Source organism: Alosa alosa, chromosome 21 (assembly GCF_017589495.1).
Source record: "Alosa alosa isolate M-15738 ecotype Scorff River chromosome 21, AALO_Geno_1.1, whole genome shotgun sequence".
Classification (NCBI taxonomy): Eukaryota; Metazoa; Chordata; class Actinopteri; order Clupeiformes; family Clupeidae; genus Alosa; species Alosa alosa.
The window spans coordinates 796251-1084608 of NC_063209.1; the positions used below are offsets into that span (position 1 = coordinate 796251).

The following is a 288358-nucleotide window of genomic DNA, read 5'->3' on the forward strand; positions in this document are numbered from 1 at the left end:
AGTGACCTGGTAGTAGAGTGTGGGGGCAGAAGTTCAGAGATGTAAGGTGGGGCTAAACCTTTAAGGGCTTTAAAAACAAAAAGTAAAATTTTAAACTCAATCCTGAATTTGTCCGGAAGCCAGTGTAACTGAGCTAAAATTGGTGTTATGTGCTCACTTTTTTTGGTGTTGGTGAGGAGCCTAGCAGCAGCGTTTTGTACCAGCTGGAGTTTGCAGTAACACAAGGTGCGGCAACATCAAGGCTACCTTGGTTCAAGTTCCGAACGCTGCTGTTTTGTCTAGTTGTGTTGGTCGATTTTACATGTTTTGTTTATTGTATGGTTGCATATCTTTTTACTTACACACAGGAGAAGAACTGTATACCGGACGCTGTCGTCCAGCATTAGGCCTTAGCTACTGTATAAACTACGATGTTTACCACACTATATTTGTGAGTGCATATACTGTGCAGTGTGTGTATTAGGAGTATTGGCTCCTCCTTTGATTTTCCTCTCTTGCTGGACAGGAGCTGCAGGCCAACTGGGGTGGCGGGTTATCTCGAGGTGGTGGCGTCCTTTCACTTTTCCTGCGGTGGTGCATTTGAGAATTTGCAATTGACATGTTCACGTGTGGTGTGTCTGTAGACCCTCCCTCTGATCTACTCTCCAGCCCTGGTTAAGCTCCAGCCCTGTTCCTGGCTCCTCCCATCCCTCCTCAGCCAGTACACTAATGTATGGTGTCTGGTGTCTGTGTGTGTGACTGTGTGTGTGTGTGTGTGTGTATACATGTGTGTCCAGGCCTTGTAGGCCATTTGTGTCAGTGCCTTAGTGGCAAAAAGTCTGACTGTCTGGAGAGAACTCACTCCCTGTATGTTTTTAATATTTGTTAATAAAGACAGTTTATTTTTGGAACCACGCCTCTGGTTTTCTGTGACCACAAACCTGTGTTGCCTGGTTGGGCTTCATGTACCAAGTTATAGTCCAATTGATTGAATATTCTGAGGGGCAGGGCCTCAGATGGCGTAGTCGACATTTCGTATTTAGAGAGCTAACCTACCACTTGCCACATTTGGCGTAGTCGGCAGAGGATCACATAGCAAAGTCAGAGATGTGTGTTCCAGTGTTTTTCTGTCTTTGTTTCATGGAGCTAAATTTGTCTCAATAATATTTGTATATGCGCAGAGGGGGGTCCACAAATATTTCTTGATTTGCATGTGTGTTTTGATATCTACAAATAAAAAAAATCATATTTGTAACTCGTATATTGATTTTTACAAATATAGATTTATGTACATTTGTAAATAAAATGGCATTTGTAAAACCAAAAATTTCATTTGTGAAATGTGATTCTGCATTTGTGGATCACCAGCACACGCATTCATCGCTTTCCAAAGTTACGTGTTTTTGAGACGTTCTTCACATGAAAGTCACACAAATCCACACGTAAATAGGCCTACTTTCACAAAGAAATCGCAATCCAATAGATGGCAACATCCACAAATATTTCTTGACTTGCATTCGTGTTTTGACATCCACAAATAAGATCGTAATTCTTGATTTCGCTTGCAAACTGACGGTTTTATGCATTTACTAAACAAAGATTATGGAAACTAGATGTACCGCAGACCGGTACAAAATATGACCGCCGCCCAGTCCAGCACATTTTTTCCACAAAAAGAAATCACGCTGAAAGGCCTATATGATTCTAACTGTCTCACTAAATTGCATATCCACACTCAATTCTCACTGGTATCTGCTAGACAACAAGTACCAAAACATGATTAATTCATAGATTTCACATGTAAAATTCATTTTATACAACCCCACCTCCATCTTGCCTGTTCATAATTCTTGATTGTTTGTGTTATGTTTATGTTATGTGTGTGGGTGTGTGTGTGGGTGTGTGCGTGCGTGCTTGTGTGTGTGCCTGCATATGTGCCTGTGCATGCAAGCGTACATATGTCTACTGTGTGAGTATGTGTCATACGTATGATTACTGTGAATGTATGTGTGTGTGTTTGTGCACATGTGTGCACATGAAATGGGTTAACATGACCCCTGGAGGCAAACATACGGAAAAAAATGGTCATCCTAGGCCCTACAGTTCTCAAGATATTCACAGAGAACTGTGTCTGCCCTACCCTCCTTTCGGGGGGTCCAGTCCAGCGGGGGCTACAGATCAAAACGAAAAATGACAGTTCCATGCTATCCATGTGGGGGTACATGCCCACCAAGTTTTGTGTACCCCGGTCTTTCAGTGTCCCGGGAATCCTTGTTGGTGTATGTCACTAAATGTACACATAAATTATTTTATTGTAAGGCCCCCCATGAACGAAAGTACACAAAACTTGGCATGCATTCGGAGGGTGTCATAATGATCCTACACTTTTAATTTCGTGCAGTTTTGACCTTGTCAGCCAGAGATATTGTGATGAAAACACCTAATTTTTTGCTTTTTAATTTTTAACTAGGTGGCGCTATACATGAAATAAGTGGTAATGGGATGGGTTGACATGCCCCCTTAAGACCAACATACATAAAAAAGGTGGACCTCCTAGGCCCTACGGTTCTCGAGATATTCACAGAAAACTGTCTCCGGCCACCTACAGTACAGGCCAGTTGGTGTATAGTAACATAAATTAATTTATTGTGTGGCCCCCCATGAACGGAATTCCACAAAACTTGGCGTGCATACAGAGGGTGTCATAATGATCCTACACTTCCAATTTCGTGCAGTTTTGACTATGTTAGGTCACAGATACCTTCAAAACAACACCTCATTTTTTGTGTTTAACTAGGTGGTGCTATACATGAAATGAGTGGTTATGGAATGGGTTGACATGGCCCCTTGAGATCAACATACAAAAAAAAATGGTCCTCCTAAACCCTACAGTTTTCGAGATATTCTCAGAAAACTGTGTCTGCCCTACCCTCCTTTCAGGGGGTCCAGTCCAGCGGGGGGGCTACAGATCAAAACGAAAAAACGATGGTTCCGTGCTATCCATGTGGGGTTACATGCCCACCAAGTTTCGTGTACCCCGGTCTTTCAGTGTCCCGGGAATCATTGACGGAAATTTGGGCATCTTGAAAAAAAAAAAAAAAAAAACTAAACCTATATGACCCCGCTTAAGCTCTTGGCGCTCATAATTAAACACCACTTTTCCATCAAAAAGCTTGTTGTAAAAGGCATAACTTGTTAGATTTAAGAACTAGGTTCGCTAGCTCTGTGTGTTATGAGCAAAGAATCTTTGGTTATGAGTCCCATAGAACAACACTGCCATCTACTGGATTAGAAAGTGTCAGCAGGCTACTTGTGGATCTGGGTGGCTTCTCTGCCGCCAAGTTTGTCTCAAAAATATGTGATCCACAAATGCTGATCCACAAATGCGAAAAAAGAAAACTGTGTGTGCTGGTGATCCAGAAATGCAAAATTAGATTTCACAAAGGCAATTTTCAGTTTTACAAATGCCATTTCATTTACAAATACACATCTACAATTGTGAAAACCAATTTACTAGTTACAAATATGATTTTTTTATTTGTGGATGTCAAAACACAAATGGAAGTCGAGAAATATTTGTGGATGTCGCCATATACTGGATTGCGATTTCTGTGTGAAAGTAGGCCTATTTACGTGTGGATTTGTGTGACTTTCATGTGAAGAACGTCTCAAAAACACGTAACTTTGGAAAGCGAAGAATGCGTGTGATCCACAAATGCAGAATTACATTTCACAAATGAAATTTTCGGTTTTACAAATGGCATTTTATTTATAAATGCACATCTATATTTGTAAAAATCAGTATACGAGTTACAAATATGATTTTTTTATTTGTAGATATCAAAACACACATGCAAATCAAGAAATATGATTTATACAAATATTATTGAGACAAATTTAGCTCCATATTGTTTGATTGGTTTTTGTTCCTCAAGACAAAACAGCAGCTGTTCGTTGGACCAATGAGGAGTCAGCCCCCTTGTCTGCAGCATTGACTGCTTTTACTCATGTTGTGTTATGTGTTGTTTGCAGGTCGACCAGGAGTGGCCTCTCCCTAGGTGGACCTTCGGGGCATGGGCTGGTGGTCCCATTAGCGGGCTCTGGGAAGATCCTCTCCTGGCCTCTGTGTGTCGCGGTGTTTCGGTCTACTGACCACTCGCGTGTCATGGTATGTGTTTTGTGTACAGGTCAACAAGGAGTGGCCTCTCCCTAGGTGGACTTTCGGGGCATGGGCTGTGGACCCATTGGGGTCTGGGAGTATCCCCTCCTGATCTGTGTCGCGGTGTTTCGGCCTACTGACCACCCGCGTGTTATGTGTTTTTGTGCATTAAGGGTAACCAGGGTGGCTCCTCCCTAGGAGGACCTTTGGGCCATGGGACCCCAGTGTGGTGAGTCCCATTAGCGGGGACTGGGTGTAGGGCCCCGGCCCCTGTCAGTCACGGCATATTGGCCTGCAGACCAGCCGTAGAGTATGTTTTGGGTGAGTCTGGCAACCTGCAGTGCCTCCTCACCTGCCGACCTTTGGGTCATGGGCCACGGGTCATGGGTGGGGCTAGTGTGGAGGCCCTCATGGTTCCCTGTACCTCACCTCTGGAGGTTTGACCATCAATCGTCGGGTTGACGATTCAAGAAGCCGGAGTAGAATGTAACAGCACAAGGTCCACGCTAGCCCGGTAGTGCCATTGCGAGTGGCTCTTGGCATTCAGAGGCGAGCCAATCAGTGTAGAGAAGTGGCTATATAAATTTTAACTTTTAATTTGAAAGCCGACGTCATAGCTGCATACCGTTGTTCGTCCACCTGACTCCTGCCTTCACTGCGGGATTCCTTGTGCTGTTTTGGCCTCCTGCCCGCTGTGCACGCATCCAGTGACATTCTAGGACTGCTGTCGGCCGCAGAACATGGGCCTCATAACCGACCTCAGCTGATTGCAGAGCTTGCGGTAACACAACGAGCGGCAACATCAAGGCTACCTTGGTTCAAGTTCCAAGCAGCATTGCCATACGTGGTTGCGTAGCCTATTTCTAAATTACAGCACATTAAACCCAAATAGTAGGCCTAAATGACGTACATCCCACAGCCTAGGTTGGTTAGCAACACAAACTTGAGGGATGCAAGTGAGCAAATCAACTTGATATTAGCCTATTATTATGTGTTACCATAGCATCACTTAAACTAGCAGCCATGTCTCGCTGTTTATGGCACTACAGCTGGGCATACGTGTGTGTGAGGAGAACAGACGCACAGCCACAGGCTAGGGGAGGAGGCGCTAGAAGCATGCCTTGCACATACGCATGTTACTTCAAAAGAACACGGTCATTCTTAAAAGTATCAATACTAATAAAATTAGGAATTGTGACATTTTTAATTTCAGGGTATTGCGATACTTTTGTAGTATCGGTGCACCGTGCAACAGTAGTGTATTCGACAATCAAAATTCCACACACACAATAGGCAGGAGGTAGAGAGAGTGTCCCCTCAGAATAAGTAACAGTTTTTCAAAGTTCCAAAAATATTTTGAGATTTATTCTACTGTTCTACTACTGAGGGTCTTGTATTTCTTGAGACCATTGCTGAGACCATTGAAGTGATACCAAACCTCAATGCATTCTTTCATCTTTCATTTCATCACTCTGTGGTGGGCAGAATCTAAAAACAATGGTCATTCACTGCAATATACATTCACTGCACTTAGGAGAAAGAAGCACAATAAAATGTATCTCGCCTGAGTCATTATCAGAGGTATTTCCCATTGTTTTCCAACGGAATGTTTCTTTGGAATGGGGGAACCTTACACCCACACCCATAAAAATACATCCATGTCTACATCTACTTATTGCTCTTTAAAGTTATCCAAGGGTATTAGCAATAATGTCTCATAGAAAGAAAGAATAATTACATAGAATAATTAATAATACAATTAAATAATTATTGTTTATAATTATTATGATTTATTGTTGCAAATTAAATTGAGTGTCTTTCAAATTAATATCATCGAAATTTGAACTTCAAGTGTGCCACGAGACATTATAATTTACAGTGGATTATTTTTGAAACAAGCATAATATCCACTTCTATTTGGCCTTGACTGGAACAGGCTCAAGATGTGCTTACAGGATCCATGCCTTTTTTTAGAACAGGTGTCTATTCCTGGAGAACCAACACTGTGCACAGCTAATATAGATTTCAAACATTTTCACAGCTATAAGATAGGATTATTAAATGTACAAGGTTTGTGAAGTTGACCAATGATTGTAGATGTTTAAATTAGTAGGTTTAGTCTGTAAGAAGGACTCATTTCATAGTTTGGAGTTTACCCAACTGCCTGGTCCTTTGACTTTTGCTTAGTGGCTTGAAATCCACTTCTCAGCTTCACAGATAGAACCGCTGTTGCTGAGTGGGTGCAGTAGTAGCAAATGGCTATTTATGATTTCTTGTCTCTAAGTGTGAGGGGATATGATCGTGTGGGAGTAATAAAAGCTTGATGTACTGCAGAGATCAAGTGTACCCACAGGAATTTCCTGCAGGTTCTCAGGGAGTAGATAATGAATCTGATATGTTGCTAATTAAAAATGTTTTGCATATATATCACAGGGCATGAAAAGGTCTGCTGTCACATTAGGCTGAGTATGGATTGAAATCCTTGACGTTAACCCATTTTGATCTGATCTTACAGTTTGTCAGGGACTACCTGGAGAGCAGAAGTTTGACTGACAGTCTGGAGACTGGAAACAAGTGTGAATGGGACATGGGGTACGAAAAAAAGAACTATCACATTGCTTCCAAGGACTTGGAGCACCATAGTGGCAGACAGAATGAGCAAGATTGGCACCATTTTACCAGATCTTCTGGACATCATGGATATAACCAACATAGCAATAGGAGATATCACCACGAACAATATCATAACATCGAAAACTGTAAACACTCAGACTCGGTATGGAGATTTCCATCTCATTTTCGTCAGATATAATAAGATATTTGGAGAGGAGAGTTGTTACCTTAAGTATTTTAATCTGATACGTATGTTAATGCAAGAGAGATGCAATGTACAGAAATGTCATAGGTCAGAGCTTACTTGAGAATGCCCAGTCAATCCAGTGAAGGAACAATGCCAATACCATGAATGCTTAAACGCTTATACATACTTAATCTATTTTCTGAAAATGGTACAAATGTACTATGTGGGATTTCTCTTGTGTGTACCTTGCTACTTTGTTTTTCTTTAATGGTGACTGCGTCCTGTCTGTCTCGGAAATCGCTGGCTTGTGGGGCCACCTGATCCCCTTCTCATTGGATAAATGATACTGGTCCGGCTTCCCCAATTCTCATCGGTTTATGTTCTTGGTGATGATGATGATGATAATAAACCACAGAGGACCTACCAAAGAACAAGAGCCACCAGTATTGGAGATGACGACGAAGGTCACTTGATCTATCACAATGGAGACATGCTGACATCAAGATGTACAGAATATCTATCTATCTATCTATCTATGTATATATATTATGCATCTGTTTTGAGAGTTATATTTCAGGTATGTGCATGTACCATACTTGTCCATTACAATGACTGTAAAGAGCATGGATGTCATGACTGAAATTGGCCATGTAGCTGCAGTGATGAAGACTCGTAAGTACGTCATACGTAATTTGATGGTAAAATAACCAATTTTCATTCTCAAATGTAATAAATAACATGTTTGCCACACTATATCTATATTATTTTTCTTTAAAAAAAATCCTGTTATTAGTCATGTTTACCCAGTACTAAGAGTAAACACACTTTCACTATTACACACACTATTGTGTAGCTAAGGTCTCTGTTCCGAGTGTTAATGGAGCTCACAGCTATATGAGGGTAGGCATGTGTAATCTACCTCCTGAGTAACTCTGGCTCTGTCTGATTTATGTTTCCCTTTCATACAAACAATGATTCGTTTAAGAAAACATACAAAAGACAGATGAAATGAACGCAGACTCTGACCGTGTACTCTATTTGACCGTCCAAATAGTAGTACAAATATAGCACACTGCAAAGAATCTGGCTGCAACTTTGATTAAATATTATATTACCCCATTTACCCCATTTTGATTAGTTTTGGCTTCATTATAGTGCACTGTTCTGTTATCTGAAGTCTTCTTCTTCTTCTTCTTTTTACAGTGCATGGAAATCCACTGTACTGTTCTTCCTAGGTTTCTCATTATTATTCCGCTGACCGCTTTTTCTGTGTACAATTTCTCTTCAACCGTTTAACCTAGAAACTTCCTTTATGTAATGGTAATTCCTCGGAATTGCATTTTCTAGTTTTCTACTAATGTTAGTTAAGCCATGATGCCATGCTGTCCATGCTTTTTACAGTCATTAATATTTGAATATTGGAGTTATTTTTTTATCATGGAATTTCTTTTACAGAAGGTTTGGATGTCTGTATTCCATAGTTCTAATTCAGAATTCCACTTGCAGATGAAATTGTTGGTACATTAGGAGAAGGTGCTTTTGGAAAGGTGGTGGAATGCATTGATCATTCAATCAAGTAAGTGAGTTTTTCACTTTAAGTAAATGCTGTCTTTTTGTTTAATAACAATAATACATTTTTGATTATATTATATTAATGAATTATTCACACACTGAAAACAAAATCAGAAATATAATTTAAGTATTTTGAATTTTGACTTAATTGTAGTCCGGTACTAGAAGTACAAAAGATGGTAAATGGATGGCTTGTGATGTAAGTGTTATGAAAGGAGAAAAAGGCTGCACTTTGCATGCAAAACTGTTTATTGCACAGAAGCGTTTCGGCATAGTGCCTTCTTCAGTGTGCTCAAGTAAATGAATGCTAGGCTACAACCTAACTTAAATACCTACACCCTCACCACTAATCAACCAATCTTCATACAGTGTCATTCAATACAACAACTCAATCATTTATCTAATTGGCTCATTGGCTATGTCTTGACCAAAAATTAGTTTATGTTCCAGAACAGATTCTAACTGCAGATACAGGGAACTGCAATGGGTTCGACAATGGCAACCAATTATGCCAACCTGTTTATGGGAAAATTTGAGCAGGATTTTATCTACTCAGATAATCCATTCAAAAAACATTTGAAGGTGTGGTACAGGTGTATTGATGATATCTTTTTTTTATAAGGAAAAGAACAAAGGAGTTGGATGCTTTTAATTATTATGTCAACACTCAATTGCCTTCCATTCAATTTACCTTGAACTCTGACCATGAAGTCATGGCCTTTTTGGATGTATTGGTTAAAAAATGGGACAATTCAGGGGTGTGGCAATTAACAACATAAGGTGTGGTCTGGGGCGTGATCAAAAATCGCCATCTTACACCCTCTAAAAATGGTGGTGGACAGTAACTAAGTACATTTACTTGATTGCTGTACTTAAGTATGATTTTAGAGTATCTGTACTTTACTTGAGTATTAGGCTAATATTTTTGGACTTTTACTACATTACATTTGAAAGGCAAATACTGTACTTTAAGCACATAAACACAAGTGATTATTTAAATGTGATAATGCAATAGACCATATTGAAGTTTGAATTGAATTTTTTCAATAGTTCAATTTGAACTTGGCTGTGGTATTGATAGTGACAGATTCTTCGTAAGAATATTCTCTATGATCATGGTGCATTTGGAATTAAATTACACGAGCACCTGACATTCACCACATAGCTAAATCTTTACATCATTAAATAAAAAATAAGCTACTCATATTTGAGTTATCCTGTTTTGTATTTGGCGGTGAAAATGTTTTAGATTTTTGAACAGAGAATGAATAACAATTTAAAATGAATTATGGCATCCTTTTTAACAGTTGCAAAGTTATGAAAGTAAGCAAAACGTTACATTACAGCACATTAAAAAGGACAAATACTTGTACTTTTGAATATTTAAGCATTTTTAAAAGCAAGTACTTCTCAAGTAAAATTTTTACATAACAACTTTCACTTGTATTTGAGTAATATTTGACAAGGTGTATCTTTACTTTGACTCAAGTAAAGGAATTGTGTACTTTGTCCACCTCTGCCACTGACCAAGAAAAACCTGGGGCTGGTTTCCCGAAGCCTTCTTAACGCTACGTAGTTCGTAACCTCTAAAACTCTACCTTAACATTTTCAGGCATTTCCTGAAAGGTACCTTGCTACGAATGTCTTTCGTACATCGTTCGTTGGTAAGAGTGGTCTGGAGCACTCTTAGAACTCTCTTAGCTGCACCTTAGCAATGTTTCGGCTCGCGACGCTAGTCGCCACCACTGTAGCCTACAGAAGGCTCAGACTGGTAATCTGTACAACCGGGCAAATGCATTTATTTAGCCTATTTGCGGCCCGTCATGTAGGCCTAGGCCTAGCCTATAAATGCAGTTGCATCCATTTGGCTTGGGGGGTGACAGGTCAATCATTCTGGCCTTTTCATGACAGGTTCAGTGTTAAGATCGCGCCCCCCTGCCCCACCCCTCAAGTGGATTTATACAGGTTGGGAAATATAGCCTACGAGTCCATGCATGGTAGCCTAGGCTATATAAGTGCCCTCCGCTGGCTGGTGTTCACATCATTGCAGTTTAACCGTAAACAGCAATCAGAGGTGTCTAGTTTTATTCCATAAATATATTGTTTTTATAGACGTTAGTTGCACGCGCTACCAAGAGCTTCCATTTAGGCTAGGTACTGCACCATGTAGGCTACTGTGCGGTTTGTCTGTCAACATAAAAAACTACGGGTAGCCTACAATTTTCGCACAACTTGGTGGAAAAGTGTAGCACAGGTTAAAGAAAACCCATTCTTTTTTGGACTCAAAAGGAACTTCAAAGTATTTCCCATATAGTAGCCTTTTAGCTCACAACCACAGTGAAAGTGAAACTTGGAAAGTGGAGTCTCTCTACCGAGTGTTACATTAGATGCACAATTAATCGTGAGTCGATGCAGGTAAAAAGTATCAACTGGTAGGTTAGTAACGAAGGTAGCCTAATTTTGCAAAATGTGATGACGGCACACAAACTTGGGCAAAAACCTTTAGTACACTTGTGGTGATAGCCTACAGTTAATGTGAATGAATCGCGGACTATAACCAAAGTAAAGGAGAAGATTTGCACCAAATAAAGGTTGTGGTTGTGTTTCTACAACATGTTGGCACAAAACGTAATTTCTGTCAACTACGATGTCCATGTTCAGTAGCCTATATTTTTCATTTAGTCAAGCAGTGGTCCAGTGGTGGGCCGGTCCGGGAGATAATTGCCAGGGCCGAATTTTGTTCCCAGTCAGACCCTGGCCTACAGCAATCTTTAGAAATCTCTGTTGCGCATGCAACTCATATGGTACAATATCACTGATTTTATGTAAGTAGGCTAATAGTTTGTAAGCTAAAAGTTATGTAAGTAGACTAACAGTCAATAAAAGTGGACTGTCAGACCAGATACTAAAAGCCATGCCGAGTGTCCTGTTCGCTCTTAAACTTTCCATCACATTTGGTGCCTCTGCCTAGCCACATAGCCTGGCTAACGCCAGACCTCGCCGGAACTACACATTCATTTTCTTGTATTTGAGACGTGGTTTACGAATGCTCAGAGACATTTATTGGGTGCTACAAACGTCTATCAAATGCGTCTGTACGTAGCTCATAACCGCTTCAGTGTGTCATCATCGTCTTGCTGTCCCCCCTCCGTTCTGTGATTGGTTCCTTTGTTGAGGTGAAAAGCGGGTCCATGGAATCCATCCAATCGTAAATGTGTTAGAGTTATGTACTTTAAAGAACATTTCGAGCGATCACATAGCCTACGTTCAATGTTGCAATTTGAGCAGGATCTTACAAGAACATTTCAAAATGAATGGAAAGACACAGTGATGATGAGATTTTGCACTCAGCTGTAGCCTAGGCCTGCTAGTGGTGAGTCTGTTATAGCCTATTTACTTGTATTGTAGCCTATGCAACTATTCTATTTAACGCTGTGTGCTAGTCTATTCAACACTATAGGCTATGACCACTAGGTCCTTGCAGTATTTTCCCCCATGATCATATTGTTTCAATTATCCAAAAGCCTCGAAGGCCTGCTCCACCCCCACCCGCTGGCACCGACCCTGGCAGAGGTTTGTATTGGGATGTCTAACATGAGGGGTCAGCATATCTAATCTGTTGACTGATTATGGAAGGAGTCTCTTGCTTTCAGATGTTTTTCCAAGTAGGGAAGGGATAGACAAAAAAGGCTTTTTTAGAAAGAAGTATTTTGTAGTATTTTGAAAATACAAAAATACAGTATTTTATTTTGATACATTTTTTGGCTGCTGTATTTTGTAGTTTATTTTGATACATTTTTAAGGTGGGTATTTGGTATTTTATTTGGAAATACATTTTGATGTATTTGTGCCCATCCCTGGTTGTGCTTTAGGATTAGTGAGTCTGGCCATGCGAGCACTCTCACGTCCTGTTACCTGCTGATCCAGTAATATATTCACCTTTAGCTTCGTCTCTGGTCAAAACGTGTGTCATATTCATAGCATGTAAGCCTTGTCTGCATTAGATTGCAATCTATACCTGGCATTAACAAACATGAATGCGCTCGCTCTATGCGTAAAGCCACTAAATTATGTGTGTGCTTACTGCGCTACACTCAAAAGTTTAGACATAAGTAGATTTCGTGTTTGTAGGTTGTTGAAGTGTGGACTAACTGCTCAATTGTGTTCAAGAAACCGCTATGTTAGCTAAAATGACATCTCCACACGACGAGCAGCCTAGTCTGGATGTTATGAACTGTTTCGACGTGATAGCTCGCCTTCATTCACTGAGCGTGTCAGTGTCAAAGCTGACAGCAGGCGGCATTTGTGCAGGCAGCTACAGACACGCAAGTGCTCAGTTGCCCTAATGGTTAATCCGGCCCTGCCTAAAGGACAGGTTGGGAACCACTACAGTACCCTCCGGAATTAAAATAAAGTTGACTAAAAACAGGTATAAAAAATAATCCGTTGGTGATTTATTGTAATCTCACAAAGAAAACAATGAGGAAAAATTCACCCTTGAAGGGAAGCAAATTTATTCTGAGAAAAAGGAAAATCTCATAAAGAAATAAATATTTTTAACAAAAACACGTTGCTCACAAATATTGGCACCCCTAGAAAAATCTTGAGTAATCAGAGTGTCTTTGAATTTTCAGAAGTAGTTCATGACTTTCTTTTTCACTAATGTATGAAAATTAAGTGACACAGAGGCTAAATCCTCTAGTCATTCTTCAACATTGGAAAGACAAGAGAATACACTAAATCTAAATAAAAACAAAGCGTGTTGAAATTTGTTAGTCAGGGGATGTCTATAAAAACTAGGTACTGTGTTGAAAATGCCTATATTTACAGTTAAAACAATGATTAACAGGTTGTAATCAACTGGAAATGTGACAAACATGCTTGGACAAAGACGTAAGGGATAATTGACGACACGGTGGTCTGTTCACAGAAATGAATGCACGGTCGAGGTTGTAAAACGGCCCTGACGCGAAGTGTAGGGCCGTTTAAACCTCGTAAGTGCATTCATTTCTGTGAACAGACCACCGTGGAGTCCATTATCCCGCTTATTCCACTGTTACCACTTGCGCTGTGTTCATTTCCTTTTACAATTTAAACGTTTTAATCGCTAAAACTGTCTTGTTTGTAGAACTACTTTCTTCCGACACAAGATCATCTCTTAATCAAACCAGATATTAGGCTAACTGAAATAAAACCATGCCAATTGTGAGATATGGTGAAGGGTGTGTGATGATGTGGGTCTATTTTAATTCCAAAGGCCAACGGAACTTTATCAGGATGCATAGTATCCTGAATCCATGAAATAACTGGCCTTTAAAAATAAAATCTGCCTGCCTCTATGGGAATTTAAAGGAACACGCCACCCAATGTCAATAGTAATATATGTTCTTACCTTAACTTTCACAAGTTGAGTCATACCTCTCCCGTGTCAGTACGTGCACTCAAACGCTTTGGTGCGCGGCTCGACTGTGTTAGCATGTTGCTATGCTAGCGGGCTCAGACATAGAAGTAATCAAAAACATCCACGTTTTCCCGACTTAAATAGTTGCACGAGTAGTTGATAAAAATGTCTACAGTCACACAACATGAAACGTGGCGATTTTCCAAGTGAATAAACAGGAGAACTACAATGTGTGGCGCAATAGCACTGGGAGTACTTCGACCTAGCGTAGTAATATTAATTAACACCTAATTGTAGATCCTATCCACCACAGAGTTTAGAATCCATGCTTGATCGACCCTCAGCCTCCCCTCCCCTCTGGCGAGAGAGGTACACACACTAGAGATGTGATGGGCTATTACTTCAACCATAACTGCATAGCAAAACTTATCATCCATCAGCACCAAAGCTTTTTGACCAATTTTCAAAACCGCACCCGCCCACCATCCGCTGGTTGTTTTAATGTAGGCTATATGGGTGATGCAGCGCTGCTGACGTGAGGCTAGAAAGCCCTTGCCTGTTTCGCAAAACAGTCTCCAAATAAAACGCACATCGGCCTGTTGCCTGTTCTGCCAGCTTGTGACAATATATCGTCCAAAATGCTTGATTGCATTGCATTCTCCACATTTTTAGCTAAATTCATGTAAATTCAGCATTTTTGTTCAGTGAATCTTTTGTAAATTGCTTTACAATAGCGTCGGGCCCTTGTCAGCAGCCTTCGGCTTGCCTCTTGCCACTATTCACTCCTTGTCTTCCGATGTCATTTCTGAGTCATCTACAGATGTTTATACACATTCACCTCCCTAAATAGAACCAACTTGACGTTGACTTCAACCTATGTTATATCCTAGATGAGACTGCCTGGGTTATTTTGTTTCAATATTAGCCTATATATAAAACACATAGTAATTGTAGCCTACCATTCAGGGAATAGGCATTTAAAAGAGAGACATAATATGACTCAGAAATGACATTGGGCGATGGCACTGCGAGATGTTCAGAACGTAAGAGCTAAAACTTCTACAAACTCAATAACATCCACAGCGGAAAAAGAAGGTAAGAAAAATAGTCGGAAGACTTAGATGTCTAAGACAAGCAAGCAAGTTTGTTAAAAATGTGAACATGCAGGTTGCACTGTTTTGTGCGGTGGACTTTCAGAATGAATGGAGTCGGAGTTTCTTTAATATCGGGGCGTCATATAGTTTGTCTGATCGGCCTGCTGGTATAAAATGAATTGCGCTGTCTGTCTGAAAAAGACACGCTCTCTTCCCGTACAGTCAAAATGAATGGGAGTCTTCAGAACAGGCTTGTCATAGTGTCACCCTGACATGACAGTGCGTAAAGTAGCCTATAATGTGAATGACTTGTTATTTTATCAAGGATTTCTTTCTTTTTGCAAAAAATAAAGTACAATAGGCATTAATTAGTAGGCCAGGAGCATGTTGAAATTATGTGGCAAATTGCGTTTTTTATTACAATGATAAAAAGGACGTGACCGAAGCTGAGGCAAGCCAGGCAATAGGCCTATAGGCCCGACGGTAATTGTAAAGCAATTAACAAAAGATTCACTGAACAACAATGCTGATGTGGTACATGAAAATTTAGCTAAAAATGTGGAGAATGCAATGCAATCAAGCATTTTGGACGATATACTGTATTGTCACAAGCTGGTAGAATAGGCAACAGGCCTATGTGCGTTTTATTTGGAGACTGTTTTGCGAGACAGAGACTGAGTTTGCTGCTGATATTCTGGGGATAGGCTACAACATAGCTAATGTACGACTTTAGCCTTTTAATATATTTGCTGCATTGGATCAGTCTTTCTAGAACAGGCAAGGGCTTTCTAGCCTCACGTCAGCAGCGCTGCATCACCCATATAGCCTACATTAAAACAACCAGCGGATGGTGGGCGGGTGCGGTTTTGAAAATTGGTCAAAAAACTTTGGTGCAGCGCATCTCTATTGTGTGTGTCTCTCTCGCTCAGAGGGGAGGGGGAGGCTGAGGGGTCGATCAAGCATGGATTCTAAACTCTGTGGTGGATAGGATCTATAATTAGGTGTTAATTAATGTTACTACGCTAGGTCGAAGTACTCCCTGTGCTATTGCGCCACACATTGTAGTTCTCCTGTTTATTCGCTTGGAAAAGTTGATTACTTCTACATCTGGCTACGCTTGAGCCTGCTAGCATAGCAACATGCTAACACAGTCACGCCGCGCACAGTCGCGCTACACGGGAGAGGTATGACTCAACTCGTGAAAGTTAAGGTAATAACATATATTACTACTGACATTGGGTGGCGTGTCCTTTTAACATATAGGGGTGCGAATACTTATGACTCCTGTATTTTAAGGAAGAACATTTATTTATTTATTATACATTATTCATTCACAAAGAAAATTGGTGTCCAAAAAAATATGATTTTATATTCCTCTTTTTAGTCAACATTAGCATGGGTTCAGAAACTTAGAAGCCTAACTGTACATGTTGTTCATACATTTTTCATATTACATAATCATATTTATTCTACTCGTATTAGGTAACTGCTAATACACTGCACATATTTATATTTCATTTCTATATATATTAATTTATATATTTAATTTATAATTTATATACCACCTTCTGTAAACCAACTGTATACTACTGTCTACACTGCACTATATTTCTTGTCCTGTCTATGCACCACCTGTCTATACTTTGTATATCACATTACACTTTTTTGCACTTCTGGTTAGACCAGTGCCGGTTCAGACCTCCATGGAGCCCTAAGCAAAATCCTGAGTCCATCCTGAACTCTGAGGGCCAAAATGTAACCATTTAACATCTGACACCTCAGTGCTCCCAATACAATCATCCGGCCCCATTTTGGATGTCTATGGATGTTACCAAATATAGTGTTTTTCTCCATAAATGACAAGGAGAAAGAAAACTAATTGTGTGAATCACCTTCACAGCTATACATGCCCATGTATGTACCCATTACAAAAAATAACTGCAGTTTTATCAGTACAGTGAAGTACAGTTCAGTTATACAGTAGGCTATAGTGCAGTAGCCTATTTTTATGTCCATAATACTGCATTTCTGCAGTAAAGTACAGTACTATGCAGTTTTTCCATGTCCAAAATACTGCATTTCCTCCTTAAGAACTTCAAATATTTCCTCCAAAACTGTGGTTTTGATACACAGTTTGACACTTGAAGTAATGCAGTTTTTTTTGTTGTTGTAAGAGTTGTGCTAGTAGCCTACTGGCTGAGGCTGACTGTTCTTCACCTGTGTCTGTAGTAGGCTACTTGCCAAATACATAGGCCACTGAACTGGCTCCCCCTGATTCCCTTCAATAGTTTTAAACAATTATTTTAATACTTTATATAGGCCTAATTTACGATGTGCATCTATTGTCCAGTATATGCAGCAGGGAATCAAAGTCAATACTTTATGAAACTTTCCATTTTGCATAAGTTCAGTTAGGCTATCCTAAACCAACTAAAGCTTGACTGAAATATTGTAAAACTATTTACTTCTTTTAAAAATGTCTAGGAAGAGTGAAATCACCAATTATTTTCGACAGGTCCTGTGTTTCTGCTGAAAAGCTGCTAGATTTATCCCGAGCTGCACGTTATGAACGCATTTAAGGATGCGTTTTTTTTATTTTTTAAATGTAGCTAGTCGCCCGCATTCCAAACACGGAATATGCAATTACATTTCACAACTTTGTGAAGTATTGTGACTGGGAAAGGCTGGCAAGCAAGCCACAGACAGATCAGGGGATTCGCTGACCTGTTAGGTAGGCCTAGGCTAGGACAGCAACACGCGATGGAGAAATATACTGTATGTTGACATCAAACCATGGAACGAACTCAAAAGTTTACCCGACTGTTCCCGCTGTTCATTCTCGTGTTTGAAGTTTCTTCTTCCGTTTTTCATGCCCTGAATGGTAATTTGGTTTCATGATCATCTTCTTAATGTATGAGACACTGTCGCTATAACTGTACACATGTCTGTCACTAGCTTGACTCAAGGGGAGATGGGGGAGGGGGCCTTCATTAACTTGCGGGGCCCTACACAACTTGCGTAGTGTGCGTATAGGGAGAACCGGCCGTGGGTTAAACGCAAACTGCATTTTGTTGTCTTTGTACTTGTACCCTGCACAATGACAATAAAGTTGAATCTAATCTAATCTAGGAGACTTAATTTCACTTCATTGACTTGTTTCTTGTAAACGTTGTTGCTGATTTAATTGGCCTGTGTTTGATGTAATTCTGTTTATAACGTGTTCAAACTAATGAGTGATGGACTGTTTTAATTGAATTATTGTATTAAGTGACACTGTATCATCATTGGCTGATAAAGGGGGTATATGTGAGGATGTGGGTTAGGTTATAGCCAAGCATTCATTCACTTGAGCACACTGAAGAAGATGCTACGCCAAAACGCATTTGTGCAATAAACACCTTCATATGCAAAGTGTGGCCTTTTTTCTCCTTTCTCATCATTTATAGGGTTGGCCTAGCCCTCTAAAAGACGAATAAGAGACTGAGTGAAGCCTGCTCCTATACAATTATTTGTGATGTAAATGTGCCATGGAAGTGTAACACTTTGTATCCAATAAATAGAGTGATATTAGTATATTATTACACTATCGGCTCCAGCTATTACATTATTAAAGGATTTCTTATTTTACCAAGACAATAATGTATTATTATTGTACATAGATATGTTATTCACTGTTGGCAAGCTATTACATTATAGACTTTATTACATTAAAAACGGCCAACATTATTATGTTATTTGCAGTTATTACTTGCTAGTTAGTTATTGGTTGCTACATGGGCCTTTGCATTTCTTTGTAGATATTGTTTTAATAATTAATGGAAAACAATTAGAAATTATTTTCTTACAAGAACAAAGACATTTCCAGGTGACTCCACAAAGTACTGAATAGGAATTAGGAGAGAAATGAGAGACATGCTATGGTCTTTCCTTGTCTTTGTATTGTTTTAATTAACTTCACATTAGCAATGTGAAGAATTCAGATAGAAAGTTTTCTGAGTGAGTTTCAAATTTCTCTGAACTGAGTTTAAAAATACTCTGTTTTTTTTTTGTATTCTTAGTGAGTGAATAATTCTTATTTTCAAATAGGGTTCTATTAATAATGTAATTCTTTTTTCATTGAACAATAAATGTCATCTGTATCTTCCTGTTGAAAGTGACTGTGTCCATGTGGCCATGAAGATTGTAAAAAACATTGATAGTTACCGCGATGTTGCCATGTCTGAGGTGGCAATATTGAAGAAGATGAATACCCTGGATTCCGACAGTCACTAGTAAGTCTGTTTGTAGCCACATCCATCTTGAATAATTTGACAAACAATCCTTGAAATAGAGTGAATCAAGAATGTACATTAAGCTGTTTCTTTCACAAAACGTAAATGACGCATGTAACTATGGATCTGTGAGACCGAGGGATGACCGTCACTACGGTCTAAAAAAGGAATGGTCACCTTCGTTCTGCCTATCACCAAGACCATATGTCAACAAAGTCATGCCCATGACCTCCGGAAGCAGAACGACTCGAGCTTGTAAATAGCGGAGATTGCTCCCCGGTTCAGTCTCCTACCTTGAGCCTCAGGATGGTCCGGCGACAAGGATAGTGGCGGTCATCCCTCGTCTCACAGATCCATAGTTACATGCGTAATCTTACGATCTGTTTCGACCTCACTCTGACCATCACTACGGTCTAAAAAAGGGATGACACATACCAAAAAAGTCGCGAGGAGCTCTAAGCTAACCATTAAAACCTCGCTCGGTCACGGACATGAGTGCAGCGTCGCCAACCGGAGCTGGGCGAAAGTGGCGCCCACCCTATAAAACCTGGTAAAAGTGCAAGGCGCCACCCATGAAGCCGCTGCACAGATATCGCTGCTGGTACCCCCTTAAGGGCAGCCCAAGACGTAGCCATACTCCTGGTGGAGTGAGCCCTTGTACCGAAGGGACCGGCATTCCCAGAGCCTGGTAGGCATGGGAAATAACCTCAACCAGCCAATCGCGACAGCCGCTGTTTGAAAGCGGTAGTCCCTGCTTCACGCCTATAAACAGACAAAAGTTGAGTGTGTTCCCTCCTCAACGACTGCGTCACGGGCCAGATAAGCTCTCAAAGCCCTGACTGGGCACAGAGTGAGCAACTTGTCGCGCTCTGCCTGTGAGGCAGCAGACGGCTGGAATTGGGTCAGCTCCAGAACCTGGTTGATAGACTGCTGACTTAGAACCTTAGGCAGGAAGGCTGGATTAGGCCAGTGACACGTCAGTGCCCCCTGCCTGCCACCTCAGGCAGTCTTCGCTGACGGAGAGGGCGCACAGCTCCCCGACGTGCTTGGCCGAACAAAGAGCCAGGAGAAAGCTAGTTTTCAGAGACAAAGATCGCAGATCTGCATCTAAAATGGGCTCATAATGGGCCTTCAGTAAGAGACATTAAAAACGGTGGACAAATCCCAGTTTGGTGCCCGCAAAGTGCGAACTGGACGCGAACCGGGGGCCCCTTTAAAAACTGACCAATCAGTGGATGCCTACCCAAGGGCCTGTTATCCGCACCCTGGTGAAAGGCTGAAATGGCCGAGGCATAAACCTTCACAGTACTGACCGCCTTGCCTTGATCCAAATAGGACTGCAAGAAGCGCAAAACTTGTGGCACAGGGCAAACCGCTGGCTCAAGACCCAAGCTGGCACACCAATCCGAAAAGATCCTCCACCTGAGTGCATAGCAAGCTCTAGTAGAAGGAGCCCTGGCGTTGTTCAGAGTCTCCTGCACAGACTCAGCTAGCTGTTCAATGACTGACTCTGCAGGGGCCAAACCCACAGGCGCAGGGCACCTGGGTTCAGATGCCAGATCTGCCCGTCTGCTTGTGACAGAAGATCCGCCCGGCAGGGTAACTGCCATGGCTGACCCCGCAGGAGCCGGAGAAAGTCTGGAAACCAAGGCCTCGCCGGCCACCAGCAGAACTGTGTGTTGGCCCTCCCTGATCCTCCGCAGGACCTGAGGTACAAGAGGGGATGGAGGAAAAGCGTCCAACAAGCCTGTCGGCCAGTCTTGTGACAGAGCATCCAGGCCCAAACTGCCTCCCCTGTCCCACGAGAGAGAGTACCACTCTGGGCAGTGAGTCGCTTCTGCCGACGCAAACAGGTCCACTTGTGCAGTCCCATACTGAGCCCAGACCTGGCTGACCACCTCTGGGTTCAATCTCCATTCCCCCGGGAGTGGCCCGGTCCTGGAGAGAATGTCGGCCGCCCTGTTCTCCACACTTGGAACGTGTACTGCCCTCACTGAAGCCAGACGCGGCCATGCCCATGACAGCAACTCCTCCGCCACCTGGAAGCACCGCCGGGACCTGTCTGTCCTCACCAGAACATGTTGGCTTCGCAACCCTGGCAGGAACCTCTGCAGGGCAAGATGGATGGCCTTCAGCTCGAGGACGTTGATGTGCTCTGACGTCCAGGAGGGAGGCCACACACCCCTCGCTGACAGCCCTTCCCAGACAGCTCCCCAGCCTGTCAGAGAAGCGTCTGTCGTGATGGCTTGCCTCTTGTGAGGAAGGCCCCCCCAGTGGAACCCCCTGGAGTAAGAACCTCCTGTCCCTCCAAGGACGCAGGGCTCGGATGCAAGCAGGAGACACCCGCAACTTCACATGCCTGTCGTCCCTCGGGTGGAGCTGAAAGGCATTGAACCAACACTGCAGGGGGCGTGCCTTCAGCAGGCCCAATGGCAGTACCGCAGCTGCCGCGGCCATGAAGCCCAACAGCCTCTGGACTTTGTGGGCAGTGACCAGTCTGCCCAGCCGAAAAGCCTGTCAGAGCCTCGTCAAGCTGTCTGCCCTCCGTGGGAGTGAGAGACGCCGCCATGCTGACCGAGCCGAGGAGGACACTAAGGAAATCCGCCTGCTGGCGGGCTGCAAGTTGCTCTTTTTTCCAGTTGACCGGAAACCCAGGGCCTGGATATGGGTCAGAACCGGTGTTAGTGTCGCGGCACCACCTGCACCTGAGATGGGGCACAAATTAGCCAGTCGTCCAGGCACGGTAGGATCTTTAGGCCCTGGACCTGCAGGGGGCTAGAAAGCGCTGCCACCACGCAGTAAAAATTTGGGGCCAGTGAAAGGCCAAAATGGGAGGACCTGAAACTGGAACACCCTGCCTTGGAAGGCTTTTCGGAGGAAGGACCTGTGTGCTGGGCAGATAGGGACGGGGAAGTACGCTGGCTTTTTAGATCCAGAGACGTAAAACCACTCCCCTTCCTGGATGGAACGAATCACTATTCCAACGCGGGACCATTTTGAATGGCAGCACCTTGAGGTACTGGTTCAAGGGCCTGAGGTCGAGGACCGCCGGTAACCTATGTCTTTTTTGGGCACAATAAAATATTTGGAATAAAACCCAGTGTGCCGTATGCAGCGGCACTTTGAGATGGCCCCTTTCAGAAGCAACTCCTGACCTCCTTGACAAGCACGGAATTTAAAAGGGGTCTTTCACAGACGCCATCTTGACCCCTGAAAACGAGGGGGGCCGCCGCCGAAACTGTAGGCGGTAACCGCGAGTCACCGTAGCCACAACCCAAGAGTCTGGCACAATCCCTTCCCAGGAGGTCCTGACAGCTGGGAAGGGCAATCACGGGCAGCCCCGATCCCCTAGGCAGGACCGCCACCACCGCCTGCACCTCTGCCTGCCTCGGCCGAGGTCTTTTGCTGTCCTCTGGGCCAGGGAGTTGGGGCTAAGCCTGGTCTGGTGCACCTAAAGCTCGGGTCCCGCGGGGCAGCATAATTGATACTTACCTGTGGTGTTCGGGCTGGCTGCCACCGCCCATACTTACCTGATGCTGCCCTGTGGGGAACCGGAGCCGCCTGTGGCAATACACACTGACCAGTTTCTCTAGAAGCCAGCCTGTTCCACTCTGTCCAGCACCCCTGGGAGTCTGGATGGAACACATGCCCAGGCACCACCGGGAGACCTAACAGGTCTGTCCTGATGGCATCAGGGAGAGAGGTTTGGGCAAGCCACACCTGTCTACGCACAGCACCGCAGAGGCCATAGCACTCCCCACATCACGCTGGCCAGCTGGGAGTGGGCTGACAGTGCGGCATCCACCAGGGCCCTTGCATCATGGTCCTCCGGGCTCATCGCTTTTTAGCCGCCAGAGTGATGGCCAGGGCGCTGCCCATACTTGACTGATGAGACGGTCCTCCGCCTTGGCACACTCCTTACGCCGGGCAGCGTGGATTGGGAGATGCATTGGCAGGCCCCAGGGAAGTCCAGGCGGCGATGGACTGCTCGACTGGTGGCATATCCCCAGCCCTGAGTCGGCCGGATAGGCAGCCTTTGCCAGCTGACGGCAACCTGGATTGAATTGGGGGCTGTAGCGACTTTTACCCCATGCCGCCTGCAGCACCTTTGTGTAATCCACTGCCACAGGTATACAGGGTGGTGGGCTGCTGTGCGAGACGCCTCTCCCAGACGCCCCAAGGGAAGCCATGTTCGGCATAGGGGCCTGAAGACCCAGGGATCTTGGAGGCACTCAACACCCGGCGACATCATGGAGCCGACGGGGACCTCCCCTGGCACCGTGGATTCATCAGTTGGCTGCACCATGTCTGAATATAGCTCATCCAGGAGGCCGCCCCCGCTTACGCCATTGGATCGTGAAACGAGGGGCATGGAGCCACAGCACATCCACATCACCCAGATCAACATCCGCACCATGGCTCTCCAGGCCTGGATGGGAAGAGACCTTCCTGGCCAGGGGCAGAGAAGGGGATGACGTGCCCTGGAGACCCTCCAGCCTGTCCATCCTCCCAGCCAGAGCCTGGAGAGCTGAGAGAATCTGAAGCTTGCTCCGTGCCATTACCCTCGGGTCACGGCAGCTGGAGCCGAGCTTTAGCAGGTCCAGGGACCTCCACCTGATCATGCCTGGAAGGGGACTCATGTTGCCGCTTACGCCAGCGTATGCTTACAGCCATGCCTATGAGAGTGGGATGGTCGGTCGGGTGAGTGCCGCTTGTCCCGGCCCACGCGGGCCACATGCCTGGTCAGCCCCGGCGGAGCCGCTCCTCCCTAGGAAGGTCACAGGCTGCGCTGCAGGGCTGTCGACATCCTCCAGGAGGTGGGCGGCCCCAAGGCAAGCAGACACTCTCTATGCCCGGCATTGGGGCCATCGTGGCCCTACAGAATCTGCAGTAGTGTGCCGCCATTGCCTACCACAGAAAAACACAATGCAATACAACACAATACAATACAATAAGGCACTTACCTTGGCCGTACAACGCACTGGGTCTGCAAGCAGCAGCCCGTAAAGAGATACAGCAGTGGTGTAATACAGTACACGGGTGGCCTGAAGCCACCGCAAATAGTTTGACTATCAGTCTCTTGGTTCCCTTAATAATGCACACAGAATTTGAAATGAATTATATCGCATTTTTAAAGTCAGACAAGTCAGTGTTTAATGCAAAAACAATGTGAAGTCCATCCTACGGAGTTGACAAGGTTATCAACGGAGAAACATTTTTCAAAATGACTACAGGCGACTCACATGTTCCTCTTCAATGAAATCCATCACCTTGGCAGATATACAGTGTCTATAAAAATGATTCATCCCCTTGGATATTTCCCCCTTTTACCGCTTTTATAAATTAAATCTTGATCAATTTAATTTGTCCCCTTTTACAATAATGTACAGAAAAAAACTCTAATGTCAAAGTGAAAGCAGATTTAAACAAATTCTGATGGTGTTGACACAAATCCTAATGGTGTTGACAGGCGCGGATCAATGCATAGGCTAGATGTGGCTGCAGCCTAGGGGCCCCATATGTGCCAGACTGCCAGGGGGGCCCCCATTGGCCATAAAAAAAATTATTCTTTCAAATTTCTTTCAAAAACTTCTAAAGGTAGGAATACTGTATGTAGGCTAGTTCATAACTGCTGTGGTCGATTATTATAAACTGTCTGCTGGTGTAACAAATCGCAGGCTATGACTTTTGTTTGATGTTGGTTGTTGCTGTAAGGAAGTTGTCTGCACGAATGTCTTGTCTGTGAGTATTTGGTGGTTCAATTGCTGCATTTTAGGATGCTGCCTGATGCAAGTAGGCAGGTGTTACTGCAAGGACGTTGTCTTATGTGTGAGTAGGCCTAGTTGGTGGTTCAATTGCTGGTCAAAAGGATGCTGCCTGGTGTGAGTAGGCCTGTTTGGTGTTCAGCTGTTGCTGTACCAACATTGCAGTGATGTTGTATGAGTATCTGGTGGTTCAGTTGTATGTTGCCTTATATAGGCCATTTTGTGGGAGGGGGCCCATAACCACCTTAATCCGCCCCTGGGTGTTGACACAAATTATGATGGTGTTGACAGTGTTGGGACACTTTCTACGTGAACTAGTTCATAGTTCAGTTCATATACATTTTAAAATGAACTAGTTCAGTTCATAGTTCATAATTCAAAATTTTGAACTAGTTCATAGTTCTTTTTTTCCATATGTTGCTGCGAGCTATTATTTTTCAAAATTATAGCAGACAGCAATTATTCTACCAGGGTTTACATTAGCATTGAGGGGACAGCATTTCCCCATTGTTGCTTTAATTATCATTATGATTATCCTTATTATCACAATTATTATTGTTATACTATATTGTTATACATGCACTTCAAAGCAGTTAATGTCACAAAAGTTTGTGAAAACATGCACATCAGAGGACTGCTTTACTAATGTAAAATATTACAATAGTTGCATTGTATGCTTTTGCATGGTTGCGTGATGCTTGCATGAGAAATACTTCTCAAAACAACAGCAATTATATTGGTGCCATTGTTTTGGGATGTTTCCCTAATGCAAGCATCACTGGTAGGCAAATGAAAAAAATATTGACATGCTTTTTAATGAAATTTCAGTCGAATGCCTGAATGTAAGGATTCAGGAAAAACAATACCAGCTTTGGTGTATGGTAAATGGCAGAGTAAATAAGCGTAAATCACTGATCTGGAGATCGTTAACAGGAAGACTAATTATGCTACAATTATAGCTTTTGGCCAGGTTATATTCAAATTTGACTATATAATACTCAATTCTAGACAGTGTATTATATCTCTGCTCTGTTTTTATGGAAGTTGCAAGAATCCACGTTGTTCTATTAAATGTCGATACATAATTAAATAGCCTTCCAACAGGTTGAAGTGCCGGTTTGCTACCAACGTTATCGAGTGGTTTGAGTTTCTGTCGCGCAGACGCGTGCATGCATTGAATGAACGCTCATTCCACCTCATTCCACCACCACTTAATTGCATGCCTCTATGTTTGATGACACCAAATTAGCAAGTATTTCCTCCTGATTGCAAAAACGTTTGTTTCTTTTTCTGTCGGAACACGGTTCCTTGATCAATTGCGCAGCAAATTATCCGACAGAGCACCGGGCATAATTTCACTCTGTGGCTCCACAGACCAGCAGTGTCCACGATGTGGACCGATGCCGGTCCGCGGCCCATAGTTTGAGAAATGCTGGATATTAAAGCAACACCAAAGAGTTTTTTGTACCTTAAAATAATGCTTCCAAAATCGTTTCAGTGGTTCATCAACTCGTAACAGGGTGAACGGCACTTCTGCATTCGCTTCGTGGCCCTCTATCGGCTATAACCGCACTATGTAAGTTTGCCAGATCGGGTAGCGGATTTGTAGTTCGATGGAATGACACATAAGAAACTACAAATTTGACTTGCATCTGATGTCGCAATACATCATACTTTCATAAACGCATGCAACATGTTCTACCTTGTCTGTGGACATCGTTATTTGCAAAGCCGGTGATAAACAAATAGCGACAGATTGTTTACTGTATGTTTTAGCCGGGGTTTCACCTGGAAGGCACAAAGTTAAATTGAGAGAGCGTGCCGTTCACAGACACCAGAGTTCACAGTAACGTTCATCAGGCGGTAATACAGTACGTTCAATTCACATTCACCCAAAATATGAACGAGTTCATGAACTATCGTTCAATGAATGCGTTCAGGCACAACACTGGGTGTTGACATCTGACGGAGTTGACAAAATTTTCTTACAGGAATAATTTTATTGCATATCTGTTGCCTTGTGACTTCCATAATCTTCTTAAATTAAGCCTTTATTACAGAACATTTTTTACAAATGTTGCATTTAGCTCATTTCGGTGTTGACACACTATGGTTGTGACATGCCAGGTGTTAATAGATGCATATTAAATACACAAGATATGAAAAACTTACCAGAGCTAGAAATGTATCATGACATGAGGAAGAACTAGGAAGTGCTAAAGAGCTCCTCTGTGCTTTAGCTGCCCACAATTATTCCTGATTTTTTTCATTATAAATAAAAGTCTGACTGTGTTAACTCCGGACACAAGTTCAATTGACACAAAAGTACATTTAAAACATATACAATTTCTAACTTTTGATACTGATGAAATTATTTACTTAACTATATACATTATAATCATTATGATACATTTTACATTACTTTTAGATCTTTTTAAGGTATGTAGAAATGAGGAAATCTGCTTCCAGGCTACATTCTAAGTATAAGTATAAAGTATATACTCTTTTGATTCCGTGAGGGAAATTTGGTCTCTGTATTTATCCCAATCCATTAATTAGTGAAACACACTCAGCACACAGTGAACACACAGTGAGGTGAAGCACACACTAATCCCGACACAGTGAGCTGCATGTTACAGCTGCGCTCGGGGAGCAGTGAGGGGTTAGGTGCCTTGCTCAAGGGCACTTTACTGGGGGTTCGAAACTGGCAACCCTCTGGGTTACAAGTCCGAAACGCTAACCAGTAGGCCACGGCTGCTCCGTATTCTATATTATTTAGAACAAAAACTATTTATAAGGCAACATGAAATCATGCCTTGTTGTGCAACCCTTGTCCTGTTTAAGATTTTGAGTAGTTTTTCAAATTAATATTGTTCATATTTGTATCCCAAAACCTTGTTTTATCTGGCAGACATGTTTTGTCCCTAATCTCAAGAATCACTAGATGATTTCTCAATTCACAAGGCAAAGAAATGTGCCTCAAAGAAGACCTTAAAGAGAATAAAGAATCAGATTCAGCTCTCGGCTCCCTGTAAGGGTAAACTGAGTAAAAAGAGGTACTAATATGCTAGCAGCAATGAGGGGGCCAAGCAGATTAGCAGGCCAGAGTTTACCATGACAACCTGATGCTATTATGTCAGGCTCGATGGTGTTTTATCTTCAAGGCAGCCCTGCGACCGATGGCAGTGATAAAAAAATCAAATTGGTGTAGTCTGACGATTATCTGGTACAAATTATTCACAATTATTTTCTGTGAATAACAAAATAACGGGAACAACAAAAAAGAATTGAAAAGATTGCTGAAACGCTTTTGTTTTTCATGTTACAATATGGCAGCCAAATCAACGAGGTTAAGAATTTTTAAATCCATGTTTTAAATCCAAACAAAGCCAAAAGGCATTTCCACTAATTGCAACTCTACTCTTGTTAGTCAGGATAGTTTGGGCTAAGTATGATGTGATAATATTTGTATATGTCTTATGTCAAGAATTATTTTTTTGCATTAATGTCACCAGGAAGCATGCCAGTAAACATATACAGTATATTCATATTTGTGTAGGTGGGATTGTTTGGAATCTGGCAATATAAGAATCATGATGGTGGGATACTCCATGGCTAATCAATTTATATTGAATGAAGAATGTGCCTTTATACTCCTGTGTATTTGTGACCTGAAGTAAGTCGTGCTTGCATATGTGCAGATGGTATGTATGTAGCCACAAGCAAAGGTCTGTACATGCTATGACCAACTTTTGATTCTTTGATATGAAAAGGAACTTAATTATTTTAGGGTGCTATTACTTTAGAATTTCAGCCCAAAGTTGTTGACTCTGTAGAAACTTGCTCCAATTTCAAAACCGTATTTTATTGTACAGAGGTACATGCTTTATATCCTTGTGTTCAGTAAAGTCTGCTGTATATTTTGATATATCCATGTGTTGAGTGAAGAGTTTGTGAGATATTCCACCAAGAGTAATGGGTGTGCAGAGATGTGTGTAGAATGTAAATATGATAAAATTTCATGTAAATTCAACGTTATTATCAGGGCTGTAACGTTATGCATATCGAAACCAAAATCGACACTCATATCCACAAACCAGTGCTTCCCATAGCGCTTACGCGGCCGCATAAGCAACACACATCTCCCGCTGTCTCTCTCGCTCTCCCTCTCTCATGCACGCTCTATGGACGGCATGCATGGACATTTCATCCAAATAAAACATTCACAATCGCGAAAGCAAGGACACATAGAAGACGGCTAGCTAAATTCCTATTAATTCCGGTTAGCATCATTAGCATGCTGCACACATTTGTTTAAAACTCTTGCATTCAAGTTGACTGATCATCTCAATACCAATATTTTCCAATATTAAGACTCAAAAAGACCTGTCCCAAGGAGAAAAAGTATTACCTTGAAACTTAAAGGTTTCTTCCAGGAATATGGGAGTTTTTCCTTGCCACTGTAGCCATACTGCATGCTTGTAGGGGGTTAAGGCTGTCAGTTTTCCGGTCATTGTGTTCTTTAAACGTCTGTATATAAATTCATATAATCACAACAATTGCTAAGGACATGACCGCTGTATTTCTGAAGTATTTCTGATATTGTTTGGTATGTTAATATGTTGCTGGTTGGATCATAAATGACCACAGCAACGAAGAGGAATGACTGAAGAACTTGTAGGAAATTGTTGGTATACTGTGGGGGCCCACAACAAGGGTTTGCGGTTTGTAGGGTTATGTAGCCATTTGTTAGCAAAGCCTATATACTACCGCAACAACTTGCTGCATTAGACTAAAACATTTATTATTATTATTACTATTTTCTTCTCTATTATTGTGTTAAATATTTGAAATGTAAAGCACTTTGAGCTGCATTCTGTGTATGAATAATATTATTATTATTTTTATTATTATATTATTACATTACATTACATTACATTTGGCATTACATGACATCTGACGCATTTTTAACCAAAGCGACTAACAACATGGTGAACAGTTTAAGTTTTAAAGCAATTCTCTCAACAATTTTAGGACAATTTAAAAACGGTAGAGTACAGTAAGAATAAGTGCATCAGTGAGTGCTGTTTTTAAACAGTTGAGTGTCAGTTCAAGACGGGTGGTACAGTAAGTGCTAGGATCAGCAAGACTTGTTGTAAGTGGTGCTATGAGAGGAGATGTTCTCTAAAGAGCTGGGTCTTCAGGAGTTTTTTGAAGATGGAGACGGATGTCCCTGCCCTTGTAGGAACTGGCAGTGTGTTCCACCAACAAGGAACAACAGATGAGAAAAGTTTGGATTGGCCTGAGCGCACCGGGTGATAGAGCTAGGCGTCGTTCGTCTGAGGAGAGCGCAACGGTCTGGAGGTAGCGTATGTCTGTATGAGGGCATTCAAGTAGGTGGGAGCAGAGCCGGAGACTACTTTGTAGACAAGCTTTAGAGCCTTGAATTGGATGTGGGCCGCCATAAGTAGCCAGTGTAGCTGGATGAGCAGTGGGGTAACATGGGCCCTTTTCGGTTGGTTGTAGACCAGGCGCACCGCCGCGTTCTGGGTCATCTGAAGGGGTGTCACTGTGCAGGCTGGGAGACCTGTCAGGAGGTCGTTGCAGTAGTCAAGTCGTGAGATGACTATTGCCTGAACCAGGAGTTGGGTAGCATCTTGAGTCAAGTAAGTCCTGATTTTCTCCATTATGTTGTAGAGTGCGAAACGGCACGACTGGGCTTACTTGAGGCAACATGATCTGAGAAGGTTAGTTGGTTGTCGAGAACAACTCCTAGATTTCTTGCAGTCCTGGTAGGTGAAACAGACAGGGAGTCAAATTTGATGTTGATGTCGTGGTGTATGGTAGGTGTAGCTGGGAGGACCAGCAGTTCAGGTTTTGAGAGGTTCAGCTGGAGGTGGTGCGCCTTCATCCATGTAGCTACTGTATGTCTGAGAGGCAGTCCGAGATCCGTGCTAAAACCAAGGGGTCATCAGGTGGAAAGGACAGATAGAGCTATATTTCAGAATGAATGGAGCTATCCATTCATTCTGAAAGTCCACTGCACAACAGTGCAATGTGCATGTTCACATTTTTAGTAACAACCGCCAAACTTGCTTGCTTGCCTTACATGTCTAAGTTTTCCGACTATTTTTCTTACCTTTTGCCGCTGTGGATGTTATTGAGTTTGTAGAAGTTCTGAACATCTCACACTGCCATCGCCCAATGTCATTTCTGACAGGGCTCTGAACCGGTTCAAGGAACGAAAACGAAAACCGAAAACAAACGGAATTTTACGAGGAGCGGAAACGGAAACGAAAACAAAATGGTCTTCAACTGTTCCGGAACAGAAACGTTATTCTGAAATCCACAAAACCGGTTAATAACGGGTTTTTTTCGTTCTCTATATATTTTATAAAATTTCACAAAAGCATATCCTATGCCAGGGAGACTATTTCCGTTGTCAGGGAAAAACAAGCCCATCTACACTGTTAATGTGAGATAACAAGCTGCTATGTAGCCAACTACTGTAGGCGAACAGCCTAATAATTTGATTTCTGCAGTTTGAAAAAAAAAAACGAATAAATGGACCTTTGTCTTTACATTACTGTTGTAATGTAACCTATCCGTCTGCCACTTCGGATCTTAGGCCAGCTCGTAGCGTAGGCTACTAAAACTGATTTGGAAATTGTTTGTAGCCTATGCGTAATAGCCTATTTTGCCTGTCCAAGCTTTGTCGTTTTAAAGTCGGGATTTGAAATGTTTGCGCAATTATAGCCTATTCTATGTAGAAGAATTAAACAAGAAATTTGAGATAGGCCTTGTCAGCAACAGACAGGTTCGTTTATAAACAGGGTTGGAATTATAGCGCAAGCCTTTGAAGATCTCCATATGGATAAAACTTAGGCTACAACCAGGTAAGGAGTTTAGCACGTATCCAGAAATATTTTTGATAAGAAATTATTTATAGGCATAGGTTAGGCCTATAATAAGTCTGTAGGCTATGGGATGGATAGCCCATCTGAATGTTTTTGGATGCCGCCTGTGATTTATTATTTTTGGGCATAGCTACGATATAGGCTAAATCAAAGAGGAAATAATGAGTATGTCTATTCTAAGGTAAAGTCCACAAAAATAGACTTGATAGGCCCGCCAAACACTGCCGGAACTTTAAGAACGAACGATATTTTGCGTTCCGAACCGGTTCAGGACCGATATGTTGGTGGCGGAACGCATGCAAGAACGAAAACGTTAAACATAGGCCTACCTGAACCGTTTGAAAAATAATTTCGTTTTCAAGCCCTGATTTCTGAGTCATATCACTCTCTGTCTCTCTTTTAAATGCCTATTCCCTGAATGGTAGGCTACAATTACTATGTGTTTTATATATAGGCTAATATCGAAACAAAATAACCCAGGCAGTCTCATCTAGGATATAACACAGGTTGAAGTCAACGTCAAGTTGGTTCTGGTTAGGTAGGTGAATGTGTGTAAACATCTGTAGATGACTCAGAAATTATATTGGAAGACAAGGAGTGAATAGTGGCAAGAGGCAAGCCGAAGGCTGCTGACAAGGGCCCGACGGTAATTGTAAAGCAATTTACAAAAGATTCACTGAACAAAAATGCTGATGTGGTACATGAAAATTTAGCTAAAAATGTGGAGAATGCAATGCAATCAAGCATTTTGGACGATATATTGGCACAAGCTGGCAGAATAGGCAACATCTTAGGATGTCGTTTTATTTGGAGACTGTTTTATGAGACAGAGACTGAGTTTGCTGCTGATATTCTGGGGATAGGCTACAACATAGCCAATGTAGGACTTTAGCCTTTTAATATATTTGCTGCATTGGATCAGTCTTTCTAGAACAGGCAAGAGCTTTCTAGCCTCACATCAGCAGCGCTGCATCACCCATATATGCCTACATTAAAACAACCAGCAGATGGTGGGCGGGTGCGGTTTTGAAAATTGGTCAAAAAGCTTTGGTGCTGATGGATGATAAGTTTTGCTATGCAGTTATGGTTGAAGTAATAGCCCATCAGCGCATCTCTAGTGTGTGTACCTCTCTCTCGCTCAGAGGGGAGGGGGAGGCTGAGGGGTCGATCAAGCATGGATTCTAAACTCTGTGGTGGATAGGATCTACAATTAGGTGTTAATTAATATTACTAAAAATTTGAAAATTGAAAATTAAAAATTAAGTGTTAATTAAGATTACTACGCTAGGTCAAAGTACTCCGAAGTGCTATTGCACCACACATTGTAGTTCTCCTGTTTATTCGCTTGGAAACTCGTGAAAGTTAAGGTAAGAACATATATTACTACTGACATTGGGTGGCGTGTTCCTTTAAGAAGGTATTACAAGCAGGGGTGCCAATAATTGTGAGCGAAGTGTTTTTGTTAAAATTTATTTCTTTATGAGATTTTCCTTTTTCTCAAAATAAATTTGCTTCCCTTCAAGGTTGTATTTTTCCTATTTTTTCATTGTAAGATTATAATAATTCACAAACAGATTATGTTTTATACTGGTTTTTATACTGGCCATTTCCCTCTGACTGAGTCTTTTGGCCAGAGCCACTTTGTAGTCCTTCACACATCCATCAAACCCACAAAGAATCACACTTCGGTTGAGGTGAAGTGTGTGTGTGTGTGTGTGAAAGAGACGTGGTGTGTGTGTGTATTTGTTGCATTTCTTGATAACTAAAAGGTACAAACAGGTCATTATTACCAAGAAACAAAGGGGGCTTTTAAGTGTTTGTGGTTGAGGAGTGTGAAGTGCATATACTTAAAGGAGCATGCCACCGTTTTATGAAATTAGTCTCTCCCTAGAGTTAAAGGTCTAGGCCCGTATTCACAAAGCCTTTTATCTTACCACTAGGAGTACTCCTAAATCGCACTAAAAGATTTTACCCAGGAGTTTTCTCTTAAAAGTTATTCACAAAGCCATTCAGACCTACTCTTAGTAAGGAAAAATGACAACTCCTAAACTAAGAGTGAGTCTTCGTTGCTATGGATGACGTCATTACTCATGCACAAGCTTGACTGAAGTGACCACCTTGATTGGCTGATGATTGTAACGCGGGAATGATTCCAAACACCTCCCTTACGATGATGAGTGACAGGTGACAGGTCTGAGAATGCGTGCGCTACACAAGTAGTGCGAAGGACGGAAGATGATGAATGACTGAATAAAAAGGCCTAGCCTAAATGAATAAAGAGTAAGGCAAAACAAATAGCCTAGTAGCCTAATGAAACATAGGCCTACGGATTGATGCAGTATCTTTGCAACATTATTAAATTAATCTGTCACCAAATGCCTACGTTTGCAAAGAGGAGAACATTTTAATTTGATTCACAATGAAAAGTTACATTTAATTTACATGTTAACAATGAGTAGTTTTGGTTGTTGTTGGTGGCGTTATTGCTTCCCTTTTATGAATGCAAAATTGTTCCCTCGCGATTGGAAGCTCCTGTTGACGCATATACGCATTTCAAAACATCGCAACGTGAAATGCCACAAAAAGCTGTTTGTGAATAGGTCTTAATGAGTTAGGAGTCCTCTCGACTTCTTTTAAGCTGTCCCAGACTTAGGTGCTACTTTTAGGTCTAAAATGCTTCGTGAATTACTTTTAGTAAAAAAATATTAGGAGTCCTAAAGTTAGGAGTGACACGCCCATTATTTTTAGGAGTTGTTCCTAAATTCGCCACTTAGGAGCTACTTTTTTAGCCTTAAAATTCTTTGTGAATACGGCCCCAGATTATTAGGCTACTATTAGGCTAAATTAATTCATATTGTCCGCCCAAAAAAAGTGCCTAAAATCGCCATTTTGGCAACCATTTTGTTTATGTTAATTAGATAGTCAAAAACTCAACATTCAGCTTGGGAACAGGGGTAGTTGGATTCAGCACATCTTAATTATGTTAAAAAGTCCTGTTCCCAACTTTTACTAGGATGCACATATCTCAAAAATAGCACTTGTCTAAAACAGGCCAATCAGGATGCTCTCTATCTTGAACAGGCGCCACCTCTCTCTCCCCCTCTCCGTCGTGTGCTCGCTACACGCGGCGCATGGTTCGAATTACGGGGGGTATTGGGGGGGTCCGACCCCCCTAGATGAGACTTGGACCCCCCCAAAAGGGATGAAAATAATAGTTTGGGGGGTACTGAAAAAATGTAATAAAATGTAATGTTATCCAATATTGCATGTAATTAAATGCAGTATTACCATCACATACCAAGAATTCAGGATATAATCTAATTAAATACGATTTTCAAACCCTCATCCCCATTGGGCTGTACCATTTCTCGTCAGACTGTATTGTTTGCTATGATATAATACTGATGAATTAAAACATATGCACAGTGTAGTAGGCTGCAAAAGCCTGAAACGAATGGGTTAACAAGCGGTGGCCAACTGGCCATACATTTGTCTAATATGTCACTGTCTTTGTATTGATATTAGCCAACCTTAGAAAAACATTGAGTAGCAAGATCGCTATGGTTTAACTGTAGGTCTCCCTTCCACTCAGCGGCCACGACCATCGCTGCTTCTTAGCTTAAAAATCAGGCCTACAATCACACGCCATAGGAGGAGTTCCATAGATATACTGACACGGGGAGAGGTTTAATGAGGCGATTTATCATTTTTCATTATCATTATCATCACCTGTTAAACTCACCTCAACATGTCTTTTGCAATCATTTAACCCGCCATGGGCAATGCACTTTTTTACTATTATGAGAAAAGGGTACACTTTCGTGCAGTCTGATGTGAAAGACCTTTTTGGGGGCGCACTGGCTCTTGTTCCTAGATACACTGAAATTATGAATTTAGTTTAGAGATAAAATCCCGCCTGCACTGAAAACTGATTGGTCAAGATACGTCTTAGATGCGCTGCAAGCACATACGCACCACCCCTCTATCCCTCTCCATCATCTGTGTGCTACACTCAGATGTACACGGCATTTGAAGTTTCGGTCTCGCGTTGTATCTCAACGCGGGCGCCAGGGAGGCGCTATCAATATGCGGGAGACTTGGAATGTCTGATATAACACCAGGCGCAAAATGCACTAGGCTACATCATGATATGAAATGCCTAGGCTAAACAATGTGAAGATATTTGTTTTCCAACCGTGAACAAGTCATTTTTTTATTTGCATATTTTGCAGGCTTAGGCTATCCAATAAAAACGAATCAAATGAACCAAAGGCTGGTCTTGTATTAGGCTAGGTGAACTTGGCTATTAAACGGGAGACTTTCTGTGGTCCATCTGTAAACACTTCTGGGTCTTGAATTTAAGTTGTATGTTTGCCATTCCCGTGCTATTGCTCTGTATGCATTTCCATGTTTGCACTGCACGGCTATACCAAAAAATATTTGACTGTGGCGCACAATTTTACGCACGGGGCGCACCTTGAAACAGTGTTTACCCAAATCCAACCCTTCCCATAACGTGTAAGGTAAATTGTGCTTGATAGTATGATTAATTTCTTTTAACTTGTCGGCCAGCCAGCCATACCTATTAGGGCTGTCAAAATAACTGATTAATTTCGATTAATTAATTTGAGAAATAACTGATTAAAAAAATTAGTGCAGATTAATCGACCTTTGACCCCGAGCCGTTCTAGTCAGTAAAAATTAGACTGTAAAATGAAGGAGAGAGAAGAAAACGTGCTGCTTGGATCATTGATTGGAACATTTACTTTTAAAAAACGGCCTGATGGTGTTGATAAAAAATAAAGTGTTGAAAATAAAGTCCTCTGCAATGTCTGCAGCAAGGAATTTGTATATCACCGGAGTTCATCAACTCTATTGTCGCACATCAATGCAAAGAAATAAGTGTTGACATTGAGGGGAGTGTTCATTTATTTTCATTGTGTCCCCTAGGTTATATCTGTGGCCTGAAATGCCTTGTATGTAAAAAAACTTCTTCCTGAAGCACTTTATTTTGAATTTATTTGAATTTGAAGTACTTTGAATTTATTTCCTCAGCATATTAGGTCATATCATAGATTATTATGGCAATTATTTGAACAGTGAAAATAATAATAAAAGAGTTTTTGAACTTTATCACTATCTAACTCTGTCACTAATGCTGATTATTCAATGATTCATTTGAATTTAAATATTTAAAATACTTTCACAGCAAAAATTATATATGCGATTAATTTAGATTAATTAATCACAGAGTATGTAATTAATTAGATTATTTTTTTAATCGATTGACAGCCCTAATACCTATATTTCGAAGGAAAATTGACTGTGAACCACAAGTGTGAAATCATGTGTGTAAGCCTATATAAAATGGAGAGTGACGTCACCAGTCGAAATAGCGGTACCCCCCGAAGCTCACGGTATAATTCGAACACTGCACACGCGATTAGAAGCTTCGGTCTCGCATGCACTCTCTTGCTCGCTCGCTCTAGATTCTGGGAGATTGTATCTAAATTGCGGGCATCAGGGAACCGTTATCAATATGCGGGAGACTTCCGGGAGACTTGGGATATCTGGTTAGAGGTGAGGCTTCCAAAACGGTGACGTCACATACAATTGAGTTCATTATCACCATGTTACAAAAAACTCAAAACAATTCATACTGGCCCTAAAAATAAAGTATGACCATTAGAAGCAATAGAGGTGACCCCAATGCATATCATATGGAAGCCATTCAACTAACTTAATAAGGAAGGTATTTAACTGTAATCAGTTAAATACCTTCCTCAACGAAAACAGTTTCCTTGAAAAATTCCAATCAGGTTTTAGATCAAATCACAGCACAGAAACGGCTCTAGTAAAAATAGTCAATGATCTCAGACTGGCTACTGACTCAAACAAAGTCTCAATCACCATTTGACACCATTGATCATAGCATCCTAATTCACCGCCTTGCGAAGTGGGTGGTCCTCTCTGATAATGCTCTAAACTGGTTTCAAACCTACATTACTGGCAGAGATTTTTATATCAGTCTAGGAGATCATGTATCTGAAAAACATGACTTGCCTTTTGGTGTGGCCCAGGGGAGCTGCCTTGGTCCCCTGCTATTTTCTCTATATATGCTTCCATTGGGAAACGTCATAAGTCAGCATAATGTAAACTTCCACAGCTACGCAGATGATACCCAATTGTATATTTCTGTGGAGCCAACTAACCCAGATGGCCTTTGCTCCCTCACTGCATGCCTAAGCTCCATTAATCAGTGGATGAGCAACAATTTTTTGAAACTAAATGATGAAAAAAACAGAGGTACTTTTGGTTGGACCAAAACTTAAGCGAGATATTATTCTTAGTAATCTGGGGAACTTGGCGCACCAGGTCAAACCAAAAGTAACAAGCCTCGGTGTCATCTTAGATGCAGAGTTAAGTTTTAAGCCCCATATCAGTAAAGTTACTCAGACAGGCCTATTTCCACTTGAGAAACATTGCCAAAGTGCGGCCCTTTTTAACTCAACAAGATGCAGAAAAACTAATTCACGCTTCTTTATCACTAGCAGGTTAGACTACTGCAATGCACTTTTCACTGGTCTTCCCAAAAAAATCTAAAGAAATTGGCACTCATACAGAACTCTGCGGCTAGACTTTTTAACTAAGACTAAGAAGAGAGAACACATCACCCCTGTGTTGGCTGAACTGCACTGACTCCCCCTTCCTATAGAATTGATTTTAAGGTTATGTTAATTACTTACAAAGCTCTGAAATGACATAGCACCTTCATATATCTCTGAGCTTTTAATATCTTATCAACCACAAAGGAAACTTAGATCATCCAATTCTAATCTTTTAATCGTATTCCAAAGTGCTCCACAAACAAAGTGGAGAAGCTGCTTTTATCCATTATGCCCCCAAACTATGGAACACCCTGCCTCTGTACATCAAGCAGGCGAAGTTCAGTAAATATTTAGGGAAAAGATCTGAAAACATACCTGTACAGGAAAGCTTTTAGTTAACTCATCTTATCCTGTAGACTACTTTTTCAGATTATTCTACATCTGCTGCTATTGGAGGGCGCAGCCAGCCAGAAGCAGATGGGCTCCCCCTATTAAGTCAGGGTTCTGCTCAAGGTTTCTTCCTGGAATATGGGAGTTTTTCCTTGCCACAGTTGCCATATGGCGGCTTGTGGGGGTAAGAGGGTTAAGGCTGCCAGTCTTATGACGCCATTTTCTATATTTTTGATATGTTGCTGAGTGGATCATAAACGCCCCAGCAATGAAGAAAAAGTGATTGATAATGACTGACTGACTATTATTGTGTTACATGCTTCAAATGTAAAGCACTTTGAGCTGCATTCTGTGTATGAAAGGTGCTATACAAATAAAGCTTATTATTATTATTATTATTATTATTAACTTCCCAATATATATATAATTTTTATATAATTTTTCTAAAAAACAAGCTTTGTAGAATCCCATCAACTCCGCTAAGCTCTAGGAACGCAACTAGTAGGGGGCGATGAGATTACTCTCCCTCCCTATGCTCCTTACTACCCATGATCCTTTGCAGCAACGTCTGAAACAGCTGTGAAAAGTAAACAAAGATGGCGAATGACACTGTAATGGCTGATGAATCTGTTGAAATGTGATGTTTATACTGATTATGCCATTGTTGTAACCATTGATAGCTTCTGGTCTGATATATGTGCCGCCTGTCAAACTACTTTATAGCGTTAGCCTGCTAGCATCGATGCTGCCTTCAAAAATGACCGTTATTTGGGAATTCTAAGATATCTTAAAAGGCAGCAGAATTTGTTTTTTCGGTTTCGAACCGCACTTGCTGCCTTACTCCCCAGTTAGATATCTTAAAAGGCAGCAACTTTACCCGTTTCGAACACACCCTATGTCATCCTGTCAACAGCTTGAAAGTGTTAGACCTAACTTGTCTTTATTATTGTCCCCTTAAAACATGTGCAAACGTTGAAAAATGCTATAAACCATATAAATGTCTTGTTTTAGAGAATGACTTCTTTATATTAAAATTTCACTTGCACATACTCTGTGCTTTTACACTAGTGCCTGTGTGAGGATGTTGGACTGGTTCAACCACCATGGCCATATTTGCATCGTCTTTGAGCTATTGGGTCTCAGTACATATGAACTTCTGCAAAAGAACAACTTTCAGCCCTTTCCTGTGGAAAACATCAGACATATGGCCTACCAGATCATCAGAGCTGTCAGGTGTAAGTTCTTTTATATTATAGAAATGTATTTATTTGTTAGGCAGATACCACTGTTTGGTAACTCAAGGATTTCAGGAACTGTGGGACATAATTTGACGGTCAGTGAAATCTGAAGTGTGATGCATGTACCAAACATTATAGATGGGTTTCACATTTACCAACATTACGTGTGCACAGCCACAGAGCAAAAGATGCTCAGAGGCAGGTCACAACATTATAAACTTAACCTTATAGTCGGCTGCTGTAACCTAGATTTGGCATGGTTTGTTTACTCTTGCTGACTCAATAATAATAATTTCAGTGAATCAATAGTCATTTCAGAGTTGGATCTGTTTGTCTTATATTTGCATTATTAATTGGACATTATGTAGCCTGTTAGCTAGACTATCACTTTCCAGGCAGGCTATGTTTACACCTTGGGTTTTAGTCTCAACATATCACTTCTCTCATTTATCGTTTCTGAATGTGCGAAAGGTCAAATTTAAATATTAGATTAATTAGATTGTACAGCTCTGCATAACCTCCGCTGTGGTTTTGGTGAAGGCGTGCATTCCTTTAGGAATATTGAACATTCAAGTCAAGTCAAGTTTATTCGTATAGCACATTTCCTACACAGAGGTTATTCAATGTACTGTACAAACTTTTCTCATCTGTTGTTCCTTGTTGGTGGCATGCGCTACCCGTTCCTACCAGAGCAGGCCCTCTCTACCTATTCTCTGAAGACCCAGCTCTTCAGAGAATATCTCCTCTCGTAGTACTACTTACAACTAGCCTTGCTAATTCTAGCACTTATCACCTGACTAGAACTGACACTTGACTGTATGGAAATACAGTCTTTGGGCTTGTGATTATAAGCATTTTAAAACTTTTCAATATGTAAAGTATGAGTATAGACAAAGTATACTGAAAGCATTATTAATGACATATTAATATGCGGTTGCATAATATGACAATGACTTGTTTAGGATTCAAAGAAAATAAGGACTTGGACTCGACTTGGCCTTGGTAAGACTTGACTTGGACTTGCTTGGGACATCTCTATCTTAAAGGAGAATTCCTGTGTGATATAGACCTAAAGTGTGTTGAAACATGATACCGAAAGTGTGAATGTGCACGATAAAGACGAAGCGATTTAGAGGTATGATAAACAGAATCCAGATTCCAAGAAATAATTCTGTGGAAATGCATGGATTCCCGCTGCTTCCAGTAGCAGCAACTGGAATCCATGCATTTCCACAGAATTATTTTTGGAATCTGATCCCTTATCATACCTGTTCATTCGTACTCGTCGCTTGACTTATCGTGGCTAAATTCAAGATGGCAGTGAACGGTAAATTTCCTGAAGGTACTGTCTGTATAAATCGTCTTGTAAGTAAACTACCAGTGCTTTTTCAAAGTTCTCAATGTCTCGTTTTAAATGTCAGGGCCCTGGGAAGTCTACCAATGAAGTGTGGAGCTACTTTGAGCCTCGTAAATGGTGTAAAACTGTGATTTATTTGCATGGCTAGGCCGATGCCCGAGGCACCCCCTTTGAAAACCTGTTGGTAGCATTGGCTAACTAGCACCAGATTTCGGAGTGCAGGGAACAAGCCGAGATGAGCTGAGGCATATGTTCACTCGGTATCATGTTTCAACACACTTTAGGTCAATATCACACCGGAATTCTCCTTGAACTTGGGACTTGACTCAGACTTCAGCCTTAAGACTTGAGACTTACTTGTTACTTGCCAAACAGTGACTTTGTTCCACCTCTGCTAGAGACCCTCCCCTTTTTAATGATATCCCCCATGACCACCCCTTGCGGAAAATGGGACAAAATGTCAATTCAAAACAACTTTGATAGTATATTTAAGCAATATGACACGAGTGGGCATTGATAAAGGATATTCCCACGGCTGTAATTCGGCCGTAGGTACTGTATACGAGGCCGAAGGCAATTAGAGCCGTGGGGATATCCTTTACCAACCCCTCGACCCCACAAGTGTCATATTGTTTTTATACAACAGTTCCATTACCAACTACTTTAGTTTTAAGATACAAAATTGTGGCTTCTATTGTTTATTTAGATGTTTGTTCGTTCATCCTCCACCCACAAAAGTAGTTCTAATCTTTAGCCTTGTTGTTTACCGTTACCAAGCAACGTGACACCACTCGAGAGCAGAGCAGAGGTAACTCTAAAACTGCTCTAATTTCTGTATTAGCAAAAAAGTTCAGGCATTGTGTCCTTGTATTTTATAAAAGTTAATGAAACACAAGAACTATTCAATCTAAAAACTCACATCTGAGCTCATTTACAATCTGCCAACCACCTACTTTACGTTTTTTCTCACTCTAAGGTCACATTATGAAATTGCTGCACTCTCGCTATGAATGAATGGAATGTTGTGAGGACACAGCAGAGACACAGAGAGACACAGCATTCAAAGAATCCTCCATAGAAATGCATGGGGTTAGTTTGTAATGCCAATATGGCTGTTGTCTACACATATCCTGCCTCTTCCTGTAATGTAAGTAACCAACCGCATTTGTATCCTTTTTAGCCTTATTTTAGTGATTTGAGGGGAGAAATTCTAGCTTAGAAATCTAGACGCACCTTAGCGGCATCAAATGTAATTTGCAGCCAGGGTAGTCTAGCAACTCTCCGTTGGCTTGCGAGCTGGAAAAATGAAACTTCAATCAGGTCAATCACATCGTGTATCAAGTCGGCGAATTCCCTGCTACTTGAAAATAATGAAGATGGATGCTGCTGCTGGCGAACAGCGGTCTTTGAATCGCGATTCGAGTTAAGCTTTTTTTAAATTGGCAAAAGTTTGATCAACTAGCCAACTAGCTGGGAAAATGATGGGAAAATGCATGGGACTCATGAGTTGTAGCGCTATCTATTGCGTGCTGAGGAAATTTGAAAGACAAGCGTTTGTCCCGCCCCTCGGATTGAACAGTGCCAATGGTAAGTTCCCAGACCCCACATCTTGATGTGGGTCTGGGTCGTCAGGCTAGAGAAATTCATATTTAAACACAGATTCACTTGATGTACTTTTTATGTCAATATGACCTCCCTTACTAATGACTCCCCATTCACTTGAATTGGAAAATAGATGCCTAATAACTGCCCAAAGTGACCAAGTATACCCTATTTGTCATGGTTACATATAGATTTGATAGTGTAACAATAGTGCGTAAGACACTTGGAGACTGGACACCAGAGACGGATGCGTTAAGTCAAAAGACGTACCCTATTTTCCGCTATAATCAATGGAACTGGCACAGCGAAGATTCTGAAAAAAAAATGCCTTTTAATTTTGTTTAACCCAAGTCAGTAGAACAGTCAGAGACAGTTGAGCCATTTGTCACTTCATTCACATGGAGTTGACAGACTGGACTGTGACGAGGGGAAGCAGAGTTCGATTCCTGATCGATGCATAATGGACAAAGTTTGCCAGGGCAGATAAGCATAGTTGTAAAGGGCATGAATAAAAAAGGCAAAAAACGTCCTTTGCCAAACCCAAAATTTTAATAAGATTTTATCTTAACGAAACAACGCTAAATATCAGAGTGGGATAGGCTGGGATATTGTAGAAATTTCACTTAAATTGCAACCGCAACATGCCTGCTTGCCGACGTTCAAACGACAACGAAAAAGATATCAAAGCACTTTTTGCGTTTGAATGTTAGGCCTAGGCCTAATAATGGTTGGAATGGAAAGATGCAAGTTATGTTTTAAAAACAAATGCTCCCGTTACCCCGCAGAAGTTTCAAAGTACCCTACACCCAGCCTAAGCCTACTTCAGAACACTTCATCGACTGTCTGTAGTAGGCTACAACTTCGATTCAATAAAAAGATTTCTAAAGAAAAACGTCACATCATTACTCCTGCCTGGATTCGAACTCAGGATTGCCTGAAAGTTGCAGACCTGTTCTGGAAATACGTGCATTAACCCACTCGACCGTCAGACAACGCTAGCTGCATCGAGTATTAGATAGGAATGTACACTGGTTGCTGTGGCACAGCCTTGAGTAGAGGTGGGTCGGTCGCGAACGAACTAGTTCCTTTGAACGGGTCTTTAAAATGAACGACCTGAACTGGTTTGCCTTTCCAGTTCTTGTTCGTTCTTTCGTTTGTCGCTGAATTACACTGACCTAGTGCTGCTGTATGGGGGGTTTTTCCTGCCATTAATAAAATTAAAATGAAAACAGTGAAATTAAAATGAAAAACTCGTTTTGCCATTTAATTTTCAAAGTGTCAGTGCAATTATCCTGCCAAATTTAAAAATAAAATGAAATATATACATTTAGCTTTTTAATTTTCCTGATAAACCGCGATACATTTGTGACAAAATAAAAATAAATTGAAAACGTCTATTTGTCATTTCATTTTCATTACCATCCTGGTATATTACTGCCAAAAATGAAAATTAAAATGTTAGTTGGAAAATGAAAATGCAAACTTCACTTTGACTTTGCCTTTTCCTGACAATGCGCACAATGTGTGCCAAAATGATAAATAAAATGAAAACTGACACCTGCTTGCGATTTATTTTCCATTTCTCGATTTTCATTTTCATTTTCAAGTTCACAACATGCAAATGAGCTGCATTGTTAATGAGATGTATGTGGGTGGTGCTCTGGTGACGACAAATTAAATGCGCCTACCATGATCATGATTTAGCTAGGGATGGGCAAAGCGAGGCTTTATGAAACACTGAAACGTTCGAAGCAATTGTGCCGAAGCTTTGAAACAATTCCTGCTAAAAGTAGCCTACACATTATCATTTAGTTGCAGCTATATTTGCCGCTACAATTATAGTGTTGTGTTGACTGTTTTCACAAACGAGGAGCTGAGAACCTGCATTCCATGATTCACGCTGAACTACGTTGTAGGCTACCGGAAATGCGACTGAACGAAAGAACGAACAATTCAGAACGAATCATCTTGGCGAACTGAACTGTGTCATGAGAACGAACGACAAAATCCACCTCTAGCCTTGAGTGACCGTTTTCGTTTTCCTTTGTCATATGAATGCTGTCATTTTGTTAACATTACTGTTAAGGAGATGCTGTAGGCAAAAAAAAGGTTTCTGGGCAGCATATTTATGTTCTGTTAGCAAGCAAACTTCTCATGACTGCCGACAAAGTACAGGCCCGTCGCTAGAAGGCAAGCAAACCAAGCAATTGCTTGGGGCCCCGAGCTGGCCAGGGGCCCCAAGACAACGACTGGTTAAGAATAAAATGCAACGACACACTGTGAGCGACCCTTTGATAGTCAATGCAGTAAAGTGCAACGACACTGTTACCGGCAATACCGGGATCCCCCTCAAGGGGGCCCCTCTCAGTAGTCGCTGACAGCAGCCAGCCAGCCAGGTTTGTGGTCTCTGCTGCTGCCGCGAAAATATAAAACCTTGGCAGTCATAATGAAGTGGAGTTATGCGTCCGGAAGCCAGAAGAGAAAGGAAGAGGATAAGAAGAAAAAACAAGATAGTGGTAAGTGATAAATTACACTGGATAAAATAGCTCTACTTGTCTTGTACAAATGGTGTAATGTCGCAGCAGGAAGGCTAGCCTAGCAAAAAATGTTTATGTTAACTACCTGCCTGACGGCCCATGCTGCTTGTAACAAACTAGAACATTTAGCGCAACTTTTTTTTCCGAACGGACGGAATATGGTTACATACTGTAATATGTTTATTAACGGGATAAGGAAGACGCAGATCTGTTCCAGAATCACTGTTTATCGTATTTAATTACATAACATTGCTATAGCTTTGTAATAGGTTTTGATGAAAGTGGCATAGCTTCTCTGCTATACTAACTAATTCGACCGTGATAATCTATTTACCAAATGGGGGTTAGGAAAACCACACGATAAATTCCGTGCATCAAAGCCGACTGGAACTTTCATGTCTAGTAGTATTCATGCACGCCAGCTGTTTACTGTCTTTAAAGCACCAGGTGCGTCTGTCTAATTCTCAAACAGCAGAATGCTTAAATGCTATGTTAAGCTACAAGTAGGCCTAGGTCAATGTAAAACATTAGCTTGGGATGTTTTTACAGTAAGCATTGGTAGTTGTGAAAGCAGCTGCATCCCTTCTAAATATCAAAATATGGAAATGCTAACATATCTTTTCTTTCTCCCTCAAGGTTCTTTGCTTAAATTTCTCAGCCCTCAGGCTCTTCCTAAGGATACCTCCACTGATGAAGATGGCCTGAAAGGTTAATCCTATGTGTGTGTGTGTGTGTGTGTGTGTGTACTTGTATTTATGTTGGATTTTTAAATTGCTATACAACCTGCACTCTTTATAGTTTGAACAATGCATCCCTTTTCTGCATAAGATGGCAGTGTTTTATTTTCTCACTTTGTGAGAACTAAAAAAAGGTTAATGTGAGTGTGTGTGTGTTTAAGTATGTTGGATTTAGTTATTGTGCACTTGTTTACATTTATATTGGATTTTATGGTATGGTGGTGTTTTTGCAAATGTTCAAATGTTCAAAATGTTCAAACTAATGCACAGTATATATATGCAACTGCAGTATTTGCACTGTCAAAATTTTGTATTTATATAAACTGTCAGTGAACTTAAACTGTATGGCTATGCGGTGGTTCCTGTAGGCTTTGCGTGCGGTGGGGGCTTGATCCTGACAGTGAAGCTGCCCTGGTCACAGTAATTTAGGTTACAGTACACACACACACACACACACACACACACACACACACACACACACACACAAACCTCAAAGACACCAATAAACCAACAAATAGAAAGGCATGCCAGTCAAGCATAGGGAAAAACAGTGCATAACCGCATGCACCAAATCAAAGAAAACAACAAACTAAATAGACATGCATTTCAAGCAAAGGACACAACAACACACCATGGCATAGCCGCCGATAGGCGCCAGATAAAAAAAAAACAACAACCAGATGTAAGCATGCGGGTAGAGCGATAGAGAGGGCAGTACACCACTGCGCATCCCCATGGGTTAAATACAAATAGTCCCAAACAAAACTAGGCACGCCGTTCAATCCCAACCGTATGGAAACGTCATCCCTAAATCCACAGTACAACAGAACAGCAGCCTTTCCAAGGCGTGGAGGCACTTGGCTGTAATCCACTTCACACACACCAAGTGGCGATGAATACCCTCACCGGGACCGCAGGTAATAAAGGGAGCTATGAGAGCTTGCCTACGGCTCCAGCTGATTCCCACCGAGCACCCAGTGCTCGCTAAAACAGCCTTGCCAGTGAAAATGAACCACTCAAGCTTAGTTAAACGCATTCATCGGATAAGTGGCTACACAAGTCAACTTGCCACCGACTAACGACAGGCACCCCAGAAGCAAAACAAGAACAGGAGAGACTACCTCCCGTTGATATCCACTAAGCTAAATACCCAAATAAGAGTCCGCCCTGTAATTAGTGTGATGGTAGTTCCACCAATCGTGCACAGGGGAAATGGCCCAGAAATGATTGTGGAGGTGTAGACCAATCTGCCACAAAAGAAAAAAAGTTGTTTTGCGCTTTTGGGGGCCAAACAGGAAAGAGAAAAGCAACAAACTCCATTTTTATATAAAACCATCCTCTAATGCCGCCCTAAGTGTTTTTCTTTACAATTTTAAATCAGTAAAAATATGATCATTTTGTCAGATATTTGGGTAACACTTTACATGAAGGTATCTACAAGTTCATGACAGTGTCATGTCACTCTTATGTAGATACCTTCAAGTAAACTGTAACCGATATGTGTCTAATATCAGGAATCAAAAGTAGGACTTTGCAGTTGCTTATTGACGCACTATAAATAAAGGTCATGACGGGCTGACCAGATTAAGCCCTAATATCGACGTTAATGGATGTCTTGTGCAGGGTGGAAAACATCTTACTGTTGCCTAACCTGTATTTTTATGTATCTGTCTTCTCCATAGTCCTACACAAAAACAAGTTGACTCATACTGATCTGAAACCGGAGAACATTCTCTTTGTGGATTCAGACTATGCTGTCCTGTACTATTCGAAAGATGTAAGACTGCAGTTTTCCACAGTTGTACTAAAATATTGGTGCAATCGTTGGCAAGTTAAGATGATAAAAACGAATTAAAAGAGTCCTCCATCAATTTTCATATTTATATTTACAAAGTAGAAAATCTAGTTCATCAGAAGTGTAGTTTTGAAATTGTAATGATCTACTCTCGTCTCTTCTTACAGAAATGGAGTGAATTGACCCTGAACATCCCAGAAGTGAAAGTAGTTGACTTTGGGAATGCAACATTTGATCATCAGTACCATTCGTCTGTGGTATCTACCCGTCATTACCGTGCTCCAGAGGTCATTCTAGGTAAAGGATTGATTTGATCTAATTTCCTTTCCTCTTTTTAAAGGAACATGGCAACTTCTTGGGAAATTAACAAGCTGCCTTTTAGCTATAGGCTAACTGCTGTGACACACTTCGAGTGAATTATGCTAAGCTAGGCTAACCGTGTCACACTGAGCTCAAGTTGCTGCAGCTAACAGCTAAAGTAGCCAGGCAGCTACAGTGCTATTTTCAGGGGGCATTTCTAAAATCATGCCCCCGGAGTTTTTTTTTTCAGACTGACAGTACTCGGTGACCTCAAGATTCATGTGAAAAATCGACATAAAACATCACATCTGTCTCACCTGGCATGAGACGGCAAGCCTTTGTTCACTATCCATCGCCTGTGCCATCAGCAAGCCGTTTGTGGGTAGCCTGACTAGCCAGACCCACATTAAAATGAAGGGTCTGGGCACTCACCATTCGCAGTGCTCAGTCCGAGGGGCGGGATAATCAGTTGTCTTTCAAATTCCCTCTGCAGCAATAGAACAGCGGCAGCTTATGAGTCCCATCGTTTCCCACCAGTGGAGCTAGTTGGCTAGTTCAAACGTTTGCCAACTTAATAAAAGCTTAACTCGTGTCACACTGTTCGCCAACAGCAACATCCATCTTATTTGTTTTCAAGTAGCAGGGAATTCAAGCCAAACCGTTTCAACTCTGCCATAATCAATGTTAAGCCCACCTAACGACTTTTTACACAATTTCATTGGCCTGATTGAGTTTCTATTTCTGGAGCTCACAAGCCAACGGAGAGTTGCTAGACTAGCCCTGGCAGCAAATGTAATTCTAGGCTAGTTTGTGGGCGTATTTACCTTGCAAATCCCGACTGCTATTAACTCACAAAGGAGCATCTCTGGTGGTGAGAGCCCCGCTGATTAGGCCACCAGGTCTGCTGTTTGCACATTATCCATACAAGATCCCTGACAATGCTTTATGCTGTTTGGGTTGCACTCAATATAAAAATGCGCTATCGTAAAGGCACCAATTTCACCCCTTTCATTTTAAAATTCTAAACAAAGATGTTTTTTAATACTTCAAAATAAGATTTGATAAATTAACCTTACATTTTTCAGTAGCCATAGGTGTGTAGATTTTAACAAAATCTGGTTTGGTAGCTTTTACTGCCTGAAAAATCTGATTTTGTTTACTGTGCTCGGAGTTTGGTGCTGGGCTGGTGGGTGCCCTATTTCCGCCAATTCACATCAATGGTTAGACCGAGAATTCTCGTTGTGAAATCAAAATTCCACTGGAGCTCCAAGCGGTTTTGTACACGCAGCCTTATAACACTGTTTATAGCTCTTCAAGTCACTGTACAATGTAATTTTTGGTACATAGTTGGTGATAGAATGCAAAACAGAGTTTGCATAGACCTTGGCATAGTTGAATATCAGTTCTTGTAAAATAAACATACAGGGAACTTGAAAAAACAGTCGTCACCTCCTTCGTATGGAAATGGCACAACTTGAAACTGGCGCTGTAAAACAGGCGAATCACAACAAAGCTAATAGATGTCGACAAGTTGGCGGCTACACCTTATTTGGCTCTGGTCTGTACCTTTGTAACGCCCCTGAAATGTACATACACACCAGCCCACTTCCAGCTTCACGCAGCAGCTCCTTCACCGGAAGTTCAATGATGCCAGGAAATGAGTGGGAGAGATGGGCTGGAATCGGGAAATTACCATGGTCGGACTTGCCCCGGTCCCCGTGGGCACTTGGACCCATATATGGTATGAGTGCTGTAGTCTGTGTTGCCCCCTGCAGGTAACGCCCAGAACCTAGTCAACGTCAGACGTTTCTCAGACGTAACCCTAGGCCTAGGCAGTTAGGACCCACGATACTCCCATGAGGTTATTGCAGGTAGCAGGGACCTAATGTCGAAGTTGCACGTCTTCCCTCTGCGGCGCAGATAACCTATTTTATAACTCCTATTTTATATAAATATCCCCCTTGGAAGTTGATCCGTAGAGGATTTATTGGGATGCTATAAAATAAGGAGCAGCTACGCCTAGGTCTCGGACAGTTGGCTAACGTGCAAAGATGTTTGACCCTAGAGATTATCTAGAGACACAGGTTATAGGCTACTTCTTGCTCAGGTTTTATAAGGATGGAGATTTTATTACCGTCCTGCAGTACTAAAGTCTAACTAACCCAAGTCTTAGACAGAGCAGATGAATAACCACAGAAGAGTCAAGTTATCTTACCCTTCTGCTGGAATTCATAGAAAAACCAAGAAAAGACACAAATACTGCTTGAAGAATTGGATGCCAAGTTTAAATGAGTTCTTTACTTTTCAGCACTTTGGTGATGTTACAAAATGCGGCGTAATATCCACTTGCAGGTTACAATGTTGTAGAAAATGGAAAAAGAGTAAATCCACAAAATAGGAAAATAGTAAATCCATAAATGGAGAAAAAGAGAATATAAGGAAAAAAGTAAGGGGAAAAGGTCAGCTGATTGTCTTCTGCAGTCACTCTCTGTCGGAGTAGCAGGTCCGATATCTGCAACAGGTTCCACGGAGTTTCGGTCCGCGACTCAGCCGGGCACGACGTCCAACCCTTTGCTTCTCAACGAATTTTGGAGGACGAATTCTAACAACCGCACGTGACATCATAAAGCAAAAACCCAACGAGTTGAAGGAAGGAAAAAAAAGAAGCAGCCCCGATCATTTGGTTCGACCCCTATTTATACTAGGTAGACTTGACCTCCCCCACACATTCCTAAGGCAAATCCTACTTTCCCACGACAGTTTAGAACCTTCTAGAAGTTCCCACGATAGCTGGGAATATTCTCGCGGTAGCTGGGAATATCCTCACGATAGCTAATACATTCTAGAAGTCACTGATCTTAACCAACAATTTAAAATGACACACATTACTTCTCCGGGTTACATTTCGGAGATGCAACATTACATTCAGTAATTATGGTTTAGATAGTTTCAGAAGTTACACAAACAGTTTACATTCAACAACAATTATAACAATGTGACACATTACATTTAACAACGTACACACAGTCATCAAGAGAGTTCGGTTACATTCTTACAGGTTACAAACACTTATGGCATTACAATGCAATCTGTATACATTCATTTAAACACTTGAGACATACAATTCTCTAAGTACATAATTCCCTAAACTTTACAATGTCAGGCTGTCACCAGACAAAGCTGGGGCAATGCAGCCAATCCCAGTTGCACACACGAAAACACAGAGTCAATATAAAGTCAAAAATACAAATTGTTTATTATTACATAAAGTTCATAAAACTGTAGTAACACCAACTACCGGATAGGGAGGCACAATCTTACGTACGCAAAATACAGTGGGGCCACTAATATAATTCAGTGAAAAGTCAGGTACCCTCTTGGGCTATAAATGGTGAGCAACCCACAGCAACACAGCATGGATCCCCACTGCATACTCCACCCCCAATGACTATGCCCTCCCCCATACCCAATAGTATGGCACACACAGAGGACACTAATAAACAGACAGGGGAATAGGGGAGTGGAGGTAATTACGTTGGCCGGCCAAAAAACAAAAAAAAATAAAAATAAAAAAAATGAGTTACCACTGCACAGTCTATAGCCAAAATATTGCACTGTTCATTTAACGCAGTTCCTGCATCACGCAGTCTCACCCAACGCCTCTTTAGCTCGGGTGCTGACGTCACGCCGTCACAGGCCGCACACCCACGCAACGTTGTCTGTTGTCAACACGGAAGTAGGCGGGCAGCGGCACTCGAGCCTTCCACAGTTCAGCTTCCCACCGTGTATAGACGATGCCGGTAGGCAGCGGCTTGTAGCTCAGTCTCGTTAACGTCCACGGAATCCGAAGTTCAGGAACCCCCGTCTGGATCAGTCCGTTCACCTCCACAATGCCGCCCACACCTGGAAGTCGGGGCACCAACGTCAGCGACACCAAAGGCTAAGGCATTATACAGAAAGTCTCCTCTTACTTCCCTGTTAGATTACGGCGATCGGCAGCTCGCAGCCCGTTGTCCCTCTGTCTCTCCGAACCCCCCGCACGGCTCTTATTCCTCCCGGTGCAGTCCCAATTTCGAGCGCAACCAACCACCGATGCAGTCAGTGATTGCCCACACCTGCAGCTCCAAATTAGCCATTACCGGCTGGTACCTCCGTGGGCTTACAGGAGCAACTGTTACACAAACACACACACTGCCAGTCCAAGCAGCTGAGACTGTCCCATGCATAATGGCATAATAAATCAGCTACGAAGTAGTCCATCAAAATAAATGCCCCAAATCCCCATTGTCAACAATGAATATTTCAAAATCACACACAGTTCACAATATACACAATACTACATGCACCCAGCCCCCATCCCCGTGACATAAAATACTAAAGTACTTGTATTGATACATTTCATTCATCACACTTTATTATTTATTATGAGGTCATTGTTTGCAGTTATGGTTCATTTCCCATTCTTTAATTCACATTCAATACTCATGAAGTATTTCTGAGGTCAGGGCAATCTGGTTTAGTAATCCAGCACATTGTTCATCATCTGTTACAACACATTCATCCACTTCCACACTTTCAGGTAAACTTAATTCAAGAGTAGGTTTCAAGGTAATTGGTTTAACATTACGATTCAATTCCTGGTCAGTTTCTTTCCTTATTTGCCTAATCATATTTTCTAGGTCAGACAGATTACCTTGATAGCTAACGCTGAATCTAGCCTTTCTGCCTTTTCGCCTTGTAAGACGTATTGGTTTTGTGCTACCGCTCTGTGGTCCATATGGATGGTGTTCAGGCAACACGTCAAGTCAGTTGCGCCACAGTGCGCCACTTGCAATGTTTTGTATTGTGAGATGGAGTTGAGAGCGTGGATGTGTGAGGGGAGTGAGTTCCACAGTTTGGGTGCAGCATAGGAAACTACCTTTGCTCCCATTATGGTGAGTCTGATGTTTGGTACTGACAAAAGTCCAGCTGTAGATGAAGGTAGTGAACGGGAGGGTGTGTAAGCCTGTAGGAGTTCTTTGACATATGGAAGGCAAAGGTTATGAAAGGCTTTGAATGTCATCAACATGATTTTAAACCTGATCCGTTGAGAGCTAGTGTAGCTCTATCAGGAGAGGTGTAACATGTTGGGAGGACTTTGTGCGGGCGATAATCCGTGCTGCAGAGTTTTGAATCAGTTGGAGGTGATGGATGAGTTTGTTTGGGATGCCTGTCAGAATTGCATTGCAGTAGTCGATACGAGATGTTACAAGGGTGTTGACAAGCACAGGCTAAGTCTCGAACAGTAAAACTGTGCAGAGTCTAACAGTTGTGGTTGTTATTAGAAGCGGCTACTGAGCTTCCAGACAGAAGATGCTCCTTGAGTCGCTTCCTCGATCTGTCTCCGAGTCAAAACCTATATACTGTAGTATCACTGTTGATAATGCGCTCTTAAAATAACAACTCATGTGGCGCAACTGGCTGGGGCACCTGCACCATACGCCGGCGACCCGGGTTCGATTCCTGCCCCGTGGTCCTTTGCAGATCCCACCCCGACTCTCTCTCCCAGTCACTTCCTGTCGTTCTCCACTGTCCTATCTGATTAAAGGCATAAAAAAGCCCAAAAATATACTTTAAAAAAATAAAATAAACAACTCACCATGGACTTCTGACCAGGTTTCTCTTGATCAGTGGCGTAATGCGTTTTAGATAGTGTACGATAGCGATTTTTACGTGCCAGATCCCCTCCTTAGGTTGTTAATTGCCACACCCCTGGGCGTGTTGCGCAAAAAAAGAGACGTGCAAAATACTAATAAACTTTGCGCAGGGATAATAACCTGTTTCCCGCCATGCGCCAGGTTGGAAAATAGGGCCCTAAAAATATGTATAATATTGGCATGTGAAAAATGTTGTTTCTGTATGGTTGCACACCATATTTATGATGTAAAGAGTGTAATTCTCCATCAAATTAAATCAGATCAGTTACAAACATAGACCTAAATGAACATTTTAATAACAACAGTTCTATTTGTGTGTGCACAACTTTTTTTTCCATGCTAAGGATGACCCAGCTACCTTCCATAGGCTACCTGATGTAGCTGTAGCCAAAATGTTACATTTACACTCATGCATTTACACTTGGCATGACAATAGAAACACAATTACACATCTACCTAACAAACCAATGAAGTTCCATGTGAGGAATTTTGGCCAAAGTCATCCTTTTTAGTTTAGCCCTAAAATCACATCCAACAATGAAGTAGTATGGGTAAAGCATACATTTCCAGAATCCTTGGAGTCCAGAGAGTATTTCAGTTTCTGTCTTGTATCTGTAATATTCTCTGATGCCACAGGGCATAAAGTGTATAGTTTAGGCGGAAATTGTGGAAAATGTTGTGTTTCTGTTGGTTCAAAGAGCTCCAGTGACCTCTGTGTTTGTCAGAGGGCTTCACCAATGTGCTTAAGGTTAAGCTTAGGATGTACTCTTTAAGATGATACCAAACAATATTATACAACACTGACAAGTGTCTTAAACATGGGTTCAACCAGGATATGTACCAGGCGTCTAAAATGCGATTTATATTATAGCAGAAGTTCCCAAACTGTGAGGCGCGCCTCCCCTGGGGGGCGCCAAATGATTTGAGGGGAGGCGTGGAAGGTTGATTCAAAAAAGAAGGAAAAACGTTTATTTCATGTTAGAACTATCTATGTTTTTTTTTCAATGATTATGTAATTGTCAACATTATAAAATCGAAATAAATCATACAAGAGATGTATACTAAATCTTTGGGATAGTGGAAAGTATTATTGATCCCTATCCTGAGTGAGAATGTATTGTGCCAAACTTCATAAAGTAATATAGCAACAGTGCCGCCAGCCGAGCTACCGTTCACTGGTAACTTGCAGCTCCAAGCAGATTTGTACACGCAGCCTTACAACACTGTTTACAGCTCTTCGAGTCACGGTAAAATGTATTTTTTGGTAGGCTACATAGCTAACATAGATAAACTTACAGTGGGCAGTGCTTCGACTTGGCCAGCTTTACTCGCGGTCCGCGCGTGGGATCACGCGACTTTAATTTGTATTTTTCCAGTGAGACGCTGCAACAACCCAAACAACCGGTATGATGGCTCAAGTGAGCAGGGTGTCTCGTAAAAAGAAATGGAGCCTGGAAAACCCTACACAGACTTCACTACAGACTTTAGCAGACTGGTTTAGAAATAATTTAATAGCCAGAAATATGCCTGCCCTGCCCTAATAAAGAAATATTTGGTTAACTTCATGAGTGAATCCCGTGCAGCCGTGAAGAAAGCATGGGACAAATTAAACATTCTGGTTTTCTCCGAGTGCAAACGATGATAGACAGACATCATTTGGACAAAATATAGAGCATATTAACCTCCGTTTGCTCAGCCAAATGCCTTCCTGTTACGTCCTGTTATCACGGAGTTAGCCTACAGGCGATAAACGTTTTTTGATGGTGCAAGTTTACTTCATTAGCGGTTTATTTTATTTTTTTGATTATTAAAGAGTGTTTTTCATTTACAGGTTTGACTTCGTGCTTATTCAGTAGAGCATTTAGTGCTCTCCCCAATCCCAGATGTTCACATTGCATGTTTGTTTGTAATGGATGCAACCGCGAGAGATAGGCTATCGTTTTTGGCGGCAATGAGTTGTTAACAGACATGAACCAAGACATATAGCCCAGCAGCAATCTAGGGACTGTTAGTTATTTATTGAAGGGGCCACCGGAGGAATTTTGAGTGCTTCAGTTGCAAGTTGCATGACCCTCTCTTGCCTGCTAGAAATTGTTCAATGACCCTCCGACAGAATTGTTAAAAAAGACATGACCCTCCCCTGCCAATTGTCGCGGTCTTCCGCCCGCGCCACATCCACAAACTGTGATAACGTTCTTAAATCCATCTTTCCCGTGAGCTTGCATGCTATCAGTCCTTCCTTTTCAAATGTGTTGCGCCTGTTTGCACAATTTCACAAATAATCATATGTGATTAATAATATGACAAATAATCCCTGTGCACGGGGACGAAACAATGCATGCCAACTTTTTCTGTGTTTATCCGCGTATTTTAACTTTACCCGGCTGTCTTGCCGTTTTAAGGTTTTCCCGTAGAATACCCCATATTTTAATACTCTCATAACAGCCCTGTCATCGGGCCTGTCTCTGTGTTGCCCTGTTGCTACCCCTTGCCCTTCCAACGAAACAGATGTCTTCAAATCATCGTTTTCCTTGCTTGAAGGCGAACTGACAGTGATGTTAATCTATTTAAGTTTAACGGCGTGATTGTCGTGAAAGAGCGATTCATTACGCTTGCATGTTGGCCTTATGTCTCGATGCGCACCTGAGGCTACTCAGCTACAAGAGAAAGAATTTCCCCTGTTTGTATGTTCACTGCAAGTTGGCCTACCATAACTTACCAACTCTGCACTGTAACTGGCTATTTAAATTTTTCTGTGAAATAAGCAAATGTATTTGTTCAACTTTATGAAGCAGAATTACGCATAGGCTACTTGGAACATAATACATTTGACAAAGGACAGATGTATGTTGCTAGTGACAAAATATTAACTTTCAGTGTTTTACGATGTGTTTGTCATGGGGAAGTGTTTTTCCCCATGCATTTATTCTAGGTTACTGTCAGTGACTGCCGTGAGAGAAGCGGGTTCTGTGTTTCGTTCATGTCAGTGACTGATGCGAGAGAAGCAGGGTCTGTGTTGTGTTGTGTTGTGTTGCGTTAATTTATTTTCATTGGGCATACCGTGCTGTGCAGTCCACAGCTCTTCAGTTCTGACAAAGCCAAAATTACTCCTTTTGAAACAATGAGTGCAGGATGCGCGTTTGTATGGTTATATTGCTTGACGGGGGGATCCCAAGCAGCTTTCAGCCATAAGGCTACTTTGAGAACATTTCAATTCACCCGACACTAATATTCAAAATGTTGAAAACTATTTCGGCATAGCCTATAAAGCAGTTTAATTAAATGGAATGTTAGTTGTAAACAAACAAGCTACTTGGTGAGGCTTGGCCTCACAGATGCGCTCGTGCCTTAGATGGCAGAAAAAATCTTCACGATAGGCCTATTAACTAACCACCCGATTCACGTTGGCTGGAGGGAAGGGGGGCCATCAGACATTTGTGCCCAGTTAATCCGGCCCTGCCCCCAACAAATCACACCTTCCCTCCTCTGACAGCATAAAAGAAGTCAAGAGGACTCCTTACTCACAGACCTATTCACAAACCTGCGGCATTTTGCCTTGTTTTGAAATCCTATGCAGCTACAGGAGCTTCCAATCGTGAGGAAGCAATTTTGCATTGTAGGCATAACTAACATGCAATAACGTTGCCAACAACAACCAAAACTAGGCTAATCATTGTCAACATGTAAATTAAATGTAACATTATTGTGAATCAAATTAAAATGTTCTCTTTTTACAAAGCGTGAGGCATAGTAACAGAATAATTTAATAATGTTACAAAGATACTACATCAATCCATTATGTTTCATTAGGCTACTAGGCTATTTGTTTTGCCTTGATTCATTTAGGCTAGGCCTTTTTATTCAGGGGCCATATTCACAAAGAATTTTAAGGCTAAAAGTAGCTCCTAACTGGCGAATTTAGGAGAAACTCCTAAAAATAATGGGCATGTCCTCTAACTTTTTTTTTTCACAAAAGTAATTCACGAAGCATTTTAGACCTAAAAGTAGCACCTAAGTCTGGGACAGCTTAAGTCGAGAGGACTCCTAACTCACTAAGACCTATTCATAAACAGCTTTTTTTGTGGCATTTTAATGTTCGCGATGTTTTGAAATCGTAGCCTATCTTGTAACAGGAGCTTCCAATGTGAGGGAAAATTTTGCATTCATAAAAGGGATGCAATAACGCCACCAACAACAACTAAAACTACTCATTGTTAACATGTAAATGAAATGTAACGTTTCATTGTGAATCAAATTAAAATGTTCTCCTCTTTGCAAACGTAGCCTAGGCATAGGCCTATGGTGACAGATTAATTTAATAATGTTGCAAAGGTAGGCTACTGCATCAATCCATAGGCCTATGTTTCATTAGGCTACTAGGCTATTTGTTTTGCCTTACTCTTTATTCATTTAGGCTAGGCCTTTTTATTCAGTTATTAAATCATCAGGGCTGCCAACTTTTCAAAAAACCTTGGAGTGAGATTTGGTGGGGCCAACCAAAATTTTGCTGCGGAAATTTTTGTTTGGCTCGTTCAGCATTATACCGTACAGTAAAAAAAAGTACATTGGTTCTCAGGTGTAGGGACCAGGGTCCCAGAGTTAAATTAACATTGGTATCAAAGGGATCTAGCCTAATGCTAGGACCATGGGCGATGGAGGCATTCTGAAAGTGGGTGGGACATTTCAGTGGGGTGTATGGGGGTCCTCCCCCAGAAATTTTTTTTTGGACTAGATGCAATTTCCTGAATTCTGGTACATTTTACCAGGTTATTTAGATACTTCTATATAACAAAATAAAGCCAGCCTACGAAATTAATAAAAAGTAAATCATGCATAATTTAAAAATAACTCAATATATAGGCTACTTGCTCACATAATAAGGTTTCCATTACAGCACTCAAGGATCGTTCAATGAACGCATGAAAGCGGATAAAGTAAATTAAATATCAAACTAAAGCGAAAATGTCATGCTTTTGAAGGCCTACCATTGTGCAGTCTAGCTGTGGTTAGTGACGTGATGCTGTTAATGGGGAGTTTTACATAAACCTAAAGGTTATTATTTATTTGGCATACAAACAGCACTGGTATTTCGCGCGACGGCAATAGTGGGGGGTCCAAACTAACAATTTTAAAAAGTGGGTGGGTGTTTTGTAAGAATTTAAGAAATGTTTGTATATTTTAACTTTTAAATGCATCAATCTGGTGCACTTTTAAAAAATAAATTCAGAGGTCAGACTTGCTTATTTTTATGGAAATATTTGTGCTGTAGCCTAAGCTATTTTGCACTTCAGAATTATAACCATGCATACACAGGTGGAATAGTTATGGTGATATTGCAAGTTCACAACCACAAAAACACATGGTCCATTTCACAGTTCAGAAATGTTCAGCACTCCATGAAATTATGCAGAAGTGGTCACCTGTGTTTTTCAGCTAGTTCATTTAAGATAATATATTGGTCATTGTAATGGCCATAGCCTACAGGCTATTCCTTTTTCAGGATGTACCCATATCTGCATGATGTGAATGTTTGCATATGGCTTATGTCAGGCTTTATATCAATATTTGTGTCTCCTTATTTGATTTTCTTTATATTTTTGCATTAATGTCACTAGAAAGCATGGCAATATAAATATATTCATTTATCTGTGTAAGTGGGATTGGCTGGAACCTGACAATATAAGAACCATGATAGTGGGATAATCTACTGAGCAATTTACAAAAAATGTGTGTAAAGCCTACTGACAAATAGTTTACATTAGAATACATTATAATTTAAGCCCCAATGAGGCTATGTAGAAATGTCTTGCAATTTCAAAAACAGAGGCATGCTTTATATCCTCGTATTCGGTACGGTTTGCTGTTTATTGTGATATTAGGTTTGCCACATGTTGTGTGAAGGGTTAGTGAGATATTACACCCGAGAGTAATGGGTGTGCACTGTGTGCAAAATGCAAATATGATTAGCCTAAATTGCACGTCGGTTCAATGATAATTTTCTCGCGAACCATTTATCACAGCAACTTGGCGCTAATATCATTGGAAAGCTTAGATTCCGCTCGTTCACATGATGTGTGATATCATGTATAGGTTTAGTTTAGTTGAACCTCATCTGCCAGGTATTTGACCTACCACGTTGACACTTCAGCGTGAAAAATACATCTGACCGACCGGGTTGACACTTCAGCGTGAGAAATCGTGGGTGTGGCGTGTGAGTGTGTGAAACTAATCAAATGCGTGTGTCTCACGGCCAATGCGTGAGAGTTGGCAGCTATGTTAATCATCTTCCGTCCTTCGCACTACTTGTGTAGCGCACGCATTCTCCGACCTGTCACCTGTCACTCATCATCGGAAGAGAGGTGTTTGGAATTCCCACGTTACAATCGTCAGCCAATCAAGGTGGTCACTTCAGTCAAGCTCGTGCATGAGTAATGACGTCATCCATAGCCACGAAGACTCACTCCTAGTTTAGGAGTTGTCTGAAAGGCTTTGTGAATAACTTTTAAGAGAAAACTCCAAGCTAAAATCTTTAAGTGCAATTTAGGAGTAGCCTACTCCTAGTAGTAAGATAAAAGCCTTTGTGAATAGCCTACGGCCCCAGTTATTCATCATCTTCCGTCCTTGTGTAGCGCACGCATTCTGAGACCTGTCACCTGTCACTCATCATCGTAAGGGAGGTGTTTGGAATCATGCCCGCGTTACAATCATCAGCCAATCAAGGTGGTCACGCTTGCCCATTTACCCAAATTAATGGTCGAATATTACTGATGATCATTGTTATTTAAGAACATGCAGTGTCGTAGGGTACCAAAACATCTTGCTCGTAAAAGCATCATCACGCACATTCTGGCGGGTCTGTTATTTACTGTAGGCTGCGCAAACCACAGGCCTTTATTTTGGGCATTCATTCATTCATTCATTCATTCATTCATTTATTTATTCTCGGAGGGTCATTGAGGGAAGCCCTCATTTTCAATGAAGCAGAGATTACAGAAACGAAGCAAAGCGCTCCACAAACAAGACAACATTCGAGGCCTTCTGTTGAAGAATTTTATATAAAGTCTGCGCTAACAGTAATCCTCCTGCCCCTGATAGGCCTACCTAGTGATGGGGACGAGACCGCCTATGCCGAGTCCGAGTCAAGACCGAGTCTTTGAAGGGTCGAGACCGAGTCGAGACCGAGTCTGTTGGTTTTCAAATACAGTCGAGTCCGAGTCAAGACCGAGTCTTTGAGGAAGCAAGTCCGAGTCGAGACCGAGTCCTTTAGGAGTCGAGACCGAGTCGAGACCAAGACTATAAAAAATGTTCAGTTTTAATATTCATAATTTAATATCACTCCAGTTAATAATCAACAGTTAGGCCTACAGACTAAGCTAGATTGGGAATTGTTTAGAGGAGCAGTTTTAACGTCCTAATATGGACTATGCTGACCTACAGACACTCACCGGCAGCAGAGCCATAGAAATAAATAAACGGCTCTGACGGCAGTATCTTTGCATTGCACCATGGGATGTCATTTTTAAATAATGCCGGTCAACATTGCATTTTATTATTATTGTTGTTATGTGTTGTCTGTTTTTTATATGAACATAAAAATCGTTGGTCTCGAGGACTCGGTCTGAAATTACGAGTCCTTCTCCTCCCACTGTGGTCCGAGACCGAGTCAAGACCGAGTCTTTGAAGGAACGAGTCCGAGACGAGACCGAGAAAGCAGAAATTGGTCTCGAGTCCGAGACCGGACTCGAGTACTACATCACTAGGCCTACCACAGCTGTGGATAGTGTGGAATGTTCAAGTAATAACACAATCCAATGTGTGTCTCAATTGTCCCCCACTGACCACCTCACACATTTCTCTAGATTTTGCAACGAACTTACATGACACAATGCCATAAAATATGCCAGTTTTAGGACACAGAATAATGTTTGTAATGATACCAGGTAGGCCTACGTTTAACAGTACCTAACAAGTGTAATGAGCTATTCATTGTCGAAGGTAGTCTGGCCTTGGCCTGTCTACGTACTTCCGGTCGATTTCTTTTCCCTACAGTACTCCGTCTGGAATAGGTTGATTCACGCTCGTTTACTTCGGCAGTTGGGCAGCCGACCAACCAGCGAACAGAGAGCGTCCCTGAGAGCGATTACGTACTCAAGCATGGTGTTTAGCTACGTCCCCGCCCCTGAAGCAGATCGCTTGGAATACATCAACGTAGGGAGCGAAAAGGGCTTATATTTATGAAATCTTTGAGCAAATGTGAATAATAGTTTAGCCTATTAACAGGAGTGTCCCGAACGAAGTGGAGTAGGATGTTATATCGTCAGCTATACTTGAGTCAAACTCTAGTTTAGTAGGCTACATGGTCGCGTCAAAATCACTATTTTTCAAAACCTCTCTTTTAGTGAACTCTGTGTACACCAACAATGTTCTCAATGCTCGAGTTCATGTGTAGAGACACTGATGATACTTCGATCAAAGTTTCATGTTGTGTCGAGCCTTCATAGTATTTGAAAAATAGCGATTTTGACACGATTGTATCAAAAAAGTAGTAGCCCTATAGGAATCCCATTCAAAAGGTCATTTCACCCGAAAACGTCAACGCATATAAGCTTAAAAGTGGCGCTTTGAACGTACTTATCCATTATGCAAGTTTGACTTGGGTACATTCACAAAACACTATATGATGCATTTTGGCGAGAGTTACGCAGATGAAACATGTGATTGTTTGCTGATAAGATGCACCCGTGCTTGTTATGGGCGTGCTGCAGATAAACTTCTCTGTGTGACGAAACGCCGGTTGTTAGTGATTGGTTCAAAGCGCTTCAAAGGAACTCCAATGATTTTAAACCTCAAACTGTGCCCTCCCACCCGGAAATAAACGAACGCCTATGGATCTAGGCTATGTCGAAGGTGCATGGTGAAGTGAAATTCTTACTTTGGAAAACAAACATTTGCCGATATCATCGCCGATCATCAGAATATTGCAACAGATTCTGTGTTCTGGACTGCAGGTAACTTGTTAAGCCAGTGGTTCTCAAACTTTATTTCATTCCCCCACTTTGATCAAGGGGCATGACTGATGATAGTGGAGATAACGTGTTATCCCGAGGCTTTTGCAAGTCAGCATCTTCGACGGTAGTCTATTAAAAATATAAGTTTTCGATGTCCCAAACGGAGAGCCATACTTTATTGTTTTTAACAATTTCTATGCTACTCACAAAAATGTAGGCATGGGGACATGATGAAGTAGGCTATCCAACTATCGTGTGTTATTATTGTGATTACGAGCCAGTGCTTTTCAAACATTATGCGTGACTCGGACATCTAACTAAATGCAACAGGCTCATATCGTCCTCGCATTCACAAAATGAGGACCAGTGTTTTGTCAAATTGCAAATAGCTATTCGTTTTACGATTTTTTTATGATAGTATGAAGTGCTTTTTGTATAGGCTACTATCTTAATCTTGGAATATGGGGAGGAAGTGGCGCGTCTGCAGTCAAATAAATATGAATGTAATTCTGCGGCATAAAGCAGATGTATTTGTTTATTGTACAGAAAAATAAAAATGACATGTCAAGCAGTCAATTGACTACATTGCAGTCAAGAAGTAGGGCAAATTAAGACACTGTTTTGGTTTGCGTAGTTGCGTTACCCCCAACACTGACAATAACATAGACAGCAAATTAAGATATTTTTTTGTTTTGTGGAGCGGCACCGGTAGGCTATCAAAAGCAGATTTCGATTTTCGCTACCACCGTGTAGTCAAGCCTTAAGCCATACCCAAGTAGCCTTAATCGAGGTAATGTTTAATTACGATTTATTTTGTTATTGAATTCGTAGGCTGGGATTCCTCTCGGTAACAATTACGTTTAAAGGTAGCCTAGCCTCCTGCTTTTTCAGAAGGGGCGGCATTCAGGCTACTGGACAGAGCGGTGTACAGTGGCAGAGCGACGCACAGTGGCTGAAAGTGGTACTAAAGCTTCACGCAGCTTCATGCCTCGTAATGCGCGACTAAAGTGGCCATTTGAAAGCGATGCCCACTGTATGGTGTGGGTGGTTGTGTTTCTTTAGGAATCCACCGCCTTGGTTTGTATAGAAATGAGTATTAAGTGACAGATACACGTAAGAGGTTGGACATACGTGACGGTAATATGTGATGTTCCGATAGCTAACTTAAAATGGACATATTTTTCACATTTTATCGCTGCACGGCTCGAGCCTGATATGGGCAACAAAGCCAAAAAGTCGAAAATATGATGAAAACTCATTGCATTGCATAGCATAGTGTAGCACCTATTTAAGTGGCTTAACTGAAGTGAATATCATTATTTGAAAATGATTGTCGGGGGGGCTAGAGTTGTCACTGTTTTCAGAGGGGAGGCCCACATTGATGGAGTTTGGGAACCCATGTATTAGAGGGTGGTTTACTTCATTAGGTGATAACCACTAAAAAGCGGTTTCTCAGAGGTCTATCATATCAAAACATAAACTAGGGATGTATAGGTATAAAAAAAATCACAACTAGAATTTGCCCACCCAGATGTTACCGGTATGCTATATTTTGGGTCTTTGGCCCAAGGACTACTAAGACAAAGCCTGTTATACTAAAACATACAAACGTCAATCATGCCAACGTGGCAGGTGCCAACAGTGTACGGGAAGGGAAGGGATAGACAAAAAAGGCTTTTTTAGAAAGAAGTATTTTGTAGTATTTTGAAAATACAAAAATACAGTATTTTATTTTGATACATTTTTTGGCTGCTGTATTTTGTAGTTTATTTTGATACATTTTTAAGGTGGGTATTTGGTATTTTATTTGGAAATACATTTTGATGTATTTGTGCCCATCCCTGGTTGTGCTTTAGTATTAGTGAGTCTGGCCATGCGAGCACTCTCACATCCTGTTACCTGCTGATCCACTGTATGTCATGGAGACAAGCAATGAGGGTATTGGGAGGGAGAGTGGTAGTGGGTTTGGTGGATACACAGAGCTGTGTGTCATCAGCATAGGAGTGAAAGTGGATGCCATAGTGCTTGAAGATGTTACAGAGTGGAAAGAGGCAGATGATGAACAGAAGTGGCCCCAGTACTGAACCCTGTGGACTCCATGGTGGAGTATGGAGCTTTCTGACTGGTGGTCCTGAATTTGGACATAATGTTCTGTCTGCTAAATAGTGAGCAAACCATGCATGAGCTGTGCTACAGATTCCAATGCTTGCTAGCCGCTCCAATAGTAGTTGGTGTGAAATTGTGTCGAAAGCAGGACTGAGGTCTAGAAGGATGAGGATGGACAGTAGACCATACTGATAATCTGTGATCTTAACCAGGGCTGTTTCAGTTCTGTCTTGGGGGCAGAAACCAGATTGAAATTCCTCAAAGAGATTATTGTTTTGGAGGTAGATCTGAAGTTAAGATGCTATGCTCTCCAGTCCTGTTCACCCTGTACACATCTGACTTCTGCGACAACACATGCAGAAGTCATCTGACGATACTGCAATTGTGGGGTGTATCAGGGAAGAGCAAGAGGAGGAGTACAGGAGCCTGGTGGAGGACTTTGCAATTGCGCAAACTCAACCACCTTCAACACCTCGAAGACCAAGGAGATGGTGGTGGATTTCCGCAGGTCTAAGCCCGCTCTGCTATTAGTCTCCATTGATGGGGTCAATGTGGAGGTGGTAAACACCTACAAGTATCTGGGCTTACACCTGGACAATAAACTGGACTGGTCAGTCGATACTGAAGCACTCTACAAGAGAGGGCAGAGCAGGCTGTACTTCCTGAGGCTGCGGTCCTTCAATGACCGTTTCTCAAAGTCAAGGATGGGTCCTTCAAAGCCGCTCTTCATCGAATCTCGCCAAGCACTGTTCCAATGTCAAGGGTGCTTTAATATTCTATCAAGTACTGAGTCTTTCATTCTGAGATTTTCGAGGATGCATGCGTGTATCCTCTGCGTGCTTGGAACACCCACAATTTCTGTGCGCTCATGATTTTTAATAATGCACCTGCAGCTTCAGAATGCACCTCGCTAGTCTGTTCCATTATGTGTTTTCCATATGCTAAGAAGAAGCCTTGCTCTTCTTTGAAGGATTACTTCGGCACTACCAAGCACGAATCCTTGACTTTGAGAAAAGCCCAATGTCTGCAGTAAGCTCCTTAGGATGTTTTACCAGTCTATTGTTGCCAGCGTCCTCTTCTATGCTGTGGTATGCTGGGGAGGAAGCACAAAGAAGGAGGATGCTGGGCGACTAGACAGGCTGGTAAGGAAAGCTGGCTCTGTTGTGGGAGCCGAACTGGAGTGCATCACTTCAATATCAGACAAAAGGACCCTGAACAAACTGATCAACATCTTGGACAATGAATGTCATCCACTCCACAGCACTATTACAAAGCAGAAGAGCTTGATCAGCTGACAGACTGAGGAAGTAATTTGTCCTCAGGGCCATTGAACTGTTCAATGCTTCACTTAAGGGTAGAGGTGAGCGACTTCTCTGCATAGTCTGTCTGCCTCTCCACCTTCTCTATGTTTGTGTGCGTACTGTCCACTAGCCTACTGTTTTACTGCTACACTGTTTATATGCTATATTAGCACATATGCATATCCCCTCCCTCCCTCCCACAGCCTGGATTGTGGCCATACTTAATACTTAATATTTAATACTTGACCAATGGCTGTAACCCTATTACTTCAACCTATTCTTGCACTGATATAGTTTTTATATTACTTGTCTATATTATTCTCTTATATGTCCATATTTATTTTATGCTGGTCTCTAGACTTTATTCTTGCACTGTTGCACTGTTGGATTTACTTATTTGTACCATCACCATGACACTCAGGGCCAGATGTACGTACATTTGCGAACGTAGCGTTATCAGCGTCATGGACAAACCGCAGATTGCGAACGCTGTCAGACCCAAGTTTCCGTCGTATTTATCAATCGTTCAATCCTTAGTGTAAACTGTGCCTTTTTCTCTGCCTTTCTCCACCCATAAACGCAATTTATGAATGTCCACAACTGAATGGCTGCGCCTAAATAGGCTAGAAGTACAGTTGAATGAAGTTAACTGATGACAACATTAAAAAGAATCAAACGTTTAGCGATCATGAAACAATACCATACATGATAAGATGTCAACAAGCAGGGAGATAATGAAGATCAGTAGTTCTACTCGGGTAGCGTATTCCCACATAAAAGAGTGCACAAAGCCACTTGGGTCTCCCCAGACCACAAAACTGAAAACCAGATTGACCACTTTTGCCTCAGCAAGAAGTTCAGGAGATCCCTCCTAGATGTCAGGCAAGAGTCCTAAAGTTAGGAGTGACACGCCCGTTATTTTTAGGATTTGCTCCTAAATTCGCCACTTAGGAGCTACTTTTAGCCTTAAAATTCTTTGTGAATACGGTCCCAGATAGGCCAATACTAGATAGAGATGGGAAAACACTCACAAAACAAGAAGACCAGATGAAGAGGTGGGCCGAGCACTTCAGAGACATACTGAACAGACCCAGGCCAACTGAATTGGCCGACATCCCTCCAGCTGTACACCATGGCACATTATGGTATCCCGGAGAAGTTCATAACCATCACCCAGCAGCTGTATCTACAATCATCCTGTAGAGTCATACATAATGGAAACCTCACAGTCAGCTTTGCAATAGAGACAGGAGTCCGATAGGGCTGTTTACTGTCCCCTTTTCTCTTCCTATTGGCAGTTGACTGGATCATGAAGGCAACCTCAGCTGAACAAAACCTGGGTATTCAGTGGACGATGTGGTCCCAGTTAAAAGATCTGGACTTTGCCGACGAAATCAGTTTTATTATATGGGGCAGAAACTTGGAGAACCACAAATGCATCATCAAACAAGCTACTAACATTCATTAACAGATGCTTACGACACATCCTGAAGATTTACTGGCCTAATACTATCACAAATGAAGAACTCTGGCAAACCACACAACAAGAACAAATTGAAACCCAAATCAAACGCAGGAAATGGGGCTGGATCGGACACACCTTAAGAAAACTATCCTCTAACACGACCAGACAGGCCTTAACCTGGAACCCACAAGGGAAAAGAAAGCCAGGAAGACCAAGAAACAGCTGGAAAAGGACTGTCGAGGTAGAACTAGAAATCATCTTGGAAGGAAGCAGAGAAGATCGCTCAACACCGAACCACCTGGAGGAAGTTCATGAATGACCTATGCTCCCCAAAGGGCAAAAGGGTTTACAGTGGGCATCGCTTTCAAATGGCCACTTCAGTCGCGCATTACGAGGCGTGAAGCTGCGTGAAGCTTTAGTACCACTTTCAGCCACTGTGCGTCGCTCTGCCACTGTACATCGCTCTGCCTGCCGCCCCTTCTGAAAAAGCTCGATTTACCTCGATTTAGGCTACTTGGGTATGGCTTAAGGCTTGACTACACGGTGGTAACGGAAATCGAAATTTGCTGTCTACATTATTGTCAGTGTTGGGTTAACGCAACTACGCAAATCAAAACAGTGGTGTGATAATTGAGCCAGTAGAGAAATAATTGTTCAGAATTAATCTGTAGCCTTGGGTAGGCTTCTGCGACGTTTATAACAGGCTACGCTATAGAGGCTTAGACAACTATGACCCACGTTTTGGTTTCGTAAATTAATTTGCCCTACTTCAATTGACTGCTTGACATGTCATTTTTATTTTTCTGTACAATAAACAAATACATCTGCTTTATGCCGCAGAATTACATTCATATTTGGAACTTACATAGTCCAATGCAGCGTTACACTACGTTTCCCAAAACCATAGTAGCAAACGATGTTCGCCCAACCACTATCGTAAAGTTGTGTAGTTACAACTACACCATTCGACCTGTGGTAGAATGCTAGTAGAAGCATAGTTCCAGGGATCTTCATGTCAAAGACGTCACTGACGCCAGTTATTTGTTTGCAAATTAATCATAAATATATTTAGGTTTCGAATTGATATTTACACTTCTAACCACCATACATCCATATTTTCAAATGCCCAAGGCAGAAAATACATAAATTAAAACTCAATTTGCAGCCATGTGCACGTAAGTAAAAGTCACACACCTGCAGATAATAATAAGGTGGTGCGCACTTTTTGACGAGTCAGCTGAGAATATGTAGCCTTTGATTTTCATGGGTTGTTGTCAAAATCTTAACCCAGATTCGAACTCTTGGACAGGGGACTGGTAACTGCTGTGCAACGGCTGTCATCTGCCGGCCTTAACGCAGTGCGCCACAGAAGTATGTGCAGGTGCCCGTTCACGTGCTACTAAACGTCATTAACCACCTTAGTCCAGACTACTAAAGTTTGGAAACTATCATGGTCCAAACTTACAGTACTATGCAAGTACGACAGATTTGGGAAACAGTCGTAACTTACATGTTGGTTAGTTGAACGATGCATCCTGTTAGTAAAAAGCTAACCTCCGTGGTTATCATGGAAACGCACCCCAGATCAGCTTGTAGGCCATTAGCAATCTGCTTATTTTATTTTATGAAGCCTACACAGTAGATCACATGCCACATTCTCACTTTCAATAGACAGATGCAATAGCCATTGGTCAAGTATTGAGTATAAAGCAATTAAGATAGTATGAAGTACTTTTTGTATAGGGTACTATCATAAAAATTCGTTAAAACAAATAGCATTTTGCAACTTGACAAAACACTGGATTAAATATCGTAGGCACAGGAGAAAACTTGTACATCCATTGGCCCGTGGGAAGATCACAAGCCAGTTGCCTCTCCCTTCAGTGCTATGACTCGTTCCGCTGTGAGCTTGTTTCGCCAAAAAAACACTATTGCAGATATCAATGCGTCTTTGTTCATGGGTTTGGCCTCACAGCAGAGGCTTATACAACTATGACCCACGTTTTGGTTTCGTAATTTGCCCTACTTATTGACTGCAATGTAGTCAATTGACTGCTTGACAGATTATTTTTATTTTTCTGTACAATAAACAAATACATCTGCTTTTATGCAAGAATTACGTGCTTTGGCCAGCCTATAGAACGGGCACATTTTGGAGAGAATAGAGAATATGCGCGACGCAAGAATCTGTAGGCTATTTGTGGCTGGTTACCAGCAAACAATGTTTAATGCATTAACTCAAGACGTCAAACATTTTCTAAACAATACAAACAGAAAGGATGCAGCAGGCAGCAAATGTAGAAGAGTCATTTTCAGTGGAAGAACAAAATGCTGAATGAAGCCCAAAGATATGAAGGCATATCTGGCAAGTTATTGTTTTTTGAAGACGTAAATGGTTGGGCTATAGGCCTAGTTTGCAAGAAGGAGACATAAAGCGTGAGCATGCCACACTATCCACAGCTGTGGTAGCGGGGGGGTAGGAGGATTACTGTTAGCGCAGGATTTATATAAAATTCTTCAACAGAAGGCCTGCCTCAAATGCAGGCTTGCCCAAAAAAAGGCCTGTGGTTTGCACAGCCTACAGTAAGTAGGTCTTAGTGAGTTAGGAGTCCTCTAGATTTCTTTTCAGCTGTCTCAGAGGTGGAAAGTTGCGTTTGTTGGGGTCAGGGCCGGATTAACAATTCATAGACCCTTGGGAACAAATGTCTGATGCCCCCCCTCCCCCAGCCAACGTGAATCGAGCGGTCAGTTAATAGGCCTATCGTGAAGATTTTTCTTCACGATTTCTCATCTAAGGCACGAGCGCGTCTGTGAGGCCAAGCCTCACCAAGTAGCCCGTTTGTTTACAACTAACATTACATTTAATTAAACTGCTTATAGGCTATGCCGAAATAGTTTCAACATTTTGAATATCAGTGTCGGGTGAATTAGGAAATGCCTTATGGCTGAAAGCTGCTTGGGATCCCCCTGTCAAGTAATAACCATACAAAAGTTAAAACAGATGACATGATGCGCGTCACTGACATAATCGCATAAATAATATAGCCTAGATATTCTAATATTCAATACATGTGTTTATTTTAGAGGGATATTGAGCGTCATTTTTGAGCAATTTTGACAGCCCTAGTCCACTGTAGGGCTCATGTCGTCTATTAACACCTTCCACCTAACCCGGTGAGTGGGGGTCGCTATAATCGTGTGAAATAGCACCATTCAGTAGCCTATGCGAAATAGCCTTAAAATCGTTCGGTGTTGTGTGCCTTCTGGTTTCTCCACCTTCTCTGGTTTCCTTTGTGCGTGCATGCGCTGCAGCAGTTGTCAGACATTCACAAACAAGTTGCTTTTAGGCGGTTTGAAATTAAGCTTTTCATACGCCATGAGCCGGCTACATTACAGCCACTTTCGGACAAAAGACATGTAAAAAATATATGTTTTGAAAACTAGCATTAAACTGGATTCGATCCCAAAAAAAGCAACACACGCGTGACTTTCTCCATCCTGATTCCCTACTCTTTTGAGCCAACTAATATGTTACGAATCAATTAACTATTGTAGGCTACCATTAATTAATAACGAGGCAACACCCAGGTAACATGTTGTCCAGGCTATCTGAAACAAGGGGTTGCCTCTCATCTACAACAACTGGTTACCTTGGGCTGCTACAGTCGTCCAGTGCACTGTGCACAGTAGGCCAGAGGTGGTAAAAGTAAAAGTACCAATACTTTGATGAAATATTACTCAAGTACAAGTTAAATTACTCATCTGAAAATGTACTCAAGTAAAAGTAAAAAGTAGTTAATTTAAAATGTACTTTAAGTAAAAGTTACTTAGTTACTTTTTTTATGGGGGGGTGGGGGGGTGGGTACGAAAAATCCCCCAAAACAATCTCGGTTTTACCTAGCTCAAGTTGCTGTAGCCAGGAGCTAAAGCAGCCAAGCTGACTGCCACACTCTGGGGGCATGTTAAGAGCCCCCATGTTCATGGCCCCAGAGTGTAGCGCTGTAGCTGCCTGGCCGCCTTAACTGCTGGCTGCCGCTACTCGAGCTAGGTAAAATCGATTGTTGTCGGGGGGTTTTTGTACCACAACAGCCTACTAGATGAAACTTGGGAAATGTTGATCTATGTGAAAAATCACGCTCATCCTTGCTCGCTTTGCAGTGAACAGTAATCTAGCACAACTGAAAAGCTGCTCACAGGCAGCTGAGGCAGGCCGGCCAATGTTGAGTTTCAGAGAGAAACTGAAACTGTTGGAAAGGAGTTCAGCAGATCCAAGGGCGTCGGACTGGGGGAAAAGTGGGACTGATTACTAGGGCCCCAATGGAGGATAGGGCCCTTTAAAAGGAATATATTTTATTTTACCTGAATATTTTCATTTACAAATTAAATGTCAAAATGAATGTCAGACGAAATGTAAAGTCTGACTGACTGACTTCTGTATACAAAAAATAGTGAAAAAAAGCAGGGCTGTCAAACATGTAAGGCCCGGGATCAGATCAGGCCCGCCAGCAGGTTTTATAGGGCCCCCCAGATGTTTTAGGTAGGAAGGGAAAATTAGAAAAAAGATATTCACATCCAGTTGTCTTCAACAATGTGTAATAAGCAATATCTCTATAATATGATAAATTAATTAAACCTAGCACTACAAACCATCCTCAGGAAGGAAGAAGCAGAAAAACTAACATGGAAGTAGGGCATTTCAAGAGAGAAAGAGCAGTAGGCTATATGACAGCAGTACATTATTTGTACTTGTTTGTGATATCAAATAACACTATGATACCCATGCAGAAAAATGATAATGACCATGACAATGACGCCCCGCCTCACGAGGTCTCATTCCAACAAATCCGGCCCACTAGGCCTACTTTATGTGTTTGATACCCCTGGTCTAAGGTCACTCACACTCTCCCTTGCTAAAGCGCAAAATGGTTTAGTCCGCCTGCACAACGATTCATAAGGTCTCATTTTGTTTATGTAGTTGAGCATCGCTAGTAGCCTAGGGGGCCGCTAATTGTTGTGCTACTGGCAATCTTTCTCCAAGAAAACCAAGTTGGGTTACAAAAAATAAGGCAAGAACAGGAAAAAGAAAGCGATCAAAATGAGGGAAAACAACTGCTAATAAACTTCTTTCTAAAGGTGAGCACAAACGTTAAAACACGAATCCCATGGTGTTAAACTGCTTGAATATCTCCGCAATCGTTAGTGCTAAAAACGAACCGAGACAACCCATTGAAAGAGCAGAAAATACACTTTCCTGGGTTACATATGTCATCTGAGGTAGCCTACCCTATCTCGTGATCCGCCTCCATCTCCATCTCTTTTAGAAAGACTTGGCGCCAGCTTGATTCATGTCCTATGGTAGGCTACATGCTGATCATTGTCACTGTAGTTCCGGGCTCGATTTTTTCCCCTTCCTTTAGGTTTTCGTTAGTCTTAACTTTTTTTTTTTTTACTCAGTAACGGATTGGATTTGTGATGTAGCGAAGTACAAAACTTAACTCAAAACGTAATCAAGTAAAAATAAAATTACAGATTTTAAAAAGTACTTAAAAAATACAAAATACACAAAAAAGCTACTCAATACAGTACGTGAGTAAATGTAATTTGTTACTTTCCACCTCTGCAGTAGGCCTATGCTACTCTTTGTGGTTGATCAACTAAAAATAAAAGATGTATTTGGTGATGATGTTATTGTAGGTCTAGTAGACCTAAATTCTGAGAAATTAAATGGTAGTGCAATTGATCTACATAGCGCACCAGACCCTTGATGTCTTCAAGGGTTGAATGAAGGAGTTTGCAAAATTAGTGTATTTTTCAAGTCAATAAACATTCTTAATTTTTAATGTCTTTGTCAGGGAACATCTGACTTTTAAAAACCATAGGCCTGGTAGTCGCTCAGACAAGAAGTTATAAGAAAAGGGCAATACCATTTGTGTCACCTAATGCAGTTCAGTGAATTAGCAAGATACCATCAGAAGGCAACAATCATAAAGCACAGTGTCTTGTGCCACCTGCCTCTCTCCCCTAAGATAAAGCTGTTTGCGTGTTGTAGGCCTAGGCTAGATTTGCGTGAGTTCTTTCTATCTGCTTTACTTTTGTGAGTTGCGACCACCTACTTTAGGCTATGTTATAGACGTTCTATGAGGTACCAGTGTTTAGCTGTGTCACAAAACAATAAGCTTTGTCAGACTACTTTTAAAATGATATTCAGGGCTATATACATTTTAAACATTAGGAGCTGAAGACCGACAAAGCCTTAGCGTTAATTCTTCAGGTGGGAAGTGTCAGGAATATTCATACGAGAGACGCTCTCATTGGTGGTTAGTATATGAAGTAGGGAATTGACAGCAACATATCCAATCACATTATAAATGCTGTTAAATGCTGAATTTAACATAAACTGCGATGTTTGATTTTAAATTAATGTAAATTTAGCGGGACTGTAAGCTGGCACCGTGGGTGCTTTCGATGTTTTCAGTGGGTGCCGAGAGGCGAGCACCCACGGTATCGGCGCCCTATGACAAAGCGTATCTCGCGGTTGCATCCATTACAAACAAACATGCAATGTGAACGTCTGGGATTTGGGAGAGCACTAAATGCTCTTCTGAATAAGCACAAAGTCAAGCCTTTAAATGAAAAACACTCTTTAATAATCAAAGAAATAAACGCTAATTAAGTAAACTTGTGACCATCAAAATAGTTTAGGCCTATAAGCCTGTAACTCCGTGATAACAGGGCGTAACAGGAAGGCATTTGGCTGAAAAACGGAGGTTAATATGCTCTATATTTTGTCCAAATGATGTCTGTCTATCATCGTTGCACTCTGAGAAAACCAGAATGTTTAATTTGTCCTGCGTTTCTTCTACGGCTGCAAACGGGATTCACTCGCCGTTAACCATTATTAGGGCAGGGCAGGCATATTTCTGGCTATTAAATTATTTCTAAACCAGTCTGCTAAAGTCTGTAGTGAAGTCTGTGTAGGGTTTTCCAGCTCCATTTTATGAGACACCCTGCTCACTTGAGACCTCTGCCGGTTGTTGCAGCGCCGTTGCAGCGTCACTGGAAAAATACAAATTAAAGTCGCGTGATGCCGCGTGATCCCGCGCACGGACCGCGAGGGAAGCTGGCCAAGTCGAAGCACTGCCCACTGTAAGTCAAGTAAGTCAGTAGTTCTACTCAAACTACTTGTGCACGTAGGATATGGAAGATTGGTCAAATCTAGCAAGTAGGAAAGTTTAAGTGAATGACGTGAAAGTGAAAGTAAGACATTCGAAAGGCCAATGAAAGTTAATGTTGCTTTTGATAGTACAAAGACTTACAAAACTGGTGCTCTAAATAGCGATTCTGTTGTCTTTTAAAAAAGGTTCTCTTATTGACACAATGAACTGCAATTTGGATTAACACCTGATTTTACAAGGCGGAAGTATTTAGGCGCAGTATAGACGTGCGCTTTCAGGAGCAGTCTTTGTACATACCGCGGAATACATAATTAGGTGCTCTTTACTCTTCCCCTCCTATCTTTTTACGCTAAACTTCCACTTTCCCCTGGATCCTCCCATGAATGCATATGCATGACATGAAAAGCGCAATCTGCCACTTTCAGCTCCCGCAACAGGCAGTTTGCGCTTTTACATCATTGCGGCCTGTTTGTACATACAGTGGGCATCGCTTTCAAATGACCACTTCAGTCGCGCATTACGAGGCGTGAAGCTGCGTGAAGCTTTAGTACCACTTTCAGCCACTGTGCGTCGCTCTGCCACTGTACATCACTCTGCCTGCCACCCCTTCTGAAAAAAAAGGAGGCTACATAATTGTTGCCGAGAGTAATCCCAGCCTACGAATTCAATAACAAAATAAATCACGCATAATTAAACATTACCTCGATTTAGGCTACTTGGGTATGGCTTAAGGCTTGACTACACGGTGGTAACGAAAATCGAAATTGAAATTTGCTGTCTACATTATTGTCAGTGTTGGGGTTAACACAACTACGCAAATCAAAACAGTGGTGTGATAATTGAGCCAGTAGAGAAATAACTGTTCAGAATTAATCTGTAGCCTTGGGTAGGCTTCTGCAGAAAACAATGTTGCCGATTTAATACTATCTGGCGACGTTTTTAACAGGCTACGCAATAGAGGCTTAGACAACTATGACCCACGTTTTGGTTTCGTAAATTAATTTGCTCTACTTCTTGACTGCAATGTAGTCAATTGACTGCTTGACATGTCATTTTTATTTTTCTGTACAATAAACAAATACATCTGCTTTATGCCGCAGAATTACATTCATATTTGAAACTTACATAGTCCAATGCATCGTTCCACTACGTTAGTGTTTCCCAAAACCATAGTAGCAACGAACGTTCGCAACCACTATCGTAAAGTTGTGTAGTTACAACTACACCTCTCGACCTGTGGTAGAATGCTAGAAGCATAGTTCCAGGGATCTTCATGTCAAAGACGTCACTGATGCCAGTTATTTGTTTGCAAATTAATAATGATTAATATATTTAGGTTTCTAATTGATATTTACACTTCTAACCACCATACATCCATATTTTAAAATGCCCAAGGCAGAAAATACATAAATTAAAAGTCACACACTTGCAGATAATAATAAGGTGGTGCGCACTTTTTGACGAGTCAGCTGAGAATAGGTAGCCTTTGATTTTCATGGAGGGGGCGAACTCTTGGACAGGGGACTGGTAACTGCTGTGCAACGGCGGCTGTCATCTGCCGGCCTTAACGCAATGCGCCACAGAAGTATGTGCAGGTGCCCGTTCACGTGCTACTAAACGTCATTAACCACCTTAGTCCAGACTACTGAAGTTTGGAAACTATCATGGTCCAAACTTACAGTACTATGTAAGTACGACAGTTTTGGGAAACAGTTGTAACTTACATGTTGGTTAGTTGAACGATGCATCCTGTTAGTAAAAAGCTAACCTCCGTAGTTGTACAGGAAACGCCCCCCAGATCAGCTTGTAGGCCATTAGCAATCTGTTTATTTTATTTTATGAAGCCTACACAGTAGATCACATGCCACATTCTCACTTTCAATAGACAGATGCAATAGCCATTGGTCAAGTATTGAGTATAAAGCAATTAAGATAGTACCCTATACAAAAAGTACTTCGATCATACTATCATAAAAATTCGTTAAAACGAATAGCATTTTGCAACTTGACAAAACACTGGATTAAATATCGTAGGCACAGGAGAAAACTTTTACATCCATTGGCCCGTGGAGAGATCACATGCCAGTTGCCTCTCCCTTCAGTATGACTTGTTCGGCTGTGAGCTTGTTTAAAAAAAAAAAAAAACTATTGCAGATATCAATCGTCTTTGTTCATGGGTTTGGCCTCACAGCAGAGGCTTAGACAACTATGACCCACGTTTTGGTTTCATAATTTGCACTACTTATTGACTGCAATGTAGTCAATTGACTGCTTGACAGGTTATTTTTAATTTTCTGTACAATACACAAATACATCTGCTTTATGCCGCAGAATTATGCACTTGTCCTCTAGACTTCTTAGACTAGACTTCTAGACTTAGACTAGTCCTCTAGACTTCTTTTCAGCTATCTCAGAGGTGGAAAGTTGCGTTCGTTGGGGTCAGGGCCGGGTTAACAATTCATAGACCCTTGGGAACAAATGTCTGATGGCCCCCCCTGCCCCCCAGCCAACGTGAATCGGGCGGTCAGTTAATAGGCCTATCGTGAAGATTTGTATTGCCATTTAAGGCACGAGCGCATCTGTGAGGCCAAGCCTCACCAAGTAGCCCGTTTGTTTACAACTAACATAAATTAAACTGCTTATAGGCTATGCCGAAATAGTTTCAACATTTTGAATATCAGTGTGAATTAGGAAATGCCTTATGGCTGAATTCTGCTTGGGATCCCCCCTGTCAAGCAATAACCATACAAAAAGTTAAAAACAGATGACATGATGTGCATCACTGACATAATGTGCAAATAATATAGCCTAGATATTCCAATATATTCGAATACATGTGTTTATTTTAGAGGGGATATTCGAACGTCATTTTTGAGCAATTTTGACAGCCCTAGTCCACTGTAGGCTCATGTCGTCGCCTATTAACACCTTCCACTAACCCGGTGAGTGGGGGTCGCTATAATGCGTGTGAAATAGCACCATTGAGTAGCCTATGCTTGATAGCCTTAAAATCGTTCGGTGTTGTGTGCCTTCTGGTTTCTCCACCTACTGGTTTCCTTTATGCGTGCATGCGCTGCAGCAGTTGTCAGACATTCACAAACAAGTTGTTTTAGGTGGTTTGAAGTCGCTTTTCATACGCCATGGCCTTTCGGCTACATTACAGCCACTGGACAAAAGACATGTAAAAAATATATGTTTTGAAAACTAGCATTAAACTGGATTCGATCCCGCAAAAGCAACACATCGTGACTCTCTCCAGAGATTCCCTGATTCCTGATTCCCTACTCTTTTTTTTTTTTTTTTTTTTTTTTTTTTTTATTTGCAAACATCATTGACATTACAGAAAATGCAACACTCGACATGCACATGAATACTACATCACGACAAACAGGCGTACATTACATAAACACATACTGTAACTTAACAAGACATCACATTGACTTGGCTTCCACAAACATAACACAACATAACATTAATAACAGAAAGGCTAAGGATGATTTAAGTCCAGGATGATTACAGATATGATTATCAGGGATGAAATTGATGACCGGAATGAAAAAGAAGGGGATGGGGGTGCGGATGGTAGCTCTAAGAGTGTGAATGAGGTGGTGTTGGGATGGGGGGTGGGGATGGGGGTGAGGGGTAGTGAGTATGTGAGGATGTATGTGTGTGTGTGTGTGTGTGTGTGTGTGTGTGTGCGCATATGTATAAGGCTGGTTTGCTGTTGGGCCAGGAGGAGAGAAGCTGGAACATAGAGAGGGAGGGTTTCAGGAGAGGAGTTGTAATTATTCTATTAATGATAAGTATAATAATAGGAATAACTGATTGCCTGGTTGATTGCCTGACTGATTGCCAACCTGGGCACCCATTAATGGCCACAGTTCCACCCAGCCCCTGCAGTTATACTGCGACGAGCTGACAGAGGGGAGGACCTGCGTGCCACCCATCGCCCTCAGGCCCCCAGCATATGCACACATCCCCACTACCACGACCAACCACACCTAGCCCCAGACCTTCACCCAACACGCCACTCTTGACCTAAATATGTACAGTATGTGAATGGCTAGGTTGAGGGGTCTATCTAGAATGTAGCATTAAAGAAGTGGGCATGCATGGTGAATATCTGTCAGGATTTCCCCATGCACACCACACTTACCCTGTGTAAGATGTATGCCTCAACAATGTGTGCATTAAAATAAGTGAGGCATGCAGATAGACACCTGATGAGGCATCTACCTGCACTCCACTCTTACCCTAGCCTGTTTTGTAGTTTTTGTTTATGTATGTCACCTAACATGTAGTGCGATTAAAAGAGAGTAAAGCGTGCTGTGTGCTTCCAGGACAAGGCGGTGCATGAGCTGCATGAGGAGGGTGCACACCGGGGCCCAGGGCCAATAGATAACCCACAGGACCCAACCAATGCCAAAACCACACAGCGACCCGCCAGACCCACGTCTCCCAAGCCATCCAATGGGGCCCCGGCAGAATAACGATGGGAGAGGCAGAGAGAAAGAGTGAAATTAGTAAAGTTATCAGAGAATGTAAATAAAAGGGGGAGGGAAAGAAGGGGATGCTATTTATATTACTACTAATAATAATAATAATAATAATAATAACAATAATAGTTCCAGCTACCCTCCCCTGCCTAGTGTTCGATGATATGTGTATCTGTTGATGAAGTGTGTTATGATCGTGTGGAGATGGAACTCAGGCAAAGAGGGTCAGGACTGTAAGTAGGTGATAAAGGGGTACCAAGGAGAGGTTGTATCCTGAGTATTGATTAAGTTTGTAGTTGATAGGTTTTCTAATGATATATAGTCTGTTAACAAGTTTTTCCAATGAGTGATGTGAGCTTTTTTCCTAGATTTCCAGTTCATGAGGATTGTTTTCTTGGCGATAGTCAAGCTACCAGTAGTGTTTTATTGCGGAGTTGCTTAAATTGACTGTGGATGTATCACCAAGTATGCATAAGGAAGGGGATGCTGGGATGTGACAGCCAAAGATGGAAGAGAGAGATTTTGTGACACTCACCCAGAAGTGGTTGATTGGAGTGCAATGCCAAACCGCATGAATGTATGTATCTGGGTTATTTTGTGTGCAGTGAGTGCAAAGATCTGAGCCAAACCCCATTTTTGCCAATTTATGTGCAGTGTAGTGGAATCTGTGAAGAACCTTGTATTGTATTAGTTGTAGATTACTATTCTTTGTCATGAGGTAGATGTTTTTGCACATTTTGGTCCAGAAGTCGGCACCGGGAGTAATTGATAAGTCTGATTCCCATTTGTGATATGGCAGGCCAATTGTTTTTTCTGAACAAGATATAATTTTGTAAATTTGGGAGAGTATTTTTTTGGGAGAGGGAATATTAAGCAGCTCTGAGATTGGTGGGGGAATGTCAAGGTTAGCTGTCTGGATGTTAATTTTTCCTAGGATAGATGATTTAATTTGCAGGTATTGTAAGAAGTGTTTACTCTCGATGCCGTGCTTCTGGACCAAACAGGAAAATGAGGCCAGATTATTGTCTTGAAGAATGTGTTGAAGGTGAGTGATGCCCTTTCCCATCCATGTGTGAAAGTTAAGTGTTTTTTTATTGACGGTGAAATCTGGGTTATTCCAAATCGGGGTCTTGAATTGATGGTGCTATAGGTGAATCAGTGATGTGGTAGAATCTCCACCAGGCTGTCAGAGTAGCTGAAATTGTTGGGGCTTTGAAGGATGGATGTTTTTGACCGACTGACTGCAGAAAGGGAGATCTGAGATTTTAATTTCTTTACAGATTGTTTGTTCTAGGTCTAACCAGGTGTTGTCTGAGGTGGTGGGGTGTAGCCATTTGTGGATGAAGTGGAGCTGGTTGGCCAGGGCATAGTGCTGGAAGTGTGGGGCCTCTAGTCCTCCCATTGCTTTTTGGTTTTTGGAGAGTGGCGAGTTTGATCCTTGGGGTCTTATCTTTCCAGTAGAATTTAGTGATTAATGAATCGAGAGACTTAAACCAGAGGGTGGTGGGCTGGGTTGGAATCATAGAGAATAGATAGTTTATTTTGGGCAGTATTGTCATTTTGATTACTGAGATTCTGCCCATGATGGATAATGGGAGGTTCTTCCAGCGTTGAAGGTCATCATCTATTGAAGTGAGTAGAGGGGAATAATTTAGGCTAAATAAGTCTGACAGCCTGGGGAGACTTTTATCCCTAAGTAAGTGATATAGTTAGTGCAGAGTGGGATAGGTGAAGAGTTGGCTGTCACATCCCAGCTGTTGGGATGTAATGGGAGAACTGCAGATTTATTCCAATTGATTGAGTATTCAGAAATTTTAGAGAATGTGTCAATGAGTTTGATGGTTTCTTCTACTGATGTTGTGGGGTCTTGAAGAAAGAGAAGAATGTCGTCAGCATAAAGGCTGATTTTGTGATGCATATATGGAGTCTGGACACCTTTGATGAGGGGGTTCTGACGGGATGGCAGCTGCTAGGGGTTCAATGAAGATTGTAAATAGTGAGGGGGGAGAGTGGGCACCCCTGTCTAGTTCCCCGTGAAGAGTGAAACTTTGTGATGTTAGTCCATTGGTGATTACTGTGGCTGAAGGAGAGGTATATAGAAGTTTAATCCAGTTAATGAACGACTCCCGAAGCCAAACCTCCCTAATGTGGAAAAACAGGAAATTCCAGTTCACCCTATCAAAAGCTTTTTTCTGCGTCCAGAGTTGCTATGATGGTATTATCTTGAAATTTTGTAGAGTGATACATTATATTTAACAGTCTGCGGGTGTTGGTGGATGAAATTCTACCTTTAATGAAGCCTGTTTGGTCTGGGTGGATAATGGATGGGGTGACCTCTGCTAATCTGTGTGCTAGCATTTTTTGCGATTATCTTATTGTCCACATTGAGGAGAGAAATTGGTCGGTAGCTGGATGGCAATGTTGGGTCCTTATTGGGCTTGAGGAGCAGTGAAATTGAGGCTGTGGTGGAACTAGTTGGAAGACGTCCTTTCTGTTTTGATTCATTAATCATTCTGATGAAAAGTGGAGCTAAGATGGTCCAAAATTGTTTGTAGAACTCAGCAGGAAAGCCATCCGGACCTGGTGCTTTATTATCGGGCATCTGTTTCAGAGCATCAAACAGTTCTTGTTGAGTTATAGGTGATTCTAGGTTTTTTATTTCGGTCTCATTGAGTTGTGGTAATTCGATGCTGTTTAGGAAAGAGTCTATGAATTCCTGGTTGGGGTTTATTTCTGAAGAATATAGTTTATTGTAAAACTGGTAAAAACATGATTTATTTCTTCAGGTGAGCTGGTTAGCTTCCCTGCTGAGTTCTTTATGACCGATTGTTGATTTTTCTTTGTTACGTTGGATTTGATTTGCTAAGTATTTACCTGATTTATTGCTATGGTGGAAGTTTTCCTGCCTTAGACGGTGAATCATAAATTGAGTGTGTTTATTGAGTATTTCATTGAGTTTGAATTTATGTTTCCTAAGTTTTGCCTGTGTTTCTTCAGTTGGGTTGCTTGCATTGGTTTCTTCTAACTGTTTAATTTTATTGTTGAGTTCTACTTCCTGTTCTTTTTCCTTCTTTTTTTTTGTATACTGAATATGAGATGATTCTTCCTCTGAGTACTGCTTTTCCTGTTTCCCACAGAAGGGAAGGAGATGATTCAGGGGAGCCGTTCATTTCTAGAAAGAATGCCCACTCTCTCCCAACAAAACTGATGAAATTTGGGTCTTGTAAGAGGGATGTATTAAAAGCATGCATTTGCTAATTGGTCGCTGTTGGTTCGTTATGTTCCATTTAATTGTAACTGGGGCATGATCGCTAATGACTATGGGATGAATAGTTGAATCAGAGATATTTTTCATTATAGAGTTGCTGGTTAGAAAATAATCAATACGGGAATAGGAGTGGTGGACCGGAGAGAAAAAAGAGTAGCATTTGGAGTCTGGGTGCTGAAGCCGCCAACAATCGCCAAGGCCAGAATCGCTCATGAACTGTTTTATTGTTTTTTGTGGATTGCCAGATTCGTTTGCTTTTAGAGTGATCAGATCTGTCAAATGTGGGGTCTAACACTGTATTAAAGTCGCCTGCAATTATGATGGGACAGCCCGATAGAGTTGAGATGGAGGTGAAGAGGTTCTGAAAGAAAACTGGGTTGTCTGTATTAGGGCCATAAACATTAACAATTGTTACAGGGGTATTGTGAATTGAGATGTTTATGATGACAAAACGTCCTTCTGGGTCTGTGATGGTGGCGTTATGGATGAATGAGATTCTTTGTTAATCAGAATGCAAACTCCCCTTTGTTTTGTATTGTAATGAGATGAGAAAATGTGATTGAATTGTCTTGATTTGATCGCGGTGTAGTCTAATTCTGAGAGATGAGTTTCTTGTAGGAGACATATGTCAGCTTTTAAACTATCCAAATGATTTAAGATTTTCAGCCTCTTTGCCTGAGATCCAATCCCACGGATGTTCCAGGTCAGGAATGTAAGTGTTACCATGTTGTGATTGTACAGTTATGAAAATGTTTGATAAGGTGGGTATTGTGTGTGTGAGAGTGTGTGCAGGTGTCAGTTAGATAGGAGAGGGGAAGGGGGTGGAGGAATAGGTGTGTAATGTGGTGTGCGAATGAGATGTAAAGGGTAGGGGCTGAGAAGAATATAGAGCATAAAGAGGTAGGAATTTGGTTCTGGAGTGGTGACAGCATGAACATTTCCTGTTTAGCATTGAAAACATACAGATCATAATTTGACTTTAGCCTATAGACATAATAAACAAAACAGACAGGACACACAAGCAAACATGTATAGACAAAACACCATGAATAACATTAAACATTGAGAGAGCAAAAAGAGAATGGGTGGGTAGGGGGGAGCAAAAAGGAATGAAACATAAGAAGAGAGAAGAGAGAGGTGATCCAAGCATCAGTAGGCAGTGGGTTAGAGAGTTGAGGGTGACAATGTTATAATCAAGATGTATGTTGGCATGATGTATGATGTGCTATAGCCAGGTGGTGATATTGGGGTTGCGATACAGAGTTCCATTGACATACAGTTTATCGACTGACAGTGCTGCTCGTTTGCCCTCTTGCCTGAGTTGTTTCATTATGGGCAAGAGGGCTCTTCTTCTTTCCTGTATTACTTGTGGGAATTGGTCGTTTAGTCCGAATGAAGTGCCTTTCAGTTCTTTCCCTTTGCTTTTGATGAGTTCTTTGTGTTTGATTCCCTACTCTTTGAGCCAACTAATATGTTACGCGAATCAATTAACTATTGTAGGCTACCATTAATTAATAATGTAGGCAACTCCCAGGTAACATGTTGTCCAGGCTATCTGAAACAAGGGGTTGCCTCTCATCTACAACAACTGGTTACGTTGAGCTGCTACAGTCGTCAGTGCACTGTGCACAGTAGGCCTATGCTACTCTTTGTGGTTGATCAACTAAAAATAAAAGATGTATTTGGTGATGACGTTATTGTAGGCCTAGTAGACCTAAATTCTGAGAAATTAAATGGTACGAGAAACGATCTACATAGCGCACCAGACCGCGATGTCTTCAAGGGTTGAATGAAGGGAGTTTGCAAAAATTAGTGTATTTTTCAAGTCAATAAACATTCTTAATTTTCAAATGTCTTTTTTCAGGGAACATCTGACTTTTAAAAACCATAGGCCTGGTAGTCGCTCAGACAAGGAATTATAAGATAAAGGCAATACCATTTGTGTCACCTAATGCAGTTCAGTGAATTAGCAAGATACCATCAGAAGGCAACAATCATAAAGCACAGTCTTGGCGCCAGCTCTCTCCCCTGCATAAAGCTGTCTGCGTGTTGTAGGCTAGATTTGCGTGAGTTCTTTCTATCTGCTTACTTTTGTGAGTTGCGACCACCTAGGCTATGTTATAGACGTTCTATGAGGTACCAGTGTTTAGCTGTGTCACAAAACAATAAGCTTTGTCAGACTACTTTTAAAATGATATTCAGGGCTATATACATTTTAAACATTCGGGGCTGAAGACCCGACAAAGCCTTGCGTTAATTCTTCAGGTGGGAAGTGTCAGGAATTTTCATACGAGAGACGCTCTCATTGGTGGTTATGAAGTAGGACAGCAACATATCCAATCATGAGAGATGCTGAATTTAACATAAACTGCAATGTTTGATTTTAAATGAATGTAAATTTAGCCGGGACTGTAAGCTGTCGTGGGTGCTCGATGTTTTCAGTGGGTGCCGAGAGACGGAGCATCCACGGATGGCGCCTATGACAAAAGCGTATCTCCGCGGTTGCATCCATTACAAACAAACATGCAATGTGAACGTCTGGGATTGGGAAGAGCACTAAATGCTCTACTGAATAAGCACAAGTCAAACCTTTAAATGAAAAACATTCTTTAATAATCAAAAAAATAAACCGCTAATGAAGTAAACTTGTGACCATCAAAAAATCGTTTATAAGCCTGTAACTCTGTGATAACAGGGCGTAACAGGAAGGCATTTGACTGAGCAACGGAGGTTAATATGCTCAATATTTTGTCAAATGATGTCTGTCTATCATCGTTGCACTTTCGGAGAAAACCAGAATGTTTAATTTGTCCTCGCGTTTCTTCTAACTGCAAACGGGATTCACTTTCGAAGTTAACCAAATATTTCTTTATTAGGGCAGGGCAGGCATATTTCTGGCTATTAAATTATTTCTAAACCACTCTGCTAAAGTTTGTAGTGAAGTCTGTGTAGGGTTTTCCAGGCTCCATTTCTTTTTACGAGACACCCTGCTCACTTGAGCCATCTACCGGTTGTTTGGGTTGTTGCAGCGTCACACTGGGAAAATACAAATTAAAGTCGTGTGATACCGCGTGATCCCACGCGCGGACCGCGAGTGAAGCTGGCCAAGTCGAAGCACTGCCCACTGTATGTCGTAAACAAGTTTGCGTACCATTAATGGAGATGTCATGTCTTGTCTGACCTGTCAGGGGGGTATAAAAAGTATTTCGTTGTTTGTAACATCAGACTGCGTCTGTTAGCAACACGACGTAGGTCTCCAGATTCGTGAATAAAGCTCTCTGAGATTTCTGACTTGACTCCTGGCTGACTGAGACTTCATTTCTGAAACAATCCCTAGTCAATTTCTGTTCCTACACCATGCACACCGACACCATGCACACCGACATCGACAATGAATAGCTCATTACACTTATGTTACTGTTGAACGTAGGCCTAACTGGTATCATTACAAACATTATTCTGTGTCCTAAAAACTGGCATTTTATGGCATTGTGTCATGTAAGGTCGTTGCAAAATCTAGAGAAATGTGTGAGGTTGTCAGCGGGGGACAATTGAGACACATACTGTATTGTGTTATTACTTGAACATTCCACACTATCTACAGCTGTGGTATCGGGGGCAGGAGGATTACTGTTAGCCAGAGGCGGACAGAGTACACAGCTTCATTACTTGAGTAAAAGTACAGATTTAGCCCCTGGCTAAATTTTAAGTAAAAGTACAACAGTCAGATGTCTACTTAAGTAAAAGTACTGAAGTACTTGTTTTTAAAAGTACTTGAGTATCAAGAGTACAAGAGTACATGTTCTAAATATTGCATTACTACTGCCACAGTGCTTACATTTATGTACAGAAACGTCCTACATGGAGTTATGAAAAATATTACCTTGGAGAATGTAAAAGGAATTGAAAGTAAAATCAAGTCATTTCCATGTTTTTACCATGTTGCCAGGGATGGGCAGTATTTCTAATACATGTATTTAAAATATGTATTTCAAATACAAAATACTATTTTGTAATTGAAACACTTGAAGCGAAAACTATCATTAACTTGTTCAGCAAATTGAAATAGTCTGGCGAGGTGAGGCCACGGGTTGGCAAATTCCCGACATCCAGTAACCTGCTGTGTCTTCATCCATTGTTTCGTCCATGGTTTCGTCTCTTATCTAAATCTGACTATGGAGTTGACTTTTGGCGGAAAGCTGAAGGTGATTGCTGATAGGCTGTCCCAATCCAGGCCTGCACAATCCAATCACGTTTGAGAGGGAAACAACAAATTGAGGGTTTCCAAGATTTTTCATTTTTCCTTTTTCTTTTAGAAGAAGTAACGGGTACTCACGGTTATGGATAGAAATGTAGTGGAGTAAAGAGTACAATATTTGTCTCTCAAATGTAAAGTCATGAGTACTCCCCAAAAATGATACTCGAGTAAAGTACAGATCCCTCAAAATTGTACTCAAGTACTGTACTCAAGTAAATGTACTCCGTTAACTGTCCGGCTCTGCTGTTAGCGCAGGCTTTATATAAAATTCTTCAACAGAAGGCCTGCCTCGAATGCAGCTTGCCCAAAATAAAGGCCTGTGGTTTGCGCAGCCTACAGTAAGTAGGTTAAATAACAGACCATACACAATGTGCGGTATGATGATTTTTACGAGCAAGATGTTTTTGGTGCCCTACGTGCACTGCATGTTCTTAAATAACAATGATCATCAGTAGCCTAATATTCAACCATTATTTTGTGTAAATGGGCTATGCATTGGGTTAGACACCAGGGGCCATATTCACAAAGCCTTTTATCTTACCACTAGGAGTAGGCTACTCCTAAATAGCAATAAAAGATTTTAGCTAGGAGTTTCTCTTATTAAGTTATTCACAAAGGCTTTTTGAGACCTACTCTTACTAAGGGAAAATGACAACTCCTGAACAGATTCTGGAGCTGAGCGCTCTAGAATCTTTGACTAAGAGTGAGTGAGTCTTCGTTGCTATGGATGACGTTATTACTCATGCACAAGCTTGACTGAAGTGACCACCTTGATTGGCTGATGATTGTAACGCGGGAATGATTCTAAACACCTCCCTTACGATGAGTGGCAGGTGACAGGTCTGAGAATGCATGCGCTACACAAGGACGGAAGATGATGAATAACTGAATAAAAAGGCCTAGCCTAAATGAACCAAGAGTAAGGCAAAACAAATAGCCTAGTAGCCTATAATGAAACATACGGATTGATGTAGTATCTTTGTAACATTATTAAATTAGGCCTAATCTGTTACTATGCCTATGCCTATGTTTGCAAAAGAGAACATTTTAATTTGATTCACAATAATGTTACATTTAATTTACATGTTGACAATGAGTAGCCTAGTTTTGGTTGTTGTTGGTGGCGTTATTGCATGTTAGTTATGCCTACAATGCAAAATTGTTTCCTCATGATTGGAAGCTCCTGTAGCCGCATAGGATTTCAAAACAGGCGAAATGCCACAAAACCAGTTTGTGAATAGGTCTGTGAGTTAGGAGTCTTCTCGACTTCTTTTAAGCTGTCACAGCTGGTGGGAAGGTGTGATTTGTTGGGGGCAGGGCCGGATTAACTGGGCACAAATGTCTGATGGCCCCCCCTGCCCCCCAGTCAACGTGAATCGGGTGGTCAGTTAATAGGCCTATATCGTGAAGATCTATCCATCTAAGGCACGAGCGCATCTGTGAGGCCAAGCATTACATTTAATTACATTACATTTAATTTAAACTGCTTATAGGCTATGCCAAAATAGTTTTCAACATTTTGAATATTAGTGTCGGGTGAATTAGGAAATGTTCTCAAAGTAGCCTTATGGCTGAAAGCTGCTTGGGATCCCCCCCTGTCAAGCAATATAACCATACAAGCGTCGCACTCATTGTTTCAAAAGGAGTCATTTTAAAACTGTCAGAACTGAAGAGCTGTGGACGACCACGGCACGGCATGCCCAATTGAAAATAAATTAGCATAGCGCAACACAACACAGACCCTCTTCTCTCGCGTCAGTCACTGACATGAATCTAAAACACAGAACCCTTCTCTCCACGGCAGTCACTGACAGTAGCCTAGAATAAATGCATGGGGAAAAAAAAACTTCCCCATGACAAAGACATCGTAAAACACTGAAAGTTAATATTTTGTCACTATAACATACATCTGTCCTTTGTCAAATGTGTTATGTTCCAAGTAGCCTAGTGCGTAATTCTGCTTCATAAAGTTGAACAAATACATTTGCTTATTTCACAGAAAAATATAAATAGCCAGTTAGGGTCTACAGTGCAGAGTTGGTAAGTTATGGTAGGCCAACTTGGAGTGAACATACAAACAGGGGAAATTCTTTCTCTAGTAGCTGAGTAGCCTCAGGTGCGCACGTAAACATAAGGCCGAACATGCAAGCGCCAATGAATCGTACTCTGACGACAATCACGCCGTTAAACTTAAATAGGTTAGCATCACTCTAAGTTTGCCTTCAAGCAAGGAAAACGATGATTTGGAAGACATCTGTTTCGTTGGAAGGGCAAGGGGTAGCATCAGGGCAACACAGAGGCCCGATGGCAGGGCTGTTATGAGAGTATTAAAATATGGGATATTCTACGGGGAAAACATTAAAACGGCAAGACAGCGGGGGAAAATACGTGATAAACACGGAAAAAGTTGCCATGCATTGTTTCGGTTCCCGTGCACAGGGATTATTTGTCATATTATTAATCACATATGATTATTTGTGAAATTGTGCAAACAGGCGCAACACATTTGAAAAGGAAGGACTGGTAGCATGCAAGTCCACGGAAAAGATTGATTTAAGAACGTTATCACAGTGTGTGTGGCTGTGGCGCAAAGCAGTGCGGGCGGAAGACAGCGACAATTGACAGGGGAGGGTCATGTCTTTTTTAACAATTCTGTCAGAGGGTCATTGAACAATTTCTAGCAGGCAAGGGAGGGTCATGCAACTTTTGACTGAAGCACTCAAAATTCCTCCGGTGGCCCCTTCAATAAATAACGAACAGTCCCTAGATTGCTGCTTGGCTATATTTCTTGGTTCATGTCTGTTAACAACTCATTGCCGTCAAATGCGTAGCCTATCTCGCGGTTGCATCAATTACAAACAAACATGCAATGTGAACGTCTGGGATTGGGAAGAGCACTAAATGCTCTACTGAATAAGCACAAAGTCAAACCTTTAAATGAAAAACACTCTTTAATAATCAAAAAAATAAACCGCTAATGAAGCAAACTTGTGACCATCAAAAATCATTTATCGCCTGTAACTCCGTGATAACAGGACGTAACAGGAAGGCATTTGGCTGAGCAACGGAGGTTAAAATGCTCTATATTTTGTCCAAATGATGTCTGTCTATCATCGTTCCACTCGGAGAAAAAACAGAATGTTTAATTTGTCCTGCGTTTCTTCTACGGCTGCAAACGGGATTCACTCGCAGTTAACCAAATATTTCTTTATTAGGGCAGGGCAGGCATATTTCTGGCTATTAAATTAATTCTAAACCAGTCTGCTAAAGTCTGTAGTCAAGTCTGTGTACTCACAGTATAATGTAATGTTCACCAGTAGGAATGGCTTAAGTGCCCTTGAGCAAGGCACCTAACCCCTCACTGCTCCCCGAGCGCCGCTGTAGTAGGCAGCTCACTGCGTCGGGATTAGTGTGTGCTTCACCTCACTGTGTGTTCACTGTGTGCTGAGTGTGTTTCACTAATTCACGGATTGGGATAAAATGCAGAGACCAAATTTCCCTCACGGGATCAAAAGAGTATACTTATACTACCTGTGCTCTGTATCAATGTACTTTCATGCAATGTTGAACGTGGTGTGTGTTAAATGCAGTGTGTTTTGGTGCTTTGATGCAGTGGTCATTGGTTAGTGTGTGTTGGATGCAGTTGTGGTGCTCTGATGATGCATAGCTGCTATAACAAAGTAATTTCTTGTAAAGGATCAATATAAATAAATCAATAAACGTTGCATCACACATTGTTATTTCTTCATGAGGTATGGACCTAATGTTTTTCATGATACGAATATGTCTATGTAAAATTTTAATTAATCCACTAAATATCCCTTTTGGGCAGCATCACTCCACCTCAGATGGAAGCAATTGTACTGGGCCCGGTTTCCCAATAACGATGGATACACACAGTTACGAGGGTTTTATATGATTCATCTTACGATCGTTCGTTTGGTTTTTCCGACTGTTTCCCGAACATGCTCGTAGCGTGAACGCGCGTGCACTGCTCTTAAGACACGGGAGCTGTCCACATTAATAGTTCTGAAATATCCTCTAATTTTATGGTGATGTCAGGTGACTGCACGTCACAGCTTGGCCTACTGTTTAAACTTCAGATCTGCACATTAATTCACATCAATTCAAAAACAGAAAACAATTGACATCTGCATGTAAGCATCCCAAGTAGGCTATACCACACAGAGACATAAATAATAATTATTTAAGATTAGATTGTTGCACCGTTTATGTCTGTGTCACTGAGAAGACGTTTGAAGATAAGAAAGAGGTCGAGTAAGAAAGTGAGGAAATGTGTAGACTTAAATAACAAATAAGCCTAGACTTTGCCTAGATTTTGATGCAGCACAGACTAAACCACATGTTCCTTTCTGTGCTTTTACCTCATAGACCTAACAAAAGATAGCCTACACAAATTCTGGCAAAGTCTCGTTTCATAACTTGATTGCATTTTTGTCCGCTTTTAATCACATTATTATGACCATTAAATGTATGCTATTTTGTACGCTAAAATCTGATTCATCACAAGTAAATACAATAAAGAATGGGAACATAGTTGAATAATTGTATAATACAATAATTGTATTCTAAGTTGTAATTCCCCTGTATGTCCTCTTGGTGACCTCAGTGAGAAGTACCTGTTAAGACGCTCTTAGCCAGTAACGAGAACTCTGGAGCACTCGTAGATCTACGAGTGTTTTCACGATGCTCTTAAGCTACGATGGTTTCGGGAAACAGGCGGCAAATCGTAAGAGGGACTTTACGATGCTCTTAGGCTTACGATGCTTTCAGGAAACTGGGCCCTGGCTACTGATGTAAAAGAAGGGCAGGATCATAGTTTACTTGCTTTGTCATTGCAGAGTTAGGCTGGAATCAAGCTTGTGATGTCTGGAGTCTGGGCTGCATTCTCATAGAGTATTATCTGGGATCAACAGTCTTCCAGGTAAGAGTCAAGGAACTTTTCCAAATTAGGAAATGCAGACTAACTGCCTCCAACTTAATATCAACAAAACAAAGGAGCTTGTGGTGGATTTCAGGAGGGGTCAGCACCCTGCTTCCCTCAACATCAACGGGGCCCCAGTGTGAGCTGTTTTAAATATCTTGGTGTCACCATCTCTAAGGATCTCACTTGGTCTGCTCACACCCAGACTACGGCCAAGAAGGCTAATCAGTGCCTGTACCATCTAAGGCAGCTGAGGAAGTTTGGAGCCTCCCCAGCCATTTTAAGATCTTTTTACTCTGCCACTGTGGAGAGTATCCTGACACAGAGTATGGCAGCGTGGTATGGCAACAGCTATGAGAAGGACGGAAAGGCCCTCCAAAGGGTGATCCATGCTGCTGAGCGTTGCTGCGGTTCAGCTCTCCCATCCCTGGATGAACTCCATCAAAAGAGATGTTGGAGTAGGGCTATCAAGATTTTAAAAGACACCTCCCACCCCGGCAGCAGCCTATAGAGCCGATGCCGGAAGTACGAATCCAATACAATTTCTCCATTGACAATTGGGGTATAAGCCATAAAAACGTAACTGTACATAGTAGACAAACCAGCTATGGCTGGACTAAGCGATAGTATTGCTTATGTAGACGCCAAAAGTTCATGGGGCACTAAACCTTGTTTTGAGATAAATGTCTTTTATTCGCGATGTCTTGGATAAGTACTTCATTACCCACAATCCTGAACAATCCCACGAACATTGGTACTTGTATCAACAAGGATTGTGGTTTATACAGCACACCAACTTAGTCAGGGCCAATGCACTATCAAATAGACCACTGCAAATGTTAGTTTAAACACTCAAACTTTTCAGGTAGCCGACAGGCTAACCTTTAGCATTAGCCTACGTGCTGCAACACAGGTATGAAATATATTATGTTTTAGTGAGTATCCAAAGGGGTGGAAGCCACTTTAAATTGGGTCACTGTTGTGTGTCCGAAAGTCAGCTTGTGGGTTTTGTAAGGGCCAGCATGAGGGACAAGACCTACAAAGTTATGGTGAGTTTTGCAGGTAATGCTAATGGTAATGCTAGTTAACATTAGCTGGGCTACTGTAGCCTTCATACTGTATGAGTCAATCAATGAACCAATCAATCATTAACCTAGGAATACTTCTTCGTGCATTTAATGAACATTTTGTGTAATAATTCACGGCAAGTTAATAAACTGAATATGGTGGTCCAAGAGTAGACCATGCACTGGTCCATGCATCAGCCCGACTGAGCGGTGATGGCAGTCAGGTACGAAGCACTGCACCATGTTGGCACCTAACCCCTCACTGCTCTCCGAGCGCTGTTGTAGCAGGCAGCTCACTGCATCGGGATTAGTGTGTGCTTTACCTCACTGTGTGCAGAGTGTGTTTCACTAATTCACGGATTGGGATAAATACAGAGACCAAATGTCCCTCACAGGATCAAAAGAGTATATATACTTATACTTACTTACACTTATTCATCAATTGTGTTTTGGTTCTCCAAAAAATTATCTACTTTTAAAAAAAAAGAACATGGAGCTCTTGTTCACCTCTGTCTGATCGAACATGGAGCTCTTGTTCACCTCTGTCTGTCTGTCGAAGACTTATTTCACTGCTTGGGTTTGAGAGTGATAAATCCCTATGTAAACAAACTTTTCTACCATGTAGATTGGGTTATTAATTAATCATTAATAATTTAATAATTGATAACTTTATATTCTGTCAAGGTGTGGATTTTGAGTATGGGCGTGGCAAAATAGTCTCCTTTAACAGGGAAGATTTGAATGTAAGTCACAATCACAAACTACCACTGTCCAAGTCCAAATATCCTTTAACACCTTGTAATAAACATAGCTTAAAAATGGTAAATAGATGGCTCATTTAAACCTCAGCAAGTAGGTATTTACTTGTTAGCTTATTAAACAGTTAGCTAATAGTCATTTAATAGCTAGTACAGGGGTTGAAAAGGATTCTGGGTGATGAGGGATGTTTTTCTTAGTTTCCGGTAGCAACCTCTACAGGGTGTCCAGTAAGAACACGGAAACCAGATTGTTGTTCAAAGAGTTATTTTCTTTTTTAATGCTTTACACCCACAACACAGAATAACGATTGATCAGTTGAATGAGAGTGTGGAGTGATATGGAATGTATAAGATTGTGTATGTGTATGTGGTTCTGAAATAAAGCAACAAAAGAACAACAATCAACAATGAAACAAATAAGAAAGCTAGCAAATTAGCAGGTATTAGCATCTAGCATAAACATTAGCACTAATGAACTAGCACACTTTAGCGGATAAGCTAAGTCACAGTGAAACTTTTGAATTTCCCCTTGGGGATCAATAAAGTATCTATCTATCTATCTATCTAATAAACAACTGTGAGAGCAATGTGAGAGCTAGAAGTATACATCAAGTTATTGGTATCAACTCCCCGTTAGATGCACGCACACCAAATAACTTAACACGATCTGTGGAGGCAACCTGCTGCTGCACAGTCTTGCCCTTCACTGGTGGGAATGACCCAAGGGGGCAGGCGAATTCCCGGAAGTAGAAAATCAATGGAGGCTGGAGGGACCACTTCTCTGCTAACCCCCATAGAAGCCATTCATTTTAGGATTTTTTTTTTAAATACCATACTTATACCATACTTCATATAGCATATATCCTGTGCCAACATTGTAGCTTCTGTATAATCTACATAAACAATACAAGGCAAAACAGACTCGACTACCTCGTATGTAACGGTAGGTCCCTGTAAGAAGAATGTATAGCATGTCCGGTTGTAGGGAAGCTAACGCACCGTAGGGAGATAACCAGATTGTTTGGATAAGAAGCTCAGTCCAGCCAGCACGGAAACTCACGAAGCTATGTAGCCTACGATACCATTGTATGTTAAGGTAAAGCATTGCATAGAGGCAAGTAAACCTAATGAAAAACGGCACTAACAATAATCATTTCAGAGGTTTTCGATGGATTGACCGTAGGTCGGAAAAAGTGGAAAGAACATTAGCTTCTAGGCTATAACTTTTTTGTTTGGTTTTACCATGACTGTTTTTGAAGATGATCATGTGTGGTAGTTTCAACATTAACACGACTTGATATCACTTGTGAGGATGATATTAATAATAATACTTAAATAAATGTTTAACTTTGATGACTTTGAAGGCGAAGGAAGTGGGAGAATTTCTGTGTATTTCTGTGTGATGTTATCATATGAGTTACAAGATTCAGTTCGATGGCTAACGTCACAAAGTTAAGTGCGAGTCTGCGCAGTACGGGGGGGACCAACTGAAAAATCGTTCAATTTGCCTCCCATTGAAAATGACGGAGTCTGTTTGTCTATTTCTTTTACTATCTATGGAATGACCCTGAAGAGGAGGGTCCTAAACTGTGCTTCAGGCTTTATACTACCAATAGGTGGCCAACTAAGTGCCTAATCACATAATAATAGGACCTATTCACAGAAATAGAATAACAATGCCTGACAAAAATACAGGAACATGAAAACAAAACCAACAGAACTGACTCAACACACAGCACAGCTGATGGACTTTTGTACAGCTGCCCCCAAATCTGTTTTGCTTCTGAAAGTCCATCTATCCATGGTCGTTTGGAAGCACAGGAAGACTGATCAATCTGGCACCGGTCGGAGGCAGATACGGTCCCTGACCAGCACTTCAGCTGTCCTCACTCTTCCGTCAGAGCCGGGATGGACTTCCTTGACGGTTCCAACAAGCCAGAGGGCTCTCGGTGCCTGAGGGTCCGCAATCATCACCACTGTGCCATTGGTCAGATTCTCTTTCTCCTTTTGCCACTTCTGTCGGGTCTGTAGCATTTGCAGGTACTGGCATCCGAGGACACGTAACCTTAAGGTTTGGAATTAAGTATGCCTTCAATCTCTACCAAGACTGTCCTGAGCACCTCTTCTGGCACAGTCCTCCAAGAACTGTGTACAATGCTGCCTTAATGGATCATATTTCCCGTTCCCATAAGCCGCCAAAGTGGGGAGCACTTGGTGGGTTGTAGCGGAAATTTATCTGTTGGGCAGTCAGCTGCTCTTTCAGGGTGGACTGGAGGGCCTGGAATGCCTCTTTCAGTTCTTTATCATCACCCCTGAAATTTGTTCCTCTGTCACAAAGAATCTCATGTGGCTTATCTCTCCTGGACAGGAAACGACGGAGTGACATGAGGAAGGAGTCAGAGTCAATGCTTGAAAGAAGGTCTATGTAGACTGCTCTGGTTGTAAGGCACTTGTACAAGATGCCCCAGCGCTTTTCATTGCGCCTCCCTACTCTGATCTGAATTGGCCCAAAACAGTCTATTCCTGTGGAGTAAAAGGCTGGCTTGTAGAGCCTTAGACTGGAGGGGGGTAAATCAGCCATCCATGGGATGTCAGGTGTTCCACGCCACTTACGGCACTCGGGGCAACTGTGTTGGAATTTGCAAATTGCCTGCCCGCCTCTCAAGATCCAAAAGCGCCGCCTGATTTCTGCTTCTGGACCGGGGTGGTGTAGGTCATTGTCGTAGCGTTTGATGATGAACTTTGTATTGGGATGGGCAGGATCAAGCACGATTGGGTGTTGCACTACCTGATCTAGTTGATCACATCTACGTAGGCGGCCTCCAACCCGAATGAGCTGGGTATTGGTGTCAAGCTCAGGGGCTAGTGTGACTAGTCTACTATTTGCAGAGACTGGATTTGCCGCCTGTAACCTGGCCCTGTTATCTGGAAAACTCTCAATCTGAGCCTGACGAAGAATATCTAACTCAGCTTTCCTGAGGTCGTCTGCTGACAGGCTGTGGGTCTCTGAAGCCGCCCTGTGTAGTGGACAGGCTACAGCTTCAAGGAGTTCCTGGAATGTGCTGTACTGACTGACATCAAGCTGGGGTGAACCACTGTTGACAGCCGTAGCTCCACAAAAGGTTTGCTTCCGCAGCTTCTCAGGAGCATCTGCTGAACTTTCAGATGGCTTCTCAGGCCAATAGGTCTCAGGCTGCCAAAGCAAGGCTGGGCCTTGAAACCAATGGGTGTGTTCTACCAGCTGAGTCAGAGTCTTCCCCCTGGTGATGTCATCAGCAGGGTTTCTTTGCGAGTCAACATAGCGCCAGGTTCCAGCATCAGACAATTCCTGAATTTCTGCAATCCTAGTACCCACAAAGACTTTGTATTTGCAAGATTCTGATTGCAACCAGGTAAGAATCTTCATAGAATCTGTCCAGTAGATGTAGCTGTGGACATCGAGGGTTAGCTTTCTCTTCAAGACTGATGCCAGCTGGGCACCTGTTAAGGCAGCAGACAGCTCCAACCTTGGAATAGACAGTTGCCATTTGGGAGCCACTCTAGAGCGTGCGGCAATGAACGCAACTTGGATGCATCTACTGTTGTCTTCAGTGCGAAGATACGGAACGGAGCCATATGTTTGAAGGAGGTCATGAGGTAAATCCGGATCATCCCATTCACGCTTCCGATCCCAGAGCCTCTGTACCAAGATCTTGGCCCTGGTGGTAAATAGCACAATGAAGCCAAGTAGATCATACTGCTTGGCAAGGATCCTGTAAATATTGCGCATTGTGGGCTGAGTGTCAGTCTCCAACTGACCATGCTTGTAGCCAAGTGTGTCCAACTGCCAATGCCATATCAGTCCGAGAGTGCGCTCCTCTGGGTTTGGTCGTGTCTTGGTTGAACCAGAGTTCACTACTTTCAGACCTGGACCTGGATAATGCTTGGGCAGTTGCTGGCCAATTGTTGCAAATCGAACCCACCTTCAGCAAGGAGATGGTGAAGATCATCCACCAGTTGCCTTGCTTCCTCAGCAGCGCTTAGACTCTAGACAATTGTCTACATAGAAGCACTGTTCAACTGAGGTACGCAACTTGTCTCCAGCCTCCGTGTGGTTGGCCACGTGTTTCTTGAGAGCAAAGTTGGCACAGCAGGGGCTTGAGGTTGTGCCGAAAGACAGGACTTGCCACTGATAGATATCAGGGGGTTCATTCTTCCTCATGTCTCTCCAAAGGAACCTAAGGAGTGGCTGGTCCTCTGGGAGAAGGCGGACCTGATGGAACATGCCCTTTATATCTGAACTGATCACAAAGGGATGTTCACGGAAGCAGAGGAGAACACTGAGCAGTGTAGCACCCAAGACAGGTCCAGGAAGGAGGTGATCGTTCAAGCTGATGCCCTTGTAAGAGAAGGAACAGTTGAAGACGATTCTATTCTTCTCATTATGGTGGACCATATGATGAGGGATGTACCACCCGGGACTTGTGGCTACTTCCTCCATGCGGATCTTCGTAATGTAACCAGAGATTTTCTAATGAGGAGACACAGCACTCAAAAAATCCTCCATAGAAATGCATGGGGTTAGTTTGTAACGGCCGTTGTCTACACATATCCCTCCCCTTACTCGGCAAAACGTCGACATGTGAATACATTGAGCCAATCATGTGGTGTGATGTGAATACATTGAGCCAATCATATGGTGTGTTGTGAAGACATTGTGCCAATCATGTGTTGTGAATTCGCCGCTGGAGCAAGGTTGATGTCGTGAAGCCTTGCACACGCGCATTTCTGCCAAATAGGATGCCCGATGAGTGCCCAAAAAGCATTGCAATATGGCCGCCGAGTGGAGGGACTTGCCTAAAAGGACTTTGACGTAACCAGCTTCAACCAACTTGCTTATCTCCATGTTGTAAGTGGCAGCTTTCTCAGGATCGATACCACGCAGGTGAGCCATGACTGATTCCTTCGGAGCAACCAGGAGAGGTAGGTCTCTTTTCCACAGTAATGGAGTAGCATACCGCAGAACTTCTTCTACTTCCACGCGAATGGTCTTCTTCAGAATCCGAATGGCCTCTGTGTCTTGCCTTGAGCGTCTCACAAAATATCTAATTGCCATAACTTTTCTACATGGCTGAGTAACTTGGAAGACACAGGAGCAGTGGATGTCAGAAGGCATTGCTGGGTAGTCAGGCTGTGTTTCAGCAGCTTAGAGGGACCCTGAAGTGACCGTCCCAACTGCGTCTTGACTGCAGCCGGCCCTGCTGGGGGGCCCAGGTGAACAGGCTCAGTTGGCGTTATGAGATGCGGATGTTCTGATCTGGCTGGAGTGGTAAGTTCTTGAGGTGCCGATATGACTTCTTCATAAGTGTGTGGTGCCAGACCAAGCTCTTTGGCAGTGAATGCCCTTCGAATGTGGAAGGTCTGATTGGGTTGGTTGGCAGGTGAAACTGAGAGTTACACTGTGGCTCCATGGATAACTCGAACATCTTGGCGCACTGTGCGCAAGGACACCTCTTCAGGTGTTCCTTGGAGGCCGACCTGTTGAGCTGCTTCATGCAGTAAGATGGTATGCTCTGAACCGTCATCTAGTAGAGCATATGTGTCCAAAGAGTTGTCACCGCTCCTCAAGATGACCTGGCTCATCTTCAGTAGCACTTTGCTGCTGCCAGTGGGTCTGTCCACATAGAGGGTTTCAGCAGTGGAGCTGGTTGGTTTGGCACTCTCTGAAAACCTGGTAGTGCTCTTCATGGAAGTGGTGGTCTTACCTGTGTTCACCTCATGAAGGATCTCCAGATGCTGCTTGTCACATTTCTTACATTTGGCCTTCAAAGTGCATTCAGCTGACAAGTGTTCCCTTCCGCACTTCCAGCATCTCTGATTGGACCGGATCCACTTTCCTATCTGCTCCGTGGTGAGGATCTGGAAATTCGCACACTGATTTAGATAGTGTTGAGTGGTATTGCAAAAGGGACAGAATTTCTTGGGCTTTTCACAGGGCTGATCTGAAACACTTGATTCTGTTTCCAGGGATGCTTTTGGCTCACTGCTGTGAAGAACTATTGTGGACCTGGGCTTTGACTTGTGGTCCTTGTGTTGTTCTTTGGAGCACTGGCGTTCCTTGCTGTGGTCAACATTGAACTGTGAACCATCTACCTGCACCCTTACCTCATATTCTAGCCATTCAGCTAGGTCAAGAAGAGTGGGAATGAGAGCTCTTATGGGATTCACATACCTCCTGAAGCTAGCTCTTAAATCATGAGGCAACTTTCCTAGGATTCGTGAAACATGGGATCCACACCACAGGTCTGTTCATCCACTACTGCCAAGTTGCTCTAACACGCCTACCAAGGCACGCACTTTAAGAGCAAATTGTCGAAAGGCCTTTGTATCCCCTATCCTGATATTTGGCTCCTCCATTAGCTTCAAGATGCGCTGAAGTGCAAGCTGGTGAGGTTGGCCATAATATCTCTGTCAAAGCTTCCATTATCTCAGTATATGGATCTCGGCTGTGACTGTAGGAATCAGCGATGAGCAATGCTTCTTCCAGTTTCAGGTGATCCAGTAGAATCTGGAACTTAAAACGCTCAGTGGCGTCAGGAGGAAGGAGGTTGTCAAGAGCAACTTTAAGCCTTGCGAACTCACGTGGATCTTCATGGACAAAGTCGGGAATCTTTGGCTTTGGGCCCCGGTATGTGAGCTCCTTTTCCCCTGCAAGACGTTGAGGACGGCGCTCAGGTGAGAAAGAAGGTTCACGGTGTCTGGGGCTGTGACACCGACTTGTGTTATAGCCTCTTGGACCAAACACAGTGCAAGTTTTGTACAATACAGAACTATGTGTTGTGCATGGTATGGAAGAAGGTGGGACAAATTGCAACTCACATGTTAAACACGTCAAATGTTAACTCACATCTAGAGGGTGTAAGCTTTAAGACTATGTAATTTTGGCTGTTAGTCATTCGTTTTTTTCTTTAATTAATTTCACTCAAATTTAGTAAAATTCTAGTAAACAGTGTGTGAATAGTGAGCATTTCACCTTTATATTCACTTCACAAGCAACAGCTGTGGGGCACATTGCTGCAGTCAGCATGCCAATTGCATGCCCCCCCACAGTTCCCGGATGACTGATTGTACCAATCAGATAAACGAAAGGGACTGAGAGAATGAGACCAATTTTCGGTCCTAAATGAAAACAAAATGAGCCCACCTGTAACAGATATACATAATACATTTGCATTGATTCCCCACAATGATATTGTAGGAATATGGGAAGGACAAAAATTAAGCATTTAGATTGTTTATAAAGATATTTCTTTAAACTACTGTTGTTTACTTTTTCTAGACTTTGTATAGAGCCCTTTCATATGTTAGATAATGATTGTATTTCTCTTATGGAGTATGGTGTCATTAACACTATTGTGACTAAATTTGAAGTGGATAAATGAATAAGTGGTATCAAATGCGGTCCATTTATATACAATCCATTTTCCACTCTATGCCTTTGTGCCATTGCATTAAACTACTATACATGTACCTTTATAAATGTATGCTTTATGTCATGGTCTCTACAGACACACAGCAATAGAGAGCACCTGGCCATGATGGAAAGAGTCCTTGGTCCCATCCCAACACACCTTCTACAGAAAACCAGGCAAGTTATGTGTTAAGATCTGATGTTGTTGTCTGGTGTGGCACAACAGTATTTATTATACAGCTCTTCAGAATGACGAAAAAAGTTAACTCAAATTGACTGCTTTCTCAGTGTTGTTATGAAGAAGTATGAGCACTGTCAATGGCAACAGTTCTGTTGGCTCTAATTCATGGAACCTTGTTGAATGCGCACAAGCTCTAGTTTAGGTAACACAGTGTTGACTAACCAACATCTAAATCACTGTTGCAGTAACAGTAAAACATTGATTTTATGTAATGTTCTATTATTTTTGGTATTTATGCAGATGGCACAACAAGGCGTTCCCATGGTTCTTAATCAGTCATGGGTGTGTTTTGGGCGTAACATAATTTGGTAACACTTTACGTGACGGGTGAGTTCATAACACATTCATAGCAGCTGTCATGAACTGCACATAAAGCATTCATGACTGTTTCATGAACATGACTCAACATTCATACCAAACCTTTCATGAATGTGGAAGACAGAACGACGACAACTTGTCAAAATAAAAGTCCATCAATCGCAAAGCAGCATTGCCTCTTACCTGATCACGTCACATCTGAGTCAATGGGCTACTCCGGTGCCAAAAAGACAGAACATGGTCAAGCAAATAATTTTTGTCTCGTGAAAATGTATTTGTTTAACAATGTAACCTTTGCAGATGATTTCTCATCTTTTGCTACTGGGAATGTCCAACCATTCCAGGTTAAACAAATACGGGTCAGCTGAATGTAGGCTAGTTTACCTAGTGTTAAACTCAGTGATTACGAATACTTCACAACTTGTATAGTAAAGTGACATTCGATGTAGACTTCATAAGACATTCATGAAATATTTACAAAGGCTGGAGAGAAAAACAGCAATGCTGCTTTGCGATTGTTGGACTTTTATTTTGACAAGTTGTCATTGTTATGTCTTCCACATTCATGAAAGGTTTGGTATGAATGTTGAATCATGTTTCATGAAACAGTCATGAATGCTTTATGTGCAGTTTATGACAGCTGCTATAAATGTGTTATGAACTCACCCGTCAAGTAAAGTGTTACCCATAATTTAAACATCTGTCATTCCCTTTAACATCAAGCAGCGCAACTTCAAACAGCGCATCGGTATTTTGATAGTCAGCTGCGCATTTGAAGGAATCTGCTTGCACGTGAGACCGTATGGAACAGTTATTCCACTAAACCATGCTTTACTAAAACCTAGAAGACTATAGCCTACACGCACTTGCACTCGTCTATCATTTGAACTCGAATGAAACAAACTTTACTGTGGTGTCAGTCAACGACAAAACAGTTATACACAGTTAATTACTTTCACTATTGACTAGGGCTGTCACTTTACGTTTGAAAATCGATTGCACAATCAATCGAAACACAAGTTTCGAAAACTAAAATAGGGAATCGATTTTAACCAAATATGTACACTATTCATTTTAAACGAATGAAACAAATAAAAAAGATAGATGTAACAAAGTCACAAACAAGCGGAAAAAGAAAATAAAGAATTCCGAAAGTGCAGTAGGCATTGCGAAAGCTAAAAAAGAAAATTCTCACCAATTTTACGCACCAGAAACAGCCTATAGGCTAGTTTCAATTGGTCACTGCTGGTGTTTTGTCAAAAAATGGATGACAACGGCGATCAACCTGTGCAACATGAGAGAAATGAGTGATAACTCCTAATAACTTGAGGAGTTCGATATGGGTCTTGGACTGTAGATCAAACTATGGAGAAGTGGTATGCAAACTGTGCAGTCATGAGGTCCTTTGACATTTCTAATCGCAAACACAGCCATGTTGCCACAGCCACAGCATGCCTGCAGTAATGTTTTTCATTGATGTTATGGCAGTCCACTCTGCTTATTGCTTTTCGAGAATGTTGCACTCCTGTTTGTCATTGTGCACAAAACTTCACACCAATAAATCATCAGACATATTGCTGACTTGTGTGTCTCAAGCGTCTTCGGCTGTGCTATTTATTTTTCTCTCGCCTAATCACTTTTATCTGTCATTATTGTAACTACTCATTGTGTATTTCGTAATATCTTTATTCTAATTATGTTTCACATTGTAATCGTGTAATTTGTAATGTTTTGCATGGATATGCACTGGTGCGCGTTCGTGGATGAGAGAAGCAGGGTGCGTTGTGCACCCGCCCATATCACTGTTTATAATGCGCTCTTAAAATAACATATAAACAACTCGCCATGGATTTCTGACCAGGTTTCTCTTGTTCAGTGACGTAATGCGTTTTAGGTAGTGTACGTTAACAATTTTTAGATAATGCGCCAGACCCCTCTAGACCCCTCTAGCCTTCCTGACACATTATTATGCTTTTCTGTTTGCCCCTTTGTCATCGAACAATGAGCCTGAAGTATGCAACTTGGAATATAAATACGGAGTGTCTATTTACACCCCTGGTACGAATAGCCTTGGCCACACAGCTGAGCTATTCACACCCTGTGACGTAACAACAAAAACACGTTGCTCGCGTGCACAAAAAACATGGCAGACATTTGTTTTTTCGTCAGCAGAAAGTGAAGAATTCTGAAAAGTTTTGGTATTTCACAATGTCAATTTGGTTTGTGTAGAACAGAAAATTGGTTGCTACGGAAACGTGATGTCACACTTTATTACTCTATTTAGACCCTGGAGAGAGAAGAAAATAACTTTAATCTTGCATATCCCTCTGCTACTCCCTATGGAAAGTTTTCAGATCTGCACTCTTAGAATAGGTTGGCGACACGTATCAGCGATTTAGTCGTGGCCAGCATATTTGAAAATATCGTCCACTAATATCGGCCGATACCGATAGCCTGCCGATATATCGGTGCATCACTAGTTCATAGCATAAGTCTTTACATGCAAAATGGTTGAACAAGTTGTCATAATATGTCAAGCAAGATGAATTTGTTGTGAGGTGGATGAGAATTTGGAGGAGGAAGACTGCACTGTAATTCCTACAGCACTGTATGTACAGTTTTCCCTAGGGAGATTGTCCTATGTTCACATTTCTACTTTTGTTTTCTGATTTATTTTTTTTTTTCTGATTTTTTTTTTTTTTCTGATCTTTTCCTTTCTGTAGCGCAATGACATGGTCTGTCAACAAATGACAGTACAAACAGTAAAAGCGTAAATGTGAATCTTGTCCAGTCTCTTGCAATCAAACTCCCATATACACTAAGGTGTAACCTACAATTTACAATAATTGACATCAAAACTTTAGTTTACATCAGAACATCCCTCCAGAGTACACTGTTATATTGACAACATGACTAAGCAATTTGACTGTCTTATCCGCACACCATGACACAAGGACTTGTTATTCTGATGGCACTGACATGTTCATTGACACAGATATTTAGATGAACTAAGGATATTGAGCAAGAAAGTGGCTTTTGCCGGTAATCCATGGTGTTTTGCTATTTGTACGAATTGTTTTCGAGAAATGCACTTACTGTTTTGCGAATGTTGAGGATGATTCGAGAAATGTACCAAAGCGACTGAGAAAAACTGTAAGTGACAGTCAGGCTATCAGTATATTATGCTGTATACATTTTATTTTTACTCTGATGTATGGAAGTTACTTTATGTGTGTAATGGTTCCTTGGCAGTATGAGTGCAATGTGTGAGGTCAAACCTTGGAGACTACTCTTACTGTAAAATTATTTTTTTTTTTTCAGTTTTATACACAATTGTATTCTGTTAGCTAGACAAAAAAAACTAGGACAGTAACCATTGTCAATGAAGGACTGAGAGGTGGACATGAGGGATATTTCAGTTGTCCTCTGCCATATAGTTTTTTTTTTCTGCCTGTTTTTGTATATAGCATATTTTTGCACAAAACTCTGAACTCTGAAGTTGCTGCTGTTTTTTGTATATAGTATTTTTACACTCTGACAATACACATCTCTTGCATTATTGCACTTTTGCACATCTTTGCACAGCTCTATCACAACACATCATGTACAATTTCTTTGCTAACTGTTACATACTTGTGTTTTTGTCTTGATATTGTTGTTATTTGTTGTTTAGTAAAAATGTCCTTATCCACTGCACTTTTTGTCTTATCTGTTCCGTTTTTTTTTTTTTCTTCACCTTGGGATAGAGAGAAACACAATTTCAGTTCCTCTGCGTGTCTAGTATTTGTGAAGAAATTGACAATAAAGCTGACTTCGACTCGTGATAAAACATCCTAACATTTTGACTTGCAGTTCTTACACAATGCCAAAGGGACGATGCATTTTGGGGGCACTGACTATTTATATGAGAAAGAAATTTCGTTTTGACACATGAGTAAACTGTTTTGGGAGAGATATGAGCTTTTGCAGGTGAACCATGGTGTTGCGCAGAACCATCCAGGTTATTTTGGCAAAAGCACCAAGTGTTGAGAACGTCCGGTCTGTTTCAAGAAATGAGCCAAAGCAATTGAGAAGGATCTTTGCTATTTCGTGACACTGACTCTTTATATGAAAAAGGAATTTAGGGCTGTATTTTGCACACCAGCGCATGGCGTAAAACTCGTTTTCCACCTGCGCAAAGTTTAATTCGTTATTTTGCATATTTTTGTTTATTTTTTAAACATTGCGCCCAGGGGTGTGGCAATTAACAACCTAGGGAGGGGCCTGGCGCATTGTCTAAAACTCGCTATTGTACACCTGGTCAGAAGTCTATGGCGAGTTGTTTATATGTTATTTTAAGAGCGTCATATTGGCAGGTGCACGCACCATCCTTCTATCATTCATGAACCACCGCACGTCCATGCAAAACATTACAAATTGCACGATTACAATGGGAAACATAATTAGAATAAAGATATTACGAAATACTGTACATCTCATGATGAGTAGTTACTCACCATCATTTGCAAATTGGTAATGACGGTTAAAAGTGATTATTAGGGAAGCGAGACACGTATGGAGCACAGCTGAAGACGCACTGTCACGAGATATAAGCAACTCCTCTACAGGATAAATGTTGTTTAGGGTAAGTGTTGCTTTTTCCAGCCTATGTTTTCGATATGTAACCCATTGTCAGTCAATAGTGAAAGTAACTGCATATAACTGTCTTGTCGTTGACTGACACCTTGGTGAAGTTAGTTTCACTTTGCCAATGAGTTCAAATAATAGACGAGTGCAAATGTGTGAAGGCTATGCTAGGTTTTAGTAAAGCATGGTTTAGGAATGACTATTCCATACGGTCTCGCAAGCAGCCTCCTTCAAATGTGCCGTTGAATGCCAAAATACTGATGCATTTATTTGACATATAGCGCTTTGCGGCGTTAAAGGGAATGACAGATGTCATTCTCATTGGTTTAAATGATGTTACGCCCCAAACGCACCCATATGACTGATTAAAAAACCTAGGAACACCTTGTTAGCCATAAGCCCACGTTTGATAACGAAACCCCTCCCAATGTGAACTGGACATCCTACTAAATTTGAATAGACTTTTGACGAGTAACGATGCACTTTAGAATGTCATGATGGGGCCCTTAGTTTTGAAGCATGACTGAACAGTTTTGAGGGAGATATGAGCTTTTGCAAGTGAGCTATGGTGTTGTGCTGAACTGTAAGACTGTTATCTAAGAGTTTTGAGGCAGAGTTTTTTTTTCAAGAAATGAACCAAACCATTGGAGAAAAACTGTAATAGAATACATTGCTGTGTGCACCGGGGTACAAATAGCATACATTGATATTTGTACCAGACGGGGTACTAATAGAACACATTGCTGTGTGCACCGGGGTACGAATAGCATTCACTTCTAATTGCACCAGGGTACGAATAGCATACACTGATAATTGTACCAGGGGTGCAAAAAGCCTCACCATAAAAATATAACTTTTTCCTAGGAGGAGGTGTTATGTCCATCGTAATCGACTGGATTGGGATGCGCGTAGCTCCTCAGGAAGATACGTCAGGAAACAATGCAAACCATTCAAGGTGAATCAGAACACTGATCTGAATAGAGGGACATTTCCATGCATCTAAATACAGTACATTGAGTGTGTTGAAATAGAAGTATGTTGACTAAATTGTTGTCCACCACTTTCAGGAATACATGACCTCTAGAAGCCCAGAGCATCGCCAGCTTTTTGATCTAATACAAAGGATGTTGGAGTATGATGTGACCCAGCGCATCACCCTCAATGAGGCTTTGTCACATCCCTTTTTTAAGAACATAAGGAAAAGTAGAAAATGAAAGGCCTCAGGGTGATCTTTGATAAACTAGGCCAGTTGACAGATATATTCTCCTAGACAACAGACTTCTAAAGGCACTAAGGGGTAGGTATATTGGAAAACTTTACGTAAATCATTTTGCAGAAAGTGTATGCTGTGCCTTTTCATTTCATGTGGAATTTACTATTCATCCACTTAGTAATTCTGCCGTTAATTGTTTATTCTGTATCCACCACAATCAGTGAAAAACTGTTTTCTGAAGCACTTCAGTTGTTACTCCTGAAGATCATATTTGCCTCAGTTTGGTGGTCATGGTCATTGGGTGTCCTGCAAGGGCGGATGTTTTTATCCTGTATCTAAATGAACTCGTGTGTATAATGAGTAGCCTACTTGATATATTCTGTTTTCTGTGGCACATGTCAGGATTGGACTGTGACCATTAAAACTTTTCCAATAAAATAGCGGAATTGAGTATATTTCTTTCTGTGGGTCAGTGGATGAGCAGTGTGTAACTGTTTGTTGCTCATGTGGTTGATGTCACTAATTCTTTCAAGAAAATGAAATGCTTACAATCCTTTGGTCAATATTGTTTATTTCTTCTTTATTTGTTCTTTTGCACAGACCCTGTATATAGTTAACTTGTCTACACTGCTGATTCAATTGATAAAACAACATTCAACAATTTTGCCACTTTTTGGGATATTTTATCAGGCAACTAACTAGTTTTGTTATTATCTTCAAATTCATTTTAATGGTATAGCTCAGAGCTATTCAACTAGCGACCCGTTGGATTTTACCTCATGCCCGCCCGCAAATGAATTTCATTAAGACAGTAACTTTCCGGAAATGTTGTCATCTTTGCTGCCATCTTTAGGGGAAAGTCCGTAGGAGTCGATTGCCAAGTATGGGAGTAACACGCTCTGGAAATTGACAATTTCGTCGCCGTTAAAAAAAATAAAAAAAACATAGTCCAGTATTTCTTTTGAAATTAAAGTTGTATGGACTGGACTATGTTTTTGTTTTTTGTTTTTTTTAAACGGCGACGAAATTGTGAATTTCGGCAATCGACTCCTACGGACTTTCCCCTAAAGATGGCAGCAAAGATGGCAACATTTCCGGAAAGGTACTGGCTTGATGAAATTCATTCTGGACTCTCTATCCGACCACATAAAGACCTCGGGATACTTCGGTTTGGCTTTAGGGACCCTCTACTCACTACCACGTAAGTGTAATGTTGTTTGGAACTGTAGAAGAGGTATAAAAATAGCGTTTTGTAGCGTTTTGTAGTCAAATACCCATACTATTATATTTTATTCACCTGGTTTAACAACTACCACATGTTTATATAGCCTATATACTGTAGTCTAGGGCCCATTTTTTGTTGTCCCCCCAACGCCTACAGTATAACCCTATGGGGCAAATTCGGTATGTTGAAGTTATTTTCGCCATTAACAGGCCTATAAATGATATTATCAAAATTTGTCAGTATGTGAAAGGCAAAGGAAATATTTGTGCATATTTACCTTCGATTTCTTAAATGGCTCTGTAAAATGCCCATTGTAGTGAGTGATCACATCACCTAATCAGTCTCGGAGCAGTTTTTACATACAATGCTAGCGAAAAAGCTAACACTAGGATAAGACTTGCCTAACTTCAAACTTCATTAATTTCTAAAGCAATGTTAGAACTTTTTTGACAGATGGTATTACTCTAATTTCCCTATGGAATTTGTTATCATAAGTCGAAGAGAGAAATTGACATTTACCTCACACAATAGTAATTATTAGCCCTCCAGTTTTGTCTCTTGACCTTCTGCTCCCATACTTTCTTTCTGCCTTTTTTGAGTCATAGGGAATATTGTGCGACTGTTTTCCGCTTCCTGGTCTTGCACTACAGTCACACACGTAACAGTTCGGCATTTATATATATATATTATTATATAATTATTTATATATATATATATATATATATATATATATATATATATATATATATATATATATATATATATATTAATAATTTAGATATGTTTTCCTCTGTTCACTTTACTATGTCAATGGGGGTCTGCTGAATGTTTGGATGCAGGGTTCTAAATTAACACCTGCCAACCCGCCAAATGCGGGATAAAATAATTTTTGCCGGGTGTTAATAAAAACTTACTAGCCAGTTTGGCCGGTGATGTATGAGGCATTACATGCATGAAACATAAGGCTCTGTTCTCGGTCATTTATCCCCTTGGCAGTACTTCCTACATTTCCCATGAACACTGTGTCGTAATGCTGCGTAATGACATTTCAGACGCCAATTGGCTGCACGTATTGGTGGAGCGAGGGGGTGGCTTCGGGGGCTCAAGCCCCGAATCTTTTTTCAAAAGCCGGAATCTGTTTTCAATTTCCAACGATTCTAATTTCTAATTTAACTTCCCCTCGGTTTCTCTATAAATGTTACAAAATGTAGGCTACTATTACTGAGCAAATATCCCTTATTTTCAAAGCCCAATTGCCTATTCACCTTATTCAGCCCCGCCCATTTCTTTACATTCCACGTTGTCTTTAAACTTCCGGTCGGCTAGTTACGTCTATTTAGCTTCATTGGGATAACACGGCAGAAGAGGATAGACAGGCTAACTTGGGAGGAAAACGACAAATGCCATCAGGAGGTCAGACTGCAATATTGTACTTCGCTACCCAAGGCTATTCACCCCTACGGAGTGGGTAGACATATGCGGCAGTGGCCGCTGTATCGTATGGAGAAACTCGCAAATCCTTATCTGTTTGGTAACTATGGTAACTAGTTTAGAAAGCCATTACAGAACAGCCGCTCCAAAGTCAGTGTTTTCCTAACTTCAGATAGGAAAGGTGTATAACAGAAATGTCTTAAGTCACCAAAATCCTAAATAAACATTCCTAACTTAATGATGACCCATAACATATGATGCCAGTCATCTCGATAGAGCTCTGCTATCTCAATAGGCGTGTTCGACTTGAGGCAGATCTGTGCAGATCTGACTTGATGTGATGCATGCTGGGTTGAACACAATGCATACTGGGATGGACGCAATGCTTGCTGGTTAGAAATTCTGTCCGACTTCTGTCAGCCGGGGAGGGACTTACCACCGTGACACCATGTCACATGACCTTAAAATATCGCGGGAGTTTTACCTAGCGTTCATGGGCTTCGGAAAAACCTTTCTCCGAGTGAAAACATCATCATTCCGCGTCATTCATGTGTCACTTAATGTGTGAGTCAGAGATCGTAAACTGGGGCTAGATTTTGCTAACAGAGTGGCACAGTTAGGGGCTCGTCATCACTTTTGTTGTCACGTTGTAGTTCGTTTGTAGTCCATGTGGCCTTTCATGTCCAACAGTTTTAATGTGAACTTGGGAATTTGCCCTTTTTATCACTTGAAAAGCTGCATATCTTTCTTTCACAAGCATCTTACACTATATTTTAAGCAAATACAGTTGTTTGTTTAGGATTAGTGAGTGTATGTTTTAACCTTTGTTGTGGCCTCCGTGTTTGTCACACATTCGATGGCAAAGCACTTGAACACTTGCTGTCGGAAAAACAAAGGGGGCGGTCCTTGTCATTCCGAGGTGCTCTGAATGCACCCTTAGCCTGCAGTCAGATCTTGCAGTTGCCTTCCACGAGCTGCACGAGCTAAAACACGCCCTCATGACATCAGTTCAAAGCGGTTCAAAGACGTGATAGGGCCATTTGGGAGGAATGTCCTCATGACGATTTTGACGGGAGTCTCATGGTGCTTCCTTATGTTGGAATATGCGAAAATAAGCAGAAATCCTAAGGGATACCTTCTTATACGTGATTTCTGCAACAATGGTAGGCTAGCCTACTGAAAACGTTTGGATATTCTGTTATTTTCTGCTGTTGGTTAAATAGATAGACACACATATAGGGACAACACTTGATATTGAATTTATGTGCTACAAAGCAGGCCTGTTAAGGGACCGTTCGTTATTTAAAAACGGGGTCACCGGAGGGATTTTGAGTGCTTCCATTAAAAGTTGCATGACCCTCCCCTGCCTGCAAGAAAATTTTTGCATGACCCTCCAGCAGTCATTTCAAAAAAGACATGACCCTCCACGGCCAGGCGTCAATACCTTCCGCCCACGCTATAGAGCGCTATGAAAACACATCGACTTAAACAATCGTTCTCAACTCACCCTCTGCTTTCTGATCTTACACATCACACTTCACCAAGATGGTGGCCATTTCAGTAGATTTACTCACTAACATTGTTGTGGAAACACAATAAGCATGGAAACTAAATGCACACTTCCTGCAACTGCATTAGCCTACTTGAAATAATTTACTCCTCTAGTAAGTATTCACATGAAATAAAACAATAAAACATTGAGACCATTCAACAAAGCACACTGGGTAATAACAAATTCAACACATGAACTTGTTGCTGTGGACTCGTCTCTAGGCTTCCTCAGTCATTGTAAAACTCAATTTCTCAGACAAGCGTCAATTTGGGAGCTTGCTACACTCCTTCCTTCTCAAATGACTTGAAAAGACCGTTTGCACAATTTCACAAATAATCACAGGGACCGAAAAATACCTAACATGCCAACTTTTTCCGGGTTTAGGCCTATCATTTTAACTTTTCCCCGCTGTCTTGCCGTTTTAATATTTTCCCGTAGAATATCCCATATTACTGTAATACTCTCACATTAGTCCTGCATTCTGGCCTGTCTCTGTGTTGTCCTGTTGTTACCCCTTGCCCTTCCAGAGAAACAGATGTATTCAAATCATCGTTTTGCTTGCTTGAATGCGAACTCAGAGTGATGTTAACCTACAGTAGGCCTATTTAAGTTAACAACGTGGTTGTTGTGAGAGCACGATTCATTGGCGCTTGCAGTGTTCGGCCGTAGCCTATGTCTACGTGCGCACCTGCCAGGCTAAGAGCCAAAGAAATCCCCCTGTATATTCACTCCAAGTTGGCCTACCATAACTTACCAACTCTAGCCTACACTGTAGACCATAAACTGGCTATTTATATGACCAATGTATTTGTATTCTGTATTCTGCTTTATGAAGCAGAATTACGCACTGCTACTTGGAACGTAACACATTTTTGTTGGCAGGAGAGAGAATGACAGCGATTAACAAATTGCACTTGTTGCTGGTTACCAATAAATAGGGCCTACTATATATTTTTTGCAAACAACAAAAACAGAAAGGATGGAGACAGCAAATGCTTGTCAAAACGTTAGGAGCTGGATGTGTGGATGAATGAAGCACAAGTATGCTTTATAAGCATGCACACTGTTTAAAGTTAGGCTAGGCTACACCGTAAACTACAAGTAAACCAAAGTTAGCTTTTTTAGGGCTGGATAAAGTTGACCAAATGGATATAGGCTGTTAAGCGTGAATAAAGTAGGCTACTTTGTTGCTCCAACCCTTCCAACGTTAATGGGGACGGATGTTTTCCGTATTTTGCGTGAGAAATCTCCCTTATTTTCATTGTTCAATGTTGACAGAGCTATGGAACAAAAGAGAACGTTATATGGCGACAGAAATCAACAATCAAACAAGCCACTTTGGTTTTTTGCTGTTTTCATTAATACAAAAGATGGGTGACCCCCACCCCTCCTAGACAAAAAAAAAATAGGTGACCCTCCCCTCAACAAAGAATAAAAAGACATGACCCTCCCCTATTTTCCTCCGGTGACCCCGTTTATAAATAACGAACGGTCCCTAACTGTATGACAACAGTGGTTTCTTTAAACTACATCATAAGAATTTATTTCGTCATCATGCTCATTTTAATGAGTAAGAATGAAAGTTATGCTGTGTTTATTGCAAACAAAATTCCGCGATGTCTCCCGCGAGTCACGTCAGGCAGACTGTAGCTGTCTGTCCGGGATGAGCTGCCCTCTGTTGTAGCTCCTCCCGGCTAGCCTCTGAAGATCACGTTTACGTAGAAAGCCAGACCAAGTCAGATCTGCCTCAAGTCGAACACGCCTATTGCCAGAGCCGAGATGTAGCGGTTTACGTCATAAACCTGGCAGGAAAGTTCAGAGTGGTGCAGTCAGTTTAAACAGCAAGCAGGTAAGAAACAATAATGTCAAGACATTAGGCTATACTGTACCCCGGAATACAAAAATAAACTTCAGAAAGACAAAGTTTGTTATACTGTATTTATAGAGTCTCAATGACCGAATCATTAGATGTACCTGTTGTCAGTTGAGTTCGTTCAATTCATTTAGGCTAGTAGCCTAGGCAAATATGAAACGGAGATGTAACGTGGCTACGTGAACTTCCATGTTTCATGCATTTTAGGGCAAAAATACCATGGGATTGATGTGTTCTCCTTTTGGGGAACGTAATCAATTGCGGACGTGCAGACAGCTCAGACACAGAGCGCATATAGCCTAGGCCTAGGTTAGGTAACTTTCACTTTCTAGAGCGCACATTCATTACGTAATGCTTCATACCAAAACAACGATCAAACATTATCAAATGTATTGTGGAGAAACGGGGGAATTGACTGACACCACTTACAACGCAGGTGGTGGCGATCGGTAATTAACAGCAATGGCTGTGTTCAAACACCTGAGCCTAATGAACTGATCGTTTTTAAGGGGGGGAGGGTTGCTGGGTTTTTTGTGGAGACTGGAATCACGCCGTAGGGAGCACTGGGTTCGCATGGACTTTGGGGACTTGAGGGTTAGAATCGTTCGTGGTCGGCTAGCACCACCGGCACTGAAGATACCGGGGAACCACTTATTGGCCCGGAGGAAGACAGCGGGGCTTTGGATTTAAGGTAGCCAGAATCCAGTGTTGGGGAACGCCATGCGAGCTACCCTGAATGTGCGTGTGACCAAAGACACATTTTTTATAACATAGGCCTACAATGGTTTTACTTGTGTAGTGCTTCTTTACTGAATATAACGAGTTCAAAGTTAACATTCTAGGTAACTTCGCATTGTCCGCTTCAGCACTAAATTGAGGACAGCAACACACATGAGCTGCACCTCTCACAGAAGAAACGCGCTACAACTACATGCCTTTATAAGTTGATATTTAATTGGTTTGTTTTGTTCACTGCACGTTGCTCCGAAGCCCCTTTGGTCTGACTCGTCAATAGCCTAATCCAAAAATGTCCCTTTGGGTCTACAGCCCAGTATAGTTTGAAATCTCTTTGTTCCATTAAAATTAATCCCATTCTTCCGACAGCTCAACCAAAGGCTATTTTAGATCACCTCCTTCACCTCTTGTACAGTAAGAATCAACAATGAGATGCCAAGTGCAAAGACAATGACAAGCTTGGGACTGAAGCCATGCAGTCTCGGCTTAGATTTAAACACAGCAGGCCGTTACAGCAAGACAGTGAGCCAATCCTAATATCATAGGAAAACAGGTGGGGCTGTGTCATTAGGCTGATTGCCACTGACACCAGCTACTGTTACATACAAGACTTAAGTGTCTCAATTAAATCAATTAAATGTGACAATATCGCACTGGGCTCCGCACTGCGCCTCTGTGCAAAGAACTTCAGCTCGCGGCGCCCCCTCTTCCTTCCCTCATCACAAAGTGTTTTCCACCAAAAGCTGTCACCGGTCCGCACGTCTGTTGTAACTGTGTTGACTCATGGGCGTAGGTTTAGGGTGGGACGCTAAGGACTAGTCCTAATCAAAATTTTAAGATGACAAAATTGTCCCCACCAATATTTTAGCGAACTTATTTGTACTGCTGATCATTCCGACAGCCAGCACGACAATACAAGAAACGTCAGGGTTATCTGACACGCAGGCTACACGCATGGAGAATGCCAATGCACAGGCTACTTTGCAGTGGCAGTCAAGCGAGCAGGTGTGTCAACGACAACGTTAAGTTACCAGGGCTGTCTGCCAATACATACCCCATAAAAGGCCAAAGTAAAACATTTTGATATTGAATATGACTGACAGAGCATTCAATTCGGCACCCGTGGCCTAGGCTACTGGTTAGCGCTTCGGGCTTGTAACCGGAGGGTTGCCGATTCGAACCCCGACCCCTCATTGCTACCCAAGCGCTGCTGTTGTTGCCGGCAGCTCACTGCGCCGGGATTAGTGTGTGCTTCACCTCAGTGAGTGTTTCACTAATTCACGGATTGGGATAAATGCAGAGATTAAAATATACTTATACGTACAATTAACCACATTATAATCAATAGGCCAAAAATCATAATTGTGTATCTGTGCCGAATTTCGTAATTCAAGTCCAGTGTAGAACTGAATAAGAAAATCATAAGGCTGTATATCTTGAACTTCCAGTATGTGAGAAACTTGACTTGCCTTAATATCTCCAACCTCAAGTATGCAACTAATAAGGAAATATAATTGTTATTTAATTAAACAAGGTGAACTTCTCCCCACTGTGCAATGCAGAAAAGGATGCTACAAGGAAGGGAATTCAAACACACTCAACACCTTACCATCTATTGATGTCATTGTGGTTCATTGAGATATCTGACATTTTTTCTGTTAATTGGCTTGGATACAAAAGGACATTGTTGCCTTTGTCGGTGTCCTTATGTGAACTTGCACAGGTAACCTTGCTCATCTTTACTTGCGTACAACTTCACACCAGTGCTTCAGGGCAGCCGTGGCCTACTGGTTAGCGCTTCGGACTTGTGTCTGGAGGGTTGCCGGTTCAAACCCCGATCAGTAGGCACGGCTGAAGTGCCCTTGAGCAAGGCACCTAACCCCTCACTGCTCCCTGAGCGCCGCTGTTGTTGCAGGCAGCTTACTGCATTAGTGGGTACCTCACTGTGTGTTCACTGTGTGCTGAGTGTGTTTCACTAATTCACAGATTGGGATAAATGCAGAGACCAAATTTCCCTCACGGGATCAAAAGAGTATTTATACTTATACTTATACTTCAGACCAGAGCTGATGCTTAAGCAAAGGCCATCACTGAAAAGCTGTGAATGTCGTTGAACACAGCTGTTCTCACATTAGCTGATTGCGATAAACATTAACCATTGTTGCCTAATTACCAATTATTCATCAAGTAACTTTTTTTTGTGTTTTTCACATAGTATTTTGCAGTAGTTTTAAAATACAAAAATACACACCAATAAAGTATTTTGATACAAAATACAGAGCCATTTCCTTCAACCCAATAAAATAAAAATTACAAAATACTATTTTGTATTTGAAATACATATTACATGTTTCAGAAATCTTGACATGTCTAAGTTTTGGGTTGCAATATACAGGTAGTGGGCTCTCTGTTCATTTTAATGAGTAGGCCTAAGCCTAAAGTTACAGCATTTCTATCACAATTGACCAGACTTTGACCTTTGGTCTGCTTTTAACAAAATTCTGGCTATGATTGTTCCTTGTATTGCATCATGAGCCATCACTGTGCCTATTGCATTCTACTGTTGTTAGCCTTAAGCCTAGCTCAGTCATTATGTTATACCACATCACCCTCCATTAGAAGTGCAATGAGCTGCATTGAGCATAATAAACTGCATTTAGAATTCCAAATTCATATTTCTAGATATTTTGGTGAAAGTAACTCAAAAGTAATACAATAGTAGTGTAATGCCTTACAATTCAGAAACATATTATAATGTAACAAATTATTTTGAAATGACAGTAATGAGTAATACATAATACGATTTTGAATTAACTTGCCCAACACTGATGACAACCATCACTTTCTATGTATGTCTGTGTTTGTGTGTGTGTGTGTGTGTGTGTGGAGGGTCAATCAAATTCTATGATTGCCACTGATGTGAATGATCTCACAAATCACACAAACCAAATCAAGTTCGAAAAAAAATCGCAAAAGTATTGAAATTGAGATTCTTCACTTAGTATTGGTATTGAAACACTAATGTTGGTATTGTGACAACAGGAGTTGGGGATGTGTCCCCACCAAAGCTGAGACCAAACCTACGCCCTTGTGTTGACTGAAGGGATTGTGTGTTTCTAGTTAAATAAAACGGATATGCAGTAGGCTATGTGAGTGTGTGTATATGTGAATATTTTCCTTATTTATTGATGTCATAAGCATGCTTTATAGGTAGCCTAAGTTAAGTTTATGCTAACATAGCCTAGCATTATTAACTTAAACTCGTCTCTCTTCTCGCATCTGTTGAACCCTCTTTTCATCTTCTGAAATTATCGATGCTCATTAAAACGCATATAAGTCAAGCAGCTATTTCAAGCAGCTACTGTTACAATTAAATCAATTAAACGTGACTATATCACACTGGGCTCCGCACTGCGCCTCTGTGCAAAGAACTTCAGTTCAAGGGCCCTCTCTCCTTCCCTCATCACAAACAAAGTGTGGGCACGGAGCAACAACAACCCGCGCCTTGCCGTGCGGCTGCAGTCTACTTGGAAGCAGCGGGGAACATAGGACCCTTTTTGACCCGGGTAACATAGGGATCCGTGAGTGCGTGTGTGTACAGTACGTGTGCGTGTGTGTTGGACTATCGTTCGGCTAAGGCCACCACAGCTGTGTATATTCCTTTTAGCGTCTGACTTTATCACGTGTGTATTGAAAGTGCCTGTTTTTCTAAGTAACTAGCCTAGTAGTGTGTGGAGTGTGTTTCTACGTGGTATTTGTTACTGGAGAAGTGTGGCGTTGACTTTTATTATTGCAGTGTTGAATTGATGAATTGTAGCCTGTCTTAGCGTAGGCCTATTACCCATTCACGTGTGCTCTTAATTTTATTCAGACCTATTGTGATTACCTAATGTTGCGTGTTGCTGTTTGGCCAATGTGGGCCACTTTTAGGACTTGTTAAAGTAAATAAAGATCATTGTTATTTCCTTCAGACCGCCTGTAATGCTCAGTGTTTTGACCGGACCAGACTGGGTTAATTAAAGGTGGTGGCAGCAATATTCGCTGGTCACCGTGGTGAGTTACTAGCGTCACTAGGCGCTAAACTTTATTACAGTATCATGACGTGTTGTCACAAAGACTTACTCCAATTAGAAAATCGAAACCAAAATCATGTAAGTGTAAGTGTTCTCTCATTGACGCCTGTAGGCCTATAAGGAAAATGCGATTTGATTTCAGTTTGTAAAATGTACCCCCAACTGAATTAGTCCCCCTATGTGAAGCACTGAAGGGGGGAATCCCTTCATCCCCCCCCCATTCATTCATGAAAAATGAATTTTAAGCCCTGGATTAAAATTAGCTTCATGTGTTCCACTGAACATTATAATAAGTGGGTTCACAATGTGTGGGGCTGTGCTAAACCTGACCATACTTTGGCCAGGGTTCAAAGAAAAAATGTATTGAGACAAGGTAGCATCCCATCAGGGTTATTTAAACATAGTATACTAGCCTATAATATGCAAACCATAACTCATAAAAAACGCTTAATTAACTAAGTGCATGCTGATCAGATAGACCCAAAGTGGCAGTCAGATATACCTTGAGTCTCACATTTTTAAAGTCTCAATGAATCCATTAGTTTACATAGAATTCACTAGAAGTCATTATTTAAGGGGTTATTTTTTTTTTAAATTCTGCCGGGGGGCATGCCCCCGGACCCCCCTAGTCTTCCTGTGTGTGACACTGGGCTAAGCCCCCAATGTTTCAAATTCCTGGCTGCACGCAGTTTGCAGTGAAACCAGCGCGAGAGACCATGGAAATGAACGGAGCGTCTACTATAAAACACAAGGAAAAAGAAGAATGAACGGAGCCAGTAAGGATCCCTTGGAATGGGAGCTCTTCTTCCCCCGCCTGCACCTCTTCACCATTTTCTGTTCCGTTTTGATGTATCCCTTTGGCCCCGGTCTAAAAAAATGTCGCTGGCACTAGACCTTACTTGACACGCGGGACGCCGAACAGGTACAAAATGGGATGATTTTGTCAACTAAACCTTTGTCAGAAATGTGTCAGCAAGCTCTAAGCAAGGGCCTTACATTTGTACCCCATTGACACCATTGTAGACTTAAAAAAGTTCTGTCGAACTCTGAGACTGAGAATTCTTCAGTTCCACCAATGAATCCGACCCTACCGTTACAGCCACACAGGACACTGGGACGCGAGACCTATTTAGTAACAAATCGACATAAAACATAATTTTGAGGTTGCGGTACTTATCATGTCTTATCATGGCTTTTAAGGCACTGTTGTATTGCATTGAAAGTCTATAAACGTAGAGGTTTTTACATGCGAGTGCTTCTGTTCGTTTGTAACCTTTGCATCCTTTCCTGTAGCTGTCCTGCAGAGTTCACTTCAGTCCAGTGTTGCCCCCAATAACACTACCAGTGCTTAATGGCACACTGCATCAACAAGCACATCAAACCCACCACATGTTACTGTTTGCAAAATGATTTTGTTTCTATTTAAAAGTATGCAGTTATTTATCTGTTTGTTTGTTGATATTTTGCCTTGGTTTGGTATCTTAATAAAAGTTGTAATTATTGACCCTTGTGTTGTTTTTCGGGAAAAGGAGTGTGCATGTATACTTGCATACATGTGTGAGTCTATATGGGAAGGTTAATGTCCAGCAGACTTGAGGATGCCTGGGTGCAGTGCACATCAAAGGTATATGATATATGGAACAAGGTGTATGGAAGTCAGCCAGCAGGAGGCAGTAGATCTAAACAGTGCTGCTGGGATCAGCCCTTGTCTGAGGTCAGACCTCAGCTAGTGAAATTGTCAGGAGACCAGTTGAAGCTCCTGCATGACTGTGTTCATATAGTCAGAATTCAAAAAAGGCCCTGTGTTTACCTTATGGTCTAAGCAGTGATTTAAAGGGAGACCTCAATAAAGGCCTTCAAACAATGTGCATATTATTTAGGACAATATACAAGTAATATACAGCTGTAAACAAGGGAATGTATATAAAGTGCAATATAATGGTGCAAGCAACAGTAATGTGCATCAGGTATATGGAATGTGATGAGTATTATGTGGTGAAGCAGGTACAGTTGGAGAACAGGCATTATGTAAATGTGAGGGAAGAAGCTGCTGCATGTTATACAAATACAGTGACGTTGCAGTGTTTAGCTGTCAGTGGATTTGCCATGCATTATTGTACATATGGTAGCTTCCATCCACCACATTTAACTGAGAACTGGCTTTTGTACTTTGCTTTATTGCTGTGTTTTTGTTAGTAGGCAATGTGCATACATACATTTTTGATGGTGAAAGAGTCAATAATGTGTGTTCACACTCTTTCACATAAATATGTGTCTTAAACAGGTTTCAACAATTTCAAAGGTTTGATGTATGGATTCAAAAAAGCACTTTTGTGGATTCTTTGATGTGTCTAGCGGTCCTTTAGCAGAGATGCTCAACATCAGTAGGCTTAGGCCTACCTTGGCCTCTTCCCGTTCTGCTGTGACAGATGTACTGCCATAGACTGTATAAATATGCCCCAAAAATGCCAGGCACGAATATGAGTGTATAGCCTATGGTTATGTTTGCTTAGCAGACACTACTCATTGAAAGCAGCTCAACATATCAGGGGTGGCTTATTCATTTAAGCAGATTATGCAGTGCTTAAACAAAAATAAAAAAGGGAAATACATTTTTTAAGTCTCAATTTGTGAATTTATTTTCTCAAAACTCATGAGAAGTCCACATACTGTGTATTTTGTCATGCCCCCAGGCACCACATAATTTTTCAGTATAGCTTGTTTTCAACCACCAGCCATAACTGTTCTGTGGAGTAGAATGTGTTTATGAGGGACAAATTGCCATTTTATGGGCGTCTCTCCTTCTTGAATTAGCCTACGAGTTATTTATTACTGTAACCTTCAACCTCTTTTAGATGAGTATTGTGGAGCAAAGTAACAGACAGATGATTGCAACAGGTATGTTTAAATTTTCAGTTCCATCTTAACATTGTGTAACTATAATATTCATTGTAGATAAACATTCTGTTTCATTAATGACTTGCCGTTGCTCAGTTATCGTTCTCAGAACCTTTACAGTAATTAGTTATCTAAATCAAAATGTATGTTATAACTGTACTTATGGTATTATTGCCAATGAGGAGGACATCTGTGGTCTTTTAAAGGTGTTAAAAATGTTTAAATAAAAAAGGTGATATTCACTTATTTATTCAACTATTAAATCCACATAAACACAGATAGGGATTGTGTTTGGAGCAATATCCTGTCTATTGTTATGTTGCTATCTGTTCTTTACTTAACATATTAACACATATTACACTCCGTATATTGGCATACTAATGAACTAAACCTTACATACCACATCACTGCATTAGTGGTTTGAAAGCCATTTATTTTGACCTGGCTCCATGCCCGCTACAGGCTATAAGCCATTTTGTTGCTAATACAAACAACGGTCTTGCTCAAAATTCCTCCGATTAACATATTTTTGCTCCCAAATGAAAGTTTGAAGTTATCATTCATAAACAGGTTACATCTTAAGTTGTTTTTATTATGGATTATTCCTTTAAAGCAGTTCAGACTGTATATTGTATACACGGTATAGGTTTACAAAGTGTTGCAGGAAAAGGGAAGGAGAAGCCCTGGGAAGCGTGATTTGCAATTTACAAGGATTTGCGGGAGGAAGGAATGGAGAGGACTTGAGGGGCGGGTTTTAGTTTATTTTGGATAGCAGGTGGCAAGATCATGCAGCATCATAGTTTTATGGCATGTTGTAAAGTATTAAACTATAAAAGTGTCAAATATTACACAATATTCTAGTGCTGTGCACAGGGCTCCGAATCGGTTCAAGGAACGAAAACGAAAACCGAAAACGAACGGAATTTTACGAGGAGCGGAAACGGAAACGAAAACAAAATGGTCTTCAACTGTTCCGGAACAGAAACGTTATTCTGAAATCCACAAAACCGGTTAATAACGGTTTTTTTTCGTTCTCTATATATTTTATAAAATTTCGCAAAAGCATATCCTATGCCAGGGAGACTATTTCCAGTTGTGCGAAAAACAAGCCCGCATCTACACTGTTAATGTGAGATAACAAGCTGCTATGTAGCCAACTACTGTTGGCGAACAGCCTAATAATTTGATTTCTGCAGTTTGAAAAAAAAAAACAAATAAATGGACCTTTGGTCCAAATGTGTATATTTTGTCTTACTGTTGTAATGTAACCTATCCGTCTGCCACTTCGGATCTTAGGCCAGCTCGTAGCGTAGGCTACTGAAACTGATTTGGAAATTGTTTGTAGCCTATGCGTAATAGCCTATTTTGCCTGTCCAAGCTTTGTCGTTTTAAAGTCGGGATTTGAAATGTTTGCGCAATTATAGCCTATTCTATGTAGAAGAATTAAACAAGAAATTTGAGATTGGCCTTGTTAGCAACAGACAGGTTCGTTTATAAACAGGGTTGGAATTATAGCGCAAGCCTTTGAAGATCTCCCAATGGATAAAACTTAGGTTACAACCAGGTAAGGAGTTTAGCACGTATCCAGAAATATTTTTGATAAGAAATTATTTATAGGCATAGGTTAGGCCTATAATAAGTCTGTAGGCTATGGGATGGATAGCCCATCTGAATGTTTTTGGATGCCGCCTGTGATTTATTATTTTTGGGCATAGCTACGATATAGGCTAAATCAAGAGGAAATAATGAGTATGTCTATTCTAAGGTAAAGTCCACAAAAATAGACTTGATAGGCCCGCCAAACACTGCCAGAACTTTAAGAACGAACGATATTTTGCGTTCCGAACCGGTTCAGGACCGATATGTTGGTGGCGGAACGCATGCAAGAACGAAAACGTTAAACATAGGCCTACCTGAACCGTTCGGAACGGAACGTTTGAAAAATAATTTCGTTTTCAAGCCCTGGCTGTGCATTACTAACAGTCTGCTGTTTCTTCTCCACAGTAGTGAATGGTGTTATCAAGTAGGCTACAGTAGACATTAAGGGAGCAAGACATGTCATGACCTTTAAGACTGTATCACTTAGTCAAATTCAAGTTCTCACCTTTGCATACTTATCTGACAAGTAAGTGGTCTCTCAAAAAGGTCAAATTTATACCAAATGTAGTTTACTCTATTTGTGTGTTGATTTTCAGATTTTCACAAGAGAACAGAACTCAGCATTAATCATTATCCACTCTGTGTTGTCTTTTAGAAGGGAATACCCATGGCATACATGTGAGTAACAAATATTGTGTTTTATTGATTATTTCATTGATATTTTGGATAATGTACAAAGTACATATCACTTACGATTACAAAAAATAATTTTCAGCAACATCATAACGGACCCGTTAAAAGCCCTTACTCTGACAAAAGGAGGAAGTTGTGCTTGTTACAGATTTAACACAATAAGAGAATATCTTCATGATGAGCATTGGAAACATCACGATGAAAGTTCACATGATGCAAAAAATCAGACGATGGAGATTTGGAGAGGAGAATAGAAACAAAGTCAACAAAACTATTTTGATGGTGGGTGAAACAGGATCAGAAGACCACTCTCCTCAACACCATAATCAATTACATGATAGGAGTGAAGTTTGAAAATAAAGTGTGGTTCGAGATTACAGAGGAGGATAGTGAAAACCAATTTATATCCCAAACATCGGCTGTCACAGTGTACGAGGTCCATGTTGAGACGCAGCAAACCTCTTTGACTATAATAGACACCCCAGGGTATGGAGACACACGAGGTGTGGACCATGACAAAGCCATTGCTGACCATTTGTGTGACCTGATTGAGTCGTATGAAGGAATTGATAGAATTGATGCAGTTGGTCTTGTGGTCAAATCAACTCAGAATCGACTGTCGGATGTCCAGCGTTGCATCAATTCAGTTCTGTCCTTATTTGGCAAAGATATAGAAGATAACATAGTGATCCTCATTACACACTCGGATGGACTGCCCCCTACAGGTGGTCTTAATGCCAACTTGAGGCATGCCTACGTGACTTTACTGGAAACATTAACAAAGTGAGTGAGGAGGAGAAAGAACTGAAGAAGATCAATGATATTGTGAAACTGAAGGAAATAAATGATAGGGTTCCAGCTAGCAAGGTTTCAAAGGGATTTGGGGGGAAAGTTTGTCTTTAAATTATAATACAGATCAGTATTTCTGAAATGTTACATTGATCATAATCAGTACATTAGATAATTATCAAGGCATCACCATTTGTACATGTCCTGTATGTGAGATTGCAGTATTGCCATTATTACCAAATATAACCGGTATAGCTTAAAAGACCTTGTCCAGATTCATAGACCTTGCCTGTTTATCAACATATAGGCGAGTACATTAATTTTTGTTTTGTTTGATTGTAAAGATCACAAATTATGATAACATACTATTTTGCAATGATCTGTGGCCAAACAAGCTGCTTATAATTTCTATAATCTGGGTTCTTTTTGATGTCAGATACTGTAGCTAGGTGGCTGACGTCAGATCCAAACACAGCTTGTAAATGCACTTCAATAAAGCTGTTTAACGAAATGATCCAGTATTTTTTTTTGTAATTATTACGTGCATGTTGTTTTTGTATAGTCTCCAACGTAGTAGGCCTAGATGGTAGTGTCGTTGTGAGATCACTGTGCTACCAATCTCTTAGAAAAAATGAGGAGCCGCACAAACAAGGTGTAGTGAACATTTCATCTGTCAGGAACAAGTACGCCGAAATAGCTATTGTTTACAACAGTCTTTTTGAAGGGGATGCGTTGGCCAAATAATATTAAAAAGATGCACAACAAATGGCTATGGTTTGTCAACAAAAACGTTGTCTAGAGTATGCATCAATAATCGACAAACAAACGCTACCTACCCTGTTTTTCGTGCTAAACGTCACTGAAGCCTAGTTGATTGATGGATGACATCTTCCTTGCAACAGTGTGGATGTCTGAGACCTGGGCGATGTTTGAGCATCTTGTAATGTTAATAACAAATGCACCTTCCTGTGTAGACTACAGTAAGGAGCCTAACTTGTGAAAGTTAAGTGTGTTTCTATGGGGAAATGTTTTGGATATCATACAAATGATGGTCATATGAAGGACAGACATACACACGAGGCATTTAATCAATGATATACTGTACCAGCTTGGCTTTTTATGTAAGATTGCCTTTTATGTAGGTACATTGTAAAAGCCAAGCTGGTATATCATTGATTAAATGCCTTGTGTGTATGTGTCCTTCATATGACCATCATTTGTATGATATCCAAAACATTTCCCCATAGAAACACACCTAAGTAGCAAATTGTTGCAACACTATGGAAGACAAAGCTCTTATTTCTTTCCCAAAAGTTTTAGTTGTTGTTCCACGAGTTCAGGTTTAGAAACTTTTGCTAATATGTTCCACTCACCGTGCTATTACTAACACTACTTCGGCCAGCAAGACTGCGGGGATATGCTGTTTTGTGTGCTGGTAGAGGATTCTGTAATCACATTGTTGCACAAGCCACACACTCAGGTAAACGTAACCTAACCAGTTGGTCATTAAAAGAGTGAAATCCACATTATATATGCCCTATAAAAGGTTAGTGTCAAAGTATCAACAAGAAACATATTTTATTGAAAAACTTGTGGAAATCATAGAAATACACAACATAGAACAATACATGAACACCCAAAATATAAACACAATGAGCAAACTATAAACCAATTATATATAATTGTACAATTATACAATTAATAATAACAGCAAGTTGGAAAGAAAAATAAAAGCAACAAATAAATACATTTGAAAATGTTTAAATATACCCATTACTATGAGGGTTGTTATACAATGCCATTATAATAATTTGTCACATATCTGAACATTATTTTCCATGATAATGACTGGGAATAATAGTAAAGTGATGGCTCTCATATAGCAGAAAGCCCCAAATGTAATTTTACACACTGTATGCTCCATCACAAAGTGCTTGTGGCTAAAATAATTATTAGGATTAGCTTAATGTATTTTTTAATTTGATGGGTTTAATAACACATCAAGGGGTCCTTGGCCAGAACCTAGTGGTATTCGGATTCAATTTGTGAATTTTTCAAATTGTGGTGACTTACTGGAAATTATGTAATTTGTGGTAATCTACTCTTTCACACAAAACAGCAGAAGCCTAGTGCTGCTGTAATGACGTGCTTATTTATAACAATTTTGCCTGAGAGGAAAAGATACGGTAACTTACAGGCAACACTAGCCAGAGACATATTGTAACCGTGTTACAGTAATGCAGTTGTATGTGTCTTTTAGCGGTAAGGGCACCATACTGCTAAAGACACATGCAGTTGCATTACTGTAACATGGATACAGTATTTCTCTGGCTACAGTGTTGCCTGTAAGTTACTGTAAAAATACAACAAAAAGTCTAACAGTGGGGCTTACCAATTACGAAATATTTTATTACCTTATCAAAATTAGTCAGGGTTTAACTGTACTAATCAGACCACAGCCCCACACAGTGGCGAACCCATTTATGACAATACACATATTAATTTCAACATAAAATAAGCTAAACAGCTGACTAACTGCATAAGCTAGTGCCTCAGCTGATGTTGTGTCTGATAGAACATATTTAAATAAAAAAATATTTGACTGAGGTGGTCTTAGATAAAAATAGGTTTTATTTCATATATTTCAAACAGAGTAACAAAAGTAGTTATTGATATATGTAATTAGTGAATATAGTGCATCAATTAGGCCAGGGGTGGGCAAACTGCGGCCCGCGGGCCGGATCCGGCCCGCCAAGCACTTTCATCCGGCCCGCCGAGCATTTCATTTGGTTATCAGGCTGCTCGGTATTTTTTTTCCTGCGATAGTTGGTTAGCTTTACTGCAAACTGCTTTTCACTCTCCTTAGAGAATGTTTACAATGTCAATGTCAAAACATCATGTTAAATAGAGATAACATCATGTTAAACTAAGTTAACTCTTAGTTATCTCCTTTGCAGCAGATCTAACGTGAACATTATGCAATCCATTTAATTGGGAACGTGTCTGCACTCACGAGAGGGAGAGAGAGCTGCAGGTTCTGGCTTGTCATTGTTGATAAGTGATATGTCCTTCTTATAAGAAACTTTTAAAAGGAAATCATGAAGGCAACAGTAGTTCCCACTACTGACCATTTAAAAACTGAGGGCCCAGCCGTAGGTACAGCACTAGCCATAGCGGTGCAGGCAGAAGATCATTGAGAAATAAACGTGAATTAAAGCGACTGTCTTAAAGCGACAGTGCACAATTTATACATTTGTTAAACAGCATAAAATTAGCAGTATTTTTAATCAATTCACATTTTAAAACAAATACTTTTCATACTAAATTATAGACTATAAAAAATGTATTTTTTTATGTGTGTGTCGTTGGGGGGTTGTTGTGCGGCCCGCCGGGCAATTTTCAAAACCCAGTGTGGCCCTTGAGCCAAAAAGTTTGCCTGCCCCTGAATTAGGCTGTGGGGGTGATTCTGAAATGTCATTGCTAATTAACATACTTAATATGCTATTTATTTAGCAGGAATTGAGGACTAACACTAATCAGTCAGATTGTTCTGCTTTGGTACTTGTAGGGAGAGTGGAGAGGAAGGACAGGTGACAGCTGTACGCTCTGCAATTCCTCTTTTACTGTGGGTAGTGGAGGAAGAACGTCTGTGGTAGAACACCAACAGACAAAAAAGCATAAAGCTGTCATAATTGCCCGTGCATGGGTACCTACATTAACAACTTTCTTCAAGAGGGTAGAGCCCTCTCAAACAGTATGAGTTGGCTGTACAGGAAGGTTTGTTTGCTTACCATACCATCAGACACAATCACAGTTTCAGATCGCACAGCAGCACTGAACCGGAAGCTCTATGAGGCAAAGTTTTCATGGTCAAGAACGAAGTGTGATGCCATAGTGACAAATGTATTTGCACCCTGGGTCATGACACTGCTAACCGACGATCTTGACCAGGCTAACTTTGTGTCTGTTGATGCCTCAAACCATGGCCATGTAAAGCTGCTGCCAATACTGGATTTCATCAAGTTTTATGATGACAGCGCTTGCGTTGAAACAAAACTTTTGGATTTTGTTGAAATCAAAGCAGAAACAGCAGCAGAGATTGCAGAGGAGATTCTTGTGGCTGTTTGGAGACATGGTCTAGAGGACAAAGTTGTGGCCTTCTCTGCTGATAACACAAACACACACTTTGGAGGAATTAACAGGGCATGAAGGGTGAATGTCCACACCAAGGTCAAAGATTCCCTTCAGCGAGAGGTGATTGGCCTTGGATGCCCAGCACACATCATTCATAACAAAGCACGAACTGCACTAGACATGGTTCCTCTAGATGTGGAACATCTCCTCACCAAGGTCTTTGGATATTTCCACATTTTTACAGTCTGTGTGGAGAGCCTGAAGACCTTTTGTGATTTTGTGGGTCAAGAGTACCACAACATTTTGAGACACAGCAATGTCCGCTGGCTGTCTATGCTCCCAGCCTTGGAGAGAGTCCTACAAATGTATGCTCCCCTCAAGTCACTTTTCGGACACACTGTCCGAAGACAAAAGTCCTGTTGTTGTCCGCAGGCTGTTTGAAGATCCCTTGACTGAGCTCTGGCTGGCCTTTGTCGACGGTAACTTGGCTATTTTCCATGAGGCCATAAAAATGCTTGATGGCCAGGACCGCTGTGCAGTTGAGTCTGCTGCCATTCTCAGAAATTTCAAAACCAAACTCACTGCAAGGCGTGATGACAACTTCCTGCCAGTGATGGTCAGAGGTCTTCAGAGAAAACTGGAGGATAATGGTGCGATCACAAAAGAGACCTTTCTGGGGAATTCAAAGTGTTTCTTTGACACTGCAGTGAATTACTTAGATGCGTGGTGGAGGAATGTGGACAACCTTCAAGATTCTTCTGAAGAAGCAGCCCCAGAGGTCAGAAATTGAAAAGGCAGTAGCCACCATTGAAAGGAAATGCCCCAATGTAGCAATTAACGAAGATCAGCTTTTCAATGAGATATCTGTTTTCCTTCGGGGGTACTGGAGGAATGGAGTAGAGACGGGACATCTCTCACTCAGAGATGGGGAACAGTGGTGAGCCATTTCAACCTCTCTGAAATTCCCCACACCAACCTGGTGAAATTGGCATCTGTGGTCATCTGCTTGCCAGGGAGCAATGCTCCTGTTGAGAGGGTTTTCTCCCTACTTTTAGCTTAGCTAGCAGTCATCGAACATATTCTTACCACAAGCTTGGGATTGTGCACCCGTCTTCTCTTCTTAGAGTTAGTCTCTCGCAGTTTTTCCGACTTCAGAGCAGCCAACCGGTCCTCTATGGACAGCAACCTGGAGTTTACCGAATTGCAGACAGCTCTGGGCAAAGAGGTCACGACCCCATTAAGAGGCAAAGTTAGTCTGTGAAAACAAAATGTACAGTTAAGATCGGTATCTATTAACATAGCTTATCGATTTCCTTATAGACTACAGCAGAATGAAAGCATAGTCTATTCTTTAAATCTTACCATTGCTCCGGTAGCGCCTACGTGTCTCCGAGTGAACCCTGGTAGGCTACGGCTGGCTACCGCGGCTCTGATTTCCCGACAGCAGATGTCCATTCTCCTGGCGAGACAAGTAACCACTCATCTGGCACTAGATCCAACACTCACCATTCTTCCAAGCAAAGGGAAGTGCTCGTTTAAAGGTCCCATCTTCTAGAACAGTGTTTCTCAAAGTGTGGTCCGCAAGCTAGCCCAAGTGGTCCGTGAGCAGACGTGGTAAAATATAATATAGATGAGTTGTTTGCAATATTGAACCAACTTGTATGTAAATCCAAACATTTCTGCAACACTGCCTAGTGCCTATGTAAGCCATGCTAGTTTAAAACATATATATTCTCTGATACAATAAGCAAAGGTGCAAAGACAATCAAGGTGGTTCAGTGAGTAGGCCTATTGTGTAATTTACTGTTGAAGTAGGTCTACTTTTTTTTTTTTTAGCTAGGTGGTCCGTGAGGCTTTTTTTACTGATTAAGTGGTCCTTGGTCTGAAAAGTTTGAGAAACACTGTTCTAGAAGGAATGAGCGCCGACGATCGCGGGCGCGTTGTTTATGATTCACATCCACATACATCCAAGTAACGTAGTAACTAATCAAACTGTAGGCTAGCCTTTCTGTTCTGAATCCAAGTAGGCCTACAGCTCGCTGCAGCCTGCGGGAAGGCAAGGCTTGGAGATGCTTCTCTCTGAATTTGCCGCCGCACACTGACTGTTTATCCTATCAGTTCTGTTCTGGTGGAAGCACGACGGGCGGGTCTTCCACTGCTCACTAGAGGAAGTGTCTCCCCTGCTGGCGTGGGGGCGTAACGGTTGGACTTAGTTGTTTATTGAAGTGACGTCCTCTCTGCTGTGGGGTATACACGGGTTTCCCGTTTACCAACAAAACTAGATGCGCGCGCAGCCGTGGGGCAGAGGACGCTTGGTGGCCGTCCACAACGTTATAAACTTAACCTAAATAGTCGGCTGCTGTAAGCTACAATCGGATTTTTTTGTATACCCCTGTTGTCTCAATGATAATAACATCTCATTGGGGGCCAAGCAGCGAAGCTGCGAGGACCTCATTGTGTTTCTACGTTTTCCTATTATTATTATTACAGTATATGCAATGGGAGTCTATGGCAGCCCATAGAACCGTATGGTAAAAAGTTGGGAAATTTGGCACACTGATTGGGGACGGTCCCATGATTCATGTCACCAAGTTTCATGTCGGCAACCCGAACCCTCTAGCGCCACCAACAGGCCAAAGTTGGACGTGCGTTCATGCACGTAACTTTTGACCTGTTGGTCCGATTTTCAAAAGTCACGTATTGTTGGAATCCTTGGACCAAGCCGAGTTCAACGCACCCTATGACGTCATTTTCCACCATGATGGATTTTCCGCCATTTTGGATTTCATCAAAAACACTTAAAATGTATCAGGGGTCACATACTTTCTCTGATTCCCACCAAATTTGACACAGATCATCTTCAGACCAAGCCTCACAAAAGTTATCACTTGTTGTCTTAGGAAGTATTACCGTTCGCCCGTAAAAGCCAATCAAAATTAGCGGCGAAGCCGCCAAACAGGAAGTGAGCTCATATCTCAGCAACCCTTGCATGTATCAAAACCAAACTTGGTACATTGACTCATGACCCCATCAGGAGGACCCTCAAGAAATTTGGTGACCTTTGACCTCTAGGGGGCGCTGTAATTCACAAACATGCCTTTTGGCCTGTAGCTGCTGCTGTGCTTAGAATTAAATTGTACTAGTGGTGTCTGGTAATACTGTGAAAGGTCCTTAGGTCAACTGAGGGCAACTTGTCACATCAATATAATTTATTCGGCCGCAATATTTGATTTGATCAAAAACACCAACAATTTCACACAGGTCACAAATTTCATCTGATCTTCACCAAAATTGGCACAGACCATCTTAAGACCATGCCTTGTCACTTCGTTTATTTCTGTAAAATTGATAGAAGCGTTCCTCACCACATCCAATCGAAATTTTGTATGCGAAGCCGCCAAACAGGAAGTGAGCTCATTTCTCAGCAATCGTTGCATGTATCAAAACCAAACTTGGTACATGGACTCATGACCCCATCAGGTGAATGCCGAAGAAATTTTGTGACCTTTGACCTCTAGGGTCACTGCAATTAGCAAAAATGCATTTTGCCTTGTAACTTTGGACGCATAGACGTGAAACTTGCTTTGACAGCTTATGGCCATACGCCTGATTGCAGCATTGAGCTAACAGCATTTCGTTGCCATGGTTACTCCGGCCTATCTGCTTGGCCCCCTCATTGCTGCTCGCAGCTATATTTTGGGTTGTTATAGCCAATTCAGTGTGTGTGGGGTAATTTGACTATTTTCTACTCAGGTTTTGTGTGTGTTGCTTTTCTATATAATTTTAGATTGTTTACAATATTTTTTACACTGATGGCTTTTTTAAGCCTTGGTTTACACTCTTGAGCAGAGCACTGATGCCAATTCAGTTTGTGTGGTTAATTGACTATTTATTTTCTACTCAGCTTTTCTGTGTGTTTTGCTTTTTTTATACAGTTTACAATATTGTTTGCACTGATGGCTTTTTAAGCCTTGGTTTACACTCTTGTTGTTCAAGAGCAGAGCACTGATGCCAATTCAGTTTGTGTGGTTAATTGACTATTTGTTATTTTGTGTTTATTTAACCCTGTTAAGAATAAACAGGTCAGCTTCTCATTACCAACCACTGTGGATTATTCAAACTAACCTAATTAAGTTGGCTAGTTGTTCTTAAGAGTAAAACCCTTTTCAACATGAGTATAACAACAAAATATAAAGTAAATATCTTTAATCTTTAATACATGCTTGGATCGCCCGGTATCGGTATCGGCCGATGCTAAAAGCTACAATATCGGTATCGGATCGGAAGTGCAAAAAGCTGGATCGGGACATTCCTAATTTGCACAACGATATATTGCCTCATTTGCATATTTTATTTATTATTTTAGGCAAAGTGTAATACAAAAAGTATTTGTCTTAATATGAAGATTAAACTGGTAGAAAAGTATTAGAATATTTATAAAGGGGGAAAAGGGCCCCATTCACCTGTAGGGTCCCATTCACCTTTTGCACATCTCCATAGAACTTTATATTTATTATTTTTGATTTTTCCTCCATCTACCCATGTCCTTGAATGCCTAGCCTTTCTGGCTATATGAAATTTCTAACAGGGTTTTGAAATCCTGCGCTGCTCAGTTAGCTCCTGTGTTCACTTATATCTTTAACACATCATTGGCTCAAGAGACAGTGCCTACTTGCCTCAAGCAGTCTGTTATTGTTCCAGTACCGAAAAACAAAAGTCCATCATGTCTGAATGACTACCGCCCATTAGCCCTGACGTCTACAGTGATGAAGTGTTTTGAGAAGCTTGTGAAAAACATTATCTGCTCATCCCTCCCTGCCTCCTTCGACCCCCTCCAATTTGCTTACAGAGCCAACAGGTCTACAGAGGATGCCATCTCAAACCTCATGCACACCACCTTAACTCACCTGGAGGAGGGGAATGGGAATTATGTGAGGATGCTGTTCATTGACTTTAGTTCAGCATTCAACACGATAGCACCTCTCACCTTGGTCACAAAGATGAAGGCCTTAGGACTGAACACCACCCTGTGTCACTGGATATTTGACTTTCTCACCAACCGTTCACAAGTGGTTAGAGTGGGGGATCTGACATCTGACACATTAACCATCAGCACTGGTGCTCCCCAAGGCTGTGTTTTGAGTCCACTGCTGTACAACATCTACACACATGACTGCAAAGCCAACAGTAGTCATACCTCTATCATCAAGTTTGCAGATGGAAAAGTGATCTTGGGCCTGATTAGTAACAACAATGAACAGCTCTACTTGGATCAGGTTGATGAGGTGGCACAGTGGTGTCATTCTAACAGCTTGACACTGAATGTCAATAAAATCAAGGAAATGGTAGTGGATTACAGAAGGCAGCAGCAGAACTACAGTTACTCCCCACTAATGATCAGCGGGCAACCTGTAGAGAGTCACAAGTTTTAAATACCTTGGTGTCCACATTACTGAAGACTTAACATGGACTGTTAACACTCAATATGTTCTGAAGAAGTCCAGACAACGACTTTACTTCCTTCGTCAGCTAAGGAAATTCAAAGTTTCTACATCCATCATGAAGGCCTTCTACACTTCAGCGGTTGAGAGTGTTCTAACTGGTAGCATCATCACCTGGTATGGGAACTCCACAGTTAGAGACTGTAGTACTCTGCAGAGAGTAGTGCGCTCAGCTGAACGTACTATAAGAACTCAACTTCCTGCTCTACAAGATCTATTCCAGAAGAGTACTCCTAAGAGCCCAAAAGATTCTGAAGGACTCTTCTCATCCTAACAATGGATTATTCCTACCGCTGAAATCAAGAAGACGCCTATGTCGTTACAAAGCCAGAACTGAGAGACTCAGGAGAAGTTTTTATCCCCAGGCCATCCGAACTCTGAACTCACACTATACTGACTTTGCACACATTCACTCCTCAGCACTCTCAAACATTTCCCAACTCTGAATTCACACTATACTGACTTGCACTCATTCACTCCTCAGCACTCATGACCCCCCCCCCCCCATAAATGCACAAATAGGCTGACACCAGACATAATTTCACTGCATTTCTGACTTCCAGTAACTATATGCATGTGGCAATAAACTTCCTTGTATCTTGTACCTTGTGTGATAGTGTCACCTTGTGGTCATTTTCACGACTTTCATCCCGGGTAGAGATTTTGGCACACATCCTACGTTCTTCAATGGGGTCATATTAGTCTATAACAGTTGACAATTCTTCATATTCTGAAATGAGGTGCATACAAATCTTATCCAGGAGGACCTCTACTGCACGGATCTGGTTCACAATCAGAAAACGTCTCTGAGCTAGAAGCAGGCTCTGGTTCAGAGGTTTCCCTCCTACAGCCTGTACTACGAAGAGGGGTTACTGGCTTATCTGGGTAACTTCGAGAGTAACTTGATCACGTGTGGCATAACTTCCCGATTAACCCGTACTACGAAAGGTGGATATGTTTTAACCTAGGTATGCTGAAATGGCAATTTACGCTGCATCTCAAATTTGTTCTTGGTTAACCCGAGGTTTCCGTTAACCACACCCTTTATAAGTACCACCCCGCCACTAACAATTCGAGACAATGTCGGCGTACCTGGATGATCCATACGACATCGGAGCGCAAATCGTGAAGTGCTCTCTTCGAGGGGTTTTAGATACCGTCATATATATATATATATGAAGATATAGATTGTCAGCCGAGGGAATTCGTTATCTTTGTCAGATGATCTAGGCAGAAGTCTCTAATGTCACCCGTCATAGCAATGCCCTACGTGGACATTCATGTATTCCATCTAATCGGTGATGCTGAACATCTGAGCAAGAATACTGTATGTCCGTGCTTTACAGTAGTGTTCAAAGACACCTTTTTCTTGTTAGCTGTAAAACAGAGGCCAAGTGAAGGCGATAAGCATACTAGGCCTACATGTTTTCATAATTAAGAAATATTAATGCAAGTTATGACTATATAAACCACTATTCTGAATACTGTGTTTGTGTTTCATTTTCACCTGCTGCCATGTGCGTTTGGCAATGGTTAGGCATGTAGCCTACTAAACCAGTCAATGGGGCTACTTAAACATTCAATTAGGCCTATCCTATTACTGTAATCTATATGCCCACTTCTGAATTGTGTTGCATCTGTAGGCCTTTCTATGAACTCAAAATAGGCAATTTAATTATTTCAACTCATTTCATACATTCCGCAAGCCATTAATCCTAACACATATTTGAAGAACATGTGGAAATAAAACTTTACTTTTAGGCATTTAGGCTACCCGATCTGCAATACGTTGCCAACATCCTTGCCTTGCTTTGTTCACTGCCGACGTATTTGATTTTTGTCGTAGAGTGGTTTTTAATTCCTCATAACTCAGCCTCATAACTTGTCATAATAATTGTGCATTCCTCATCCATAAAATAAGGTGATCGCGTCATCACTGAAAGTGGTGACTTGCGCTGCAACCCGCCCCTTTTATCTGAACGCGCACAAACTCCAATTAGGTTAACCCTAGCTCAACAAACTTCATAATCAGCGTCGTAGTACCGATTAACACCACTTAAGATAACCAGGTTTTGTCAACCCCGGTTTAACAAAGTAACCCTGGGTTACATCTGGGTAGGTTAAGCTCCCTTCGTAGTACAGGCAAAGATTCTAGGCCCCAGGATGGTGTTGCTGAGATACTGTAAACAAACATTCTGTTTATAGTATCTAAGCAACGCCAACCGAGGACAGGCCAGAAGATAAATATCCTACGAGACAGTTGAACTGTTCTACGATCTTTGGCCACATGAAGGACGACGCAGGTTAGTGGGCTAACTGCCAGTTAACGTTACTGCCAGCCATAGCTTTGGTGAACATAAACTAGCTAACAAGCTCATTAGACTTTATTTAACAACTAGGCTAACTTCTAGACGGCCAAGGCTAGATCCTCACCTATTTTCGCCAATTCATTACAATTCATTTATCTACGTTACTAGGATAGCGGATTCCGATAAAAAAAAAAAACATTAAATTATCGTCGTATCGAAAATGACAATGTACAGTGAGTCGAGGTGCTGTAAACCGTGTTGTAATAACCTACTGCATGGAGCACGGAACAAGTATAGGCTCAAAACGCATGGATCAATTTGATATTTTGGTCATAACGTTATCGACTTAATAAAACCAGATATAGTTGACGAACTGCTTATTTCTTACATGGCTGAAGCATTTGATCAAACAGTGATATTTGAAGTTGCTGTGTTAACTTTCATTGGGTGTGATCGTGGCACAAACATTATAGACCTAATCCAGAACTCGCCATCAGAAGTCGCATGCGCGACACAATCAGTTCATTTTGCTGACGGGTGTTAGGCCTACTACTAATGGCCTCCTTATACCAAACAACTTTGACAAGATTTGGGAAAGATTCTTGAAAGATTGTAGCTTTACTCAAAAGACTACAATCATTCATGAGTGTTTCCCAAATCTTGTCAAAGTTGTTTGGTGTAAGGAGGCCATAACCTGCACAGGTCATGTTTTTATTTTCATTTAATTGCATTTGCTGTGACTATATCAAATGGCACTCATGTTAACTTGAACTTGGTTTAGTGGGTTTATAGCTGGGTCAAAGACAAAACTGGGTTTTCAAGCCTCCAAAAAATAAAAGTATTCAAGAACTCAGAACTTTTTGTTCTTTCTGGACACTATAGTGTATATTATGTAATTCAAATATTTTCGGAACAAAAAATAGTAGAAAACATACATTTTTTCTCTGATTTCTAGGAAACAACCCCTAAAACGTCATTCAGTGTAATACATTTTAAAATACAAAAAAACCTTGGCAGGCATAAGAAGATTTAGAGAAGGTGTTTGATTTATTAAAGCACTATATGTAAGGACTGCATTGCCATTCCAAAATACTAATTAGTTGTAATTTGAAACCTTTACATTCTGCAAATATTATTTCCACCACCAGGTTTTACCCATTTGTCAGGAATAAGTTTTTGCACCAAAGTGAATTCTGTTTAAAAACCAATATTATTTAGTTTAATTGCATATTTTGAATATATGTGGTAATAAACAAAAGTTATTATTTGCATTTTATTTATTTTTTAGATAAATATATGCATTACACTGAATGACCAAGTTATTACTCTGAATGACGTCTTATCAAAAAGGTATAATGCAATGCCACTATAAGCACAACTATTGTTGTATTGTTGTAATATCATTAGACAAAACTAGACACAATCCTAAGTAAATGATGCAGCAGAAGATATTGTCAAAGAATAATCATTTTTTATTGAACATTTAAAACTTAACAAATAAAGGAACATTTAAAATGAGATGAACATCAAATAAACATTCTTTAATTATTCCAAAAACTTCTCCCAGTCTCCATGGCTAAGCTTGGACTGCCTCATTGTAAGGGGCTCTGGCTCAGACACAACAGCCTTGATGTCCTCTTTGAAATAGAACACTTTGTCTGCTATGTCTGACCAGACAAATGCGTTTTTACCAGCAGCACTCTGGTGCATGCAGTTGACTTCTACCTCCTCTGCAACTACCTGCTAGCCTGAAGGACCAGGCCCAATCTGAAAGATTAAGGGTCTGGCCACGAATAACGTAATGGCCCAACTCGAGGGGCGGCACCAAGCACGCATTTGAAAATCTCACTGCACGTAATTGGATAACACTATACGATCAATGTTAACTGACTCATTCCGGACTTCGACCGCAATTGGATAGCACTATGTCCGTCAGCGGTTTAGCTCGCCTCTGGCCCGCCTATATCAGATACACAGATATGATTGGTCCCCCGCGATGCAAGGGGCAAAAGTTACGTGCATCATTACTCGTTGCCAGAGTCTCTCGCTGAGCAAATGTAGAGGTCCTCTGGCTTCTGTATGTCGCCTCCCTTCTTCACATGCTTGGAAGGCATCTAGAAAAATCAATAAAAAGTGATTTTAAAGTTTAAAAACATTTAATTATTAATCATTATTAAAATGAAAATTACAGATACTATTAGGGTAATATGTTACATTCACTTAATCATAAAATGTGCATTATAATAATAATAGCAATAATAATGATAATCATATATTTTATTACAAATACGATTATTAATGCATTACTACTGTATTAATACATTATTATTACTGTCTCACTACATTATTATTACTCATTATATTAATGCCACTGCTTTACACTGAATGACATATCCATTACACTGAATGATATAGCCATTACACTGAATGACATAGCCATTACACTGAATGACATTTTAATAATTAATCATATTTTACAGGCAAACAGTTAGCCACCTATATCAAACAATGGCCTTGATCTACAAAGTTTATAACAGTTATTTACTAAATACACTTGTTTAGATGAATATCTAACAATAAAAGTGTTTCCTGGCATTACACTGAAAGACATGTGGATTTGTATATCAAGTTACCACAACATAAAAAGGTGAAAATATAAAATATATAAGTCAAGTCAAGTCAAGTCAAGTCAGTTTTATTTGTATAGCGCATTTAACGTGCACAGAGTGCCACCCAAAGCGCTCCACATTAAGACATTGTCATTGACACATACAAAATCATAGACTAACAAAGACAATAGCGGACGGAGCGGGCGTGAGTCGCCAGCCGCACTGCGACACCAAGACATAGAACTACATTTAAGAAATAACAAACACAAAAGATGCCGGACGGAGCGGCGTAGTCGCCAGCGTACCCGTGACACCAAGACATACAAGACAAACAACAAACAAATTAATAAATAAAATAAATACAAATTAAAAATAAAATTAGTCCAATTTCCAACCGGCTGAAAATGTCCAAGGGCAATGATGACTCGCGTGAAACTGCGCACAGTTGTGTCTCCACAACCGATGCATGCAACGCCAACAAAGTTCTTTACACTGGCAGTCTGGAAGCATAACAGTCCGAAGTCACTGGAAGCATAACAGTCCGAAGTCATGGGCGATCTTGTCAGCAACGGTGGACGTTTAACAGCGACCGTTTGTAGGTCCGTAATGCAGAGTTCTTCAACGTTAACGTTAACGTAGTCTGCTCAATCCAGACTCCAGGCAGTTGGCATGGCAGCTCACTGGTCAGAAACAGCTCGGCGGCCTCAGCAGATATTTCTCAGAGTAGCTCCAGCTGTTGTCCCGAGAAATCCCCTCGACCAGACAGTGAAGTGCAGCACCGGCTCACAGATGGATGGGAAGGATGTAAGAGGCCCAGGGCAAAAGCTAGCCATAGCAAGCTCCCAATGGACAGACGTTAACAACATCAGCCGACTTGAAAGCAGTAAAAAGGACTAAGAGAATAACACGAAAACTATCAAAAATAACGTAAATAAAGAGAGCTAAACTCACCTTACTGTGTCACCTCAGGGGTCTCCAGGGGTCCTTTGATGATGTCACAGATTGTCACATGACAATCAGTTTCTGATATGATTTTAATATGGCTTTTTGATGTCATTACACTGAATGACCACTAATGAACTGACTATTTGGGACAAAAGTCCCCTATTGATTTCAATATCAAAACATAACAATAACTCACTGTCCTTTTAGTATCTCAATTCCAACACTCATAAAAATGTGCCAAGGTAATTTATTTGTTGTTGTATTGTATAGTAATTCCAGAAAGGAGGTTTAACAAACACTGAGATAAAACTTAACCTCTGGGTTGTCTGAACCTGTGGCGACTAAACCCGAGCTGTCGGTTCCAAAACACCGGTTACCAGTTAGTTCAATCAACCCTGTGTTAGATAACCTAGAGTTGTGCTGCTTCACGCTAACTTATAAAGGCATCATCTATTGAGAGTTGAAACAATGAGTGAAACCGCCCGAACGAAGAGCACCGTATTTTTCAGAGGCGGAGTCGAGGCTTACGAGGAGAGAACTGTAACAAAAAAAAGAGCAATACTTAAGCGCCTGCATCCGAGACCTTGCTTGGCAGAGAATAGCCTAACTGACCGTGTAAATGCGCACGCTTAGGATAGCCTATTTAATGTCAAAAAGCACAATTAAATAATTCACTGGACATCACGTATTGTATTGACTGCTTTGAATGATGCTTTCTTAAACTAGCCTACCTTGTCACAGATTGAGTGGGCCATAGAATTCTTTGAGAATCCCAAATGTAATTTTGTATTTTAACACGGGTTCTGCAGCTGTGGGCCAAGTTAAACTTTTATACCCATCATCGGAAGGGTGAATGTCGGAAGGCATGGGTAGCCTATTGGACATTTCAGTGCACATTTGGAAAATGTAATAAGTGATGCTGACCTGCCAGTTGGTGAAACTACACATTAATGATCCTTGTGGGTTTGTGTCCAGGAAAACGAATGAAGTTAGCGCAGGGACTGCTTTAGCTAAGGCAAACTTTTACGCACCGACCGACAGCTTGCCGATATGCTCTCATCTCCAACACTACAAAACTCCCAGTCGGAGAGCGTGTGTAGTAGCCTATTAAAAATATTTTTATCCCAAATGCCATCAGCATTCTTAACCAAACTTAGTGACAACATACATACCCGGCTGACCTGTACAGCTATATATTTAAACTTATTTATCAATTTTCTATAGGCTATGTTTCCCCTTTTTTGTACTGTACTTGTTTTAATTATATATTTAATGTGTCTGAGATGTTGTTTGTCCATCTGTCTGGTGAGCCAAACACAAATGTCCACTATGGTGTAGGCTAGGCTAGCTAGCCTACATTAAAGATTTATTATGACCGCCGCTAGCGAAGCTAGCGAAGCGGTCATATAGGGATTGTCAAAGTTTTTTTTTTTTTTTGTTCGTCATCTACTTCCTGAATTTTTGGTCAACGATACCCAGGACACCGAACCACCGGGGCACATGAAATTTGGTGGGTATGTAGCCCATAATTTTGGGTAATTTCATTTTGTCCCCGGAGGCCACTCCCCCCCCGTGCTGGGCCCCCCCGAACCGCAAAAAAGCAGTTTTTCCTAAATAACTACCTGAACCGTGGCACTGAGGATGAAGAATCTTTTATGGTATGTTGGTCTCAAGGGCCCACATCAATCTGGCCCATAATCACTCATTTGTGATTTGCACCCCCCCTCCGGTAAAAAATGAAAATGCAATATTATTCTGCTTTAATCGCCCCTATCTTCAGTTAAGATGTTCAGAACTGCACCAAATTTTATGTGTATGAGGGTCAATGACAAATAAGCCTTCAAAAAGTATATATTTTTAAAAATCTGTAAAAATGGACAGAATACATTCATTTGAAGTTGGAAGAGTGTGTTTAAACAAGTCTTAATGGTTGCACAACATTTACAAGGTTTAAATAGAGTTTTAGACTGTATTTGGGTAGATGACAAATGGCAGAATTCAGACTGTCCATGTGTCACACACTTATAAAAAATGGCAATTGTTAAGAATTTATATGGAAATGTTGTAGGTCTGGTAGGTTCAAGTTCTGTCATATTAAATTTATTGGATTTGTATTTCACTTTTGACTTAAAATAATCATCCAAACATAAAAAATGTCATATGGTGTGACTGTCCACCATGTGTGCGAACTTCCTAAAAAAGAGTGTATATCAAATAAAAAGTATAATTACTTTAAAGTTTTACCATGCATATAAAATAATTGGATGTTTTTACAACCACAAAAAAAGTTTTGATGTTTATGCATGCTGTCCAACTAAGTTATAATCAAATATATTTTGTCCATAAAATGGTTGTCATATGGCGTGACACTATATTGTATATTTTGACTGGGCATTCATTTGGACATTATTATTGTGAAGAGGACCCTGCTTAATCAGGAAGTAACAATAGAATGTCAGGAGTAATTGGCAACGTCAAGAGGTGAGTTCTGCTTTTTAGATTTTTATATAAAAAGCTTTGAATTGGACATCATCAATCGTGGCCAAATTTTAGTGTCTTATGGTGTGACATCATTTGCCTAAAAAGTAGCTATTTTCCACAAATATTCTTCATGAATTCTTAAAAAGCACTGCTGCCATGTGGTCAGTTGCATGCTAAATAATAGTTAGCTGTATTTAACTGTCTAGAAAATTAGCTTAACTGTCAAAATGTCATATAGTGTGACGCTGCATCATATGGTGTGACAGCTTTTTTCAAGTCACACTATATGAAATTTCTGTCACACCATATGACCAAATTGCATTTTTACATAAAAGTTCTTGTAAAAATATGTTTTAAATTCAGATATTATATGTTTTTTTGTTAAATCTGTGATAATTGGGGAAAAAATGTATCTGTACAATTCATATTTCTCATACTTTTTTCTTTTATGTTACCATGCCATGTAAGTTTAAAAAAAATAAAAAAAATAAATACTAAACTTTCATCTATTTTGCTGTTACACGCATACACCATTCATAGAGTGACTTCAAAATTCATTTTTAATGATTTTATTGTCATTAAAAACCCTGTTTTGCTCTGACACATGGTGGAGTGGTGCAGTTCATCATATGGTGTGACACCATGTCATTTGGTGTGACATTAAATAATGTCACAAAAAAGACTTTATAATTGAAAAATCATTAAAACATCAATAGCACATAAAGGAAATGGTATCTGCAAGAACCTCAAGAATTTTGAGTGAGTTCTTACAAGAAATATCAGAATTAAGCTAAAATATCTGGTTACACTTAGGAGCATTCTCCACCTTGACAAAATAACTTGTTAAATTTTAGGTTTTTCTTCTAAATATTCATAAGGAAATGTTGCAAATCAAAGCAAACGTGATTAAAATGTACAGTGACATAAATTAAAGTAGAAAAAAGTATCTAATTTTCATTTTATTTCAAATTATTTTCACGTCACACCATATGACAATTTTAGGCACTAACATGACAAATTGACATATAAATATATATTTCACTTTTTTTTTTTGGAAAAAAAATGTATATTAGTGAAGTTTAGAGATACAGCAACACATATAAACACTTTTTAGGGATGATATTTGAAGTTTTTTTAAATTCCTTTTTTCAGGCTTATTTGTCATCCACCCATTTGCAATTTCACCAGCAAAAAAATGTCAGGTGGTACAACCGAAAGTTTCTTGAAAAAAAAACTCACTTCCTTTTTTTTTTTAGTAAGTATACCTGAAAGTGTCTACAGTGCCCAACACATTATTATTTTGTAGTTGAGCTGGGTATTAAAAGTAACTTATGGATTCTTTATTGTAGGGGGCAGGTATTTTGGGTTTCCAACATCAAACTTTAGATTTAAAATGTGAATAAATACTCTATACATTTTAAAAGTATATTGTTGCATAGAATGATTATTTACATCACAATTTCCAAACATTTGTTCACTTCAATCTCCCATTTCTTGGTTTAAATTAGTATTTTACCTGGTTGCACCACCTGACGATGCGGTTGCGCCGTCTGACAAGATTCATAATAACAACACATATGTTGAATAATTTCATTTTTATTTCACAGAATAAAACAATCTCAGGTGTCTTGGGTCTATTCAAGTATTAATTGGTAAAGATAACAACTTGTTATCATTCTATTTAAAGAAACTAAACAGATCAGAAACAACATTACATGGCAAAATATCACTTCATATTCATTAGAAACTGAATAGGCTTGAATGAAGCACTAATTGGTACAGATAAAAACAGGTTATTCCATTTAAGAAAACTGTACTAAACTGATCAGAAAGAACATTGTGTGAGCAACATTACATGACAAAATATCACTTTATATTCATTAGAAACTGAATAGGCTTGAATGAAGCACTAATTGGTACAGATAAAAACTGGTTATTCCTTTTAAGTAAACTGTACTAAACTGATCAGAAAGAACACTGTTTGAGCAACATTACATAACAAAATGACACATCATATTCATTATAAAGTGAACAGGCTCCAATGAATGGAATTGATTCATGTTAGGCGGGCCTACTAAAGCAGTCCCAGTCGGCATTGGTAAGACGCGTGTGCCTTGAATTAAGTGGCTCTGGTTCGGATATTACTTTTATAACATCAGTGTGGTAATATAAGGTAACATCTGCAGGATGGGGCCAAGTGAAAGCATTCTTGAGCCAAACTGCTGCATGCAGCTGACCTCTAGCTCTTCATCAAACACCTGAAGAACCTGCCCCACAAATGGCTGTTCCTCATACCTTACCAAGACAAATTTTCCAGTAAGACCCTGTTGAACATTTACACTTGCCTCGGCACTGCTCGCTGGAAAGCTTATCATGGTGGGTTTGTAGCATTGGCAGATGTCAGGCCTGCTACAGAAACAGGACAGCTCTCGATGTAGAATTGTCCTTGGTTCAGTTGACAGGATCTGGTGTATGCCCATAGTTCCCTTTACCAGGGGCACAACTTCAGGGACAGACTCATCATACTTCCTGATGTCCTCCTCACACACCCAGAAAAACTTAATTGCACTTGATTCCTGTCTCTCCTTCAAAAATTGGTAGAACTCCTCTGGGGTTTGAATGTCTACTCCCATGTTGACAGAAGAGTCAGCCATCCTTTTAACAGCACCCCCAACCCCATCTGGTGCACCTTTCCCGTGAGACTTCTCAGAAAAGTTCCAAGTGACCTGCTTGAATCCTGATAGGAAGGGGATGGTGCTCAGCAGGTAAAAGTTCTTTTTATTACGGTACTGGGTGACCGGTCCATCGCTCATCACATGGAGAGTAGTAGGACGTGGGTTGCGATTGTCCATAATATCTTTAATCACAGGCTCAAGGTGGGCCCACACAGCTCTCTCATCGTGCCGGAGGGACCCAGAGATAGTGGCAAAGGATTGCACTCCACCTGAGGAGTAGGCAACACAGGAGTGTACAGTGGCCTGCCTTCTGTTTCCTCCAAAGTGGAAAGCCTGCACTTCCCTGTTGAGTTTGCAGCCGAAATTTTCTGCAAAATCAACATGCACAACTATCTCATCATCTCTAAGGCTGTCTTTTAATGCCCTGCACTCTTTGGCCTGGTGGAGCCAATTAAAATGGTGCTTTGCAAGACCATCAAGCTTTCGGTTGAAAAGCTCCAACATTTCAGATGATGTACCATGTTGTGTCTCTTTCACAAAGTTCATGAATGTCCTTTGCTCCTCTGTGACCGGTTTTCTCACCCACTGAGACCACACCATCATCTCCTCTGTCTGGGGTTGTGAAACTTCAACCTCAGTATAGCAGCATTTTGCACAGATTCTGTACATACAGGCCTTGTTGTCTGGATCACATACAATTGCAGACAACAGCTCAGAAACACTAGATGTTTTCAGAAGACCTTTCTGCTGCAGTTTTTCAGACAACAGTTTCACATTTTCATGGTCCATGCAGGCACATGTATTCCTGTCAGATGCTTTTGGCTGAGTCACATAGAAAGGACAATATCTGACGAATTGTCTGTAAGAGAGCATGCGGGACTTCTCCATTTCAGAATTATATGAGATATGGAGTTCCGCTAGGGGTTTAACAAGAACACGGCGTTGCTGTTTGTTTTTGTTCTTTGTCACTGTATCTTTTTTCCCTGGCAGCAAACGACTGTTCTCATCACGACAGAGGAACTCCACAACTGTTTCTTTCCTTTGTAGAGCCAGTTTTTTTGCACCCCTTTTTGTAGATTTAACATTTTCCTGACTCCTAGCTCTGTTCTGTCTTAATCTTTCTAGGCGTTTTTCTAAATTTTTCTGTTTCTTGTCTGGCAGCCTCCATTTCCCTTTTCATCTTGTTCATATCACGGCAACTTTGCTCTCTTTTTTCCATCTAAAGCTGCTTGCTCTCATTGGTGTGGAAGATGCTCTTGGTTGCTGATCATCTAAACTGTTCTCTGCATGAATGTTAGGGGGGTCAGGCTGAAGTTGTGCTATTGGTGGGGGATCCACTGACTCAGGTGTTACTGCTATGGGAGTTGTATCCAGTGACTCTGGTGTAAAATTCAAGATTTCCTCCATAGCCCTTTTCCTTTCCCTGTTCTTTCTCTGATCTTCCTTCCACTGTTTCCTCACTTTATCCTGTTCTGCTCTAGACAGCTGGCTGATTGGAGGCTTCACACATTTTCCCTCTCTCTTCCTCTTTTGATAACTATAAAAACAAATACTAAGGTTAACTGAAATGTTCTAATGTTAAGTCTGACTGACTGCTGTACAAAATAACAACTACCCAAAAACTGGCTTATCTACATGTATTACCTTTCTTTCCTTCTTGCAAGATATCTCTCTCTTGCAGCTGGATCATTTTTAATGCGCTGCCTGTAGCGTGCTGCTTTTTCTTTGCTTGATAGTGGCATCTAAAATCATTGAAAAGGATATTTAAAAAATGTAATAATATAAATATATTTAATGTATATAGTTACTATTAATGTACATTTAATTAATATTTTTTTAAATATTCAATAGTATATATCAGGTTAACATGTTTATTTCATCAAGAAAGGACATTTCTTCTGGTTGTGCCACCTGACATTTGCTACTAATTCCCAATTATTCAGGCATCTACTTGGACACCTATATAACCTTTTGACTTTGCTAGCTAGTTCGTTCATTCATTTTTACAAAACAATAAAGAGTTTTAGATTAAAATAACTTTTTCACAGCTTTACATTGGTTGTACCACCTGACATGTGAAACTGTACAAGTCTAACTATGAAGAAAAAACAGCTATTTTTATCAATATTTGAGAGAGATTTACAAACCTTTCACTCATCAGTAAAGGTCACTTGGGGTCCTTTTGATGATGCAATATCCTGTTAACTCATCTCTCTCTTCAATTCAAAATAAAAGTTGTATGAATGCGGTTGCGCCGCCCTGACATTTCAGATATGCACATTTCCGGACAAAGTTGCTTTCAATATTCCAAACAATTTAAGAACAATGTAACTATTAAACTTTGATTATTTGAAAGGTTTTCAATATAAAATTATGCCACCATATTAATATTATATTAATTGATATTTAAAATTACATATATAATGCATTTTACATAGTGTTAACTTGCTCGGACGGTTGCGCCACCTGACATTTTGAGGGTTTGAGATGGCAAAACATAAAATATGTATCATTTTTATGACAAACTGGAAATATGTTCAAATTAAACAGGTTTTATAGAATAAAATAATGCTTATTATAAATCATTAAAAAATATTTTAAACCAAAGTAGTGCACTCGGACACGAAAATCTGCACGTCACGTCATTGACCCTTGATTGACCTGGCATTCTCTGGGGGTATCCTACTATCGGTATTAGAACGGCCGATACATAATTACAAATTCAGTAGGATTAAAAGAAAGCCAAAATAAATATTCATCATAATCATCATGGCTGCATTTCCAGTATTGGTGATAAGTAGTCGTTTGTCCACTGTATGGCGCATCGTTGCAGTGAGACATAATTTTGTTGGAAGTTAAAAGTGGGTTGGAAAAACAATGAACGCTTTCTACAAGGACTGTGGTTTACCGCAGAAAACGTCTAATAAGGATAGGATGATGTTCACATGAAATGTAATTCCCATTTCTTCTTGAAGCCAAAATAAATCTGAGGATGTTTATCGGACATGCTTGGTTTTTACTGCAGGTACGTTAATCTTATAATATCAATAAGGACCTAGGTAATGTTACCGTTAGCGTTGGTTGAGTGATGGAGGCCAATTTGATTGATTGCATTTGTAGAAAACTATAAATGCGGTTATACCAAGCAAATTGATAGCAGCACTGTAATTGTATCTTTCGACTGTCATTTGTTGCACGTGCTACAAAAATCATTCTGTGCAATGGAAGATTTACCAACGTTACACCGGTCTGATACAGTTTTGCCTATAAATGCGTGAGACTGAGACGCCTGTTTATTTTGTTTTAAGTGCGTGCAGGGTGTGAGAGGGGAATCGATGTGCTTTGATTCCAGCTTGGTAGTTGTAGTCTGTGAAATTAAAAAGCATGTGTGTGTGAAGTATCCAAACAATGACACCTTCATTTCATTCTGGCTGCTTTAGCAACACACCTTAAGCTACTGTGTAGTGGGTCCCATTTAGAAGTGGCTACTTCATTCGCGCTTTCCTTGACTCATGCAGCTGCGTGAATTTTATTACAACTTTTCGCCACGATACGGCAGTTTAAGTCCGCTTGATACTGTAAGGCGTAAGCCATTGGTTTCCAAAGGAGATTTTATTTGTGTCACCAGCATAGCCTATTGACAATTTATGTTGTAAATAGGCCTACCTTATAAGCCTACCTGTAGCTTAGGGAAGCTAACAGCTTTCTATTAGGATCTAGTTTGTTAGTTACAGTTTTGTCATAACTCCCTGATGCATTTTTGCATTTAGAATAGCGTGGAAAATTAAACAATATCGGGTGCCTATGGACTAGGCTGGGTTTATTTTTTGATTTCTTAAAAAATTGAGCTTGGTCTGGTGAAAGCCAGACTAGCCATGGACCTCAGTTACACAATGCAAGGGAACAATCAGCCTATATTTGCACGAACAATAACGGACAACAGCTGTTCAACTTTGGCCCGTTAAAATGTGTATGAACAGTCTAGGGACGCATTTCATCAAGGCCCATTTGGACATGTCAGTTATTTGCACCACTGGTTAGATGTAAAACAGCATTTCGTTTCAGACTACTGTTACTTAATTTGTGCACTAACAATAACGTTTCAGACTACTGTTACTTAATTTGTGCATTGACAATAAAGTATTACATTTGAACTAACACAACATTCACAAAAAATCCATCCATCCAAAAATGACCTTTGTTTTTGATAGCTGTTGAAAACGGCATGGAACTGACAGAGATGTTTTTGTTTATAAATAAATAAATAAATAAATAAATAACATTATGCTGATACCTTTTGCTTTTCCCAAATACAATGTAGCCTACAGGTGTAAGTGACCTTTCATCAATCCAGTCGCAATGGATGAACTGTGATGAACTGCCCTACTTGTGATTGTTTAGAGATTTTAAAGGTTTTATAACAATGCTACATCTTCTTTGGCTATTCTACAATCTATTCACCTTTTCAGCACCAGTAGGCTATTTTCTGTGCAGCCGCAAACACACACTCAGGCATGCCAAACAAGCATACACAAAAGTTTCAAGAGTGGGGGATGGAGTAAAATATGGAGACAAATTGAAGTGTGATTTATTTTCGCGGAACGGATGTACAGGACTGAGCGGCGGTCATATTTTGTACCGCTATGCGGTACATCTAGTTTTATTCTATTCTAATCCACCATGCTGCTTTTCAAGTAGCCTATATTTAGGATTCAGCTGAAAAACTCTAGCGCTCTTGAAAAACTCGTTTGGAAAAGAATGAATAGGCTATCATGTGATGTCGTGGTCTTATCGCCCTCTCACGGTGAATTGCACGGATGAATATTACATGATTTTGTGCTTCTTTTTTCAATCTGACCTTCGTCAAAATGAAACGCCATTGTGTGACAAGTGTAAAAATAGTGGCCTGATTGAACATGCACTGAAATAACCGAACGTAATTGAACATAACCTGAACAAAACCTACCCCCTACCAGGTTAAGTTCAGAGCCTATGTTACCATAGTTACTTACATAGCCTGATCATTTTTGAGCTTTCTGGAACTGAAATCCCAGGTTTACCGTTTACTCTGGGTTTACATACCCAGTTCAGTTCAGAGCCTATGTTACCATAGTTACTTACATAGCCTGATCATATTTGAGCGTTCTGGAACTGAAATCCCAGGTTTACCGCTAACTCTGTGTTAACATACCCAGTTAAGCCAGTAAACCTGCTTTCTGGAATACCCCTCTGTTCATGGGATGAGGGTTTGATTGAGTGAGTGAGTGAGTGAGTAATTGAATAAGGGACACCTGGACAGTCGTTTTAAGAGTTGAGTGCTGCTTTGTCAAGGAGGCTGGACAGACGGGGTGTTTTTGTGGAGTGGTGGATATTGTTGACGCTTGTAGGCTATGGTAAATGAAAGTTGGGGCTTTTTGTGATAAAGTCTTGGGTATGCTATTCACCTAGATTCTGATTCTGAAGGAGAATATCTGCCTTTTGGAGATTATGATCGATCATCTATTGACAGTGATAGTCACGGTGCATCTGTGAATGGGGTGCGTCTTTGCGTGTATACGACGGTGTCCACTAAGCATAGGCCCTACCATGCTTATTTCGACCCTCTGCCCAACATAGCTGGAGGTGGCAGTGGTAATCGTGATGATGGTGTCCATAATGGACGTGGTACAGACAGCAGGGGTAGTAAAAATAGGGCTCTGAAGAACAAAGTCACCCACGACAGCAACCGATATGACCAGGCTACTATAATAACGGTTTGTGGTTATAGGCTTGTAATAGTTTACTATTGTTGGTTTACATCTTAGGCCTACTGTTTTCCTGTTAATTTGTTAAACCTGCTCAAATATGTTCAACATCCAGTATTTACTGAAAGGTGCATAATTAGAGGTGCTTGCCATCCAGTGGCAAATTAGATACATTTACCCCCTTACAAAGACCACTTTCAAGCCTTTTGAAATTTTGATATCAAAATCCAATGGTGTTGTTTTCTTAACCCTGGTGCCTAAAGTTTGCCATGCAGGTTTAAATAAGTTATGAGAAGAACATATTTTTATTTGTAGTGAAACACACACATACCTGTTTTTATGCTTTTTGTTTTTTAGAATTTGTATTTATTTTATCATTTAATTATAAGCTAAGGTTGTTAGCGTTAGAGTATTAGGGCCACACATGAAGAAAAACATATTTTTACCATGACGAGATTAAACTCGACATGTCGACTTTAACTCATTGAATGCCAAGCTGTTTTCGGAAGCTTTGTCCTAGAGTGCCAGCAATCTAGACCATTGTTGATGATTTTTGTACAGCCACAGCATATTCTGTGTTATAGCTATGAACACATACAATGGCTCGTTTGAAAGGTGAGACTTTAAGCTCTCAGTGGGTGCAAACCGTGTATTTCTACACACCTCTGTTCCTGAGAAATCCCAAGCTAAACAGTGGCTAGTTTTCATCAAAATCCCAGTTTTTTTTCTAGAAATGGAGATATAACGTCTTTCATGAAATATGAAGTGTTGCCTGTAAAGTTTCCGGGAAGTGACCTAGCGAGACCTGGCGAGACTGCCACCTAGTGATAGACCCACGAAAATGGCCTGGTTTTGAGCTGACGTGCATGCGTCACTGATTCGGCCCAAAACGGCAACCATCAAAAGCCGAGTTATGATAAAACGTCCAGATAAAATGTCCAGATTGTGCGTTTTCATGAGTTTTCGATCGTCATATATTTCATTTCCATTCATCACAGAGTTCCCAAAATCACATATAAGGTGTGTTAGAGTGTCTAGTTTCGTAATAAAAAAATAAATAAAAAAAAAGCTAAAAACGTAATATTACGTTTTTGCCACTCAACGCATGGGAAGGAAAAACGTAATATTACGTTTTTGGCACTCAATGAGTTAAAGTCGCCATGTCGACATTAAACTCGACATTTCAAAAATAAAGTTGAAATATCATGTCGACTTTAATCTCGACGTGTCAACATTAAACGCAACATTTTGAGAATAAAGTTTGGAGAGAGAACGACCTGGGACGATTGAAAAGTGATTAGACCTACATCATGTGGACAAAACATTAGAATTTAACCTCTGTTGCTCAGCCAAATACTTTCCTGTTAGGTCCTTTTATCACGGAGTTACAGGCGATAAATGCAATGGTCAAAAGTAAACGTCATTAGCGGTTTATTTATTTATTTATTGTAGGCCTATTATTAAAGAGTGTTTTTCCTCTAAAGTTTCAACTTCATGCTTCAACTTCATGCAATGGTTAACAGAGAACAATATCAACATTTTAGAGTGGCCAGCCAGAGTCCAGACCTCAATCAGTCAAAAAAGTGAGCACAAGGCCAAAGTGATGCAAATAATCGTTCCTGCCTCAAAACCCAGATTGCTGCTAAAAAGGTGTGGTCTTTATTGTGGAGACACGGAGAGGCTTGGTAGGTGTTATAAGAACTATTTTGAAAGCTTTGATGGCAAATAAAGATGTTTCTATTGATTATTTAAAAAGGGCATGAATAATTTTGGATATGCCATTGTTTATAAAAATTTTAAAAAAGATAAAAATTATTTATTTTTTTGATTCCATGTTTCTACCACATTGTCTTACAACCTTTTGGCATACGTGTGGCAGTGTAATTTTCAGTCAGAACAAACATATTGCCCAGATAGCAAACATACACTGGGACGGAACTGAGCCACACCTACCACAACGTCCGGCACGGATCTGCATAATGGACCTGATCCGCGCACAAACGCTTTTATCGGTCCAAAATTGGTCTGGATCCGTTTGGACGGATCTGGTACCAATAAGGGCTAAGACTGGCCCAGTTCCGTATGGTAGTCTGTGTTACTGGCGTGTTCCAGATCTGTTTATCATATGCAATACTGGTCCGCTTATTGTGTGTGGTAATGGACCCGCTTATCAGACATCAGCCGGCTTTATTTGACATGTGAAATGTGATTGGTAATTAGGGCTAATTATCCTGAAAAATCTGTTTGCTACACATTTGCTAACAGGTTCGTTATAGGTTCACCCAGGCTAAAGTTCGTAACGTTTTCCCAACAGCTCAACTGATAAACATAAGCTAGGCTACAAACACAAGGGGGGTAAAAAAACTTTACACATAAGTGTCTTATTATTTTTTTTATTCAACAACCTGTCTGTAGAAGTACCATCCCAGACAAAGTTTAAGTCGTGTTAATTCCACTGTTCCCATCGATATTCAGGCTGTCTTCCTCAGTCATCTCCATGGTCAATCTGAAACAACACAAAATAAACATTTATTCCTTTTTGCAAATAGCCTAAGTCACAATTACACTCGTTTTTTATCATCAGTGATCATGTTAGCGTTATCACTGTTTTTTCCAAAATAGTTATTGTGATGGCTGTTTTGTTTAAGTTAAGCTAGTTGTTGTTGCTGGAAAATAATAGTAAAGTTATCAACTCGGTTGCTTGTTGTTGTCTCTGAATAAACCAACAGAGATAAAAAGCAGATACTACCTTGAAAAGTTGGGCTGTCCTAGTCAACCCCAGGCTGGCAAATCATGTCAAAAGATTGATAGTGAGCAAACCAAAGATCCTTGATTAACATTACTGCTTGGACTTCTGCATGCGTGGCAAGAATATGGGGTTGTTTCATAGCACTGTTAGATCTGACACAAACAACAATTGACTACTTTTACTACTGCTAGGTAATAATAAAAATAATGAAACGAACATATGATCAATATTGAGCCAACTATATCTTCTTTTCCAGCCTTACTGTAGAAATGAAGTGGCCATGGGAACATAGTGCACCCCCCATGGTTTCTAAATTTGTGCCATTCAAAATACCTTTCTTTAGCAGCCAGTTGACAATGAAGTAGGGAAAGGACAGTCAATTTAGCAGAATCAGCACCTTAATTAATATCATTACCACCTGGGTCTGCTGTGAAAAAAGCGGTCCTTCGCTCATATCCGTATCACAGGTTTGGGCCAAATCAGTGTTTTGTATTTTAAACGCATCTCCTGACTTCCAGTTGAGTTGCGGAAATTGGACCTGGGACAAATCTGTAAACCGGTGATAAAACAGCATTGCTAGCAGAGCTGAAACCTGTATCAGGAGTAGACCTGGCCCACAGTCAGATACCGTATGTCCGCTTACAGGCGGATCTAAAGGCTTTTATGCGGATCCGGCCCAAAGGAAATTGCTATCTGGGTTGTTCTTAAATGTGTATAAGTTACGTAAGGGATAATGGACGACACGGTGGTCTGTTCACAGAAGTTAATGCACGGTCGAGGTTGTAAACCGGCCCCGACGCGAAGCGTGTGTTCATTTCCTGTTACAATTTAAACGTTTTAATCGACAAAACTGTCTTGTTTGTAGAACTACTTTCTTCCGACACATATCGACTAATTTCTCAACTTGCAGGACAAACTGCCGTTACTAGTTCTAAATGAATGGTTGCTACGGCCAAAGGCCAGTCGTTAGTTCTAAATTGATGGTTGCTATGGCCAAAGGCCAGTCGTTAGTTCTATCTCTCCCGTTGTCAAGCGGGCATATGCCAAGATTCGAAAAGGAAAAGGCTACACTGTCAATGTCAAAATAGCTCATTTAACTCTGTTGCAATGTGACAGTTGTTTATGATACACCACCTTGCCCACCAAAATACTAAAAACAGACATGCACTATAGGCTACAATACTATTCGTTTTTATTGTTTAAGATTGAACTGCACGTTCCCGTTGATGGTGAAATTGGACATCGAGAAAGGCAACTCAATGGACTGTGCTGGCTTAGAAGTCACGTCCACGCTCCTTTGGCTTCGGTCGTCATTGGTTGGTCCTGCTGCGGGGCAGCTCCCAGACAGAATCGTGCTCCAGCGTTTTCTGTCAGCTGTGTATGGTGCCCAGTAACTCTTTAGGCTGGTCTCACACCTATGTCCAGTGACTGACATTATCTGTCTGCTCTCCAGGCCAGCCTCAGACAGCATCTGGACTGCGGTGCTCCGCACTGAATGGTTTGTGTAGCGCCCTGACAGCCCTAATGCCTCACTCATGCGTGGAAGTAGGAGGCCGAGGTAATTTGCTCCCATTGGCTCACGGGAGTACCAGACCTCTCTTCTGTTTAAAATGTCCTGCAGAATGCCTTGGAGTCAGGTGGGCATTTAGACAGATATTTTTTGAAGCTGGCAACTGGACAAAGTGGGTTACCTGGCTGCGCAAACATGAAGCCCCTGAACATCTGCTTTTGTGGGTCCGTCGCTGTCTTGTGGTTTTTAGTCTCAGCATTGTGAGACAGGCACACATATTCGACCCCGTCCTCATCTTTTTTTATATGAAATGAATCAGGACGAAGGTCTCGATTACCCTCCCTTCCTCTCCTCGCCAAGTTCAACTGGATGTCGAACCAGACTTTTCGGACTAGTCCGGCTGCTGTGTTGGGCAATAGGTAGTCTGAAGTGCGGATGACATGCAAATCGGCCTCAGTGATGGGGGGGTGATGCTCACTTGCATCTTTGCCAGCCTTGCGATAGTTTTTCACGACTGATTTAAAAACGTCATTGGCAGATTTAAATTCTTTATCGGTGACAATGTTCATGTTGATCAGATGTCGCTTAAGACCATTCCGAACGGGCCAAAAAGCTCAAAATCGAGTATTCTTTTCCCGCAGCTGTTCTTACGGTTGCATAAAATGCCCTTAGGTGTTCGTTAACAGCACCTGCCTCCAGTCTTTCGAAATCACTCAGCGTTAGGCCTATGTTTCTTTCGTTTAGCCAATCGCCCAAAACACTTACTGCCCAAGCAGTGCTCCTCTTCGTGTTTTCTTCATGTTTCTTGCTTTCAGTTTCGTCCAACTCATCAGTAGTGATAGTGATAGTCTAGTGCCTCTTGTTCGCAATAACAGCTGGTGATGTAGGCCAACTTTTCCTTTTCAATGGTTTTTCTATGTGCCATCCCAATTCTGCCTTGGCCCAGTTGTCGAAACTGCCATAGTCTCCGTAAACATTAAAAGTTATTGAAGACAAATCGCACATTGTAGCAGTTCGTCGGTGCTTGTTGGTTTAGGCTGATACAATGTTTCAAATTAACGGTAACTTTCACTGCATTCGATCGAACTCTGCGAATTAATACAAGTGTGATACGGCCAAAAAATGGATCTACTTCATAGGTGTGCAGATAACATATGGTTAATGGTCGTTCTAAATTACGTAGGACAATGGGAAATTCAACCAAGCAGTGGAATAATTGTTTACTTATACTGGATCTCAATGATCAGAATCAGTTTGAGTTTTCAACGATTGCACAGATTGTCCCATCAAACATTTCAAAGTCTTTTCCGTAATGTCTGATTGTACTTGGGTCTGAAGACAATGGAAATCGCCAGGTTACTTAAGAAACAAGCAGACGGTGAACGTAGTTCAAGGTATCCAGGTGTATAAGCCACGGAATAATACACAAGTTTCCCAGCTTGTCCGACGTTTCGTGAACAATTTTTCAACTTGATGTACAGTAGCCTAGTTGCAGCTTTTCGGTGGCCGCTTCTGAGAGCGGATAACTCCGGACATAGAATATAGAGTAGTTTATTTATTCACATTTTACTCAAAATGCAAACAAAAGCCTCTATCGCATTCACACGGTTGAAAAATTGTTTGCGACTTTCGCTCTACCTGGCCAAAGGTGTCCTAGCCCTATAGACCTGTCCGGAATAAGTCCCGCCTCCGAAACATCCGTGTCCACCCAACTTCCGGTCGTCAAATGTCTATGGGAAATAACATGGCGTTTCAAAATATCGTACACTGTCAAACTCTGTAGGTGGCAAAGTAGAAAAAGCTGGTGGGCCGATTGGCCTACATACTTCTGCCATCTAGTTTCCACTAGATTTTTTGATTGTCGGTGCCATTAAAGTAGCCTAGTAAACGATTATTAATGCTAACCGGGAGCTAGTTTCAATGTACGCGGGCGGAGGAGAGCGTTAGATCTCGCTCACAACCAGTCACAACCTAACGTGATGGTCATTTCCATGCGTGATTCACGCGTGATTTCAGTGGTCTATAAAAGTAAATCGTTTGCAAGGTTCAGCCTCTTTTCAACACGACTTAACTTTGGTTTGACTGTGCTGAGAGTTTGTTGGCTGTTATTGAGATATTGTTGAGATATTCGATTGCTTGTAGCTCATAGACACTAAAGACATGACGAAACAAGATTTTTATTTAATGATAAACAGACTAGGAATCAGAGGCAGAGTCGTATTGAGTCGATAGCTTTATTTTGCATGACCTTGATCAGAACAGTAACATTTTCAGAATGTATTAACAACCTATCAAACATGACGATTTCACACAGGGTTAGTGCCACCTCCCTAGACAGGCTCTGGTGCCACAAACTCCATTTCGGTGAAGACAAACTATGAAATATTGCCGCTGCTATGCAACCTTGACCCGGGGAGTCGCGGCGTCCGAAGCGTGCGTTAGCTTAGTGCTTCTTACTGATATATTTCTACTTTACGGCACCGACAATAAAAAAAATCCAGTGGAAACTAGATGGCAGAAATAGAAAACCTTTTTTTTCTATTTCGCCACCTACAGATGTTTGACAGGTATTATATTTTTTGAAACACCATGTTATTCCTTATAGACCATAGACTGTATAGAACTGGACAGTGTGCCGTCTGTTAAGAGTGATGCGAGCGTTAGTCCAGAGCCCCCTGGTGGCTGGCTGCAGTAACTCCGCCCATCCCCTTGTATTTCAATGGCCAAGTAGCCAACTTTCCATGTCACTTTTCTCATCTAAAACTATTTTTGTATCAACAACTTTTTATTCGAAAAAATAGTTTTCAAGATGCTTCAATACACACAATTTTTCTTTTCTCGCTGAAATTATTTTGTTTAATGTTATATTAACAAATCTAAAAAGGGCGTGTTTACACCTATGATTGACAGCTGGCTGGCTGCAGACACCGACAGCTTTGTCCATTATGTTTTTTACCGCCTAGGCTGCAGACACTACCACGTCATCGCTCACTTATTTTAACGACACCTGATTTCGACACATAATCTAACCTAAATAAGTGTTGCTGTTATTATCATTAGGCTATATCTTATCACACTATGACTAAATACATATTGATAGTCATACATTGTGTAGTTGTTTGTAAGAGACATCGTTGTTAGTTGTGACAGATTCTTTGTGAAAAAAGATATGTGCTGTTCTTTCGTAGATGCTAAGTATATTAGCTCATAGCATGCTAAATCATGCTAGCATTAGCCAGTTGATAGGTAAAGTAAAAGGGCTCTGCTATATTGATCCGAAGTGACATTAGCCATAGTCACCATCATTTACAGTCCTACTTGTTTCAAATGGTTTAACGTAACCAGTGATTGCCGTCATCATCGTTGCAACTTCATTTGAATACACTTAAGTCACTGGAGAAGGCGATGTTAAGTTTCATTAACGTTAACTCTTGCTTAGTTTTGCGAATGGCAATAAACGCCACCTAGCCTGCTAGGTCGACAACCTCGGTATACCCATTTATGAATCAGCCCGACAAATAACGTTACTTGTGTTTTAGTGAACACATTATTGGACCATAGCTTAACGTGAGGAGGGATTCAAAGTTACAAATGGCCAATTTGCTTAGTATGCTCAGAACAGCGGTATCTGAAAATGCGCTAAGATATCGTTGTTACCTGCGATTGCACTGCTGGAGAAGCATTTTGCATTGGTATGGTTTGATCAGGTCTTGCCAGTGATGTGTAAATCCTCCCGTAGACGTACATCATTTCAAAATAATATGTCTAAATTAAAAACTGTGACAACTCATTGATAGGCTCTCTCAATATGTCTGTAATCGTATGCCTCTACCACAGGCTTGCTAGTCTTTCACCAGAGAGGGTGCTCCATTATAAATCAAAAATGTAATATTGCAGCCTTCATGTCAGCTGTAAAAATATGAGAACATGGACCTACTACATCACTTTGTAAACATTTTACACATAATCAGGAAGCTACTTTGCTGTTTAGTGTGTGATGTGTTTAAAGGGGTACTACGTTTAAAGAAACATTTTTATTCTTTGTTTAAAGTGCATAAGAAAATACCACATTATGATGATGATGATTATGGTTACCCTTAACAAATACAAAACAATATAATACTTAAAACAGGGATCAATCAATAGCCTAATGAAATAAACAATGAAAATGAGGGGGGAAAGCAATAATAAATAATAATGCCCATTCAACCAATAATATAATAACAATAACATGGTAAGACTACATTAAGGAGAATATCAATAATAAACAATGTCAAATTAATCAACAGCCTATAATGAAAATAAAACAGTACTACTGCATACAAACCATAATGTATAAGAAGTGCTTAAAAGACCAAAAACTATCACAAGAACGAAGAGCACTGGGCAACTCATTCCACCAACATGGAACCACTGAGTCTTGAATTTGACCTAGTGTTTAAGACTCGTCGACACAACAGACGCTCGTCAGAAGACCACAGTGGGCGGTTGGGGATGTATATCTTGATCATTGAATTTAAATAACAAGGAGCAGATCCAGTCAGTGTCCTATAGGCCAAAGTGAGACATTTAAATTTAATTATGTCTACTGTAGGGAGCCAATGGAGAGTAACTAGGAGAGGAGTTATGATGTGTCCTTTTTGGCTGATTGAAGACCAGTCATGTTGCAGCATTCTGAATGATATATCACACACAAAAAAAAAATTACATTCAATATTGATTTAGTATCAACCAATAATTATTCTGATATTAATATTCTTGTAACGTCTACATATTTGTGTAGGCTACAGTTAAATACTAAGCAATAGCCTCTGACTTAAATACCAAGGCAGTTAAATGACCGTGATATGGTATAGTCTACGTGATACACAGGACTACACAGTAAACCCATTTAAAAAGCATCATCATCTCAGTATACCCATTTAAAATAGGCAAGGATACGTATTTAATAACATTTGGGGTTGCTCACAGTATACCCACCACTACAACTAACTAACTAGACTACACCACTGGTTAAATGGCGCATTGCAATTTACAATTTGTGTGAGTTCAGGGGCATACAGAAAGTTGAAGTTTGGGTGACATCAATAAAGAAAATAGAAACAAAGGGATGTGTACAGCCTCAAGTATGAATGAGGTCACATTAACAGAAGGTTCAGAGTTATTAAAAGTCATGTGTTTTCAGAACGTAGTGGTGCTGTGCCATGTCCCATGTATAAGGGGCTTCAGGTTGATCCAGTGACGGTGGCTGATGATGTCAGGGAGATGGATGTCAGGGGACTTGGAGAAAGGGGGAGGACATGCCACCTCAGACCACCCCAGCCAAACCACTTCACGTAGGCATTCCCTTGCTTGCAGACTAATGTAGACCATGGAGGCCACCTTGCCGCCACCTCCAGTACATTCAGCCATCACCCATATCTTACCTGCAAAAAGGAAAGTTACAATAAAGTTAGTCAGACAATTTTACAACATTACAAAGCATCTAATCAGGCACTCAACACCACTAATAATACCAATTAATTAAATATATGTGTGCAATAAACTTCACAGCCTACCTAATGTTAACTACACATTCAAATATGCGGTGTGAATGTTATTAACTTGCGTCAGCTTGAAAAATAACGTTATCAGTATGACTGATCATGGACGTTAGGTCTTTCTCAAATGTTCACTGATATCCCTGGGAAGTGACGTAGTGGTTCTTGGCGTAGTGTTTAATGCAGGCGTTTCATTTATCGATCATTCACTTATGCGGTCTACAACTACCGACCTACCGATCTATTTTTTACAGTCTATGCTACCGACCTACCATCACAGAAGTAGCTCTAAAAGAGGTGTCTGTCGTTAACGTTAGAAAAAATGCAACACTGGCAAACTGGCTAGTAGTTACATTAACATGACTGGACCTGGCATGGACCTGGTTGATTAGGTCCATGCTTCGCATTACGTTAACGTTAACTTGCGTTGCTTTATCACATCATACCGTTGCTTTATCACATCATATACTGTACTGTCTAGTGTTATTAATCCCCATGTACAGTCAATGGTTACTCCATGTTGAGATGGCATACATTGAGATATTTGAAGACAGCAACAACTAATAAAACCAAGTATATCATGCATCGACTGTTACGGGAGCTGTGTGCTAATCTTCACTTCAACGACTAACTTATAGCCTCCCGTTAATGGTAACGTTAATGTAGCTGCTAACGTTAGCATGTAATTCGCTGTCCGTATTTCTGTTGTTAGCTCATAAGTATTCACCATACTAAATTGTCACAGTCTATAAATCAACATAATAAGCTCTCTTATACGTATTTAAGAACACCAATAGACAAAAAAAACTTTTCAGTTGATACGCAACACTTACCAGACAAGAACAAACCGATTGTTGTTTGTACTGTTTAGCTAACTCACAGCCGCAAAATTCATCCAGCCAGCTAGCCTTCGGCGCCAAGTCGACCTGTGTTGTGGAAAGGAGAAGGGGGCGGGTTTCACTTGACAAGGGGCGTGTTTAACTCGCTGAGTGGGCGTGCCTGACCAAGATGGCGTCGCCTCGGCGGCTTCAATTCAAGGGGGCAGGCGAACGTTCGGAGAGCGTAGACACTATGGCAGATCTGAGGCTAAATAGTAGACCAGTTCACCTAGCCATCCCCATTGAAGCCCATTTAATTTTGGCGCCACTTTGACATCAAATAACGTTACAGCTGAAGCGTTTTAAGCCTTTATATGAACTTTTTCTATTTCCGGAGTAATACAACATTGTGTGATTAACATCATAACCTCATAACTGACTTACAGACTGAGTAATAAACTTTTTTCCGAAATCAATGCTAAAGTGACGTAATAAGCATACAGCTAGAGCGGGTGAAAGCGTCGCACAGGAGCAAAATAACCGTATTCTCTGGATAAGAACGAAAGCATCGGAGCACAACATTTCAGCAAAGTTTTGATGGATTGACAGTAGCCTAGGCTACGAATGTGCCGAGTGCTGTTTATATTAAATCACATTTATCTACGAACAACTAGGACATTTAGAACAGTAATGTAGACATGGTGGTAACGAAGTAAGTGGCTACATATCCAATCTCTTGGTGCAGCTATCACAAGAGTTACACAAGTCAGACTACGTGCCTATGTTACATTTACGTCCCCTGAGCCTGCGCAGAAAGCCTTGTCGACCGACAGGAAACGGTTGAAATTTGCTTCACCCGCCTCGATTGACGTCTACGTGATGACTCTGTCCATATCTTTTACTGTCTATGCTTCAATTCCATAGAACACTGCAGAATGCAGCCACACCAAAGATCCTTGATTACTAGCAAGATAGAGCAACGTAATTCGTTACTATGGGAGCAAAACGGGACAGTTCTCTGGTCTGCATAAGTGGGAGTGTCACCTTACGTCACTAAATAAACTTTCTCTCTTAATAAGCAATAAGAACAGATAAACATAATTGTGTTCACAGTATTATTGTCTATAATCATGTATGATACCAATGAATCATTCTTTAGGACATGATATGAATAATTTAATTAGTCATGTGAACCGAGCTAGCTAGCTAACGCTAGCTTAAAATGCAATACAAGTGGATGGGAGTAGCTATGGCAATACAGCTATGCACTAACAAGTGACTAGTAGTTGAAGGACTTCGCTTAAACTTAATATACTGTTGCAAATTCACTTGAATATAAACTATCCACTTTAACTAATGTCAGTAATGTTATTCAGCTAGTTGTCATTTCAAAAGAAATTACACTTCTCCGTTTAAAATGTTACCTTAGCTAAGAGGCTAGCTAGCATGCTAACAACCGGACAGTAACTGGCAGCAGCATGGTCTGATATTAAGTTATTTTATTACAAATCCGAACGCTAAAAAATTACACTTTTAGGCTTGAAATGATCCCAAACACTTACAGATTATGTCAAAATTTTCCAAAAAACCCTCAACAAATCCAGAAAGACATAATGACCAATTTATTGATAAAATTCCACAAGTCTCCATTGACATTAGTGCAGCGAGGGTTTACTCTGGTCTGCATAAAGGGGGATTTTCCCCCCGCCCGCTTGCAATAATCGAACGCGGAAATTGTCGAACGTTTGCGCCTCTCGCTCCGCTTTAACCCTCTCTGGCCACACTGTCCAGTTTTATACAGTCTATGTTATAGAGCTGGTAAGTCCCGCCCTTTCCGCTGGACCTCTAGATTGAAAAATCGTCAATGCAAGTGAATGTGAGAAAATAATTATTTTCTGGTCCCGTTTGATTTGTGCCATGAATGTGAACATATGTTGTCTGTGAATTTTTAATATAATATTTCGTGTAAAGAATGCTACAATTGAGCGGGTAGAAGTTTGATGCGGTTAAACTTTGTGTGAGAGCACTTTGTGGACTACAACTTTCCGCTAGACGACAGATCACTAGTTTCCCATAACAACCATCAGTTGGTCGAGATGTAGAGGGTTATTAAGATCGACTTTGAACACAGTGAACCATACAACTTTACAATCACACTGTATCGTAGTGTTAATGTGTTGAGTGAAGCTAGACATGTTTCAAATATTTTTGTTACCATGTGTGTTTATTCCTGCCGTTACAAAAACTAGCATCTCAGTTAATGTTAGCGATTAGAGCTAGCTCACGTCACAGGCGACACATTCATAGCAGCTGTCATAAACTGTATACAGCATTCATGACTGTTTCATGAGACATGACTCAACATTCATACCAAACCTTTCATGAATGTGGAAGACAGAACAACGACAACCAACAATTGCAATGCAGCACTGCCGTTTTTGTTCCAAACCTCTTACCTGATCACGTCACATCTGAGTCAATAGGCTACTCCAGTGCCAAAAAAGACAGAACATGGTCAAGCAAATAATTTTTGTTTCATAAAAATGTATTTGTTTTATGATATAACCTTTGCAGATGATTTCTCATCTTTTACTACTGGGAGTGTCCAACCATTCCAGGTTACACCAATACGGGTCAGCTGAATGTACTGTAGGCTAGTTTACCTCCCAGTGTTAAACTCAGTGATTACGAATACTTCACAACTTGTATAGTAAAGTGACATTCGATGTAGACTTCATAAGATATTCATGAAATATTTACAAAGGCTGGAGAGGTTAAATTAATGGTATCCAGGTTACACAAATACGGGTCAGCTGAATGTGGGCTAGTTTACAAAAACGGCAATGCTGCTTTGCGATTGTTGGACTTTTATTTTGAGAAGTTGTTGTCGTTCTGTCTTCCACATTCATGAAAGGTTTGGTATGAATGTTGAGTCATGTCTCATGAAACAGTCATGAATGCTTTATGTGCAGTTTATGACAGCTGCTATGAATGTGTTATGAACTCACCTGTCAAGTAAAGTGTTACCTATTATTCTAATCTCATTGGCATTGTATCAGTATTAATAATTCAAATGATTTTTCCAACACCATCAGTTACATTGGTAAACATGAGCAGGCTATGAGAGCAGACTTGATGGCTGAGCAACTCCTATGTAATATCATTGGCTTCTGGAAGGAGGTGAGAGCTCTGAACAGGGCCAATACTTTACATCCAAGCAGGCTGGGCAGGATTTATACAATGATGGACAGATGGGCAACGGTGCCTATTCATTCGCGTGACCTGAATGCGCTTCGGTTGATTTTGTTTACAGCAAAAAGCTTGTCACTAGACGTTTATGTCGCTATCGTGGCTGTTGTACAAGATAGCCTAGTCAACTGACAGCCCAATAACTTTAAAAAACGAACAGAAAACAGCATTTGTCAAGAAGAAGGATACTGGCAATTAGGATTCACGGTAGGCTATTTTGTTGGTCTGATCCAGTTGTGTGAATTGTGTGCAGAGCCATTTTTCCCCAGTATCGGTTATATCAGGGTACGGTAGAACAAAAGGGGACAAAGATCTTATATCTATCAGGACAAGTTATGAGTGTCTTAAAACAAAATATCTGAATCACTACCTTACAGATCAGTTATCTGATGATGATACAGGCAGCGTCACATATTAGGTCAAGCTAACATGCTGGTACGAAAATTCTACATGAGGACGGATGACGTCAAAATCAGCCTATTTAAAGCATACTGCACTCCTTTGCATGCTGCTCCCTTATGGATTAAGTGCAAGCATGCAGAAGCTTAAGGTTGTATAATGACTGTATGAGGATACTGCTCAAGAAACCCAGGTGCTCTAGTAGTGACTTGTAATGCAGGGGTCAGCACATTCAAGGCATTATTAAGGAGTCTGACCTACAAATTCATTTGTCACCTGAACGTCTCCCAAAACAACATTGTCATGCTGCTGGCAAATCCTAGGATAAGTGCCATATGATACCAGTCATCACTGTGGAAACACTGGTATAATTGTCTTTTATAGAAATCCAGTGTTTTTGTTACTTTTTTCTTTTCACCACAGCTATATTTCAGATCTCTTGGAAACACTATTATTGTTGCATAGTTTGAAGTTGGCCAGTCATTCTAAATAACCATTTTTACCTTTCTTTAAAACAGTTCAAATACAACAGGAACAAATAATGGACAGTGGACTATTGCCACCAATGCCAAATAGCTGTGTTTATGTTGAGAGGACTTTTGCAATGATAAAACCAGATGCTGTTCACAAATTTCCTGAAATAGAGGACATCATTCTTCAAGCTGGATTCTGTATATTGCAAGTAGGTCAGCTTTAAAAACTTTGTTTGATTGTGAATGTTTGAGTTTGTTTGTTTCTGCTGTCTTTTTGTGTCTGCTGTCCAGTGTGATGTGGTGTATGTCTTGTATCTTTGGGTAACTAAATATCATTATTTGTAAAATAATGAAATATATTACTACACAACATAATGCAACCTGCCCAACTTCGTCTTCCAGGCAGCGCTGCCATCGTTGACTTAAAGGCACTTAACCCTAACCTTAACCCATGCCTAGCCCTAATGCCTTCCAGGGAGCGCTGCCTTGAAGACAACATTGGGGGCTTAAAACACCAAGAAAAGGCTCGGTCCTGGTATATCAGGTTATACTTGCTTGTGTGTGTATCTTAAAGGAACAGGTCTTTTGCTGTAGAGATAATGACTCCCTATCCATCCAGGTGATATTTCTTGTAGTGTTTCATGGTGTGGTACCTCTCATTGCAAGGCACAACACGAAGACCCAACCCACACTGCCTACACATGTATTTAGTTTGACGGTGGCCTTTAGGGCGGGTCCGATCAGAACAAACTACACTATCTGGGTAACCATCAGCCTGGCAGATAAAGTGGCGCTCAGTGAGTGTCTGTGGCAAGTTTCCCAGTGAGGACGACTTTCGGCCTTTGTTGCTCTCTTTCCTGGAGAAGCCGTCCAGTAAAGCAGTGATTACATCCTGCATGAAGACTTTCAGGGGCTTGTGAGGAGCAGCAGTGCAGTGGCAGTAAATGATGTGGGCATTCACCATGCTTACACTGAGAATGGCATTGAAAATCCTGTTGTACCATTTCCTTGACCTATGGGGAAAGAGGTAGGTCTTCATTCTCTGGTCTGCTGTGTCGACACCCCCCATGAAAGAATTGTAGTCATCAACACAAACAGGCCTATTTATCTCCCTATAGCCACTATCAGTGTGTTTGGTCCTGATGCGCTTTCTGACACATGTGTTGCAATGCAGTGTAGAGAGCATTGTGAGGCGCTTTGTATCATGCCATGCACAAGCTAGCATTTTCCCATTCCTCATGAAGACTGGGTCATCTCCCTTGCTCAACGGTAACTGTTCACGGGTGAGGCCCTTTGGCATCCCATTCCTCTTACTGCTGACAGTCCCACACAAACCCAAATCATTGCTTGCCAGCTCATCTGCTATGGCTGGCGAGGTGTAATAGCTGTCCATGTACACCTTATGCCCTTTCCCTGTGTATGGGGCCATCAGCTCACGGACAACAAGGTGTGTGGCACCGAAATCAGTGTTTGCATTAGGCCTACTTTGTCCAGTGTACATGGACCACTGTAGCACATAGCCTGACTTGGCTTCACTCAGAACAAATACTTTGTAGCTATATTTGTCTGATTTGTTGGGGTTATACATTTTCATTTGATTTCCCTTTGAATACAATGGTCATTTCATCCGGTGACGGCTGCTTAGATGGACCATACACTGCTGAAAACCGGGGATGACCAAATTGATGATTGGGCGGATTTTGAATAGCCTGACTGACTGACTCAACACTCATTATTGGCGAAATGAAGGAAAGACAAAATCATCTCGAATCTATCCCTGGACATCACCTTGCCAAATCCAGGTGTTGCTGTTGGCCAATATTCGGCCCAATAATCCTCCAACTCTGACTTCTCTACCAGCCCCATACTCAAATGCAGAGAAAAGAAGGCTTTCATTTCACTGACAGTTACGTCAGACCATTGATGAAATCTGGAGTGTGTCTGGAGTTGATGGGAGACTAAAAACTGATGGGCGTAGCGATTTGTCGCTACGGGATAGAAAATCTAGAGGCGAATTGGCATTGGAGAGTTCTCTTTCCCCCAGATATCCAATTGGCTGATCAAAGGGCATGATCCAACTTTGGTACTCCCCCTCATTGGCAGTCAAAGCTGGCATTCCCATCATTTTGCGATAGACTATGCATAGCATAATGGCTCCTCTGCCCCATGTCACAGCGCCTCTGCTCCTGCTGCGAACAGCACGGCCAGATCTGCCTCGCGCGTGGAGAGAATTTGCACAGCCCTGACTACTGTCATTCTCATTGCAACTCGAAAACTCGACCGTTGCGCCCAGAGGGTTAATTATATCTTACTACAAGGCCAGCTCGATCCAAACACTCTCATCCATGGCTGAATGACGGCTTTCTACAATGACAAAATCAACAGCGCTACAGACACTCTCAACCTTCAAATCTTCAAATCCTCAACCACCTCCTCCCCCATCCAGCCTGACTGCGGATACCCTTGCCTCATTTTTTACAAACAAAGTGGCGGCAATCAGCAGTCAATTCTCTACATGCCCACAAGACGCGACAGACTCAGATACTGCACTCCTACAACCTCTGGCTGCTGCTGGAACATCTTTTTCAGCATTCGCGCCTCTCTCCAAGAGTGAGGTATCTAGACTCCTGACATGTAGCCGTCCTACCACATGCTTGTTGGACCCTATACCTATGAGCCTACTTCTTTTATCTACAATCATAATCAATCACAATCATCTGTTTATTATGATTATTATTATTATTATTATTATTATTTTGTATTTTCATTTATTTATTTTTATTTTTTGTCATTTATGTCATTATTTATGTTTTTATTACTGTTTATTTTATTTCTGAGCACCTTGGGTCAATAACATTGCGTTTAAGTGTGCTATATAAATAAATATGACTTGACTTGACTTGACTTCAGTCCATCAGCCCAACCATCACACCAGCTATCACACATGTGATCAATGTGCTCTGGCACATTTCCAACAGCGTTCAAAACGACCCGGTTAACACCGTTACTTAAGAAAACTTCTCTCAACCCTGCTCAAGTCAAGAACTACCGCCCTGTCTCACTCCTACCTTTCCTATGCAAAGGTATCAAACAAGCAGTCTCCAAATAGGTCTCTGAATTCCTTTCACAGAACAACCTTCTGGATCCAAATCAGTCTGGGTTCATTCTGCTTGACTTATTGGCTGCCTTTGACACGGTTAATCACCACATCCTTCTCTCTATACTCTCCAACATGAGAATCTCCGGCTCTGCTCTTTCCTGGTTTGAATCCTACCTGGGCCAGGGCCAATACTTTACATCCAAGCAGGCCGGGCAGGATGACTGCACTACTTACCAGTGTTCTTAACAAACACACCTGTGCTGCATGCTGAAAGCTGCAGAGGTAATTTTTTGCATTCTTCAGCATTTTCTTTTGCTACAAGCCATGGTAAGAGTACATGTGTTGGCATTGGTGGCACTCTTAAGTGTCTAGCTGCCAGGGCTAGCCTCCAGAGTCCAGAGGATGGCCAGAAACTCTCAGATAGTCATCTCTTCAACTGGTGTGAACTGTTGCGTTTTGTGTCCACTCTGGTGTCTACGGGGCTCCCGTAACACAGTAGAGATCGCTACTCCTGTAGGTGTGGGTGTGTTCGTCTTCGGACTGTGAGGATTTCACAGGGTAAAAGAGGAAGTACTGTATCTTTCAGTGTGTGTGTCTGATGCGAGGGCCCCTTTTCGACGGGTTTAGGCTGTACAAGAGGATTGACTTGATGGAGAGGCTCTCCCTATCTGAATCAAAATCCCTAATTTGGGGTTTAGGGGCTAAGGAAAATAGACCACTTCAGAGTCTCTCTCTATCTCTTAGTCGCTATTCCCTGTTCCCTTCGACTCGTACTTCAAAATGTGCTGAACTTCACTAAAAGAGGAAGAAATTCAGAGCTGTATTTGCCATAGTTTTTCATCAAAGCAAAGTTCAGCTGTCATCAAAATCTGAGAGAGGGTAAAAACTCACTACAGACATTCGTCTGTCTGTCTAGATCGGAGGGAAGATCAACTACCCTATTCTTTTGGGAGCTTTGTCAAATTGAAATTAAGGCTCTTTTTAAATGACAGTTCTTGTAACATATAAGAACTTCAATTGACCACAACGGATCTATAACAATTTAGATTCTATCTATAAATACACTTGTGTTTATCAGACAGATTTCCGTATCCTCGCTTGGGTGTGTGATGTGCATTTAGACCACGACGGGTCCTAGACTTTAGCTTCACAAACAATTTGTCGCGCCAAATAAATTTGCTAACAAAGCCTTTTTGTTTTTTTGTCTGCCCTGGAGCATAGGACTTTCCTTCCCAAATGCCTGGCTGAGTTCGCTACTCCTGTGTATGTCAGTGCAGTATGTTTTTTGCCCATATACAGTGTCTTAGAAAGTAGCCCTCAAACGGACGCCCTACTTACCCGGAGAAAAGTCAAGTCTTTGGAGCAGGAGGCCCTGTTGCAAGGCATCCGGGTTCTCAGCAACACAGGAGAGGCAGAAAAAAAAAAAAAAAAAACTAGACGGTCTTTTTACAAACTCCTAATCAAAGGTTAGGATTTTAACTTTTATTAAATACCAACAAAAAATACAAGGAATGAAAACTGTCTAAGTCTAAAGGCTAAATGCTCAGTCCAAAGAAAAATGAAAAGGAAAAAAGAAGAACAAAGAGCCAAAGAACCTGAACAAGGGGCCGTTCTCTTTTTATACCCCTCTCGGTCAGGCAGAACATGTCCAAGTTTGGTATTATGTCTTGCCATGAAATATTGGTTCTGCTTTTTTTTTTTTTTTTTTGCTTAGTCAGCTTTTTGTTTTGCTGACAAACAGTTTCTTACAGCTGGTACATTATGTTCTTAGATTCTGTCTTTACATTTTGTTCAAAGCACATCTCATTTGGCATAACACACTTTAATTCTAACACAACCTTTTTATATCTAAGCAAACACATTTTATGTTTCAAGTAAATATTCCTTAAGTCTGAGCAAAATACTTTAAGTTTCATAAGCAAACTTTCTTTTATGTTTAAGAAAAACAAACTCTAAATTTAAGCAATATTATAACAGGTTATTCTAGCAAAAACAATTTATGCTTTTAATTAAGAAAACACACCTCAATTCTAAGTTTTTAAACATTATAAGTCTATCTTAATTCACACTGGTTGTCTATCATTACCTTGCAGCATTTGCACATTTTTATTTGTTTTAGAGCAAGCTGGATTTAAGCAGTTATATGACTAAAAATCTTTTAATCTTAAATCTTTTAATAGTAAATTATTATTCTGATTATTAAATATCACATCTTCATACAGAAGTCACGCTATAGAACATATAGTGTAAAGAATATGTTAAGTTCTTCTTCATCCCAAAGGAGTTAATGCCTTATGAAAGGAGCAAATTGCTATGCTGTGTTTCACCTGAGGGGGCGCTAAAATCTATTGTTTATTGTAAATGTTTATTTTGGTGTTCCCAAAACACCTGTAACTACATGCATTTATTCTGTGAATGGGACTTGGTATAATATTGGTACATTAAATATCCATATATTTAGCTATTTCCACATAGATTTGTATAGTCCTACTAGCTACCCCACATACCATTTCAGTTGCTTGGAAATGACACAAAAATACAAACACGCCTTGTTTTATCCTTATTATTATCATGGTCATTTGATGTGGAGACTTCAAATTGTGGGAAATTAATAAACCAATGTATTTGAAGAGGAAATATTGACTGATACCAAAATGAAAAAAACAAAACTGTTTTTTAATACCCTCAATATCACACTTAATGCATATTTTTCCGAAATCTAGGTCCCTTTCGAAACTCAGGAGACATTTAGTACAGACGTTAAATTGTTTACACATGCTTTTTATGAGTTGGTCTTCCACCCTAAAAAATTTGAGGAGGCTAGGGGAAATATTTGTCAAGATATTAATGCCCAAACATGCCCATGTTTTTGATGCTGTAATGAGAGAATGAAAGAATTTCAAGGTCTGAAAAAGATATGAAGACATAAGATTTGCACAGAAATATTTCACAGGCCTTGGTTTTAGGACCCATTGATGATATAGACAAGGTTTGAACAAAATTTGAGACAGTGCAGCAACAACCTTATCTGATTTGACATGGAATGACCCAGTTGGAATGGCTGAACAGTTTAGTTGAGTAGTTTAAATGGTTAAATTATTTAATAGTGAATTATTGTAGTGACTTTTATTTTGAAACAGTTGTGGCCAGAGGAAGCAGTGGAACAGGATCTGAAGTCTTAAGAGAATGAGATTGTATGCTTAAGGGCCCGTGGCCGGTTGCACAAAGCACCTTAAGTTTTTTCCCTTAAGTATGACCCTTAAGACTTAATTTCTCCTCAGGTAAGGGATTTACTTAAGGGTGTTGCACAGAATACCTTAAAATGTTTCCTTAGTTAAGGAGAAACGTCAAGGGATTTACTGCACTGAAAGGGATTTTCCGGCATGAAAATTCTATAGTTTCCACGGAGATTGTTCAACAGCTGTAGCCTAGCTAACTGCCTTTGCCGCGATGCCGTTAGTTAACCCACCGAATACAGTGCTTATATCTTATCATTCATCTTACATCAAAACATGTTATATACATGAACTGAACAATACTAGTTGGCAAGTTAGAAATGATCCTGACTGTCATCAGTGCACCAACGTTTTGCCTAGCGAACCGAACCGAAGCTCATAGGCTAACAAGACATCCACATGAATTGTTAACGTTAGCCTACGTAAACCAAACAATAACAATACGGCATGTTTCTGATAGGCCTATCTATTTGACAGAGGAAGCATATTTTTATATTGTTTTGAATGGTCAAAAGTAGTTAATAAACTTAATTTATCAGCATCAATTCAGTTAATAATATGGTTAAGGTAGAGTCAGATGTCCCCTAGGATTTTCCCCTTAGTTAGACTACTAAGGTCTTTTGTGCAACAGTTTAAGGGATTTCTTACAAGATAAGGACAAACCCTTAAATACTAAAGGAAAATGTTAAGGAACCCTTAAGGAGAAAACTTAAGGGTGTTTGTGCAACCGTTTTTATTTTAAGGGACCCTTAAATCAGATTTTAAGGGAAAAAATTAACTTAAGGTGCTTTGTGCAACCGGCCACTGTGTCCATCACGTTTTTTTTGCGGCCTCAACCTCATTTTCAGAGCGCTTCGGTCAAGTGTTTATTGTTGCTATTTTACCAAAACCGTCTTTTTGGAATGTTGCCTAATGGTAACTAACTAGCCTACTAGCTAACTGAAATGGCAGTAATTGTTCAGGACTCAGCTCATTAACCCTTAAAGGTGTAGGTTTTTGAACGTTCTAAGTTCCGCAACAATTGAAGGTTCTAAAATTCTATGTTGAATTCAATGAACCCAGATATTCTTTAGAACGTTCATTTCTCAACATTCCTCCTTTAAGGGTCCTTTAAGGGTTAAATATGACCTTGACCGATAAAAGGAGTTAATTTTGCATTACAATAGAATGTCATCCCTCTAGACTTTGTAATTTGCGTTTGGTTTGCAGCAGTGGTTTAATATTTAGTCACATTGGACTTGGCTGATTGAGTGTTCCTCTGCCATTGTTGACAGTGTAGGTCCCGCCCCTTCCTAGATTTGAATTGGCTAGCAAGAGAGAAGTGACATTGAAGAGCCCAGCGCAGATTTCAACTTTCAGCGCTCTGTGGAAAAAAACGGTCAGCGCCGAGGGCGTTGAGCGCTGTGAACGCTGAACTTCATAGGATGTGTATTGAAAATAGCTGCCGTCGGTGTAAAAAACGTGATTGGTGGACACAGCCCCTAAAGCCTGAGAAACTGACAGTTGGCCCAGGATTCTAATTGCTTAATGGCCCTATTGTGACGTCATCAGCCCAATGTTAAGTCTATAGGTAAATGTTGAATAGTTTTTAATTAATAGTTTAAAAAGTATGAAAGTTACAAAGATGAAAAATACAAAGCCCGCATGTCCTAAGTAAGACCTACGCAACGCAGTTTGAATGAAGTTTTTTACATTAAGTGGTTGAAGCTGCATTAACTGCATTAGAAGAAGAAGAATAACAAGACATTGGAAGAACAGTACAGTGCACTTTCATGCACTGTAATTAGTATCATTTACTAAGTGTACCATCATGTACTATGCCCTGTTGTGTGTCTTCTGCTATACCTGTCTTCATACAATGTGTCTATTATATCTCTCTTTATGTGTGACAGAAACGGCAGCTACAACTGAGTCCAGAACAATGCAGTGACTTTTATGCTGAACAATATGGAAAGCTGTTTTTCCCAAGTCTGACAGCATTCATGAGTTCTGGACCAATCATTGCCCTTGTACTGGCCAGAGACCAGGCCATTGCAGTCTGGAAGGTGCTGATGGGCCCAGTGAACAGCATAAAAGCAAGAGAGACACACCCTGATTGGTAAGTGTCACTACATATTCATTTTGTGTTTTAATGTAATTTACTGTAAGGGATTGGGTTGGCCAAGAAGATGATTCTAAGATCAATCCAATCCAATTCCAAAAACTCTTGATGAGATTGCAATTCATTCATATTTGCAATTGTGCACTTGTTTAAATATCACCTTTAGAGATGCACTTTTGCAAAGCAATGTGTGATTGTTGCAGCAGAAGATATTTTTGTTTACTAAGGGGGCTCAAATTCTCCCATTCACAAGTCCATTTTTACTCGCTTCCAGTGTGGATTCCATATTTGGAAAAGATTTTTGAAAGGCTAAAGTCTCAGACCCTCTCACATCTAAAGACAAGTCATAGAGTTTTTAAGTCACAGACTAGTCACAATGAATTTGCAACAACTAGGGATCTTGCAGGGTCACTATTTACAAGACTGCAACTGGATTCTTTTAAATTATTTCCCATCGTGCACTAGATATCAACAGGAACTCAAACCAGAGGTGTCATGCCCATTGAAGTGCCCCCTTGAATTTTCCCTCCCTGATAATTTTTGTAATTACAACTTTGTTCCTATTATGCTCCATAATAAGCCAGAGCCTATAATGACTCAAATGTATTCTTCTGGATAGGTAATAAATCGTACCAAAATAGCTGAAGACCAGTCAGCATCAGCCCTCTTCCTAAAATTGGTGTCTGTGTATGTTCCCATAGCAACTCACATGCACATTGAGCTCGCAATGTTTTGCTTTGTTGAACTGTTACAGGTAACATTAGGCTACAATTTGAACAGTTGAACTGTTACAGTTACTGTTTGAGCAGTTAGTCAATGGTGTTGTAGTGGTAAGTAGGCTAAGCAATAAATCAGTATTGAATTAGTTATCGGATGATATTAAAAAGTAGTGGAATTATTTGTGGTTAACCTGGAAATTTTGACTTGGTGATCAGAAAGTTATAGATTTGATATTGGCTGCGAATTCAGAGCATTAAGTTCTGCTGTGTCAGTGTAACGTTAGCTAGCCTACTCTAACTCTAAACAAATATTTGGCTATAACTACTGCCATACAATTTTGCAGCAGCCTAACTACAAAATCCAACCTAATAACGTTACCAAGGCATCATATAGATTTTTCTCCATTTCTTGTTCTCTTCATGTATCAGGCAGCTAATCCAAATGTAGTGAAAAAAAAGCTACAGCTACAGTAAAATTGTTTTATATACATAGGGTCGCATAGAGGGATGCCTCTATATAATAATAATAATAATAATAATAATAATAATAACCAAATTTGACTGTAATATTAATTTGTAACATTCTATGTGTAACCTACATGTGGTTAGACTAGGCCTACTGTCAACATCAAACGCAATATGCTGTTTCTCCTTGTAGTGGCCCTCAACTTTAATATAGCACTCAGAAGTACTAGCTAAAAAAGCGTGTTATCAGTGGCAGATTGCACGTAAGAGTTGTTTACATAAGAAACAAAAAGAATTTGCCCCAAAAAACGTAACTTGATGGCGCGTAAATGACAGACCTAAGATAAGAGCAGAATGTGCATAGGGTGAAAGGTCCTTAGTTGTGCGTTTTTTAATTTATTTATCCAAAACGGACAATTTTTCCTGAAGTGATTACAGCTATGGAATCTAAATGAACTTGGCCACAGAATGCATGCGTATTGCACACTGTTAATGGAACTAGAGCTTATTATTGCACTGTTGCACTGTTGGACTAATGTTGGACTACTTTTTGCACCTTCACCGTGACACTCACTCTCTTGAGCACCTTACCATGCACACATAACTAAAGGACTACTGTTGGACTACTTTTTGCACCTTCACCATGACACTCACTCTCTTGAGCACCTCACCATGCACAAAGAACTACAGGCCCGGTCACTGCAAGCGTCTCATGCTTGATCACCCTCAAGCACACTGGACTTTTTACATTTAATTTATATAGTATATTTAGTATTTAGTTTTGTTAGTTTTTCTTATCTCCTACTGTCTCTATTGTACAGTGGAGTTTGGTTATATGTTTATACTTATATTTACCATTTCTGCTGTAAGTGCATGTTGTGTGTGATGTCTGTATGCTATGAGACCCCCTGAATTTCCCCTTGGGGATCAATAAAGTATCTATCTATCTATCTATCTATCTATCTATCTATCTATCTATCTAACATCCATCATTAAGGCCTTCTACACTTCAGCGGTTGAGAGTGTTCTAACTGGTAGCATCATCACCTGGTATGGGAACTCCACAGTTAGAGATTGTAGTACTCTGCAGAGAGAGTAGTGGCTCAGCTGAACGCACTATAAGAACTCAACTCCCTGCTCTACAAGATATCTATTCCAGAAGAGTACTCCTAAGAGCCCAAAAGATTCTGAAGGACTCTTCTCATCCTAACAATGGATTATTCCTACCGCTGAAATCAAGAAGACGCCTATGTAGTCACAAAGCCAGAACTGAGAGACTCAAGAGAAGTTTTTTCCCCCAGGCCATCCTAACTCTGAACTCACACTATACTGACTTTGCACACATTCACTCCTCAGCACTCTCAAACATTTCCCAACTCTGAACTCACACTATACTGACTTTGCACTCATTCCTCCTCAGCACTCATGACCCCACACACACACACACACCCACACACACCTACAAGACTTTTAGCACTTTTACATCCCTCTCCCTATGCTACAGACCTTTTATTTATTTTTTTTCTTATTTCATCACACGTCAAAACACACACACACACACACACACACACACACACACACACACACACACACACATATCTGACTTTCTCCAACTTTTTGCACACTTTTTATTTATTATTTTTGATTTCTCCTCCATCTACCCATGTCCTTGATTGCCTAGCCTTTCTGCCCCCACCCCCCAACACACATCCCCAACATACTTACAGCACACTGCCCCCAATACACAGCACATTGTCTCATGAGGAAAGCTTCTCCAACACACATATTGCACACTGCCCTCTCCCAACATACACAGCACACTATCCCATCTCCCCTGTCATCCCCCAACACACACACCAAGACCCCCTGGCAGTTGGGTTTAGCCCCTTGAGCCGTGGATCTGCCCAAGGTTTCTTCCCTTGGTAAGGGAGTTTTTCCTTGCCCTGTTGCTCTTGGGTGCTCCTTGTTGGTGCCCCAATCCCAATCCTCCCCACCTTTTTTATGCAGCCCTTGCCACTTAATCTACTAAACCCCTCTTCTACTGCACTTTTTACCCCCCCCATTAATGCACAAATAGGCTGACACCAGACATAATTTCACTGCATTTCTTACTTCCAGTAACTATATGCATGTGACAATAAACTTCCTTGTATCCTTGTATCCTTGTATCTATCTCTATCTATCTATCTAATTCAGCAACTAGAGGTGAATGTGTTTTCATATGTAAATATTCCAAACTGTTCCATTAACAATCCAGTTCTGCATCTATGTTGTTAAGATGGAGGAACAAGTTTTCTAAAAATGTAAAGAAATTGCAGTATATGTAATCACTGTATACTACAACTCTAACATTACATTACAAGAAGAAGGTCAATCAAGGCTGATGCTAATTAAGGGTATGTTCAGACTAAGCGTCTCATTCTGACAAAAGAAGTTGTGCAGACCGCTTTTTCAGTTTGACTTTTGTTCCCAAAAGCAGCTGGACGCGTCTTCTTGCGATAGACAAAGTGACTAACGTTACGTGTGGATACAAAATGTGATTGGTCAACTGTAAAAAAACAGCGTGACGTACAGTATGGCGTTTCTCCACTAGAAGTTGAATATTTCTCAACTTCTGAGCTGCAGAAAGAGACGGCTGCGGTTGCGTTTTAAAAGAAGCCGAGGACTTTTTTGAAAACATGGTCTACTCCATAGGATTATAATGTAAGACGGAAGCTGGCAGCTGCGAAAAAGACGCTTAGTCTGAACGTACCCTAAGTCCCTTTTCTGTTGTAATGTTATATGTTAATGTTATAGCCAACAAAGATCTTGAGTTGAGGGTTAGTGAAGATGACATCAGCATTAAGCCTACAAACCCCACAAGCCATTAAAGCAAAGCCCCAAGGTTCGGATATCAGTCTGCTAATTGGCTGGTACTATACAATAATGTATCCTTAAGCCCCGGACACACCAACCCGATTATTGGCCGTCGGACGTGGTCAGACAGTCGGGCGAGGTCGGTGACTCGAATCGGTTGACTAAACATTTTCTCAGATTAGTAGGCCTATGACCATTAGCCCTACATTCAGCGATGTAAGTTATGAACCCATTTTGATAAACTATCCTAACATATTTTAGCTTTTAAATAAATAAATTTATTTAAAATGAAATTATTTATTCTGTGTCCGAAAGAGTGTTGGCATCACACACAAGCAATGACAATAAAATAGTACACAATTTATATTTATATGTTCTTATTGCTTAACCAGAGAAGTCCGAAACTAGTGCCATTTCGTTCCATTGGCGAATCCTTACCAAGATTAATCTTGGTACTAGACAATCTTTCCGGCTCTGAATCTTTTAGCGCCGCCTGCTGTTACGGAAATGTATTACGTGTCACGCACGCGCAGAACATACACTCGGCGTCACTTCGGTGTGTTCCGAGGTACTTTTTTGACCGACTCGCGGAGACGGGAGCTGACTGATAAGTCCGACTGCTTTTCTGCCGATGGTCAGTCGTCGGGTTGGTGTGTCCTGGCCTTTAAATGAAGGATTATTTCATTGGAAGAACTGTGTTGGAGGGACAAAAAAAAGAAATCCTAAAGACAATATATTTATTTGTTAACTTAATATTTACTAATTAGTTTATAACTCCTCATTACAGCTTGAGAGTCAGATATGGGACCTCTGACCTTCGGAATGCTGTGCATGGCAGTGACAGTTTTTCTGCTGCAGAACGAGAGATAAAATTCATGTTCCCAGATTGTGAGTATGTTAACAAATGCATTCTTATTTTTTATTTGGTGTTTGCCGATTAGTATACAGGTCATCTTTCAGTAAAAACAACACATTTTTTCTCGAGTTTTTCCTCGGCCCTTTTTCCTCAAGGTTTGCTCTTCAGATTCCTTGCTAGAATGTGTGTTGGAACATATTAATATATTAACACATGCTGAAAATTTGCCAATGAGCCTTTCGGTCCAACTTCATAGTTTCTTTGATGTCATTTTAAAAATCTTTGGTATGTGTGTGTGTGTGAGGGACCGCACAGTAGAAGCAGGGGTACAGGTGTACTGTATGGGTCTAAAAAGAGATGGGTTTATTTCCCTAAATGATTTCCTATATTAATACTTTTAAAAAGTTCTTGGCCCAAAATAAGGTTAACCCAACATAACTGTGAAACTTTCAAAGTCAAATATCCAACACCAACTCCTCAACTGAGACAAAGAGAAAACTTGAAGGCATCCAAAGCAAGTTTTTTACCTTAATATAACAGATTTGAAGTAATTTTGGTGGTAAACCAACTCATAATAGTTAGGAATAGCACGCCTTCTCAGCTGTGCCCTACCCGTACCATGTAGATGGTACCAGTCTTGCAACTTCGTTCTCACCTAACCTGGAGAATCAGATTGCTTTGCGGTAATGGTGCAATGATTGACCATGATGGAAATAAGTGCTTGCACTTTGTCATGTTTTTTTTTCTATCCCTTGAATATGTCTTTATTCCAAATAAATCAAATCAAATCTACAATAGTCACTATTTGTATGAAATATTACCTTGTCAGTCATACTTGTCCATGGAGAAGGATGCAAGCCATGAGTGGTATTGACGAAAATTGTGTGAAATACAAATACTGTACTATAGAGGGAGCCTAGTAGCAATAAATAAATAAATATAACCGCAAGCCGTAATTATTGGCGTCCAAGCAAAATTAGAAGTGCCCCTTAACAGGTTTAAGGTCACCGAGGAAATGGGACAAAGTATGAGGACACATTTTTATATGTGAATTGGGCCATGGAGACGTTGACGTGGCAGTTTTAGCACCCGTATGTGCGGAGCTGTTAGTCACGGGTAAATGGAGCTCAGCTAAGATGCCCCCCTCCCCCCCTTAATTAAAAATAAAAAATTATGGATTTTGTCAGAAGAAATTGACAGATTGAGTGTTACAAATATGAAATAAGCTGTGAGCTTTACCCCATCTGCTGGACTGAGGTGTAATGGCAAGTGTACCCTGTAGCCTCGTTCTGGCACAATACAGATTTTTTTTTATAATTAATTGAAAATTAAAGCTTAATCATAGGCCATATCTCACCTGTGAACTAAACTATTAGACTTATCTTTCATGTCATTAAATTGTATTGGCAGACATGATGTAAGCTAACTACATCATGGAGATGCTATCCCCAGATATAAATGGTTGCGTAGCCCAGGTGCGGCACGGGGGACGTGGGGGATATGTCCCCCGCAGTGCTGAAGAGACGGCCGTCGTCTCCCTCACTTTTGTTAAGGAAAAAAAGCCTTAGGTACGCTAATAACATAGGTTTATGCCAGCTATGTAAAACTCCCCATTAACAGCATCACATCACTAACCACAGCCATCTAAGTCTCTTCACTATCTCTATTCACTCTGTTGGATATCTGAAGCCAGTTTGTCTACTACTGTAACAACTATCATAAAATAATCCAGGCTACTTGCTTAGCTTACAGCTTACTTGCTTGAGTAAATCCTCAAATTATGGCTAGGGCAGGGCTGTACAGTGCGACACACACATATATATATATATATATATATATATATATATATATATATATATATATATATGCACCACTGGTTAGATGTAAAACGGTATTTCACTCGTGCAATGACAATAAGGTTGAATGTAGGCCTACTCTAATCTAAAAACGTAGAAATATGAACTAAACGTGAATTAAATCTTAGTAAAATAAAATCTTCAGCATATCTTCTATTTATTCAAAAATAAATGAACTGACTTCTAATGCACATGAAAAATTAACAAAAAATCCATGGCATGACCTGTCTTCCTGATACCCGTTTAAAAGTCGAACTGCATGAAACTGTCAGGGATTGTTTTTTTGTTTTTACAAAAACACAACAACCAAATAACATATGCTGATAGCTTTTGTTAATCTCAAACACAATGTAGCCAGGTGAGATGTTTGCAACTATATGACCTTTTATCAATCCAGTTGCAGTAGGCCTAGATCCCAACCACATTTGATGAACTGTGATGAACTGCCCTAATTCTGGTTCCGGCGCCGACGAGAGTGGCAGCACGTCAAGTAGCTCTGTGTCTTTGTGTTTTTGCTTACTTTTTACTTCGCAACTTTTTGGATTTTTACACACATTTTTTTTGGAGTGTTTTTATTCTATCCTATGGATAGGGACATATTACAACGCTCCAGCGGCAGCAAACATGTGTACACAAGGAATCAGCTGATCGCACTACGACGGAATGCTGGCTGTGTTCGCGACAACATCCCAGAGGAACTGTGATGCTTTCGGGGTTGCAGAGCGGGAGTAAAAGTGAAGATGAGGCGTCGGGAGAAGAAATGGAGATACAAGCCCTCAGTTCCATCGATTGTGATGGGAAACGTGAACTCGCTGGCTAACAAGACTGGCTGCCCTGGTAAGAAACCAGAGATTATACAGAGAATGTAGTTTGCTATGCTTTACGGAGACGTGGCTAACAAGCCATATCCCCACTTCTAACGTTGAGCTGCCCGGCTTCAGTGTAGCTCGTTTGGACAGAGACTGTAAACTTTCTGGCAAAAAGAAGGGTGGTGGACTGGTGCTGTACATAAACAATAGGTGGTGCAACCCCGGACATGTTACAGTCAAGGAAACTGTATGCTGCAAGAATGTGGAGTTATTAGCGGTTAGTTTCCGTCCGTACTACATGCCGAGGGAGTTCTCGCACGCAATTGCTGTCTGTGTTTACGTTCCACCTCGAGCTCTCCCGGATACAGCATGTGACGTCATCCACTCCATAATCGCAAGGCTTCAAACCCAACACAGTGATGCCTTTTTTGTGATCTCTGGCGACTTCAATCACATAACACTGGATTCCACACTCAGTGTGTTACAGAATGGAGAGGACTTAGAGGAGGTCACACAGTGCACAACTGACTACCTGAATTTCTGTATGGACATTGTTGTTCCCACCAGAACTGTACACTGCTTTCCCAATAACAAGCCTTGGATAACCAGCAATGTCAAGACCCTTCTTAATAGGAAAAAGATGGCGTACAGAGAGGGGGACATGGCAGAGCTGAGGCGCGTGCAAGGGGAACTCAAAGTCAAGCTGCAGGAGGCTAAGGAGGACTACAGAAGGAAGGTGGAACAGAAGTTGCAGGAAAACAACATGAAGGAGGCATGGAAATTATAACTGGCCTGAAGAAGGGCAGCAGCTCTGTGGAGGGGGACCTGGACAGAGCAAACCAGTTGAACCACTCCTACAACAGGTTTGACTGCCATGTTCCAGCTCCAATGGGAGTGGTCTGTCCACCACCCCCTGCAGACTCAGGCACTGCTCTTGTTTGCGTGCCTGCCCTATCCCCACCTCCCAGCCTCCCAGTCTCTCCAGCTCTGCACCCTGGTGACACCCAACAACCTAAACCATCACCACCTCACGCCCAACGACCTAAACCATCACCACCTCACGCCCTGCCCCCGCCTGACGCCTCCTTGCCTGTGTCTGCTGAGGCGTCCACGACTCTGACAGCATTGACAGGGACATCAAGGAGGTGGTCATCCCCAAGCCCCCACCCCCACACCCCCTCAATACCAGTGCAACACTCAAATCAACACTCACCAAATCAACAAACAGCTCCTGCTGCAGGCTACATCCACCCCGGCTTAAAAAGGTCAACAAGGGTGACATGCAGGGAGAATTTTGCTATGGTCTGAAATGGCCAGAAATGCCAGATTAGCAACAGCCCCCACTGGCCCTGATGACTGGACTACTGGGCGAGGAAGATTGTGTGGATTGGAGTGTATGCCTGCCGTCTTCCAGGAAGACCGTCTGAAAGTTGGAAACAACGACTGAGGTGAAAGGGACTCTGGTTGTTCAGTTCGTGGAGCTTCGTTCCCTTGACCCACCCACTGACCAAAGTCACCCTCATCACTGCTAGGTCTTGGTTCTGCTGGTGGAACTTTGTCCCGCTGCACCACCCACTGGCCAACATCCTCCTTGTCACTGCTACAGTACTGGTTTGGTGGCTCACTTCCCTCTAAGGGACCTTCCTGCGGAGGACCAGCTGGGCTGTGATGCAGGCTGTTGATTGCATGCTCAGGGACCACCCGCAACTCGGCTCTATGGATGTTTTTTGTTAGCCCTTGGTCTTCCACGGGACAGATGGTGTATACCCTGCCGGTATCGTCCAGACACTTCACGACCCTGTATCTGGTGCCGTCCCAGACATCCTGGATTTTGTTTCGGACATGTTACAGGACAGTACTTGATCTCAAAGTCAAACAGGGAGACCCAGCGCTGCTCAACAGCTCCCAGTTTGGCTGTCTGCAAATAGCTCAGGGGGTTGTTGTCAGTGAAGATGGTAAACTTGGCCCCCAACAAGTATTCCCTGAACTTTTCAATGACTGCCCATTTTAACCCGAGGAGTTCTAACTTCATTGAACTATAGTTGGACATGTTCCGTTCAGTTGCATGCAGTCCTCGGCTGGCGTAGGCGACGGGTCTCCTCTTCCCCTCCTGTTCTTGGGAGAGTACTGCACCCAATCCCGTTTGGCTTGCATCTATCTCTAAAACAAATGGTTTGGTAAAGTCAGCATAAGCTAGTACTGGTGTAGTCACCAATTTGTCCTTTAATGAGCAGAATGCTTGTTCACAGGCCTCATCCCACTTTTCTCCCAACATGGTGGTACCTGGTCTCTTCTTTCTGCCTTGGAGTAGAGCTACCAACTTGTGAAATGGGGCCGCATGCTTTGCAAACTGATCAACAAATCTCCGATAGTAGAAGGCAAAGCCGAGGAAAGATCTAAGTTCTTTCACCGTTACCGGGCGCTTCCACTCAGAAACGGCATGGATTTTCTCAGGGTCCGTTGCCACCCCCAGGGGCGAAATAACATGGCCGAGGTAGCGGACCTCAGTCTGGAAGAAGTGACATTTGTCCAACCTAAGCTTCAAGTTATGCTGTTGAAGTCTTCCCAAAATCATCTCCAACCGTTGCAGGTGTGAAGAGAAAGAAGGAGAGAAAATCACTATGTTGTCCAAGTACAACAAGAGGGACTGGTAACGCTCATCTCCAAAGATGCGCTCCATCAACCGCTGGAATGAACTTGGTGCGTTACAAAGACCGAAAGGCATACGGTTGAACTCAAATAAACCGACTGGAGTGCAGAATGCTGTCTTTTGTTTATCTTTTTCTGCCATTGGAACTTGGTTATATCCACTGGTTAGATCAAGAGTAGAAAAGAGCTTGGCACCAGCTAATGCATCCAAGGATTCTTCTATCCCCGGTAATGGATAGGCGTCTTTCCTGGTCTTTGCGTTTAGTTGACGGTAGTCTACACATAGCCGAATAGTCCCATCCTTCTTCTGCACTACTACAATTGGGGCAGAGTAGGGACTGCAGCTCACCCGCACAATCTCTCTATCCAGCAAATCCTGAATATGGGCTTTGACCTGTTCATACTGGGATGGCGGAAGGCGACGGTAAGGTTGACGGACTGGCGTGTCATCGATCAGTGGAATCTCCTGTTCTATTAAATCTGTGCACCCAACATCCACCTCCCCCTGGCTAAAAACTGTGCTGTAGCACTGCAGAAGTGCTTTACCATGTGTTTACTGATCAGGGGCCAATGTCGGCCAGGACAAGCTAGACAGGTCCAAGGTGTTATGTTCTAGACTCAGTGACTGTACTACTGCCACACGTTCACTACCATCCAACTTTTCCTCAATTGTTACTTTCTGACTGCTCATCTCTTCAACAATGAACAAAGTCCCCAATAACATGCGGGCAGGCAGCCAGACCTCTCTCGTCTCCATGTTAACGACTGGCACCAATATCTGCCCTTGATCAGGAGAAAGAAAAGCTCTTGAGAGTAAAATGCCAGGAGGGAGTTCATTGTCCAAGGGATCAAATAAAACTGACAGCTTTTAGTGTTAATTTTGTCACCTATTTTTAATTTAGTCTTAGTCTTGTGATGAAATGTCCTTTTTAGTCTTTGTCATATTTAGTCATTCAAATATAATTTTTGTTAGTCAAGTTTTAGTCGACTAAAAGTCTTTTTTATTCTAGTCATTTTAGTCTAGTTTTAGTCAAAAGAAAACTAAAGGTATCTTAGTCAGTTTTAGTCAACACATTTTAGTCTTTTTTTTATAACAAATTATTTCTGATTTCTGAAAGGGAAACACTGGTGGTCCGCAAGCTATCCCAAGTGGTCCGCGAGCAGACGTGGTAAAATATAATATAGATGAGTTGTTTGCAATATTGAACCAACTTGTATGTAAAAAATATCCCAGTTTAAATCATACAGTATGAATCCACACAATAAGCAAAGTGCAAAGACAATAAGCAAGGTGGTTCAGTGAGTAGGCCTATAGTGTAGACTAATTATAGGCTACTGTTGAAGTAGGTCTAATCTTTTTTTTTTTTATCTAGGGTTAGTTAAGTGATCCTGAAACTGAAAAAGAAAAGAAACACTGTCGTAGACCAAAGTATTAATGTTTTACTCCGCCTCGCTAGATGGCGATATGCGCCCAAACACAATACATTCCCCAAACAGACTCTCCATCTTAGCCATGGCTAACTTGCTAGCGAACTTTCCATAGGCCTTTTCACACAGAGATCCCGCTAAATTTGCGGGAAGAGGGGACGTCTTTTTGCCGTCTTTTTGTGTCTGAAAGCGAGGTGAAAATGCTTTGCCAGGAGGAGAAAATTGAGGAGCCAGGAGGCAGGATCAGCTATAGTAAATTAAATTGTGACGTGCAACAGGGGGCGTGTAGAGTGACAGTCGTAGCAGGCCTTATGTGCGTGGGCCTTTAGATACAGCAGGTGTGTGATTTCAAAAACCATGGCGGGAGAACCGACTGCACTTTGGTCAGCTTGCATTTGCTTTGCTGATGCTGTTAGAATGTTAAATTCTTGCAATAGATGTCTTCAGACAATAAAACGTAATTTGGAAGGGAAATTGAAGATAAGAGTTGCCCCTTGCGTTGGCCGTACAATGTAGCCTACTGTGCGTACAATTTATTCATGAAATAATTCAATATTACAACAATTAAAATAGCTTGTGTACTGTCTTAATTGAAACATGCTTCGCGCACAAATGATAGCCTAGGCAAAGAGAATGGACATCTCAACATAAGGATACATTAGAGGATGATGATTAGTGTAAACTTTGTCACATGACGAAATAAGCAGTTCTTTAAAAACGCAACGTTCCATTCAGTCATAAATCATTCAAGCGTAGGCCAGGCCTAGTGCTCGTCATGAAAAGAAAACAGCAGCTTAATATTTTCCAGGTGTTTAACAGTAGGCCTAAGTGCACTGTTAGCAGTTATGCCGAAGGCAGTGAGATTATTAGGCATTGCATCCTGTCACTCAACATCGCAGTTCGGGTTGATAAGATTCAGTTAATGCGCGGTATGGATCGTCTCAAAGTTTGGGACAACCAAACAGCAGTGTAGGCAAAAGCAAATCCTAATTGTTAGGTTACCATAGCTGTCTTTTCTCTAGGCCTGGGCCTATCGAAATCGCGACATAAGCACATTGGTTTCTGTTTTATTTTTCTTTCTTGTTCGCGTGTTGGGTAGTGAAGCGATAATGCATTTAAAGCAGTAGGCTACATCATGTGAGCCAGAGGCGATATGGCCAGAACTGCTGCTCTGTAAAGGTATTTCTGTCCCACCCAAATTTGCTGAACTACTTGCGAAGTAGCCTATTCATCACAGACATCACATGTAGCCTATCACACGAAAGAGCTTTTTCTCAGCCTTTAAACAATGTTAGTGGTTAGTTGTTGTGGTAAACGGTTCGCGAGAAAAGTAACTTTAATTTAATCATATTTTTTGCGCCCGTCTCCCTACCCATTCATCTTGGTGGAATACTTTGCGAACTTTCCCTCAACACATGACAAACCATATATCAGAATAAACAGCAGACCTTACCGAACATAAAGGTGTAGCCTAAAGCATTCCCCTGCACAGTTAGCCATTCCAGAGTAATCCGGTTTTAAATTTGCAGCAATGTCTTTATGCATATCTCCAACTTTGCGGTTCCTAATGTGTTTAAATTGTTCAATAAGTCTACATGATTTTATAACAGGCAAAATACAAAATAAATGTTACAAATATCGCCTAGATATCTGTAAGCATTACAATCAGAGGATATACATATAGGGCAGACAGATGCTCATGAGTTCATGCAATTGTTTTATCGCTGGATTTTAGGATAGCCTATTATGGATTGCATTCCAAGCTACAGTCAACTCTAGCAGGCATTGAATATAATAATAATAATAATAATAATAATAAAGCTTTATTTGTATAGCACCTTTCATACACAGAATGCAGCTCAAAGTGCTTTACATTTGAAGCATGTAACACAATAATAGTCAGTCAGTCATTATCAATCACTTTTCTTTGCTGTTTATGTTATACTCAGCAACATATCAAAAATATAGAAAATGACGCCATAAGACTGGCAGCCTTAACCCTCTTACCCCCCCACAAGCACGCCATATGGCAACTGTGGCAAGGAAAAACTCCCATATTCCAGGAAGAAACCTTGAGCAGAACCTGACTTAATAGGGGAGCCCATCTGCTTCTGGCTGGCTGCGCCCAATAGTAGCAGATGTAGAATAATCTGAAAATGTAGTCTACAGGATAAGATGAGTTAACTAAAAAGCTTTCCTGTACAGGTATGTTTTCAGATCTTTTAAAAATATTTACTGAACTCGCCTGCTTGATGTACAGAGGCAGGGTGTTCCATAGTTTGGGGGCATAATGGATAAACGCAGCTTCTCCACTTTGTTTGTGGAGCACTTTGGGTATGATTAAAAGATTAGAATTGATGATCTAAGTTTCCTTTGTGGTTGATAAGATAATAAAAGCTCAGAGATATATGAAGGTGCTATGCCATTCAGAGCTTTGTAAGTAATTAACATAACCTTAAAATCAATTCTATAGGAAATAGGAGCCAGTGCAGTTCAGCCAACACAGGGGTGATGTGTTCTCTCTTCTTAGTCTTAGTTAAAAGTCTAGCCGCAGAGTTCTGTATGAGTGCCAATTTCTTTAGATGTTTTTGGGAAGACCAGTGAAAAGTGCATTGCAGTAGTCTAACCTGCTAGTGATAAAGGCATGAATTAGTTTTTCTGCATCTTGTTGAGTTAAAAAAGGGCCGCACTTTGGCAATGTTTCTCAAGTGGAAATAGGCTGTCTGAGTAACTTTACTGATATGGGGCTTAAAACTTAACTCTGCATCTAAGATGACACCGAGGCTTGTTACTTTTTGGTTTGACCTGGTGTGCCAAGTTCCCCAGATTACTAAGAATAATATCTCGCTTTTAGTTTTGGTCCAACCAGAAGTACCTCTGTTTTGTCATCATTTAGTTTCAAAAGTTTTGCTCATCCACTGATTAATGGAGGTTAGGCATGCAGTGAGGGAGCAAAGGCCATCTAGTTAGTTGGCTCCACAGAAAGATACAATTGGGTATCATCTGCGTAGCTGTGGAAGTTTACATTATGCTGACTTATGACGTTTCCCAATGGAAGCATATATAGAGAAAATAGCAGGGGACCAAGGCAGCTCCCCTGGGCCACACCAAAAGGCAAGTCATGTTTTTCAGATACATGATCTCCTAGACTGATATAAAAATCTCTGCCAGTAATGTAGGTTTGAAACCAGTTTAGAGCATTATCAGAGAGACCCACCCACTTCTGCAAGGCGGTGAATTAGGATGCTATGATCAATGGTGTCAAATGCCGCGACTCAAATCCAGAAGAATAAGGATTGAGACTTTGTTTGAGTCGGTAGCTAGTCTGAGATCATTGACTATCTTTACTAGAGCCGTTTCTGTGCTGTGATTTGATCTAAAACCTGATTGGAATTTTTCAAGGATACTGTTTTCGTTGAGGAAGGTATTTAACTGATTGCAAACAACTTTTTCAAGTACTTTGCTCAAAAAACGATAGATTTGATATAGGCCTGTAGTTGCTCAGATTGGTATGGTCAAGATTTGACTTTTAAGTAAAAGGTTTCACAACAGCGTTTTAAAAGCAGTTGGAAATATACCTGTTTCTAATGAGGTATTTATTACCTTGAGAAAAAAAAAGGGAGCTAAGCCATCATATACTTTTTTGGAATGTAGTAGGGATTGGATCTAAAACACATGTTGAGGAGCCGGTTTGAGTTATAATTTTACCAAGCTCAGATTGAGTAATAGTGCTAAAAGGACCTTAATTTTGGGGGCTGTTTTTTGGGTGTACTATCAAACATATTACTTGTGTTACCAATAGCCTCCCTTATAGAAATGACTTTGTTTTTGAAGAAGTCTGCAAATTCTTCGCATCTTAGAGAGGATGCCTGACTGAGTGTATCAAAAGGTGTTTGATGCAATAGCCTATCAATGGTAGAGAACAACACCCTAGAGTGACTGAAGACTTTGTGAATTTATAGATTGACATAATGTGCTGTCTCTGCTATTGCTGCTTTTGATCAGTTAGATTTATTTGCAATATCCTGTGGTGGGCTGGACATAGCATTGAAATGCCCGCCAGATTCCCCTTTCCGCCTTGACCCATTCACACTGGTGTGGAACGAAAAACTCGCAAAAATCTAGGGGCTTGGTAGTAAATTTGGCGAGACACTTTGTCCCCGCCATTCCGCCTCGGTCTATGTGAAAGGGACAGTCGTTCCGCGATTCTGGTACATAAAATCGCGGCAATTTTGCCAGTGTGAAAGGGCCTCATATTAGCTTACTTGCTAGCAAACTTTGCATTATCAGTCTAACTAGTTAAATAGTTGACATTACATGATGAACATTACACGACATTCTGGGGGATGTTAATTTGTATGAGAGAAGCTTCAACTTCTGGGTATGTAGCATTGTGGCATAAAGCTTAGGTTGCTAACTCTGGCAGAAATCTCCAGTGTTCTTGTTCCATGTAGTTTAGTGTTGCAGTCACAGGGTTGCAGCAACAGCACGTGGACTAACCTACAGAAAGCTGTTGTGTATGAACTCATTCGAATATTTTGAAAACGTGAACAGCTAGATATTCTGTCTGTCATTTTGTAGACGAAAATGAAGAGATTTTATCTTAGTTTTTTATTTCATGCAAAACATTTTAGTCTCGTCTTTTTTAGACAACAATAATGCATCTTAAGATAGTCTTAGTCAGTGTTTCAGGACATTACTGCCGTCTCGTCATCGTCTCGTCTTAGTCATGAAAAAAAGGTTGTTGACGAACATATTTCCTCTCGTCTCGTCTGACGAAATTAACACTACTGAGGGTGCTGAATGTTGATTGCTAGTGGTTTTCACCAACTTAACCTGAGCCTGCTGGGATACACACAGATGTACGTCCCGCTACTCTCACCCTCCCCAGACAACCGGTAGGCGGCAAACAATCAAGCTGATGACATTCTGTGAATGCTTGCTTCCAGGCCTCCCTTGCCAATTTGACAAGAGGGGCTTGAAACAAAGAAGATCCATGTTGCTGAAATAACTCATTGTAACAATGACTAATGACATTCATGCCTAACAACCCCGGTACTTTGGACTTTTGTGCCCTAGTGTGAAGGTCACTAGAGTCTCGAACCACCAAGACCCCCATTTTTGGGAGCTTTCTACCCAAGACATGAATATTGACCTCAAAATAACCTAAGTACGGAACTTCTAAGCCATTTGCTGCTCTGTGTTGAAGCCAGCGACAATGTTGGAGTTGATCTGATAGAGAATGAAAATTTCTGTAGAAAAAGTCTTCTGTTACTGTAGTCACCATTGACCCTGTGTCTAATAAACATGGAACAGAAACTCCTTGCATTACAACATCCACTACCAGACACTTTCCCATGAGTTTAGACATACATTCAGATGTTGCTATTGAGCCCACATTACCCGCACCTGATGTTTGGCTCTCTACATCAGAGGGCATTAGTTTCCCTGTGGCACAGCAATATCAGCGACCAAGCCCACCTCTGGTGTATGATGTTCTGTTCTCCTAGACGCACCGTCTACCCCTCTCCCCGCCCGACAGAACCTTGCTATATGACCAGCTTGATTACAACGGTTACAAATAGGTTTCCCAGCAGCATCATAACGGTACGTTCTAGCTGGTCTACTCATGGCTGGTGTAGTAGTTGGTGATTGGGTGGTAGTCAAAGCAAAATGTTTCAATAAAAGATCTAATTGAGCTTGTTGTTTCCGAAAACTTTCTTTCAATTCTAACAAATCATCAGTAGGCTTGGTTACAACAGTTTGGCTGTCTACATTACACTCACCCACCACTTCAATCTGGGTATCACAGGAATAAGCACGGGTCCTTGGATTACCAATATGATCACCTTCTTCCACCCATCGGATGGCTTCACTGCGAACAGTTAGAAAAGACACATCAGGATTCTGCCGTAAAGATCGTTTCAACTCTCTGCAGAGCATACCATCCCGAACGTGTTCAATAAATTGATCACGCACTAGATTGTCAGCGTTAGGAATTGCAGTAGGACTTCTTCATTTAATAACTTCCATTAGCGACAGTAAAGAATGTGAATCCTCAGGCAAAGACTCTCCTTCCAACTGTCTGTGTTGAAAAAACTGTTTTTGTACGCCAATATATGATTGAGAACATCCATAGATTTCACTTAAGATTCTGGGGTTGTTCTTATCAGCTGCCGGCCGGAATTTTATTTCAGTTTTAGCTTCACCGTCTAAATGGTCATATATAAACAAAGCTTGCTCAGCAGGGGACATGTGACGGCTCTCTAGGGACCTGTGCATCTCTTCCACCCAGTCTTCCACCGTTAACCCATCAGAGGATTTGCCAGAAAATCTTGAGCATTTTCTCTCTCTTGGTACATACACAAATCGCTCTGAGACAGTAGGAGTGTCAGTACTATTACGACTAGATTGTGGTGTGGAATTAGTGCTAGCCCTTAACCGTTCATTGTCAGTCTGTAGCTGTTGTACCCGTTCTGTCAAGGCCCTAAGCTGTTCTTCCATATCACCAGGTGAACGGGACATAGCACTATGCTGTACCAACACAAAAAGAAACAAAATCACAAACAAAAATAAGCCTTAATTGTAAGTCTAATCAAGATCCTGCTTGTTAAAATCTTCGTCTTGATTCCAGTCAATCTTCAGACAATAGCTACTGTTTTGATTCTAAAAAAAAATCACTGAGTGCCACAACAACCTGAAGCCAATAATGAGTGCCTCTTTCCTTGTATTCAGTACTCAAGAGAAAAAGATTGCCGACTACGCCATATGTGACCTACAGCTAAGAATTACCAAAGCATGCAGGAAACGAGTTGAGACTGATACAAAAATTATTTATTTTCCAAATTTTCAAGTTTGTCACAAGCAGTCTCTAGAACGAGACTAATAAAAACATTCAAAATGTATTAGTTCAATATCCTAAAAGTTCTGTATACATATCTCAAGTCTTTAAAAAGAAATGATGACAGTTTGGTAGGGCACTCAACATAGGCTTCAAGTTTACAAAGAGCCTTCACAAAATCAACCAGGACGGGGTCTCCTCACAATAAATAGTGGCACACAGGACACAAAAGAAAACAAAAGAAAGGGAAATGTATGATTTACAGCACAGCAAAAAATGGCCTGGGCCAAGGTAAGGTGCACTACAAGCTGAGCAAACAAAGGTGACCACAGCAAACACTGAGGAGTGAGGAGCCCTGCTTAAGATTATTACCTTCTGGGGATTAATGTAGTACTTAAAGCTTAGGTCTGAGGGTATCACAGATACTTTAAGAGTCTGCTAAATGCTCACAGTATAAGTGTACTAAGTACAGAGTTATAGCAAATCTAATTCAACCTATACAACCCGAGTCATAGACCCCTATGGCTCAGGAGTACCAGTTTCCAGTATGGATGCGCTAAGTCAATGGGTAAACCCGTTAGTAAATCTATGAACTAATACAGCCGGAAGCATAGACACTATGCCCCTGAGTAACAGTCTCCCGTATGGAAATACTGTGTGTATGTACTAAGTCAGGAAATAGCCGTCAGTAACTCTATGAACTAATACAGCCGGGAAGCATAGACCCCTATGTCTCCAGAGTAACAGTCTCCCGTATGGAAATACTTATGGTAGTATGGTAGGCTACTTATCTATGATTTCAATGTTTAATTTCAATGTACAGCGCAATCCTTTGCAACGGGCCAAACATAGGCCTTCAAACACCAGTATGGACAAAATCAGTGTGGCACAGAACGAAAATAAACCAAGACAAAACAGTGGCTATTATCAGTACCAACACAGTCGTTCCTAAAACAGACACAACCATAGTTAGTAAACTACAAACCATGCGCTATGAATGCAGTAGGTGTAAACTTCAAATGTTTGTACCTGCTCCGTCATGGCAACACTGTTGACATAAACTCCCGAACACCTGCGTAAAGCAGTCCAACCTCCGTGTGGATGCAGCTCGCACTGTAACAGTTGTTAAAAAGTAGCAGTTGTTACGACTGAACTGATGTTAGTTAGTGCACTTAGAACAAAACGGGAGGTCATACCTAATAATGGACACAGCAAGGGTACGGAACCTCCAGTGTTCGTTTGGCATATCCCTTGTCCATCAAAGTTACTATGCACCCAGTCTAAAAGCATTCGTTAGGTTAAAGACATTTGACTACCACAGCTACAATACATTTCTAGGTCTGCTCAAACATAAATAGCATACCTATGTGAAAGCTCTAAACCAGTGTTTCTCAAAGTGTGGTCCGGGGACCACTGGTGGTCCGCAAGCTATCCCAAGTGGTCCGCGAGCAGACGTTGTAAAAAATAATATAGATGAGTTGTTTGCAATATTGAACCAACTTGTATGTAAATCCAAACAGTTCTGCAACACTGCCTATGTAAGCTATGCCAATTTAAATCATATGAATCCTCTGACACAATAAGCAAGGTGCAAAGACAATAAGCAAGGTGGTTCAGTGAGTAGGCCTATTGTGTCTATTAGCTAGGTGGTCCGTGAGGTTTTTTCTAATGGTTAAGTGGTCCTTGGTCTGTAAAAGTTTGAGAAACACTGCTCTAAACCACCACAGTAGTCGTCCTAAATGAGATGCTTTGCTTTGTTGCTGAACTGAGGACAAGTATTCTACCAGCGACGACTCGGTAAAAGCACAGGTGTTGCCTTATGTTAGTGAATGACAAACGAGATCAAACGATACTTTGCCACAGACACAAGACTTTATCCATCCCGTCAATCACTCTGTCAAAGTAAAAGCCCCCCTCCCCAAATCAACAAACAGCTCCTGCTGCAGGCTACATATGTATGTACTCTTTTGATCCCATGAGGGAAATTTGGTCTCTGCGTTTATCCCAATCCGTGAACTAGTGAAACACAAACAGCACACAGTGAGGTGAAGCACACACTAACCCGGAGCAGTGAGCTACCTGCTACAGTGGCGCTCGGGGAGCAGTGAGGGGTTAGGTGCTTTGCTTAAGGGCACTTCAGCCGTGGATGGCATGGGAGAGCAGTGCTCAACCACTTCCCCCGCCCACATTTTTCTACTGGGTCGGAAATCGAACCGGCAACCCTTCGGTTACAAGTCTGAAGCCCTTACCAGTAGGCCACGGCTGCCCCTCCCCCATCCAGCAAAATGAATTCCATTAACTTTGCGGTTATGCCTTTACTCTTTTCCTTGCTTAAAAAAGCTAACAGAGGTTGCTGACTTGTGGATGTCCCAGTGCTAGTTTGAGCTTGATGTTTACCTTAGCCATGATGGCCTTTGCTAGCTTTGTCAAACTTTGCATGTCCTAAAACAACCCTTAACGTTCGTTTTTTAAAAACTGTGCAACTCACCGAGTGGTTAGTGGTGTTCGTTGATTATTAAAATCAAATATATCGGCGCAATGTAAGATTTCCAGCCATCTTATTTGCTATTGTGGAACTATTTTTTCAGACACCTCACACCGCATATAAGCTTCCGCTCAATATTTGAACCTGAAGCATAGACGGTGGCGCAGTAATATCAACGTGCAATGAGTCTTCCAACAGAAATCAATGGGATTTTACAAAAAGCCAAATAAAACACGACAGAAACTGTATTTCGCTACGCTACTTGTTTTGGAACATCAACGAACACCACTAACCACTCGGTGAGTTGCACAGTTTTGAAAACGAACGTTAAGGGTTGTTTTAGGACATGTTTGAGTATGCCTGTTGGCAGCCACTCTGAGTAGTCAAAGGCATAGTTCGAATTACAGGGGGTAATGGGGGGTACTATACCCCCCAGTGAAGACCCAGTACCCCCCAAAGAGACAGGAATATCAGTTTTGGGGGGGTCAGATATTTTTTCTGATATTGTGAAAAAATATCATTACAGTTGGCTACAATACAAGTCAACTCATATTTTCACTGTAGGAACATTTTAATGTAAAGCGATTTCGGACATCCCTATTATGGACCGTACCATTTTTAACCACCGTGGCGCTAGAAGCAACGGAGATAGAGAACGAACAACTTCAACTTCTCAAGCAAATGTCAACGTTGAATGACAAAACGCTAGGTAGATTCCTCCAGTAGGCTAAATTCGGTTTGCTGCTGACGTGCATGTGTGAATGTAAGTTGCTAGCAGACGTCTAGCTTGTTGAAAATGCTATTTTACAGCCTTCACGTGTTTTGATCTTTCATAGCTCATGTCACGTCTTCATACATTTAATTACCGGCGGCTACTTACCTGCTACTTACCCACTGAGGCTAGTAAAGTGGACCTTAGTTAGTTACCAAGGTTAGTCAGCAAGATAATTATAGTGGATGGAATCCACTATCTTGAAATCTCTTGGCTTCTTCTTCTTCTTATAACCTTTTCTTTTTACCTTTTCAAGAATGAATGCGACTCTAACCGCTTAACATACAAACATGTTGAAATAACCGTTGTGTAGGTCTGGAGTTGGACAAGAGAGGTATTTTTTCAGATTTTCTTAAACGTTAATACTTTTTGAGAAATAGGGGATTAAAAATGTCAAAAAGCTAATTTTTTCCCCATGGACTTGTATGGCTGTGATGTCATAATGGCCTAAAGCCAGCTGCACTTGTTAAGCTCCCAGAGAAGTTCCCGGGCTAATCAGAACACTGGCACAGGTGTCACCTGTGAATTCAACTGTCTCAGCTTCTAATGCATACAATCTGGTGCTCCCTAAAACTACAGATCCTGTTTAAGTGTTTCCCGTCTGTCAAAATAAGTCACAGCCATATATCATGCTTTGCGCATTATATCTCCAGAACGAGAACCAGAATTTGGTACAAGTGTTTGTATGGACTCAAAGATGAAGTGAGTTGATGTTGGAGGTCAAAGGTCAAATCCATGAATACTCTGAGCGTGATATCTCAAAAATGCCTTGACATACATGCCTGAAATTTGGTATGAGTGTTTGTATGGACTCAAAGATGAAGTGAATGTTGGAGGTCAAATGTCAATGTGAAAAACACCTTGAGTGTTATATCTCAAGAACGCCTTGACACACTCAAAGATGTGAAGAAGAAAGTGATTAATTTTTTTTTTCCAGGAATCTCCCTACCAACATTAAGGCAGCAGCTTTCCATCCACTATTGTAATTCCTCTGGCATTACATTTTCTAGTTCTCTATTTAAATAATTTATTATTATTATTTTACATTGTGGTGAGGTAAAATCGATTGTCATTTCCAAGGAGATGAACTCCAGTCCATAGCCTAGGTGTCCATTCTAATTTTATCTTTAATACATTGTTGTGCCCTTTTGAAATTAGTTTGGCACAGATCCTGTGTTGTTTTTAGATTATGCACAAGAGGGTCTGATGTAGCTAAGCCTATATAACATCAGTGAAACCTGTGGAAACATAAAAAGAGCCAAGTAACCTAGGCTAAATAGTACATGCATTTAATTTGTTTTTAATTGGTTAGTAGGCCTATTGTTTTTAGATTCTATTATTTCATATTTTTAGTTCAATAAATGTAGTTTCATCTGAGAACCCTGATACTAGGCTATCTTAATGAAACTAGGATTTGATTTTATTCACAGAGACACTATGAGGAAAAGGAAAAGTGCATGTGTGCATGTGTATGTGACTCATTTGTACAGTAGGATACTGTAGTGTTAATGATACCCAGCTTGTTCTGGTTATCAGATTCTTGTAGGTTACCGCTCTGTTAGTATGCTCCTTAATCACATAAATATTGCTCAGGTTTCACATATCTCTAAGCAATTGTGATGATTTGACACTGACTACCATAGACTATAATAGAAAATTGGTTTCTGTTTATACAGTATTGAGAGGGTTGGGTCTTACCTCCAGGTCTTATGAAATCTAAAAATGAACCAAATCAATATTTCATGAAATAGGCAATAGGCTTCTTGTAAAGGTATTACTTTTACTATTAGAATGGTATTTCAGTGCACTTAACTTCTAACTTTTGAGAGCAAAACAGTTCTCTTTTGGATATATAATAACAATGAGATATATTCTGTATAGCCTACTGATTATCAGTTTGTCGCATGTTTAGACCTTGTATGTGTGTTGCACAACACATGTTGCACCTGGCGATCACGATGGGGTACTGTATACTTGATACTGTATGGTAGTGGACCATGATGGCCATAGAAGAACTGAAGGAGCAGTACCCCCCCAATTATGGTGGGGTAAAACGAGTCAGAAAAGTCGAGACAGGACCAATCGTCAAAATTTCGGTGTCCATCACTCTAGTTCATCCAAAACAAACCAGAAAAAGGACTCAAACTGCTAAATACCGGAATTTTCCTTTAACTAAAACTGTGAGACTGAAAGACACAGGCACTCAATTAGACCTACAGACCACAAATGTAATTACATTAAAGTGTAATAGTTTAAAGTATATTTTTTGGCCTTTTTTGCCTTTATTATGACAGGACAGTGGTGAGGCAGACAGGAAGCAGGCGGGAAGGGAGAGATGTTGTGGGATCACAGCCGTTGCTTAGTTTAACTAAAACCTCCTGTAATATTTATCACGGTGGGAAAGTGTACATTTAGCGAGCTCCGAGACTACGTTAGGATTCCGTCTGTGTCGCCTACAGTTCCACACACAGTGGGTTTGGATCAACCTCCACCTTGAAAGCGGAGGTCCTGTGGGTGTTGAATACCGTGACCAAACACCACTCGTACAACGGGAACGAAGATATAGCCAAACTTTTCCAAACAATGTTCCCAAAAAAATAATAACATTGACATAGACATTGACATTTTTTGTAATAAATTGTAATTAATGATGGTCATAAAAAGGTCTTAAAAAGTCTTCAATTTTACTGACTGAACCCTGAACATATTCCGATCAGGGAGTATCTTTAGTAAGGATTAGGGAGTATCTTTAGTAAAGTAACTTTAGACTGAAGTAACTTATTATGCCCTCTGTCACAGCTGTAATTGAGCCTATTCCAATGGGTGTGGCAGGTGAAGACTACCTCAACAGATATGTAAATTCAGCTCTTCTTAAAGGCCTAACGGAACTATGCAAGAGAAAACCGGCAGACCCCTTTGTGAGTATAATACATTTCCAGTCCTGACTTATTTTGCATTTTTGTTACCTAATTGTCCTGTCTCTTCTTTTAAGACATGGCTTGCTGACTGGTTGATGAGCAACAACCCTAACAAACCCCAAATAAGCGTTGGTGGAACCCTGGTGTGATCTCTGATTATATCAACTTACCTGTGACTGTATTGGTTTGTCTGTGTTATGTAAAATAAATAAAGACTGGATGAATGAATGAATGAATGCAGTCTCCCTATTGTACCTGAGTCCACACATGGCTTTCAGAGGGCATAGTGAGACATATGGACAAACATTGGGGATAGAAAGGGATGGGTAAAACCTAATTAAATTAAAAACAGCACACAATTAAGACAATAACCATGTGAACTCGATTTGAAATCTAGTTTAACATTTCTTTCCTCAAGCCATCCGTATCTTGAACACACACAAGACTAAATAAACTGCACTGTTTTTACACACTTGCACATGGACTGTACACACACTGCACTTTATACTCTGTCTATTTATTAAAAAATATTTCTTGATCTTTCTTTCTTCACATTTGCACAGAAAAAGCTGAACACCAAACGAAATGTCAGTACATGCTTTACGTTAGTATTTCTATGTATGTAACAAAACCTCCTTTTATTATATCCTTGTAAGGAGAGACAGATAGGAGAAATGAGACGTCCTGCTCACTCACGCATCATTTTTAAGACGTCAATTACTGATGATGCTGCGCATCACCTCTTAGGCTAGAATAAACAGAAACGCAAATTGCAAAGAATATGAACTTATACCAAAGCCTAAAAATATTATATGAACAAGGACTCTTCCCACTTATTGACCCTGATAATGAGGTGATGTTTGTACCGAAGATAATAGTATCCACTTGAAGGCAGAGAACAAAAGTGTGAAGAGCCAAACATCTGCATTTCCGATTTCTTCATCCCGCTAGAGTTTAACAGGTTTGATAATTCAACATCCCCATGTTAATTTCCCATAGGAAAAATCTCATACCAGACCTCCTTATATGGGCAAAGATTTTTTTGTTAGTGAACTTCATAGGACTACTGGGGCCTCATTTATAAAAGTGTTGCGTAGAAACCATCCTTCATTTGATCTTAGATAATTTCTGAAATGATCGTACGTGTGATTCAGAGAAAACGAACGTACGCACAAAAAAACGTGCGTACGCCACCCTTCCAGATGTGCCCATTATAAATCACAAATGAACGTCAACTTGTGCGCAGCAGGATGGTTTTAGGTCTCCGCCTTGTAAACACCCCCTCATAAATATCATTAGCATATGTTTTAATGAAATCAATGGCCTAAAAGCTGTAGCCTATGTAAAATTATATATTTTTTATTTTACAGTAAAATTTTATATATTTTTTTAAAAACATTAGTATAGGCCTAGCCTATGCCATCTGATGTTTACTAGCCTATATGCGTCAGTTCGAATAGCTTAACTAATTATGTTTTTTTTTTCAGCAAAGCTTTCTAGAAAGAGATTGTATGCATCCATGTCCATTGTCCTCGGCTCGCTTTCAATCCTTTTGCTTGCAGTAATGTGAATTATCAACATTTAGTATGTTTAGGCCTACTTTGTAGAAAAAAAAAAATTGGGTAGGCCTACCTTATGAAGGAAAGACCTCTAGGCCTACAGCATAATCCTATACGTTATGGTACAGTAGGCTAGGCCTAGCCTACTGTACGTTTCCAATATGATCCAGGGTAATATGCTGATTTAGCCTACAAAACAGAGGACTACATTATAAGCGTGATATGTCATGGCTTAACGTTTCTTATAGGCTATGTTTTTGCTGAAAAAGTAGCCTAGTTCGCCAGTCATTATTAATTAATTCTGCATATCTTTGCTATCGTTTTCTTTCAATAATGTCAAATGGCTTAAACATTGTCCTTTATTGTTTGGTTTATGCCTACCTTTATATTTTAGCCTACATTATCCAACTCACGTATTGTCATCTAATCTTGGGCACTGCGGCTGCCAGTCAAAAAAAGCAAACAGGTGCGCGCTCTGCACCTCTTTACGCAACTCCGACGCAACACTAAATATGAAGATGCCCTGCTTTCAGAGGATAACTTCCGTCCCTTGGTTGTGTAGGCTATATATGATATAAAATATCTATAGCCTACATTGTATAGGTTACATTCAAATATTACCTTTCTGTTACGGAGCTGGGAATAGGCCTATGAGCGCAAATTAGGATGTAGTGGAGGCTAAACGCGAGTAAACGCAGTTTATCCACCTCTGCCATTTCAGAAATAGAGTTTGGGCCTACCCACCTCTTAGTTTATCCACCTCTCAAAAGAGTTTATTCACTTTTAACATTCAAAACAGTATTATCCAATACTATCTTATATTCCCAATACTGTACATTAACCTCCACCATTATCAAACATGTTCTGAATGCCTTTTTTAAAAATCCGATACCGCATGGCGCAGTCCACCTCACCGAGATTGCAGAATTCATAGTTCACCCACCTCTTATTTTACCACTACATCCCTGGCACAAATGTAGCCTACTTTTCCTCTCCTAAACGAGGGCAATTGGACATTTTATGGTCAATATTAGATTGGTGAGAACGCCAAATATACTAGATCACCTGTAAGAATGTTTCAATCTCTATCGTAGGTCTTGGTGTCGTAGGTATCGTAGGTCTTGGTGTTTTTTAGATATTATGAAATAAGTAAGCTATACGTTTTTTCACTTTCTTAAAGGGAAACTTGGCAGGATTTCCCCCTCTGCTGGAGAAATTGTGCATTATGCTATTTCAAAACTGTGGGAAAAGGTAACTATAAAGCACATGGATTTGTTTACAAGCTAGCAAAACGGTTAGCATAAGTTCGGCAGACAATGTGGATGTTACAAGGTAAGAAACACGATTTAAAACGAGTTTCTTGTTTCTCACTTCTCTTTCCGGGACGGTAGTCTCAATGTTGCAAGGTTGGTTTTCCGCCTGGGGACGCTAGGGGCAGCGGGAAAAGTCACCATTTTCACCGGAACAGGTCATTTAAACATCCAAATGATTTCTAAACGGGTTTATTACGTTGAAATAGTTGCCAAGGTCCCCTTTAAGTGGGCTATAGTTCTCATTAGCAGTTTTATGCCAAACCATGAAACATTTAGCTGCGTCCAAAAACGTCTTTAAAAATCTTCTGATATTGATCATGCATATGGCAAAGAAAGACATGAGATCGTTGGTCTTGGAATTTTGAAAATGCATCGCACTTAAACCTCAGACTACTTGCAGTACCCCGGCATTACCACAAGGAAATGGTCGTACGTCAAGTTTGAACCTGACGTGGAGATAAGCACTTTTCCACGTCAAAGACGTTTTTTATAAATCTGAGCGTTGGCATTGATTTGAGCGTACGCACAGTCTAAGATCAAATCTGTGCGTAAGAACGCTTTATACATGAGGCCCCAGTACTGAAATTGTGGGGTGTTTTCAGTTCTCTGGTGGCACCAACCAGGACCGAGGTGAAGTTAGTTTGATATTTGATATTCGACAGATATTAATTTTTCTTTTTAATGCGGCCGGTTTCACCCCGTGTTTGCAGACAATGTACAAACAGATGACCTGTCTACTTGCTCCCAGCCGACCTACTTAGGGACCGTCTATAAAGTACCTTCTGAATTACTTTCATAGTCTTTTTTGCCAATAGCTTTGACATCATCTGACCTAGTGACTACAAACCAATGCAGAATAGTTATCCTATATAGGACTCATCAGACACACCTCTTTTTATAGCGACTGTATGCGCGCTGTATTTCATATGATTTTTTTTTTAAGAAAATACATTTCATATAAGAAACAGACTCCTTTTTTTCAATACCTCCCAAGCCATATGACCTAGTGACTCCAAACCAATGCAGAATAGTTATCCTATATGGGACTCATCAAGACACACCTCTTTTTATAGTCACTATTTTATATGAATATTTTAAAGAAAATACATGATTTCCTATAAGGAATGGTCTCCTTTTTTTCAATAGCTCCCAAGTCATGTGACCTAGGGACTCCAAACCAATGCAGAATAGTTATCCTATATGGGACACATCAGACACACCTCTTTTTATAGTGACTGTATGCACGCTGTATTTTATATGTATTTTTTAAAGAAAATGCATTATTTCATATAAGAAACAGACTTTTTCAATACCTCCCAAGCCATATGACCTAGTGACTCACTGTGGAGTAGTGGAGTCACTAGGTCACATGACTTGGGAGGTATTGAAAAAAAGAGGACCATTCATATAGGATATAATGTATTTGTTTTTACAAAATATTCATATAAAATACAGTGTGCATACAGTGGCTATAAGAGGTGTGTCTGATGAGTCCCATATAGGATAACTATTCTGCATTGGTTTGGAGTCACTAGGTCACATGATTGGGAGGTATTAAAAAAAGTGGACCATTCATATAGGAAATAATGTGGTCATCTTGAATTGTGAGAACGAAGGAAGCTTATGGACTATGCTTAAATTACAGATTTATTTTAAATCTGCAACATAAAATGTATGATTCAATATGGAGATCAACAATATCATACTAATATGCAACTTTATCGCACTTAAAATTTTCACTCCTCATGGGAACAAAAAACACAATATTGCATTTTTGGCACTCTGTGTTGAGTCTTTGGGACTCAATAGGACTCCATGTAAAAATAGTCCAGATTTCTCCTTTAAAGCTGCAGTTGGCAAAATGTTTTTGATCATATTCACTGAAACAGACTCTGCTCCGACGGAACATAAAGCCGGCTTTAGAAAAAAACCCAACACTTCTACCTCCACCTAGAGCCTGTTATTTGTTTTGCAAAAATCCACAGCTCCCGGTTCTTCTGGTCCAATCAGAGCAGGGCTGTGTGAGATCTGACTGTCAATCACAGTCTGGTGCGGATTGACTATTATTTTGTGTTTATTTAACCCTGTTAAGAATAAACAGGTCAGCTTCTCATTACCAACCACTGTGGATTATTCAAACTAACCTAATTAAGTTGGCTAGTTGTTCTTAAGAGTAAAACCCTTTTCAACATGAGTATAACAATATAAAGTAAATATCTTTAATCTTTAATACATGCTTGGATCGGCCGATGCCAAAAGCTACAATATCGGTATCGGAAGTGCAAAAAGCTGGATCGGGACATCCCTAACCAAGACAAAATAATCTTCAAAATGAGCTCGGCATCGACCGTTTGGCACGGTGCACAAATCTTGACAATTGGGACAGAAATAATTGCATGCCATGAAGTACCGTGCAATTGGTGGAAATGGGCCAGAAGTGTGCATGTGACTAACGCAGACAGGGACCATTGCATTGACAGATCACTGGTGGGGGGCACAACCATTGGTTGAAAACATGATGGGCCATCACTGTCCTTGCAATAAGACACTCAATGACAATAGTAGTTACTCTTCAAAACTTTTTAATTGAAGACTGATCAGGCAACCTTTATCGTGTTCCAATGGTGACTTGCCACACTCTGATCAGGTTGTCCGTGTAGCCAGCAAACAGGGTCTGTTGGACAGGAATTAAGTGTCAATACACACCATATACAGAATTTGTTTATGAAGAGATTAACACTTGGAACCTAATGTATGAGGCATGTACAGGCATACAACTCAGCAATCTCTATTACCATTTTGACTATTCCATAAAATGTTAATGTCTTTGCATCAAAGGCACTGATCAAATGGCTAGAAAGAAATCAAGAGGCTCCCAGTCATGACTTGGATGACTCCTGATCCATCCATGTTCAATTTTTACCAGTGGCGGTCGGACCATCAATGCCTTTAAATGTGCATTTTGCAGTGGAAAAAAAAAGTCTGCTTGTTGTAGCCAATCAAATAAAAAAATAATTACTTATGGTTGCTAGGGTACTGAAAAAGCATGGCATACTGTCCATTACAGAAAATCACTGACTTGATGAACCAGTTTTGAAATTCTAACCAAACCAAATTAAAGCCTATTCAATCTCCAGTTTTCAAAAGAAGCCTTGCCATTCATCCATATCATCCTTCATACATGAGGCCCTAAAGTTGTCAATAAACCCATGTTGTCCTCCTCATATTTGCAGGACTATCAGCACCATAAGTCAGAAAACTTTGTGATTAAATATAATCATCGGAGGTTTCCAGTGCAAACAATGCATTGGAGCCATGATTATGGGTCACAGATAGATGACTTAGAATATTGCAATATTCTGGTGCTCTAAGAAAAATGGTATACCTGTCCATCTGCAGACCAGGCCAGGGATGTGCATTGTGGGGGTTCAGCCTTGCTGTTGGTGCTGATGACTTCTTGTCTCAGCTCATCAACAATGATCTTGCCCTCAAGATCCTGTTGTAACACAAATGAAAGTTTAAGGTATTTTAGTTTTTCCAAAGCAGTGTTAAAATTTACAAGTCGATACAAATCCATACCAATATTAAAAATACCAACATATTCCAGGTGAAGAGCCATGGGTTTTCATTGATGACTAACTAAAGCAAATTTATTTAAAAATAAACCCACTGAAAGTCCAATTCCATGTATTTTGCTGTGGTAGCAAGAATAGAGCTTAAATGCGGAAATCAGGGCTGGACATCTTACAATTACCTAAACCTGCAAATAGGTCGTTTACAAGGTCCCAGCAAGTTAGACGAGGTATTTTCCAAGAGGTGCATATTTTCTTAAAAATCATAGCTTTAACATATCAATTTAAAAAAGATCTTGTGGTAAAAATATTAGTTGTAACACATCTTCTGATATACATTTGAAACAAAAAAAAAAAACCTCAATCATTTTAAGAGTAAAGTTAACTCATTAAATGTCATTGAACACAGTTGACAACACAGTCAACTCAGTCATTAATCTATGCAGAATTAACACAAAATTAACAATAACAGTCGACATTTCCCATCATTTTGTGGCTTAGCTCCACATCCTAACCTCAAACTAGTTACATGATATGTATAAAAACAGAATTTCATGGATTTTAATCATATGATTGTTTTTTTAAAGAGTTTCACCCCAATAGAGTAGTAGACAAATAATTAATCTACTGATACTATATAGTGTATCCTCAACATTTTGTTCAAAATGGCTGCCTTTCCGAAGTTTCCTGTCAGAGGAATTGACATCTGTAGGCGTCATGCTTCATATTCAAAGTCTTTGTGGATTTTAAGCAGTTTTATAACAGAGTTGACAAGCAATTTGACAGACAATTTTTTATTTATTTATTACTTAAAATCTCGGTAACACAACACACATATTCACCATTAATTAGCTGCTTACCATCATGTATATTAGTAGCATACTAGCCATTTGTTAGTCATTATAAGTCACTAATTAATACCTTATTCTGCAAGACCTTATTCTACCCTTAATTAAGAATTTCCCCTATGCAAGCTCCTAATTACCCCTTATTCATAGTAAGTAAGTTGTTGCATATGAACTATGACGTAAATATGCATGGCTCAGCATGGGGCTTGTAAAGTGGTACCACAAGAACAGTTATTCACCCCTAATAATACTTATCAAAGATGGTCTATTCATATGGAACTAGACACAAAACCACAAGTGCTAATAGTGTACAAATCACTCATAATTAAGTCTTTGTAATGCAGAATACTGTGTTCCCCATTCTAAAGTTGGGTCTTTGTTCACATTTAATTCACAATTAATTACAAATGGCCAGTATGCTACCAATATACATGTTAATAAGCAATTAATTAATGGTGAATATGTGTGTCTTAATATAAAGTGTTACCAAAATCTCACATAATACAGAAAAAACATTGTATGGAACTGATAGTAAATTAATCTCCAAAAAATTGATCGTTAGACTTAACATTATGTTTAGTCAAGTTGAATGCATGAATCTGCAGAGACAGTCTGGGTGTAGAAGTCATTTAGTTAATATTTTATGGATAAATTGGGTCTAAAATAAATATAAAGCATTGTTATTGGTTAAAAGTTGTTTTATTAGCATAACTTAAAAATTTATTCCATAAAGATTTACTTTTTGATAACCAAATCTTTCATGGAGACGCGAAACATACCCCGAATTATAGAATGACCGACGTATGGACTTTGCAAACTCAGGGGAATACGGTGAATAAGTATGTGTTCCTTTAAATAATGTGCATGACACTTTCTAAATGTCAGTTTACATTAAGCAACAGGATAGAATACCTCTAAATACAAGCAAGACAGCTAATTGCTACATTTGTTGACGGCCCATTTAGTTAAAAACACAGATGCAATAAGGAGCGTCCACGTCCTGCAGGGATCAGTCGCAAATGGCAATAACTGGATCTGCTTGAACATTTCAAACCATTTCACCAAAAACAGTAGTTAGGAGCAAAACTAATTTTCTTACCCAAATCTTGATGCTGGGGCCTGTGGCAGCACAGAGCCAATAGCGATTAGGGCTGAAGCAAAGAGCATTAATGACATCACCACTATCAAGGGTGTAGAGGTGCTTGCCCTCATTCAGGTCCCACAGCATGGCCTGACCATCCTGTAAACAAACAAGATCAGCTAGTCAGTGAGCACCATTACATTACCCACTCCAAGAACACCAATATAAAACCCAAGTTCAGAAACAGCCTCTTTATCATCACAGTGATACAGGTGGTATTAAATGTTTACATCATATTGAGAGATCAAATAGTGAAGGATTTGCATACGGTCAGAAGTTACCTTTCCACCTGAAGCACAAAGAGAGCCATCAGGTGACACAGTGACTGTATTCAGGTACCCAGTATGGCCAATGTGGTTGGTCTTCAGCTTGCAGTTAGCCAGATTCCATACCTGTAACAATAGCATTGAAGCATTCATGTAATTATATCCAGTATCTGAATAATCTCTATGGCTGCAGGATTATGGCCGAAATGATGATATGATCAATATTCATCATGTTTAATAATTGATTTTAGTGACAAACATAATGGTCCCACTATTTGGCTCACCACAATAACTCAATTTGTTGTTTTTTTATTATTCTACAGAGCCCAAGATAGGACCCAATTGTAAATGCACTTACTGTAGCACCCCGACAATCTTGGTGAGAATTACAATTCTGCAAGATCCCTGCATGTCCAGGTCCCCACTTGGTAACACCAAGTACTTATAGGTTTGAGTATTCAAAAAAGTGCCCATATAGAAGATACCTTCAGTGACTATCAAAATGGTGTTTCCCATTTCCCAGTGGGGATCAATAAAGCATCTATCAATACATTGAATGCATGTTTAACAATGCCTTTACAGACCACTAGGGGGCTGAGGACCACTGACTGAAGGAACTTGTTCTAAAGGATCAGGCTGCCAGGACACAAGTAAACAGATCACTGACTTCAAAGGTGACAGTGCAGGAGACCATTCGTCTTAGTCACCCGGTGGCCAGAACGAGGCTAAAGCATACACTTGCCATTACACCTCAGTGCAGCAGATGGTGGTGGTAATGCACTCTGTTTGCAAATTGCCAAAAAAAAGGTGAATAGGAAAGAGGGTTTTAAAAAAAAAAAAAAAAAAAAAAAAAAAAAAAAAAAAAAGTATTCTTCAAGGTGAACCAAGACAAGGATTTTTCAACATCTGTAAGCACATTGCATTGCTACAAACAAAAGTTATTTGCTTTTTGTTTATGTGCGTTACCTCTCTGAACCCTTGCCAGGTATGTACCAACTGTAGAAACTCTAGAAAAGTCCCACCAGGCCGTAGTGATTTGTAGTGATTTTTTTAACAGCTAAGAGGGTTTTGGGCAAGACAACACCCCCCTTAGCCTTTTTAAAATTGCTAATTTACAACCTCTTGGGGCTTAGTGCTTGATTAAATGATACACCAGATATGAGAACAGTAATTTATTAGTGGCGTATGCCCCTCATAACATACTGGGAGGTGCTAAGATTCACCGATAGATATCGGTAACCGATCTGAACGTTATAGATGCAAGTGTGTCGATATGCGAACCCCTACATCAGTTTAAATGTTCAATGAACCGGTCAATGCCCCGATTTTAAAATGACAAATCGGTTGTGTCATTACTTGTGTGACGTTAACGTGTGTTGCACTATCCTGAATGAAGTCATATATTCAGTCGCTAACTGTCAACAGCGAACAGTTTTTTAAGCTGCAGCAAACACGCCTTGTCCGTTTTAACTTTGCTCAGCCTCCTTCGGCATTCTCTTTTCCATGGGAGCCTCCCCATCGCTCTGGTGAATATCTTAAAAAGTTAACTGGGGAGGGTATAGGATATTGCCTACCGGTCATTGTTGATGTAACAATATTGCTTCTCACGCATGTTAGTAGCCTCCTTTTTTATGAAAGGTAATCCAGGCACTTTTCCCCCTGCCACTCTCAACTTAAGGCTAAAGCTACACCTCAGTTTTAAACTATCAGTCTTTCAATTCAGTCAATCGAGAAATTATAAACCCAGTGACATGCTATTTTAATTTCACACCATAAAGTAACAAAAATAACTTCCCAGTAGTATAGCCTAGCCATTTCATTATTTTTTAACAAATGTTACTCCATTTCATTATTAAATTAAACAAAATGTTAACTCGACTGTATAGCATTTTGAGGCCCCATTACATCATATCCTATCAAATCGCAAAGAATAGTTCTGTATTAACACGTATCGTTTCTGAATCGTAACAGCTTATACAATCATATCGAATGAAGATGCACACCCCTATTACTTACTGCAAGCCATAACAAACCAATCACACCACTAATACATGTGACAGGGTTGGATGTAGTCAGTGTACTATTCAACATTCAGCATTACTCACCTTGACCATTTTGTCCCAGCCACAAGACACAATGATGGGGTTACTGCTATTGGGGGAGAAGCGCACACACGAGACCCACTCTGTGTGGCTCTCATCCTACAGGATTTCAGAAAGGGAAAAAAAGCATTTCAAGCAACACCTCATCTGAAATTAGTCTAAAGCAGAACACTACCTACAAAAATTCTCAATAAATCAATATAGTTGCTGACAATTCATAACAGTAATGTTGCTCATTTATGTCAATCAACTTTTTCCATAGCGTGGGCATTTTAAAGTTGTCCTTTCAGGACATGTCATTTCTGTAATAGACATTTTAATTAAGGAGTGCCTTGGCTATCAAAATTCTCTCTCTACACTGCCTATTACACTTTTTCCACAGCTCAGACCCACCTGAATGGTGTACTTGCACACACCCAGTGTGTTCCAGAGCTTAATGGTCTTGTCCCGGGATCCAGACACAATCTGACGGTTGTCCGCAGAGAAGGCAACACTCAACACATCCTTGGTATGTCCCACAAAGCGACGGGTTGTGGTGCCACTGGAGATGGGTGAAGCAGACACAGCAGGTACAAACAGTATCTTAACCAATTGTTTCACAATTGTCACCACTAGAATATTCAATTTAAATTTTATTAAACAAAAACTAGTAGAGCAACCTTTCATGAGACATCACTTCATAAAGAAACTAGTGCTGCAAAGTTTCACATGCTGTACTCTCATCACTTACGTAGTAAGGTCCCACAGGCGGAGGGTACCATCCCAGGAGCCAGACAGGGCAAACTGGCCATCAGAAGAGATGACCACATCACTCACAAAGTGAGAGTGTCCCTTGAGAGCACGTTGGGGGATTCCGTAGTTTGTCTCATCACGTGTCAATTTCCACATGATAATAGACTTGTCTGTAAAGACAGATCGTCAAAATTAGGACCAGTACTGGCAACTTGACAGTTCAAAGTCTAACATGGCTATGGATTACCCAAGACCCACCCCACAATTAACTAATTTCCTGACTGACTTTCAACCTGGTTACAAATAAATGTTTATTACAGAAATTCAACACTTCAGAAGTAATCATTCCCAAACAGTAACTCAATTCTGTGAGACCAATATTTCATCCCAACCAGGCAGATTCAGGAATGCCTGAAAGCTCAATGGCAGGCCATTTGAAGCAAAGGGAGAGACCAGCCACATGGCACAGCCTTGAACCCATGTCTCTGAAGCTATAAAGCTGCACTGAGGCTAAACCTCCGTTTGCATCTAAATGACCAGGTCAAAACAGAAGAAAAAAAAAAAAAAAAAAAAAAAAAAAAAAAAAATCACCGTTTGCAACGTTTTTGTTGTCGTCTAAACACCACCTGAGAGCCAGACCAGGTAACTTGCTCTTTCCATCCACTACACATTGTTCCCATGCCTGCCAACTAATTTACCCTCACTATTCGATGGAAAAGCTTCACCCATACAAAAAAGCTGGCATTCCTAAAGATGAAACTGCCTATCCAAGGTGACAAAAAAAAAAAAAAACATTACTGATCTAAAGCACTGCATTATCTGGACCATATGCCACATGACTTTTGTAAACTGGTCATTCTCTTATGGCTCAGTGACCTCTTTAGAGTGCAAGATGATACATTATTGCCTTAGCACTTATAATCCTTCAACAGGAGCCAATTTTCTGAATGTGATGTTGCCTTGAATAAAAACACAGAATTGCTGCTCAGTCAATAATGAAGTCGGTAAGCAATCTCCAATTATGTTTTGATTGTACACCATGGCAGTCTCACCTTTCAGAAATGGTATGACACTTGGCTAAGGACTTGGAAATACTAGAAAACCCTGACTAGATGGTTGAGAGGAGGGCCCCTATATTTCAAGATAGCCTACTTTCCTTAAGCTTAAATAATGTGAATATCCCCAAGATACTATAACTGTATGCAAGACTGCTACAGGCACTAGCCTTTACAAGCAAGACTTAGGGTGCAAAGAGAATACCACACTACGGTAGGCTACAAACAAAACCAATGACAGGTTAGGGCTGTCAGTTAATCCGTTCTGTCAAAAAGCAAAGAAATCAGATAGCAACACCACATGTTACAACTCTGCATACAAACCACGATGGAACATAAACATACAACATATCACAAGCTGCTCCCATGTGCATTGCAACAACCACTAGACAAACATAGCTAAGCATGGTTAGCCACTAACATTACGCCAATTCAGCACCTTAACTGTTCACTTGGCGCTCCTACTTCAGATTAACGTTAACGCTTGCAGCAAAATATGGTTAAAAACATGTTTAAAGGTTGTTTCGCCATTACACATTGGTTAAACAAACATTTTTCTAACGTTGACGCGCAAGCTTTAGTCTCCATACGTGTGTCACCATGTTCTAACTTAAGTTCAGTGGTAAGGTTAGCGTTCGCGTTAAGCCTGCTATATCCTATTCTGTTCATCTCAGTTAACATTGGGTTATTTAGACGTTCATAGAGAAAATTAAGCGTTGGTATCTTTGCACATTATTATGTAGCTTAAGAAAACATGCTGGAAACATAATTTAAACAGCAAAAAAAAGAAACCGGCTTCGCCCATGTCCGTGGCGCTGACGCTTTGAGTCGTCTACCAAGCTAATTACGTTTGCTAGCCATGGTTGCTAATAATGACGTCCACCACAATGATAGGACGAACGATGGGTTTTCGATTTAAATGCTTCAACGTATGTGACTCTTAATACGGGACACACCATTTTAACATGTAAAGGAATCATTAAGAGGAAAAAGACAAACACCATCCCAGCCAAGGCTGAGAAAAACTGTATTTTCCCCCAAACTAAACCTAGCAGGAACCTACCGCGCATGACCCACACCGCGAAAAACTTACCTCGAGATGCAGACAGAATCATATCTGGAAACTGAGGAGTTGTGGCGATTTGAGTGACCCATCCACTATGCCCCTTCAGGGTACCTCGAACAGTCATCTGCTCGGTCATTTTGGCGAGTATAAAAGTGCCTCTTAGAAGAAGATGGAAACAGATTTTCTTGGAGGGCCAAAACCTCCCTGCTCCTCTCACTATTAGGCACGAGTAAAAGGAAGTTTAAACTCGGAAGCACACCATTTCACTGGGGCAGCACTTCTTCTGAGATATTCGGGCCTACACGAACTGTATATGAGTGATAGCGCCCTCTTTATGATCGGAGTTGGCAAAGACTCCCACGGTTAACTTATTTCCTTTACAGTGTATCTCACACGTAGTAATGTTTAGCATTGTAGGCCTAACATTTAAATTGATACCACAGAAAAAAATAGTAACTTTGTGAATTTTCACTCATTGTTTGCATGAGTAAATACATACAGAGTAAACGGTTATATTGTCAACATGGCTTTTTGTTCTGGCAGGTGATACAGGAGCCTGCGCACAAGCAAGCTCAGGTAGTAGGCGACAGCTTCTTGCCAGAGGCTAACTCTGCTGAACAAAACTAGCATACACCTCCTGTCTAGCATTTGCACTTAAACTGGATTACTTAATTGCTTACCTGGTCCTGGTTACTCTTTACTTCTGCACTGTTTACCTGCTTACACTGACTGCACTGCACTGATTACCTGTTTACATTTACTCCTGCACTGTTTCATATAGATAGATAGATAGATAGATAGATACTTTATTGATCCCCAGGGGAAATTCAAGGTATATATACCCTTAAATATACCCTTGCACTGCTAACACCCAAAACGACACATTATATTTATTTTTATATTTATTATATTTAGTTTTATATTTATATAAATAGTATATAGTATATATATACTATTTATATAGAACGTCTATTTATACTCTCTGTTCATAACCCTCTATACTCCTTAATCTGTCACTGTAGACATGTCACCTGGAAAACCTATTTATCCAACTATACACTCTGCTAAATGACTATAAAGTTGAATCTAATCTAATCCAATAAATGGACTTGTCATTTTGATGGCACTGACATGTTGATTAGCCTACATATTAAAATAAAGCATTTTGAGCCAGTTGCCTACTTGTGCATGACATCCTGTGTGTGGTCATCATTTTTTGGGGGAAATATGCTAGATACATTTAAAATTGTTAAAAATTGAAAATTTGACAAATTATTTTCAAACATAATTTTCATCAAACCCTAATCTTAAAGTTTTGGATTTATTCAATTTTGAGAGAGAATTAACTGAATTTGGGTAAAAATGTCAATACGGTGTAACCACAAAAACATGAACCAAATAAGCACTTGCTGAAAAGATTCTCTCCAAAATCTCTTCTAAAATAATCTGGCATGATCTTGCACAAGAACTTTTATATATTTCATACAAGTAATGAAACCCCATTGTTCTGAATATTTTAATTAATATGGGGAATCATGTCTGTCACATCAACCACTTGAAATGTCAAGTGGTGTAACCAACATTTAAGGAGCCATTTTGTAAAAGGATCATGTGACAGAAAATTATGTCACAGAGAAGAACCCTTGAAGATCCCTGCTATGAGTCAAGGTTAGTAACTCTCTTAAAAAAGTAGCATAAAAGTGTTTTATGCCATGGTCAGGCAAGCTTAGGTTACATGTCAAATTGTATGACCTCCTGAAAATATTGATAAATCATAATTATCATAAAATATTGAATTTAATGTAAAAACTGTGTTTGAATATTCACATAAAGGTCAAGTGTGTACATAATTGTCCATAATAATGCCTGCAAATGTTGCTTTTAAATAGAAATGTCAAATGGTGTAACTGGTTGACTCCTTTCTGTTTGAGACCAGTTTGATCAGATTCAGGGCCAAGTGTATGTAATTTTAGGTGCCAATTATATTTGTATTGTTTTATACGTTAAATAGTGACTAACTGTTTAGCATGAACAGTAGCTTTAAAATGGTTTAATTAGATTGTAATTCAAGCGATTTTTGACATTTCATACATGTACATACATGTATTTAAATTTAAACTTCTCATAATTCATTTTAATATGTTTATTTATGTAATATGTTAATATGTTTAATTTATGATGTATGTAAATTGTATGTTTAAATTATAAATAAATAATATAAATACATGTATTATAAATAAAGTATACTTTTTGTCCCCCAATAGATGCCACTTACAAGCAAGGAAAACGTGTCTCGCCACAGAGCGCATGTGAACGCAGATCCTGCTGTTGGTTGGTTGTCAAGAAAATTATCATACACACTCTTTCACGGTTATTGTCTCTCACACACACAAATTGGGCCCTATTGTAGCGATCTGAAATGCATGGTCACTAGCAGATAGCGTTAATACATTCAGGGGTTTGTCCAGTCCACATTCGGGGTGGTTTTGTTATCAAACGGCTCTTATGTTTCTTAAGGCGGCTCTTATGTTTCTTAATCAGTAATTCCCTTTAACAGCAAGCAGCGCAACTTCAAACAGCACATCGGTATTTTGATAGTCAGCGGCGCATAAGGAATCTGCTTGAACGCAAGACCGTATGGAACAGGTATCCCACTAAACTATGCTTTACTAAAACCTAGCAGAGTATAGGCTACACGCATCTGCACTCGTCTATTATTTGAACTCATAAAGTAAAACTAACTTCACCATGGCCATAATCAACGACAAAACAGTTATACACAGTTAATTACTTTCACTATTGATTGACAATGGGTTACAATAGAAAATATACTGTAGCCTGAAAAAAGCAACACTTACCCCAATAATGTTCGAATGACTGAATAAAAAACCACAAGGAGCAGTTGCTGCTTGCTTACATCTCGTGACAGTGTGTCTTCAGCTGTGCTTCATATGCGCCTTTCGCTATAGACCAGGTTTTTCTTGGCCAGTAGCGTAATGCTTTTTAGATGGTGTAAGATAGCGATTTTTAGATCATGTGCCAGACCACACCTTATGTGGATAATTGGCACACCCCTGGGCGCATTGTTTAATAAAAGTGAAGTGGAAGATAGGAAAAAGCTTTGCGTCGGGATAATAATACGCTTTTGCCGGGTTTTGCAAAAATAGGGCCCTTTATCTCACTCTCTTTGAAAACGATGGATATAGACTGAAATCGTATGAGAACTGAACTGAGGTTAAATGGAACACAAGTTAATCCTGTTTCTTCATTGATGTTATGAAATTATTTTTGATATGGAGTATGATGAATGACATGAATATATATTAAAATATCCAATTCAGTTTACTTTGATGCCTATTTTCTGTGTCAATTTCTTGTCCTATGCTATAGACGTGTTATGGTCAGTTGGTGTAACCGATTTATGTCAATTGGTGTAACCAGTATTTTGTCTAAAAAACTAAAAAGTTAATATGGATAATGATTTAATACCCTACTACACTGTAATAATAGCTTTGACCATTTTTATGGTCAAAGAATAGACATAAAACAAGATGTTTACAGCATATGGTCTTGCTCAGTATAATGAAAACCCCATATAATTTAAATTTAGAAATAAATGTAAAAAAAACATATTCTCATAGGATGTTACTAAATAAACTACTAATTTCATGAAAGCATTTGCATGAACTCTAGGAGGTGTGACATATTAGATATGTTTAATTTTATGTAGTTACACCATTTGACAATTTACAGACTGTCAGTTCTATCTTTTGCTAATAAAATAGTATAAACGTCATATTAAATAATATGAATACAACAGAAATACAAAGTATACACTTTAACAAACCTCATGCATGTTTTGTTTTAAAGTTTTAAACATATTTTTGAATTGATCATCTTACCAACCCTTATATGTCACTGACCCTTGTACAAATTGTTTTGAGAAATGCATGACTGCCTTACATAAAGGTATAAGGTTGATATAGTAAGCTACCAAACGTCAAAAGATCCTTAAAGTGCGAGTTTGACATTGTATTTTGCCGACAGTGCATGCGCACTGTGGCCAGAGCTAAGTCAGATGTACAAAGTGGGCAGAGTCAGGCCAAAGTTAATTAATAACTGTACCCAAGGGTGATGTGGCCACTGAAAATGTGCGAGGTCCCCTCCTCAGTGGCAGATAAGATGGACAGGTTAGCAAACGGGTTCATCAAGAAGTGGCTGGGACTGCCAAGATGCCTGTCAGATGTGGGGCTATTCGGGAGGAACATTCTCCAACTGCCATTGCAGTCCGTCAGCCAGGGATACAGGCAGGAAAAGGCTTGAATGGTGCTTGAGCTGAGGGAATCCACTGACCAGCTAGTGAGAGCAGCTGGCGCCCAAGTAAGAACAGGGAGGAAGTGGAAAGCCCAGGAGGAGGTTGACATGGCCATCAGCAGGTTAAAACACCAGGAGGTCACTGGAAGAGTCCAGGAGGGTCGAGCAGGGTTGGGGAGGGGCGAGACCCCCCTCTTCTGGTCCAAGGCCTCCAAGGAACAGAGAAGACCCATGGTGGTGGCAGAAGTGGCAAGGACGGAACAAGACCGTCTACGTGTCAAAGCGGTGTCTCAAAGCCGGCAGGGAGGCTGGATGTCTTGGGAAGGCGTCACAGGCAGGCCCATGTCATGGGCAGATCTGTGGAAGACCCCCCAAGCCAGACTCAGCTTCTTAATCAAGTCCACCTATGACACTCTGCCTTGCCCCCGAAACCTCAACCTATGGTTTGGCGCGGAAGAAAGCTGTCCCCTGTGCAACACCATCAACGCAAGCCTCCAGCACATCCTCTCTGGATGCAAGACGGCACTGTCACAAGGCCGCTACAGGTGGCGGCATGACCTGGTGCTGAAAAAGCTGGCAGAGGTGGCAGAGGCAGGCAGACAACAAGCCAACAGTCAACCTCCTGCCCCAGTGAGACGGCACATCTCCTTTGCTAGAGCTGGGGAAGATCCCAAACCCACCCACCAGACAGCAACACCAAGACTCCTCTCACCCGGTGGCGAGTGGACCATGAGGGTTGACCTGGGGAGACAGCTCCATTTTCCAAGGGAGATAGTGGAAACATCGCTCCGGCCAGATCTGATCTTGTGGTCAGTTCCAGACAAGACCATCCTGATGGTGGAACTTACTGTCCCATGGGAACAAGGCATGGAGGCTGCCAATGAACGCAAACGTTCCAAGTATGCAGACCTGGCAGCAGAGTGTCAGGAGGCTGGCTGGAAAGCCATTACACGCCTTGTTGAGGTGGGGTGTAGGGGCTTTGTGGGCGCCTCAACAGTTCGCCTGCTGCGAAACATTGGCTGCACAGGAGCAGGGAGCCGGAAAGCCATCAAGGAACTGGCGGAGGAGGCAGAGAGGGGCAGCTTCTGGCTGTGGCTGAGGAGGAGAGATAGAGGGTGGGGGCAGAACACCTAGGGCATCAGCAGGGGTGGCAGGTAGAGATACCAGCCATCGCCCGCCACCAAGAGATGTACTGGGGTTAAAGGAGCTTTAAACATCAGTGACTGGTGGTCCCCAGCTGATGACCCGTTCCTGCCCATAGGTGTATAGGGGAACACACTTGCATAGAGTGCACTGGTGGAGGTGCGTCAGGCAGCAATGCCCAGCAGGTATACCAACAGCCTGTATCTTCAAAAAAGATAAAAGATCTATTTTAGAAGGATTTATTGTACAGTCTAAGAGACAACATAACTAGAACATGAAAAAAACAATCTCCGCCTAAAGAGAACCAGTTTTCAAAGGATATCAGCTTGGAAACATAACATAGTATCCCCAAACCTCTTTCAATCAGTACCCCTATCTATGGGAAGGAGTCAAGCCAAGTTTAAAGCTTGTAGGGAGAGACAGTAACCTGACAATAGCCAGATGAATGTCGTTCAGCTTAGCTCCGCCTAGCTTCACTCACATCCATCTGGGACCTCTTCCATTGAGAGTGATTTCTGCAACCGACTTTATGGTTCAGCCAATCAGGACGCAGGGTGGGAGTTTCATAGATGTGACATAGCGTAGAAGCGACCGTGACGATCAGCGTCACGGGTTGGCTTTGATGTGAGTGGTTGAAGTAGCACGTCAATAGATGACGGACAAGTGGCTTCTTCAATCATATGCAAGCATTTTTTGATTAGGCCCAGCCTTCTGAAGCAACACTTCAATGGATCGGTTCCAGATGGATGAGTGGAGCTAAGCGGAGCGAAATTCATCTGGCTATTGTCAGGTTAGAGAGACAGTGCAATGCTGCACAAGTTAAAATTCTTTAATGTCAAGGCAGAAATGTAGAACTGTAGATGTTGGTATATGGTGCTATTTGACTTCATTAATGTACCAGGTTGTAACACAAATTATACTTAATTGACATAATCAATATAGTTATTAATTCCATCCTAACATAACTGCTCTCTCACTTCTTTAGGGTTGGGGTAAGTAACTAGTTATTAGTAATAACTATATAATAGTTGTATGGCAAAGGTATGTTTTTCCCCATTCAAGCAGTGACACTCAGGTAGGCAGCCAATAGAAGGCACCCAGGGACCATGTCCATGTGCTTAGTCTGAGTCCTGGTCAGGGACACAAAAGAAGAGTTTACTGTTTTGATAATGCATACTTTCCCAATACAAAACATGCATGCATGCATCCAAGGGCACAATATGAATCTAATCTACAAAACAGGAAAAACAATATCATGGCAAATAATCTGAAACAATAACAGTCTGTTTAATTGATGTGAGTACCTGAGTATTCTTGCACCAAGCTGCACAGGCACATCCACATTCCCCACTACAAAATATTCCACTTTTTCGACATCGACACTGCCTGGTACGGCACTGACTTCCACTTTCCTTGCATCCACATATTGTCAGCTCCAAGCACCTGGCCTGTACCTGGCCTGTTCTTTGGTTAAAATCTGGGGGACAAGCATTCCATCCTTCATGTGCCAACTACAACTGGTTGGTGAGGGCAACTGTGGATGGGTCACTAGTGACTGTTTCCAAACCTTGTTAGATAGTGGGCCCTCATGAGGTGCAGAGACAAGGCATGCTGACTTGGTGGTAAAGTATCCACATTGGCTTTCACTTTCCGAAACAGGACACAGCGAACATCATGAAGTGCTGGTTGTTTTTGGGTCATACAGTTTGCAGACTGTTCTGCTGAGGATAGAATGGCTGGACTTGGTACTTCATCCTCACTAAAGTTGTGGAGAAGTCACAAAAATTCAGCTTGACAACCACCCTAATATCTTACCTAAGTGTCTTCTACCTAAAAAAATAGGGTGAGAGCTTCTACCAAAACATGTCCTGTCCTAAAAGTCTTAACGGAAGCCCCTTTTTAGAATTGGCCCCCTGACTACAGGGACAAAGGCTTGGCCCCGGGCGTGGTCCAGGGGCTCGCTAGCGCCCCCTTATGTGACTTGTGGTTGGCATATAGTTCAGCTACACACACCAAATTTGGTAGGCGTATGTACCTCCCCACAACAAACAACTTTTGTATGTACATGGCATTAGCCACGCCCACAGGAAGTGAGGTAATTGAGATTATGCCAAGATGCTGTTGATTCTAAATTGAGAAGCTTTACTTTTTTTGATATGTTGTAATTCGACGAAATGCTATGAATTTTAATACACTTCCACATAAACAATAAATGTGTCATAATTCACCATTCATTGCTTGAAATGTTTCACAGGTCATGCATGGTAATGATGATATTCACATGCCCATAATGCATATTCGCCATAGCGCCACCAACTGGCAACAGAAAGAATGGCAATTACACTGATGTCACATGATCAATTTTAACATACTCATCCTAGACCAGGGGTGGGCAAACTGCGGCCCGCGGGCCGGATTCGGCCCGCCAAGCACTTTCATCCGGCCCGCCGAGCATTTCATTTGGTTATCAGGCTGCTCACTATTTTTTTTCCTGCGATAGTTGGTTAGCTTTACTGCAAACTGCTTTTCACTCTCCTTAGAGAACGTTTACAATGTCAATGTCAAAACATCATGTTAAATAGAGATAACATCATGTTAAACTAAGTTAACTCTTAGTTATCTCCTTTGCAGCAGATCTAACGTGAACATTATGCAATCCATTTAATTGGGAACGTGTCTGCACTCACGAGAGGGAGAGAGAGCCGCAGGTTCTAGCTTGTCATTGTTGATAAGTGATATGTCCTTCTTATAAGAAACTTTTAAAAGGAAATCTTGAAGGCAACAGTAGTTCCCACTACTGACCATTTAAAAACTGTGAGAGGGCCCAGCCGTAGGTACAGCACTAGCCATAGCGGAGCAGGCAGAAGATCATTGAGAAATAAACGTGAATTAAAGCGACTGTCTTAAAGCGACAGTGCACAATTTATACATTTGTTAAACAGCATAAAATTAGCAGTATTTTTAATCAATTCACATTTTAAAACAAATACTTTTCATACTAAATTATAGGCTATAAAAAATGTATTTTTTTTTATGTGTGTGTCGTGGGGGGGTTGTTGTGCGATTTTCAAAACCCAATGTGGCCCTTGAGCCAAAAAGTTTGCCCGCCCCTGTCCTAGACGGTTTGTCAGATTCATGTGAAATTTGACAAACATAATGCCAAGATAGATAGATAGATAGATAGATACTTTATTGATCCCCAGGGGAAATTCAAGATGTTGCTGATGTTAAATTGTTAAGGGATTTTTTGATATGTTGTAATTTATGTTATGATTTTAATATCTCGCCACATAAACAGGAAATGTGTCATAAAGTCACAGTGCATGAATGAATGGTCTGAAACATCTCAGGTTAATAGATATTATGATTATGATGATATCCAGACATCCAATGGGCCTGCCTGGCATAGCGCTACCACCTGGCTAAGCAGGATATGTGCCAGAAATGGGCAATGCTTTGACTGATTGATCTGAAATTTGACAAATATTAGATATCATTATGAAGATATTCATATGTCGTATTAACATGCTTGGCATAGCGCCACCAATTGGCAAGAGAAGGAATATGTTTTTTTCCCCCACTTCTGTTGGATATATCGCAATCAGATTCATCAGATTAATCAGATTAGCTATACATGACATGACAACACCCAATATGCCTGTCTGGCGCCGCAGCTGGCCAAAGTCAGAATAGTTTTTGGAATTTATTAAAGATGCCCTGCCACACATATATCATTACTTTGTGGTAATGTCTGAAGTTCTACCATGGACTCTATAAAAAATGTGGAATGTTTTTGTGGAAAACATGCCTTGGTTACTTTGTTTCAAGCCATTCTAGCGTGGCATTGAAAGCCTGCAGGAAGACTCAGCTCGATTTGCGCCAGTTCTCATTAATATTCAACGAGCTTAGCTGCTTGACTCTGATTGGCTAACAGCTAGTAGGTTTCGTCCATAACATGAGAGCCATTATCAACTCATTTTAGCTTCATGGCATGAACTTTGCTTGGCTAGCGAGCGCTAACATTCTCCAAATGGGCATAAATAAAACCTGCTAGGCTAGCGAGTGCATTAATCCTGTATAACATAACAGGTTTTAGAATACTCTAAAAGCAACATGGGAGGTTGATATGAAGCCATGAATGAATCATCATGCCTATGATCCAAACATAGACTACATCAGCGGTCCCCAACCACCAGTACCGGGCCGCAGGACATTCCTAACCGGGCCGTAGCCTACGACATGAGTTTAAAAAAAATGCATGCGAACTAAACTAAATTTAATTCGCAATAATGTAACGTTTTTACATGGCATAGGTCTATATGCAGTTGTTTGATTGCACGCATGTTTGCATTTCACAAGGTCTATTTTCTTACGTCTGTCTGTCCCGCCTTTAACACTTTTACATATTGCCTTCAGCGCTGCGCAGCCTCAGGTCAGCTCACTTCACTTGATCAGTTCTTGGCTTAACGGTAGTGTCACACGGTTAGCTAAACTGCTAGAATGAGCAACAAAAACAAGCATCTTTAGCAGGTCACTGGTCAGAGTGTTTGAGTTCGCGAGAGCCGCTGCAGAGATTTCTTACAGAAAAAAAGTCACCGTTAGCTGCACATTTTAGTGATGAGGACTGGGTGTCAAAACTTCGCTACCTGTGTGACATATTCGGGTTGCTTAATGACCTCAACCTGTCACTCCAGGGGAGAATGACGACTGTCTTTAAACTGGCAGATAAAGTCGCTGCATTTAAAGCAAGCTGGATTTGTGGGGACGACGAAAGTGGACCGGGTGTATTTGATATGTTCCAAACAGTAGTGGGGGTTTTGGGAGAGACTGAGGCAGGGCCCTTTCTCTCGCAGCTGGTGCGCGATCACCTTGTTGCGCTTTCAAATGAGTTTGAGCGTTACTTCCCATCCTCCAAAGATCCACGGCAAACCAATGAGTGGGTCCGCAACCCATTTGTCAATATCCCGAATAGTCCTAACTTGTCAGCGAGGGAGGAAGAGCAGTTGATCGAAATTGCAAATGACGGTGGTCTTAAGAGTGTGTATAAGGAAACCTCTCTGGCGGGGTTTTGGATCAAAACCAAAGCAGAATATCCAAAAATAGCTGTAAAAGCACTGAAAACATTTCCCACCACGTATCTATGCGAGGCCGGGTTTTCGGCAATGACTGCAACTAAGACCAAATTGCTAATCGACTGGACATTTCAAACACACTGAGGGTGTCACTGTCTTCCATCACCCCCAGATGGAAGCTTCTTGTTGCAGGGAAACAAGCAGGGCTCACACTGATTATATTCGTAATGCACGTTTAGTTCCCATGTTTTGTTCCCATATTTTGTTAAGCATGTTCACACTTTAGCTTCAAGTTGTTCAAGATTCATAGTTCATATTGTTCAATTTTCACTTCTTCAAGTTCATGTTTTTCACAAGAGATCATTACCTTCACTGTTCATACATAACTGGAGCTAGTTCTTTTCAAGTAATAGATAGATAGATACTTTATTGATCCCCAGGGGAAATTCAAGACTCAAATTCAAGATTCAAAATTAAGTAATGCATGCACAACACATATGGAACATGGAACCCTGACCCCCGGTCTGTGAAAAAAAATAGGAATCAAACCGGTCCATGGTACATAAAAGGTTGGGGACCCCTGGACTACATGATCAAATTGCCTAGTTAGGCCAACTTAAATTGTCTGGGATAAACCAAATCAACTCTCCACTTTGCAGTTAATATTTATGCAACATTAGAACATGTTGGCTTAACAAGTTAACAGTCCAGAACACAGAGAAAATTGCAACAGAAAGTTGCCTTTATAATCAACTACTATTTGTTCCAACAGAATTTAAACAAAGCATTTATCAAATTGAAAAAAATAAATATTACATAAGAAGTCAAATAAAATACTGTTACTGTAATAACTGTACCACATTATCCCAAGCTTCAAAGAGCTCCCCATGTCTGTGACAGGCAGACGTGACACCGCTAAATTCTCAGCTTGTTTATACCCCACACTGAACGCGTAAGAACGCTAGGCCCATCACTCTGGAACGGCTGCCTTGTCTCGCAATAAACAGCGGTGGAAATCCCGACACTTTTTCAACTGCATGAAACCTAACAGTGAACCATCAAATATCTCCCAGATTTCAGTGCCCATCAGTCCCAACATTTAGCAATATAATCAAACAGTCCAAAAGTAAATTAAATCCCAAACCAAACCTAAAATTGGATGCTTTTGATAGCCTACCGTTATGCCGCTCCAAACGAAACACATGTCTAAATGCAGCTTAGAAATTAAAAAAAGCCTGCCTCGAATATCAGCCTGCCTCAAATGAAGATGCTGTGCTTTGCAAAAGACCCCAGCCATAATTTGAGGATTTACGCTAAGCAAGTAGCCTGGATTATTTTATGATGGTTGTTAGTCGACAAACTGGCTTCAGATATCCAACAGAGTGAATATGAGATTGTGCAGTCTTACAGTAGATGGCTGTGGTTAGTGATGTGATGCTGTTAATGGGGAGTTTTACATATAGCTAGCGCAAACCCTATAGGTTATTATTTATTTCGCTTTTTTATTTTATTAGGCTTTTTTTCCTTATCAAAAGCCGTCTCTTCAGCACTACGGGAGACATATCCCTCACATCCCCCGTGCCTCCTGCGTGCCTGGTAGCCACCTCACCAGCCAATCAGAAAAGAGTATCTCTTCTCTCCGGGTGATAATGAAGAATAAACGCGTCATGTCATCTTTGGCCAGGTGCGAGGCCCCATCAGACGTGAGGCCCTGGGCGACCGCCCCATTCGCTCTTGCGACGGCCCTGTGTCTACAATCCTGTGTTTTGCCACTGATGGACCCGTATTAGTTTGCTTACCAGGCAAAGGCAAGTCAAGTCAAGTCAAGTTTATTTATATAGCGCATTTCATACACAGGGGTCATTCAATGTGCTTTACATAAACAAAACCAAACAATAATAACAAATAAAAGCATAGAAGGGCAATATAGTCAAATAATAGTTCAAAAGGTAAAGATCATAATAAAAAGAAAACATAAAACACAAGGTAAAAACATTTAAACATAAAGAATAATTAGTAAGCAAAAACAAAAACAAATGCAAAAGTAGTAAAAAAGTAATAAAAGACAAGGTAGAATAATTATCAAAGCAGATTCAGAATGTGTAATGTAAAGAATTTGTTGTTCGGCGCAGTTAGCAGAAAGCATTTGAGAACAGTTTGGTCTTAAGTCTAGATTTAAAACTGGCTACAGTTGGGGCCTTTTTGATGTCATCCGAAAGTTGGTTCCTGAGCCACATAGCAGCTAAAAGCTGCTTCACCATGTTTAGTTCTAACAGTAGGTTTTACTAACAGGTTTTTCACCTGGGACCTGAGAGGACGAGAAGGTGTGTACTGCTGAAGCATGTCTGATAGGTATTTAGGTCCTGCTCCATTTACTGATTTATAAACAAGCAATAGTGATTTAAAGTCAATTCTGTGACTTACTGGAAGCCAGTGCAGGGACTTAAGAATTCGAGTAATGTGGTCAGTTCTTTTAGTTTTTGTTAGAATCCTGCTGCATTTTGTGTCACCTGAAGCTGTTTAATAGTCTTTTTAGGAAGGCCTGTGAACAGTCCATTGCAGTAATCAACCCTGCTGGAAATAAATACCTGAATGAGTTTTTCTAAGTCTAAGTTTGACATCAGCCAGAGTGGAATCGAGCAACACCTATGCACATATCTTGTTCCTCGACTTCATCTTCAATCCTCTCATACTATTCTCCAGGCTTCAAGGCATATTAAACTCTGTGCCATTGGATATTGGACTTTCTGAGCAACAGAAGTCAAGCAGTCAAGGTTAATGATGCTACATATACCCTCTGACTCTCAACACTGGTGCTGCACAAGGCTGTGTGCTATCTCCATCTATACCATTACGGCATTAAAGACACGCACCATGACTTATAATGCTGGGCTTATTTCAGGGGATATGACGGATTACAAAGCAGCATCTTATAGTTTACGTAGAGCTATTAAAGATGCTAAGCGGCGCTATAGAGACAGAGTTGAAGCTGATTTCTTGGAGGGTGATCCAGCACGAGTGTGGAAAGGACTCGAACCATCACTGGCTTTGAAAGAAAGTCCCTCCTATGATGAATGTGAGTAAAGCCCTCCCTGATGAACTTAATGCTTTTTATGCTCGCTTTGACATGAAAAACACAGACTATATTGGACTAGCTGCAGCATGTGAATCAAATGAGGATGCACCTTTCTGTGTCTTTGAGGTCGATGTGAGCAATGCCTTTAGGAGGGTAAATTGTAGAAAAGCTACTGGACCGGATGGAATTTCTAACAGGGTTTTGAAATCCTGCGCTGCTCAGTTAGCTCCTGTGTTCACTTATATCTTTAACACATCATTGGCTCAAGAGACAGTTCCTACTTGCCTCAAGCAGTCTGTTATTGTTCCAGTACCGAAAAACAAAAGTCCATCATGTCTGAATGACTACCGCCCAGTAGCCCTGACGCCTACAGTGATGAAGTGTTTTGAGAAGCTTGTGAAAAACATTATCTGCTCATCCCTCCCTGCCTCCTTCGACCCCCCAATTTGCTTACAGAGCCAACAGGTCTACAGAGGATGCCATCTCAAACCTCATGCACACCACCTTAACTCACCTGGAGGAGGGGAATGGGAATTATGTGAGGATGCTGTTCATTGACTTTAGTTCAGCATTCAACACTTATAGTACCTCTCACCTTGGTCACAAAGATGAAGGCCTTAGGACTGAACACCACCCTGTGTCACTGGATATTTGACTTCCTCACCAACCGCTCACAAGTGGTTAGAGTGGGGGTCTGACATCTGACTCATTAACCATCAGCACTGGTGCTCCCCAAGGCTGTGTTTGAGTCCACTGCTGTACAACATCTACACACATGACTGCAAAGCCAACAGTAGTCATACCTCCATCATCAAGTTTGCAGATGACACAGTGATCTTGGGCCTGATTAGTAACAACAATGAACCGTTCTACTTGGATCAGGTTGATGAGGTGGCACAGTGGTGTCAATCTAACAGCTTGACACTGAATATCAATAAAACCAAGGAAATGGTAGTGGATTACAGAAGGCAGCAGCAGAACTACAGTTACACCCCACTAATGATCAGCGGGCAACCTGTAGAGAGAGTCACAAGTTTTAAATACCTTGGTGTCCACATTACTGAAGACTTAACATGGACTGTTAACACTCAATATGTTCTGAAGAAGTCCAGACAACGACTCTACTTCCTTCGTCAGCTAAGGAAATTCAAAGTTTCTACATCCATCATGAAGGCCTTCTACACTTCAGCGGTTGAGAGTGTTCTAACTGGTAGCATCATCACCTGGTATGGGAACTCCACAGTTAGAGATTGTAGTACTCTGCAGAGAGTAGTGCTCAGCTGAACGCATCTATAAGAACTCAACTCCCTGCTTTACAAGATATCTATTCCAGAAGAGTACTCCTAAGAGCCCAAAAGATTCTGAAGGACTCTTCTCATCCTAACAATGGATTATTCCTACCGCTGAAACAAGAAGACGCCTATGTAGTCACAAAGCCAGAACTGAGAGACTCAGGAGAAGTTTTTATCCCCAGGCCATCCGAACTCTGAACTCACACTATACTGACTTTGCACACATTCACTCCTCAGCACTCTCAAACATTTCCCAACTCTGAACTCACACTATACTGACTTTGCACTCATTCACTCCTCAGCACTCATGACCCCAAAACACACACACACACACCCACACACACCTACAAGACTTTTAGCACTTTTACATCCCTCTCCCTATGCTACAGACCTTTTATTTATTTTCTTATTTCATCACACGTCAAAACACACACACACACACACACACACACCTACAAGACTTTTAGCACTTTTACATCCCTCTCCCTATGCTACAGACCTTTTATTTATTTTCTTATTTCATCACACGTCAAAACACACACACACACACACACACACATATCTGACTTTCTCCAACTTTTGCACACTTTTTATTTATTATTTTTGATTTCTCCTCCATCTACCCATGTCCTTGATTGCCTAGCCTTTCTGCCTTCCTTGTATCCTTGTATCCTTGTATCCAATGATTTGATAGCTCACCACCTCTCAGTCAAAATGTTCAAATATGCAGATGACACCACCATCATTGGCCTCATAAGTGATAATGATGAGTCTCAATACTGCAAAGAGGTAAACTGGGCAGTAGACTGGTGCGGCAACAACAAGCTCCATCTCAACGCTTTAAAGACTAAGGAAATAGTTGTGGATTTGAGGAGGAGGCTTAACATCATTGCCCCAGTTATTATATGTGACCAGCCAATAACCTTGACAGACTCCTTTAAATTTCTTGGCTCATACATCAGCAAGAACTTGAATTGGGAAATTAACACCACTCACATTATCAAGAACATTCAACAAAGACTATACTTCCTTAGGCAACTTAAGAGGTTTCATCTGAGCAAACATCTGTTGGTGCATTTCTACAAAGCTATCATAGAGAGCACTGATCATCACATCACCTATCACTGTCTGGTATGGGAGTTCTGACTGTTGCACCAAAAGGAAAGAGAGAGTTGTCACCAAAGCCTCTGACATAATTGGGTGTGAAAGTAATTGTGGTGAATAATTACTAAATATTAACTTAGACTGGCAAACTTCAGGAACACTCAGGAATCAGGTTTATTCTGTTACAAGCAGAGAGGGTAAAAAAAATGTCTATGGTCTATGTAGGCCTAGGCCATGGCACAGAGGCCATGGCCTCTGCTGGATCAACCTCTCTCTCTCTTCTTAGTCTGACAAACATTGCAAGTTAGTCACTTTTGTATGGGTTAAACAAAGGAAGAATTGGAGGCAAAACAAGCCCACATGGTTGGTTCTCCAGTTGGCATCAGACACACCTACTCACACACCTACTTCACACCTATCTGAAGAACATGAGGAGAGATATCTTATATATCAGAAATATCACTTATATAATGTTCCAAACATTCTCACAATCAAATCATTACAATCCTTGTACTGAGACTATTACAATGATACCAAACATGAATATTTTTACATTTCATGACACATGGATACATTATAGCAAGGTAACATCCTTTGTCTTGTGGAACTGATAGCCCTTGGAACCAATACATTAGCATTTCATTGGGGGAGGGGAGGGTGTCTTTTGTTTAATGCCAAGAGGGGCCACATGGCTAACTAAACCCTAAAATAATTGCTATCAGGTGTGACCTCCCTACAGTTCACGCTCTGTACTCTGAACACACCTTAAACAGCCTATCCCCTCTGGACGACGTTACAGATCCATAAGGACTGAAACCACACATTTCAAAAACAGCTTCTACCCTTAAGCTATAAGACTCTTTTGTATTTATTTATTTGTTTATTTTTTTTTAATTATTATTATTTCTTCACTGGATTGAGCTATATCCTGTAGCAAAAATACCATCAACATTGTTGTGTGGCAATGAAAAGTATCTATCTATCTATGGTTTATCAAGTGACAAACACGCTGTGAGATAGGCCTACATTAACTCAATGTGGCAAGCTGTTAAATCAATAGTTAAGCTTGCTTCAGTTACAGTTAGCATACAGCCAAGATATGCCTAATGCAGAAGCTAGCCTATTAAGTAGAGCTAAGATCAGGCCCAAATAATCAAACCCGATCCTATCCAAGTTGTGTCCGAGCCTGGCCCGGCCTGACACATTAACTGTAATTATGAGCTCGAGCCCGATTTAAAGGGACACTTCACCCATTTGCATTAAGCTTTGTATCGTTAGAAACCCAGTCATGTTTTTGAATGGTCGTGCATCATTCCCTCATTTTCCCCTGAGACGGGAGATTTCAGTGTTGCAGTTCCTGCTTTCAATGATGTAAAAATCATCATTTTGCATCATTGAATGCAGGAAGTCCCATATCTTTGTCAAGGGGGTGAGACTACAAACACTCTTTCTTCATTTTTCCAGGGGATGGGACCCACTCACGCTACAGACCTATTACAGATCAGTGGGTGGGACTTCACTTTCAGAAACTAAAAGATATAACCGCCATCTTTTTTTTAAGCTAAGCTAACACAGGCTAGGCTCCTGGTCTGCGAAGAAAGCTGATTACGTAAGGGATAATGTATAGAACGCCGGTCATTATTGGGAAAATAAGTCCCGAAAATAAGACCTGAACAGTTTCGTTTAGTGCTGAAAATGCGACTGCATTTGACAGAGGACAGATGTAGGTTGCTAGTGACAAAATAATAGCTGTCAGTGTTGTACAATGTCCCCCGTGCCTGTTTTTTTTTGTTTCATGAAAAAAACCCTGTTCGAATTCTGCTTCAATAACTCCTGAACTGTTTCGTTCAGAGCTGAAAATGTGACTATTTGACAGAGGACAGATGTAGGTTGCTAGTGACAAAATATTAGCTGTCAGTGTTGTACGATGTCTTTGTAAATGACGTTTAATTACAAACGGTTTCTTTCGTTTCGTTCCCAGGGCTGCACGAGTGTTCGCACCTTGCAGGCGGCTCACACACGCACACACAAAGGGCAAAGGGGAGGGGTGATGGAGCGGGGAAGAGCTCAGGCACAAACAGCACATTAGTTAAATGTCGGATATGCTAGCCTATTCTGTCAATTCGCGGGACATCTGGCATAGAAATGTGTAAAATGCGTGATTTTCGTGCAAACAAGTAGCATAATGTGCTGGTAACGTTTGCAAAATAGCAATTTTTGAAAATTTCCATATGAAGAACAGGACCTTCGATATATGGCCACAAGATTGAGTGTAACATAAAACAATGATGGTTTTAATTTTTAAATCATTATTAATGCCAAAATGTTACATTAATGATTGCTTATATCAGAGCTCGTCTGTATCTAGGCCTCGGCTACTTTCTGGGGGAGTGACTTGGTAGGGCAGCGAAGAGCAGTGAAAGGCAGGGAATTATGGGAGTTGTTGGCTTTCATCCACATGAGCCAAAAACACATTTTTGGCTTTTTCTTGGTCAAGAAGGCACTGAGTTCAATTATTACTCCACATTTCTACTACATAAAGGACCCAATGTAAATACACATTCATCTTCCCAGCGGTGAAACGCTCCTTTAAACCCAACAATTTTTTAATACGTGGGCCATTAAAACTGATGGTCTCAACTACAGTTCCGAGTTGTTTGAACTACAGAAATCTTTTTTGGGGGGGGGCTTTAATGAGATAGGATAGTGGAGAATGACAGGAAGTGAGTGTGAGAGAGAGTCAGGGTGGGATCCGTAAAGAACCACGGGACGGGAATTGAACCCGGGTCGCCGGGGTACGGTACAGGTGCCCCAGTCAGTTGCGCCACGGCCGGGGCCGAACTACAAAAATCTGTTTAGAATTATCTTAATGAATAATGAAACAAGGACGAAGCTAGTGAACTGCGTTGCTTGTTTATTCAGAAAGGAATGGATCACAAATGGATCCGAATGAAGAAACGTAAGCCACTTACAACGTAAAATGGCCTTATGTCCCTGCAGCAAAACTCAACACATTTCTCTGTAAGGGCTTGCCTCGCCCTCAGGGGTAGGCCTTTGCTTGGAGAAGTAACAAAAGAAGGTTGACTATCATCCTTTCTGCCATGGCAAGCCTGCTTCATGTGTCTGTTCATCGTCGAAGTCCCTGTTTTTTTGCTGTCATAGGCGAGCAGCATGCCGCACTTACTGTAATGCACTCAACAAAGTCAACACATATGTTGTCACTGCCCACAACTTATTTAAAATGGTTCCATCCCTCCGACTTTCCTCCAAACTTGCTCAAAGTTAATTCTTCTGTTTTTCTTTTTTTCTTTACATCTTTAAGCTCCATGTTGCACTTAATTAGCTACAGCACAGCAGGCCGGGTGTGATGCGTGCGAGTGGAGGAGACACTGCACAAGACGTGTTGCATTTTGTAACTTTGTGGCTTGACTTGTGCAACTTTGTACACAATTGTTACTTAGGCTTACTTTGCTATATATATATTTCTCATTATAGCATAGCTTTCTCCCCACCCAATTAGGCTAATAAAGTAATGATTAAAAAAAAACACAAATGCTTGATCAAGGGCCCAGCCCGGCCCGAGGATAGTTGCGGGAAATATCGGGTCAAGTTCGGTATCGGGCATAGAATCTAAACTCTACTATTAGGCTATGTTAGTTGCTTTCTTTCCAGCTCTTTATACTGCAATAAACACCTAGGTTCACACTCATGCATGAGTACATCTTTGCACTGAGCAGCCTGCACACAACAGTTTGATAGTTAAAGGAACCATATGTAAGATTGTGGCCAAAGCTGGTACTGCAATCACTTCCAAATTATTGTAGAGCGGTATATCCCCTCCCCCTCAACCCTGACTCAAGGTTGCAAATCCAGATGCCGAAACACTACTGACTTTGTGATTAGTAGATAGGTAGAGGGTGGCGCATCAGGCCAAAACACAACATGACATGACAAAACACAACATCAACATCAGTTGAGGGCTGCAACTTCACTTTTTAAATGACAATATCTTGACCGGACTACTGTTATCAGTGATATAAGTATTTGAAATGAACATGATTTCTTAATGTCTAGTGACATATCAGGGCCATTTTATGATTAATTGAAATACATTTCTTACATACGGTTCCTTTACTTTGGTTCGGCTATTTTTGAAACAAAATAATGCATCTTTTACTGTAAACTGTGTGTAAGTTCCACTTGATCTCAGATTCAATGTCTGTCAGTACAGAGTTCACCTTTTATTTCGGAACATCTCTAGGAGAGGAATATTCAAAGTGAGATCTCTGTTTTGTAGATATGAAATTCATCCTAGACATAGGCCTAGGTAGATTGCCCTAATGTGGGACATTTTTTGCTTTTCGGACTGCTGTAGTATAGGATGTGAAGGCAACACATTATATCCACCAATTTTGATCACAGGATCCTACAGCTTTGTCTTAGTTGACATTCATTAGTTTGGGAAAGAGCCACACTCACTGGAGATTAGGTGTCCCACATTAGGCAGTGTACCATAATTGAGCTCAATTTAACATCAATAAGGTGATGGACAATTTTCTCATATTTCTTAATTTAAAGGAGAAATCCAGCATTTTCAGTTTCTCGTACCGACAGTACTCAGTGGCCTCGAGTAAAGGAGATCTATGTGAAAACTCGCCGGATTTCTCCTTTAATCTCTAAATCCTTTTATGGTCTCAACCCAAGTGTCATTTCAGTTCAACTTTTTTCTTCTCAATATATATATTTTCCCTTCTTTCAAGTTTTTCAAGAAAATAAAATAAATACAACAAATCTTCTTCTGGGAGGAGTATGCCCAGATTATGTGAATTTAAGTTTAACTTTTTGCATCGATAGGCCTAAGACTGAAAATCCATATGACAATGAATTAGTCGGATATGGCAAATGCATTTAAATGCTTGACGCTATTTATTTAGCCTAGTTAGTATTTATGATAGGCCTAGGTGGGGAATGTCAGCCAGTGTTTTTCAAGTGATTTTTAGTATGTTTTTGTTTTGGTGCTTTTAGTGTACTATTTTGCGTAGTGTTCAGAATCTCTGAGTGAGGAAATGGTCAGGAATAGTGTCATATTGGTGGTGTAGTTTGGGCGGTGGGGGTTGGCACCAAAAGTAATCCAGCGCAGTTAAGGCCGGTTCGCTGCTCTGGTAGCAGTTTTTAACGCGTTTGGAGGCGGGCATTTTGGACTTGCACAAGAGCTGTTGCTGACATTTTAAAACAACGAATCACAGCTTCCCTTACTAAAAGGTCTGCTTTTCCGGTGGTTCAAGACCAACCATGCGCTTTGTCAGGATATGAGAGCTCATAATAGATCACTCTTTTTTATCTGGTGTGTGATTGTGGCATTCATAGAATATCCGTCCTAAGAAGATTTACGGCGAACTTTGTCGTCTGATTAGTTAAAAGGTGAGTTTTTTCTTTCCACCATAATAGTCTAACAGTCCGTCTTATCTCTCAACAACCGTGGCCTTATTACGTAAGCGGAGACCTAGCTAAGTTAGCAATAGCTATTTGAGATGCAGTGGAGCAGCATAGCCAGAATAGATGGATGATTACGTTTCAGTGTCGTTTGGATTTTTTCTTTGAAACACTGTAGGACCTAGCCACATTTGATGCTGGAGTGAGCTAAATTATACAAAAATAGACCAAAGGAAGGTAGGCCTAAATACGGCGTTTACTGTGGATAATTGAAAATTGTAACTTATGAACCATGTATTTGCACGTTACAGTCGCAATGCTACAGTAAGATTGGCTATAGCTACGGGGAAAATAAAGCCTGACTGCACTTTGCCGCGAAGCATCTAACCATGATTACGTAAGTCGCATCGTTTCTCTATGCGTTCTTTAGTTTGAACTATCGCCATTGTTTTTCGCAGATAATAGAGAACCCAACCCTGACATGTCGGACACGGAGCAGCAGTTTATGGAAACTTCAGAAAACGGACATGAAGAAGAGGAGGACTTGAATGGAGCTGAGCCCACCGAAGAGCCCGAGGAGAATGTGGCACAGAACGAGGAGGCAGAAGTAAACGCGGACGAAGTTGGTGAAGAAGCTGCCGAAGCAGATTCGCAAAATGGTGTGCCAGATGGCGGACAGATTAACGCCAGCAAAGGGGAAGAAGACGCTGGGTACTGTTTTTCTTTTCCTTTTCCACATTTTGTTGGTGGTGGTGTTGGTCTTTGTTTGGTTAGCTCTTTGTTGGCGCCATGTGGCCTATTAAGGGGGATGGGCCCATTGTCGTGACGGTTCTGTGAGCTACAGTGTAGCCTACCCTACCAGGTGGTTATGGTTCTCAACTGGTCAGGCGCAGGCCTTGGGGCCCATCCTCATTAAGTTGCGACCCAAATTTTACAGAATTCATACCACAACATAAACATATATAAACGTACCCTTGCTGGTAGGACATAGTCTGGCATCCTAACGAATCCTTAAGTAAAATAACTATCAAGAACTACACGCACAATAAGTATATAGTAGCGTATAGGCTAATTTCTGATCTTCTGTAATACCTCTAATATCCTAACCTCTAGTGTTCACTAGTAGGCTACATTGACCTACAATATTTTTTGGCGTTTGCATTGCATTGATGTGGTGTGTGTCTGTACTTCCTGTAGGAAAATGTTTGTGGGAGGATTGAGCTGGGATACTAGTAAGAAGGATCTAAAAGATTATTTCTCCAAGTTTGGTGAAGTTACAGACTGTACCATTAAAATGGATCAACATACTGGAAGATCAAGAGGATTTGGCTTTATCCTGTTCAAAGAGGCTTCAAGTGTGGACAAAGTGATTATTATTATTATTATTATTATTATTATTACTGTAAGTAATAATTAGTGGTGTTATTGCACAATTTATATTTTGTAAATGTGTTTTCAATCTGAATGGTTACAAATCCCTTGCATTACTTGTCCTTAGGTGCTGGAGCAAAAAGAACACAGACTTGATGGGCGGCAGATCGACCCAAAGAAGGCAATGGCAATGAAAAAGGAACCACAAAAGAAAATTTTTGTAGGCGGCCTTAACCCAGAAACTACTGAGGAGAAGATCCGGGAATATTTTGAACCTTTTGGAGAGGTATGTTTGAGTTTTGAGTTGCTGTGTTCGGTAATATGAACAAGGAATATATTTCAGATGGTTACCATGTGTGAGAACGGCAGATACTGATCTTGGGCCTAGAAAGGGTCTGACAACAGCCCCGTTTACATGTTTAATCCGATTACAAATGGAGTAATGGCTCAATCGGAATAAAATGCCTCACGTAAACACGTCAGCCGATCGGGTAGACCGATTGAATTAAATTCGTTTAGTGAGAACGGAAGCATAACCACACATGGTATTGCTAATAAACCTGCTCTGAAAGGAGTCTAAACAGTCTATAAATTGGGGTTGTGAATTGAAACATTCCAACACCCAGATATAATGTGCCCGTAAAGGGGAACACATCAACTTTAATGAAACATTGGGAACACACTGGAAAAAAGCAAAGGAATGTATCAGTTTGTACTAGTCTGTGGCAAGCCATTTTAACATTTAGTACTGGAACAAGTTATGGCAAGCCCAATGTAAAAATTAAATTTCAGATACCTGCAATTAGAACTATGCTTAGAAACGATGCAGCTCAATATAGTTGAAATTCAAAAGTTCAAATTCGTCTTACCAATAAAAAAAAGCTATTAAATGTTATAGAGTAGACTATTGGTTTGGCCTTTTTTTTACAGTAAGTGCTGTTACATTGCTGTTTTCAAAACATTGATGTAGCACTGGTATTGGATCAAACCCAAACAACCCCTAGCCCTTACTGCTGCTTGCAGCTATATTTCATACTGACTAATTCATATCTATGTAGATCGAAGCCATTGAGCTCCCTTTGGACCCAAAGTCAAACAAAAGGAGAGGGTTTGTCTTCATCACATTCAAAGAAGAGGACCCAGTCCAAAAGATCCTCGAGAAGAAATTTCACAACGTGAGTGGCTGTGACACAACAAACGGAAAAGAAGGACTGGTATGTATGAATTAACGTTTTAGGTGTTATGTTTCACATTTTGCATGACTTACTGTGTTTTATGCTAAACTATTGTCTTATTAACTCTGTTTTTAGTGTGAGATAAAAATTGCCCAGCCCAAAGAAGTATACCAGCAACAGCAATTTGGGGGTCGATATGGTGGGAGAGGCAGAGGTCGTGGGAGTAAGTAAATATTTGTATCTCTTTAGTGCCCACGGAGACCTGTGTTTGAATCCGACCTGTGGTCATTTCCTCAATGTGTTTTTTTTTTTTAATTTTTTTTTTTTTTTTTTATATATATCTTTTATTTATTTATTTATTTTTTTAATAAATCCGATCCCTCCCACTCACTTCCTGTGACTTCACGGTCCTATCTGAATGAATGAGAAAAAAAAACGATCGGTTTAATTGCCAGGTCTTGGCAGGTGTAATACCTTTTCTTGTTATTGGGCTGCTTCTTGCTAGTGTTAATCATTCAGACAGACCATGGAAACTATTTATTGTTTTAGTGTTTAGTTATTAGGAACATGAATTTGTCTGGGATTTCTCCTAGAAGATGATTGTGCAATATACACTAGGGGTGGAACGGTACATGTATTCATATTGAACCGAAACGGTACGGGCGTCACTGTTCGGTGCATGAATGTACACGGAGAACACACAGTATAAATAAATAAAACGTGTGCGCAAATTAATTAATGTAATGCGGAATTACTGTTAGATATGCAAGTTCTTTAGGGACGCCTAATCTGTAGTCCCGCCTTAGCTCTGTGAAGCTCATTGGCGCTGAGGTCCGCCTACAGTTTTTTTGTCAGGTTGACGGTCGAGTCAGTCAGAAATAACAGCACTAACAGCTCCCACACACAGTTGCATGCATTGCAGTGCTGGAGACGCATCCCGTTCACTTTACATGGGCTTACGTCATCCGTTGCCGAACTGAATTGTGGGTCCGCTGCGTCGCGTTCCTCCCGTCGCTCGTGTTGAGGAGTTCCAAGTTTTGCTACACCGACGGACGGCACCAGCCAATCAAATTGCGAACAACAGACGGCACCAGCCAATCAAATTCCAGCTAATTTCATTTGAGGAGTTCATTTGATGAAGAATACGTGCAGTTTGAGCCATGTAGATCAACAAAAGGTGAAGCAAATAGGCATACTTTATCAGTATAGCAAAGGCTAATGTGAATAACTAAATAGTTGAATGAAATGCTCCTAAACTGGGCTGGTGCGTTTTGTCGAGTTCAGAGACAAAAGCAGTGTTTTACATGGTAATGCTGTCTTTTAAGAGACGTTCAGTGGCCTGATCAGTAGGCCTAGTCTGTGTCTAAAGGGTTTAACATGTAATGTGAACACTGTTCACACAACTTTATTGGTTGGTTAAACACACTAGCACAATGCCACAATCTGTAAGTAGCCTAGGCTGCAGGTTGAAACATTTCAAGCCAATTTTACAAATTAAAGCCTAGTCTACCCTACCCAAGTTTATTTATTACCTGGTTTTGTCCAACAAATATTCAGACTTATCTTAATTCAGACTTATTCTAATAGTCTACTATGAAGTGTCCATTAGGCCTATGAAATCTTCAGAAATGTCTGATAACTTCAGGCACTAAATAAATAAATAAAGAAAGAAAACTCATGTAGATTACTGAGGAGGAGAGGAGGGCCAGGCTGAAGCATGTTGCCAAACAGCGCAAGTGGGCCCCTTCACACTTAGGCCCAAGCCAAAAAGAAGAAATAAAAATTAGTCATTTTGTAATTTGTTTTCTTTATAAATCTCTGGTTTTAGGCAACTTCATACTCCATGGAAGCTATGCATTATTGGCAACAATGTCACTCGCGCTTGTGTTGCTATGATACGGCCATTTCCCTCTTTGCGCGCCCTTCTCACCTTTTTCACCCCTGACCCGTTTTCATTCCTGCATTTATCTTGGATGTCTTAAGTCTGCCTTTGTGAAATACCCCTCTGGCAGTAAGTGTTAAGTGTCAACACTAACCAGGTTAATAAACAAACCATGCTACGATGAGTAACGTGAAGGGTAAAGTCACGTGAATTCTAGTTTAGTCCGTTTATGAAACGAAAGGAGCAATTTAGTTTTTTTTTAAAAGAAAGCAAAATAGTGCGAAATTCAGTTAGTAGATTATTACTGTATATACTGAGAAATATTGAGGCAAACTGTAGACCCTTCCATATACAACCAAACACGGATGTTGAAGGTCTCGCCAAGTGGATTTTTAAAAATCATTATTCTATGCAATTTGCACTTTCATAAATAAGATGCTGTAGGCCTATTTTCAGTTTTATAGCGGATTTTGTTTACAAGTTACAGATGAAGTCTGTAGATGATGTGGGGTACTTGTTTACTGTTTACATCTTTGCACACTTCAGGCTGTTGCTCTGCATTTATTTTTTTTTGCTTTTCTCTCCATTGTACCGAACCGTGACTTCTGTGTACCGTTCCACCCCTAATGTACACCCATTATGCTGCTCAGTTTGAACAGATGAACGTTAAAAGGTATAATCGGAGATCCTGAAAAACGCACCCAGAACAAATCCCACCCTCGCCCTCTGACTACCCTCCATACACTCCTCTACACCACCAGAACTATGTTGTGATGTTGAGCATCCCCATTCCTAATGCAAGCCATTGCAGATGGCTTGCATTAACTTTAAATGTAAAAATTGCTTGACACACAATGTAAAACTTTCTTCTGCTTTTAAGTTTATCCAGTGTAGATGGCTTGCCATAACTTTAAATGTCAAAACTGCTTGTTATGGCCCTGCCAGGTCATATGCTGGTCATGGACAACGGCAATTGCAGCCTAATCTAACATCAAGGAATTCCGCTCTCAAGATTATCCAGTGTGCTCTCAAATGCTTCAATACATTTGATGTCTTCCCCCTGAGTTAGTCTTTAAACATGTTAGATATTTCGAATCACAGTGGTAGTAGGCATTTTTTACTTGCAACTAAGTTATGTGCTCAATAACTAGCCAGCGACAGTTACAGTTAATGTCATTCAGGTTAATGTAGCTATATGGTCGAACAAGCAAGGAGAAATGTGCATTTCACTGAAGAAAGCTAATATATTGACACACTCTTGCATCTTGTCCTGTTTTATTCATGACATGGGAGCACAATAAAATGGCACCTTTTTATACCTTTTATACTATAACTCTAATAAACAGTCATACAGCATTGATCAAATGTGAGAATTAAAGTGCCCTGAGAATTTTGCAGGATTTTTATTGATTATGCTGATGCTTATTCTGTCATTACTAAGGCCAAGGTCAGAACTGGAACCAAGGTTATAACAACAACTACTGGAATCAGGGCCAAGGATATGCCTATGGGGGACAGCAAGGCTATGGAGGATATGGCGGCTATGGCAACTATGGAGATTACTCAACAGGTTATTATGGATATGGGGGCAACTATGACTACAGTAAGCATTGACTTTATGAAGTTGTTCTCTTTCCAACTCATTAGGGTCTTTTAAGTACTTGACAAGTTCAGATATGCCTGCCTTGACCTCTTGTTTTTATCCATCAGACCAGGGCAATACAAACTACGGCAAAACTCCAAGACGTGGGGGCCATCAGAGTAGCTACAAGCCATATTAAAAAAAAAAAAGGTAATGTGGTTTTAAATGCATTGTATTTCCTGTGTGAAGTGTAATGATGATCACTCCATCTGAAACTTTTTAACATGGCCCTGTTGCTTGAGGTCAGAGTACTGTCGGTAGGGAAGTAAAAAAAAAAACTCAAATAAATAAAAATCGGTGCTACCTCAAGCTGAGCATACACCATGTGCGTACAACTTTTCAAGGCTTCATTCATGAAATCATTCAATATTACAACATTAAAAATAGCTTGTGTACTGTCTTAATTGAAACATGCTTTGCGCACAAATGCCTATGTTTAGGGCAAAGAGAATGGACATCTCAACATAAGGATACATTGGAAGATGATGATTGGTGTTAACTTTGTCACGGCATGATAAGCAGTTCTGACGCTTAAAACGCAACGTTCCATACAGACATAAATCATTCAAGCGTAGTGCTCGTCATGAAAAGAAAACAGCAGCGTAATATTTTCAGGTGTTTAACAGTAAAAGGCGCACTGTTCTTAGCAGTCATGCTAAAGGTAGTGGGATTAGGCATTGCATCCTACAGTCACTCTGGAACATCGCAGTTCGGGTTTCAATATTATAAGATTTAGTTAATGCGCAAAGTTTGGGACAACCAAACAGCAGTGTAAGCAAATCCTTATTGTTAGGTTACCATAGCTGTCTTTTCTCTAGACCTATCGTGACAAGCTCATTGGTTTCTTTTTTTCCCTTGTTTGCGTGTTGGGTAGTGAAGCGATAATGCATTTAAAGCAATGTTCACATCATGTGAGCCAGAGCAGATATGGCCAGAGCTGCTTGCTCTTTAAAGGTATTTCTGTACCAACCAAATTGCGTTAAATGATGTGTTTAGCAGCCAGAATTTAGAAAAAGGGGGGAATCCCTTTTTGTTTTGTTTTGTGTGTGTGTGTGTGTGGAAGTGTAATTAGTGCCCTGGGCCATTGTGTGTAATTAGTGCCCTGGGCCACTGTGCGATTTGTGTGCCTGTGCTCATCATTCGGTCATTCACGCCATTCTAAAGTGAAAGTGTGTGCAAGCGCTGGTGCGTCTGAAATGTCAGCTGGAAAGATAGGGATGTCACAGGTGGGATAGGTAAAACTTTGAGAAGGAAATATTAAAAATGAGTAAAAAAAAAATAGCACAGCAATGGGGGGCACTGTAACAAAGCCGGTGCAACATGATCAGGGTCCTTGCATGACACCACTATGCGCGCTCAACACGGTAATAAAAAAAATATTGTAACGAAGCAGTAAATCCTGTGTTTGTACAGCAGGCTTGTGCAAAGGTCTGAATTTTAGAATTGGCCTCCCTTCAATTCATGAATTTGAATTGAATTGGCTCCACCGCACAGGAATTTGAGTCACACAACAGAAAGAATGTGTTGAATCTCGCATGCATTCAATTTTAGGAACGTTAATTGTAATTACATTGTAAATGTAATTGGTTACTGTTGTGTGTTTGATGCAATCATATCTGACACATACTGTGAAGCTTCATTGTTAAACACTACCCTGAAATAATGTATATGAATTTCTTCGAATTTCCTTAATTTTAAATTCTACTTCCTTTAAAGCAACACCAAAGAACTTTTCCTCTGTCGCACGCACGCTATTTGTTTATCCAGCAACGGCTTTGCAAATAACGATGTCCATAGACAAGGTAGAATATGTTGCATGATTTTATGAAAGTACGATGTATTGCAACATCATACAAGTCAAATTTGTAGTTTCTTGTAGTCTCATTCCATCGAACTACAAACCTGCTACCCGATCTGGCAAACTTACATAGTGCGGTTATAGCCAATAGAGGGCCTCGAAGCGAATGCAGAAGTGCCGTTCACCCTGTTACGAGTTGATGAACCACGGAAACAATTTTGGAAACATTATTTTAAGGTACAAAAAACTCTTTGGTGTTGCTTTAATTCGAATTGTAATTCTAGATTCTGTTTTGGATCTCATCAAATATACATTCAAGAATTTAATTGCAATTTAGGAGTCATTCTCAATTCAATTCTGAATTTTGCACAAGCCTGTTGTACAGGCAGTCATATCTCTTTCCCTCAGTCGCTTCCTGTAGCCTAAAGTCCATACCAAAGTCAAACTCATGCCTTTTCCCATTTTCACGCAGACCAACATGTTTACTTAAAAAAATAATTGAGCTTTGCAATGGTTATATATTAAAGACTGTGACAACACTGAAACGGTCCAAATGACCGTTAGGTAGCACCGTAGCTACCAGTGAGCCACCGTCTCCCCTGGAGCATAGGCAGGCACACCGCTTCACTTTTGCCACTACCATTAAGAAACTGCCGTTATGCACTCATGCGTCCCTCATACGCTTATTTCAAGATAACTGCATAAACATGAACCTAGCGAGAGACTCCATGGCTTTGAAAGCAATACATTTGTAAGGCTTAGTCTGAATGATGAAATGGACAAAATCTGACCTAAAAATGTTTTTGCGTTTGACAATTCAATATGGTGGGGGGATCAATTACGTTGATGTCACAAGTTAGCATGTGTCGGCCTTAGCAAATCAGAAAGTATTAAGACACCACTACTAAGTTTTAATTCCAAACTCATTAACAGTTACAAGCCAAATTACTTTTTTGCTAATTGCAGCGCCCCCAAGAATCCTCGCAATGGGGTCCTAAGTCCATGAACCTGATGCCTGAAAAAGTTGTTGAGATTCGAGCTCACGCTCTGTTTGACTGCTTCACTGCCGATTTCGATTGGCTCGAGGGGCGAACGCTTTTAAATATGGCTACAAAAAGCAATGCATTTTTGAGGTGTAGTCTTGAAGATCATGTGTGTGAAAGTTTGGTGACAATTGGACAACATTTGTGACCTGTAAAAATTTAGTTTAGCTTTCGATAGAATCCAACATGGTGGAAAATCCATAATGGCGGGAATTGACATCATAGGAATAGGTCAAAAAGCGTGTGTGTGTGTGTGTGTACGCACGTCCAACTTTGAACTGTTGGTGGCGCTAGAGCGCTCAAACTGGCAATATATAACTTTTTTTACAAGACGTTCAATGGGCTGCCATAGACTCCAATGGCAGAAGAAAGTTGCATAATAATATTAAGAAAACATAGAAACACATTGGGTACCTACGCAGCTTTGCTGCTTGGCCCCTAAATAGTATGCCTGCTTTAGCAAGCACATTAATTAGCATTTTAATACATGAATAATTTAAGTCAACAGAGAAGTCTGAATTCTTTTAATATTTTTGTAATTTTACAGTTTATATAAATGTTATTAGGGTTGTCACGATTCTCCAAATATTGGATTTAATTTCCGTTTTTAAAATCACGATTCGATTTTCTATCTTTTTTCATTAAATTACTATTAAGGCGTTTCTTATGCCTTATTTCTGTTTTGGGGGACTTATATCATTTTTATTTTGAAACCGTTCCTACCGCGATGATTTGATATCGAGAATGATTTGATAGTTTCAGCACAATTCAGAAAAACAAGGTTGGTGTTCATTGAATACTGCACTTCAATCAATGTGCATTTAATGCCGTAGACCAGGGGTTGGCAACCCGCGGGACTGACTTGATCAGTGTTAAGTCTGTAGGACATCCGTGCGTTAACCCTCTATACCCTGTAGCGGCCGTTCTATATTCTCCTGTAATGGCCACGGCCGCTGTAATTCTTAGACATCTGCTACAATATAACCTTCATACATGAAATAATATAGTGGATATACATAAATACTAGACTTTTATTTTGATACACTTAAATGGCGAGGTCGCTATTGACATTTCTCCGGTATTTTTGAGTTTAGCCTACACACGCTGTTGACTGACCGGCTGAGGAGTTGTGGTGCCTCTGGAATTATGGCTTCTAACAAGCGTCCGCGTCTGTTCTCATTAAATGAGAGTATTGATGTGCATCCACCATGTTTTGAAGTCAGTGACGGATCATATTGATGTGTGAGAATGACAAAATAAAAATATGAAAATTTAATGTTGGCATCCTCCCATTTGTCATGACTAACTTAGCTGCCCTACTGTAAGGAAGAGACTTTTTTTCTTTTCAATCCAGACACGATCAAATAGTCTATACCAGATGCCGTATAGGACATTCATGATTCACTCATAGCTTTCTATTGAGTATTGAAGATCCTCCATAATGCCAATTTTGCAAAATGCCCCTGTCAGTGAGACATATTTTAATCTGTTGCCCTGCCTTGAAAAAATTGTTGTCTTTTGGTTATCATCAAAATTCTATAGCTGATGCTTTTTTTTAAGGTCCCACCTTTGAAGGTTTTAGAATATCTTATTAGCATAGATTTTAAGAAACATATTTAAGTTTCTATAACACACAATGCTCTGGCCATTAAATAGCCTTAGCTGGGAAATGGTCTTAAATTAAACAAACAAACAAACAATTGATCAAGTTCAGATAAATGAGTGACTAGGCCTATGGCCCTCTATACATTTTACATGTAATGGATTCTTCCTTTTGTCCTTGCTACAACTTTCCGCCAACTTTCATGAAAATAGGGCTTGTAGTTTTGTGTGATCCTCAGGGAAACAAAGAAATCGCCATGCAACATTGACATTTTTGCTCAGATAATGTTGACGTGCTGTAGTTCAACGTGTATGTGTTGCTATGCCTCTTGGTATGCATGCTGGATGTGACGTTGGGGGTGTGGCTACATCGTCTGTTCTACCTTTTGATTTCAAAGTTCAAGATTGAGATGTAATTTTTATTAATTTTCAATCTAAAACCGAAATCGTGACCCCCTAGTTACTATGCATCTAACCATTTGCTTTATGACCCGACAAATCTAGTAGTTTCTTACTACCTTGACATGTAGCCTACCTCAAATCATTTGATATTTTTTGTTTGTTCCTCAGGACTGCATTTAGATAGCCTGCTCATCACTGCTTGCAGCTGTATTACAATAGTGTATTCTGGTTCATGGTTTTGAAGCAATGATGTTACCTGACGACTAATGACATTATTTATTTCTTATGACTTTCAAAGGTCTGAAGTAACTGCTGAACAGGAGCCAATGTTGTGCTCACAGAAGAGGAACACATTTTTTTGCATTCTCTTTGGCAGAATTTGGGCTCATTGGCTATATCTGGACTGAACAACTGAGGAATGGGGGAATTGAATGTCTTTTTTTCACAATTTAATTTTATCATATTCTTCCATGTCCACATTACATTTCCATGATGGAAGTGTTATTTTTACTGTACTTTTTGGTACCTTTTGATTGTAATGTATCGTATTTTACATGTCTGCTGGACTTAACAGAATTATGCTCAGAACAATTGGAGTGCTTTTGAAATAAATGTTTTTGAGTTTCTTTCCCCTTTTCCCCGTTCTCCTGCTGTCTTCTTGAAGTGATATAAAGTAGTTTAAAGGGGTGGTTCAGGATTTTGGTCATAGGACCTCATTTCCAAGTTAGCAAGTGTGATATTTCAGTGGAGTCCGTTTTCAACACGTTTCATCCAGTCCTTCTAATTGCAGAGTTCGCAGGTGCTAGGCTAGCGCAAGTCATCGGTATGTGTTAGCCTGCTAAAAACTAAAAACAGTTTTACCCACTCAAAAGTACACCCAAGGCAAATTCCAGACAATCGATGTAAATGTCTGTGTTGATAGAATAGTGTAAGAAATACAACTACGGGACGGGAGGAAATGTGTTGAACAGTCTCCACTGATAAATATCACACTTGCTAACTTGGAAATGAGGTCCTATGTCTAAAATCCTGAACCACCCCTTTAGGTATGATTTGTAGGCATCTAGTTTTCACGTTGATTCATTTTGAGGAGGCAGACCAAGTACAGTGAAGAGGAACCATGCCTCTCATTCCCATCAACTGCCCATATTACAGCAGTTGAAAGAACAGAAAGCAGGTTAATCTGGGTGTAAAGTTCCTTTAACCTTGTGTGAAAATTTGCTAGTTTTACATGACCTATTGTAGGCCTACTGGAATCCCATCAGTAGTTAGATTGGTGTTTAGCAATGGTGCAAGCAAAACAAATAAAAAATGCAGTGCTGTTTTAGGTGGGTGGTAAAACGAGCACCCTTTTTAAGAACTGTCTAACCCTATCAACTTTTAATGCAATTTGTGAGTGCTTGTTTGGCAACATAAGAGAGCCTAAGACTTGACGGCAAATTTTGTACATCAAAGCGTTGCTGAGATACGAGCCCACTTCCTGTATTGCAGCGCCCCCTATAGAGGCCAAATGATGCCAATTTCCTAGTGTGTCCTCACAATCAGGTACCAAGTCCCTATACGAGGACCGTTTCTCAAAGTCAAGGACGGGTCCTTCAAAGCTGCTCTTTCAAGGACGTTACGTCGTCGAATCTCGCCAAGCACTGTTCCAATGTCAAGGGTGCTATTTATTCTATCAAGTACTGAGTCCTTCGTTCTGAGATTTTCGAGGATGCATGCGTGTATCCTCTGCTTGGAACACCCACAATCTTGTGCGCACATGATTTTTAATAATGCACCTGCAGCTTCCTGCACACTCGCTAGTCTGTTCCATTGTGTTTTCCGTATGCTAAGAAGAAGCCTTGCCTCGTCTTTGGAGGATTTGACTCAGCAGGACTCGTTCTACCAAGTACGAATCCTTGACTTGAGAAAAGCCCCAAATTTGGACTTCATACATCAAAGCATTGCTGAGATATGAGCTCACTTCCTGTATTGTAGCGCCTCCTATATAGGCCAAATGATGATAATTTCCTACTGTGTCCTCACAATTAGATTAGGATCACGTGCATGAATGCATGTCCAACATTGAACTGGTGGTGGCGCTAGAGCGTCCAATATATATACATAACAGTGTCCTGACTAATGGTGTTGAGTTTTGTTATGTTAACTCAAAGCGTCACCGAGATGTTAGTCCACTTCCTGTTTGGTGGCTTTGTCGCCATATTTGATTGGCTGTCACGGGCAAACAAAGTTGAAATTGAAAAATCTGGCAAGTATCGTTTGTGCGGCTCGGTCTAAAGATCATATCCGCCAAGTTCCGTGAAAATCAGATGAAATTTACTTAAAGTTTTTTTTGTCCCCTAAGGGCGATTTGGTTTGCAGCAAGACATCCATAGACAACATAGGACAAAAAGTACAACATGACAACATGAACACCCAATGGGTGAAGAAAAACATACAGTACATGCAGATAAGCAGTGCAGTGTGTATACAGGCAGAAAATAAATAAATAAAATACTATAAGAACAGGAAACACTTTCTGCTCTCCATGGAGTACCTTCATACAGCAGGAAATCATACCTCACACTGTGCACCAAAAACACCATGATGTCAGCCCAGAGCTCCAAAATCTGAATTCAATAGAGAAATGGCACTGGGAACAAATGAATGTCTATATCTATTGGTTTTAACTGCAACTAGATTCTGCCTTTTTTTGGACAAATCTACTGTACAGGTCTGATAGGCTGCTTTGCTTAGCACCTATGATTTTGCCACTGACCTTTACTATTTTGGCGAGTGAGGCTTTATCCTTTACATTCAGATTTCCATACCAGAATATTATAGAAAAAGATAAAACAGATTCAATGTATGATTTATAAAATATTCTCATGGTTTTATCCACACTGAATTTTGCCATTTTACGGAGGCAAAAGAGTCGCTGTTGGCCTTTCTTGCAGATATTCTCTATGTTAAGATTAAAATTTAGCCTATCATCAATTATGCTTCCCAGGTATTTATATGAGCCCACTACCTCTACAGGTTGACCGTTTATAGCAGTGACCTGGGTAGGGGGAGGATTGCGCCTAAAATCAATGACCATGTCCTTAGTTTTGGATACATTCAAGTGAAGGTAGGCACTATCACACCAGGCTATACAATCGTTTAAAACAGGACCATGCTCAGATTCTTTTCCATTTAAAAGACTGACAATAACAGAGTCATCTGCAAATTTTAAAATATGTCTGTTTGTATGCTGGCTGCGACAGTCATCAGTGTATAAAATGTATAAAAGATGGGACAGGACACAACCCTGTGGTGAACCTGTAGAGGACAGTATCTCTTCTGAAAGTACCCCATTCACCCTTACTCTCTGAGTTCTGTCCGTTAAAAAATCCAAAATCCAACCCACTAAACTGAAATCTAAATCAAAGTTACTTAACAGCTTATCAACTAAAATGTGTGGTTGAATAGTGTTAAAGGCTGATGAAAAATCGACAAATAAAATTTTGGCATGAGTTTTGCTACCTTCAAGGTGCTTAAGTATCAGATTAAGCAGAGTGGCTGTAGCATCCTCAACCCCCCGCCTGGCCCTATAGGCAAATTGTAGTGGGTCCAATAAATTCTGTTTTGATAAGGAGCACCCTTTTCATTCGTTTTTCAAAACATTTCATCACCAATGAGGTCAAGGCAATTGATCTAAAATCATTTAAAACCTTAGGGTGACTGATTTTGACCACAGGAACAATAGTCGAATTTTTCCAAATTTTGTTTGTGAGTAGGCGACGCCCTATGTTATCAGGCCCGGGGCTCTTCTTAACCTTTGAGTGTCTGAAGGTATCTACTACGGCATGCAAATCAAAGGGCGCTGGGGCACTGTCCATTAGGTAGTTTTTTTGCTCTAAAGTGGCATCCTTAAATGTGGGTGTGTCAAACCTCAGATAAAACTCATTCAACGTCTGTGCCAGCTTTCTATCACATGTGAACCCATCCAGCACCAATTTAGAATTTCTTATTTCCTTTGTTCTGATTATGGTTTTCATGCTATCCCAGGCAGAGCCTAAATTATTGTTCCCCATTTGGTCCTCTAGCTTTTCTTTATAGCTCCGCTTTGCTCTTGCAATTTCATGTTTAACTTCCTTTTTTAGTTTTTCAAGCTCTGGAAGGTTCCCCGCTCTAAATGCCTGTCTTTTCCTGTATAGGAGTGCCCGGAGTGCTTTCGTCACCCATGGTTTACTATTTGGGTACACCTTTACAGTTTTTTCAGGAATAACATTATCTTCACAAAAGGTGACATAACAACTGACAACATCTGTGAGAACGTCAATGTCCGGGCAGGATTACTTAAACATTTCCCAGTCTGTACACTCATAGCAGCCCTGCAGACTCAGTATGGATTCATCAGTCCTGACTTTAACCCGCTTGGTGACCGTTTTTCCCCTCGTGACAACCATGTCTCTGTGATCGCCAACAAGCAAGCGTCTCTGAAGTCGTGTTGGAGTCTGACATTGGCTTGCAGCTCATATACCTTGTTTCGAAGAGACTGGGCATTCGAGGGAATTATGGAAGGCAAAGGGATACGGGAGAGGGGTTGTTTCCTTAGTCTTTGATGCAGGCCAGTCCGCTTTCCTCGCTTCCTGATCTTGCGGGGAAACGCGCCGGTAGAATCCCTTTTTCCAATTGTTTGATCGGCAAGACAGTTTAGATCGGGAACCACTAGATCCACACCACGAAGATCCTGAAAGTAACTCCATTGGAGAAGAAAGTCTGCTGTATGTTATACGCTCCGGTTTGATGAACCCGGTTAGCGCTTCCGTGAGATAAATCACTGTCCACAGAAGGAACAAGACGGTTATCTCCATGATTTGATGCTTTTCTGGTCAACTCAATAAAGTATATTAAAAGTCCAGCAGTAAGATGTTTTGTTGGCCATTTAAATACTGTGCGTAAAGACACAATCACAAAAACAAACAGAGTTTACGAACAGACGTGACTTGCTGCCGGTCGCTGCACGAGCATGCGCCCCCAGATGAAATTTGTGACCGCTGAAACTTCGTAGAGTTTGGACTAAATTCAATATGGCGGAGGTCCAATACGGCGGAAAGTGACGTAATAGGGGTCATTGCACTCAGGTCGGTCCAGGGATTTCAACGTTGCCTGATTTGTGAAAATCGGATGCACCGTTCAATGGTCACATGCGTGAATGCAAGTCCAGATTCGACCCATTGGTGGCGCTAGAGTGTTGGGCATAGAGTTCTGTAAATTGGTGAGTGATCATGGGACGGTCCTGAGTCAGTGTGCCGAATTTCGACCTTTCGACCCAGCGGTTACAATTTTGGCCAAATTTTGACCCGTTAGTGGCACTAGACGGCTGGATTTAGAGATCCGCAAATGAGCGTGAGTGGTCAATGGAGTGTCCCGAAACGTTCTGCCAAATTTCAGCACTTTTTAGCCAGGTGTTCTATGGGCTGCCATAAACTCCAATGTCAGAGGAATAATAATAATAGGAAAAGCTAGTAACTCAATGGGTGCCCTAGGCCCCCAATAATATAGCTACAAGCAGCAATGAGGGGGCCAAGCAGATAGGCTGGGGTTGCCGTGGCAACTCAATGCTGTTACATCAGACACATGGCCATAAGCTGTCAGAGTTAAGTTTCATGTCTAGCAACCAAAGATTGCCTGAGAAATAAGGTCGCTTTCTGTTTGGCAGCATCACAGCGGATTTCGATTGGCTGTGTTGGGCGAACAATTCAATTTATTGTGCTTATAGAGCACCAAAACATTACAAATTCATCATGGCGCTTTACAGAATGTAGGCATTTGTAGGCAATTGACACTTGTCAATATGGCTTCAAAAATCAAGACATATCTAAGGCTCAGTCTGAACAGTATTAAAAGACACTACTAGTAAGTTTTAATTCCAAACACGCGAACAGTTACAAGCCAAAATGCATTTCTGCTAATTGCAGCACACCCTAGAGTTCAAAGGTCACCAAATGTATTGAGTGCCCTCCTAATGGGGTCATGAGTCCATGTTTCAAAATTGGTTATCATACATGCAAGGGTTGCTGAGATATGAGCTCACTTCCTGTTTGGCGGCTTTACCGTCGATTTCGATTGGCTGGTCGGTCGGTTTTAGATATGGCTACAAAAAGCACAACTTTTGTTATGCATGGTCAGAAGATGGTCTGTGTCAGTTTTGGTGAAGATCAGATGAAATATGATCTTCATATATGGCGGCCGAATCAATGACGATGACAACACAAGTTGGCCTGGGTCGGCCTAAGGACCTCCAACAGTACTACCAGACACCACTAGTACATTTTAATTCCAAATACATCAACAGCTACAGGCCAAAATGCATTTTTGCTAATTGCAGCGCCCCCTAGAGGTCAAAGGTCACCAGATGTTTTGAGCATCCTCCTGATGGTGTCATGAGTCTATGTACTAAGTTTGGTTATGATATATGAAATGTTTGCTGAGATATGAGCTCAAATTCGATTGGCTGTTACGGGCAAACCGTTTTACATTTGAATACAACCTGTGTGAGGCACGATCAGAAGATCATGTGTATCAAGTTTGTTTGGTGACGATCGCACAAAATGTGTGATCTGTGAAAACTTTTTAGTGTTTTTGATAAAATCCAATATGGCGGAAAATCCATCATGGTGGAAAATGATATAGGGTGCATTGAATTTGGCTTGGTCCAAGGATTCCAACGATACCTCATTTTTGACAATCGGGTCAAAAGTTACGTGCGTGAACGCAATCCATCTTTGGCCTGTTGGTGGTGCTAGAGCGCTCGAAGTGCCAACATGAAACTTTGTGAAATTAGTCATGAGACTGTCCCCCATCAGTATGCCAAATTTCAGAATTTTTTACCAGACGGTTCTATGGACTCCCATTACGGAGGAATAATGAAACACAATAGGTGCTCTGCTACTTGGCCCCTAATTAATAAATATAACCGCAAGCGGTGATTAACGGGGTCTAAGCAAAATGAACATGAGGTAGCATAGCTTTCTAGTTTACATAAGCTTTGATCGTTTGGGCCCAATTTTTCAAAAGAAATGTGATCGGATTTCGGTTACCGGATTTCAGCTATCGGATTGGATCAAATCTTGAAAATGGGTTGTTCAAACGGAAACAAGGATCCTGAAATTGGATTAGATCACATAATCTATTCTTGGTTTTAATCTGGATAAAACCTTCACTTTGTGATGTCAAAACTTTTGAGTTGGATTGGGATAAATCTGATCCATATTTATCCAGGATTACCCTGATCCCAACAGAAGGGTGGATTTCAGGCACAAAATTTTAAAGTATAAGGAGACGAAGTATGATTGTTTGTATTTATTTATTTGTTGTGGATAAGATGAAGGGTCTGATAATGGAAGGGGCTGTTTGTATTGTTTTATTGTGGTGTTTTTGATCTCTTTAGATAACACAATCAAAGTACATCTGCCCACCTATTCTAACTGTTCCTTACATAGCCACTAGGCTAGATTGTGATATAGTACCATTTAGAAACAATCCAGATTTCGTAATCCTGAAAAGTTGTATCTGGATCAGGTTGATCCAATCCTCAATTGCTTTGAAAAAGAAACATGGATTACCTGATCCTGGATTGTAAAACATGGGATTTCCAAATCCGGATCATTCTGATCCAGATTAAACTTTTTTAAAGAACTGGGCCCAGTTTTTCAACAGTAATCTAGTGGGATTTCAGATAACGGATTGGATCAAATCTTGGAAATGGGTTTTTCAAAAGCAAAAGAGGGATTCCGAAATGACATGAAAAACTTTTAACTATATGATCTAAAAAAAACACAAGATTATCCTGATCCCATCAGAAGGGTGGATTCAGTTGAGATTTTTTAAACTTATGATCACAAAATCAGTGTTTTGAGATGATACATGTGTGTATTCATATTTTCAAACGATTGAAACCGTTTTTACCATCAGACAGTGACATTTATTTTTGGTTAGCATAAAATCAACATAAGGAATGCAAAATGTTTCTGTTTCTTCAAATTAAAACAAACAATGGCCATTTCTGGCAAGTGATATTTTAGATGTAACTTCTTTGCTTTACCAGTAGGCTACACTGTTGGTTCCATTTAAAGCTCTGGTAAACGGGATTTGGTAATCCTGAAATTCGGCATTTGCATTACAGTGATCAAATTCGACAGTGGCATAACAGTAAGATGGATCAGGTGATCCTGGATAGCAAAACATGGGATTTCCAAATCCGGATCATTTTGATCCAGATGAATGTGTGTGAAAAACTGGGCCCATGATTGTTAGACCATTTCTGTGCAATGGTGGATAAATGAAACATTTGCAGACAAGATGAATAATGGAAGAAATATAAATGTGACATCAGAGTTTAATATGAGGGAAGAAGACAAAGTTCCCCTTAATAACATGTACTACAGTGGTTGCTTTAGCATTCAGACTTTGGTAAACTGATGATGTGTTTTACAATACTAAGAATTTCCCAAATGTGAAGTGCAGAGCAATGCCAGAATATCATGGTCAGTAGCATGGAGGATGTTCATGATTTGGCTGGGGTTTGTACCCATAACCTATAAGGTTCAAAAGCTCAAGGCATTATTGCACTTAGCCACTGTCTTCCCTACCTTTTGCAATGTTACATTCACACAGTCAAAAAGTCTATTGATAATTTATCCTTTCTATAAGCACACATTTCATAATGAGATTAAGATATTTGTTGAAACAGTGCACCTGAACAATCTGAAAAGTCTAGAACATATATTTCGAAGATATATAAATATGACATATAATTATGAAGGAAAGATGTTCCCCTTAATGACATACTGTGTGTAAGCCTTGAGGTGAGTGGGCTGCAGAGCAATGGCAGAATTTCATGTTCAGCTTGATTACAAACTAACTTGTAACTTTGTTTTGAAAAGTGCTATATAAATAAAGATTATTGGGGGCCAAGCAGCGAAGCTGCGAAGCCCCATTGTGTTTCTATGATTTCTTACTATTATTATTATTGGGGGCCAAGCAGTGAAGCTGCGAAGCCCCATTGGGTTTCTATGATTTCTTACTATTATTATTATTATTTAACATCTTTCTTCCGCCATGGGAGTCTATGGCAGCCCATAGAACCGTCTGGTAAAAAGTTGTGAAATTTGGCACACCGATTGGGGACAGTCCCATGATTAATTTCACCAAGTTTCATGTCGGCTCCTCGAGGGCTCTAGCGCCACCAACAGGCCAAAGTTGGACGTGCGTTCACGCACGTAACTTTTGACCTGTTGATCCAATTTTGAAAACTGAGGTACCGTTGGAAGTCGAGTTCAACGCACCCTATGACGTCATTTTCCGCCATGATGGATTTTCCGCCATATTGGATTTTAGTGAAAGTGAAACTAAAACTTCACAGGTCACAAATTTTGTCCGATCGTCACCAAACTTGACACACATGCTCTTCAGACCAAGCCGCACAAAAGTTATTCCTTTTCGCCTTCGAACTAAAACCGTTCAAGTGTAACAGCCAATCGAAATTTTGCGGCCGCCAAAACAGGAAGTGAGCTCATATCTCAGCAACCCATTCATCTATCATATAACCAAACTTAGTCCATGGACTCAGGACCCAATCAGGGGGACGCTCAAGAAATCTGGTGACCTTTGACCTCTAGGGGGCGCTGTAATTAAGAAACATGCCTTTTGGCCTGTAGCAGCAGTTGTGCTTAGAATTAATACCCATTAGTGGTGTCTGTTACTGTTGAAGGTCCTTAGGCCGACCCAAGCCAACTTGTGATGTCATCGTAATTGATTCGGCCGCCATATTGGATTAAATCAAAAACACAAAAAAGTTTTGGCAGGTCACAAATTTCATCTGTTCCTCACCAAAATTGGCAGAGATCATCTTCAGACCATGCCTGATGAGTGCATTGCTTTCTGGAACAATTGACAGAAGCTTTGGCCTGTACCAGCCAATAAAAATTTGTGGCAAAGCCGCCAAACAGGAAGTGATTTCATATCTCAGCAACGCTTTCATGTATCAAAACCAAACTTAGTACAAGTACCTCAGACCACATCGGGAGGACGCTCAAGAAATTTGGTGACATTTGACCTCTAGGAGGCTCCGTAATTGACAAAAATGCATTTTGGCCAGTAGTTGCTGATGCGCATTATTTTGCAATGGAAGTCAATGGCAGCCCATAGAACCGTCTGGTAAAAAGTTATACAATTTGGCACACTAATTGGGGACAGTCCAATAATTCATTTCACCAAGTTTCATGCCGGCACCTCAAGCGCTCTAGCGCCACCAACAGGCCAAAGTTGGACTTGTGTTCACGGACGTAACTTTTGACCTGTTGACTCGAATGGCAAAATGAGGTATCATTGGAATCCTTGGGCCAAGCCGAGTTCAACACACCCTATGACGTCAATTTTTGACCTCTGTGTTTAAATCACAGCAAGTGTGATCATATCTCAGTCAATCTTTTATTTTTGATGTGAAACTGATGACAGCAAGTTCCATCTAGTTCATTCTAATGTGTGCAAGGGTGGGACCCGGGTGGGATGGGCAGGGCTGATTCTTGGCGGTGGGCTGGCTGGGGGAGGGGGCGGCGACACTCAGCCCTGGTTCAGCCCCACAAAATCAGTTATGTTTTGATGTGAAACTTGACCTTGTAACTCAGCCAATCTTGGATTGATTGTATGGCATGGAACTTGCTGTGACTGCTTAAGGCTATATGTCTGATGCAACGGCATTGACTTACATGGCAAATCTGGCCTGCTGATCTCACTGCTTGGCCCCCTCATTGCTGCTTGCAGCTATATTTATTATTATATTATTATTACAATGCTTTAACTAGGATTCCAACTCTCAACCTAAGAATCACCTGTACAAGGCATTATCCCATTGAGCCACAGACAATCCTAAACCTTGGAAATTTACGTTCACATGGTAAAAATGTGTATTGATAAGCACACAACATCTAGAAAACTCCAAGCCCAAATTTCACAATAGAATTTTCCTAAAAGGGTACATCTGAATAATCTTTGAAATTCTGAATTTTGAAACAAATGTAGTCAAGAATAATAATGAAATAAATATAAATATGACAGAGTTAATTATGAAAGAAAAATGGTTAACAAAGAAGTTCCCCTTAAATCCATACCGTCTCGGCATTGACATTCTTGGAAACTGATGAGCATGAATGTTGATTGCCTGATGTCATTCAGGTGCTGTTCAATGATGTGAATCTTAAATGAGCAATAGCAGGATGTCATGTGCAGCTAGATCATAATGCTCTAGCTGGGATTCAAACTCTCAAGGATCACCAGTACAAGGCATTATCCCACTGATCCACTGACAATCCTAAATATTGGCAAGTCACATTCACATGGTGAAAATGTGTATTGCTAAACACACAACATCAAGAAAAGTCCAAGCACACATTTCACAAGAGAATTAAGAGCTTTTTAAAAAGAGTACAGATCTGAAAATTTGTACTGTTAATGGCATTTACCTAATGATGGTTGTTATATAATAACAAAATTACTCATGTAGGAATAGGTGATATAGGAAAAAAGGGCTGAGTGGTCCAACTTTTTTGGCCTACATCTCTGAAATGGAACATATCAAAATTATTTTGTGAGGCTTGGTCTAAACAATGTCTGTGAGAATTTTGGTGAAGATTTGATTATTTTTGAAGCCTGTGAAACTTTTTATGATGTTTGGCTTTTCTATGAAACTGTGGAGAAAGTAAACATTTTTAGAGCATAAGACCAGGGTCAAAAATGCATCTGAATGAAGGGCATGGTGTCCACACTGTATGGTGTTATACTCTCTTTCTATTCTCCTTCAAATGACACACTTCTAGCTCTCTGGTCACAAGACCTGGGCATAGATTTGACACTTGCTTGGGGATCAATTCTTGGACGTGTGCATGGCTCCTCAATATGTGCGACATGGAGTTATTCAATGTTAGCTCCTACATCGTGTGTATTGGACGAAGGTCCGTCTGTCCCGTGTCTATCCAAATACTGACCCACTCTGCGACAGATGTCGGCAGCACCATGGTACACTTTTGCATATGTTCTGGACTTGCCCCTCCCTACATACTTACTGGATTTCTATATTCTCTTCTATCTCGGATGTTTTACAGACAGCCCTGGACCCAAGCCCACTCACCGCTCTATTTGGAGTCTTACCGGATACCATCAAGCTATCCAGCTCCAAATCAGACTTTGTTGCATTTGTTTTTCTTATTGCTAGGCGTTTAATTTTGATACACTGAAAAGACTGCCACCCACCCTCACATGCACTTTGGATAAGGGATGTGCTAATGTTCTCAAAGCTGGAGAGGATGCGGTACTTAAGGCGAGGCTCTATATCCAAATTCAATAAGCTATGGCAGCCCTTCCTTCTGCATGTTGAAACACTGAACTTGCAACTCCCAGATCCCTCATAAGCTATACCTTATTTACACAAGGATGCTAGGATATCCCTGACATTTGCACTCACCTGATTGTGCTGGGGACTTGCTTGCAGATGCTATACGCATAATATGAGACCCCCACCCCTCTCCTCCTTCTTCTTCTTGTTATTTTTTTTATTTTTTTTATTTAGTTCGGTTTTTTTTTAATTATTATTATTATTTTAATATTTTAATTTGTATCCCCTGGTGTCATGTCTTAGTTTCAGTTTTCTCTGTGTTTGTAGAACAGTACAGCCTGGGTGGGGTGTGTTAGGCTGTGGAGGGCGGGTGGTATTGTGGGTGGGGTGGAGGGTGGGATTGAGGGGAGGGGGGTTGGGTGGGGTGGGTACCCCTGTATTGTGTTTATGTCAGCTTTGCAATGTCGTTGTGGAATGGATTTTTACTGTTTCATGTACTCTGTATTGAAAAAACCCCCCTAAAAACTTTAATAAATAAACCATGGGAAAAAAAAAAAACATGCATCTGAGTTTAGAGATTAATATGATCTGGTAATGAGAAATAAGCATAATTCACTTTTTTGACAATAGCGCCACCTTTGGGTGCAGTACCCCACATTTTGGGTTATGGGTAGTGGGGGTACTGGTAACCATACCTGCGCTGCGCTGCTCGGACCCCTAATAATAATAGTAAGAAAACATAGAAACACAATGGGTGCCTTCGCTGCTTGGCCCCCAAATTAAAATAAACTAAATCTACACAATGAATTGACTGTCTTTAATTAAGCAGATAATGACTGATGTGACTATTAGAATACCTGATGCTTAGTTACTCCCTCTGAAGAAAGATGACAAACAATCTGTATTTTTTCTCAACATTATAAAATTGAAGCGATTATGAGATGATCCTATTTGAAACGTTGAATTTCATTCTGTGGACATTTCTGAAAAAGAGCAGTCTTTTAGTGAATTATGGTTATAAATTCTTTTCAAATGGTTAAAACAATTTGTAAAGATTGGGTGTGTTCGAAACGGGTAAAGTTGCTGCCTTTTAAGATATCTAACTGGGGAGCAAGGCAGCAAGTGCGGTTCGAAACCGAAAAAACAAATTCTGCTGCCTTTTAAGATATCTTAGAATTCCCAAATAACGGTCATTTTTGGAGGCAGCATCGATGCACACTTCATGCTCCCACCTACCCATAATCCCTTGGGGCAACGTCTGAAACAGCTGTGAAAGGTAAATAAACATAGCGGATGACATCGGTAATGGCAGCTGAATCTGTTTAAAATGTCATTTGTGTGACCTTATTTTGCTTAGATTTGTAGATTAGAGATGAGAAATAAACAATTTACTATCTGATTATGCCATTGTTGTAACCATTAATAGCGTCTGGTCTGATATGTCTGCCGGCCGTAAAACTAATTTATACTGTTAGCCTGCTAGCTTACGTAAGCTAATTTAGTTTAACATCGGGCCTTTGCTAACGTCATACCGTAGTGTTAACCAAAGATTCTAGAGTGCTACGCTCGTTTTTAAAAGATGCATTTAATCCAAAGTCATGTCTAGTGAGACAGCTGTCTATGTAGGGAGGGAGGCAGTAGGCAGCTGTCTCCCGTTTCGAACACACCCAATATGTTACCCACTGGAACTACTGTTACCTGAAAGAATCTTATCAATTGTCTTGGCAACTCGATCTGCATCCTCCATACTAAAACACATTGGTGGTTTAAATTTTATGACACTTTCCCAAGGGCCATCAGTACTGATACAGATCCGTTCATCTTTCAACCTATTGGAATGTAAACACATAGAGTAAAAGGTTATTTGCATGATAAACTGTAGTTACATCAAACTATAGTGTAGCCAATCAGATTTATTTATGTCAAGGTTGTTAAACAATGAACTTATTTCACAATTTTACTATTCAAATTAGAATTCTATTTCCTGGGTTACGGTTAAGGTAAAGAAAATACCAGTGTATGCAAATGCAAAAAAGGTAGTCTTAGGGCCCGTCTACCCAATGCTGTTTTTTGTTTTTTTTTGCCGTGTAGACGGCAGAGCCGGCAATTTTATGACGACATAGCCCCACCCCTCAACTCAGCCACCGCACTGGACCTGTGGCCGGTTGCACAAAGCACCTTAAGTTTTTTCCCTTAAGTATGACCCTTAAGACTTAATTTCTCCTCAGGTAAGGGATTTACTTAAGGGTGTTGCACAGAATACCTTAAAATGTTTCCTTAGTTAAGGAGAAACGCCAAGGATTTTACTGCACTGAAAGGGATTTTCCGCATGAAAATTCTATAGTTTCCACGGAGATTGTTCAACAGCTGTAGCCTAGCTAACTGCCTTTGCCGCGATGCCGTTAGTTAACCCACCGAACACAGTGCTTATATCTTATCATTCATCTTACCTTAATAATATTAGCGGAAATTTTCCAGGTAGTAAGTAAAACATGTTATATCCATGAACTGAACAATACTAGTTGGCAAGTTAGAAATGATCCTGACTGTCATCAGTACACCAACGTTTGCCTAGCTTAACCAACCGAAGCTCATAGGCTAACAAGACATCCACATGAATTGTTAACGTTAGCCTATGTAAACCAAACAATAACAATACGGCATGTTTCTGATAGGCCTATCTATTTGACCGAGGAAGCATATTTTTGTATTGTTTTGAATGGTCAAAAGTAGTTAATAAACTTCATTTATCAGCATCAATTCAGTTAATAATATGGTTAAGGTAGAGTCAGATGTCCCCTAGGATTTTCCCCTTAGTTAGACTACTATCTTTTGTGCAACAGTTTAAGGGATTTCTTACAAGATAAGGACAAACCCTTAAATACTAAAGGAAAATGTTAAGGAACCCTTAAGGAGAAAACTTAAGGGTGTTTGTGCAACCGTTTTTATTTTAAGGGACCCTTAAATCAGATTTTAAGGGAAAAAATTAACTTAAGGTGCTTTGTGCAAACGGCCACTGACATGCTGCTTGTCAGAACAAACCAAAGCATTTGTTTAAAATGTTTTTTCTTTCCCCATCATGATTTATGTGCACAATGTATCAGCCTTTTGTGGCTAAGTTAGAAGCACACCGTTAGCTTAACTTAGTTAAACATTAGCTTACTACAAACTATGACCAACGCGTGTTATGTTTTCTCCAGTGGTGCTCAGACCTAATGCAAAACGTTTGCATTTCAAATTCCACAAAGCAATCACATACCTTGAAAATGAATAGTTGAATTGAAAACCGAATTGTCTGTAGGCTACTCTCTTATTTCATGCGACTGCTTAACAAACTGTTAAACGAGTTTTGTCTTCTACGCAAATTAAATGTGAAGCCGCTGCATGGCTGTCACGGCGCCATCGACTGGTCTGGCATATGCACTACAGCACTTTAAGCCGCTTTCACCTCTGTGTGTGCACTTGAGTTTTTCTTCACCGGTATCGTTAAAGGTGTGAAAGCACAATACCTCATAATAGGTTTAATCAGAGTTTTTTTCTTCCAGATTTTTTTCTTCTTCAGTAATTTTGTGTCAACAATTCCCGGGACACTGAAAGACCGGGGTGCACGAAACTTGTTCCTCACTGGTCGTGCTTCCTGAAATCCTGGCAGTAATTGTACACTCTTTAAGACAGTTTAGCCACTCATTTCTCCAATTTAGTGCAATAAGTGTAGGGGAGAACCGGGACGAATGAAACACTTATTAATTATACGTAATTTACAAAGACATCGTAAAACACTGAAAGTTAATGTTTTGTCACTAGTAACCTACATCTGTCCTCTGTCAAATACAGTTGCATTTACAGCTCTGAACAAAACCGTTCAAGAGTTATTTAAGGAGAAGTCGAACGTGTGTTTTGTTTCATTCGTCCCTCCTGGCTGGGACAAATGAAACAGCATGGGGGACGAATGAAACATCCTACAGCTTAAATTATATAAACTTCCCACAACTTCAATATTTGACAACATATCATGAATGGTACTACAAGTATGTGTTATTTTAGATAGATTTTCTGCTGGGCTATATGTCTTGGTTCATGTCTGTTAACAACTCATTGCCGACATGGTGAATCACGTATCTCGCGTATCTCGCATTTATGGAAATACCATGCACTTTGCCATTAATATAGCTAGAATAATGCATGTTTCGAATTATATAATGTTTCTATAGTACAAAATGTTATTTCACTCTGTTTTGACGTGGTTAAAGCCACTGCACATCCAAATAAGTGCCCTTCATGACCCACAGGCCGTCAGTCTCCATAGGTTAACATGGCAGAACTCGACCCCCTACCTGATAGCCCCAAATATATTTGCATCTTTCTAAAACTGCTTTTCCATGTCTCACCGGCAAAAAAAAATAGTATAAACACAGAAATTTGTGCATTGACTTAGAATAAATGGGGTTTAGGCCTACTGCCTGGTCGGGCCAAATGAAACAGGTGTTTCAATCGTCCCGCCATAGACATTTAGCATTATAGGTTGTTTTGCATCCATTACAAACAAACATGCAATGTGAACGTCTGGGATTGGAGAGAGCACTAAATTCTCTACTGAATAAGCATTAAGTCAAACCTTTAAATGAAAAACACTCTTTAATAATAAAAAAAAATTAACCGCTAATGAAGTATACATGTGACCATCAAAAATCGTTTATCGCCTATTAAGCATTGAACTGGGCTTCATGGATTGGCTTTAAAAAAGATGGGACAGCGCTTCACTTTTAACCTGTATGTCCGATTTTCAAAAAATATGTACCGTTGTAATCCTTGAATGAAGCCGAGTTCAATGCATAGTCACCACCAGTTGTAAAGGTCATGTAAAAATAGATGGGACAGTGCAAAGCGCTTGACTTGACTCACATCTGTTTTGCGAGTCAAGTCAAGAGCTTTGCGCTGTCCCATCTTTTTTTACACGGCTTTTACAACTCGGCTTTATTCAAGGATTCCAACGGTACCTCAAATGTTGAGTGTAGACTCATACAGAGTATCATTTGTGTATGGCAGACATGGGGACTCAAGCCTGCGACTTGGACTCAGTTCCTACTCAAGTCGCGCACAAAGTGACTTGCTACTTAAATGTGACTTGCAACTTAAGTGTGCCTTGTCCTGAGTGACATGTCCACAAAATGATTACCCTACCAACCATCTCAATTCCTAGCAAGCCTAATGTATCAACCAGCAGGGGGAAAATACAGGATCTTAATATTCTAACAATCTGCTAGGTAGTTTTTAGATAATTAACAAAAAACAATCACGGTATTGATGGACTGAGCTACACTTATATTACATTACATTACATTACATTTAGCAGACACTTCTTGACCAAAGTGACTTACATATGTCAGCTATATTACAAGGGATCACATTGTCCCCGGAGCAACTTGGGGTTAAGTGCCTTGCTCAAGGGCACAACGGTGGAAGCCGGGAATTGAACCGACAACTTTCAGGCTACTGCACGCTAGCCCAGCTCCTTAACCACTACACTACAACCGCCCATATAGTTAGGCAATTTTTTCGCCAATCTGCAAAAACATTTCTTACCAATAGCTTTTTTTACTATGTGTTCCTATAGGTGTCTAGTAACACCTCCCAATTTATCCACGGCCAAATCCTCGGGGAAACACCTGGAGAGCCCATCATGTTTGGGGTGCCCAGAGGGTCTGGGCGAAAATAATGAAAACATTTTTTTTAACCAATATTAGCTTTTGAGATGTCTAACTAGGGGTTTTTAGGGGTGCTGAATCTATCCCAGCCATTTGTTTTGAGTAAAAATGACTCCAAGTCCATAAAAAATCCATAACAAGTGGTTTTATTGAACAATTACAAAACAAAACTTCCTTAATCAGTTTAAGATTTAACAAACCTCATCCCTCAACTCCCATGCACTCCCTCACTCCTGTTATCATCTGGCTGGTTGATGTTCTGGCAAGAGTTACCATGACAGTTCCAACAAGCAGAATTACACTTGACTCCATGTTTTTTTTTACCTGAGAGTGTCACAGTCGCCTGCACAGTTGCAAGTGACAAACTTCAGAAGGTAGTCCAGTGTAATGGGATCTGGTGTAGGGACTGGTGCATAACCACGTTCTCCTTGTTTCTATCCACACTCAAGGACATCTAGTGATGGACTTTGTAGCAGTAGCCAATCTCTAGTCTGGATATATGCCCACAGAGAGTGCTGTGCGTCAGCTGTAGTCGGAAGCAGTTTCTAAGGCTTGATACTAGTTATGTTGTCCTCATGAGTTTTACATTTTGTTGCTCACTGTCCACCCTCCATGTACAGTCTTTTCTCTCTCTCTCTCTCACACACACACACACACACACACACATCTATGCACATTGACTCTCACAAACACATTCACAACCACCCAGCCACCCACCCACACAAACACAAACACATGCACACACATAACTTACAAATAAAGTTCACACGTTCACTGATACTGTCTCTCTCTGTCTCTCTCTCTCTCACACACACACATAGCCTACACACACATGCAAAATGTCCTTTCTCACACACACCATGTTGAGACAAAACTATCTGTGATTATTGTAGCAGTGTGTTACACGCAAACAAAACTTGACAAGCTGAGATCTGTTCTTTTCTGCCTTTCTAGAGAAATAGAGAGAGAGTCCAATGCGAAGGGTGGACGGTGAGCAACAAAATGTAGAACTCATGAGGACAAAACTGAGTTAATATTTTTGTAAATATTCTATTATATCTTTTCATGGGACAAACCTGAAGAAAGTAAACTTTGCTACATTGTAAAGTAGTGAGTGTACAGCTTGTTTAACAGTGTACATGTGTTGTCCCCTCAAAATAACTCAACACACAGCCATTAATGTCTAAACTGCTGGCAACAAAAGTGAGGACACCCCTGAGAGAAAATGTCCGAATTGTGCCCATAGTGTCAATATTTTGTGTGGCCACCATTATTTTCCAGCACTTCCTTAACCCTCTTGGGCATGGAGTTCACCAGAGCTTTACAGGTTGCCACTGGAATCCTCTTCAACTCCTCCATGAGCTGGTGGATGTTAGAGACCTTGCGCTCCTCCACCTTCCATTTGAGGATGCCCCACAGATGCTCAAAAGAGTTTACATGTAGGTCTGGAGACATGCTTGGCCAGTCCATCGCCTTTACCCTCAGCTTCTTTAGCGAGGCAGTGGTCGTCTTGGAGGTGTGTTTGGGGTTGTTATGATGTTGGAATACTGCCCTGTGGCCCAGTTTCCGAAGGGAGGGGATCATGCTCTGCTTCAGTATGTCACAGTACATGTTGGTATTTATAGTTCCCTCAATGAACTGTAGCTCCCCAGTGCAGCACTCATGCAGCCCCAGAACATGACACTCCCACCACCATGCTTGACTGTAGGCAAGACACACTTGTCTTTGTACTCTTCACCTGGTTCCCGCCACACACGCTTGACACCATCTGAACCAAATAAGTTTATCTTGATCTCATCAGACCACAGGACATGGTTCCAGTTATCCATGTCCTTAGTCTGCTTGTCTTAAGCAGACTGTTTGCAAGCTTTCTTGTGCATCATCTTTATAAGAGGCTTCCTTCTGGGACGACAGCCATGCAGACCAATTTGATGCAGCGTGACAGGCTGACCCCCCACCCCTTCAACCTCTGCAGCAATGCTGGCAGCACTCATTAAACCGCTGTATGGTCTTGGCCACCATGCTGCAGCTCAGTTTCAGGGTGTTGGCAATCTTCTTATAGCCTAGCCATCTTTATGTAGAGCAACAATTATTTTTTTCAGAACCTCAGAGAGTTCTTTGCCAGGAGGTGCCATGTTGAATTTCCAGTGACCAGTATGAAAGAGTGTGAGAGCGAAAACACCAAATTTAACACACCTGCTCCACATTCACACCTGAGACCTTGTAACAATAACGAGTCACATGACACCAGGGAGGTAAAATGGCTAATTGGGCTGTACTCACTTGTGTTGTCAGCGGTTTAGACATTAATAGCTGTGTGTTGTGTTATTTTAAGGGGACATTAAATGTACACTGTTATACAAGCTGTACACGGACTACTTTACATTGTAGCAAAGTGTAATCTCTTCAGTGTTGTCCAATGAAAATATATAATAAAATATTTACATAAATGTGAGGGTGTACTCAGATACTATTATAGTATCAAGCCTGAGAAACTGCCTCCGACTACAGGAGCTGCAGCACAGCAGTCTCTGCAGGCATATCTCCAGGCCAGAGATTGGCTACTGCTACAAAGTCCATCACTAGATGCCCATGAGTATGGATGGAAACAAGGACAACACGGCTATGCACCAGTCCCTACAACAGATCTCTTCTGAATTTTGTCAGCTGCAACTGTGCAGGGGACTGTGACACTCTCAGGTGCTGCTTGTTTTGTAATTGTTCAATAAAATCACTTGTTATGGATGTTATATGGACTTGGAGTCATTTTTACTCAAATGGCTGGTATAGATTAACCTGGCAATAGCCAGATGAATTTCGCTCCGCCTAGCTCCACTCATCCATCTGGAACCGATCCATTGAAGTTTTGCTTCAGAAGGCTGGGCCTAATCAAAAAATGCTTGCATATGATTGAATAAGCCACTTGTCCGTCATCTATTGACGTGCTACTTCAACCACTCACATCAAAGCCAACCCGTGACGCTAATAACACACTCACAGTCGCTTCTACGCTATGTCACATCTATGAAACTCCCCGCCCTCGTCCCTGATTGGCTAAACCATAAAGTTGGTTGGAGAAATCACTCTCAATGGAAGAGGTCCCAGATGGATGTGAGTGAAGCTAGGCGGAGCTAAGCGTAACAACATTCATCTGGCTAGGGTCAGGTTAGGTATAGATTCAGCACCCCTAAAAACCCCTAGTTAGACATCTCAAAAGCTAATATTGGCAAAAAAAAAAATGTTTTCATTATTTTCGCCCAGACCCTCTGGGCACCCCAAACATAATGGGCTCTCCAGGTGTTTCCCCGAGGATTTGGCCGTGGATAAATTGGGAGGTGTTACTAGACACCTATAGGAACACATAGTAAAAAAAGCTATTGGTAAGAAATGTTTTTGCAGATTGGTAAAAAAAAAGCCTAACTTTCCCTAACCATTAATGAAAATGCTTCTTAATTATTTTCAGGAAAAACACTGGGAATGCAATACATCATAGCATCATATATTTCCTATACAGATGCTATAACATACAACAATAAACAGTCTTAATTACACAATGTCCAACAAGCCATGCTGCAGGTTTTAATGTGCCTTTGCCAGCACGGAAACAGTGTATCAAAGTCTCTCAAAACTCTGCAGCAAAGTACACGGCACGAACAAAAAAAAACATCCATGGAAACAATCTTAATAATCCAACAAAAAAGGTCAAAAGGTAATCCACAACGTAGATGCACAAAAGGAAAAAATATAACAATAATCCCAGTGATAGAAAAACAAAAAAGGATCACCGGTATCGGACGTTTTTATCCCCACAAAGGAGGTTGGATTCTCTCCGAACAGACCCAGGTCTAAGGAAAGTAATCAATATCTGATCCACCTTTTAGATTGTGAGTTTATACTGTAATAGGTCTCTCGTAAGCTCCCTGCGTAATTTTAAGGCTCCTTCTTAGTGCACTTCCACGCTTTTTATCCTCTTCAAACTTAGCGCATCATTCTCTGACAAAACATTCCCAGTCAGCTGATGGTGTTTGACAGGTCACCCCAGTCAGCTGATCTAGCCCGCGACAACATAAACAAGTCACGGTGATCTGGTAAAATGACAGTTACAATAGTGTGCTACAGAGATCCAAACTAGATGTACTGCAGAGCGGTACAAAATATGACCGCCGCCCAGTCTAGCACATTTTTTCCACAAAAATAAATCACGCTGAAAGGCCTATATGATTCTAACTGTCTCACTAAATTGCATTATCCACACTCAATTCTCACTGGTATCTGCTAGACAACAAGTACCAAAACATGATTAGTTCATAGATTTCACATGTAAAATTCATTTTATACAACCCCACCCCCATCTTGCCTGTTCATAATTCTGAGAAATTCTTGAATTGTGTGCATGTGTGCGTGTACATGTTTATGTTTATGTGTGTGGGGGTGTGTGTGTGTGTGTGTGTGTGTGCGTGCTTGTGCATGTATGCGTACATATGTCTACTGTGTGAGTATGTGTCATACGTATGATTACTGTGAATGTATGTGTGTGCGTGTGTATCTGTTTATGCACATGTGTGCACATGGAATGAGGCAAACATACGGGAAAAAATGGTCATCCTAGGCCCTACGGTTCTCAAGATATTCACAGAAAACTGTGTCTGCCCTACCCTCCTTTCGGGGGGTCCAGTACAGCGGGCGGGCTACAGATCAAAACGAAAAACGATGGTTCCATGCTATCCATGTGGGGTTACATGCCCACCAAGTTTCGTGTACCCCGGTCTTTCAGTGTCCCGGGAATCCTTGTTGGTGTACGGTCACTAAATGTACACATAAATTATTTTATTATAAGGCCCCCCATGAACGAAAGTTCACAAAACTTGGCGTGCATTCAGAGGGTGTCATAATGATCCTACACTTCCAATTTCGTGCAGTTTTGACTATGTTAGGTCACAGATACCTGCGATTACAACACCTCATTTTTACTTTTTGTGTTTTAACTAGGTGGCTATACATGAAATGAGTGGTTATGGAATGGGTTGACATGGCCCCTTGAGATCAACATACAAAAAAAATGGTCCTCCTAAACCTTACGGTTCTCGAGATATTCACAGAAAACTGTGTCTGCCCTACCCTCCTTTCGGGAGGTGCAGTCCAGCGGGGGGGCTACAGATATAAAAAAAAAAAGATGGTTCCATGCTATCCATATGGGGTTACATGCCCACCAAGTTTCGTCTACCCCGGTCTTTCAGTGTCCCGGGAATCCATGACGGAAATTTGAACATGCGGGGGAAAAAAAAAAAAAAATCATATGTATATGCGCGGCGGTCATAATAATGGAGATACATATGAATTGTCCTTTCATGCTAATAAACATTTCATAATTATTCATTCATATAAAAGAAAGGAAATCATAAAACCTATGTGGTGGTGCCACAATATAATTTGTTAACGTTTAGCCGAAACAAAAACTTTTCCCATGATCAGAACAATCATCACAAATGCACCAATTCATATTGGTGATTCATTGCCTAATGTCCTTATAACTTTTGCTCAGTACTCATGCAGTCCATGTTGTACATACTGTACTGTATATTTCTTTATAAATGCACCACACATTTCATCTAGTTATATCCATAGCAGTAAATATCTTACTTTTTAACCAGGTGTGCTGCCTCCAACGTAGCAGGGGTTCTTTCTGACTTGTCTTTCACCATCTCAAACCCAAGAAATAATCCAATCCCCCTAGAGACAAAAAAAAAGATAGTGTTCATGGAGTTTTATTTTGTCACACATGGAGGTGCAATGTAAAACGTATACAGTGCACCTGTTGCTACCCGATCCAAACATGCATTGGTGAAAGGGAAACTCCTTTCCATATCAAGGATCAGATTGACCCAGTAACATCTTTAAGCTTATATACATGGCATTCTGTTGCTAAACAGCTGAAGATGGGTAGTGAGCTCAGTCTTCTAAAATGGATTGCATTTGACTGAGAGTTCATTCCAGGGAAGCTAGACGCTACCTACAGATGCTGGGTAGATGAAGGCATAACTGCAATAGATAGATAGATAGATATTTTATTGATCCCCAAGGGGAAATTCAAGGTCTCAGTAGCATACAGACATCACACACAACATGCACTTACAGCAGAAAGGGTAAATATAAGTATAAACATATAGCAAAACTCCACTGTACAATAGAGACAGTAGAAGATAAGAAAAATGAAATACTAAATACTATATAAATGAAATTAAAAAAATTCACAGTGTGCTTAAGGATGATCAAGCATGAGGCGCTTGCAGGGCCAGGACTGGGCCTGTGATTCTGTGTGCATGGTAAGGTGCTCAAGAGAGTGAGTGTCATGGTGAAGGTGCAAAAAGTAGTCCAACAGTGCAAGAATAAGGTCTAGAGACCAGCATAAATAAATATGGACAAATAAGAGAGTAATGTATAATGTAGACAAGGTAGTATAAAAAAACTATATCAGTGCAAGAATAGGTTGAGGTAATAGGGTTACAGCCATTCAGTATTGTAGCAGAAGCCATTGGTCATGTGTGCTAATATAGCATGAACAACAGTGTAGCAGTAAAACAATAGGCTGTGGACAGTAGTAAAACAATAGTAAAACAGTAGTGGACTGTCAGTACTCAAACAACAGGGTGGAGAGGCAGACAGACTATGCAGAGAAGTCTATCTCTCCTCTTCCCTTTAGTGAAGCGTTGAACAGTTTAATGTCCCTGGGGACAAATGACTTCCTCAGCCTGTCAGTTGTGCATGGCAGTGAGCACAGTCTCCAGTTGATCAAGCTCTTTTGCTTTATAATAGTGCTGTGGAGTGGATGACAACAAGATGTTGATCAGTTTGCTCAGGGTCCTGATATTGAAGTGATGCACTCCAGTTTGGCTCCCACGACAGAGCCAGCTTTCCTTACTAGCCTGTCTAGTCGCCCAGCATCCTTCTTCTTTGTGCTTCCTTCCCAGCATAACACAGCATCAGGGGTCTGTGTGTCTGGTGGCTGTTGACTGAAGTCGTTGTCACCTCGTTGTCTGTGGTCACCATGTGGGGGAGGGGTGCAATATCCAGTGATGGTGGGGGTGAGTGTTGCACTGGCAATGAGGTGGTGTGGGGGTGGGGGCTGGGTGACCACCTCCTTGATGTCCCTGTCAAGGCCGCCATGGTTGTGGACACCTCAACAGGCACAGGCAAGGAGGCATCAGGCGGGGGCAGGGCGTGGGGTGATGGGGGCTTAGATTGTTGGATGTCACCGGGATGCAGAGCTGGAGAGACTGGGAGACTGGGAGGTGAGGGTAGGGCAGGCACGCAAAACAAGAGCAGTATCTGGAGCTGGTGCAGGGCAATCAAACCTGTTGTAAAAGTGGTTCAACTGGTTCGCTCTGTCCAGGTCTCCCTCCACAGAGCTGCTGCTCTTATTCAGGCCAGTGATAGTCTTCATACTGTCCCACACCTCCTTCATGTTGTTCTCCTGCAACTTTTGTTCCACCTTCCTTCTGTAGTCCTCCTTAGCCTCTTTTAGCTTATTCTTGAGTTCCCCCTGTACACGCCTCAGCTCTGCCATGTCCCCCTCTTTAAACGCCATCTTTTTTCTATTTAGAAGGGTCTTGACATTACTGGTTATCCAAGGCTTGTTATTTGGATAGCAGTGTACAGTTCTTGTGGGAACAACAATGTCCATACAGAAGTTTAGATAGTCAGTAGTGCAATGTGTGACCTCCTCTAAGTCCTCTCCATTCTGTAACACACTCCAGTCAGTGGACTTAAAGCAGTCTCTCAGAGCCTCATCCACTTCTGGTGTCTACTTCCTGAAGGTGCGTGTGGCAACTGGTAGCCTCTGAACTTTTGCACTGAGCAAGATTGGTGTCGTGAAGCCTTGCGCACGCGCATTTCTGCCGAAATGGATGCCTGACGAGTGTCCAAAAAGCGTTGCCATATGGCCGCTGAGTGGAGGGACTTGCCTAAAAGGACTTTGCCGCTAGTAACTCCACATCCTTACAGCATACAGTCTCCTTTACTGTAACATGTCCGGGGTTGCACCATCTGTTGTTTATTTATAGCACCAGTCCGCCTCCCTTCTTTTTGCCAGAAAGTTTATTGTCTCTGTCCAAATGAGCTACACTGAAGCCGAGCAGCTCAACGTTAGTCAGGGGGATATGGCTTGTTAGCCACGTCTCCGTAAAGCATAGCAAACTACAATCCCTGTACAACTTCTGATTTCTTACCAGGGCAGCCAGTCTTGTTGGCCAGTGAGTTCACGTTCCCCATCACTATCGATGGAACTGAGGGCTTGTATCGCCACTTCTTCTCCCGACGCCTTGTACCATTATCAAGGAAGGTAAAATCAGGAGTTTCCAAAAAATAAATTACTTTTGGTGTAAGGTCTACTGATGAGGGACTATTATGAAAAATAAATTAAAAAAAGAACGATGGAGAGGTTCATCCCCTCATCCGAGTCTTTGTGACATCTTACTATAGAGAAGTCCACAGAGCAATCTTTTATTCTTAATGGAATCTAAACAATATTCAACAGTATATAAAGATCAAAATTAATGAGAGAAAGAGCTAGATGAGGAAATCCCAGTCGAGACCTAGTATGAAATGTGGAAATGGCATCAGACCACCACACAATCTCAAAAGGTGGAGAGAGTTCATTTGGAAGAATCCGATACTTTATCAGCTTCTAATTAGAGATTCACCGATTGCAATTTTTTGGGCCGATTCCGATTTTTCATAGTTTGACCTGCCGATACCGATTTTAGCCGATTCCGATTTCATTAATCAACTTATCAATAATTAAATGGCTGTTAAAGAAATGGAACCGGTAAACTTATCAATAATGGAATGGCTGTTTCTTCTTCAAGTCTAACTTCAGCTGCAGTATCAAACTATAATGCTTGCCAGTGTGGGACATTCATTTCACATACTACTAATATATGGAACACCCATTTTTTTTCTTCTCACATCCAATATCCAACTAAAGATAGGCTATAAGAACAATTTTCATGATACATTTGAACATGCTACCATGGAACATATGAAGAGCTCAGATGCAAAACCCTCTAAATCCGTCTGACCACTTTTCTTTTAAATGAGCATTTAAATTCAGGCTCCTATAGGTTTTTGCCTATAAATCGATATTTCAGACCAGGAAGATAGTAGTATTTAGTGGGTTTAGAAGTTAAATTATTTGATTAGCGTATACTATGTGTGAAGAGCATCCCCTCACCATCTTTATCTCATTTTTGACATGGCATTTAGAGGCTTTTGCATCTGAACCCTTCATATTTTCATATGCATTGATGAATTTATGGGAGGGTGAGGGAAAAGTGGGAGTAGGCTATCACGCAAAGACAGGGGAGGAGAAGTGCTAATAGCGATTAGGTGCTCCACCATATGAAAACAGCGCACTTTCAGAGACAGCTGATTCAGTATTCAGAGCATCAGTTTTCTTCATTGTAGGCTACTATGTCAAAAGCAACAATGTTTGCTTGCCTTTCTAATAGGCTATCGTTTGTTCACTTTCACGACATCCACTTCTCATTAGACTAGGGTATTTTAAGGGATAGCTCTAGTCTATGTGCAGTACATAGTTTGAGTATTTTTTTCTAAGTGGATTAGAACTACTAGGGCTACTGTATGTAATGTCGCTGCTTGTTGACATCTTATGTCCATACAGAAGTTCAGATAGTCAGTAGTGCAATGTATGACCTCCTCTAAGTCCTCTCCATTCTGTAACACTACTAGAGAACTACTAGGGCTACTGTATGTAATGTCGCTGCTTGTTGACATCTTATTATCATGTAGCCTTTGATCGCTAAACTTTGATTATTTTTTATGTCGCGATCGGTTATCTCTGTTCAGCTGCGCTTGTGGTTCAGCTGTAGGCACGCAATTAGCGGCAGGGACGGGCGGTGATGAACGATGTTTACATGGCCTAATGAAGTGACAGTTTAGTAAATTCCACGCAATATGGCAAAGCACTACGGAGCCCTAGAGGGGTCATCGCAAAATGTTTTGCATGTTGAGAGAATGTGTGCTCGTTTTACTACATTGTGCGCTCGTTTTACTAAATTGTGCTCTTGTTTAACTAAATTGTGCCCTCATTTAACTATATTGTGCACTCGCTTTTTACTAAATCGTGCGGCTTCGTTTTACTAAATTGTGCTTCGGTTTACTAAATCGTGTGCACAATTTACTATATTGTGCTCTCGTTTTACTATAGTGTGAGTTCATTTTACTAAATTGAGCTCTCATTTTAAGCATAGTAAAACGAGGGCACAATTTATTAAACGAGTGCACTATTTACTAAAACAAGGGCACGATTTATTAAAACGAGAGCACAATTTGTGAACATGGTTATAGAACATTGTGTGCAGGATCTACTTAAATGTGGCCACAATTTGTAAAACGTGCACTCAATATTGTCTTGACACATGTAAACATGAGCACGTTATAGTATATTCGAGATCTCGATCTACTAAAACGCACCCACGAATAATTAAAACGTGTGCTCGAAGAAATTAAATTGTGTGAACAAAACATAGTGTGGTGTCAAGGGGTCCCCGGAATGACGCCGGAGGTGTGTCGCTTGTAGTGACGTGGGGAATCTCATTGATTGCAGTGCACCTGGATATAGCCCCGTTAGGTAGGCTGTAGGTGGGAGAGCAGATGATTGTGTGTGTTTGTACAGGCCCCCCGCCATCATCGTCCAGCTGAATGTTTGCCGGGTTTTGAGTGTTTGTTGAGGTCCAAGTGTATGCAGAGCTGTGGTGTTTATCGCGAACGGTGTGAGCTGGGCTACATAGCCTGAGAAGCTGAGCATCGTGAACGCCACTGTTTATGTCTCCGTTTCATAGTCCGTGTATCAAAGCTTACCTCGTTGTGTGCATCATTGGTGTGCGGCGTGGGTTATATGGTGAGGCCCATCGGGCGCTAGAGGGAACCTTATTGTATTGGGTGGGTATTAGGCTATACTACTAATACGCAGTAGCCTATTTGTACCTACAGTAAGTCTATGTGTTGTAATTGTTTGGGAGCTTGTCGCTGTGATGTGCTTCGATTGACTTCTAGACCTCACAGTTAAGTCAACAATCCAGGAGATAGTGGAAACCGGTCATTACAACAGAGCCCGAGTAGCCTTTGTAGTAGAATTTCCCCATTATGGGTCTCCATAGCTGGCGGTTGACACCACAGTGCCCCTGCTACAAAGAGTCCGCTATAAACCATGACCACCTAACTGCCTACGGTTATCATCACATTACCAATATGAACTGTTACAGACAGCTGTAGGCCTAGTCCATGTCAAGGTAACACGAAGTTGCCACCAGCACAGCGAGCGGTGGGAAAATGTCGGGAATTACTAAATAATAATAATAATAATAATAATAATAATAATAATAATAAAGCTTTATTTGTATAGCACCTTTCATACACAGAATGCAGCTCAAAGTGCTTTACATTTGAAGCATGTAACACAATAATAGTCAGTCAGTCATTATCAATCACTTTTCTTTGCTGTTTATGTTATACTCAGCAACATATCAAAAATATAGAAAATGACGTCATAAGACTGGCAGCCTTAACCCTCTTACCCCCCACAAGCACGCCATATGGCAACTGTGGCAAGGAAAAACTCCCATATTCCAGGAAGAAACCTTGAGCAGAACCTGACTTAATAGGGGAGCCCATCTGCTTCTGGCTGGCTGCCCTCAATAGTAGCAGATGTAGAATAATCTGAAAATGTAGTCTACAGGATAAGATGAGTTAACTAAAAGCTTTCCTGTACAGGTATGTTTTCAGATCTTTTTTAAAAATATTTACTGAACTCGCCTGCTTGATGTACAGAGGCAGGGTGTTCCATAGTTTGGGGGCATAATGGATAAACGCAGCTTCTCCACTTTGTTTGTGGAGCACTTTGGGTAATGATTAAAAGATTAGAATTGGATGATCTAAGTTTCCTTTGTGGTTGATAAGATATTAAAAGCTCAGAGATATATGAAGGTGCTATGCCATTCAGAGCTTTGTAAGTAATTAACATAACCTTAAAATCAATTCTATAGGAAATAGGGAGCCAGTGCAGTTCAGCCAACACAGGGGTGATGTGTTCTCTCTTCTTAGTCTTAGTTAAAAGTCTAGCCAGAGTTCTGTATGAGTGCCAATTTCTTTAGATGTTTTTTGGGAAGACCAGTGAAAAGTGCATTGCAGTAGTCTAACCTGCTAGTGATAAAGGCGTGAATTAGCGTTTCTGCATCTTGTTGAGTTAAAAAGGGCCTTTTGCAATGTTTCTCAAGTGGAAATAGGCTGTCTGAGTAACTTTACTGATATGGGGCTTAAAACTTAACTCTGCATCTAAGATGACACGAGGCTTGTTACTTTTGGTTTGACCTGGTGTGCCAAGTTCCCCAGATTACTAAGAATAATATCTCGCTTTAGTTTTGGTCCAACCAGAAGTACCTCTGTTTTGTCATCATTTAGTTTCAAAAGTTTTTGCTCATCCACTGATTAATGGAGGTTAGGCATGCAGTGAGGGAGCAAAGGCCATCTGGGTTAGTTGGCTCCACAGAAAGATACAATTGGGTATCATCTGCGTAGCTGTGGAAGTTTACATTATGCTGACTTATGACGTTTCCCAATGGGAGCATATATAGAGAAAATAGCAGGGGACCAAGGCAGCTCCCTGGGCCACACCAAAAAGGCAAGTCATGTTTTTCAGATACATGATCTCCTAGACTGATATAAAAATCTCTGCCAATAATGTAGGTTTGAAACCAGTTTAGAGCATTATCAGAGAGACCCACCCACTTCGCAAGGCGGTGAATTAGGATGCTATGATCAATGGTGTCAAATGCCGCACTCAAATCCAGAAGAATAAGGATTGAGACTTTGTTTGAGTCGGTAGCTAGTCTGAGATCATTGACTATCTTTACTAGAGCCGTTTCTGTGCTGTGATTTGATCTAAAACCTGATTGGAATTTTTCAAGGATACTGTTTTCGTTGAGGAAGGTATTTAACTGATTGCAAACAACTTTTTCAAGTACTTTGCTCAAAAACGATAGATTTGATATAGGCCTGTAGTTGCTCAGATTGGTATGGTCAAGTTTTGACTTTTAAGTAAAGGTTTCACAACAGCGGTTTTAAAAGCAGTTGGAAATATACCTGTTTCTAATGAGGTATTTATTACCTTGAGAAAAAAGGGAGCTAAGCCATCATATACTTTTTTTGAGGAATGTAGTAGGGATTGGATCTAAAACACATGTTGAGGAGCCGGTTTGAGTTATAATTTTACCAAGCTCAGATTGAGTAATAGTGCTAAAGGACCTTAATTTTGGGGGGCTGTTTTTGGGTGTACTATCAAACATATTACTTGTGTTACCAATAGCCTCCCTTATAGAAATGACTTTGTTTTTGAAGAAGTCTGCAAATTCTTCGCATCTTAGAGAGGATGCCTGACTGAGTGTATCAAAAGGTGTTTGATGCAATAGCCTATCAATGGTAGAGAACAACACCCTAGAGTTTCCACTGTTTTCAGCAATTACCTTAGAGAAGTGGTTCCTCCTCTCATTCGAATAGCTCTATTATAATTGGCAATTTTTTTCTTTTAGAATGGCACGGTGAACCTGTAACTTAGTTTTTCTCCATGTTCTCTCAGCTTTCCTACATGATCTTTTAGATCATGGATATTTTCGCTCATCCAAGGTGTCAGTTTGCTACAGGGCCTTTTTTTAGTCTTTAAGGGTGCCACTCTGTCAAGCAGAGCCCTAATTCACGATTAAAGAGCCTCTACCATTTGATCAATGGGATGATGTAAAATATCTAAATTTATGGAGTCTATAAGAGCTATGAACTGCTGTTCTGCTCTAATGTCCAACAGTCACGATTTGATTGCAATTTCGGGATGAATTTTTGGAGTATGTAGTACAATATTAAAAGATACACAATGATGATCAGACATATTTATATCATTTACTGATAAGTCTGTGACTTCTATCCCTCTGGAAATGACTAGATCGAGGGTGTTGCCAAGGTTGTGGGTGGGTCCTGTAACATGCTGCTTTAGCTCTAAACTGTCCAACACATTAAGGAACTTACTGGCTTTAGCATCAGTTGTCTTATTGACATGAATATTGAAGTCGCCATTTACAATTATCCGATCATAGCTAGTGATGATGAGCGACATAAGTTCAGAAAACTGGTCGAGAAAGCCAGTCCATAGTTTAGGAGGGCGGTATAAGGTTAATAGAAGTACAACTGGGTCAGCCTTCAGAGTGAGGGCAATATACTCAAAGGAAGCGAATTGCCAAAAGTTGACTCGTGTGCAACTATATTTGTTTGAGAGAATGGAGGCAATTCCACCACCTCGTTTGCCTTGTCTAATTGAGTGGAAGAAATTATAATTTGGGGGACAAGTCTCAACAAGAACAGCTTCGCTGTCTGAAGTCAGCCAGGTTTCAACAAGAAACAGAAAATCCAATTTTTTCACTAATAAAATCATTGATTGCAAAGGTTTTGGTAGTAAGTGCACCTATATTTAGTAAACCCATGTTAGCTGAAAATGCCTCTGGCTTTTGAGGAATATGCTGAGGTATGGAAAGAATATTTGTTAGGTTTCTAGTTTTAAATTTGTCTTTTCTTTTTACTATACGTTGGGTAGAAATCAACGTTGGAATAGAACTATAAGCATAAGTCATGCTATTGCATGACACAGCTTGATCTATGGTAGTAGTATTGTATGTTACCCTGCAGAAAACATTCTCAGACCCATCCACATGTATAATGCCATTAAATGTGAGCACGAAATACATATTTCGAGAGCTCAATTTAGGCCTACAACGGGGTCACGTTGTATTAATTCGAGGACTCAATTAAAGGAAAACGTGCTCACAAAATTATCACTTAAAGTGAGCTCTCCCGGGCTCCGTAAAGCACAGCGTTCGCTGCATAGAAAAACTCGGTAGCCTAATAGCGCTTTCTTTGTAGCCCTACATCCAGCCCTGAGTGGCCTGGTTGCTAGCTTCTTCAAACTTTGCAAACTAAGCTGGGTGTTGTTACAATTGCAGCGCGCGAGTGCATTTGACCGGCATAAAATCGGCATGTCTCAGACTGACCGGCCGGTCGCCAGTCATGGCCAATCACGTGAAAATCGGCCAATTTCGGTCACCAGCCGATCTATTGGTGCATCTTTACTTCTAATTAGTGGCTTTGATCCAGCAAGCCCACTATTGTTCTTCTTAAGTTTACATATTAGTGGGTTTGATCCAGCAAGCCTTATTATCACATAACCTCAGGCCCCGGCATGAACATTTATGGTCCACTTACAGTAGCCTACATCGCTCCATTTTATGCATTGACAGAGATGTTCTTCTTTCACTTTCCATGTGCTAACATCACACATTGCCAAAATAGTTTGAGGTGCCCCATGTGTCTACCTCAAAAAAATTAATGGATTTTCATTGGCCTGTACAACATTTTTTTCATCAAATTTGGTACAAATGTTGCCGGTAGATCTTGCGCCACAGATACTTCCTTGACACAGCTTTTAATGCAGTAAATGGAAGCTCTTAATAGCTCACCACAATGTTTCCCCTACAATGTATTCAGCAGCGGCGCAGTGCCGCTCCTGGAATTCAAGCGCCGTTGCAAAAAAGTTACCTAATTTAAAAAAAAAAAAAAAAAAAAAAAGTGAACTTCAGGCACAGCTGCCGTTCGTTCAGGTTTGATGTCAACAAATAATAGTAGGCTAACATCGAAGGCGCAGTCAGAGATTCCATAGGAGATCACGTTTGTTTGTGTTTATGTTTATTAGCAGATGCAATTTTGTGCAAAAAAAACTAGCCTACATTATGTTAACCAAGGAACCAAATTAAACACGCCAGCGAGGTAGCTCGCCCCTACAGGGTTCCTACACATTTTCCATTTCAAAATTCCATACTTTTTCCATACTCAAATTGTCAAACTTCTCGGTAGATTTTTATGACCATATTTTAGACATTGTCAATGGAGCGTTCTACTAGCATTGTGAAGAGCTGTATAATAATGTTTATTATTAACTTGTTAGCCCTCAGAAAACACTAGCCCATTGTTCTTTTCGTTGGGGAAGTGCTGTGATGAAAGCTCACATTTTTAGTTCTCTGTAGATACAGCATAGCCAACATATGTTGGAGACTAGTGCACTGCTAGCAGAGGCCTCTGCAGTATCCATGTCTTGGTAACTTTTACAAAATCAAAGAAGTCTACCAGTGTTTTAGCCGAAAATAGCAGAGCTACGCAAACATACCAGTGCACAATGGTATAGGGCACGTGCATATAACAGGGGTTCTCGATTTGGTTTTGGTACCATTTTTTTCTGAGGACCCCCATTCAATTGTATCTTGATAATGTGGACTGACAGTTAAGCTACACAACAGGAATGGTTCATTATGACCTGAGTGAGGTGATTAGTACAGTAGATGCAATAGTCTGGAAACACAAATATTTCTCCATACCCTTGTTTCTTTTTTCCATACTGTACTTATCTAGACCTGGAAATTACTAAAAATCAAATTCCATACTTTTCCAGGTTTGTTATACAGTCAATGCTTTCAAGCCCTGTGTTGCTATGGCTAACATACCTAGGCTGTGAAACTAGCCTATTGGTGGGTTTAATTGAATTTGAGTAATAGGATACGCAACATCTGGAGATAGTTTGTAATTCATAGAAATTATACAAGACACTTTTCTCCTATAATCCAAGATAGATTTTCTTCGAGTTGTTTTACCAAATGACATGGAAAACATAATTCAATTTCATCCACATATCCTTATGCACCATGCACAACAACGCTACTAAGTTAGCTTAAAACCGCGAGAATCAAGCAAGCCTCACGGGCCGTCACGGCCTTAAAGTGACAGGCACTCAATTCGACCTGCACAGCACTAATAGGGTGACCAGACGTCCCGGTCCTGATATCCAAGCAGTTGTCCCGAATCCCGAATCCTGCCCTAATTGTCCCGAAAATTATACTCAATCAGAATACTGAGTAGTTATTTTCTGATAAACATTAAAAACTGTCCGTAGAAAGGTTGAGTCGACTGCATGCAGCCCCCGACGGCAGCTAAGTGTCTGGATGCAGCCCGGCTACTTTGTTTCTTTTTCTTGTTTCTTTTCTTTTTTCTATAATTAGGCGCGAATATGCACTGATTTCGCGAAGTGTGCAGCCTGTGTGCAAAAAAAATACGTCGGAGGTTCGGCCTAATGTCCATGTCGTTTTAACATAATCTACTTAATCTAACAATTATTTTGTATTCTTACTTAATGACCCATAATTTTGGCAAGGCTTGTTATTAGCGTTAGGCTATTATCCTTATTCTGAAATGTCTGATTTGCACTGTTACGCAGTCATTGTTTTTTTTTTCCCCACAATGACATTTTGAGTTCATGATTTCTCTGTTGTATTTTGAGGCAGACTTGATGTTTGAATAAAAATGTGTTTTGGTACAGGTTTGAAAATTCGCTGTAAGCCTACCCTGCCCCCCCCCGCGAAAAAAAAAAAAGCGTCCCGAATTTCAGCCAATCTCATCTGGTCACCCTACAGCACTAATACAGTGTATAAGTAAGTAAGTATAAGTATATATACTCTTTTGATCCCGTGAGGGAAATTTGGTCTCTGCATTTATCCCAATCCGTGAATTAGTGAAACACACAGTGAGGTGAAGCACACACTAATCCCGGCGCAGTGAGCTGCCTGCAACAGCAGTGAGGGGTTAGGTGCCATGCTCAAGGGCACTTCAGCCGTGCCTACTGGTCGGGGTTCGAACCGGCAACCCTCCGGTTACAAGTCCGAAGCGCTAACCAGTAGGCCATGGCTGCCTAATAAAGTAATGAAAGAGAAGTCTATATAGTTTATAGTTAAGACACCCATGCTAAAATTGACTAAAAATGGAATAAAAATCATCTTTTGGAAATTGATCTTAATGCCTTAAAGGGAAACTTGGCAGGATTAGTTATATTTCCCCCTCTGCTGGAGAAATTGTGCATTATGCTATTTCAAACTGTGAAAAAAGTTAACGATAAAGCACATGGATTCGTTTACAAGCTAGCGAAACGGTTAGCATAAGTTCAATGTTGCAAGGTTGGTTTTCCGCCTGGGGACACAAGGGGCAGCGGGGAAAGTCACCATTTTCACCGGAACAGGTCATTTAACCATCCAAATGATTTCTAAACGGGTTTATTACGTTGAAATAGTTGCCAAGTTCCCCTTTAATTTAAAAAATAAGGAAAAATAAAACCTTTAAGGCCATCAATTATTTTTGAATGTATCATTTATCGTAAATAAATAAATGTTATTATATAAATAAATTTCAACTTATGTACAGCACTGTACATTGTAAATAGTAATAGTTTGTACAGTGGTCTGTGATGATGGGCTGTATTTTGGGCACCAGCGCATGGCGTAAAGTTCGTTTTTCACCCGCGCAAAGTTGAATTCGGTATTTTGCACGTTTATTTTTTAAGCATTGCGCCCAGGGGTGTGGCAATTAACAACATAGGGAGGGTCCTAGCGCATTGTCTAAAAATCGCTATCATACACCACCTAAACCTGGTCAGAAGTCAATGGCGAGTTGTTCATATGCTATTTTAAGAGCGCATGTCAACAGTCATATTGGCAGGTGCACGCACCATCCTTCTATCATTCATGAACGCACACCAGCGCACGTCCATGCAAAGCATTACAAATTGCACGATTACAATGGGACACATAATTAGAATAAAGATATTATGAAATACTGTACATCTCATGATGAGTAGCCTAGTTATTCACCATCATTTGCAAATTGGTAATGACGGTTAAAAGTGATTAGGGGAGAGGCGAGAGACACGTATGGAGCACAGCTGAAGACGCACGGTCACGAGATATAAGCAACTCCTCTGCAAGTTGTTTTATTCAGTCATTTGAGCAATATTAGGGTAAGTGTTGCTTTTTTCCAGCCTATGTTTTCGTGGTAACCCATTGTCAGTCAATAGTGAAAGTAACTGCATATAACTGTCTTGTCGTTGACTGACTCCTTGGTGAAGTTAGTTTCACTTTGCCAATGAGTTCAAATAATAGACGAGTGGAAATGCGTGAAGGCTATGCTAGGTTTTAGTAAAGCATGGTTTAAGAATGACTATTCCATACAGTCTTGCAAGCAGCCTCCTTCAAATCGCCAAGAATGCCAAAAATACAGATGCATTTATTTGACATATCGGCGCTTTTCTTGCCGTTAAAGGAATGACAGATGTCCTTCTCATTGGTTTAAAATGATGTTACGCCCCAAACTCACCCATATGACTGATTAAAAAACCTAGGAACACCTTGTTGCGCCATGCGCTCCACTTTTGATAACGAAACCCCTCCCAATGTGAACTGGACATCCTACTAAATTTGAATAGACTTTTGACGAGTGACGATGCGCTTTAGAATGTCATGATAGGGCCCTAAGCTTTATTTTTTGCAATTAATTGTAAATTATATTTTTCTGTTGTGTGTGTGTTGTGCCATTTCATTTTTGTTTCATTTCAATTTTTAATAATAATGTAAGTAATAATTACTAATCATGTAAATGAAAAAGGTGAAAGAAAAACATGAATAATCCTGTTCAAGCACTGCAATAATCATGCTTTGTAAATGCTTGTGTTGATAGTTATGTCATCATTTGTAACTCAATCTGTCAATTTCTTTCGACAAAATCCACCAGAAGTCACCACTTCCTACAATCAACAGCACCGCTGCTGTAAAAATTTCTAGGGGAAACACTGCACCCCACTTCCCCACTTCCAACATCTATGACAACGTGACAATGTTTATGGAGTAAACTGGATAGACTAGTCTCTTTTGGTCTGGTTTATATAGCACTGCAAGTCTGTATTACATAAAAAAACACATACTTATGGTAACCTCACTATTGTCATATTCACAGTACTTACCGCACCTCTCCAATCATGGCATGCTTTTCCTGAAGTTTTTTGAGACACTCCTTCAGATAGCCCCCAACCCGAGTGGCATTTCCGCTAAGATCTTCTTTTTCTATGACATCGAGAACAGCCAATCCAACAGCGCAGGACACAGGATTACCACCAAACTGTATAAAATCATATTTCATTTATTCAATAAGATTTTGCAAGATATATGATAAAAATAAAAGACTTTTAATGTATTCCAGTTTGCTACAGTAAACATTTTGAACTCAAGTTAAATGTCCATGTCAGGGAATAGGGAAGCAAAAGCTGAATTAACTGTATTGAAGTATTCCACTCCATTGTCTGTGAAGGATCTTGCTATATCTTCTGTTGTGGCCACACAAGCCAGTGGATGACCATTGCCCATAGGTTTGCCCATAGTCACAATATCAGGACAGAAATCTTTCCCCTGCAGCTGAAAAGCCCAGAAGTGGCTCCCAACTCGACCAAAGCCAGTCTGGACTTCATCAGCAACGTATACACCACCAGCAGCTCGTACATATCTGTTTGGGGAGATCTATGTTTAAAAGAATAAACTAAAAGAAAACAGAAAATGTAAGAAACAATGGCTACTAAAATGAATCACTTTTCCATATATGGTAGGGACAATGCACAGTCCATCATTTAATATCTACCTTATTCATGAAACCCTACTTCATACCTGTCAGCACTCCCGTTTTTCCCGGGTTCTCCTGTATTTCATGAAACCCACTTCATGAAACCCTACTTCCGTTCAGTTTTTATCTTCTGTCCATTCTGTTTACATAATAACTTAGTCTAAGCAAGGTAATATGGTGGATCTTCATGATTTAAAGGGATGTAATCATGGGTTTCATAAAGCCCTCCTTACACAGACAGACTTTGGAAAGATTTGCAAAGATTTGGAAAAGATTTTTGAAAGACTGCAGTCTCAGACCCTTTCACATCTAAAGACAAGTAGTAGAGACTAGTAGTCACAGACTATGATTTTGCAACTCTAGGATGGCCCATCCCATTTCAAAGGAAATGAATACTCACTCTGCCACCTTTGTGCAGTATCCATGAGGTAAAATGATCTGACCTCCAACACTAGGCAAGGACTCTGCAAAAAATGCAGCGATCTGTTCAAAATAATAAGTTAACAAGTTTGTTAAGAAAAAAAAAAAAAAAAAAAAAAAAAAAAAAAATGCTGGTCATAAATATGTGGAATATATTTGAGTTCATACTTTACGGCCTTTGCCTTGTACTTGATCGACCAAACTTTTCACAGAGTCTGCATAAGCCTGAGCTGGGTTTGGATGATTCTCCCTGTACATACCCCTGTAGGTATCTGGAAGAGGTGCCTGCATAAATCAATGCACATTTAGCAGAAGTAGTGATACTCTGGGGAATATTTTCTTAATACCTGTTACAGTGGTACGTACCACATGCACCCATTCTTTTTGGCCTCCCAGCTTTTGAAATTTGTATGGGCTAATGTCAATAAGCGAAGTGAGGTGACCATGGTAGGCACTGAAGAGAAGTGGTAAAACAGTTTGTTGATCTTAGTTTTGAAGAACTTCATTGCAAAATGTTTGATATAAAAAAAAAGCTCTTACTGTTCAAGCACAATTACATCTTCATTCTGGGTATATTGTCGGGCAAGTCGAAGTGCAAGATCATTTGCTTCAGAGCTAAGGTTAAAGAATGTAATGTCATGTTACACACAAGCTACAGTTGTGTTCAAAATAATAGCAGTCCAACATCACTAACCTCATTAATCAAAATTTTTGGTAGAAGTGATATTTCTACATGCCAAATAATTTACTAGTAAGTGTTGAGTCATAGAAAACCAACAGACCCAACAGTCATTGACATGCATGCTGCTCATTCTGTGTACCGTATTTTCCAGACTATAAGTCGCTCAGGAGTATAAGTCACATCAGTCAAAAAATGCGTCATGAAGAGGAAAAAACATATTTAAGTCGCACCGGACTATAAGTCGCATTTAGAAATTTATTTCACAAAATCGAAGACCAAGAACAGACAGACTATGTAACTGGACACATAGGCCTAGAGGCCAAAAATATTGAGAATTCTACCAGGAAGGTTAATGAAGACGAAGGAGTGAATGGTGGCAAGCTGAAGCAAGCCAGGCGATGAAGGCCCGACGGTAATTGTAAAGCAATTTACAAAAGATTCACCAAACAAAAATGCTGATGTGGTACATGAAAATGTAGCTAAAAATGTGGTGATTGCAATGCAATCAAGCATTTTGGGTGACTTGGAGGCACAAGCCGGCAGCAGAGTAAATTCTCGGGAGGCTACCTCCAAGAACGAGAGAGAAAAAGATCCGCGTTTTAAAAAAACATGCAGAAGAAGGAGTGAATGGCTGCCAGCTGAGGAGAGCTGGGCGATAACGAAGGCTGCCAACGAGGGCCCGACGCTAAAGCAATTTACAAAAGATAAAAAAATGCTGATGTGGTATGATGTGATGAAAATTTAGCTAAAAATTTGGAGAATGCAATGCGATCAAGCATTTTGCGCAATATATAGGCACAAGCTGGCAGCAGAGCAAATGCTTGGCAGGCTACCTCCGAGAGAGCGAGAGAGAAAAAAACATGTGCGTTTAAAAGAACGTGCAAACTTTCAACAACGCTTTACTAATAAGCTACCCTTATTTTAGAGGCTGCCTTTCTTAGCCAGTATGGACATTTAATCTGGAAAGGCAAGTTATTCAACTACCACACAGAATAGGGTGACCAGACGTCCCGGTTTTGAGTTGCGTGTCCCGAGTCCCAAAAAAGGCTGTCGGGACGCTAAAATGTCCCGGTTTACCCATGTAGAATGACTATAGCCTAAAGCGTCCAGCATATAATTTCAATAATGTGTGCGAGCGTGTGTCAGTCAATAGTAACAGTTTGCAGTCTTTGCAGCCCACCTTACAGTGTATGTCTGTAAACATTTTTGCAATGCCTTGTCATATATGCCTCGTTTTAACGGTTAGGACAATGCAGAAGATAAAGTCATTCTCAAAATAACCTATTAGCTAGGATGCAATTCATGAAAATTGGGCACTTCTGGACAAGTTTTTGATTTTTGGCAGGGTGTTAGGTATAGGCCTAAGGTTTTCAAAAATCCATGGATACAAGTTGGGGTGGCCCCCCTAGTGGCAGTTATCCATAAAATCCAAAATGGCCCCCGCCGAAAAGAAAAAAAGATTATATCTCAGCTTCCTTTAGTCTTAAATTGTTGTATAATGTATTTTCTCTACTTTGTTTGATACAAGGAATCCAATTTTGATATGTTGAGCTGTTTCAGTACATCAGTGAGGAACTTCAGAATACCACAGCTGGCTCAAAGTACCACCTCCTCACAACAAAGACTAACTTGATCCTGAGCAACAAACCTACTAACCTAGAAGCATTGTCACCATGTCAGGAAGAGGAAGGCCATCAATCTGTTCCAGGAGTTAGGCCTCTCAGAGCTGTGGATTGGATTTGGATCAGGGAAGGCATATAAAGATATTCCAATCCACCACATCTCAGAAATGATCGGATAATTGTAAATGGCGACTTCAATATTCATGTCAATAAGACAACTGATGCTAAAGCCAGTAAGTTCCTTAATGTGTTGGACAGTTTAGAGCTAAAGCAGCATGTTACAGGACCCACCCACAACCTTGGCAACACCCTCGATCTAGTCATTTCCAGAGGGATAGAAGTCACAGACTTATCAGTAAATGATATAAATATGTCTGATCATCATTGTGTATCTTTTAATATTGTACTACATACTCCAAAAATTCATCCCGAAATTGCAATCAAATCGCGACTCTTGGACATTAGAGCAGAACAGCAGTTCATAGCTCTTATAGACTCCATAAATTTAGATATTTTACATCATCCCATTGATCAAATGGTAGAGGCTCTTAATCGTGAATTAGGCTCTGCTTGACAGAGTGGCACCCTTAAAGACTAAAAAAAAAGGCCCTGTAGCAAACTGACACCTTGGATGAACGAAAATATCCATGATCTAAAAAAAGATCATGTAGGAAAGCTGAGAGAACATGGAGAAAAACTAAGTTACAGGTTCACCGTGCCATTCTAAAAAGAAAAATTGCAAATTATAATAGAGCTATTCGAATGAGGGAGGAACCACTTCTCTAAGGTAATTGCTGAAAACAGTAGAAACTCTAGGGTGTTGTTCTCTACCATTGATAGGCTATTGCATCAAACACCTTTTTGACACACTCAGTCAGGCATCCTCTCTAAGATGCGAAGAATTTTGCAGACTTCTTCAAAAACAAAGTCATTTCTATAAGGGAGGCTATTGGTAACACAAGTAATATGTTTGATAGTACACCCAAAACAGCCCCCAAAATTAAGGTCCTTTAGCACTATTACTCAATCTGAGCTTGGTAAAATTATAACTCAAACCGGCTCTTCAACATGTGTTTTAGATCCAATCCCTACTACATTCCTCAAAAAAGTATATGAAGGCTTAGCTCCCTTTTTTCTCAAAGGTAATAAATACCTCATTAGAAACAGGTATATTTCCAACTGCTTTTAAAACCGCTGTTGTGAAACCTTTACTTAAAAAAAGTCAAAACTTGACCATACCAATCTGAGCAACTACAGGCCTATATCAAATCTATCGTTTTTGAGCAAAGTACTTGAAAAAAGTTGTTTGCAATCAGTTAAATACCTTCCTCAACGAAAACAGTATCCTTGAAAAATTCCAATCAGGTTTTAGATCAAATCACAGCACAGAAAACGGCTCTAGTAAAGATAGTCAATGATCTCAGACTAGCTACCGACTCAAACAAAGTCTCAATCCTTATTCTTCTGGATTTGAGTCGCGGCATTTGACACCATTGATCATAGCATCCTAATTCACCGCCTTGCAAAGTGGGTGGGTCTCTCTGATAATGCTCTAAACTGGTTTCAAACCTACATTACTGGCAGAGATTTTTATATCAGTCTAGGAGATCATGTATCTGAAAAACATGACTTGCCTTTTGGTGTGGCCCAGGGAGCTGCCTTGGTCCCCTGCTATTTTCTCTATATATGCTCCCATTGGGAAACGTCATAAGTCAGCATAATGTAAACTTCCACAGCTACATGAGATGATACCCAATTGTATCTTTCTGTGGAGCCAACTAACCTTAGATGGCCTTTGCTCCCTCACTGCATGCCTAACCTCCATTAATCAGTGGATGAGCAAAAACTTTTGAAACTAAATGATGACAAAACAGAGGTACTTCTGGTTGGACCAAAACTAAAGCGAGATATTATTCTTAGTAATCTGGGGAACTTGGCACACCAGGTCAAACCAAAAGTAACAAG

At 40.8% G+C, this 288358-nt stretch overlaps 5 protein-coding genes and 1 pseudogene across 13 annotated transcripts in view; 4 read left to right on the top strand and 2 right to left on the bottom strand.

Moving 5' to 3' along the window:
• Positions 1 to 4011: 4011 nt before the first annotated feature.
• On the top strand, positions 4012 to 108351 carry clk4a (CDC-like kinase 4a). Of its 4 annotated transcripts, none has more exons than XM_048231890.1 (12): positions 4012 to 4147; positions 6654 to 6914; positions 7354 to 7444; positions 8445 to 8514; positions 19160 to 19276; positions 40025 to 40191; positions 48110 to 48204; positions 48390 to 48519; positions 92158 to 92240; positions 101613 to 101692; positions 107565 to 107655; positions 107768 to 108351. In XM_048231890.1, exons 1-12 carry the CDS (start codon positions 4145 to 4147, stop codon positions 107912 to 107914), a joined length of 1335 nt encoding a protein of 444 aa, XP_048087847.1. In that variant the 5' UTR covers positions 4012 to 4144; the 3' UTR covers positions 107915 to 108351. The 4 variants fall into 4 exon arrangements, with proteins under 4 accessions (XP_048087847.1, XP_048087848.1, XP_048087849.1 ...); XM_048231891.1 differs by lacking the exon at positions 4012 to 4147 and adding an exon at positions 6474 to 6504; XM_048231892.1 differs by lacking the exon at positions 4012 to 4147 and having other exon boundaries at positions 6893 to 6914; positions 7354 to 7515.
• A 15510-nt stretch (positions 108352 to 123861) lies between these two features.
• LOC125286622 lies at positions 123862 to 125266 on the top strand (annotated as a pseudogene).
• An 11364-nt stretch (positions 125267 to 136630) lies between these two features.
• nme5 (NME/NM23 family member 5) lies at positions 136631 to 199236 on the top strand. 2 transcript variants are annotated; one of them, XM_048231075.1, is made up of 6 exons: positions 136631 to 136719; positions 165963 to 166126; positions 174146 to 174351; positions 179182 to 179282; positions 198890 to 199008; positions 199083 to 199236. In XM_048231075.1, exons 1-6 carry the CDS (start codon positions 136704 to 136706, stop codon positions 199155 to 199157), a joined length of 681 nt encoding a protein of 226 aa, XP_048087032.1. In that variant the 5' UTR covers positions 136631 to 136703; the 3' UTR covers positions 199158 to 199236. The 2 variants fall into 2 exon arrangements, with proteins under 2 accessions (XP_048087032.1, XP_048087033.1); XM_048231076.1 differs by lacking the exon at positions 136631 to 136719 and adding an exon at positions 164892 to 164976.
• A 5209-nt stretch (positions 199237 to 204445) lies between these two features.
• Positions 204446 to 212902, bottom strand: rack1 (receptor for activated C kinase 1). Its single transcript, XM_048231077.1, has 8 exons — positions 212690 to 212902; positions 210540 to 210711; positions 210203 to 210350; positions 209813 to 209908; positions 207723 to 207833; positions 207400 to 207540; positions 205266 to 205376; positions 204446 to 204554 (listed from the first exon to the last, which is right to left on the bottom strand). The coding sequence occupies exons 1-8, from the start codon at positions 212796 to 212798 to the stop codon at positions 204489 to 204491; spliced, it is 954 nt and encodes a 317-aa protein (XP_048087034.1). The 5' UTR covers positions 212799 to 212902; the 3' UTR covers positions 204446 to 204488.
• Positions 212903 to 233874: 20972 nt separating this feature from the next.
• On the top strand, positions 233875 to 245647 carry hnrnpaba (heterogeneous nuclear ribonucleoprotein A/Ba). Of its 3 annotated transcripts, none has more exons than XM_048231727.1 (9): positions 233875 to 234084; positions 234555 to 234807; positions 235294 to 235462; positions 235595 to 235753; positions 236526 to 236681; positions 236778 to 236865; positions 239966 to 240127; positions 240235 to 240316; positions 245310 to 245647. In XM_048231727.1, exons 2-8 carry the CDS (start codon positions 234578 to 234580, stop codon positions 240303 to 240305), a joined length of 1035 nt encoding a protein of 344 aa, XP_048087684.1. In that variant the 5' UTR covers positions 233875 to 234084; positions 234555 to 234577; the 3' UTR covers positions 240306 to 240316; positions 245310 to 245647. The 3 variants fall into 3 exon arrangements, with proteins under 3 accessions (XP_048087684.1, XP_048087683.1, XP_048087685.1); XM_048231726.1 differs by having other exon boundaries at positions 233877 to 234084; positions 240235 to 240313; positions 245306 to 245647; XM_048231728.1 differs by lacking the exon at positions 233875 to 234084 and adding an exon at positions 234190 to 234333 and having other exon boundaries at positions 240235 to 240313; positions 245306 to 245647.
• Positions 245648 to 258165: 12518 nt separating this feature from the next.
• Positions 258166 to 288358, bottom strand: part of phykpl (5-phosphohydroxy-L-lysine phospho-lyase) — a 57164-nt gene continuing 26971 nt past the window's right edge. For 2 of the 3 annotated variants that reach the window (XM_048231275.1, XM_048231277.1), the window contains exons 4-12: positions 284630 to 284704; positions 284456 to 284543; positions 284258 to 284374; positions 284070 to 284152; positions 283330 to 283555; positions 283020 to 283174; positions 268715 to 268804; positions 259068 to 259198; positions 258166 to 258352 (exon numbers count right to left, since the gene is read on the bottom strand). In XM_048231275.1, coding sequence (XP_048087232.1) covers positions 258336 to 258352; positions 259068 to 259198; positions 268715 to 268804; positions 283020 to 283174; positions 283330 to 283555; positions 284070 to 284152; positions 284258 to 284374; positions 284456 to 284543; positions 284630 to 284704 — 982 coding nt within the window. In that variant the 3' untranslated portion in view covers positions 258166 to 258335. Of the gene's footprint in view, positions 258353 to 259067; positions 259199 to 268714; positions 268805 to 283019; positions 283175 to 283329; positions 283556 to 284069; positions 284153 to 284257; positions 284375 to 284455; positions 284544 to 284629; positions 284705 to 288358 lie in introns of those variants that run through there. The other variant, XR_007192149.1, reaches the window with a different exon arrangement.

Coding starts and splice junctions, on each gene's coding strand:
- rack1 (XM_048231077.1), bottom strand. CDS start 212,798: ATGACCGAGCAGATGACTGTTCGAGGTACCCTGAAGGGGCATAGTGGA. Junction 210,351..210,539: donor CGCCTGTGGGACCTTACTAC/GTAAGTGATGAG, acceptor ACCCATCTCCAG/TGGCACCACAACCCGTCGCT. Junction 205,377..207,399: donor GCCCCAGCATCAAGATTTGG/GTAAGAAAATTA, acceptor GTGTTACAACAG/GATCTTGAGGGCAAGATCAT.
- clk4a (XM_048231890.1), top strand. Junction 92,241..101,612: donor TGGGATCAACAGTCTTCCAG/GTAAGAGTCAAG, acceptor TGGTCTCTACAG/ACACACAGCAATAGAGAGCA. Junction 101,693..107,564: donor CACCTTCTACAGAAAACCAG/GCAAGTTATGTG, acceptor ACTTTTTCCTAG/GAGGAGGTGTTATGTCCATC.
- hnrnpaba (XM_048231727.1), top strand. CDS start 234,578: ATGTCGGACACGGAGCAGCAGTTTATGGAAACTTCAGAAAACGGACAT. Junction 235,463..235,594: donor AGGCTTCAAGTGTGGACAAA/GTGATTATTATT, acceptor ACTTGTCCTTAG/GTGCTGGAGCAAAAAGAACA. Junction 240,128..240,234: donor TGGGGGCAACTATGACTACA/GTAAGCATTGAC, acceptor TTTATCCATCAG/ACCAGGGCAATACAAACTAC.
- nme5 (XM_048231075.1), top strand. Junction 174,352..179,181: donor AGAGAGACACACCCTGATTG/GTAAGTGTCACT, acceptor TCCTCATTACAG/CTTGAGAGTCAGATATGGGA. Junction 179,283..198,889: donor AAAATTCATGTTCCCAGATT/GTGAGTATGTTA, acceptor CCTCTGTCACAG/CTGTAATTGAGCCTATTCCA.